This window comes from Malaclemys terrapin, chromosome 4, assembly GCF_027887155.1.
Source record: "Malaclemys terrapin pileata isolate rMalTer1 chromosome 4, rMalTer1.hap1, whole genome shotgun sequence".
Lineage (NCBI taxonomy): Eukaryota > Metazoa > Chordata > Testudines > Emydidae > Malaclemys > Malaclemys terrapin.
Window position 1 is genome coordinate 55,111,578 of NC_071508.1, and position 228,803 is coordinate 55,340,380.

At 42.7% G+C, this 228,803-nt stretch overlaps 3 protein-coding genes across 8 annotated transcripts; all 3 read right to left on the reverse strand.

Annotated features, from left to right (window-relative positions):
- Positions 1 to 1,899: 1,899 nt before the first annotated feature.
- Positions 1,900 to 69,647, reverse strand: SCUBE2 (signal peptide, CUB domain and EGF like domain containing 2). Of its 3 annotated transcripts, XM_054024668.1 has the most exons (23): positions 69,447 to 69,647; positions 64,802 to 64,924; positions 54,847 to 54,972; positions 51,147 to 51,281; positions 43,892 to 44,017; positions 43,466 to 43,582; positions 42,126 to 42,215; positions 37,718 to 37,834; positions 36,497 to 36,619; positions 34,807 to 34,923; positions 29,555 to 29,677; positions 28,947 to 29,063; positions 28,229 to 28,315; positions 27,401 to 27,505; positions 26,022 to 26,177; positions 25,457 to 25,660; positions 16,696 to 16,866; positions 14,068 to 14,235; positions 12,382 to 12,543; positions 10,861 to 11,058; positions 8,018 to 8,170; positions 3,291 to 3,370; positions 1,900 to 2,411 (listed from the first exon to the last, which is right to left on the reverse strand). In XM_054024668.1, the coding sequence occupies exons 1-23, from the start codon at positions 69,547 to 69,549 to the stop codon at positions 2,259 to 2,261; spliced, it is 3,054 nt and encodes a 1,017-aa protein (XP_053880643.1). In that variant the 5' UTR covers positions 69,550 to 69,647; the 3' UTR covers positions 1,900 to 2,258. The 3 variants fall into 3 exon arrangements, with proteins under 3 accessions (XP_053880643.1, XP_053880645.1, XP_053880646.1); XM_054024670.1 differs by lacking the exon at positions 64,802 to 64,924; XM_054024671.1 differs by lacking the exons at positions 26,022 to 26,177; positions 27,401 to 27,505; positions 28,229 to 28,315; positions 28,947 to 29,063.
- A 14,065-nt stretch (positions 69,648 to 83,712) lies between these two features.
- DENND5A (DENN domain containing 5A) lies at positions 83,713 to 179,682 on the reverse strand. 3 transcript variants are annotated; one of them, XM_054025651.1, is made up of 25 exons: positions 179,437 to 179,682; positions 147,785 to 147,856; positions 147,026 to 147,135; positions 145,479 to 146,139; positions 131,226 to 131,413; positions 119,528 to 119,845; positions 118,014 to 118,229; positions 116,475 to 116,709; positions 115,362 to 115,512; positions 114,584 to 114,677; positions 112,525 to 112,632; positions 111,282 to 111,413; positions 106,816 to 106,968; positions 105,951 to 106,055; positions 103,195 to 103,279; positions 101,370 to 101,454; positions 98,985 to 99,113; positions 94,210 to 94,331; positions 91,917 to 92,062; positions 90,878 to 90,996; positions 89,387 to 89,568; positions 88,365 to 88,447; positions 87,666 to 87,789; positions 86,430 to 86,598; positions 83,713 to 85,568 (listed from the first exon to the last, which is right to left on the reverse strand). In XM_054025651.1, exons 1-25 carry the CDS (start codon positions 179,534 to 179,536, stop codon positions 85,385 to 85,387), a joined length of 4,071 nt encoding a protein of 1,356 aa, XP_053881626.1. In that variant the 5' UTR covers positions 179,537 to 179,682; the 3' UTR covers positions 83,713 to 85,384. The 3 variants fall into 3 exon arrangements, with proteins under 3 accessions (XP_053881626.1, XP_053881624.1, XP_053881625.1); XM_054025649.1 differs by lacking the exon at positions 112,525 to 112,632 and having other exon boundaries at positions 179,437 to 179,681; XM_054025650.1 differs by lacking the exons at positions 105,951 to 106,055; positions 112,525 to 112,632 and having other exon boundaries at positions 179,437 to 179,681.
- Positions 179,683 to 191,735: 12,053 nt separating this feature from the next.
- TMEM41B (transmembrane protein 41B) lies at positions 191,736 to 209,209 on the reverse strand. Of its 2 annotated transcripts, none has more exons than XM_054025492.1 (7): positions 209,014 to 209,209; positions 205,060 to 205,177; positions 203,620 to 203,748; positions 198,965 to 199,058; positions 197,434 to 197,538; positions 195,313 to 195,451; positions 191,736 to 193,021 (listed from the first exon to the last, which is right to left on the reverse strand). In XM_054025492.1, exons 1-7 carry the CDS (start codon positions 209,087 to 209,089, stop codon positions 192,852 to 192,854), a joined length of 831 nt encoding a protein of 276 aa, XP_053881467.1. In that variant the 5' UTR covers positions 209,090 to 209,209; the 3' UTR covers positions 191,736 to 192,851. The 2 variants fall into 2 exon arrangements, with proteins under 2 accessions (XP_053881467.1, XP_053881469.1); XM_054025494.1 differs by lacking the exon at positions 209,014 to 209,209 and adding an exon at positions 208,942 to 209,005.
- Between the last annotated feature and the right edge of the window lie 19,594 nt (positions 209,210 to 228,803).

The following is a 228,803-nucleotide window of genomic DNA, read 5'->3' on the forward strand; positions in this document are numbered from 1 at the left end:
CCTTGAATCCTAGCCAAGGGGAGTACCGAAATCTAATACTACAGATATCTTGAGCACAGAAACCAGTGGAAGTTTTGCATGCTTCAGAACTACAGCATTGAAATCTTATTGCATTGTGATTCAGGTAGACAGCCTTTCAGTGACATTCATTTACTCTTATAAGGCAAGTAAGAGATTTTGAATGTCTTCTCTTTGTACATTAGTTTAATCCATTCCACTGTAAACATGATATTATTCTCATACAATAGTTATATACCCCACACTAGTGCAATGAAGCCAAAAGAGTGTTACTGTCTTTGCAAGCAATTCCTTGGTTCCAAACTCTAGTACAGGGGTCAGCAACCTTCGGCACACGGCCCGTCAGGGTAATCTGCTGGCAGGCCGTAAGACATTTTGTTTACGTTGACCATCCGCAGGCATGGCCCCCCGCAGCTCCCAGTGCCTGCGGTTTGCCATTCCCACCCAATGGGAGCTGCGGGAAGTGGCACGGGCTGCAGGGATGTGCTGGCCGCCACTTTCTGCACTTCTAGTGGCAGGGAACGGCGAACCACGGCCATTGGGAGATGCCTGGGGCCGTGCCTGAGGACAGTCAACGTAAACAAAATGTCTTGTGGCCCGCCAGTGGATTACCCTGATGGGCCACGTGCCGAAGGTTGCCGAGCCCTGCTCTAGTACATATAGCATTAGTTACGATCATACTACAGGATCTCAGCTTGCAGGGTCCTGTATCTTTCAAAAAGAAACACATAGTAAAAGCATTTGGTTCAAAAATGCTTGCTGTTTCCATCTCACAGCACTTCCAGTGACTAATCCCTAGAGAGACAGATACTGGAGCCATCTCTGGACTGGAGGGATTTGTGCACAGTCTCCTATACAGGGCAGCAAGAGCATCTTCTGCTGAGAAGATTGTTCACAACCACAAGACTATGATGTAATTTAAACTCTGCCCAGAACTGCGGTCAGCCAGCACAAACAGTTCAAACAAGAGTAACTCTCCAGGGGGATCCTTTCAGGATAACTTTCTCACTTGTAGGAAAGATGGTGCAGTGGTTAGGACATTAGCCTGGGAATCAGAAAACCTAGGTTCAAGTCCCTGCTATGCCAAATTTCCTGTTTGGCAGAGCAGGGACTTGAACCTAGGTTTTCTAGGCAAGCCACTTAGTCTCTCTGTGCCTCAGCTCCCCATCTGTAAAATGGGAATAATAGAACTTCCCTACATCACAGGGGTGTTGTGAGGTGCCCATTACTATGGTAATGGAGGACACAGAAAGATGTAACAGTGATGTGTGAGAGGTTAATGTAGAAGTGAATATTTAAAATGGGATTTGGGAGTTAATCTGCAGTTGCCCATATATGAACATTCATAACTCTCCATTTTCAAAGGGCCAAAGCATAACCTAAGAATAGGGGCTGTGTGGAAGGGGAAATATACTGGGATTTGGCAGAGAAAAGTTACATAGACACTCTGCCACTTCTTCAAACTCAGGACTCCAGGAGCTGTTGGCTAGTGGATCAGTTTGATCAAGGTCTGATTCATCATTGCGGTACTCCCAGTTTACTCTAATATAACCACTGAAATCAAAAGAGAGACATCAGCAGAAACTGGAGCAATGCAGTGGTAAATCTGGTCATTAGAGTTCAGGCTGAAATTTCATCCTTAGTTTACTTTGCCATGCATAGGTACTGTACCTAGTATGAGACAGAGAGAGAAAATCACATCTTGTGCAAAACTTGGATTCACTGGTTTGGGTTAAGACCATTTCAACCTCTGCTCTGAATTTCCTGGCCGTGAAGGTTTGAGAGGGACATCAAACTTGTTTTCACTTTCAGACAGACTGAATGTGAGTGCAGCTTTCTGGAGGTGACAAGCCTTAATTACAGCCCAGAGCCACACGGCAGTACTTAGCACATCCACATTTATTAGCTTTTGTGTTACTGATGCAGCAAGAGGGCAGAGCTCTGAAGATGTCATGCCTGGCATCATTTGATTACAGAAAATATTCCCAGTCTCTAATCCAACAGACACTTAATCCGGAGAGCATCTTGTGACCCGAAAGGGATCATCTGGAAAGGAATCAAAATTCTGTTTGCCAAAAACATTTATATTAGCTGTGAAAGCCAAACTCTGCAAAAGAGCTAATTGGAGAGCTTCCCTACAGTCTCTCTGCCAGTGTGCAAAACACTCAGACACAGCCCCACCCATCACAATGCTCTGCCACAACGTTAGGGGCTGTTTAGTGTTCAAAATGTAGGACCGGTTATTTGTAAGGTCTCAAAAATCTGGAAACTTTAGAGCGCAGCAGTCGAATAAAGGATCGTGGGAACATCTCTCTAGACTCTTGTGCTGTGTACTTGAAGTAGTTCTGCGGATGTGCCAAGACATCAAACAATGCCTTTATCAGCTTCTTATCCTGAAAAGGGTAAGGCAGATTTTTTACTGTCAAATTACAATCAGAGTCACCGACACTTAATCACCAATGATTCCATAACGGATTGTTTTAATAGAAGCAATGGCCTGGAATTTTTACTTTCCCGTCACTAATGTGGGCTCTCAGATCTGCACAGCTGGAGTGAAATCCTGGTGAAATCTTGCCACTGACTTCAATGGAGCCAGGCTTTTGCCCCTGGTCTTTATTTCAATACTAGCAGATCCAAGCATTTACAGAAAGCAGAGTATTGAGTTGAGGTCTGACAGGCAAAATGTGCTTTTTGGGTTAAATCTACTCCACTTGCCTGAGTACTGGGCTCTGTATAAGGTGGAGTATGATGTGTGTCAGAGAAGTGAAATCAGTCTCTCCAATCCAGGGTTAATAACTGCAGGGCCCTCACTCCCTCCTTCAAGGCTGCTATTCTGTGAGCTGAAATAGCTGCCATTGTCTCTCCATGCCAGTTGTGCAGGGCATTGGATCCAAGTAGGTGTAAGCCTATGTCCCCCTCCCCAAGCTTGGTCCCACTGCAGCCTTCCAAGATGGCCTATGTGAAGCCAGCCTGGAGATCCTTTTCCTGGCGCTTAAGAGATGCATAGGCACCCTTGTGCAGCTGCTCCACTCACCCCTAGGCAGGGGGCTTCATTGATGCTGAGGCCTGGGAAGGGGTGTGCACCGATAGAGCTAGTATAGAGGTCTTGGAAGGCATTAAAGTTGCTCATGCAGACAGCCCAAGAGAGGGCCTCAGTGAGGCGAATCCCATGTAGGGAAACAGCTTCACTAGCACAAGAAACTGTAATTTACCATTCTGTATTAATCTCTCCATTAATTCTCATACCAAAGATTTAATAGAGGAAAATTTACCTTAAGTATCTCTTGATGATTTTCAGATGCATAGAGTCTACCATCCCGAACGATGTCTTCTATTAGCTCCTGGTAATCCTCTGTTGGGGACACATATAAGCATTTGCCTGTTAGACTCAGCTGCATAATCAATGAGGGCCAAATTCTTCCCTTAACGCACGAGTGAGCCGCTGGCCACTGGACGCAACGGGAAGGGTGGTGGCCGTGTAGGTTCACATGTAACACCAAACATCTGGCTCTCAAATTAGCAGTCTTTGGTATTCCAAATGACCTTCTATAAATACTGTTTATTAGGAGGACACAAGCTGAGCTATTCATCATCTATCAAAGGCAAAAGAAAGCAGCAGCAGCCTGGGACAGCTCTGTACTGTAACCATGTGGCATGCTTCAAACTTATTATGTTGCTAAAGAAATCCACACAAAATCCATCTTTAAATATTCTGAATCTTTTGCTGGCTTCTTCATATAATAATCAAAAACTTTCTTAAAGAGCAGTTACAGTTGATCCAGGGCAAAACCCTCCCAGGCAACAAAAGCCTTAAAAGGAAGGAAACTCCAAGCTAAGGGCGAGGTCTTCCCCTAACCAATGAATTACCCACTGTCGGTAAGACACTGCAGCCAACCAGAGAAGGGCCTTCTGCTCCCAGTGGGTACAGGGAAATGTTACACCTCACTCATGCTGTCTGACAAAGCCTTAACTCCAGCCTCACCAACAGTGACACAGGTGCAGAGGAGACATCTGGGGTGAAGCTCTGGCCCCACTGAAGTCAATGTGTGTTTTTGCCATTGACTTCAATGGAGCCAGGATTTCACCCCTGGGATTCCAGGTGATGGGATGAGATTTGGGAAGTTTTAAGGGTAAGCATGAGGTTGGAGTTAAGGGTGAAGGAGATGAATGTGTGCAGTCAGCAGGCATGTGCCTAGGGGCACTGGCATTCTAGGGGTGCCTAAAAGTTACACGTGGATTAAAAGTTTAATTTTTTATGGAAAACACGAAAGTCAGCTGTAGGCAAGGGGGGCGCTGGAGATGCTATGCCTAGAGGCGCATAAAGTGTAAATCCGGCCCTGTGTGCAGTACTGTGTCCCCCTCACACAGCCTGACCAGCTTCCTAAGGCTCATCAGATGTGCATCCCTGCCGCCAAAGGAAAGATGCTGCTGACAGGAGAGGTTGTTGGGAGGAGGAGGGTTCCCCCCACCTCCTCTCACAGCCACAGGAACGGAGAATTGGGACAGCAGCCAGCCCCTGGGATGGGGCTGAGTCCTGGTTCATCTTCCATTGCGGGGTAGGAGAGAAGGGCACGGGGAGCATCTCTAGTCCTCTTCAGAAATGCTGGCAGGGAGGGTGTTGCTAACTGCAGCACTCCACTGCCCCAGCACATCAGCCTCTATCAAAGCCTGTGAGCTTCAGGAGAGACTGCACCAAAGGGGAGCTCTTAGCTCCACTCCTACACTGCCCTCTGCTCCAGCTCCCTCCTTCCTCTCTGTTGAGGTTTCACAGGCAGAGTGGCTCACTTCACGTTCTGTGAATCACCATATGCTGCCTTTCTAAACCACAGCAGCTGGAGCTCGGCTGGGTTCCCTTCAGCCGTGGGCTCTCAATCACCAATCTGTGCAGCTCAAGCTCCCCTTTGGAGTTAGTGGGGCACTGGCATGAATGTGCAGCACCAGGGGCGGCGAGTGAAACTTCCCCTGGTGGAGGCTAGCTCTTTGTCCCACCTCTTCTGCCACAGCCCCACCCACACTCCACCCCTGCTTTGCCCCAGGCCCCGCCTTGGCCCACCACTGACTCGCCACTCACCTCTTCATCAACCCTGTGAGGTCCCCCCCTCCGCTCACCTCCTCCCTCGCCCACCTGCCGCTTGCCCATCTGCTGCTCACATCCTCATCCCACTGCTGGACCTCCCCCACCCACCACGAGACCCCCCCATACGTGCCGTGCAGCTCTCGCTGCTTGCCTCCACATCCAGTGCTCTAAAAAAACCACCTCCACGAGAGGTGTAGCTCCCAGCACTGGGGCCCTGTTTACACTGGAACTTTATAGCACTGCAACTTGCTGCGCTCAGGGGTGTGTTTTTTCACACCCTTGAGCAAGAAAGTTGCAGCGCTGTTAATTGCCAGGGTAGAAGCGGGGGGGGGAGGGGGAACCACGGCCCAGGTGTCGGGCGACAGGAACGGCTGTGCTAAGGGAGGCATGGCCTCCCCTTGCCTATTATACCCGCCACCCATGCACAGCACAGTTTGAAGGTGTCGGGTCAAAAAGCATCTTCACAAAAGGGCTCCAAACAAAGATGAGATTCCACACCGACAATTTCAGAAGCAGGCAGTTTTTAAGGGGTTTGTGTTCATAGTAAATCCTCTGCTCCTCATTCCTTTGGAGAAAATGTAATCAGACCCCAAAGATCACATCTGGATGAGGTCTCACCCCTGCAGCCGCCTCAGTGTGCTGGATACAGGGGCCTAGCGTGAAGGGGCTCTCAAAGCTCCAGACTGGCTAGGGGAGAATTCCCAGGACTGCCCCCTGCAAGCCCTGGTGTATGGGGCTTATGGGGAGCCAGAGCTGGGAGGAGAGTCCCTGTAGTTTAGGTCAGCTACAAGGGTCATCAGCTGTTGCATGCTGTGGAGTATCACAAATTACAGCAGCTCTCAGAAGCTGTTTAAAATAATTTATGCTAGGGGCCATTCTAGTCCCTGGAGCAACCCCAGAATCAGGGAGCATAAAGGTGTCTTAAAGCGAGCTTAGCCCCCGGCCCCAGGCTGTGAGTTTCTGTGCTGCACCTCTAAGCCATGCAGCACAAATTCTCGCTGTCTGTTGAATTCAGGGGAAGATTGTATGGGTTCCTTGGAGATGAAGATTAACAAATCAGAATTGAATTGAAAATCCTGATTCAACCTGAACAGTGTCTCATTACCCTCCAACACAATCTAACGATCACCGTTGGCCAATAATACCGCTGTGGAATCCAGCCTCAGGATGACCAGGTTAAAATCTGATGGTTGTACCACTCTAAGCCACCAGTGGTTCCAGTTACAGCGGGACCCCAATTAATGGAACATCATTTCTTCAAAAATCCCAGTTATTGGAAACAGGCTTAAGTCCCCTGGTCCATTTTCAAGCTATCAAGCTATCTAAATCTATAACTATGGTATTGGTAGGACTCCTATTGCTACTTATGTATAAAGGGCCTGATACAACTTCCATTGTCTTCAGTGGGAGCTGATCAGAACCAAAGTGAATGCCACTGAGTGCAGCAAGACCAAATTTGGCCATGTCAGGGATGAAGATTTCAGTGCGTAAGTCTTTAAGTGTCACATCAACACATTATTATTTCTACTGTGGTAGCACCTACAGGCCAGGACCTTTTTGTGCTAGGACTTGACTGACATATAACAGACAGTCAGTGCCCCGAAGAGCTTACAACCAAAGTAAAAAATCAGACAACAAGCAGATATAGACGGGGAGGGAGAGGAGCACAAGGACACTAAGAGACAATACTGGTCAACAGAATAGGCAGTGGTCAGAGCATGCCAGCTGCATAACCACTGTTGAGTTTTTGTAGGCAGCAGGCACAGGGCAGTTTTAAGGAGTGATTTAAAGGACACTGAGGTAGCTTTGTGGATATTTACAGGGAGCGGTTTCCATGCATAAGAGGAGGAAGTATGAAAGTTCTTGTTGGAAAATTTTACAAGCTGACAATCAGACTGTCATAATCTGCAGTACGGAGGTGGGAGTTGTTTTTGTGCAATTACATTAAGTCCTCCGTTCATCCAACCATTTGGCTAAGTGAATTTAATGCCAGATAAGCATAGCATCGTATTTTTTGTCACTGGAAACACATTGATTTTACAATGTATAAATATGCAAAAACTTTCTATGTTGAGATGCAAGCAAAGTGCATTAAAATAAATAAAAGCAGACTCTAATAGAAGTAAAGTCAGTCAAACTCAATGCTTCAATTGTCACATTTTAAGAAATACTCCCAAAATCATGCAGGCATAAGCCCTGGGAATGGCAATAAATTCAGATGGAGACAGGGTATTGTTTCTTTCTGTGAAGCTCCAAGTTTCTACAGACTTACCCCACACTGACCCAAAGAGCACAAGTATTCAGGGAGCAAATCATGTCCAATTTCACCTGCTTATCAGGAGACCTGTACTTGGGTGCCAAGTTAACTAACAAAAGATTCAAAGGCTATTCACTGTTACTACTGTAATAACCTATTGCAAAGGAGCATCTTTTCCTTGCATGTTTTTGTGTCTTTCTTTTACATTATTTACTATATTATGAAATTAGAAAAAAAAAGGCTCTAAAACTTCTCCCAAAATGTTAATTTGCAGTTTGTGAAACAACAGGGCAAAGCAAGCCTAGGGCTTTGTATACACTGACATTTTTGCAGCTCCATCAGTGCTAGCAGAGCATGAATGGAAGCACTAGCATACACCAGCCAGAAGTGTTTTATCCACCTAGTCATCTAGACTGTCTCTGAGCAGAGTTTGACAACACAGTGGTAAAAATGCCAATAGCCAGTCTACGCTAACATTCTCATGGCTCTCATGTTAGACCAGCAATAAACATAGACTAAGTGTCAATGCCCCAAACTGGAAGGGTTCCATTTTTTGAGAGTTCTATCCATTTTATAATGTGCTCCACCTACCCTCCAGGGATTGAAAGATTCAAACTCCCACTGTAATATTATACATTACTTATCACCTGTTAGTAGCAACTTACCATCATATGTTACATAAGGCACCTGGAATCCTTTGGCACTATTCCCTTCATTCGACTTGAACTGGATCCACAGTTTTTTAGACCTAGACGTGAAAGCTATAGGGCGTTCGTAGGTTTGGCAGGTTTCATATGTGGTCACAGAATTGGAGGAAGCTTCCAAAGAAAATGGACAATATGCAGCTGTCAGACAACTCTTAATAGGCAGCAGGTTTAAAACAAATAAAAGGAAATATTTCTTCATACAATGCACAGTCAGCCTGTGGATCTCCTTACCAGAGAATGTTGTGAAGGCCAAGACAATAACAGGGTTCAAAAAAGAACTAGATAAATTCATGGAGCTGGATCCATCAATGGCTATTAGCCAGGATGGGCAGTAATGGTGTCTCTAGCCTCTGTTTGCCAGAAGCTGTGAATGGGCGACAGGGGATGGATCACTTGATGATCACCTGTTCTGTTCATTCCCTCTGGAGCACCTGGCACTGGCCACTGTCAGAAGACAGGATACTGGGCTAGATGGACCTTTGGTGTGACCCAGTAGAGCCGTTCTTATGTTCTTAACTCTTTAGTTACTTAGCGATTAAAAAACACATTAACCTATCGTGACAAAAATGCTTTTATGGTAGGAGGATAACCAGAATACAACAAGTTAAATAAGTGCAGTTTTACCCCTTGTTTTACAAGCATTAGTGTGCCAAGATTTTGCGGTTAGTCTGAACTATTTTGGGCAATAGCCAGAGCCAAATTCTGCTCTCAGCTACAGGAGACCAACTTCCACCCCAAGAGTGTAATTGAAAGGATAACTGCAGTCATTAGCTGAAATACTTTAGGGCTCTTTGCAGAGAAAATTCATCTGGCCTCTGGGAGGTGCAATCTCCCAGACAACAGGTTATCTGGCAGTGTGGCAGGCTGACCGAATCAGGAGACAGTCCAGCCCAGTGCCTAAGAGTATGTATACACAGAAAAAAGCTGTGCATGGACTAGCTACCTGAGCTAGTTTGAATCCAGTTAGCGCAGGTAACAAGCAATGGAGACAGCGCAGCATGGGTAGTACAAGCGCAGCACAGGCCCTGGGTAGGTGTTCTGGTTGCTTGCTCTCTCAGAAGCCTGCACTGTGCTGTATTCACTGCTTGTTACCTGCGCTAGCTGGATTCAATGGAGCTCGGGTAGGCCAGCTTCTGCTGCATAGACATATCCTGAGTGCAGACACCGGGGAACCAGAGCTGCAGGAATTGAGGACTTGTTTGTGGACAGAGTGCTTGTGTCCGATCTCTACAATCCCTTAACAGAATCACATCAGTTCTCAGTTCAAGCTTCTTTATCCCACTGGCGCTGGGCACCTTGAGAGGTGTTATTACAGCCCTACTGTAGCCCGATGAATGGTTGGTTGAGGAGGGGCATCAGGGGAGTGACTGGTCAGTGCAGGCTCTGTTTTTTCTTTACCAGGTGACCTGCAGTTGGTAAGAGGGCCTCTGCCACCTTGATCCCTGTGAAGCAAATTGGAGGCTTGCTCATACCCTGACCATATAACTTGGCCCCATAATTATTTTCATAAAACATTTTTTTTCTTCTTTTCTTTTAGCTTTTTAAAAACATATTGCTTATGAAATGTGCCAGCACCAGAAACTGAAATGGTGTCTCCACAGCACATGTAGAATCAGACTCAGAAATGTAGGGGTGGAAGGGACCTTGAGAGGTCATCAAGTCCAGCCCCTGCCTGGAGGCAGGACCAAGAAAGCCTCGAGCATCTCTGACAGGTGTTTGTCCAATCTGTTCTTCAAAACCTCCAATGATGGGAAATACACAACCTCCCTTGGAAGCCTATTCAAGAGAATAACTACCCTTGTAGTGAAAAAGCTTTTCCTAATATCGTCTCTAAATCTCCCTTGATGCTGATAAAGCCCATTACTATTTGTCCCACCTTTAGTGGACATGGAGAACAACTGATCACCGTCCTCTTTATAACAACCTGTAACATATTTGAAAACTGTTATCAGGTTCCCCAGATCTTTTTTAATTCAAGACTATATAGGCCCAGCTTTTTTTAAACCTTTCCTCACAGGTCAGGTTTTCTAACCCTTTTATCATTTTTCTTGCTCTCCTCTGGACTCTCTCCAGTTTATTCACATCTTTCTGAAAGTGCAGCACCCAGAACTGGACAGCACTCCAGCTGAAGCCTCACCAGTGCAGAGGTGAGCGGGACAATTATCTCCTGTGTCTTACATACGACAATCCTGTTAACGCACTCAGAATTATATTAGTCTTTTCCTCAACTGCATCACACTGTTGACTCATGTTCAATTTATGATCCTCTATAACCGTCAGATTATTTCCAGCAGTACTACCACCTCACCAGTTATTCCTCATTTTGTAATTGTGCATTTAATTTTTCCTTCCTAAGTGTAGTACTTTGCACTTGTCTTTATTGAATTCCATCTTGTTGATTGGTACAAGTGGAATGGGCCTCAATCCAGATGGTATTAGTATTCGATCGGTCCCACCTGGGCAGGGCTCACCTAGAGGTAAAAGCACCCATAATTCTTTACCATTCATCAGCCCTTACGAATGCTATATGAAGGTGTGGAAGCAGACTCCGACAAAGGTTTCTCACAAAGATCAATGGCACATTTCAGCTTTAGGCCCTTGATTCATCTGGACCTGTTGGAAAGGATTTCCAAATTCATTGTCAAATGAAACCTATTTCTCTACTCTTTAGAACTAGGCTTTAGGTGACTGGTTTTTAGTTTATGCACCAGGCGTGGAATAAGGAGGAGAATTCTGTTCTTCACACTGAGGTCCATTGGAAAGACAGACATTGTATGGTTTGGAAGATATTTCAGACTTACAACTTTTTCGCATCACCAGGTAGTCTCCACATTCATCATCTATTGGCAGAAATATTTCTGGAACCACAATCAGAATGCGGCGCTTAGGAGGTGGATTTATAGTCCACGTACATTCAATGTTCGCAGGGTAATTCCCAGGATAGTTTGGGGATTCAATGTATCCAGTAAAATCTCCAAGTTCACCTCCACAGTGCCTATCTGAAAAAGGAACATATCACCCAGGGCCGGGGCATGAGGAGAGGGATATCTAGAGCCTTCTCTACAGTCATTGTCAGCAAGAGCAACAGACATATGAACCCATTCCTGTTTGTATATGAAACAGGTGCACCCTCTGTCAGCTGCACATCAAACTGGTACCTGCTTTTGCCTTTGTTTCTTTAAATGGTGAGATCAAGGCTGAAAAAATAAAATTAGGAGTAGAACTAACTATTAGCACAGAGGCATACGGTGGCTGTGAGGCTACAGTCGCTTGCAAAGGGGATGTAAAACATGACGATGTCAGAGTTCTCCACTCACTCACATCCAGGGTAACATTTTTATACTCAGTTTTGCACAGGGTAAGTAACTACACAGGGTGTAACGTATTGGAAATTCAAATATATGGTGCACAATGTCTGCAGCAGCTCAGGACAGAGTGACTTCTGCCCCATCCTTTCAGAGGGTGCAGTGTGCATGCCCCCTAAACCAGACCTGCTCCATTGGCTGCTGTCAAGGAGATGCAAGGCCATGACCTTGAGTCCCCTCCCTGCCTCTTTTGAAGAAACGAATGCAGAAGAACTGGGATTCTGACTAGCCCCCGTGCGGGATGTTTTGAAAACTCTTCTTGTGCACCTGGGCAGGTCTGGGCACTAGCTGCCTTATAATAGTGTTAGGGCTGTGGCATGCCCTACGACTGCAGCCCTTCGTTTATAAAGAGATGTGCTACCAGAAGCAGATATATATGTAGTCAGGGTTTCATCAGAGGATTTTCTCTTCCCCTCATTTTCCTTGCTTTATGCCCTCAGCTTCCCACATAGCAGCCACCACTATTCAGAAACCAACAGGGACTCCCTTTGGGGCCTGTTCTGTAATAAGCTGGAGAGGTTACTGTTAAGAAGCCCAGAGAGCAAAGCGAGTTGCCTGAGCAGCATTTTTCCCCCTGCTAGCGCAGGGAAAGAGAATAGGAGACTAAGAACCCAACCAAATCTCTTGCATTACATGGCAAAGCCAAGATCTACTAGCAGTACCCAAGCGTGGCCCAACGCTCCCAGGGTTGATCTTTCTCATGTGCAGACTGGCAAAATTCAATTATTGATAGCACAATAATACTACATGCCTCATTCACAGAGCTGGGTGCCTCAATAAGTCATCTGGGGACATAACTCATGTGTGGTATAAACAGGTGCAACTCCTGTGACTTCCCTGTGGTTATCCCCATGTGCACCAAAGCTGAATTCGATCCCTAAAATACTCGTTTTGGATGCTAATGACTCTGCCCTTTTTCATTTCTAACTGGCTGAGAAATCCATGTGTGATACTTACTTTTACACTGGGTTATGTTTGTTGATCCATCAAAATCAGTAGTGGTGTTTCCAGGGCATGAAATACAATAATTTTGACCAAACTCAGGTTGGTAGGTCCCAACTGTGCAGCGAATACACCGGTGAGTTGTAGTGTTATAAAAATGACCAGGTGAACATTGAACTGTAGGGGTTTGTAAACATGTAATACAGTTACAAACGTGCTTTTATGACACTAGAAAGTAGCTTTATATATGTTTTATAGGGCTTATTATAAGCCAAGTAAAAAACTAATGTTATACTTGTGTGGAGCTACAGCAATAAAAGGAAGGTCTACTAGGCTCCTGACTGCATTTCCAATATAATAGCTCTTTTTGTGAGACCACGAATTTAGCTCACAGTGCCACGTGCTATTTCCTGTCTAGAAGTGAGAAACAGCAGAGAGAAAGAGAAAGAATGTGTATGTCTGTCTGTGGGGGAGCCGGGGGGGGGGGGGGGAGTAAATAACAGATAGTGAGAAAAAGAACATTTCATTGAATGGTCCAGCCCTAATGATTTGCCATGAGTAAAACTAACTGTATGTACATATACGATTAAGGGGAGGAGGATTGGGCCCTTCATGATTTGTACATTTGTTTTTGCAGGTCTTATGCAACGATTAATGAGTTATACTCCCATTACAACACTGTCTTATTATGGGATACAATAATCTATATTAGAATCATGCATTATAACCCCTGCCTCCTGGTTTCATACGTCTCCTGAACTTTTTGTATGGATGTGGGGCAAAATCCTGCATTGGATTTACATCCCATGCATCTCCATTAGAACCAATTTTGATTACTGTTTGCAAAAAAAATAATAATAATAATACAATCCTGCTTACAATAAACCTATGATTTGTAATGCAAATGTTAACAAGAAACTCCTTTATCGTTAAAATACCGTCACCACAGGATTCTCATCCTAGGTCACCAGCATTGGGGCTCAAGTGCCAATTATGTAGGAGCTCCCTTAACTCAAGTTTTCAGGGCGGCTTCTGACCCACGTGCTGGCCATTAATCATGCTCCAAAGCATTCCGGCCAATTCCATTTTCAGCCTGGTCATAAAGGACTCCCTTCCTGCAGGAGCTAGTCAATGGTTCTGACTGTTGCGGATCCATCTCTCAGAACCTACTGCTCTTTAGTCAGACCCTAGGTTCCTTTATCCGCATCCCTGGTTTACAGTCAGCACATAATTAACATTCTTGCCAGTTTGGGAACTTTGGCCTCTGTGATCCCAAAGGGTTGGTGTTCCTATGATTGTGTGACTTCCTTGTGCATCTATCCATTCTGGTACTAAGGGGACCACCTTGCTGCCAGCCATCACTCAGAGACAGTCAGCTCTCCTTTGTCCTTGAGATTAATACTTGGTTTTTCCTATGTTCTTTTCTATCTGTCTTCACAGATCATCATGACAAATCATTGACCAGGTTCAAGATATCTGCCAGACCATCTGGTAGTCCCAAAATGCCAAAAAACTTGAGATGTAAGAGAGCTCCCACATGACTTGAGCCAGGGGCATGACATTCAAGTTTGAGAATGCTGGGAGACGACAGCTTTAAAGAGGGGATGTATTTCGCCTTTTTAAACTTTAACGTTCATAGCAACAGGGACAGTGTTTGTCTCTCAAAGCACTGCAGTTCATTGTATCTCTTCTTGATCTTACCTTTCGTCTCGCAGTCCTGAAACATCGATGCACTGCTGTATTTTGTTGTCAGACCTCCTCCACATGGAAAGCAGGATGTCCGGCCAGCTTCAGGTTGGTATGTTCCAAAGGGACATGGCAGACAGGGCTTGAAGCCATCAGAGGAATATTCACCCAGTGAGCACTGATCTAGAGGATGTAAATACACATTAGCATAAACCTGAACTTTATGGAAACTATATCATGGCTGAAAGAGTATTACGCACCCGCTCCTCAGCTGGTGCAAATCATTTGAAGATATGGTCATAAGTATGGAGTATGAAAATCTGAAACCAATTTTATGCAACAAAACATGGGTTGAAATAAGATCTCAATAAGTAGATGGCTGGAATCATTTACAGGCTTTAATACAATGATGTTTGGAATAAAATTGGTTCTGTTTTTGCTACATGTTGCCTCAAAATTGTAGGACAACATTCTAGCCCTTTTTCCTTTTGTCCCCAAAATGGACACAAATGAATGCAGGAAAAATGCAGTGCTATTTTGCACCCATTTTCTTTCAGCCCTAATTGCCTGCACTACACGCAACTCTCTGGGCATTTGACACAAGTAATCAAGCAAGGGAGGCTTCCGGTACACCTCACAGGCAGTACTCCAAAACCAAGTCCCACTCTGATCCACCACTACACAGGGGGGAGAGGCCTGCTGAGCTGGAACTCCACAGATTTTAGGGAGCCAGAATTAGGGACAGTAGTTTCAATTCCAGTACAGCGCTGTTCCCTGGCTGCCTGTGGCTTTTCTCATTTAAATGGAAGCAAGAGACAGCACCTGCCCCATAGAAGTTGCCTATTGTAACATCAAAATGAACACTAATTGGTTCGCAAACATTGGTGAACTCTGCAGTGAACCTGGTGTGAGGAGTTTCACATTTCATTATAAAAGTCCCTCATGGGACTAGCCCACTAACAACATTTTTAAGTCATAGAGCTGCAGATTATGTAGACTCTCCTGCCATTTTGTTATTGAGCTCAGAGTCTATAAAACAGGCAGCTGAACTAACCTAGCACTGAAACTATAAGTAGCAGAAACCCAGATTTTGTAGCATTCACAACTTATTTTTATTCTATAAGATGATTATTAATAATAATTAGTAATGAAACAAACACTTTATTACTGTATCACCCTGAAACCCCACTCCAGATCAGGGGCTGTGCTAAACTCCGTACAAACACATACTGCACCACAGTCCATGACTCAAAATACTCTTGCACTCAGACTCTGGGTCTTTGATATTGTCTCCACTCTGAATTGCTTTGCTCTGCTATGGTATGAAGGTAGGATTTACCTCACGGAACTGATTCTCTATAGACCCTGCAAATCCTTTATGGAAATCTCTGAAATAAAATCTGTCTTCAAAATTTGTAGCAAGCAATTGATTTCAATGACAGTGGTAAGTAATTACACTGCTCTGGGTGACACAGAATAGTGATGCAGTTGTTCAGCCACGCTGAGAAATTTTGTCCTTTTAAAGAGCTGTTGCGATAATAAACAGTTGTTAGTTTTAGTTTATAGCTCCAATAAATCATTCCGTGAATGGCTGTTTTGTTAAGGAGTTAAATTGGCCTTGGCTTCATTTCAAAATATTTGACTAACAACAAAAAGGGCATTAACTACTGGTCATGATCAATGATGAAGAATTTTGTTTATGGCTAACAACTTCAGTTTAATAATGAGCTTCTCCTTAGCGTATTATAGGCAACAGGTAAAGTGATGTTATCTGGCTCATTATACTGAAACTGAATGGTGAAAAATATCATCCTAATTCTTGACTCTAATTTCTCCAACACTTTTATCCAACCTTCTGCATTCTATGGATACTCATTCATTTTGAAAAGCAGCTAGCCAATTTAGGCACCCAGAATCAATGACCACTTTTGGAAGTCAGGCTAAATCACTTACCAAGATCACACAGGAAGTCTGTGGCAGAGACATCTGGAACAGAACCCCAATCTCCTGTATCTCAGTTTTGTAACCTCTGAGTACATCTTTCCTCCTAAGTCCTTCTCCTTTACTGGGATTTTTTGCTGAAGTTATTTTACTGGGTTAAGATTTCATTTTTTAAATCAGGTGTGGCTTTTTATTTCCAGACTTTTCTTAGCTTCACATTATACACCCCTGAACAAAGTAACGGCCCAACACAGTCTTTAGATACGCACAGGGAGCTCAGTTGAAGCCTTGTGCACCCATCCAAGGACAGAAGCTATGCCCTGAGACCCCACAATGTATGTGATCACACAGTATAGCTGAATGAAATCTACTCCACTGGATCTCTTTTTCTCAGTAGCTTTGCCATTTGCACAGTACTTGTCTTGACAAATCACTTTCGTCTGCAATTATGTGCTGAAAACCCACTCTGGAGGAAACTGAGTTGAACTCAATATTTCAGAATCACATACAAAAATCAGGGAAATTCTGAGTCATAGCTGTCACTCCATTTTTAACTTACCCCATTGTTCTTAGGTACTGCAGGGGTCTTTGAGTGCTGGGTGATCTTACATAGCACACATGGTTCTTTCAAGGTGAGTGAAGTAAGGAGTGGCAGCATCATTTCTGTACCTTTGCTAGCTCTGTAGGGTGCAACAGCCTTACCTCCACATTCAGATATACCACGAGCTCCAGCTAATTTTTGGTTTCCTGGGTTCTGAGGACTTGGGCAAGGTTCACAAGTTATTTGTCCTTCCTCATCTTGGTATGTTCCATTAGGGCATAAAACACAGAGTTCTTGTTCCCCATCATAGTATGTTCCAATACTGCAGCTAGCTAACGACAGGAAAAAACATCTGGTCACCAAAATTCAATTTATGTTCTTCAAAGCCAGCAAGTTAAATCGCCAGGTACCAGGTTGCTGAATGACTTGCAGATTGATGCCTTGTACCTCTAAGGCAAATCCACTAGAACAGAACCATGAAAATGCATGGGGCGGGAATGTTCTAGAATTTGGCAAAGAGTGAAATGTTCCCTATGAAGAGAAAACCCACTGCTCTAGTATAATGCATAGTGACAGAGACTGCATCAGACTGTATAGACTATTTTGATTTTCAGAACAGATATGGGACATTGAAACATAGGAATTGCCCTATTGTGTCAGACTTATGGTCCATCTAGTCCAATATACCATATCTGACAATGCCCGCTGGGGTGCAGTGTGAGTTCAAAAGGAAGTACCTCTGCACAGCCAACAGCCGCACCCATAGGGGATGGTTTGCACGCAGTTGGCCCTGGCAACTCACTCAATTCTCATTGGTGGTTCCAGGCAGTTGTGTGTGCACCACTGTGACCAGGAGCGGCGCCAGGGTTTTTGCCGCCCTAGGCGGCAGCGCTCCTCCTCTGAGCATTCGGCGGTGGGGGTCCTTCCGCTCCGCGTCTTTGGGGCACTTTGGCGGCGGGTCCCGGAGCGAGTGAAGGACCCCCTGCCGCCGAATTTCCACCGAGGACAGCAAAATGCCGCCCCCCAAATCCTGCCGCCCTAGGTGACCACCTAGGGTCGCCTAGTGGAAGCGCCGGCCCTGACTGTGACACACCCCGAGACCTTACCTCAGCTGGCATACTAAAGGTAGTGAGGGTAGCTATCTGTGACAACAATTGTCAAAGGGCATGTCTGTCCCTCAAAGTGCACTAAGTCTGCTCTTGCAAAGCCGGCAAAAAAACTCCCAAAGGATACCATTGTCAGAAACGGTGCTGGATCAGGAAGAAGGTCATGGGCCAGTTTAAAACCAGGGGAGAGGCTTCAAAGGGCTGACAATGGAGGAAGTACAAATTTAAATATTTTATTTCTGTTTGTTGAACTGAATCAGAAAGTTTAATTTCAACTCAGTTCTATGTTAATCTGTGCCCCCCCCCCCAAATGCTGCCATGCCTTATGGGAGTTGTAATTTGAGTGCCTCATGAGGTCACTATTGTCCTCTATGGGCTAGGCTTGCCAGACTACATCTCCCAGGATGCAGCATCACCACATAACTTCCATGAGGCTCCGTGTTGACTCAACCAGATGGGAGACTGTGGTGAGTCAGAAGAGATGTAGTCCAGGCAGGGGGTCTGCCCCACAGAAAAAATGGGGGCACAAGGCACCCAAACTAGAACTGCAGAAGCATGCGAGACTCAGATTAATGTCAAACTGACCCAAAATGAAATGTTTTGATTCAGTTCAACAAATCAAATTATTTCATTTCAGGTCGACCCAACCCAAAACAAAATATTTAGTTTTGAATTTCCCAACTGCAAATCAAAAAATGTCAGCATTTTTCCCAGGGAAAAACTTCAGTTTTGCTGAAACTATATTTTCCATCAAAAAACATTTTGACAGAAAATTCCTGACCAGCTCTAACAAACACACTTTTTAAATTGTATATGTCATAAAGAGAAGGGGAACATTGTAAACATTCACTCCTTCCCCCTAAAATAACAACAGGCCAGGCAGTAGCTCACCAAGAGCCAAATTCTGCTTTGGTCACATCCCTGCAGTCTTCTCTCTGCAGGAGTGTAACCAAGAGCAAAGTTTGGCCCCCGCCATCTAGGCTGTGAAGTAATTTCCTGAGCACTCATTCGTGTTGGGGGCATTAATTTCAAAATGGCATCCCCAAATCAGCCTTGCACCTATGTGCATAACCCTTGCCCACTCCATAATTTTATCATTCTGGCGGTTGTTTTGCTAAATATGATGGAGAGAAAAAATGACATGTTCGGCCCTTTTTGGAGGGGAGATAAAGATTTCACAAAACAAGCCACAAACCCCATCATTCAACTCTCCATCATCCCTTAAGATTTTCATCAATTAAATGACATGGGGTGAAACCCTTCCAGCCACAGAGGGGCCACATAGGCCTGAAGCTCAGCAGTATCATTGTAGATCTACTATGCACAGGGTCAGTACAGAGTACAGAAGTACAGAGGCTGTACTAGGGGATTCCACAACCCCTGCCCACCAGGGAGCTGAGTGCCACATAAGGGAGATTGTAGACACATGTAGGAGTGCCAGGGGCATGGCCACTGCAACTGCAAGCTGCCTAAATCTGCTAATAAACCTCATTTTGAGGGGCTCACAACCTGTAGTCTGTGGCAGTGGCTGGTTATGTTCTTACACTGGCACCCACCACTGTAATATTAGAGCAGCCCAACCACACAGCCACCCACATTTTGCCTCCTACAACTCCTGCACTGGGCCCTGTGCAAAATCCATTTACTCAGGGGACAAGGATTCCACACTTATTCATATCTGATGTTATTAGAAACAGCTGGCTACCTAACAAATCCCTTTGCACAGACTGTGCTAACAAAGTGCTTGATGCTGAGGTGCTGAGGATCTATTATTCTCTAGGAACTGAAAGTGCTCAGCACCTCTTGGAGTTAGTTTCAATAATGGTAAAAATGTACCCAAAAAGCGCAGATTGGGAAAATCAAGTACTAAAAAACCTTTTTGCAATTTCTGTAGAAAAATTCATTTCTGTATTTCTATCCACTGTCTCCTCTAAGACACACCATACAATGCAAGACTGAAACAGCTCCTGCTTGTCTATGACAGTGATGATCAAAAAATTACATTTTCATGCATCTTTTGCTATTCATTAATCTGACAGCTGCTAATTATTAAACCTAAATATTAGAATTAAAGAAGCACCAACAGGTTCCAAAGATTTATGCCTCCTTGCTTAAAAGGCAAGAGTTCCCCAGCCCTCTCAAGTACACAAAGGGTATTTATTCCAGATAACTCTATGTGGATAAATGGTGCAATGTATCAGGCTATTTAATCTCACATAGATATTCACTATGGATCATTAAGAGGACATAGCCCATACTCATCCCCATCGCCTGTTTACAGATGATCTAAACGTGGGTCACTTATCTGCTGCCCAAGAAACTGAGTATGTAGCTAAACAAAAAGATTTGTTATCCAAGGGACACAGATCTTTCTTTAGGCTCAATTATACATTCCTTTCTCATGGCAAGTAGTACCTGACTACAGAAGTCACCCAGAGAAATCAGTGGCAATTATGTGGGTAGTACAAATGATACAACTAATCCTCTAAGCAGGAAACCTAAGAAAAATGTTAAACTCAAATTCTTTTGTGTCAATGTTTGTTTAAATAAAGCTAAAAAGTTTGATTTTCATCTCACAAAACCACAACATGGAAGGTGCCTCATGACACATGAGAAACACTCAGTTTGAAACAAGATTTAAAGATTTTCAAACAAGGAGAAATCAAGAATCCCACTGGCTTTCTTTGCTTCCTCCCCTCCCCTCCCCCAGCAACCTGCTTGTTTTTCTTCAAATGAACAAAAGAACCAATTGCCTCCAGTAGACTTCATTTTTGTAGCCACTGTCTTTGTTTGTCTTCAATGCCCATTAAAATCCCATTCTTGAATCTCATGCAGCTGTTTAAAAAAATATATGTGAAAGCTTTTCTGATGGGAAAAAAAGGGGAGGCGCCCCCACTGGGAGTCAGGATTACTAGTTACAAAGACATTTAAAGACTCTTCCCCTCTTTTCAGCACTTTACTCTTTGAGCATTTGACCCTATTGACAAATACTATGGTATCTCAGTGGCTAAAGTGAACTTCATAAAAGAGGTCATGATCTAGCATCTAACCATTTTCCTAAGATTCATGCCTTGACTTTATAAGGAAAATCACAAATAACTGATGCAAATTGATTCCTAAGCAGCGTCCTTGAAGTTATTGTTTTTAACAGTTCACAGACTTCGGTCACATGGAGAGATAATGTGTCTTAGGGATTTATGTCTATTATCATGAAAGCAAGCAGGTTAGCAGTATGAACTGCACTTTCCTCTCTCATTTGAGAATTTATTTCCCGTCCCATTTTCAGTGGGGAAAAAAATTGTAATGTGTTGGATTTTAGCTATGTGAAAATACATTTACTAATTGCAACAAATGAAAAGGCAGACAGGCCTTTGTGTTTCCCTTTAAACAGATTTTTCATACTTTGTCTTTTAGAATCGCAGTGTCATACAACATGCAAACAATGGGAATCCGCTGTGTTTTCAGTGGTGATTTCTTACTGCTTTGGATTCGCTCAGGCATGTCTACACTTACCGTGGATCGACGCTGTGTGATCAATCCAATGAGGGTCAATTTAGCGGGTCTTAGGTTGACCGCCGATTGCTCTCTCGTTGACTCCGGTACTCCACCGGAATGAGAAGCATAAGTCAACGGGAGAGTTTCTCCCATCAACCCAGCATGGTGTAGACACTGCAATAAGTCGACCTAAGGTACGTTGACTCCAGCTATGTTATTCATGTAGCTGGAGTTGCATAATTTAAGTCGACTTAACCCTGTAGTTTAGACCTGCCCTAAGGGCACAAACCTGTATGGTGTTAAGCAACCAACATTATGAACTTCCATGGAAGATGAGATGCTGAATCAGGGTCTATGTAACTGAATTCAATTGTGTGGCAGTAGGTAGAATCTCTGCCGTGTCTTTTTCATTGCTACTCTTCTTATTATCTTGTACATAATATTTGTCCAACTGATCTGTCCATCTGAAATAAAGCTAAAGCATTTGCTCCCAGAATCCCTCCCTGATCATTGCAAGGTTTCAACTTCTGCCTAACAATCAAAGAGGAGAGGGGGAAATCATTTGGGAATGTAGAGGAGAAACCAACCCACTATCTAACACCCACTCCAAACACCAGCAAAGTGTGAAGGGATAAGAAAAGCTTAGGGAAAGAATGATAGGGAGACATTTAAAACAGAAATAAGGGCAACACCTGGAGAAAGGAGATAAAAAATTAAGGAAAACCAGGCAACGTGGAAAAGCAAGTAATCAAATAAATAAAAACAATAAAATCCTGAGGAAGGTGAGACGTTAGGAAAAAAGAAAAGAAAAATAAAAGTGGAAAAGAGATAAAATAGCAACTGAGTGAAGACAGGATTGAGTAATTTATGGAAAAAGAGAACAAATATTGAATTGGAAGGGGGAAATCAGAATAAAGGAATAAAGACTAATGCATATAAAAGAGGAAAATAATGAAAAGGAAAAATTGAGACTGAGGGAGAAAGAAAAGTAAGGCAGACGAGACTATAACAGAAGGGGGGAAAATTGGGAGGGGGCAGTCAGGGGACAAGGAGAAGGGGGGGTTGGATGGGTCTGGGGTTCTGAGGAGGGCAGTCAGGGGGCGGGTAGTGGGAGGGAGTGGATAGGTGGTGGGGGCCAGGCTGTTTGGGGAGGCACAGCTTTCCCTACCCGGCCCTCCATACAATTTCAGAACCCCAATGTGGCCCTCAGGCCAAAAAGTTTGCCCACCCCTGGTCTGGACACTACTCAGAGGTGATAAATTCATCCCAGTACTGAGGGCCAGCACAAGGGCCTGTGAATCTATAAAGCAGGCTGTGTGCACTGAGGTGAATTTCATTCAGAGGCAGTCTCCTAAGATTCCAGACATTTATTCTGTTCTAAATAGGATATTTGAAATTTCTGAACCGCAATCTGCCCTTTACTCAATATCCGCACCACAAAGCGCCATCCATGCCAAGAGTCTACCTGCTCCTGTCCCCCTGCCTCTCCCTTCTCTTCGAACCAGTCTATTCAAAATCCTGTTGCCAAAGTTATCTCCCACTCCTGTTATGTCCTTGAATCCGTTCACTGACTTGCTATCTCTTGCTACATAGTCATCCTCGCGTTCAAAGTGCTTCCTTTTCCATGTCTCTTTACAGTGCCTAGCATAGTAGCTTGGGACCTTTGGGAACTACTGCAAAACAAACAACAAACAATTTAATCTCATATCTACCTACATTCCTGAACTAATTTTTTTCCCTAATACCCCCCTCTTGCTCTCTACAGTCCTCCAAATTCTTTCTTACTGTTTTTTTTTCAGCCGCTCTTTAGCTTTACTCCTTCTGGCTGGTGGTGGGAGGTAGCAGTGGTCCCAGTGCCATTTTTACAGTGCACAGCCAGAAATGGTGCCATAGTCCTTAGTGAGGATTCTAGCCCTGTCCCTTCAGGGCCTATCCTGCCCACACTGAAGCTTCCATTGACTTCAGTGAGGCAGGATCAGGCCCCAAATGCAGACATTTTGCAAGCCAGCTTGTAAATGGAAAATAAAGTAAATGCAAAGATTGATCATTTAGGTTCCTCTCTGACATAACAGGCAAAGACTAAGGGCAGGCTGACTGCAGATGGGCAGAGGATCAGCACTATGGAGGACAGAACTAATGAACTAAACTCATCCACTGCTAAACTTATGAAAGATTCAGAAAACTATGTTTTAAGAGACAAAATAGATTAATTTGAAAATAGATCACAATGCAGTAACCTAAAAAGAACTCCCAGGGCAGAGGCACAGAAAGAGTGGAGCCCAAAGATCTCTGAGTATTTTGTTTGCGATGTAACTGGAGAAAATGGAGCACCAATTCAGTTCCCAATACCACTGAACAGTTTATCTGAGTCCCTCCTCTTGATGTTTGTGCTCACAGGGACATCCTCTGTTTTAGTTAATGTGGCAGAGACTAGCTATGGCCAGAACAATCTTTCTTACCATTCTGAAGAAGCCTCCTTTTCCCCAGATTTTAGCACAGAAATGCAACGAAAGCTTCCTGAGTTTTAATGAGTAAGAAATGGCTCTGCAAATTACAGGGAAATAATTACACACATCCTCTCACATGGCTCTGCATGTCCCAGTTCCTATTTATAACTAACTCACTACAGGTCTGGATGACAGAAAATGGTCGCCAAGAAAATCAGGACATAGTTTAGCCATAGGAGTTCTGATTTTTTGTGTGCAATCAATCTGCCCTATGGTATTTCTAGTTTGCTCATCGCCATATTAGCTAAGCACCATTATCTTTCTCCAGTCAGATTAATTCAGTCAGCTTGTAAACTGACATACTGTCTCAAGTTAAGTATGTTTTATCTCTCTTACCCAAAATGTTATAGTTTATAGCACCATGTTTTTTGCCTTTTCTGCCTTTAACTGTAGTCAACAGGCAAAAGTGGCTGCATTTCAGAGTTGCTGTATGAATGGAGTTCATAAAGCCTTTTGACATATATCAGGATGAAGGATGTTGCATATAAATATCGTATATGATATGATATCAATAGAGATCTGTGAAATGGGTAAGAGGAGAGGAAACATATGATTGGCTTTTGAAATGGTATGAGGGTAATTATCTGGTAAAACCTCACATGTTGGAAATCATTAGCCAGTTTTTTGCCGTCCCTTAAATCATTTGTCCATATGAGATATGCCCATAAACTGCTCACTCAAAGCACGGAACATGAAGAAGGGAACAACCATATCAAGCGCCCATGCCCTCCCCAACTCTCTGTTGCACCACAGATTCCAGAAGGGACTTTCCCCTCCTTTCTCCACTAGAAAGACTTGAAAACTTTGCAATATCCACAGTCAGTGAAGCACCCAAAGCTTTGCCCAGCCTTATTACAAAGCTACTAAGAATGAAATGAAACTTCCAGCTCATTTCTGACATTCCTGAGCAGTTTGGGTGCTGTGTACATCCAGCTCCCTTGGACCTGGCCTCCTTGCAAAAAGGTGTTTAACCATTAATTACGTTTTCTTATTATATGAAATTCAGAGATGCTTCCAAGTTTTCCAGAGTTTGCACATCCAGAGCAGAAAAGGGTTGCTGCTGGAAGACGCACTAACAAAAAGTCAATTTTAGTTTGACAAGCATTTTAAAGGCTTATTGGTTACATACTGCATACACTGTGCGACTTGAATTAGCCGTCATGGTCATTAGGCCCCTATTAAGATAACATCTGACTCGTCTCCCTAAACCTTTGTCCTTTGGAAGCATTTATCACTGGCCGTGTTATGGTGGCACCCACTAGTGCCAAGATCATTAAGATTTGCTCGGTGTTCCCCTATAAAAACCCAGCTTTCTATGAGTTTATAACTCAGCTGTAAAGCGTCTTTGTCACACAAGGCCTCAACTAGCAAAGAGAATGTAATTTCATTAAAATCTGCTTTGGGTTGGGGACTAGACAAAGATGATATGTTTGCATATTCAGACACTAAGTGAGACTCACAGCGAAACCCATTAACATCACAATTAAAAAACATATTTGGTAAACTACAAGGACAATTAAAGATCAATACTATCCCCACTTCCTAACTCCTTATAGGCAATATGTCATCTACAAGGAAGTGCAGAATAGAGTACTTGCTCTACTTTGTTACCCCAATCACACATGCTCTGAACCCAACATAAATTCCCACTGTGCACAATATCTTACACCTCCTTATACTGTTTTCCTTTTTTACTCTGGTGAAGCTCCCTCACTCTCTCCCCATCCCTCAGTGCTCACCAATCCTGAGCAAGATGTTGAAACGGATGCAAAGGGGTTTGTCCCAAAGTTAGGTTTGTTTCACACTGTGCTTACCACATCTGTTATCCACACGCATTTGTCCCATGCCACAGAACTCCTGTAGATTCAAGAGTCTGGGAGACTTTTTGGCCACTTCATGGTCCATACCAGAGAGACGAACATGGAATTGCTCCCTGTTGATTACCTTCCGCAAGGTTCTAATTGTTTTGCGGAGTCTCTTCTCAGTCCTTTTTCGAGCACAGCTCAAATCACATGTGTCTACAAGGTAACAAGGATGAAAATTAGGAGCAGAGAACTTCAGTATAAATGACAGTTGCGAGAATATTTGGTTTAAAACACTGTCAATGCAAACAACTGAGAATGCAAACTGTGTGACGCGGGGTGAAATCTTTAAGGAGAACACCAGCAGGCCAGAAGAAAATTAACAAACGGACAATTTTTAATGATTTTAGAGACTAGGCATAAATATCATACTTTCCAAACCAGTAAAATGAAGCTTCAAAACAGGAGATACTTTTTGTATTATTATTTTTTGCATAAAGATGAAAGTGAAAGAAAGAAATTAAGGATCAAACTGCAAGAAGCCTTCCATTGCATTTTGGATTGTTCTCCAACCAACCTGTCACCTCCTTTTGGTTTGTTTCAAGCTCAAAGTCCACTGTGATAAACATTTCTTTAGCTGTCGTGGGTCTGCTGACGGCTCCGAGAACTTTCTTGCCAGAGCTGCATTTTAGGTTTACATAGTAGAAGCTCTCCATTACTGAGTTATGATTATCTGTATGAACAAAATTAAAGGAAGCGAAAGCTTGGCCAACTGTATTACTGGACATTCACTACAGCTCAGTAAATATTTTGTTATGAAGACTGCTAGGGGACTAAATGATTAACTCCAGATGCTAATAAACTACAAGCAACTGGGCTGGATCCTTGGCTAGTGTACTTTGCTGTAGCTTCAGTGACTTCAATGGACCAATAGCAACTTACACCAGCTGAGGATCTGGCCTTAATGCACATAAGGGACTGTCCACACTGAGATTAGAACCTTGCTAAAGCTACCAGATGGCTTAAATGTAGCTGCCGCTAGCAGGGTCCTAGTGTATCTTTTTTGGCCTGCGTAAACGTATTAGAACTATTTTCAGGTTTTCCCTGCACAGAATAGGTTAGTCTTTAGTACAGTTTTCAAGGGAAAAACTCTTGCCTGCTCTGGTCTGAGAGTGTGTGAAAGCTATGCTAGCTTAGCACAGTTTTTCCACACAACTGGGCCTGGTCCCAGTATGCACAGGCCTTACAGAGACTATTGTTTAAAGTTTCCCTAAGGAAACGAGTTCAATTTAAGGAAACATCCTGAGCACGTTTGGCTCTGGGATAAATATATGTTCTTGCTAAGTATGTAGTACAGATGATCATTCCTATTCTTTCAAAGCCAAACAAATTGACATGCTGATTTGATTCTTCATATTCAATCGAGTAAAAAATTCGCCATGATATGACCACGTGCTGAGTCCTATTCTGTATCTTGTTTGCATTATAAAGAATATTCAGACTCATCTCAAACAGTGCCCTGTGGGCAGATCACATAGTCCCCCTTGTTTCCAGCTGCCTTTACAGGTTTCCAGCTCATCCTTTCACCAGAAAGGAGCTGGAAACAAGTGGGAGGAGCCAGCCTCGTCACTGTGTCCATTAGGATCTACTGCTGCATAAGTGGAAGAGAGGAGAACCAGAGCCAACCTTGGGGACCACAGTCACCAGAAGGAGAAAAGCCAGGAGCTTCTTCAATGTGGCATCAGGGACACAGTATGATCATTCAGGTCAGGGCCCAGGGAGACAGAGGAGGCAGGAGATGTGACTGGGAAGAGTCATGGTCCATAGGATCAACAGGGCAAGGAGAGGCAGTTTGCAAAGTTCTCGGACTATTAAAATGCAGCCCATGCCATGAAAATGTTTCAGAATCCCTGAATTACAGCATTAGGCTGCTTACTTTCATGTATACATCCTTACCTGGTATTATCTGTTGCAGACCTTCTCGAAACATCTCAGTCTTTTTCAAACTACATGTTCCTTCATTAAACTTAAAGGTTACACTTGTCTTGATGGTTGAGGTATCTTCAGAGAGAAACAAGGAAGTGTGACTTTCAATGAGAAAAAGACTGGAAATACTAAGGCAATGTCAAGCAGGTCACTAAAATGACATTATAACCTGTAAAACTATCCATCACTAAAATGCTGCTTTTTGTGTGTGCAAAAAGCTGGATACCAGTTTTCTTCGGCTGGTAAGTTAGTTTATAACTAGAACTGGAGTAACAAGCTGTGATATATTTTATTTAACAAACCAGGAACAATAACGATCATAGGGCAAGGTCCTCAGCTTCACTGAACTCAAAAGAGATATGTCATTTAACACCAGCTGAGGATCTGTCTCCCTACACTTATCTATAGTAGCACCTTTCATCCACTTAGCTGCCAAATGCTTGATACATTTTACTATTCAGCTAAACAAGCTATATGTTATATATAGCCAAAATATTTCCACCTGGGTGCCTCAAGAGAGGCACCTAAATCCTCAGCTCCGCTGTTCACCTTAGCTACTGACCCTTTTCTGTATTCTCATTTGCAGGAATGTGGGAGATGCTGTTGAAGCAGCGCACGGACTTTGAGGACGGTCGTTGTATGTGTGTTGTGCACACTCGGGTAAAGAAGAGGAAGCAAAAATTAAGGTGGTAAACTGAAGGAGAGAACACCACAAAAACTGAATAATATACCCCTGTTTTACACTGCCCTACTACAAGAGATGAGCCAAGTCATGCAGCATGTAAGTCTAGTAATTACCCAGGCAAGTAGATTCATTTGTATTTTGCTGTTTTTTCTTAAGCTGAGAAGAGCTGCCACAGGTCAGAGTGTAGGCGTCTTGCATTCCTAACAGACAGAGTATACAGGCAGACGTTAAAGGCAGGATGCAGGCTGCACACACAGACTGCGGATATCCACACAGGTTTTAAGACATTGGTAGTTTACTGATCTTTATTCCCTTTTTTTCCAAAGTCAGAGCTTGGGGTAACTACCTGCATTTTTTTAAATAATCAATGTTTTAAAAGAGGTCAGATATAAATGTGGCTTTGCCCTCTTGTCTGTACGTGGTCCTTAACCAAAGGCTGGTTTTGTTTCCTGTTCCCCTGGACACAGGGGCTGGGAGTGCCATGCAGGCAGCACGCTCAGATGCAGAGGATGGAGTGCCTCACATCCCTGAACAACCTTGGCCAGTTGTGGAATGGCACGGACAGCACTGGGATTTCTATCAAATCCTCTTCATCGAAGAGAACAACTGTTATGATCTGGGGGATCTGAGGGTAGAGTTGTTATACAAGACAGAAAAAGGGGGATTCCTAGGGCTCTGGCAGGGACCTGAAAATCCCTATATAAACAGAAAAAGTTTCTCTTTTTTCATTACTTATTACAGACTTTCACAAGAGTAAGTATTGTTATTCTTAAATTCTCTACATAGCAGCACATATTGAACAACCTTATGTTTTGTCCTGTTTGGACTTACCAGAAATCAAATGTACCTCGGAGGGACAGTTTAAGATGCACCTATCACTCCCATCACTCCTTATACAGGACAGCAATACTTTGGGTGACGTATCATCAGGCAGGGACCCCTCTATCTCTACACAGGATAAAACACAAACACTCATGGGAGAAGTAAAGCATCTGCATTCACAGAGAGACAGACTTGCAGTTACATCTGCCACATAACTGGTACCAAGCTGCATCCATGCAATTAACATTCTATACAGAGAGAAGTGGGAGGGAACTAAAAAATAAAAAATCACACACGGATCAAACACCTCGTGCAATTTCCTTTCATGTAAAATTATCCCAGCATATTTTTCATGCAGGAAAGCACAAAAGAGAATGAAAGAATAAGCCTAGATAAAAGCACAGAAAAGAAAGCACCAAAACCCCACAAAGTATCTCCTGTTTTTCACCTGTTTCAACAATGCCCATCATGGCTGATTAAAAAGTAAAGCAGAAATCTAATGAAGGAAATAATGATCCATGCTGCTTTGTTGGATGGATCAAGATTTTTAGCACTGCCTAGAGCTGCATAGCCTTCAAGCACACTCAAAGTATTAACACGTCTTCTATGCACCTTACCAACACAGTCCTTTTTATTCCAGTGTAATTTGTGGCTGGAATGACACTGACATTCATAATCCCCCAGTGTGTTCACACAGGTCTGCTGGCAGGCTCCATTGTTGATGCTACATTCGTTAATATCTAAAGAGGAGGGAGAAAAAGGCATTTTAAAATATTAGTCTAGTATCATTTTCACTCAGTGTTGAATTCACACAAATAAAAATTGGGTAACTGTGCACACAAACGCTGCTCTGTATAATTTGGATCTAATTCTATGGGCAACTTTTGAAAATCTGACCGTATATGCTTCTGCATTCCCTACCACCCTTTAGCTGATCAAAGTGGTTTAGTTGTGTGTTAAATATGCCCCAAATTGACTATGTTACAAACATTCCAGCCTCAGCAATGTGCTTCAAAAGTTAACAGAGCATTGTTTATAGTTATTTATTAAGTTTGGAACAAAATCAGACGATAGGATACAAGATTCACACTGACCATTTGTCTTAAACATTCAGAAGCATAAATATGTTGCAATACATTTTATCTCACTGTTAATGAGTACACGGGGGCAATACTCTGTCGCATATTGTTACCCCTTTTGGCGGAGTTCTTAGCCAATATTCAGGACCTTGCCAGGTTGCTTCCATTAGGGTAAGAAATCAGTTATACAAGTCAGGTAGTTTTGTGTGTGTGTGTGTGTGTGTGTGTGTGTGCGCAATCCTGTTTAATTATAAAGAACATACACAAAGCCTTGTTTTCCTGAACATAGGGGGTAAGGATAGGAGGGTGTTGGGACCTCAGTTTCAGTGGGTCTAGAACCTAGAGCTGTAGGGGCCCTGGATCTCTAGTACTCCCTTGTCATCACCAAAGGAGATAGATGAAGATATCTCACTGATCCTGAAAGGTCAGGCTCCACAGGAAGTCCTATCAGAATGCCCAAGGTGTGTGGTTGCCTGATTGGCTCACACCCACTACTAAAGCCAGGAAATGACCTGTATGGCCTGTCCGAGCACTGTGCACAGTCTCTCTCTGTTGCTGCTGCCTCAGACCCGTCTGTTGCCTGTCTCCTGTGATCATATCCAACTTCCACTCCCAGTTTCAGCTCTGCTCCTGTTCCTGTCCCTGCCCTCCATTCCTGCCTTGCTCCTGCTCCATGCCTAATCCTTGCCTTGTCTCGGCTCCTGCCCCCACGTTTCACTCCTGACCATTGGCTACCAGTTCCAACCCCAGCTCATCTTCTGGCTACCAACTCCAACTCGATTCCTGATTTTGAGTCTGGTTCTGACCCTTGGCTAAATTCCCAACTCCAGCTCCACTCTGACCACAAGGTCTGATCGCCTACATGCTGGTTCCTAACATACTGGGTGCAGCAGGCAGTTTCCTGACTTGTGATTCACAGACAGTCCTGTGACCCAGGTCCCAAGGAGCTCTGTCTCTCTGCTCTCTCTCAGGGCTTGGCTACACTTGCAGATGTAAAGTGCTGAGAGTTAAACCAGCCTTCGGAGACCGCAGCAGGGAAAATGCTGCCGTATGTTTACGCTGTCAGCTGCAAGGACACTAGCGAGGCCACATTAGCAGCTCTTGCAATGCCACAAAGAGCAATGCATTGTGGTAGCTATCCCAGTGTGCAAGTGGCTGCAATGTGCTTTTTAAATGGGGTGGTGGAATGTGACAGGGAGTGTGTTGTGTGTATGTGGGAAGAGAGACAGTGTGTTTTGGGGGGCTGAGAGCGTGTCGGCATGCTGTCTTGTAAGTTCAGACAGCAGCAGACCCCCTTTGTCCCCCCTCCTCACACACACTCACAACAGCAACATTCCACACTAATGGTTGCTTTGTCCCGGAGCAGATAAGCATGCCAGCTGTCAGAAATGGAGCTTTGAAAGGGGATATCCGCATGCCTGCCAGCCAATTTCAAAACAATGAGAAGAGTGGCCACTTGACTTCAGAGGATTATGGGACGTTTCCGGAGACCAATCACAGCGCACTAATGCAACACCTTGTTCACACTGACACCAGGACCTTTCAGCCGGGACACAGCAAGCTTTAAGCTTCTTGTGGAGGTGGATTATCAGGAGCGCTCCAGCTGCAGAGTCCAGGTGCTCTCCGTGCCTTGCCAGTGTGGACACCTCAGGAGTTAGGGCGCCCCGGGCTGCTTTAATGCACTCTAACTTGTAAGTGTAGCCAAGCTCTCAGTTAGTCTCTAAGGTGCCACAAGGACTCCTCGTTGTTTTTGCTGATACAGACTAACACGGGTACCGCTCTGAAACCTATTGTTTCTAGTTATCAATACATAAAGGGACTTTTAACTGCTCCTTAGCCTGAAAGATAGGTGCTTAGCACATCCACCACCTTTAATAAGGTCTGACTTATCTGTAGATCAAAGGCCCACTTCATGGCAGCCATTAATACCTTCCAGCATAACAATAATATACAGGGAAGCCTTTTAGTAACAGAAGGGACTGCTATTTTTCTCTGTTATAGGGGTGGTCACATAATGACGTACAGTTAATATGGAGGAACTTTTGTGAGGCCTGATATTCTATTGGCCATTAGGGCACGTGGCCATAAGGGTCCATAGATAAGTTTCACTGCATATGACACAACACAATATCCTGCAATATACTGATCAAACCTTATTGAATTAAGTCAAAACTCACTGAATTTAGGAATTTATTCTATTAAAAAGTGCCAATGATTGCATACAGCCCCTCAATAGTATGTATTTCCATGGGGGGAAGGAACCACAGCCCTCCAGGAAGTAAAAACAGCGGGAGATGGTCAGGCAAATTCACAAAATTTGAAACATGTGAGAGAGCTACCACCACTTGGCAAGAGACTCATATGTACTGGTTCAAACTGGATTCTCCAGAGAGCAGCAGACAAAAGGATTTTTGGATAAATACCCTGAATTAAAACTAACCCAGGCCCTTCTTTCTGATCCAGCAAATGGATAGGACCTCAGGCCAATGAGGGGCTCTAATCCTTAGGGAAGGGTTGGAAGGACCTGAGCCCACTTAGGCCCCATAAGACTTGGATGATGGTTTTCAGCTGAATGAACCTGTGCCCACAAGGAAAAAACCCTATCTGGGATTGGAAGGACTCATTACCAGCCAGAGCTCTTATTGGAGTGCGGGGTGATCTCTGGTGATCTTATCAGCATCCATGTAAATTCTCCTATTGTTTTAATATATTTTCTCTGTGATGTTACCTTAAGAATAAATAGGCTTGCTTAGAAAGAGCTGTGTGGTAACTTAACTGTGTCAATTACACCGTGTCCCATCTCTGAGGGGAGAAGTGAAGCAGGCCTCCTTAGGTAGCCTGTCTTTTGCTGGGGGAGGTCACAGTATAGTCAGGGAACTGTTTGGCTAATCAGAAGGGAGAGAGAGGCAGGTCTCCACCCAAGAGAGGCAATGGCTGCAGAGTTGGAAGCCTGAGAGCGAGTGCCTTGGCTGGACCCACAGAGGGGAAATACATTGCTCTGAACTGTGACAGCAATGTCGTCATATTTTTGCCTCTCTCTGGCTGGGCTCTGTAGAGGTTGGAACAACCACACTCAAAGATGATAAACGAAAAAGTCTTAATTGGCATGTTTGCAACATGCAGCTCTTAGGAAGCCAGGTGAGCAGTCTCACCTCCTGCTGGCTACTCTCACTGACATTATTCCCAGTGCTATACATATTTTTTCTCTGCCCGACACAAACGCAGGTCTTTCTACCTGATCTCTGTAACACACACTGCAGAATCACATCCCACACCATATGAAACACATTTCTCATAGGCCTTCATTCTTCTCCCATTGACTTGAATGGCACAGGATCAAACCCATAAAGAGGAGTTTTTATGTGAATGTCCAAGTGAAGCTATTTCCTAGAAGTGATTCCACTCTCACTGGAGCAGCATCTTTGTGAGTTTCCATAACAGCAGTGTTCATCCATTCTCCTGTGTTCCCAGTTCCCACTCCACAGGGTAATGATGTGACTGCACTACCCTGAGTCAGGGGTGCATGGTACCTTACTACCAGTCAGTATGAACAGGGGTCACAGAATCAGGCCCCATGTTAATAGAAGGATGTTCATATAAGACTGCATTAAGTACAAAGGGGAAATGAACTTGGTCCTGTTTGTTCACATTGCAAAACTACCACAAACCTGATTGTCTGTCTCTGCCTAAACAAGGTCCAGGACTGGAATGGCAGAGATCTTGCAGGTCAGGAGGGGAAAATGGCAATACTGTGTGGGGAAGTCTGCACAGCATCTGCCTTCATTAGACAAGACTCAAGCCAACTGCAATTAGTCCCTCACATTAATAAGCAATGAGGTTGGGAGACCTTGGGAGTTAGATGCCCAAATATCATTGAAATGGGTGCTGGGTATCTAATTCTCTTAGGCTCCCCTGAGAATCCCAGCTTAAATTCATCCCCATGGTTACAAACACCCAATATGATGCAAAGGAGAATTGTGAAAATAGCAAAGTATTTGCATCATGGTCCCTAAGATCAAGCCTGCCCATTTTGCCTCATATTCACATATGCCTATCAGTGAACTGAATACATATATGTAGTCATATAAGATCTTGCCCATATTTCACATGAAAATAGCTTTGTTTTCATTTAGTGACAAATAACTCTGGCTGCTTCATATGAACGTTCTGCAAGTTTCCTTGCTTCAGATGTCAGACCAAGGTTCATGTCAACATATTGGTCTCTTTCATTTAGGGTTTCTTTGGAATCAGAAGTAAACAATTTAGGGCTAAATTCTTAGCTAGTATAAACCAGTGTAACTCCATGACTATAGTGGAGCTACACCAGTTTAGATCAAATGAGGATCTGGCTGTTAGGCTTGTTGGTAATGTGCATTTATTCTAAAGAAAACCTGCAAAATAGCTAACATCATAATTCATTTGAAGCCTTTTCTTACAAGTTTGCAATTAGTGTACAGAACGCCACATGATCAATGGGAATTTTTGATGTGGAAACACGGTTGGATCATGGCCTTAGTATCTACATGTGGAATGCATCTATTTGTTCTAATGGTCCCTGTTGCTTTCCAATACATAGCTGGAGGGGCGGAAATCATTTAAGCTAAAAGACATAGTCAAACATGGAGGATTGTGTTTCATTTTGGGACTGTCTCCCCTTTTGAAAAACTGCCTGGAAAAGACAAAGGCTACATTTGCTGTACAGGGTTTTAGACACATGGGTCCCAGTGACGTTAATGAGCATTGCTCCAGCACTCTGACAAACATATACACTAGTATCTTTTTATACTCACCTCCACAATGTGTGAAGCCATAGAGAATGTATCCTTTGTTACAACTACACTCAAAAGAGCCTGGATGATTGATGCACGTATGGTCACATGTCCTTTCAAAAGAACATTCATCAATGTCTGTAATTTTTAAAAGGATACGTTAGTGTCTCTTGGCTTGTCAAGGAAGCATTTATGAGCTAGCAAATTTGGATATAGAAACACACAGGTTTATATGACCTAAGCAAGTTCTTTTAAAGCCATTAGTCTGTAACATATTGAAGTAACAACTTTTAAGAGAGCAGTTAGTTTGCCAAGTAAGACATTTCTTGGCAAGTGAGTAAACTGAGGTTATATTTTTAATAGTAATGTTTAAAATAAATTGCTGCAAAGTTCTCTTCACTGCAAAAGACTGTCGTCAGAAAAAAATGCTTCTTTAAGGGAAGGCAACACAGAGTCAGCCGGAAAAATATTTTCCAAGTAACTTTCCATTTCCTTCTGCCTTTTTACAAAACTGGGAGGCCAAATTTTTACCTCAACTGTGCATGTGCAGTGCTTGTTTTAGATCTGTGCTAGGCCTCTCACCTAGCGACTGAAATACCTCTCCCAAAGGCGAAAAAAGGACAGGAAGCTTTGGGAATTCGTGCAGGTGAAAGGCATCAGGCTGGTACCCCTAGAAACCCAAATGCTCTCCTTGGCTGTACAGTGCGTGGGCTTCTGCAGAAGCTTCCTCCACCCAGCCCAAGCAATATGCCTCAGTGAAGCTCTGGAGCGACCATCACCTGGGTCTATTCTTCGCTTTGTGCAACACCATTGGATACAATTATCAATAGGCCACAGATTCATCACACTGCATATCTTGGGCTTAAGCTTTGTATGCCTTAAGCCTTTGTCTTTAATGCTGGCTAGAATGTCTTTGCCTCATCCAGCTGAATTTTTCCTAGGCATTTTAATCATTTTGTATATTGTACACTTTCACACTGAATTTGCTTTTTTAGGTAATGGCCCAATTCTGCTCCCACTGAAGTCAACGGCAAAGCTCCCATGGGTTCCATGGGCAGCAGGATCAGCGGCCCTAAATGTTTATTATATTATCACCAAAAGTATTCTATGCTGCTATAACAAAATATTAAACATGATGAGGCTTATCCTGTTCCCATAGAAGTCTGTGGCAAAACTCCCATTGACATAAATGGGAATAGAACTGGAGTCTTACACCAAATTTGCTCTTTAAGGGATCAGGCCCAAATCAAGCTACATCAAGTTTACAACATTCTAGAAGTGACAGAAAAAACAGACAAAAGGAGATATAAATCCTTAAAATATACATTCATAAACAACTTCCATCAGAAATCTTGGAAATCCTACATTTCTCTGGCAAGTTTGCTCTGCATAAATATTTGTCCTGTTAAGTCTGATCTAAAAAAAGATTAGAAATAGCCACACTGGAGTGAAGTTTCTTTCCTGATAGTCAGTTCCATTTTCTGCCATTCTCTATTATTTTCAGATAACCGTTCAGCGTACAATGAACACCCTTTCAAACAAATCTCCCACTCTGATATCATGCCAAAGGCTTCGATTTTTAACAGCAACTTTAGAAAGAAGAAATCCAAAGCATGGAAATCATTCTGGAGTCTACCCACACCTCATTATTTCAGTAGGTATCCAAGTCAATCTTATTTATTTTACTTTTTTTGCCTCCCCATGCACATACCTTGACAAGACTTCTCATCTGTCAATAATTTAAATCCTTTTTTGCAGCTGCAATCAAAACTGCCGACAGTGTTTTTACAAAAATGATCACAGCCTCCATTGCTGGCCTGGCATTCATCAATATCTGTAACAGAAAAGTGATTAGGAAATAAAAGGAACATGTTTGGTCTCCTTTCATTGGTAGATCCCAAAGACATACATGTTCTATGGATGAAACGGCTGGAATTGACTGGAAAGTTCTCTGCTGGGAGAGTCCTGAACAAGATTCAATAACTAAATCACCTCGAACTTTGGGAAAATTCAGATTCAGAAATTATCTTTGCAGTTCAGCCTCATTTCTGTATTATTTCCATTCATCTAACATACTGCTATCAAATTCACTTTTGCTTGAGCACACACATACAGGGGGCTCTTTCTCATCTCATCTGATTAGAGAAGATAAAGTCATTCGTCCTTCTGGAAAGCCTTTAGAACCTTAAACTAAGCTTTTCTCTTTAAATTCTCTCTCTCTTCCTCCTTGCCAAACCATTTAAGAATTTACAGACAGAAGAGACCTATAAGGTCACCTTACCCTGCCCACGCCAATGTCAGATTGTTGAGTTCTTTGTCTAATTCTAAATAAGCCAAGCAAAAGGGACTCCATCACTTTGCTTGACACAAGTCTAACAGACCTCACTCTTGGGAATTTTATTCATATGTACGACCTACATTCTCCTTTGCTCATTTTCAACATGTTATTCCTTGTTATATCTGCTTGGCACAGCATAAATAATTCCACACCCATCTTCACGTTTAGACCCTTCAAATGCTTGTTATATTATCAGGCTGATGGTCTGCTCCTCCATGGGATATACACCTGTAATAGCCTGCATGCATGCCTTGGCAGGTGGACTAGCAGGCTACATTTACCTCCATTGTACCACCAGTGCATTGCTACATCCTGATTAGAAAAAGAGGCCATACTGGAGATCGGAAGGGCATCAACGGCAAAGCAGAGATACTTTGCACTCATATGCTCCATATCTAGGGATAGTGCAACAGGGACCATGTGAAAGGGGATTGTGCATCTCTCCCTGCCTCAATGCTTCCCTAGTGCTCTCCAATGCCCAGATAGATACACATTGGCTTTTTCTCAGGAATGCTTCAACTAGTTTCCCTTTGAGAGTAGTGCACTTGCTGCTAGGTGTTTATACAGGTATGTTTACAAAAGTGCAAAATCTACCTTTACATGTCTTCCCATCAAACTGGAGTGTAAATCCGACGGGACAGCTGCAATGAACTCCAGTCGAGGTGTCTTTGCAAGTGCGGTCGCAGCCACCATTATTTACAGCGCATGTTTCTAACACAGAAAAAATAACACTAACATTTGTACAGACATGCTGTAAGGGAAATAAAGTAGCATGTGGTGCTAGTAGTGGCCCGCTCCATTTCTGTTCAACTATATTGTATATTTAGAGAGGGAAGAAAATATCTACATTCCTTGTGTCTGTCCTCCTGTCTGTCTAATTTATGTACGTACCAGTTTTAGCAAGACGTCTGGCTGGGGATAGGCAACCACCATCCCTCCCCAAGCCACTTCCAGCCTTCTGTGGGGCTTCCTCAAGGCTCTGTCCTTCTCTTCTCCCTGTACATCTTATCTCTGGGAAATTTCATCCATAAACACAAATTAAGCTACCATCTCTATGCTCCAAACCTGTCTCCTTCTGCCCAAATTAAAATCTTGGCTTGTCTCTCTAACATCTCCTCATGGATGCCATCAGTTCAAATCAACACCGCTGATAAAGAATTCCTATTGCTGCTCCGCAAAGCTCTCTCTGCTGCCTTTAAATTTAAATTTAAAAATTTAAATTAAAAAAAAATTAAATTAGTGGAGATATCCTATCTCCTAGAACTGGAAGTGACCTTGAAAGGTCATTGAGTCCAGCCCCCTGCCTTCACTAGCAGGACCAAGTACTGATTTTTGCCCCAGACCCCTAAATGGCCCTCTCAAGGATTGAACTCACAACCCTGGGTTTAGCAGGCCAATGCTCAAACCACTGAGCTATCCCTCCCCCCTGCCTTCTTTCTCAATCCCTGTAGAGAACACCACCATCCTGCCTGTCAGTCTGGTCCATAACCTGGGTGTCATCTTTGACTCTGCTTTACTTCCACAAATCTAGGTGTCAGCAACCAGGGCCTGCAGCAGAGCCAGTCGCTCAACAAAATGAGCACAGCTGGCCTGTAATAGGCTGCCTGATTGGCTACGTGGCCTGACTGACTGGAAGAATCAGTTGACTGACTTTTAAGACCAACAGCAGATCAGTGGCTGATCAATGGGGGTCGCAATAGTTCCTGTGCCTGCTGGTTCCCAGTCCTGCTCCTGCCTCCCCTCACTCCAGGTAACCAAGTTATGACCCTCGGATCTAATTCCTGACCGAGTTCAGCTCTGACTGTTGGCTCTGGCACCTGGGAGCTGAAGAACACCTGCAGTCTGCCAAAAAAACCCATAAACACCAGGCAGACCAAGACCATCAGGCTGCCCGCAATCTGGCCATAGAGGACAAAGTGTGGCTCTTGACCAGAAGCTTAAATCAAGCCGCCCATCTGCCAAACTAGACTACCATTCCCGAGCCCCTTCAAGACTATAAAATGGGTGAAGCCAGTGGCCTTCGGATTACTGTATAGATGCCCAAGTCCTCGAAGATCCATCTTGTCTTTCAGATTTCACTTTTAAAGCCCTATATCGAGAACCCATATCCAAACTGTTTCAGTCCACCACCCTCAAAAGTCCACAGACAGGAAAGTACTTGGCCCACTGGATCCTCAACTCTCAGCGAGTGAGAGGAAAGCCCCAGTACGTGGTGGACTGGGAAGGGTATGCTCCAGATGAGCAGTCTTGGGAAGAACAGCCATGCCCTGGACCTCTTACGAGAGTTCCATCGGAAGTACGGAGAAACCAGGCCCCAAGACCCCTGTGAGGCGCCTGCAAGGAGGGAGTACTGGCCGGAATCCAGGCTTGCAGCACAGTCAGTCTGGAAGCAGGGCCTGCAGCAGAGCCAGTTCCTGGGCAGCCTTGCCTCCCTCCAGGTAACTCAGTTCTGATCCTTGGCTCTGATTCCTAACCTCTGACTTTGAATTTGCCTTTTGGCTCTGGCATCTGGTTCTGGCACCTGGGCTCCGACTCCTGGCTCCAGATCTCAACCTGGGCTCCAATTCCTGGCTACTGACTCCTGTTCTAACCACTAGGAGTGACTCCTTCTCTGACCATTAGACCTACTCCAACCACTAAGCATGACCACCTACGTCCCGGTCAAAGACATCAGGCTATGTCTAATCCTGCCAATTCTTCCTGCAGAAGATCTGTAAAATATGGTCTTTCCTATCCATTCACACAGCTAAAACTCTCTTCCAAGCTCTCATTATCTCATGTCTCAATTACTGCGACATCCTTCCTCTGGCATGACAAATGCAATCCTGCCCTGCTTGCATCCATTCAAAATGCTGCTGCGAAGATAATCTTCCTAGCTCATTGCTTTTACCACGTCATCCCCCCTCTCTGCATCCCTCCTTTGGCTCCCCCATCTCTATTATATCAAACATAAGCTGTTTGTTTTCACTTTCAAGGCCCATCACAGCCTGTCCCCACCCTACCCCTCATCTCTCATTCAGCATGGAAAAGTCGACTCCTGCCTCCATCGCCCACTTGAATTTTCAAACAAGCACCTTTGTGCTTTCCCTCATGCTGCCCTTGACAGTTGGGAGGAGCTCCCCATAAACATCTACAAAGCTACCTCATCATCAACCTTCAAAACCCTCCTCAAAACTCTCCTTTGCTGTGATGCCTACAAACAAAAAACAAAAAAACCCACATAACAACAGTTATGCTGAGACCATTGCTAATCATACTGGCCATATTATCTCATTGTTTCCTTGTATTCCACCATTGGTTTGTCTCTTGTTGCCTCTTGTCTGAGGCTACCATTGTAATTTCTTTGGGCAGGGAACATCTTTTTGTTCTGGGTTTGTAGCACACATCACAATGGGGTTCGCTCCTAAGTGCTCCGGTAATATAAATAATAATAATAAGCTCGCTAGCACAGAACAGTGGAGACTGCCCTTCTCCTCTGCTAGCCAGCTCCACCGCATGGGTGTGGGGAATGAACTTCTCTCATCTCCCACTGATCTTAACGGGACTGTTGGGAGCTCAATACTTTTAAAAATCAGGCTGTTTATTTAGGAGCCTAAATATGGATTGTGGAGCCTAACTTTAGTCTCCGATTTTTGAAAGCTTTTGCCTTTGCCTCCAGTGCTTTGATGAGACTGCCGGCAGGAATAGTAAATGATCAGTGCCAACTGTGGAGATGCTTTTATGACACAGATATCTGTTCACTCGGAACCGCACTGAGATCACAGGGACTTGTTCCACAGTCCCCTGGATTAAATCGAACCTTTGGATTAAATCGAATACAACTAAATTTAGTACATACTGAAACATTTCAGGAGTGAGACGATGTGTGGCACTTCCCTAGGAGAGGAAAAAAAGTGAAGCATTGGAAATTTCTTGTACTGTGGGAATTTGCCGCCCTCCCCAACTCCCTATCAGCTACAAAATCAAGGGTGAACTCCAACTCCAAACAAGCCTGTCCTTACAGTCCATTTAACCCTTCAGTACAAAGAGACACACACAAGGAGAAATAGTACACCTTATTGTTAAAGGGACAAAACAAGTTTAGAGGATACTGTGCCTGATTCTCATCTTCCATACACCAGATTTATACTGTTGTAACTATCTACCTCAGGGAATCAGTTAAAATACTGGTGGTCTAGTAACCTACTTACAACATGGTTAAAGACTGTAATATAGATAGGACCTAACCATGCTCCCATTAGACAGTCACAGACTTTAGCCCATATACAGAGATAGAGCTAGGTCCTGTCCATACTATAATTTTACTCTATGGTGATTGAGTCCCCTAATTTAGCTAGAGCTGTAAGGTCAGGGAGCCTGAGTAGAGAAGAAGAATTATATGAAAGTGGTTAGCATTCTGGGAAGCATCTAAAGAGACTAGAACCCTGCTTTCGACCAGGAGCTGGACGTTCACAGTGCATGTCTCAGAGATAGGAAGGATAGTCTCATTGAAGCACTGGACTAGGACTCACAAAACCCAGCCAGGGTCAGTTTCCAAACTTGTAGTGGGACTTTGGGCCGTCCCTTAAATCCCTCTGTGCCAATCAAAACGGCCAGTACCAAAGAGTTTAAAGGTTTTGAATTTAATCGGATTCTAAAAGAAATCATCTGACTAGGAGTTTGATGAGTTTTATATTCAAGCTCTGAACAGCAGAATAGTCAGACTGGGCAACTCAGTAGTTAGGGAGTAGGTAGAGAGGAGGTTTCTTGGCTCTGGTTCAGCTCATACTTCTATACATCCTGAATACTATACATGATTACTTATATACTATAGGGACGTAGCTTTTCCTTAGAGGTGAGCGAGCATCCGTTGAGTTCAATGGGTAATGCATGCCTCTCCAAGGGCAGACTTTAGCCCATAGTCACAATAGCTATGTTCGATGACAGCTATCCAATACAGTAAGGGTTCACCACGTAAGACTAGTTAAGAAACCCCACAGCAGAACAAGATAGGCACTTTTACCCATGATCAGCCGCCGCTTTACTCGCTTGTCCACATCCGTTCCTGCTGTGGCATTGCTCTCAGAGATCTCAGCTACAGCCTCCTCTCTTTCTGTAATGCAAGTACATGGGGGGTGGGGGTGGAAATCAGTGAGTGGTGGTGCAACTGTTGGTACCTAATGCAGCAGTCAACTATCTTGTACGACACTCCTTTTGAAATCCAATTCTAAAACAAAGCTAAACTCTACAATTAGTTGAATCAAATATCATAAGCAGAAACAGTCAGAAATAAACACTTAAAAACAAAAACATTAAAACTCCCCGATTAAAAATGTGATAGCTTTTCTTGGTGTTTTGTTTTAATTTGCTTTTCAAAGACCCATGTGTTCACCTCAGAAACCTTAAAACACAGTAGCTGTGGTGAACAGAACAACAAAAGGATTAATCAGAGATCAGATGCTACATACCAGTGTTCTGCCATCCTGATCACCCATTGACTAATGAAAGAGATGGCTAACTATTGCTGGGTTTTTGTTTTTAATCAATGGACAGAGACTGGTCATCAAAGCATTTGTGTTCATCCACCAAAGCATTTCTTTACGTAAGAATGGATGCCTTTCTAACAGATATCCTTTAGTTCAATCGAACATTATGGGTTTGATGCAGGAATTGCTTGTTGAATTTCCTGTGTTACACAGGAAGTCAGACTAGATGATCCTAGAGGTCCCTTCTGGACGCTATGAAAACTTAAGAAAATGGAAAGAAATTGTCCCCTGATTAATAATAATTGTCCCTCTGGTACCTTCACAGGTACCAGAACAAAATATACTTAAAAACAGATTTTTTTTCCTTAAACATTCTGGGCCAGTTCTTCTGTGCTTCTCACACAGTCAGAAAGCAGCCTGTAAGGAGCAGATGGAGAGTCCACTGACATAGGGGAAGGTCCATGGGATGTAAAGCCAACACAATCAGCTCTACACCACCTTCTTCTGGCCTTTCCTAGCACTCTGGTGCTCCGCAGATAGTGGAACACTCCATAAGAGATTTCCTGTAGGCATCACTTAAAGCAGCTCTAAAGTTTCTCTAAGTTATGCCAGGGGCCAAACTGGATCCAAATTTCAGGGAGAGGGGCAGAAATGTGACCTAAAACCACTTTTCCTTGACATCCAGGTCTTGCATCAAGCATGGGTTGGTCAGACCCATGGATCCGGCCTATGCTTTCAAAGTTCTTGTCGTTTCGGCCTTTATGCAATTTTTCAGCAATATAACTGGAACGTATTACTCCTGCAGAAATGGTAACATTTTGAAACTAATTTACATGTCAGTCATCAACAGAAAAGAATCCATCCACTGCTTACTGACCAAGGCAGGTTTTCCCATCCGAGTGCACTGTGTACTTTGGGTGACATCCACAAATGGGCCCATCATCAGCATCCTCACACGTATGCTGACACCCACCATTCCCATGATTGCACGTCACTGGAAAGAAAACATACAGTAAAGCCTCAAATTTCCAGATCCCCGCACAGGGCTAAATTTACCCTTCTTGTGTGTGAGTATTAACATGACTCCCAAACTAGAGCTTTCAATACTAATTGATGGATTTGTACAATGACATTTTGAAAACCCACTGATTTAATCTGATATTTCACTTCATCAAAAACGTGCAGTCTAAATAACGTCATCCTAGCACATCCATAGATACAACTGCCCAAATTAGTGATCAGCTGCAGAAATAATAGAATTCTATTTGTTCCCTCTAAGGATCAGTATGAATTTGTTGCGTACAAATGCAGTCCCTCTGGTTCCTGGCCAGTTCAAATCCAGGTCTGCATTCACATGCCACTCCTCCTTTCGGTGCTTCTCTGCAAATATGGGCACAGCCATGGTCTTTATTCATGCAGCTCATGCCATCTGGAAAACAGTACAAATGTCATAGATCATCAGTATCCTCAGTGTCTTCAGATGTAGGTAACAGCTCAAATACAAACATTAGCCCAACTGTAAGTAAACAGCAGACAACTTTTGTATCTCTTGAAAGAATCTCCTGTATCTGAACAAAAGAGAAAAAAGTATCAGCTGATATACAAGAAATAAAAAGAACCTAATCCTGCTAAAAGCTAAGCAAATGGCCTGCAAGGTAATTTCTCTCCCCTAATCCATTGTCTGCTTGTGTCTTAAGGTCTCTGGGGTAGGGACCTTCCGTCTCTGTGTTTGTACAGCATCCAGCACAATGAGACCCCAATGTTTGTTAGTAATAACTCCTCCTCTTCCTCCCACATATTTTTATAGGAATTGAGAGCTGCTCCGAACCTTGCAAGACCGGGCACTAAGGCTGTCATTTCCTATTTATTCTTCCCATAAAATAGCAAAATGAGATGTTGTGAGGCAAGGGACTGTCCAAATTTATTCAGATACATACAAAATTCAAACACTTCTCACAACTTTTCAAATTACTGGCCTTGAGCCATAGATTCACAGAGCCACATTTCCATTAGTGGTTAGCAGCGGACCCAGCAGTCACACATACTTGTACCCATGGGCAGCAAAGAATTTTCTGTTTTGGGAGCATCTTAACCTTTTCTGATATCTACTGGCCTCTTTCTAATTTCAACAGTACATTTTAACACCTCTGGGAAGTCATCATGATGATTTATATATAACTGCACCTCTGTGCTGTGTCTCACTAGCCGAATAGAATGTAGTACAAGCAAATGCAGTCTGGATCCAAATGAATAGAGTAATGTGACATTAGTTGACTTTCTTCCCTTTGGTGTACCTCATAAAAACATCTTGTTGTTTTATCTCTGACAGTTATGAGCTGTTCACACTCCAGCACTTAATCTGCAGGCTGCTGCGGTGACTCATGTGGCCTCTGCCAGAAAGAGGCTGCAATCGATTAAACAATAAGGAAACGTTCTCTGCATTATAAAACCTTTTGCCCCTGTCCAGTGTTTCAGCTAAATCCATGCCCCAGCCATTGGCAAGGCTTTACCCTACTTCCCAGCATTGAAGAGCCAAAGTTTATTTTAACTCTATGTGCCATAAAGGTTCTATTGTATCCCACAGACATTCTGATGCAAAGGTTCATCCCCTCACTGGGATTTCTTAACCACTAAAGTCCAGCAGTAAAAACACGCAACTGCTGTGTTCTTTTGTTCTCCTTCCTTTAGAATTACTTACAAAAATAAGGTCTCTTAAAAGATTATGGGCAGATCCTCTGGTCTGGCTGAGCTGTGCTCACCATAACCTGGGAAGGGAGCCACTCGGGTAGCTCTAAATAACCGGAGGATCCGAGAACTCTCAGGGAGCCTCCCTGTGGGAATTTAGGCCAGGTTTACGCTTGCTTTACTCTGGGGTTGGGACTTTAATCTCGTTAGTTTTTTAAGGGCCAAATGCTGTGAACAAGGCAGAGTCACTGGGTCCTGGAAGGCCCATTGAACCTTCCTCGATAGCTGGTGCTACAGCCTCTGTACTCAACACTGCAAACTCAGCCAATACAATAAAGTAGCTCCCATAGCTACTGCAGCACCACCCGGGCAATAGGGGGGTTGGGAGGTGGATGGGGATCCACCAGGGTCCTTACCCCAAGGATCTTACAATATAAAAAGGAGTTTACCATTCAAGTAACAGTGCACTATTACCATCTCTGCTTCTAGTATTACCAAGGTACTCCCCAAAAGGCAACAATATATCAAAGAGACAGAATGGAATCATGGTTGGTAAATCCAAACTCTCCTTGAGGAGTCTGAATGTTAGGGAGGAGAACGGAGCACTTCCTTGGGACTTGGGAGACCTGGGTTCAATTTTCCTGTTCCACTTCCTGTGTAACCTTTGTCAAGTCTCTCCGGGTCTCAGTTCTGCAGCTGTAAAATGGAGATAATAGCACTGTCCTACCTCAGGGGGGTGTTGTGGGGCCTGATCTACACTGTGGGGGGGGACAAGCTAAGTTATGCAACTTCAGCTACGAAAATAGCACAGCTGAAGTCGACGTACTTAGAGCTACTTACCGTGGTGCCTTCACTGCGGTAGGTCAACTGCTGACGCTCCCCCGTCGACTCCGCCTACGCTTCTCATTCCGGTGGAGTACTGGAGTCGACAGGAGAGCGCTCAGCGGTCAATTTATCGCGTCTTCACTAGACGTGATAAATAGACCCCCACTGGATCAATCGCTCCGGAGGTAAGTGTAGACATGCTCTAAGAATAAAGACATTAAAACTTGTGAGGGGCTCAGACACTATGGTAATGGAGACTTTTTAAGTACCTAAGATAGATCGACAGAAATGTGACTTAGGCATCATCTGTAAGGAATTCACTGCCTGGACTTGACTCCTTGAAGACATTTGTTCACATTGCAAAGCTGTTATGGTGAAGTAGTTCTCAAGCAGCTGCTGCCTGTTGTAATAGCAATCCTGGATATCAGGGCTGAAGCCCATTGACAGATCTTTAGGCACAACTTGCAAAATGTCCACACATCACTATTGGTCTCCAGCCTAATCCATCATGAGTGTCACACTGCACAGAAATATCGTAATACTGCAAAAGTCCTAGCATGAAACAATATATACAAAACACACACACCTCTTGCAACAGCACAACTTTTGGCTGGAATGTGACTGCAAAACAAAACACAAATTTCCATATTACAGAAATGTTGTGGTTTAAAGTATGAACTCTCATATGACTTAGTAGCGTAGTGCAGAATACTTTAGATCCTTACTGAAAACTCCTGTATTGCTAAAATTTGGGAAGCAGCAGAGAAAGACTGACTGCTACTCCAATGGAAAACAGACGGTGCATCCCAAGGAGAATGTGCTTTACAATAAACTAGGCTAATGCAGTGGGTTATTTATTTATTTATTTATTAAGGAAAGGAGTTGCACTACCATCCATTTCTGTTTTCTTCTTAGATAATATAACCACTTCAAGAGGACTCTGGTCAGTTTATTTAGGCTTGCTGGCTAATCCTATTGGGGGCCCAATCCTGCGCCCACTGAAATAATTCCCATTAACTTCAGTGGAAGCAGGATCAGGCCCCGAATAAAAAAAAAAAAATCAGAGACAAGCCTCATTGTGTAAAAGAAAATAAGCAAAGGTTTCCTTAACCCATGCATTTTCAAAATATCTTCTCTTTGAAGCAATATTATTAAATGAAGAAAAAATATTTGTAGTGGGAGCTGGGATCAACCTTTCATAAACATTCAGTTACATTTTAATCAGGCAATTACTTTGCATATTATATTTTTGACATCCCAGTTTTAGGCTACAATATTCTTCCTCTATTAAGAAAGCTTTAAGTAACAAAGGAATGGATGCTACATTGCTTAGATTATTCTGCTCTATTGGCTTTTTGATTCCTTTCCCACAGTGAGAACTCAGTAGAAGCCTAACAAGACAATGATGCCTCAAATCCGATAGAATATACAAAAGAGCCCAAAGAGCCCCACATGAAAGCTATCATCCACTATTATAGTGTCAATCAAGGATCTGTGCAGCACATAAGATCACAAATTAGCCTTATTAACTCTAGTGTTTTTGTGACATTTTTAAGCTTAAACATGCAATATGATCTGTCTGTAAACTAAGAAGTGTTAAGAAAGCATTAAGAGAATTAACGGATTAGTTTCTGTTAGCAAAGTAATTTCTTTGTGTGCCTGCATCTCCTGAAGGAGAAACTGTTAAAGCAGGTACTTTGGTAAAGTTCACTGAACTCGAACAAATGGTTTAAATGCTGAATTGGGAATTGCTCAGTTCTGTGCATGTGGAATTTGGTCACTTCTCCACCAAAAGTTAAAATGGACCTTACAAAATGAACCACATTTTAATAGTAAAATACCCAGGGTCTGACTAGTTAAATATGCTTTCTTTGACCAAAAAACGGGATATTTTATGGAGAAGTGCATCCAAATGTTTTAACATTTTATTTGCTATAAATCAGTCACATTATTTCGCAGGGTTGTTAGTTTACAAATCAGTTCCAATGAATATTTTATATATATAAAATATATAAATATACATATATATAAATGTCAATGTAACTACTTGATATGGGAATGAGCAAAGTGATTCAATTCTTATGCAGTCATATCAGTGGAACTGCGTGGGGAATAAGTCAGAATGGTATTTGTCCAGCCAAATGTACACCCAGTTAGCAAACCCTGCTAAGCACTGAGGAAAGGTGCTGTACCACGGCTGGGTCATATTCATCACCATAACTGCCATTCTGTTGTCAACATTGAGGCTCAGATTCTGGACAGTCTTATGCAGGCGCACAAGGAGGTGTGAGGAAAGGATGTCCCTGTACAAAGAGCGACTAGAATCTTGGTGCTGGCCCTGCTTGAACACAAGCTAGGGGAATGTCAGCACCATTAGCACAGCTCGACATCCTGAGAGCACTGCATCCCTTCCCACCAAGTGAAGAATGGGGCTGGTCCTGTGTAGTGTGCATGCTTTACCCTGTTAAAAGAAGCAGCATTTCCCACTCCCAGAGACGTTCTGGCTGCCTAGGTCTCTACAGGTAAAACATCAGTGCCTTTGTACACCAGTCTTCAGGTGGCATGGCTTTAAATCTAACCCTAATGAGCCAAATCCTGCAGCTCTTATTCATGCCCATTGATTTTGGCCCAAAAGAAGTAAATAACGGTGGTTTGTGTGACATACTGCGATGGACTGTGATGGATTCCTGAGTGGAGACAGATTATCACTAGAAATGGTAGTAAGAGGACACATCATGGTCACAACACTTATTTCTATGGTTAAAAACCCCACATGCATGACATTCCCCTGGAATTTGCTAACTCAATATTATGAAGTAAATTAAACAACAAAGAGAAAAGCCATAGGTAGGTAAGTGATTTATCGCTATTACTGATGCAATGTCCTCACAAAGCATTTGTTCTGTCACTTACAGCTGAAGAGGAATAAATCCAAGGCATGTAGTCAAGGAAAACTTATGATTGTGCACAACTCAGTGGGAGGTTCTGAGCCCAGCTGACCTACGCAAGGCTTAAACAGAGCCAGAGAATCATCTGGAGCACCACTCTGCTCTGGATCCACCCCGCTACACTAAGTAACTATCACACCTGACTATTGCCTCTTCTCTAAAAACTCCTGCAGTGTCCCAGAAAACAGTCCTGAGCCAGACAATGTGGAGCACAGCAGATGAGAGAGGATGGATTCCAGAAAGCAGATAATCCGAGGCAACCTCACCATGCAAATCTGCAGGAGGAACAGAACAGCCTCTCCTTTGCCTTCTCACTCTATCCACAGGCCAGGCCTCCATATTTCTCCTGCCCCGCCTCCACAACCTCCTTACTCTGTAAGCTACTTATACGAACCACATCACCGCAGAATCAGAGAGCCCACAAACATCAACAGAACACTAGGAACATCAACAGGACACTTATCCTCAAGCCCACAAACATCAACAGAACACTTATCCTCAGAACACTAGGAGGTAGGGAAGTGCTCTTACAGATGCCAAACTGAAGTACAGAGAGATTGAGTGACTTCCCCAAACTACACAGGAAATCTGTGGCAAAGCAGGGAAATGAACTCAAACCTCCTGCATCTGAGTCCTGTGCCCTAAATACATGACTATTCTTCCTTATTACAGAAGTAGGCTAAGGGAGGTGGGTACAAATGTCAGGGAAGGAAGAAAGAGAAAGAGAAATGGGAGGAGTGTCAGAGAAATAGGGGACAGGGATAAAGTGAAGTATGGGCACAGAAAAGATTACAAGTATAGAAGAAGAGAGAGGTGAGGCTCCATCGTGGGGTAGAAGAAAAAAAGAATAAGGGGGAGATGGAAAATAGATAACCATGGAGAGGTGGTTTAAAACTTTTTGGGTTTTCAATGAAAAAATGAAATCTGAAAAAAATTTGGTATTCTCAAAGCATTTTAAGTAAAAATATGAGGTTTTTGGTAAAAAAAAAAAAGTATTGGTTTCCACAAAAGTGAAAAATTTGACTTGAAAAGAAAATTTCTTCTGAAGAGGTATTGGTTTTTCACTTCCAGTTTTTCAATGAAAAACCAGAAACTGTTAACCAAAATGAACATGTTCAGAAAAAAAATTACATTTTGGTCAAAAATGCCCTTTTTTGGAATACATAAATGTTTTGAGAACAAATATTTGACCAGCTTTAGAGTCATGGAACATGGGGAATCGGTCAACCAAAAATGAGGCAGCAGGTGAAGGGGAAAGAGACAGCAAAACAGAGGAGAACAAGAGCAGCAAGACAATGGATCCTGGGAGAGAAGTTCGGGAGGAAATGGAAAAGATACAGTGACGAATGAGGGGAAAGGAAATGTTACTCCTGCTGAAACAGGACAAATGGGGAAGCCAGAGTTCTTTTCAAGACATACTAAAGAAGAGATAGAGAAAGAAGGAAGAACTCTCCACCAGGGATCAGGTACAGACATGTGATTAAACAACTGATTTTGCCTTTTGATCCATCAGACAGTATCCAAATATACGTTCATCTTGGTGAGGAAACACAAAGGAAAAAGGACCCTCTCTCCCACGGCAAAGTTATCTCATTTGACAGTGTTCCAGGCTCTGATCCTACAATGGACAGCATGAGGGCGGTCTGCAGAGCCCCCCTGAAGACAAGAGTACTCAGGGTATGTCTACACTTAAAATGCTACAGTGGCACAGCTGTGCCGCTGTAGCACTTCAGTGTAGACACTACTTATACTGACAGGAGCAGTTCTCCCATTGGTGTAGGTAATCCATCTCCCCAAGAGGTGGTAACTAGGCTGATAGAAGAGTTCCCGCAAGGTAGGAGGGGCCAGAGCCCAGGCTCCAGCCCAAACATCTACACTGCAATTTTATAGCCCCACAGTCCAACCCCCGTGAGCCCATCAGCTGACCAGGGCCAGCCACAGGTGTCTTGTTGCAGTGTAGACATACCCTTGGGGGCAGGCAAACAATGAACCTCTTCTCTTGTTGAAGAAAACTGTAAATGTTTGTGAAAATGCTTAAGAGTCTGCTATGTGCTCCCACAAGAAGTTTCTGCTCACTGTTTGGAAGGGGAGGACCAGTACCTTCGGAATGGTGAATGCACGTGTGCTGGTTGTCACTCAGGAAGAACCCTGCCTTACAACGACACTCATAGCTCCCCATGGTATTGACACACAGATGCTGGCAACCACCGTTGTTGAACATACATTCATCCATATCTGAAAAATAAAGAGACTGGGTTTGTATCAGCACAGCTGCATTTACTATCACTGCTATAAATCAGTGCCCGGAGGTTGATCTCAAAGTGTGCAGCTAGTATAGATTAAATAGATGTTTGTTTTACCAAAGTCCCAATGGGTCTATAGATCAGGGCATTTAAAGAAGATTTTAATTCTGAGGCAGAGATGGAGGAAGAGAAAATTATCAAAAAACCTCAGGCTCAGGTTCAAGCGAGAGACGGGTAACTCAATTTGGATAAAATTTGCATCACCACACTGAACCTTCACCCAAACTGCAAGCCAAATGCTAGGTCTTTGCTGAAGCTTGAGAATGTCTGATTAATTATTCTCCACCTCCCTCTTTCACCTCATCGTCTCTTATTTTGTGGCTGCTTCTGTATTTCCTGTTGCCAAGGACAGAAGCAGAAGTTACTGAAATAGTTTAAGGAATGCTGATCTTGTAATATTTATGGCCTCACCAGAGGCAGGAAGTATGGGGAACCTCAGGAGAAAGTCTGTTCTTGCAAATATCTATCTAGTTTGGCAGAAGAGTAGAAAAGTTCCAGCTAAGTCCCTGAACACTGAAGTGCTCATCTCAACCTCCAAGCCTTTTGAATTTTACCAATCAGTGATTTAAGCTTTCTGTAGCCTCTTGCTATGGTATAAACCTTACAGGCCTGATTTTCAGAAGGACTGGGCACCTACCGCTCCCACTGATTTCAGTGGGAGTTATGGATGCTGGACACCCGGGAAAACAGGCCATAAAAGTGTCATGGCAAAATTCTGCTCTCATTTGCACCTATGCAACCACAATTGGTGCATCATGTTTGCTTCCCACTCTGCTCACTGTTACAGTACTAGGGCTAAGATTTTTAAACTAGTATTTAACATTTTTTGCATAAAATAGTGCCTAAAAACTAGAAGAAGAAGCCATTTTGTTCTTACCAACAAGTGAAATCAAACACTGCAATAGAATTAAGTCCCCTTGAAACCAATGGGGCAACCTGAGTACCTAAACCAAGTTGGATTTAGCACAGCATCATGATAATAGAAAAGAACAAAGATAAAAATTATGTTCCAAGCGGTCTAGATGTCTCAGTCTTAATAGAAACAGTTAATTTTAGTAGTTCGATAGTGATCTGAATCTAAGGAATCAATATTGAAACAACCACCAACACTCTCTAGTACTGTGGATTTGAAACTCCAGAAAATGTTTCTGCTTCGTGGACCATGGCAAAATAATGGAATATTATCTTCTCTCTCCAAAAAGTAATTGTCTATTCAGCTAAAATCCAGGCACACATATCATGTCTTCAGGAATACGGGTGTGGCTCGGTTAACAAAAAAGTGGCATGAACTAAGTAAACAGTTTAACAGAAAATTAAGCAAAATTTGCTGCATGTCAAAATATCTATTTTAATTTTAAATCATACCTTCAAAGGGACACTCAAAATTAGGAGGTCTGTGATTTGAACTTCATTGTTTTAAAGTCCATTTTACCCTTTATATTCTCCCTCCACCCCAAGAACCATTGCATCAATACTGCTGTTCTTTTCAAAACAGTCTAGCAATAATGAGAAACCCTATATTAACAGAACAGTGGGCCAGTTTCTGGCTTCAGTTACCGCTGTGTAAATTCAAGGTATCGCCAGTGAAGTTACTGAGATCAGAATATGACCAGATGTATTCGTGTGCTAGAGGAGTTCTTTGTATGGAGAGAGAATATACCCCTTTATTGCCTTATTAAAGAGGCCAGGTGCTCACACAGTTGAGTGTCCTTAATGTAAACCTCATGGAACTTCACTTGTGTATTTAAATAAGTGTGAGAGAGGATAAGACACTCTTCCTAATATTAAAAAGCATCAATAAATAGTTCAGTTGCTTCTGCCCAGACTATATGGCTACCCAGCTTTGGCAGGATAGTGCAACCCTTGGAACTTAGTGCCTTCCCCACCCTCTCCCATTTACACACCAACAGACAGGACTTTGTCTATGGGCCACACCCTCAGCTGATGTAAACTGATGTAGTTCCAATGAAGACAAAGCAGCTATGCCAAATTACACCAGGTGAGGATCTTGCCCTAAATATTTAATAGAGGCCTGGTCCCATTACTAAAATACTGCGTGCTAATTTGAAATATCTCACCACTCTTGCATGGCTCACAATAGTCTTCAAATTCTGCAATAGGGGGCAAATCCCCGCCCCAACAGGAGTGGAAATCTCCTAAGGTAACATACCCAGTGATGACCCCACTGCTCAGGCAGTGATGAGCAGCATTTGTAGGGGATACACAGGGGTCCACACATTAGTCTGAGGGAGACTCACTACACGGTTCCACCAATCATTGCCCTGCAGCAAGCAGGAGCCAGAGGTACCGCCCAAACCCGGAAAGCAGAAGGGAGATGCAATGTTGGGACACAGGGAAAATTGGGCTTAATTCCCTGCTTCACCACAGACTTCCCTGATAACCTTGAGCAAGTCACTTATCTTTCCTGTACTTTGGTTCCCCAACGTAAGATGGAGTCAATAGGACTGCCCTACCTCACACAAGTATTGTGAGGACAAATACATTGGAGATTGTGAGTTGCTCAGGTAGTACAGAAATGTGGCCCATATAAGATACATACAGGGCCGGCTCCAGGCACCAGCTGAGCAAGCTGGTGCTTGGGGTGGCAGATTGTTGGAGGTGGCATTCCGCCCAATCCTAGGGTGGCACGGCTGCTTTTTTTTTTTTTTGTTCTTGTTCTGCTCTTGCTGCGCTGTAGGAGGCGGCGGCGTGGAGAACCAGAGCGCCCTGCAGGGCAGTCCTCTTCCTTCCCTCCCCGCTGACCAGAGCGGAGCCCTCACGGCAGGCGGCAGGAGGTGGCGCAGTGGGAGGGGCCATGTGGCAGCACCTCTGCTGTAGCCCTGGCCGCCTCCTTCTCTCTCTCTCCCGCCTGCTCCCTCTCCCACCCCAGCCGGTCCCCCTGCACCAGCACTCTGGCCGCTCCGCAGGTTTTTTTTGTTTGTTTTTTTGTTTTTTTAACTTTGCCGTTCTGGCTGCCCCTTGTTTTGTTTTTTTTTTTTTTTTGCTTGGGGTGGCCAAAAAGTCAGAGCCAGCCCTGGATACATAAATGGGAGGGTGAGGCATAGCTACTCCATTATCTGGAGAAATGATTCCTTTCTCCCAACCCAACACATGGCTGGGACCATAAATTAACATTTCCCAAAAAATGGGAAATGTTCCTGGTATTAAACAGGTCAATTTACTAAAGTTTCCCTAAAGAAACACGTTAACAGAATAATGAAGGATACTTTGAATTAAAAATTGTAAAGAACTCAAAACACTTAAGAAAAATGTGTCAGTATTATCCCCCATTTTACAGATGGGGAAACTGAGCCACAGAGCAGTCACACAGAGACTGAAATGTCGAAACCTGGAATTCCTTTGTCTAATATGTATCATTCCTGTCTAGACATCTTATCTAACACAGCATCCAGGAATCACAGGCTTTTTACTTTCACAAAATTAAAAAGGGATATATTAGCATCAATATTTGCAATGTTAGCAAGCATGTTCCTTACCGAGACAATTATGGCCATCGTGCGCCAACATGAAGCCATCATAACAAGTACAGCGATAATTGCCTGGAATGTTGAAACATTCATGTACGCAGCCTCCATTGAAGTCGTTATCACATTCATCAATGTCTGAGGGATAAAGCAAAAGTCAATCTGATGGATGCTTCCTGGTTTGGCATAGACAGGTCCTGACATGATTGTATAAATGTGAACAGTAATTGCTCTCTTAAATCATCATTGTCTTGCAAATAGACTATACTTAGCACATTATTTGTTCAATGTTTCTGAAAGATGACAAGATGCATTAGGATTCCCATCCAGTGTTTTAGTATAGTTTTAAGCTTTCTAAAGCTGCTTGTTAAAAAAGATGTTAGATTAAAAATCATGGATCTGATTCTCCTCTCTTATATGCTGATGTAAATCAGGATTAAATCCATTGAAGTCAGTGAAGTCACACTGACATTGATTCTTCCCTCAAATTGATTCTAACTACATATTTTTAAAAAATGACAAATTTCCTTACCTGCATTCATCACAATACTCTCATTATTACAATGGAAAGAATTTTAACTATCTAATTTACCATTTCAATTTGTCTGTTCACTTTGCATCTGACTCAGTTTTGATTATTAAAATGCAGGAGTCAATTTAGCTTCTGATTCTCAAGCACTAGCATAAAACTGCAATGATTAGGTTGCAAATTCTGCAAGGGAATGTTTAAATCCAAATAAACAGCTTTTATTTAAAAAACATATTCATACGATTCTGTCTATTTAACATATTTTCTAAAATCTGTTAACACCCAATATAAACATTGGTCCTAAATTACCTTTGTCTTTTTGATACGTCAAATGAAATGATAAATGACCAACACTTTTTTTTCTCTCTAAATAAAGAAATTGAATATATAGGACTTGATCTTCCTCATGTTTGTACTAGAAAACAATTTCTAGCATAAAACTCTTTAAGCAAAATAAACTAATCACACACCAGGAGCTTTGATTTAAAAGACACAAACAAACCAACAATGATCTTGTTCCCATTTCAAATCAACAGCAAAACTCCTAATAACATTGGTACATGTGGGACTCAGCTCATATGATGAAATTTGTCTCTGCACATCTTCAAAATCCCACTTACACTCTGAGGTAGTACCTATGTCGTCTGCTGCTCATCTGTTTGCACAGGGCAGAATTTTACCAGCATAGTTAGGGCACTGAGGGAAAGAGATAGGGACAATACCCAAAGCCCTTTATAGTCAGACAAAAGTTTCAAATAGAGCTTTTAAGATGGGCCAAAGCCACAACATCCAGATAAAAAATTTGAATCCCCCAATGTTCAGTATGTTTAATGCTAGGGTTCTGGTCTGACCCAACATAAAGAGAAAGAATTGGTGTTAAATTCAGATCCAGGCTTCAATTCCTAAATCCCCTCCAACGTGAAACTTTGGCGGGTTGGATCCAGGTTTATGGTTTCGACCAATCTCTACTTTTCCCAGACATCTGATGATGCTTGTTACACTATTAATAATACTATGAGAGCTTACACAGTTATTTTCACCTAAGGATTTCTAAGGGTGAGATTTTCAAAAGCAATGCAGTGACTTTAGACCACAACACTCATGCGCCTAAATGATTTAGGTCTGGTCTACAAACAGGTTTTTGCACCTATTACAGTGAGGGGTGAGGTTTGGGAAGGGTTGTTTTGTGTTCATTTGTTTTGTTTGTTTGTTTTGTTTTTTTACCATAACAGTTATATCTGTACAACCCCTGTAAGGGAATAGGCATACCAGTATAAAGCACCTTTATGCTGATACTGTATAATTGCATTTACACTAAGGGGCTGTACCACTTTAACTATACTGGTATAGTATAACTTTAATGTATAGACACTTCCCGGCCCAAGGTCAAACAGTAAGTTAGTGGCAAATCCAAGAACAGAACCCACGTCTCCAGACTCACAGTCCTGCACTCTAGCCACTAGAGCTTCATCTATGGTAGCGGTTACCCCAAAATATTAAGGTGCAATTTTTCAAACATGGATCCCTAACAAAGGCCCCCTAAATCCACATTTACATACCTAAATCAGTAGCCTGATTTTCCAAGGTACTGACCATCTACAGTGCTCACTGAAGTCTTTGGGAATCAGGACCCTTATTAGTACATGCTCAAATATAGATATAGGTAACTAATTTTAGGTGAAAAATTTGGCCTTAGCCATAGCAAGTGCACTCTGCCACCCTTGTGTCATCTGAGGGGCCCAGGTTGGCTTTTTTCATTTTAGGGTCCAAAAGCCCAATCCTAAAACACATTCTGTACTTTCTGAGAGGCACTAAGAACTTCAACGGGAGTTAAGATTTCCCAGCCCCCCAGAAGACTTAGCCCCAAATGTTTCACTGCCTAACTATGTTTTAAAGAAGCTGCTCATTATAAAAATACCTTAATAACTCAGTAGGTACATGTGCCCTCTTGGGATGAATTTGTCATGGAGACAGGGTGGGTGGGTGTGTTCTTTTTTCCCCCCCAAAAAAACAAAAACTGTTGTGTACAATCTTGGCTCCACTAATGTCAATGGGAGTTTTGCAGTTGCCTTCAAGGAAGCCAGGATTTCACCCACTCCAAAGCCCAAAACAGTGAGAAAAGGTCAATATTTTTTGCAACATTTTTAATTAAAATTTTAATCAAAACCATCAGTACGGTCAGAGATTTTTTTTTTTGTTTATCAAAAACCTGGTTTCTTAGTACTTGCAAAATTTCACTAACCATTCTGATAACATTTTTATAAATATTTTAAATTAAAAGTGACGAAATTTTTCAAAAACAGAAAATGAAAAATGGGTGAAAGTGTGAAACAGAAAATGATGTTGAAATTTTTCATGTAACTTTTCAAAATGTTGTGATCCATCCTAGTTATCATTGCTATGCTACCAATATATTGCTGGCTGGTAATAGGATAGATAATAACAGAGCAAATATTATAATGACATTCTTCAAATTAATAGTATGCCTTCACCTGGAATACTGTGGTCAGTTCTGGACATGCCATCTGAAAAGGGTTATAACAGAAACAGAGTGGGTTCAGAGCCAGATGACAAGAATGAGTAGGGATATGGAAAAACCCACATATAAAGAGAAATTGAAAAGTTGGGTTGTGTTTGCCTTAAAGAGGAGATGAATACAAAGTGATATGATAAAAGGTATATAAAATAACAATTGGGATAGAAAAGAAGTCTGTGAACTTCTATTCACCCTGTCTCAGAATAAAACAGCAAGGGGATAGTCAAGGAAATTCAAAATGAATACAAAGAAATATATTTTCATACAACATGCAATTGGCCTGTGGAACTCCTTGCCACAATACATAATTAAGACCAAGCAGGATTCAAAAAATAACTCTGTCTCTTACAAGGTTTCTTTCCCCTTTGCCTGAAGCAGTTGGTGTGGCAACTGTCAGAAGTAGAGATACTGGATTAGATGGACCACTGGTTTCATCCAGTTTGGCAGTTCCTATGTTTCTAAGGCCCTGGTGCATATGACTGTAATGTAAGTGACTCCCTGCTTTGAAGCTAGGCTTCTTATCACTGTTTCCTTTTTAGAAATATGGTAAATAGAACTGAAGAAGCAAAGAAATACAGCAGGTACTAAAGTTTCTGCTTTTTATGGACCCAATCCAGCTACCATAGAAGAAAATGGAAAGAGTTATACTGACTTAAGCAGAGCTGGATCAGGCCCCTACTGTGCCCAGACTTGGTCAAACCCGTTTTTTCATGAGAACTTTAATAGCTCTGTGGTATTGTTCATACAAGCATGATTTTGCCCCAGTTTCAAACTTACATGTGCATTGCTGAAACCAGCCTCAACTCAGCCTGAGGCACAAACCTTCAGCCCTAACTGCAAGAAACTAATACTTCTTTTAAAGGAATCAATGCTATATTTGTTCCCACATATTGTCAATGGCCAGCCTGCTTTTATAGGTAAGCATCTTGAAACTTACCGGGTGGAACTTATATATCTAGGAACAAAGAATGCAGACCGTGCTTACACAATGGGAGACTCTATCTTGGGAAGCAGTAACCCCAAAAAAGTATTTTGGAGGTCAGGGTGGCTAATCAGCTGAACACAAGCTCCCAGTGTGACTCCGTGGCCAAAAGGGTTAATTCAATCCTTGGATGTATGACCAAGAAAATCTCAAGTAGGAATAGGATTACCAACTTTCTACTCGCACAAAACCGAAGAACTCTGCCCCACCTCCTGCCCCACCCCTCCCCCAAGACCACTCCTATATCCCGCCCCTTCTCTAAGGCCCCGCCCCCACTCACTCCAACCCCCCTCACTCTGTCACTCGCTCACCCCACCCTCACTCACTCACTTATTTTCACCTGGCTGGCTCAGGGAGTGGGGGTGTGAGAGGGAGTGAGGGCTCTGGCTAGGGGTGCACCTGCGGGCTCTGGGGTGGGGCCAGGGATGAGGGGTTTGGAGTATGGGAGGGGGCTCTGGGCTGAGGCAGGGGGTTGGTGTGTGGGAGGAGGTATGGGCTCTGGGCTGTGGCAGGGGGTTGGAGTGCAGAAGAGGTGCAGGCTCTGGCTGGGGGTGTGTCACGGAGTATCGGGGGACTCAGGGCCCTGCACCCCCGGCTTCCTGCGATTCACTGCGACTCTCAGCCAGCCAGTAAAGCAGAAGGTTTATTTGGATGACAGGAATGCAGTCCAAGACAGGTCTTGCAGGCACAGACAACAGGACCCCCTCAGTTAGGTCCATCTTGGGGTCCCAGGGCATCCCAGCCCCAGCCCCCCTTGGGAGGTCAGAGCCATCTCTGCCTCCCAGCCATCTCTCCAGCCTCCTTCCCCCACTCTCCCTTCAGCGACCCCTCCCACAGCCTTTGTTCAGTTTCCCGGGCCAAGGTATCACCTGGCCTTCAACCTCTTCCTGGGTTCTCCTGTTACACACTCAGGTATGCGCCCTCGGGCAGTCTACCATCCCGCAATGCAGACTATTCCATCCACACTCCCCTGTCAGCATTCACAGACCACAGTGAGAACAGGCCCAGTTCGTCACATCTCTCCCCCCTTCGAGACCGAACTGAGCAGGGTCACTTTAGCCAGTGACCCGGGGAAGTTCGAATCTACCCCCGTTCCCATGGATGCCCCCGCATCCCTCCCATTCCTTGGTGAGAATTACACCAGGCCCCTTCAGTTTCACGCCCCCCCTTAGGTCGGGGGTGCTTGATGGCACTCGCAGTTCGCATGTGGGAAGGTTTATGCGGCCTGTGCCCTTTCCCCACCCCCATACCTCTGGGGCTCCAACTGGGCTGTGGTCTTCTCCCAGCACTCCAGTCTGGAGGTCTGTGCTTTGGGCTCTCTTGGTTTAGAGCCGCCCTTTTAACCTTGGCCACCCTCCGGAAAGGCTCCTCTATGCTGGGCAAGGGTCCTAAAGCTGTTTTCCCCTTGTCCCAGGCCTTCCTCCCCCTCTGACAGGGGTCACAGGATCCGCAGTACTGTCGGACAGTAACAAAGACCCCAGGCCAGTAAAAGCTCCGTAGCAGCCTCTGCTGGGTACGCCAGGTTCCCTGGTGCCCTGAGAGGGGAATGTCATGGGCCCGGCACAGCAGCTGGCGGCGATACTTCTGGGGTACCACCAGCTGCCTCCTGATCCCCCCTGACTCCATTTCCCCTGGGGAAGCCCATTCTCGGTACAGGAACCCCTTCTCCCACAGGAACCTTTTCCGGCCACCTCGTCCCATGGTCTGTACCGCATTGAGGTCGGCTAGGTCCCTTATCTTCCGCAAGGAGGGGTCTCTCTGTAACTCGGCCTGGAACTCAGCAGCTGGGACAGGGATGGCCACCTGCTCTTCCTCGCCCGCTGGGCCTGAAGCTGCAGCCTCCCTGAGCCGTGTCCCTGGGCGTTCCCTCCCCACCAGGTTAGGGTCCTGCGCCTCAGGCAAGGCACCCCCCCCAAGGCCAGGGCGCAGTGCCCCTCGCCGGCTCTGACTGCGGGTCACAACCAGTGCCTTTTGGGGGTTGCTTGGCCAGTTCTCCAGGTCCCCCCCCATCAATACCTCAGTGGGCAAATACGGGTGTACCCCCACATCCTTGGGGCCCTCCTTGGCCCCCCACTTCAGGTGTACCCTTGCCACGGGTACTTTGACTGGTGTTCCGCCCACCCCCGTCAGGGTCAGGTAGGTGTTGGGCACCACCTGATCTGGGGCCACCACCTCGGGCCGGGCCAGCGTCACCTCTGCGCCCGTATCCCAGTATCCATTGACCTTCCTCCCATCCACCTCCAGGGGAACAAGGTACTCTCTCCGGAGGGACAGCCCCGCGCCTACCATATAAACCAAAAACCCTGAATCTGGAGCATCCAGCCCCCTAGAGGAGCTGGCCTGGAGCTCTCCTCCCTCCTTAGCAGGTGGTACTCTGCCAGCCCCCCTTCCCTGGGAATGCTGCCTTTCGCCGGGCTGGGTCTCTACCCAGTCAACCCTCTGTGGGTTCGGTCTGCTCAGTCTGTCCCTGAGCCTAGGGCACTGGGCCCGTATGTGGCCCTTTTGGCCACAGTGGTAGCAGCCCATGTCCCATGGGTCCCCCCGGGTGGGTCGGATGGTCCTGACGCCGGATGTTCCCCTCTGATGGGGTTTTTCTGTATTTTCCCACGGGGAGGTCCCATGGTGACTCTCTCTCTGCGTTGTGGTGGGACTGTTCCTTTGGGACTCCTCCCTTCTATCTCCTGACCGGCTCTTTACAAACTCATCGGCCAGCTGCCCTGCGTGTCGCGGGTTCTCTGGCTTTCTGTCCACCAACCACAGCCTCAGGTCGGATGGGCACCGCTCATACAGTTGCTCCAGTACCAGCAGTTTAATCAGGTCCTCCTTCGTCTGGGCCCCACCAGCCCACTTGCTGGCGTATCTTTCCATGCGGGCGGCTAGTTGCAGATATGAGATTTCAGGGGTTTTATCTTGACTCCGGAACCTTTCCCGGTACATTTCAGGAGTCAGCCCAAACTCACGTAGCAGGGCCTTTTTGAATAGTTCGTAGTCCCCTTTCTCTGCCTCTCCCAGTTGGCGGTACAATGCCACGGCTTTGGGGTCCAGTAAGGGGGTAAGGACCCGGAGTCTGTCCGCGGGATCAACCCGGTGCAGCTCGCAGGCCGTCTCAAAGGCCTCCAGGAAGTCATCCATGTCCTCCCCCTCCTTGTATGGGGCCATGATGCACTTATCAAAGCTCCGTGCAGTCCTGGGTCCCCCCTCCCTCACCGCAGCCGGGGGTTCGCTGCCCTTCAATCTCGCCAGTTCTAGGTCATGCTGACGCTGTCTCTCATTCTCCTGTCTCTGTCTCTCATTCTCCTCCCATTCATGCTGTCTCTGTCGTTCACGATCCTCCAGCTCTCTCAGTTTTAGCTCTTTCTCCCATTCCAGCCAATTCCGCTCCACAGATGCCGAGCGTCGCCGGGAGGATCCTCTGCTGGCCGGCGAGCTTCGCCGGGAGGGTCCCCTGCTGGCCGGGGGGGGGCCCACCGCTGCCACCAGGGGTCGCTGTGCCTTCGGTATTTGCTGGGCTCCTCCCCACCCTTCCCCTAGGCATAGGAAGGAGGGGTCTCGGGAAGCCCTCAGCAGCCGGCTGACCACTCCCAGCTGGGACAGACACTGGTGCCTGCGCTGCATTTGCCAGGCTGCTTCCCTGAGACACAGGGATCAGTTCATTCGCGCGATCTTCCGCCTCCAGCTGGGCAATGAGCTGTTCTTTGGTGAGCCTCCCAATGCGCAGCCGCCTCTGCTTGCACAGCTCCACCAGGTCGCTCTTAAGCCGCTTGGCATACATCTTCCTGCTGGCCACTCACCGGCCTGTGTGCTCACAGCTCCCCACAGTTCCCAGGGGGACCCCTAGTGTGCCAGCCCTTCTCGAGGTCACCGCCTCTCTGCCAGGGTCGAGCTGCAGACTCCTCCACCCCTGGGACCACTCGCTGCGACCCACCCCGGGGGACCCTGTTACTGCAAAAGTCCTTCTCGCTGGTCACACACTCCCAGGGGTAATAACCGTCTCTCTCCCACTCTTCAGCAGGCCTGGTCCCCGTCAATCCCCCTTCGTTTTACTGCTCCCCAGTCACTTACTGCAGGAAGCGCCGTCCACGGGGTGCAGTAGAGCCCGCCGCTGCCACCAGTTGTCACGGAGTATCGGGGGACTCAGGGCCCTGCACCCCCGGCTTCCTGCGATTCACTGCGACTCTCAGCCAGCCAGTAAAGCAGAAGGTTTATTTGGATGACAGGAATGCAGTCCAAGACAGGTCTTGCAGGCACAGACAACAGGACCCCCTCAGTTAGGTCCATCTTGGGGTCCCAGGGCATCCCAGCCCCAGCCCCCCTTGGGAGGTCAGAGCCATCTCTGCCTCCCAGCCATCTCTCCAGCCTCCTTCCCCCACTCTCCCTTCAGCGACCCATCCCACAGCCTTTGTTCAGTTTCCCGGGCCAAGGTATCACCTGGCCTTCAACCTCTTCCTGGGTTCTCCTGTTACACACTCAGGTATGCGCCCTCGGGCAGTCTACCATCCCGCAATGCAGACTATTCCATCCACACTCCCCTGTCAGCATTCACAGACCACAGTGAGAACAGGCCCAGTTCGTCACAGGGTGTAGGGCAGGGATGAGGGATTTGGGGTGCAGGAGGGGGCTCTGGACTGGGGCAGGGGGTTGAGGTGCGGGGGAGTGTGAGGGCTCTGGGATGGGGCCAGGGATGAGGGTTTTGGAGTATGAGAGGGAGCTCCGGCCTGGGATTGAGGAGTTCAGGGGGTGGGAGGCAGATCAGGGCTGGGGCTGTGGGCTGGGGCCTGGGAGGGGATCAGGGGTGCAGGCTCCGGGCAGCACTTAGCTCAAGCGGCTCCCAGAAGCAGCCAGCATGTCCACCCTCCAGTTCCTATGCAGAGACGTGGCCAGGCAGCTCTGCACGCTGCCCTGTCTGCAGGCGCTGACCCTTCTGTGGGCACTGACCCACAGCTTCCATTGGCCATGCTTCCCGGCCAATGGGAGCTGCAGGGGCGGTGCCTGGGGCGGGGACAGCGCGTGGAGCCCCCTGGTTGCCCCAACATGTAGAAGCCGGAAGGGGGACATGCCAGCTGCTTCCCAGGAGCCGCGCACCACGTAGGCTAGCAGGGAGCCTGCCAGTCCCACTGTGCGGAGGCCCCAAGCGGACAGTCAACAGCCTGGTCAGCAGTGCTGACTGGAGCCTCTAGGATCCCTTTTCGACCGGGTGTTCCGGTCAAAAACCAAACACCTAGTCACCCTAAGTAGGAAGGTTATATTACCTCTGTATTTGGCACTGCTACAACTCCTATTGGAATACTGTGTCCACAAGTCCAAAAGGATGTTGATAAATTAGAAAGGGTTCAGAAAAGAGCCACGAGAATGACTGAAGGATTGGAAAATATGCCTTATGAGTCTATAGTGATAAACTGAATAGATTGAACTTCTTGAGTGTAACAAAGAAAAAGTTAAGGGATTACTTGATCACAGTATGTAAGTACCTATGTGCAGAATAGCAATTTTGAAATTGAGGGCTCTTCACACTAGCAGACAAAGGTACAGCAAGATTCAATGGCTAGAAGTTGAAGCTAGACAAATTCACAGTAGAAATAAGGCACATTCTCTCCTCTTCCAAGCCAGGGCTTCTCAAAAGGGTACCTACCATAAATCTGTATCTAAAGTAAATCTAAGGAGCTGGACAGAAGTAGTGGCTGCATTTGTTGTCGTTTTAAGATTGTGTTTTTTTAAAAACACACAAATATATAATGAAGTTTGAAATATATCAGTTTCCTGGGCTACATATATGACATAAGGAGTCAACAGCTTGTCACAAATGTTCTCATGAATCCCTTTTGCACTCCTAACTATGAGTTAATCAGCAAATGGCGATAGGACTGTGTCTGGCACACACATGCTATAGCTAAAGCAGTGTGTATTACTGCAGTTAATTTACCTTCACACATTTTCCCTTCACCACTGTAACCCAGTTTGCATGTGCACTTGTACAGCTTTGGAATGTTTTGACAAATAGCATCTGGATGACAGTCATCAGTCCCTTGGGCACACTCATCCACATCTGTAAAAAAACAAATTCATGAGAGATGTCAGAAGGTCCAACATGAGAATGTTTGGTTGGTTGCTGAATGGTCATGTGTGTCTATGTGCACACACACATGCATGTGCAAGAAAGAGACACACAAGACATGCTTGCATGATGGTTGTATGTGTGGATGTGTGCGTGTTAGCATATGCTTGCATGATTATGTATATGCATACATTTGCACGAGTATTAGCATTTATACATTATGGGCCAGATCTTCAGATGATGTAAATCGGTGTAACTCCATGGAGTTATACTACATAAGAATATAACATAAGAACATAAGAATGGCCGTACTGGGTCAGACCAAAGGTCCATCTAGCCCAGTATCCTGTCTACCAACAGTGGCCAATGCCAGGTGCCCCAGAGGGAGTGAACCTAACAGGTAATGATCAAGTGATCTCTCTCCTGCCATCCATCTCCACGTTCTGACAAACAGAGGCTAGGGACACCATTCCTTACCCATCCTGGCTAATAGCCATTAATGGACTTAACCTCCATGAATTTATCCAGTTCTCTTTTAAACACTGTTATAGTCCTAGCCTTCACAACCTCCTCAGGCAAGGAGTTCCACAGGTTGACTGTGCGCTGTGTGAAGAACTTCCTTTTATTTGTTTTAAACCTGCTGCCCATTAATTTCATTTGGTGGCCCCTAGTTCTTGTATTATGGGAATAAGTAAATAACTTTTCCTTATCTACTTTCTCCACATCACTCATGATTTTATATACCTCTATCATATCCCCCCTTAGTCTCCTCTTTTCCAAGCTGAAAAGTCCTAGCCTCTTTAATCTCTCCTCATATGAGACCCATTGCAAACCCCTAATCATTTTAGTTGCCCTTCTCTGAACCTTTTCTAGTGCCAGTACATCTTTTTTTGAGACGAGGAGACCACATCTGTACGCAGTATTCAAGATGTGGGCATACCATCGATTTATATAAGGGCAATAATATATTCTCCATCTTATTCTCTATCCCCTTTTTAATTATTCCTAACATCCTCTTTGCTTTTTTGACCACCTCTGACACTGCGTGGATGTCTTCAGAGAACTATCCACGATGACTCCAAGATCTTTTTCCTGATTTGTCGTAGCTAAATTAGCCCCCAACATATTGTATGTATAGTTGGGGTTGTTTTTTTCCAATGTGCATTACTTTACATTTATCCACATTAAATTTCATTTGCCATTTTGTTGCCCAATCACTTAGTTTTGTGAGATCTTTTTGAAGTTCTTCACAGTCTGCTTTGGTCTTAACTATGTTGAGCAGTTTAGTATCATCTGCAAACTTTGCCACCTCACTTTTTACTCCTTTCTCCAGATCATTTATTAACTGATTAACAGCAGCAGAAAATACGGTCCTATGTCTCTGTATGGAGCTAAGAATCAGACACACACAGAGACAGAATTAATCTATAGAGCCCCAAACAACCAGTTACTGAAAAAAATCATATTTCAAACCCATGATGTCACTCTTAGGAAGCATGACATTCTTTAAACTAACAAAAAGGTCTCACAAAAAACGAACACTCACTCAGTCAAGAGTTTCAAAATCACAGCCACAGACACGTCAAACTTTTATTTACCGTTAAACAGATGGTTATTCAAGTGTTTTTATTGCTCCCAAATTAGTTTTTTTAAATAAAAAGTGAAAGTCACATCTGGTGAGCAACATTGCTGAAACACACAGCAGGCAGTCACCTTTCACGAAGCACATAGTGTACACAGCTAAAACATCCAGCTGGAAACTTCAGGGCAGGGGGGAGTGAGGAATGAGAAAGATCAGCAAAAGAGGAATTCCTGGATATGAATGAGCTGTAGATGGCCATCAAAGAAGAGTGACAGGGAGGGGAAGACATCATCAGAACAGGAGTTTCTAGGGCAGCAGAAAAAGGATGCAAATCAGCACAAACAGAATGAGATCCCATGGATGGTCCAGGGAAAGGAGATCAGCGGAAAGGGAAGTTCTGTAGGAAAGGAAGTCGTAGATGGGAAGGATCTGAGACTGAAGACAAATCAGTAGAAGTGGAGGTCCTCCTGGAGTCTTAATACAGTATTTGGTGGCTATATCATAAGTGCCCACGCTTTACCCCTCCTTCTCCTTCCCCCCCAATGTGGACCACATTGTAACAGAGAGATTATGAATGGAAGAGAAGGTGTCCCATGAGTCAATCACACTGTTCACCTTCTCCTTCCACATATCACCTAACAGCCTGTAATAACTAGAGTAATTTCTTATGAGGAAGAATATTAACATGGTTTTAGCTTCTTTTAAAGCAGTTTAGCAGCAGGGAACAAGACACTAGGCCAGCATCAAATTACCAACCGGTTCGACAGACCATGATCAAACACTCTGCTGAACCTCAGTGGCCCATTGAACACAGATTGCAAATCTTTGATCTAGATAATAGTGATGGACACTCTACAAATACCTCTGATCAAGATCATCAGGAAATGAGGGGAAGAAACAATGCTGAGGTGGTGAGATTAGCAGAAGGTGGGATCTTGAGACAGGATAACAAAAACTATTATAAGGGGAGTGGTCAGCAAAGAAGGTTTTGGAGATGAGAGGAATTACCAGAAGACCTTCAATTAGATTTGGATGTATAGCACTGAGACAAAAAACTGGTATGGGATGGAGGAGATCAGCTGTCAACAAACCTTAAATGTGTAGAAATTAAGCTCATGCATTATCTCAAAGTAACTATTCCCACTCTCCTTGTCCATGTATCTGTCTGCACACTAAGGTGTTTTTAGATGTACCTGTCCATGGAAAGCACTGTCACAGAGAGGACACACTCAAGAGTGTTTTTCTCCTAAAACTAAAATGCATAAATGTCAAACAGATACTGTGCCTTGTACATAGTGGCTGATTCAGGTTTTAGGGGGTTTTATTGTTATTATTAATTCCTTTGATCTCCCGGATGCATATGAAGAATGGAAGTGAAAAGGCAGCATTAGTGTATGCAGCAGAATGAAAGTTGATTTAAAGTTACTATACACATTGGGTGAGATTTCTGCTCCGACTGAAGGTGGTCTGAGCTGGAAAGAGAGGCTCTGGGGAAGGAAACTAAGAGCAAATGCTGCAGGCTTAAACTTGGCAGTGAAACTGCTGCGGAGGAGGAAGATGCATGAAGAATTATTAGGTTTATTCCACATTTAATAGAACACGGTTTAGACTGTGCTACATCGACCTTGTACTTCTAGATTTTTTAAAAAACACAAACATCTGTTTTGTTTCTTTTATATTAATGTTGTTATTTGAAGGATTCCTAGTGGGGAAACAAAACTTTAACATAATCACCACCATCATAATAAAAGTTCAGTCACAAAAATATTTACCACTGCCCATATTACAAGCCAACAAAAGCAACCTAACAGTCCACAAAGTTTACACATTTTAATTCAGATACATTATTTTTCATTTAATAATCTCATATGTTTGAAAAGTACCAGCCACCTCTCTGGTGCTATGTAAATACTGTATTCATCTAGGATTTGTCCAGCACCCTGTTCAGAAATGAGAGATTTTTTAAAAATAAAACAAAAACGATGTTTTTCCCAATTGAAACCAATACAGATAAAAATAATAATTGTGAAGTTCAGTTCCATTTCTGAACTCTCCCCATCTTCCAGGGATGTTTTAGAGCTGGAGGTCGGTTCAAGCCCATTTCTAAAAAGAATAGCAGCAAAGCACAGAAAGAGCAAATGTAACTTTAGAGAGACAAGGTGGGTGAGGAGATAATATCTTTTATTGAACCAACACTCCCACCCCAACTCACCTTTCAGGATCTATGGATCCTACACATGGCCATCACAATCTGGTATACCTAATCCAGTGCACTAAATTCCCAAGGAGGATAACAGAAGTTGGTCCAATGAAAGATAGTATTTCACCAACCTTGTCTCTCCAATATCCTGGGACTCACAGGACAGCAACTCTGTATGCATCCGAAGAAGTGGGCTGTAGCCCACAAAAGCTTATGCTCTAATAAATTTGTTAGTCTCTAAGGTGCCACAAGTACTCCTGTTCTTCTTTTTGCGGATACAGACTAACACGGCTGCTACTCTGAAACTGTAACTTTAGACATGTGAGCAGCCTTACTGAAGTCAATGGGACTACTCCACACAGGCTTAAAGTAATGGATCAAAGCCAATATTAAGAAACAAACCCCTCCAACAGTGCCCTGATCTTCACAGGGGCTGAGCACTGGCAGTGTGGGAGCCTGAGCCTTAACTTCCCTCACCCCTGTAAGTCCCACTCATTTACCCCCCAGGGGAGTAAAGTTAAGCAGGCGCGCAAGTGTTGCCAGTCTCAGGCCGGGCCAGAAACCGGTTTTGGGGGGCGAGGCAAAGAGCGAAAGCCGCTGTCCAGGTCTGGATGCAGCGGGAACCGTCTGCTCTCAGCATCAGACGCCCCGGCCGGCGCAGGGCAGCCGGGCTACAATAGCGGGGTTCGGCACCCAGGGAACTAACCCGGACCCTGGGCTGGGTCACTCACCGGGCAGGAGCAGCCCGGCGGCGCGGACCTGTCCCTGGAGGAGGAGCAGCAGCAGCAGCACCAGCAGCGCCGCCCCGGCGGAGCAGCGGCGGCCGGACCCCATCGATCGCGCGGCCGCCGGGGCCTGGCGCGTCCCGCAGGAGGAGGAGGAGTGGGGGGAGGTGGCGGCGGGCGCCCAGCCTGCCTGGCACTGACAGCCGCCTCGCGCCCCGCTCCTGCTGCCGCGCGGCGTGGGCAGGGGGCGGCGGGGAGGGGGCGCAGAGGGCCTGGCCTCGGGGTCTCCCCCCCATTGCTCTCATGGGCCACTCCACAGCCAGGCACCTTGAGAGAGGAGCCTGCACTGCCTCCCTCCCAGCGCTCTGCCTACAAGGGTGTGTCTCTCTCTCCCACACATCCTCTTACATATACACAACTGCCCCCCACCTGCAGATATCCCCCCCCAGAAACACCTGCAAACATACACAAGGCCAAATAACACTTACTTACACACATTTACTTTTACACACACACACACACTCTACAGCTATAGATAAAAGCCCTCCCCATACTCAAATACTCTGCCTCAGAAACACCTCTGCGTTTCTACAAATATTTCCACATACAAACACCACCACCTATAGAAACACCCGCCAATGCACATAGTCAACCACACACCAGCAACCTAAGCAGGCCCTACACTTATACACACACCCACAGCACGTGTATTCAAACATCAGCACAATACCCCATACACATACAGGCATTCCTTGCAGGCATATACAAACACCACTCACACACGTATAGGGCTTGACAATGAGTGTCAAAGCAATAGGTATAGCTAAACTGGCGCTGAAAATGTTTCAACTGCACACGTAGATAGAGAGAAACTGTGTCACATTCATTTTCTGAAAGGCCCCAAAAGTGATTTCTTTTCTAATGTAGTCAAACCCATGCAAACATCTGACATGTGCAGTGGATGCACACACTGTACCCATTAATCTACTTACAACTTACAGGTGTAAACAGAAGCACTGCACGTGAACACCCCCACTCCCTACATATATACCCGCACAGCTATTTTGTTAATTATTCTTATTTAAGTGCTGACTATGCTCAACCCTGCGCAATATACAGAGGCAGAGTCTCTGTCATCCACAGATCCTACCAAGGCTACCACAGATCCGTAACCCTTTTTCCTAAGCCAGATATTACTGTGACTGTTCTTCACACAGCTGGTTTCCTCTGCAGGCAAAGTGACCATGTTAGTTGGTAAAGTAACTTTTTTTAAAAAAAGTTCTTCTTTTGACCTTTTTGTGCCCAGTGAAGGCAGGTGGGCAGGCTGTATCCCCTTCTTCCCCCTCCTCTTCCCTTTTGTTTTGTTCTGGGAGAAATACCAGGCTATTTCTAGTTGTAAGGGTGTTTTATACACATTTGTAAATCTTCACTTAGTGAAACTTTCCCTCGGTCTTTGTCTTTGTTTCCTTAATGGTAGCCATAAATTACCGCCTTCCTTTCTCACTGGAGCATCAGGCTTCATTGCTTTTGAAATGATCAAAGTTATTTTCTTTTAAAATCCAACTAGAAACAACCTATTGTATGTCATGGACATTTTTAGCTGCAGTCAAACCCATCTATAAATGCATAAAGCAGCCCATTAAATACTTGAGGGATCCCTCCAGCTTATTTTACCAAATAGAAAATAGTGGGAAATTAAATTAAAGGACATGGTGGCTGGTGGTGCATTGGTTTCCATGAGCTTGTGAGTAAATATTTATAATACAGCTTTATGCTTCTATAGCATTGTCCATCCAAACATCTCAAAGTGCTTTAAATCCATGAATTTAGAAGTCAGAGAACTGGCCTTTTCTATTGGAACACGTCACTATAGACTATCTCATTTTAAAATGAGCACCTGTGTGGCACCTTCCTTCCAAGGTTTTCAAAGTGCTTTACATACATTAATGAATTAAGTCTCACATCACTCCAGTGAGGTAGAGGGGTAGGTAGAAATTGACACAGGATAAAGTCACAGGGAACAAAGGTATAAGTCATATACCTAAGCAAGCCAAATTTTAAGGCATAATAAAGATATAAACAAAATAAAATAGACAAATACTAAAACAACTTTGGTGGTATATAGTGTTTTTTGTCCATAGATCTGACAGTGCTTTGCAAACGAGAGTAAATATAATGCAATAAAAATATATAATACTATCGTGATCATCAAGAAGCAATGCCAGAGTGTTTCCCTTTACACATGTCCTCTTTGGCTCATCCTTAGTTATGGACACAAATTGAATCGAATTTGAAGGAGCTCAACTCAGGCCAGTTTCTATAATTTTCTTTGACATAACTGATTTTATAAAGTATAATACAGGGTCATAATGGGAGACTAAGCCCAGAGCTATAAAGAACATGCACTGGGCATGATGAACTCCTATTAGAAGACAGGTTAGGCAAAAGCTGATGAAGTTCAGAGCCTTATGAATGTGAACTATAAGAGCGAGGAGTGAGAGGAAACTGAACTACTCCAAAACAGAGGCATAAAGTAATAAGTTGTATTTTTAAAAGTTGCTCTGAAAGCAAGAAGTTGTGAAAAGACTTAAAAAAATAATCCTACAAACCAGTGGTTGATAACACCGGCACAACAGATCTAGATGACCAGACTGCTTTTTTGAATTTTTTAATATTGATCCTAAAATCAATTGCTGAATTTTTTGTTAGATATATGTTAATATTATGTAGAGTATTTTAATCCTGAAGCTGAATGGTTAATTTTCCCAGTTTATGTGAGCTACATTCCCATGTGACTACCATGCTGATATGGATATAAGTGCCTTGTATCTGTAGGGTTCCTGTGTAATTAAGGTAAAGGGGATTCTTTCAGGAGGCTGATGGATATAGACAAGACCATGTAAATTCTCCCTGACTCTAGTTCCCTGACTAAATGCAGTTTGTGCTGCCTAGTAAAAAAACAAAACAAAAAAACACCATTGTAGGTCTCCTTAAGATCTAGCATGGGCTAAGCAATCATAGAAATGACTGTTGATAACACTAGAGCATCAAAAGGTAAACGTTACTCCTGGAACTTGTCACCCAGTCTTCTAGGCTGAGTTGTCTTGAGTTGTTTTGCACTCTACGTTCCTTGTAGTCTTCTTTGTTTAATAACAGCCAAGTGTTTTAAGGAAATCTGGATAAATGTAAACTTCAGAGAAGTGAACAGTGAGAACTGAATCTGTTGTGGGACAGAGATAGTGGGTCATTTTGTTAATTCGGTACTTGGAGCTTAATTGGACACACAGTGCTTATGAGGGAAATTGAGGTTGCCACAACCAAAAGAAAGATACCTGTAGGTAGAAAGACAGAGGAGCAAGGGAGAAAAAAAGATAACTGAAGGGAATGTCTTGAAAACATCATTTTCCCAAAGCTTCACTTGGTTATATAGGTACTTACATGGCCTTCATCCCCATACGATCTTAGACCTTTTCACCTGTGTGTAGTTATCAGGCTTTGATTAGTGCTATCATCTGAGTTGATCTATTGAAGGATTTTGCACTGACATAGAGATTCATCATAGCATTCATCACCTCCCAGGTTATTAAGATTGACATAGTGGGATCACATAGTGGACTTCCAGAAGATTGAACTTCAGTAGTAAGAGTTGAGTTTGTAATTTAAAGGAGGTTGATCCTGCTTCCACTGAAGTCACTGGCACATCTTGAGCAGGATTGAATTCTTAGAGAATTCTTGTGCACGCTGACAATGTCAAAAGCCTTATGTGAGTACAAGTGTAATTTGCACTGCCTACTATGAGTCCCTTTACACTGCCAGAGTGGTATAAAGGGGCTTTACTGTAACTGAGAATCAGGACCCTTAGCTATTCTTAAAAGGTGGCAGATCCCTGAAATGAATTCAGCTCTGGAATAAATTCCACTGCCACTGATGTCAATGGGCATTACACCTGCTCACATCAGAGCTGAATTTGGCACACCCATTTCATTTACTTCAATTTAATCTACCTTCATGAGTTGGTTCCCAGGGCAGAAAGTACCTTTCAACATGGATAAATATGCTATTTTCATATTAGCTTTAGGCAATGATCTGCTTTGTGCAACTTTCACTTTGACATTTTTAACCATCTGACATTTTAGTGGCATTTAAAACCAGCACCTTCAATAACAAACTATAATGCAATAATATAAACAGAGCATTTAATGAGATTTTAAGGCACAGGATGTCTGTACCAAGCAGTTCTATAGTGAATTATTCATCTGACTGAATTCCTGGACCTCTGCAGCAACACAGGATCCACAAGTTTGTTAATGACATTGTCCCCTACATAAATATCATCAGTGAGGTAAAAGGAGAAGAGCTGTGGAGCCAACAGTCCCTCCATCCCTCCACCCAGGCCCCACTACTCTTTTTGCCCCATCTGCTTGCAGAAGCAGCAGATAGCGTTTAGACTCATTATAAAGAGATTCAAGAAAGGAAGCTTTTCTGACATTCTTCTATCTAACCAGTCCCCACTGACCTAACCAGCTGGGAATTCTAGCCAGGAACCCACAAGGAATCTGGGATGATCAGTTTTAACATTTGAAGACTCAGAGGGTGAAAACTAGAGGCCCAGTTCATAAAGGATTTGGTATTTTTGGTCTCCAATATATAAGCCGTAGCACAAATGGTGAAACATACAATATTTCAGTTCTTCAGAGCCCCAAAAATCTCACTGAGTCTCAGGTCAACAGCGCCATCTAGTTAAAGCATTTCACCAACTAGGATTATTTCCCTGTACACAGTGGGTGAAATTCACCCCGCCACAGAGAATGCACATGCGATACCCTTTCTAGGCTAAGTTTGGTGCAGGATCTCTGGAATGGGGAGAACATTGCCCAGGGAGAACGAAGAGGAGGTTTTTATTTTTCTGCTGTTAAAAACCCCCATCCAAGAAAAAACCCCTCAGAAATCCTTCCAAATAATGAATATTGAATTCATATTTAATAATCAATAAAGTGTCATTTTTCATCTTTTGGTCAATATATTTTTCATAATTTGTAAATATTTCCCCTTCCAAAACACCATTTATAGTAACTGTGGAATCTCGAAACTGAATTCCACCCCCTGGCCAGAGGTTTGTTCTGACAGGATAACTCATGACAAGTGTTGGTTTGGTTTTATCATAGGGAGTTTTCTTGGCTTTTTCTTAGAGGGTTTTCTTGTTTTTTTCATAGGGGGTTTTCTTGTTCTTTCTTGGTATTATCCTAAGGGATTTTCTTGTTTTTTTCTTGATTGTATCATAAGGGGTTTTCTTGCTTTTTTCAATGGTTTGCATGCAGAGGAGGTGGGACAGAGTTTCCCTGGGTGTTACTGGTTTAACAAGGTGATAGGGAGAGGGAGTTTGTTGTTACAGAGGACTCCAGCCAAAGGCTCAGAGAATGGATACCCCAGCAACTGGTGACCAGGAGGCCCAGCTCGGGAGTCACAGTTCTGGCCAGTGGGAGGACAATGGGCTGCAAAGAGAGGACCCTGGTGACCTGACCAGCCGATTCCAGCCAGCGAGGTGCAAAGGATGGCTGAGAGGAGGTGGTGGCCCAGGTGACCATGTTTACCTGGATAGAAGACAATGGACAAAGGCGGGGTTTGGGGGAGGGGATATCAGATGCCCAGCTGGAAAGCACAGGGCCCCTCAGGACCAGAGAGAGAGAGCAGGCAGAGCCCACCTGGATGCAGGAGAGACTTAAGTGTACGGTGCTGAGGGAGGCCAGGCCTGAAGACCCTGAGAGTTTCCTCTGCAGTGTTCAGACCCTCAAGAAGCTGTCATGTTTTATGCTGGCTGAGTCTCCTTCCGGTGTAGAAAACAGGGTTGCATTATTCCCTCTGGGAGTGCAGACCCCAGGGGTCCAGAGCGAGTGGACTCCCTGAGGGGGCCCACAGTGAGAGACAGGCATACTACGGCTCAGAGAGGTGCAGTTCCAGGAGGCAGAGGGGCTTAAGCCCCAAGAGAGAGTGGACCCCTGAGAAGGGCTGTCACACTGAAAGAGATTCCCCCCAAGGACCGTACGTGGCCAAGAGTGGGCACGACCTGTGAATCCATGACAAACATTACAATGTGTGCCCTCTCTCCCATCCGAACGTGGACAAGCCCACTCATCTGTTTATGATGCACATCACTCACTAGGAATCAGGTATTGCATCTGTCATTCACAAGCCTGTTGCTATTAGTTTATTAATGCAAATATCACAAATGTTAAACCAAGCCTTCCAATTAATATCTTAGAAAAAAGGTAGAGATAGTAATGAAAGTGGACCCAGGCTCCTATATTTCAACATTTGTAAACAGATATATTGACATACACTTGCATATATTTAAATGAGTAGATCACTAAACTCATATAGGAGCCGATCCTGCACTCGCCCTTGTGAGGGAGGGTAACTCTACACATGGCAGAACTGGTGCAATTTTGCTCTTCAGGGGAGGGCAGGGCAGGATCCATGGAGCTTGCATGGGGGCATGCCATAAGACCTCTGTACTGCAGAGCACAGCTCTCCAGCCTCTCTATGCGGAGGGAAATTTGGAGTCAGGGATGGTCGATCTGTGACTATGTATTTTATCTTCAAAATAACTGGTTTTGGTATCTTTGCATTTCATGTCCACATATGCCAAACCCCAAAGCAGAGAGGAACATAATGAAAGGAGGTCACACATAGTAAAATGGGTATTGCACAGCCTGTTCCAAAGCCCACTGAAGTCATCGAAAAGATTTCCATGGGCTTTAGAGGTCTTTGGATCTGGCTTTATGGCATTCCGAGGGGTGGAGGGATAACTCAGTGAGACAGGTGAATAATTCATGCAAATTGTGCAGATAACTGAATTGCCTTTATCCAAGGGCTGGTTTGGTAAGAGTTTGTGATGTTACATCTTTTTGGTGTTTGAAGATCACTGAAATTCTTCATACAGACCACAACTAGGCAAAGATGTGACAGATACAGAGAATATATCAATCAATGTTGATCTGAATGATGGCCTTGCATACACATATTTGTGAACGAGGCAATCAGATGCTGTGTGACTGAAGGAATTTATACCAGAGACTCCCAAACCTTTCACTTGACAATTGTCTTCTAGACATGAACCAATCAAGTTTGGGAGCCATTGTTTTATACAGATGGAAGAACTGCCTAAGGCCCAGTCCTCCTCCCACTCCCCTATTACTGCAATGGGGTTTGGTTGTAGGTCCTGATTGGTCCAATAGCTAGCAACAAGGACGCTCAGGGCAGTGATCTTCCTCACCTGTTGACCCAACTGTGGCACCTTCCCCACCTGCACATTACATAAAATTTGAACTTCTTGTCCTCCAAAGTCCTGGAGAGTTCTGACTTGGCCTCCATCTCAGCCCTTGTTTCTTGGTGTATTCCCCTCACTGTCCCACCAACAGTGCCAGTCTTGATCCGCCCAATGTTGTCTCATCCTTCTCCCCTCTATTTCTCCACTCTTCCCTCACTGCATGGAATTGCCTCTCTACCCCAGTTTGCCCATTCACCACCAGCTCATTCAAATACTGTCTGAAAATCCACTTCGGTGATGCTCATAAGAAACAAAATGTAATACTACTTATGGAGAGAGGTTCTCTAAGTTACGCTCCAGGTTGTGAGTGATATATATATATATATATATATATATATATATATATATATATATATATATATATATCTGAGACAGGGACCATTTTGTGCATTTTTCAGTGCTAAGCAGATTGGCCACACTAAACAAGTAATAAGTCACCTGGTACAAATGGGTCAGCCCATAAAGGCCTGACTGAAGAGACAAACAGGGCCTACTTTTACTGCACAAGCAGCCACTCATCTTCCCCCAGTCTCTATGTGCTTGGGGGGGAGGGGCTGCGCTAAGTTCCCCTTCATGGTATCATCCTCTTTTCTTCTAGCCGATTGCTTATTATGCTATAGCACATACCCCAGCCACAGCGTTCCTGGGACATTTTCATGTACTGGGTAGATGCTTCTGATCATTTTCAACTTTCCTGTGTTTTTATGGCTTAATAAACAGATTTTGATCTCACACTAGGTTTACACTCGGATGACTCCATTGATTTCAGTGGAGTTGCTCCTATTTACACCAGCATGAGCAAGATTGGAATGAAAAGGGCTCTTGTATTTGCTTGGTCACCACAAATTTTTATCAGAGCTGGGGATTGTCCCTTGCAGAACAGTATTGGTTAGGAGGATGAGTGAATCTCCCCACCTACACTTGGAGGATTAGAGGCGATAGCCAGGAGAGGAGCAGCATATCATTTTTATCAGTGAACAGAGAAAGATGCATCAGCAAGACAGCCATGTGACCCAAGATTAGACTACCAGGAGATGGAAAAGGCTATAAAACCTGGGGGAGATGTCTCAGCACTCTGATCTGGTCCTGCCTTGGGACATGAAGTAAAGGATATCCCCATGGATGGGCCACTGGATGAGAGCAAGCAGAACTGATCAGTGATTGCTTCACAACATCCCTTTTCCTGATAATGACAGGTTTCAGAGTAGCAGCCGTGTTAGTCTGTATCCGCAAAAAGAAGAACAGGAGTACTTGTGGCACCTTAGAGACTAACAAATTTATTAGAGTATAAGCTTTCGTGGACTACAGCCCACTTCTTCGGATGCATATAGAATGGAACATATATTGAGGAGATATATATACACACATGTATATATATATATAAGAAGTGGGCTGTAGTCCACGAAAGCTTATGCTCTAATAAATTTGTTAGTCTCTAAGGTGCCACAAGTACTCCTGTTCTTCTTTTTCCTGATAATAGCTCCCTGCCCTTCCTTGTCTGTTCTCCAGCATGGATATGCCCAGTTCTCCTTGCTTTTCCTCAAAAGTTTTATTTTCTAAACCTTTGGCATTTTTCATGCTCTTCTCTGAATTCTTTAAAATGAATCAGGATCATTTTAAAACGTGCTGCCTCGAGATGACACTAGCCACCACGTGTAACAAGGTTGGACTCAGCCTCCTGCTGGTGACTTCCAGGAATTAGCTTGTTCCACCCAGAAGCACCCTCTGCAGGCCCGTGATCCGCCTGTCCTCTGGCCCCCGTATCCCTCCCAGACCCGGTGCCCTGCTGCCTGGGGTGCTGCCCCTGGCAGTAACCCCTCACAGCTCTAGGTCTCCCCTTCCCAGGGGAACCCCTTCCCCACTATCACCACCTTGCCTCAGTGTAAGGCTACTGCCAGCCACCAACCAACCCCGGTTCCCTGGGGCAGACTGCAGTATCAGCCTGCTCATCACTGGCAAGGTTGGGTTTGGACCTGCTGCTTTGGCATACCCCTGGGCTGCCCTCTGCAACCCTCAGTACCTTTTAGCCCAGTGCTAGGCCGCAACCTGGGGCTTTCCAGGCTGGAGGTCCCTAACTCCTCTGCCTTTCCCCAGCCCTGCTCCATGCAGGTACCCCACCTCTAGCTTCCAGGCAGCCAGGCCCTTCTCTCTCTGAATGCAGAGAGAGACTTTGTCCTTGCTCCCAGCCTTTATAGGACCAGCAGGGCCTGACTGGGGCACGGCCCAGCTGCAGCTACTTCCCCAATCAGCCCAGTAGCTTTTCCCTTTGGCCCAGCCCTCTGCCAGGGCTGTTTTAAGCCCTTCCGGGCAGGAGTGGGTGACCACCCCACTACGCACACCCCACCTCAAGATCCCCTCCACCGGGGGGGGGGGGGAAGCAGGAGCAGGTGGATTGTTCCTATCTCCTGAGCTTCCCTCTCAGCTGGACCAGCAGAAAGTCTCTTTCCTGCCGCAGGTTTTCAATCAAGAGGAGGCACCTGCTTCCCTCTGCTGCAGTCTGGGTCCCCACTGTAGCTAGTCCCAGTCCTGCGTGGGTTCCCCTGTCTGTCTGGGTCCACACTGTAGGTCGTCCCGGCCCCGCGTGGGTCCCACTTTTTACCTGGGGCCTTTCTGCCCCAGGTAAAATGGTGGCCTGTTCTAAGCAGATCAGAGAAAAACCTTGCTCCTAGTAATCAGAATGCTCCTAGTAATAGACCAGTTCGCATTTGCCCTTTTTTTTGTGTAACATCACTTTGACGACTCATTCAATTTGTCATCCAGTTGACTGTCCTGGCTCCTTTGCTGTGGTACTGCTCCCAGCTGCGACTGCATTTTTCCAACTCTATGCTCCGTTTATGAATATGGTTATTCCTTCTCCATGCCTTTGAACATTATTCAATAAAAAGTCAGATAAGTTACATGTGCCACATGAGGTTGCTGAAATTAAGCTTCTGGAGGCACATCAGGCGCTGGGAAATCAGAAGCAAGATGTGAATTACAGACATTTTATGGGCCTGGGGCAGGTGGAGTGTCTAAGATGGTAGACCTTTCTCCGCAGAGGGAGGGATACTACGAGGTCTGTATGTCTGGATAATAATGGTAAGACACGGAAGGGACTGGCATAGGTGCTTAGATAATAGAGATGTAGCTACAGTCAGAAGGTCCTATTGAGATTTACAGCATAACAGTGCCTTCTCTTGCCTTCACCACAAAATCCTACTTTTAAATAAAATATTGTGTACATTTCTTAAATGTTTAGAAGGAAAGGGCTGCTGCTGGGCTTTTGCTGTCTCCTACTAAGGGCTACAGGGCCTACATTAGTCCTGTCACAGGCCATTTCCCCCATTTTAGTGCTGATATAAGTCTGCCTTTCTTCCAAGTGACGGTTGCTTGCAGCCATACATCATCATCATTCTAGCAGAGGTAACTGCTCAGTTGAAATGCAGGACAGACAGCCTATGAAAAGCACAAGAGCTTACGCAACTTTGGTAAGCTAGGTTTTGGAATATCATGACTTTTATAGGCTAAGGGCCCACCTCTGATTTCACCTACATGGGATGTACTAATGTGTACGTCTACTTGGCCATATTCGCTCATATACTCTTCTGAGTATCACCAAGGCAGTGGTTTTCAACCTTTTTTCATTTGTGAACCCCTAAAAAAATTTCAAATGGACATGCAGACCCCTTTGGAAATCTTAGTTTGATGAACCCCAAGGGTCTGCTGACCACAGGTTGAAAACTACTGTTCTATGGTAATGAAAATCTTTCACAGACCCCTTAGACAGTTTTCAGACCGCGCGAGCAGAGAACTAGTGTTTAGTGGTTTCACCATATGGAGAAGAAACACAAATGCAGGGTAGCATCCCTCAATCAGCGGTTAACTCATTGCGCACAATGCTATAATTCCAACAGTAAACAGTAGAAGCTCCTGAAGGGCTTGAACTGAAGGCCCGAGGCAGGAAAGAAGAAGTAGGGGTCATATGCGGTAAAGAAAGGGAAGGGAAACTAGGTGAATATTAGAGACAGGGCCAAACCTCCAGATTCAAAACATCCTCAAACACAGAGGAAGATCAGAACTAGATCAGAACTTTGAACTTCAGGCCCATCTCTAGCAAATATTTTGCTAGTGAGTGACAAACATGATAGCATACTACAACATACTTTTCAGGCTTGATTGCTACAGCGAAAAGTTTAAAAGGGAAACATTTTGTTCAAAACACTAAGAAAGCATGTGTGGAAACATGTAATCATTTGCACACGTTAACTTTGATATTTTCAACAGTTTAAGTCCTTGCAGTGTACACTGAACGTAATGAAATTAATGCTTCTAACCAATTCCATATGAAGTTGAAACAGTGGCCTATCTCTGAGACATGAAAAATGGAGCCATACATACCTGTTTTTGGGACATGAAGGGGATGATAATTAGCCTGATTGGAATAAAGAAACTGCCAAAAATGGCACACTAAATTAATGCTGTTCCTCAGGTTAGAAGGTAGTTTTATTGCAATTCAGCAAATAAGCTACATCCGCAAAACTGTTTCATATTTCCAAGTTACAGTAATGCTTGACTGTCCTAAGGGTTACAACAAAGGAGTACAGTACCTGGGTTTCCTGCTCTCAGTCATTATAATGTAAACTTCAATGCCCACTCTTAAAAAAAAAATGCCAGTAAATTCTCCACGTAGTAAAATATATAATTTACTGTAATTGATGCTGCATCTTAATGGAGTAACAGCCAGTCTCTAGATATAAAAGGAAAAGAACTACAAAGATGAGAAGTACATGTACAATAACTTCAAGTATTTTCAAGTCTCCTACAGTATCTTGCACTATTGTGACAAAAATCTTTTGTCATTATACAGAATGACAGTTAACTCTTGCTGAGAGCTTCTCTGCAGAAGCAAAGCCTTTATATAGGCATAAATTCAATACCACACCAAAATATATGGAGCTTTTAACTATTAGGTCCCAGATATACAATTCTTAAAATTTAAAAATACTCTTCACAATGGAAATGGTAGAAGAATGTTTTTCAATTCATGAACAATATTCTTTCAGCTACAGAACATGATAAAAAGATGAAGATCCCTGTATATATTAATTTTAAATTCAAAAATTTAAAACAAACCATTACCTCCAAAATATTACATTAAATGTGAAACAACAAAAACAGCCTTGTCTATTTGCTGTGAGTGTGTACCAGTCTCATAGTATTGATTATACTAGGATTAATACATAAAGGAAATTTAAGAGGTGATATTTTTGTCCATTCCTTTCTCTCACATCTCAAAGAAGGTGCTAACATGAAAAGAGCACTTTTAATTTCAGTTTAATATAACTAGCACTTTTTTTGGCCATAATTTTTTCAAAGCCTATAGTAAATGCGTATAGTAACAGCATTACCTAATCAGTGCTCAGGTTGGCAACCAGCATTCTTGTCCCAGTAGCTGTAGTAAATCAGTACATCTCTCATTCTGGAATAGCATCTTGGAAAAGGCAGAATTATTTTACAAAATTCTGTCTAGTGGCACATCAGGTCACACCTTCTAATGTCATATGGAATACTCGGATTCAGTTACCAGGATTCTTTCCCTACAATGTTAGCAGAGGTGCCTCATGGAAGGAAGTTGCATGGAACTGTTGCATTTGATTCTGCCAGTCAGAAATGACTGCTATGGAAGTGGCTAACTTTGGGCCCAATCCTGTTTCCTTTGTGCTGACTCCTGATCTATATAGTTCAAGCAGGCAGACTGTGTGAAACAGGAACTACAAGATGAACTACAAAAAAAAGTTGTGATGAGCATGGCTGCTACTGCAGCCTTAGGGTTGCTGTACTGTGGCCCCAACCAGTAGGCTTTGATCAAGGGAACTGCCTTTGTAGTCTCTAACCAAACTCTACTCCTTAATCCCTCATGTGTTGGCCTGCTTACAAAGATTGCCACAGAGCTAAGATGCAGAACACAGTCCTCCACCATTCCCTCTGTGCCCAACAAAACCACACTGGTTCAGCTGCACTTGAAGCCTCTTACGGTCCCTTCCAGGCCTGTAAGGATTTATTCCACTGAAGTCCATGGCAAAACTGCCTTGGATTTCAATGGGACCCAGATGCAGCTCCTTGTCTGTGAAAGGTGACAGGAATGGCCCATCATGACATAGTACTGTAGGTGAAAAAACAGGATTTAGATTATGCTCTGCCATCTCCCTCCATGTCTGAACAGTGACTAGCTCATTGGGAAGTAACATGATCTAAAGAAAAAACAATTTTATCCTCCTGACGTGTTATCCAAAGCAACTGCCACTCAGGGGTCAGAGACCCTTCACTTGTGTCCTTGCAACCTGCAAGTGGGCATCTCAAGCCATTTACCATGAACAATGAAGTAAAAAACAAATGTCTACTTCTATGTCAGGAAAAGAAGTTGAGGTTAGCTACCACATTTTGGCTAACACTGACCCAATACTTTTTCTGCCTGGGGGTCTACCTTGGCCAACTAAGTCAAGATAAACAGCATTACCCTGCATCTATACAAGAGAAGACTTAGAGGTTAGGTCAGGGTCAGCTAAAACATGTTAATTAACCCCAATCTCTTTTCCTAATGTAGACGTACCCACTGTAAAAATATACAAGCCTACTGTAATCTGGAGTGTTGAATGAAAAATAGTAAGATATTTGATTAAATGTGGGGTTTAGTGGTGAGTGTAGAAGGCTTCTCTCTGTTTAACTTATTCAACGTGAAAAATGTTTCTTTAAGCACACATACACTGCATTCTAATCCTTTTCCTTTCAAAATTAACAGGGAAAAATTGCTCCATGAACAACGATGTGAACTCCAAACTGTGAAAGTACATTCATCTATACAGCGTGAAGAGATTGTGCATGTGGTCTGGACACTGCCCACTCATTTTTCCAACGCTAATAGGCATTGAAGGCAGGACCTCATTCGAATAAAAGAAAATATAAGAGTGACAAAGAAACTTCTCCATTTAATAATGAAATAAATAGGACAAAAGTAAAAATAGTCGAAAATTTAATACATGTGCTATACCTTTAAATTACGGAAATAAAGCTATCACAAGATGTCACTAAAATGAAGAGAATAAAGAAAAGGTGTCACAATATTCTACAGACAACCAAGAACAACCTTCTGTTCCTTATAGTAAGGGAGATATTGCTGGGAAGTTTATACAGTGGAGACCACTTAATTAGAGCCCAGAAGTACTGAACAGCAATTCATTATGCTGACCAGGGTTTGTGTCTCAAATCAGGTCTGCATTTCAAAGGGATTTTATTGGAGAATTAAAATGAACAGAGCTGCCTCTATGCACTCACCAAATCCCAAGCTCTGTATTTCAACAAAATCCAAGCAGTCTGAATGTTATAATTTATGAGCATGGGCTAAAGCCTTTTTACTTAAGATACACAAGCATCCTGGAATCCAGCAGCTTGCAAAGTTAGCACATAAGAGAGCTTGATATTTCAACAGTAAATCCTATGTACAGTCTATGCTCATCACGTGAGATCACCACAGAAAGTTTTGAAACGGAAACTTGGAATTAGGTTTATGAGTGGCATCATTACTTCACTGTGGCACTGACCTCTACTTAGCTACTGTTCCCTTTGCATTAGAATATAAATCAAAGCACAGGGTTAGGGAGTTATTTCTTTAGCCGTTAACAATTTAAGGGTGCTCCACACCAAGATAAATTCTAATTTGAAAGGCAGGTGCACACTGAAACATTTTTGCTAGCAGATACACTCTTATCCAGGCTTTTCATTTAAGTGGACTGAACTGTAAATTTTGAATTGCAAACATAATATAGCCAGTTATATTGTATAAGGCTTTTTAAAAAACAAAATCTTACAAAAACACGATAGGTTAAATAAATAAAAACATCAGTTAAAAATACAACACACTTACAGTTTCTTCTGTGCAATTATGTACCAATATGAAAAATATTACTTTAATCTCTGTCCATTTGCATGGTTCTGTCTCCTGGAACCCACTAAACGTAATACTGACAACAAAAATAAAGAAAAGTGATTTGCTGACAAATCAGTGCTCTGAGGCTATTCAAAAACCTCACACCAGAATTTGTCGTTTCCCTTGCAGCACAGCAGTGACCCAGTTTAGTTTAAAGAAAAAAAATCAAACATTGGTAATAATGTTAATATATAAAATATTAGTTTAAAAACTCTAGAATGACCTTCTTAGCAGAAATGGAGTGTGTACATTAGGGCTTACAACATACAGCACATCTGAAGGCAAATTCAGAGAGTGCTGAAAGGCTCACTGCACATTATCTATGGCAAGGAAATACTGCAGCTTTAAAATAAGCTGCACAAATAGTCATCTCTCTCTCTCTTTCACATGAAAGTGTGTAAAAAGCAAATCAGCAAATAAACTCTAAAATAGATTTATACCAAAAATCCTCCTTTTTTTTTTTCCTTTTAACATTGAGTTTACAGCTTCTGTCCATTTTTCTGCACTATTTTTTGAATTTCCTTCAAGAAAAGTCAAAGTTGTGTTTTGTGGCCAAGAACAAGTTCGCAACATGACGTATTAGCAGAAAGAACCTTTGCATACTAATAATATTTGTTCCTTGTTGCTTTTTTTAAGTGTCTGCGGTGAGACAGATCAGATGTCTATTCCTTTGACGAGGGAAGCCTCCAGTGTAATGTTGAACTCCTGCAAGGTCTGCAACACTCGAATCAAGGAATTAACAAGGGTATGATCCTTAATCAGTGCTATATCCTCGTACATCTGTGCTGTGATTGGACAGTCTGCAAGCAAGGCGATCCAATGGTGTAAGAGGTGGTCTCTGAGAAAGTCAGATTTTAGAATTTGAAAACAAAAACAAAAACCAAGTTAATGTCTCATTTTTAATGAAATTATTTTTAATCTTTTAAAGAAATCTACCACTTTCTCCAGATAAACTGGGGAAGGAGGAATAATACATGACAACTTTGTGTAAGTAGAGAGTACTGTAATCTAGGGCAGAAGTGTCCAACCTTCTCAGCCTGAAGGTCAAGCATATTATTTCAAGGGTAAGAAGCCACAATACTTATGGACAGATTTGCTTGGCAGCTCCTCCTTTGCACCACACAGACAGTGCAAAGGAAGCAGAACCCACTCACAAGTCACCTGCTGGGGAATCCCCAGTTGGCATAGGGCTGCCTCCTAACACCTCCCTCCCACAATGGGTCCAGTGGGCAGAGGAGAGGGAGTTGCTGCTCTGACCTGTGCTGACGCAGATATTCAGGAAGCCCTAACTGGCTGTTCGATCTCAGCTTCCCCACAACACACTCGCCGCACGCCCACTCTCCTGGGTGGCTGTGTAGGAAAGGGGAGCAGTCCTTTGCTAGGCACTCCCTTACGCTTAAGCAGAGCCAACCGAGCTCCCAACCTGTTCTCCTGGCTTGATTGCTCATTGTTTTGGTTTTTCACACTGTACCAATTTTCCAAAATCTCAGATCTTTCCAATTTCGGGTTCCCCCTGAGAGTTGAGGCTAATTGAGATTCTGTTGTATGCGAGTGTCCAGTTTTATTAAACACCACCTTCTATCTGAAAATCGCCAAGAACTTTGCAAACAATAGTCCATCTTTGCGGCACAAGTAGCCTTGTGACCTCATCTCATCCCCTTCAAACCTTATGTATATGATTCAAAATGTTCCCCTATACCTGGCTCCAAGGCACACCAGCATCTGAAACTTGCCATCCTTCCCAATGTTTCTAGGAGTGTTGTTGATAGCAGTGACAAAACGACAAAAACTCCTGGCTCTAGTCTGCCAGTTCTCCTCTGGGACTATTTCATTCTGATCAAGGGTCTCATAATGTGTTTGTGCTTTTTCTTGAAAGAAAAGGAAAGATGAGTGATGGTGGAGTTTGATCAATGGAAATACCACTAGCCATAAATATGTTATGCAATAGTGGTTAGAATGGAGATCAGGGAGGCAGCACTACTGGGTTCTATTCCTGCAAGACAGTAAACTTAACTTCAATATACTTCACTAGAACGGCTACAACAAATGTGTATGCTGAAGTTATATGAACATTTGTAAAGCAATTTAAGACCCTCAGCTGACAGGTGCTATGTAAGTAGGTATAAGAATGGTCTCGTAGATGGGGCACTGGATTAGGACTCAGGATACCTGGGTTCAATTTCCATTTCAGCCACAGGCCTCCTGTGTGATTTTGGATAAATTAGTTATTCTACCCTATGCCTCAGTTCCCTGTCTGTAAAATGGGGATAATACTTTCCTACCTCACAGGAGTGGAGAGAGGATTAACATCTATTAAAGACTGTGAGGCAATCCGATACTTTGGTGGTGAGGACTATGTAAATACCTAGACAGAACTATGAAGTGCTATTTAAGTGACTCACTTTTTAAAAGACTTCACCAATTTGAGAGTACAGATATCATTGTGTGTAGTTTCTAGGATTCGTATTAAGAAGGCTCAGCAGAACTTTGCTTTGCATTATATCTTTCACACTGCTCTATTAAAAATAACATATGGCTACTAGACCCAAGCTTCCAACTACACTAAACTCCTCCTCCTCATTACCAACTCATTCTAACACCATGTAATTAGGAAATATTCAAAATGCTTAACGCCACCACCACCACCCTGCCCCCTCAGAATGTTAGAGCGCAATACATTTGTTATGTGATAATGCCAGTATTAATATCTGTAGAACACAGATACATTCTCTTTTCACCTTCAGGGAAGAAGGAACACTCACTGCGTTGCATCAGCAACTTAGCTGGCATAAATCGGCAGAGCTCCAGTGAATTTAATGGAAGTACGCCATTCACACCAGCTGAGAATCTGGCATACAAAGTGGTGATGACACTACAGAAGGCAGATATATGTACTTTACAGCAACACGCTGCTGTATGTTTTCCTCACACTTACCTAGAAAGTCCCAAATAAAGACATTTTTGAAGAGCCTGGGTGATTTAAATCCATGCTGAAACACCTGCTCAAGGGCTGAAACGAGTCCGCTTTCTCCACACAGCAACAGAGTGAGACTGCCTCTCTGCCAAGGACATATGGAAACAAACAAACAAACGTTATCTTTTCAGTTTTCCAGTTTGTATATAGAAAAGTAATGATATGTGTTATTATGGCCAACATTTTTTTAATAATAATAAAGCCTCATGGGAAGACATAAGGGCTACAGCACAAGTCAGATGAGTGTAGTATTCTGTGCTGCTGACATGCCTATCTGCATGCTCCAAACTGTATAAGTGAGAACTATGAAAGCCATCCCCCACTCCCATTTTGGAAAATATAAAGCAACTGATGGCTCATTCTTAGGGGCTCTTCATCAAATGCTTCACTCTTGTCTCATAGTGAATAACTAAGACATGAGAAGATTTATACAATCGCATTAAACAACATACAGGACACTTGAGAGCCAAACCGATGAATCCTAGACAGAATTTGGCTCTTATTGTGGGTTCATCTACCAGGATGATGGGCATGGACCAAGAACATACAATAGTACAGTTAGCAGCAAAAGTGATGTACTTGGAGGTGTGCAATTCCAGGTTATAGACTCATAAGCATCAGAAAAATAACAGAGAAGTAGCTAGCAAAAGAAAGTCTCACCTCCTTTTCTGGTTTGTGGAAATGCTTGACAATACCATTCACTGCTTCACCAATAGCTTCCTGTATCTGACCTGTGTTTAACTCTGTGAAAAATAAGAAACCATGTTCATTTACTTCATAAAGGTTTGAGGTGATACCTGTAGACCAGGGCTGAGGCATGTTCCTAGGGCAGGGTGAGAGAACAGTCATTATCTGTGTTGTACCTTGGATTTGTGGTGCTGGATTGCCAGCATTTTTTCACACTGATATAAAGTTTAAATTTTTTTTTTTCTTTTTAAAGTTGAAGGTGTAGACCTAAACTGACTGTGATGTTTCAACCCAAAAATAGTATGGACATAGTTTTACACTTAGTTATGCAGATTTTCAGATTAGGATTTGAAGCGAAAGAAAAAATATATTTCGGGCTGTATGGGTGTGTGTGTGCACCAAATATACGCATTTTCGAACAGGGGGAGTATTGCTATAAATCAGGGTGAGCTTGAGAAGAAAAGTGAAACAAGAAGGTATGCCAGGAATGACATGACAAGACAAGCCAGCAAACCTTTAACAGAAAATCGTTGCATGTAACCAGATATAATTTGCAGTCTATAGCCATGGGAGACCCAAGAGAGAGTTGACGGTAAATCTCTGTGGGCATGTCTACACTGCAATAAAAAAACCTATGGCTGGCCCATGTCAGCTGACTCAGGCTAAGGGGCTATTTAACTGCAGTGTAGATATTCAGGTTCACACTGCAGCCCAGGCTCTAGGGCCCTGCGAGGTGGAAAGGTCCCAGAGCCAAGCGTCTAAACCACAAGTACACAGTTGCTTAGCCCGAGCCCTGAGTCAGCTGTCACAGGTCAGCCACAGGTGTCTAATTGCAGTTGTAGACATACCCTGTGTCTCAATCATCGCCTCCATTCCACAGTCAAACAGAAAAGGACACAGAAGGCACAAAAATAATGCAGTAGATTCATTTTTGGGAGGGGCCTTTACTGGCAACAGATAATTACAAACAATGGAGCATGTCTCTTCTGACTTACTTGGTTTATTATTTGGCGATATCGTGACAAATCTTCTGATCATACTTGGTGACTGCTGCAGTGGTGGGGTTCTGCACTGCCTTTCATCTGCCTCGGTATGTGAAGTTAGTAACTCTCCCACCAGGATCCTCTCTAAACTGCCGTCATCCATCCCCTTTCCAAGCCACCTCCCACATGGAAACCTAGAGACATAAAGGCTTAGAATTGGGGACTGCAAATACTCTGGCTTCTGGATATCCTGACTGACTTCAAAAATTATTTTACTTTCTTATTGACACAGTGGCAAACAAATCAATTCTATTTATTTTTGGCTCTTTCAGCCAGCAGAGGGAGCACAAGTTAAATAGCCTTATTCCAGATTTGTGCTGGACATGGTAATAGATGACGCAGATACACAAAGTAAAAGTAGCAGCAGCCTTCCTGTCTTCTGCTCCATACACAGGATATTTGGTTTCGGAGGGTTTCTCCCTCCTTCTCCCCTCCATATCAGCATGGTAGCAATCAGGTGATACTTTTAACTTCCAACATTGGAAGCACCTCTGTTAAATTTGGATGCGATAGTCAGAAAGAAGTTAGCACATAGGTTACATAAGCAATTGAGCAGCGAACCAAACATGTTAAACACTTAAGCTCTTATATGGTCACAAGGCTTCTTTGAAGCATCTATGAATACTTTAACAGCAGGCTACCTACAAACAACTCTGTATACCACAGTTTCCAAATCACTGACCAATCCACTGAAATACAGATATTCGGTAGCCCAGACACCAGAAAGCTCTATGTTTCAAGCCAACTGGGCTCAAATCAAACAAGCTCAATTAGGAAAGCAAACCAGTATCCAAAAACAGAATCCTACCCCTTTGCTTCATGACAAACAAGCTGACATTGTGAACAGAAAGGATTTACAGCTGTCTTCTCACTGACAGAAGGCTATCACAGCTTACATAAGCAAGAGATAGGGAACCAAATCACACTGCAAACAACATGCATCATATCTGCAGTAAGAATTATCAAACTCCTCTTACCCTTCTCACTCAGCACATATATAAAGGTTTAATATTCAAACCCACTTTCATTCTGACATGTCCCCCAAAATCAGAGTTCCTCTGATAATTTCATAGAGCTTTTCAGACCTGTGCATGTATTGGTGCACATTATCTGTACTTGATAAGCAGCAAGTTCTAACTGGCTATTTGTTTGGTCTCAAGGCAGTTTCCTTTTGAGATGCTTACCCCTCCCTCTAGGTCTGCACCTGTCTTATTTGTTTGGGTGGCTAAATATGAACCATCTGTAAATGAAACTCAGTTTATTTTCCTAAAAATCTTAATCCTGCTCAATACCAGGAATCAAGTGACCCTCCAACCCCTTGGGCATCAGCACCTGAAGATGCAGAGTCTGAGAAGAGGAGCACTGATGAACAGACAGGTCTGTTATGTTAACTCCCTGCTAAAATTCTACTTACCCAATTTAAAATGCCAGGATGATACTTACTTGTAAGTATGCCCTGTTATTTCGTTTCTGACCATAACATATTCCACTAGCCACTTGGCATACAGCCCTGAATTATCATGTCCTATTTGTACTGTGGTAAGTTTTCCCAGGTTCTGGCACTGCAAAATAAACAAGTTATCTGTTACAGTGAAACAAACAGAAATTGACATTTGCTGAGACAGTGTAGTCCAGGGGAGAGGGTGCTGGGAGGGGAGTCGGGAAACCTGGGTTCTAATCCCTGTTCTGCCACTGACCTGCTATGTGACCCTGGGCAAATCCCTTTAACTCTCCATGCCTCTGGTTCTCCTCTGTCTTGTCTATTTGGACCATAAGATCTTTGGGCAGGGACTGTCAATTAATGTGTTTGTACAGCATTTAGTACAAGTGTACAGAGATCCCTGTTGGGATTCCTAGGTACTATTGCACTAAAGATAACAATATCAAAGAATAATGCCCTATTAACACCTATACACCGTGGAGTCTACCATGACAAAAAAAGAACAGGAAACTCACATGAGCTTTTTCCTTTTGGTCAGTGGGAGGATCTGGAAAAGGTAAGCTTTGCTTCCCCATTTACAATATTGTGGGAACCTGCAACCTCCACAATCTTTTAGAAATGTTTGGTACTAAAATCAGACAGGATATTAGGTACCTTGATATTTGAACGAAATAAGGTTTGCTCGTTAAACACAAAGAGAACTAATCTTAAAAAAAAAAAAAAAAAAAAAAAAAAAACACTGACAAGTCACCAGGAAACTTACCCTATAGATAAAAAAGAAGCCACAATGTAGGGAGGTGGTGACGTAGAAGTCTTATGACACAATTAATATAAAGCCAGAAGTCTCACCCTCCTCACCTAAGCTTATTGTACCAATCATTCTGCTCTGCATATTGCTTAAATACAGGTGTAGTTTGATGGGTACAGGCATAGATAATATTTGTGACTATGACATTGATGAAACATTACAAAAAATATGAATTTAAATTGAACAAAGAATGTTTTGCCAACAAAATATTTCCTTGTGTCAATAATACGAACCTCAAATGTCATCTCCAATATATTCCTGGGAATCTGTAGGACTCCTGTTTCACTCAACTCTCCTGAGATACAGATCCAAGGGTTGGCAGTGAACATTGAGCCACCAAGTTTCTTGCTAGGAACAATCAATATATGGTATGGGATCACTGCAAATACAAGAAGCAACTCACTTAAAAGAATACCCTCCAAAAAGAATAATCATGTAAAATAGTAAGGTAAGCCTTTTATGTTACACTATCTTTTCCTCTTTATGTTTAAAATAATTTGAATCTGTTATCAAATGCAGGGCCGGCTCTAGTGTTTATGCCGCCCCAAGCAGGAAAAAAAAAAAAAAGCTGCGATCGCAAGCGGCGGCAGCTCTACCACTGCTTCATTCTACGGAGGCAATTCGGTGGCAGGTCCTTCGCTCCGAGAGGAAGTGACGGCCCCACTACCGAATTGCCGCCGGACGTGCTGTCCCCCTCTTCATTGGCCGCCCCAGGCACCTGTCTGCTACGCTGGTGCCTGGAGCCGGCCCTGATCAAATGCCAAAGAATTGAATGGCAACTTTAGAAGCACATAAAAATATTTGTACATACTGAGTGATCAGGAATATGCAACTGATGCTAACATAAATGCTGCAGTATATTAAAAGTAGAGCTGATGACAAACATCATTAAAAAAAAAAAAGTAAAAATATACTTCAAATAATGTCTTCGCATTTATTTAGTCCTTTTTCATCTGGAGATCTTAAAAAAATCACATCACTAAGATGCAACAGAGGGTCCTGTGGCACCTTTGAGACTAACAGAAGTATTGGGAGCATAAGCTTTCGTGGGTAAGAACCTCACTTCTTCAGATGCATCTCAAAGGTGCCACAGGACCCTCTGTTGCTTTTTCCAGATTCAGACTAACACGGCTACCCCTCTGATACTTGATCACTAAGATGGTTACTGTCCCCATTTTACATTCAGGAAAACGAAGGCACCCAGGTTAAATGACTTGCCGATGGTTATGCAGGGAGTCTGCAGGAGAACTGGGATTAAAAGCCAGTTCTTTTATCTAGCTCTGTGCCTACATTTTTGTTATATAAACACACATGCACTCAGAGCAGGCTTTGCCATGTGCCCTAATTCAGACCGACATACTCAGTCACACACTGGAACTTCAAATTGTTAGGCTCGTTTGTTGCCAATATTTACTGCAACAAAGCTATTACATTTTAAGATGATAAATGCTGTAGATGTCCAATTCTAGATAATATGTACTATAGCATTGTACACCTGGCTGTACCACTTATTGCATTAATCTGAACGTAAAAAGTGGGAAAAAAAATTCGAGGACCAAGTAATAAACTATTAATAAAAAATTGGTGTGACATTAAGTTTGGGCATCAAGCATTTATTTTCTTAGCATTTCACGTATGAGCAGAGAAGCTGGGTTATGGCTCCTCTGACTCGAGAACACTGATAAAATTAAAGTCTTACTCAACTGCCTGATGTCATGGTGTAGAACTCTAATGCATGGCCCCTATTTACCAAACTGCTTTTACACAGAATTCAATTATGTGAATGGCCCTGTGTTCTTTGGCAATTTACATTGTTTTGTAATGTATAAATGGCTTATTGTGAAGGCTGTTCAGCTGAAGCAATTGATATATTTCTCTCTCTCTCTCTCTCTCTCAACATCACCTCATCTGACAGTGACCTCAAGAAAACATTTGGTGCTAGATTTTTAAAAGCTTGGTGCCCATGACCTTTAAAACTGTTAAAACTCTTCTCCTTTTCATTTCCCCCCTCGATGTATTGTTAGTTGCAGAGTTAGTGATAGCTTAGCAGTATCCAGAACAAGAGCTTAGTGTTGGACATTATTTCTCCTTAGTAAGTTCTGTTGTACTGACACATTTTTCATCTAAAACCAAACAAATTATGTTCCTCAGCCAATAATTTGGTTAAATGAGGTGGCTCTGCAATTCTTCATTTATAGGGCAGTGATATTCAGTTCACACTATAAAGTGAGAATTGAGCAACATTATTGATAGCTTTATTAGTTTCATGTTTCACACAGGCAACTCCCATTGATTATAGTGCTCACACACAGAGTAAAACAAACCCCTTAGCTATAGAAGGATAGGTACTACCACCTCCCAGGAATGATATTTAAAATGACAGTGACATAGTGGTACATATCTGGATGTGAATAGGAAATTAATGCAACTCTGTGAAAGAACATATCAAAACTGCTTAGAAACTCGCATAAGGAGAAGCAACTAAAAGCTGAAAAGAGCAGCACTGCAGGGAAAACAGGTACTTACAGATTGTTGTGAAAACATTGGTAAAGCAAAAATAATCAACGGCATTAAATGACAGGAGATGATACAGGAACTGTTCTTTCTCATCATCACAGCGGAGAAAGGCATAACGCTTGTAGAGTTTTCTGACAAAACAAAAATAATCTATGACAGTAACAACATCCTTTCAGTCATATGTTTTCTATTGTATTAGGTAAACTGTGAAGAATATGCAAGCAATTACAAATGACAAGACGTATGGGTGCTGAGAGCATTTAAATCAGCCAAGACAAGTAGGCATCCTGCAAGTCTGTACATTCTGGAATGTGTCATTTCAGTTTGTTGTACTACCCCTTTTGCCAGCTTAGAGAGCTGCAGAAAATTCAGAGAGTACCACACCTCTGAACTTAATTTAGAATACGATTCCATAGTGTAGGTAGCAATCGATATATTGATCCCCAAATGCGCTCACCGTTGACTCCGGAACTCCACCAGAGTGAGCGGCGGTAGCGCAATCGACGGGGGAGCCGCGGCCGTCGATCCCGCGCCGTGTGGACCCCAGGTAATTCGATCCAAGATACTTCGACTTCAGCTACGCTATTCACATAGCTGAAGTTGCGTATCTTGGATCGATCCCCCCCCCCACCAGCGTAGACCAGCCCTCCGGATAAAGTATCTTACTGTGTATATGCAGAAGGGGATTTTATCTTTTGGAGTAAGATCCTCACCCTTGCTCTGGCCCATTTATGCTGTATAAAAAGGCTGGATTGAGGTAAAGCAGCTTTAAAAGCCCCATATCCAGCCGGGGAGGATCCTACTGGGGCAAGCCCAGTAGAAGACAGCTGTAGGATTGTTCCCTGAGTAGGCAGCATTGTCGATGGGGCCACAGCACTGCACAGATTCTGGGCCACTATGGTGCAGCCCAGAGAGGCTGCTGCTATAATTGAGGCTACATCTGTACTGTAACCTGGAGATGTACTTTCCAGCTCAAGGAGACACGCCCACGCTAGGTTTGATTGAGCGGCATGCTAAAAAGAGAAGCGTAGCTGCTGCGGCACAAGGAGCTTGCTGCCCAAGTACGATCTTGTTTAAGACCCTAGGTACGTATTCAGGGCATGTAGCCTCTCCAGCCATTCATGCCACTGCGGCTACACTTCTATTTTTAGCATGCTAGCTCAATCAGAGCAAGAGCAGGAATGTCTCCGCAAGCTGAAAATTATATCTTCCAGCTCCAGTTTAGATATATCCTTACACAGGTCCCCAGGGCTGTTTAAGTAGTTCCTGGAGCATCCCAAGATTGGTAGTTTAGAGAAGCCAATCCCTCTACAGAGGAATCAAATGTAGACAAAGGAAAGCAATCGTGTATAGTTATTAGCATTATTTATTCACTAAACACCACCTTGTGCCTGGACACGGTACAGGCCCCAAAAGGGGGGAAAAAACAAAACAAAACAAAAAACAAAACAAAACAAAACAACCTTACAATCTCTATCTTTACTAATCAAAATCCAGGTTGGAACAAATCCTGGCCTGATATTATTCACCAATACAGAGAAGTAATAATTATTTTTGTTAGGTTGATGCAGCTGCAGCAAAAAAGCCACAGAACCGACTCTGTCACTTTCTATTTATTGATTAAAATATTATTTTTATAGATGACTACACAATATACAGTTAAACGAGACATCCAGAAATGAAGAGCAATTAAGCAAAAAAACTTCTCTCTTCTACAGTATTGCAACTAAAGAAGTCAGCATTAATGAATATCCACAAAAGAGGAGCATGCAAAGATACTTCAACCCAATTAAGGACATAAGAATATTTAAACAGAATAGATGCAAGATCAGTATAAAATTTCTATCGCAACCAAGTATATTATGGACAGATTGTTCCTTCTAGGCACACCTCCTGACAATCTGCCTCAATCTCAGAGAGTACATAGGAAAAGCTGACAAGTGGATCACAGGCCAAAAATTTACAAAACAAATCAATAATTAACATACAACATCCTCATTTATATAACAACCAAACCACAGAAAATGTTTCACTGGAAATAAAACTCCACAGTTTTAAATCAACTGAACTAGCCCTTAGCCACAAGAGCAGTAGACCTTTAAGCACCTAGCGGGTCAGTGAGTTCATGTTTCACTTGTATAACTTGAATTGTGTGTTTAGACAGCCTATCCAAGAGGCTAAATGTCATTGGGGATGTCTGCCTGTCTGTATTTTACCTTTTGAAAATTTCTGATGGTGTTTCAACCAACTTCTGAACACTTTTATTCTTCATTTATTCAGAATGGACACACGTTAGTTTCCTGATCGCTTTAAGAATATTGGTAACACAACTCTCGCTCCCTATTAGTTTTCATATACTATTACATTAGCCACTTTCACTGTACTGGTATAATTCCAATCACTAAGTTATCTCAACACTCAAGATTTACAACTCTGAGCCCATTTTTCAAAAGTAAGGTGCTTCAATAGTTCCAGCTCCTACGTTTGAATATACAATTCGGCCTTTAGTCCTGTAAAATGGGAACACACTGGTATCCGCATCCAGAAGCACGTTTGAAATTTAATGACAAGTTTCAGAGTAACAGCCGTGTTAGTCTGTATCCGCAAAAAGAAGAACAGGAGTACTTGTGGCACCTTAGAGACTAACAAATTTATTAGAGCATAAGCTTTCGTGGACTACAGCCCACTTCTTCGGATGCATCCGAAGAAGTGGGCTGTAGTCCACGAAAGCTTATGCTCTAATAAATTTGTTAGTTTGAAATTTAGGCTCACCAGTGTCTTTGGAATTCTCTTACTTTCATTGTCCACCATTCTGGTTTGTGAATAGAGTGAACCCACAGAATTTCCTGGAATTGGTAGAAATTACTACAATGACCTGGACTGATTTTTCATTCTGGATTAATATGGACATAAAGCTTCTTCCATATTTTAAAAAATGGTCTTCGAGATCTGAATCATTTTGCATGACCTTCCACTGCAATAAAGAATAGCGACTAGGCTGATCCTAAGCTAACTGGCCAATTCCTGATCCAGGACTGTTTCCATTTTATAGGCCTCACTTTTTGTTAAGCAGCAGCAGATAAAAATTGCCACTGATGTGCAGTTATTATTACAAGGACGGTAAGGAAATGTAGCCAGGGGCTTTCCCCACCATCCTCATGACGTTCCTTTTCCAGACTGAATATATGTCTCAGTATGTCTGCCACATATGGCAAAACCTAGGGTGACCATCTGTCCCATTTTTAAAGGGACAGTCCCGTTTTTTGGGACTTTTTCTTATATAGGTGCCTATCACCCTCCACCCCCATCCCATTTTTTCACAGTTGCTATCTGGTAACCCTAGCAAAACCCATTCCCTTAATATTGCCAACCACTGTAGTTGCCTTGGAAAATGCATTGGAGAATGAGACACATTGCATGGTTATGTTTAATGCAGCACTTTGCATGGAAGTCCCCCCTCTAAAGAGCTGAAATGGCCTTGTTTAACACACTGCTAATCTGTGCTGACTGGAATGCTCTAATCCTTCTCTAACTAGAGCATCTAAAAATGTACAAACAGGCACTCAGGATTACTTACTATTGATGCCTGCTTATATGTAAGCAGCTCATCTGCCCGTCACTCTCCGTTTTGAGAACATATTTATATTTGCCTCTCTCATTCTGAGCTACATCTAGAAAATTAATATCTGTTTGACGAAGAAGCAACACATAGGCAAGTGCTTTTGAGCATCTCCTTTTAAATCCTGTCACTTGTTCTACATGGATAAATGTTGCCAGGTTTAACGAATTACCTTGATGCCAGGGAATCAAGCCTTGCCTACACATTAAGCAATAATGTATTCAGCTCTGGTCCTTAGCATTGCACCATGACTCCCAACTGCAAGGACTTACCTGCACACATTTTCTCTAAATAAGTGATACTGATTAATGAAATCCTGGTGCCTGTTACACTTAAATACTATACTTAGTTTCTCCTTTAATTAGTGGCGTGTGTGTGTGCTATTTCCCCTTCATCCCTTACCTACGGCAGCCATGTTGGCTCTTTATGAAAAGAGGTAGTGTCAAGGCACAAACTGTAACCAACAGTACCAATTTCCACCCACCATTTTTATCTTCCTTCAAAGTCCAAACAGTTTATTCAATCCAATGCTCATACTGAACTGCATAACTAGGATGTGAAAAACATGGGCACGCAGCATTGTGACTGCAGTTTTATCTCTTCACAGTTTGCTTTGAAGTTATTTATTTTTTGTATTGTGGTAGCAATTAGAGACCCCAGTCAAGATAAAGGCTGCATTGTGCCAGGTTCTGTACATACACAGAGCGAGAATCCTTGGGGAGAAAGTAAATATTCCAGTTTTACACATGGGGGGGCTGAGGCACAAAGACCCGAAGCACAAAGGCCCTAATTCAAAGCACTAACAAACTGAAGCACACACTTGAGTCCCAATTGACTTAACCACTCAGGATGTCTCAAGTTGGGCACCCAAAATCACTAGTCACATTTGGAGAACTTGGCCTAAGTGACTGCCTAATGTCACAGTTCTGTAGCAGAGCTGAGAACTGCACACAGATCTCCTGAGTCCCAGTCCAGGGCCTTAGCCACAGACCTTCCTCCTTCTCGAGCATGTCTGGTGCTATGAATGGCTTGTTAGCTCCACCACTGTAACTCCAGATTGCACTGTTAAACAGATACGAGCCTGGGCAAGTTTGTGTTTTTAAAGCTGAACAATTATTAAGCAGGTTTGATTTTTAAAAGTTCTATTTAAGATAGATAGGCTTACTTTGTAAGTTCAAGATCTGAAAGAAGCTGCTTTAGATGCCTGGAGAGTAACTTCTTTTCCATGGACAGTCGAACCCAGGCCCTTGCCTTGCCAACATCTGTTTTGATCTCACCAATATTCTGGATATGCCTAAAAAGGAAAAAACGATAATCAAACGTTGATTAATAATCTCTCCACATCATCATCTCAGTTTTTTCACGTCAAGCAGGGCTGGGGCAGGAACTTTGTTGTACAATATTTCTATATCTTGATAACTGCTGGGGAAAAAAAGCGAGGGCCATAAATTAATATAATTCACTATCTAAATCCCTTGCATCCCTGTATATCTGGTTAAAGAGGAATACAAGACAGTAAAGGAAGTATCTGTACTGCAGTGGCCTATTTTGAGGATTCTAGACCATCCCATCGCCTCACAATTATTTAAGGCTCACTCCTGTCCTTATTGGCTCAGACTTTAAGGTCAGAAGGGACCACCTTGATCATCTCGACTGACCTCCTGCACATTGCAGGCCACAGAACCTCATCCACCCACTCCTATAATAGACCCATAACCTCTAGCTGAGTTACTGCTGTTCTCAAATCATGTTTTAAAGACTTCAGAGAGAATTCACCATTTACACTAGTTTAAACTTGCAAGTGACCCATGCCTCATGTACAGAGCCTGGCACAATGCAGCCTTGATCCTGACTGGGGACTCTAGATGCTACCACAACACAAAAAAATACATAACTTAAGGCCAAACTGAAGAGAGTTTCAGCTTGTCCTCTAACACTGCAGTCACAATGCTGAATAAATTCAGTTCACTTCTCCCTCCCCAAAATGTTAAGGTTAGCTGGGAAAAACTCTAAGGAAAGGAAAATCTTTAAAAATGAATAAATTAAAGTTTTATTTTGTTTAAAAAGAAGACAAAAAAAACCAAGCATGAGCTGCAGTCAGACAAATAGCATTTCACAGAATCATCCAATCCATGCAGCTTTATTAAAGAGCATCTTCTGATTGTTGGTCAATCCAGGTTGCAAACTGTTTTGTTTTTTTTAAACAGTCCAGAGGGAAGTATAAATATTTATATTAAAAATGTAAAACCTTATTTGCTTAAATACACAACTCCCATCACTAGATTTATTAATTGTAAAATTATCTCCCATATTTTATAGACCCTGTTCCAAAATATTTGGTCCATTTCAGTTGTTCAATTATCCTTATGCATTAGCATTGCACACTGATAAATTTAAACTGAAAATATTCAAGTATGAATCAGATGCAAGTGCAGTGGAGACTTTGAACTAATCATGATTAAGAGAAGAAATTATGGGAATCTGCATTATATCATGCTTTTCAACTGAAGAGATCAAACAAATAACTCCCAGAACTCTGCGATAGGGATCATACCAATTTTAGAGAGAGGGGTATACAGACATAGAGAAGCTAAGTTATCTGCCAATGCCACGGAGGAAACCAATATCAGAGCTACCAGGCCTCAGAATTAATCCATCTTCACGTCTGAAAAGGTGTTTGTTACTAGAAAATGGCAAGTACAGGAAAGATGTATTTTGAGTTTTGAGTGTCATATTTTTCTGGCACATGCTTTCACGCTCCAAGTACATGCAATGGCCTATGCCCGGCCAACCCACTCTAAGATTCAGAGGTTGTTGAGGTTCATCGGGAAACAGGGAGGAGTTCAGAACTGCCCAACCAGTTCCACAGTGATTGGGTAGATATGACCCTGTCCCCCAGTCTCAGAGATAAGATACCATGGAGACAGCTCATAAGACAGACAAGGAAGGAGATTAAAAAGAAAAAGTGTCTGGCTATAGTTATAAGCTAACGAGTATTACAGTGGAGATACTGTAGGTATACGGTTTCTTCAGTGTGAAGCAAGTTTTCACTCTGGCCAGTGAAAGGGTTTCACTATAATCTTTGGTAAATGGCTTAGCAATTTCTTCCAGCTGAAACACATTGCTTTTCCAGTTGAGCAAGCATCTCTTCCAGTTAAAACACATCAACTGCAAAACCAGGAACTAGAGCCAAGCAAGTTTCAGCCTTGATATTAAAGTTGGTCTTTATAATCCACAGTTCTTTGTATTATGAAATTCTCTTAGTCTTCCAAGGGTTATTGATGAAAGTCCTTTCATCCCCTTTTCCTTCAAAACAGACTTCGTGGAGGACAATAAGAGACGGTGATTTTCATTATTTACATTAATTGAGCCTATTTTGTGGCAGGGCTCAGGTTCACCCAGAATGAAGATAGTTACCATACAAAACTCACATGAGCCATTCAGAATTATACTTTCTTCCAGTGTTATTGAAGTAAACCTTTTACACAAGTTACATGCATAGGAATGAACACACTGATCTTAAGGATTTCTTTTATTGCCCCAAACTAACCTCATATCCTGTATGAGAGAGATTCTCAGGGGCGACATGGCTGGGCTGGCATCTGACTTCCTCCTTTCTGAATCGAGAAGTACTCCTAAAGTGAGAAAAATATTTTTTAATCAATGGAAAAATAATTCAAAGATTTAAAAGTAATATTTAAACAACACTTTGTGCCAGTAACACAATGGAAGTATTTGATAATATTTAGAGAAACAGTTTTCCCTAGAATCCAGAAATGGTACATTAGATGCTGCATACTTTTCTGTTATCAGTGACACATGGTTTTGTGAAAACATTATGGCACAAATCAGTGCTGACTATGGCAGTATATTAAATCCATGGAAAAACATTGACTATCTACACACCGAGATGTTCAGGCAACTCATAATATGCTCAGCACTATGACACATTAATACGCTTTGACATATCCAGAATTGGTGAGAGACGAAAGAGTGGGATCTATACAGATTATTTATCACTGAAGTATTATTTTCTAAAGAGTTCTTCACTTCCTTCCCAAATGAGCTAAAACAAGTTGGCATTATAGACACTGGAGAATTCGGTGTTAAATGATATGCATACAATATATCCAGTGCATCACAGTCTTAAACCACAGAAATAGGTAATACAAGAACCCAAAATCTGCAATGTAAATGCTAAACAAACAATGCCATCTCTAGATCATACTTCAAACACTATACTGTGAGCAATCACCTACTCTCAGTCTCAAGCTGGAGAACACGGGATCAGCAGTTAGTTTCGAACCCAGGTCTCTGCATGTTACACCAATGTGCATAGGGCACCAGAATGAGACTTAGAAGACCTAGGTTCTATTCACAGCTCTGCCTTTGACTACCTGAATGACCATGCACAGGTTACTAAGGGTCAAATTCTCTTCTGGCATACCTACTGAATTTGGGCAAAGAATTTGGCCCTAAAAGCTGTCCATGCTTCAGTTTCTCCTTCTGTAAAATGGGAACTAAAGAGCATTTACATTTGTAATGCACTGACTTAAGTGCATTATTGTACTTCCTCTTTTTTCCAAAAGATACCAGTTTGCTGAAAACAAATTTTACACTAAATGGAGAGTACTTATACTGCATAAGGGAACTTCTATTGTAGAGGAAGAAATACTTAGTTCCCCATTCTATTAATATGAAAGAAGTTATAGGCTTCCAATGTGTTCCCTACCTAGAAGTATGGTTAATTATATTTAACTACATTTTAGGTACCACCAGTAAAAGTTATTCATGCAGCATATTACTGAAACCCTATTTATGCTGTTGTTGGATTTTAAAACAGGATGGATAATTTCATACTCAGTAATGCGCCTATGCATGTTCAAGAAGGGGTAAAGAAAAATCATGCTTCACAGCAGAGAATGACTATTTCATGGGTTAAAAAGGGATCTTCCACCTTACGTACATCACTGCATGATTGGCTACGTGTATCAAACAGGTTTATTTTTGGCCTGTCTCTGAAGCATCATGCATTGGTAGGACACCAAGCACCAGTTTAACAGGATACCAGTCTTGAACACGAAATCCTACTCAAAACAGGTCTTCAGATTTACATTGGAAAACAAGTCTACTCCATGTAAATACTGCAGTCAACAAATCAGTCTCAACAGTTATGTGAAAATGACAATATCATCATAGTAAATCTCATCCTCTAAGACCTGGAGCAGTGGAGAATTTATAATATTCTGCTTGATGTGCATAATTTGAAACTGGTTTGAAGAGACTAAAGCCTAGTAATTTGGACATTTTTAGCATTTTTAGAGGAGTTCAGCTAGTATTCTTGAAAACCCTTCTGTAATATAAGCCAACGTTACCTGAGGTACTGAAGCTACCTGACGTGGGCTTTCTCTGCCTATTTTCTTGGTAATGTAATAAGTGAGACCACAAAGCAGATTTTCCCTAAAATTAAAAAAAAATTGATTGGTAACATATTGTATTTAGCAATGCAAATAAATAAATGTCTGTTGAGTTTAATAAAAACTGAAAATTAAAAACCACTAAAAGTAACATTTACAATAACAGTTTGTTCTAAAGATGTTTTGTTTTCCCTAACAATATCATTGATAAAAAAAGAAAAAACAATAAACAAAAGAGGTAGGAGGAGGTAAACAGCTGGAAAAAGGACAGTAGAACAAAAGGAAAAGTGAAAATGATTTGTAAAAGTAACTGTCCTGCATATCCGGTCTTGGTGTCAATTTTTGTTTAAAGTTAGAAACTAGCTGGACCTACAGATTCTAGTAACTGAACAAATCAGCTGAGCATCACTTCTCATTGTTTATCAAGATGTGACCAAAACATTTATTTAAATACATACTACAAAGTGATGTCCCATGACCCTGCAATCTGAGTTTGTAGCGGTCTCACCCATTGAATGGGGAAGAGATGCACAATCAGATAGGGCAGACTCTCTGGCTAGGTCTACACTTAAAATGCTGCAGTGGCACAGCTGCAGTTGCACTGCGGTAGCAATTCAGTGTCGACACTCACTACAGCAACGGGAGAACCCCTTCCGTCACTGTAGTTAACCAACCGCCCCAAGAAACAATAGCTAGGTCGAAGGAAGAATTATTTCATCAACCTAGTGGTGTCTACACCAGGGGCTAGGTTGACATAGCTATGTCTCGCAGGGGTGGGGATTTTCCCCTGAGAAATGTAGCTATGCCAGTGGAACTTTTCAGTGTAGCCCGGCCCTGAATCTACCACAGTCTACCCAAGTTGATGGTGGGGGTTTGAAAGCTACTTTTTCAGATCCTCCAAAGCTTTTCCCAAGTTCCTCTAGCAAAGAGAGCAAAAGGCCTCATTACAAATGTAAAAAAACCTCCACATGCAGGAAAATAAAGAAAGAATTTCAAATAAAGTTTGAAGCTGTTTTTATAGATAGTAAAGAAATTTTAAAGGACAACATTCAGAATGCAGTATTTAGGACACTGTAAGCCAAAGGTAAAATATATATCTTTAGTCAATATGCTGCCTTCCTAAAAAGGGTCACAAAACCCTAAAAGGTGAGGTGGTGAGATTTATCACTGACTCATCAAAAACAAAAAGATTCTCAGGTTCACCCTAAAGCTATTTGTGAATGACAAATCAAGTGCTACTGAAGTCACAGAAGGCACCAATAACCAAACAGGGACTATCCAGTACATTGATTGGATGCACTTCCTCAGTAAATGATTTGTAAGTAACAGATTCCTTTAGGAAACTAACACTTAATTGGGAATCATATGTTTCTGCTAAATGGATAGACTAGACAGTTTTTTGCATATTTATAAGGATGTTATTGTTATTCAAAAAGAGGTGTTTGTAAGGGCTGTCAAATCTTGGCTTTATGGGGGTTACCTGTTTGCACCTGTTTGACAACCCACTGATGTCATTTAAAACATCTAAACAGCTGGTTCAGGGTGCAAATAATTGAGGGGTGAATTCTGCAGGTGCAAAAAAAAAAAAAAAAAAAAAGTCAGGCTTAAAAATCTAGCCCAACTTGTTCAGTTCTGCAAGTAATCTGGACAGGGAGAATTAGTGTCTCTAATATACAGACCTACAAGAGATTTACTCCAAGGTATTATTCCCACACAAATTATGGTGGTACGTTCCTAAAATATAAAGCAGCATCTCAGTTATGACTATGTAAGGGAATCCTCTTTAAAAAATGTGTTTCCTGAGAACATTACAAAAAGTCCCCCCCACAGAAGTCTGATTTCTCATCAGTGTATCTGGAAGGTCCACTGTGGAAACAAAAATGTACAATGGGCCTTGCAAAAGGACAGGTGTGAAAATCATTCAGGGAGATGGTCACAGCCAAAATACTATTTCTGGGGGGAAACAAATGCACACGCAAATAAATTCTGGCAACTCAATACAGCAACTGCTGAGGACGGCATATGCTCCCAGTGCTCGAACACCTCTGAAGAAGGCAAATAAGCAAAGGCCTCTACAGAATATGGAAACAGCAATACCAGTGAGCACTGAGAAGAAATCGTACTGTATGCATCTGCCTGTTTCTTTCATCAGCACATTACTATTTGGAGAGTTAAAGGAGAGTAATGATGATGCAAGTTACAAGTATAAAGAGGAGAAAGAGACAGCACAAGGGAAGGTTGGGGGGGGGGGGAAATCGAGGTCTTCATATATGTTTAGGCTGGACCAGACTGATAAGGTCACTAGATCCTACATTGCATGATCATACTGGATTAGTTGAGGCAGGAGGTGGGCTTTGGTCAGTTAATGGGTGTAGAGTTTAACAGCACATGAAAGAACCAGTTGGTAGCTATGTGAATGAAACTGATCCATCAGCAGGGAAACAGGCAAAAGCATGGGGTGGGGGAGGGAAGCCATCTTCATTACTATGGTCTGCTGAGAATGAACTGGCTCATTATTGGACGAATCAATTTATAAATAGCAGACTGTCACAATTTTAACAGAGGCCAGAGTGCATGTCGGATTAGTAGTGCTTTATATTTTGGATCACAGTGTTAGATGCACTGCACTTCCTTCGTCAGGCCTCTAATTATTCTACCACAACAGACCGTTCAGCACTGTTTGCCAACATCTGCAATCAATCCAAAGCATTAACCTTATGTGGGGTTGGCCGCCTGGTTGTCTGAAAGGCCCAAATCTGAGTTGAAGCAGAGTATACTGATGCTCTGTCTTCTAGGATGAAAGTAGTACAGCTTCTATCCTAAGTAGTATACAAGAGGGAAGGGGAGAGTCAGACGATATACCTTCACATACAGAAACTACTGTTATAGTCTGAATGAGAGCGGATTAAGGCAATGGTGGCATGGATGCAGAGGACAGAGCAATTGGATTAGGGCTGCCTGGATTAAACGTATTTACTCTGCAAAATACTTAAACAAAATAGCATTCAAGTCCCTTTCCCCCTCCCCACACACAGGAAAGGAGGAAGAAACAACACCTCCCACACGGTCTACTCTCACAGGAGAGCCCAAACAGCTGGAGCGCTATAATAAAAGGAAAGTGGCTAGCTAGCGGCCTTATAAACTTCAATTGACCATCTCTAAATAAGTACCATGCTTAGTGAGAACAAGCAAAAGAAACGGGGGCAAAGGGAGTTTAGTTTTGTAAATTAAGCTTCCCTGCTTGAGGACAAATCACCACACCCCATAGCCAATTAATAGCACCTCAAACTGCAAGCTCATAAGTTCACACAGCTACAATAAGAGAAAATAAAAAATGGAAATAGATAAAAGCTATCACTCTATAAAACAAAAGACAAATAAAATAGTAAGCAGGCATTCAGAAAGTCATCCCTGAGAGTACAATTGTGTACTATACTTTGAGCAGGGGGGATTAGCTCAGTGCCAAAATGGTTGGATTTTAAGAGTATAGAATAGAATTGGAAAAAAATTAAATTAAAAAAGAAACAGTGAAAAAATGACCGTGTAAAGTTGTAAATTCTATGAAATACCATTATTTACCTGTTTGACCTGTAGACCATGACTCCATATCCTTTCTAAGAGGTCACAAAGACTGGCTATTAACGTATTCTCTTCTACACCTGTGATGTTCACCTCACCATGACCTAGTTCCACAGCTTCTCGGCCCATTTTTTCAACCAGCATCCTCTTGGTCTTGTAAAGAAGATGGCAAAAAGAAAGTTATTCTTACACACCAGGAACTGCTACGATCCTTCACAGTATATGTCCTCAAATTCCTTTACAACAGTAACAGAGTGATAATACAATTAGGTTTATACTGTACCCTTGGCAAGCTAGTGCAGAAAGACATTTCTCTTATTTCACTAATAGTCCTCCATTATGTGGCATCACCAGTACTGACCACCTGAGAGCCTCTTCCATCTTTTTATCTAATTGAGTTAGGCAAAGGGACACACGTGGCCTCCAAAGGCTGGTCCAAGGGCTTGGAATGGGTAATCACCACTGAGTGCACCTTTGAGTGGAACAGGCAGAGGTCACGGAAGTCAGGGCTGGCCTGCAGAAACTGAGGAGGTTCAGGAGCAGGGTAGGTATAGAATCTGGAGAGGGATACCCCAAGTCTAACCCCTACCTTACCAGAAGTGTCAACAGGCAGAATCAGTTCTGAGGAGGTGCCTTGGAGTGACATGGAAAGTCCTACCTCATTCTCGGAGACACTTTTTCCAGAGAGTTTTTTTTAAGTAATCCTATTCCTCTGGAGTATCCCTCTGGGGGGTTCCTGAGCAGTAGCAAGGTGAACAGGGACTAGCAAACTAGTCCGGATTCAATACTAGCTTGTTCTCTTCAGAAAGCTCCCTATCGGAGATGGAGACAGTGAAGAATGAGGCTTTTCCTGCCCTCTAGCTGTGGCAAGTTCCCCTAAAACAGAGAAGAAGGTAGCCAGGGAGCCCACTCACTGAGGAAGGAAGGTGTAAGGACTCTCTGTGATAGACAGGAATGGTCCTATTTATCCAGGCTAGGTCTCCTCTGGGTGAAGGTGAGAGAGACTTGGGAATACCCTGCCGTCAGCATGCTGTTCCTGTGAGCCTCCATCTGAGTGTTGTTTTTCCAAGAGAAACCCTTTCCTGGGTATCCAAGAGGACATGGAATCTGTCCTACTTGTCCCTGGAGTCTGCAGGTGGCTGCTGTAGGGGTATGTGGTTCACAGCCACTCCTGCCCTTGCTATGGCCTGATAATGGCAGTTCCGTCTGAGATAGCAGTGGTAGGGAGGGGTCAGAATGAGCCTGCTGCTGGTGGATGCAGGGATAGAGGCACAAGCAGAGCATTTTCAGCCGATGAAGACGATTCACATTCATCCAGCCAGGTGGCAGCCACATCAGAGAAAAGATGTATTCTTGTAACAGGTTTTACTTTACCATTCTAACAATAGCTATATGAAGTTGTCCTCATGAACAGGTTTTTAAATAGGTTTATTATTAAAATGTTTGAACTATGGCAGCTTCCAAAGTCGCAAGTCAGGATCAGGGCCCCATTGTGCTGGGCTCTAGGACAGTCATAAATAATGAGGCAGTCCTTGCAATGGATAATTTATTCATTGCAATGGGCTAGAACAGAGTTATATGAGAGGTTGCACTTTAGAATATGAATATGCAAAACAGTGTGTAGCCTTGTGGATAGAACATTAGAACCCAGCTCTCCTGGTTTCTATTTCTGGATCTGTCATAGATTTAGTGTGCAACTGTGGGAAAGTCACTTAAATTTCTCACTTCCTCAATCTGCCCATCTATAAAGCAGAGATAATAATTTAGCCATGTTTGACAATGCTTTGAGTGAGAGCTAGAGATGATAAAGTCTATGTAAAGGCCAAGTATTTTATATGTATTTATAAAATATAAGCATCCATATTTATTGCCTCTCAATGATTCATGTATCAAATGTTCTCAGTTCAATCATAAAAATATTGAGAGTGGGATTTTCAAAAGTACATAAGTCGCTTAGGCACACAAGCCACACTGAAAATCCCCCTTTGAAAGTCAGTGAGTTTTATGCTTCCAAGTCAAATAAGTGCTTTTGAAAATACCTCCTATGAAAAACTTGCCCAGAGATCTGAGACTCCAGCAGTCTCTTTTCTAGTTCATGCACCTTTGCAAGTAATCAAGTTCTGCAGACCAAATTAGGCCCTCTTTTACACCTGGGCAACTCCATGGTCTTTGACTTATGTCCTCAGCGTTACTTAGGCAACTCTTTTCTTCCAAGGGTTTACACAGGTGTAAATGAATGGAATTTAGGGACAGTATCATGAAGAGCAGTACCCTATTCTGTAAATAGTTCCATTGCAGTCAGTGGAAGAATAGACCTGATCCAAAACCTACTGAAATCAGTGGGAGGTTTTCCATGGATTTCAACAGACTGTCGATCAGACTAACTGAGCACAGTAATTAACTAAATTTTTATTCATAACTAAGGGTCCACAATCTGGCTCTTATTAACAAGTATGTTGATGATGCAAAAGATAAAATAGAATCCAGTGCAACCCCTCTCCACTGCTAGTGGAAATAAAAGGCAATTAAAAAAAAAAAAGAAGCAGTAGATGACCAAATATTCGAAAGGGACAGATCTACTGAATAAAAGAGAAGTGCCATTTTTACACAGTCACTTTGCAGAGTAAAGCCATGCTTTAATTTTCATTATCTGCTTCAAATGGACTTTGGGAACTACCATAATCCTGTCACATCCTAGAAGATAGGCATCACTTTTCAGCTCTAGGTATCTAATCCATTTGATGTAACAGTGCATTACATTAATCTGTTTTATCTACCATAGTCTGCTTTTGAACCTCTCAGATAATGGTTCCTCAGTGACCTGGTATTGCCAAGTTATCCTCTCAGTAATGCCCAGTGCAAGTTATTCCATTGTTTAAGTGACCTCACTGCTATTATTCATCGGGTACGTACAATCAACACAACAGCAGCTAGAAATCATTCCTAATAAACCAAATTACATTTTCTATTTTTAGTTTCAAACTATCATTTCTTTATTCACTGTCCTTAACCACCTTCAATAAAGTCCTCACCCTTTTTATATTATGACCTCCCAAGCACTGACATTTATCATATGCTTCGTCATCTTTTCTCTATGGATGTATCCATTTCCCCTAATCTCTCACCGTAGATCACACTTTTCATAATTTTTGCTGCTATTCTTAAGCATCTCTCTAATTCATCCATGTCTAAGGAGAGCTAATTAATGGGCCCAGCTGAAATGCTGCAAGTATCTCATGCCAACAGTCAAACATCTCATACATTTCCCCCCCTCTTTCCCTGACATTCTAACAACATCTCTATTACTTGCAAACTTTTCACATCCCATGGCGCCTTACTCCCATAATGGAAGAGTTAAAACCAAAGGGCCAGATCCTCAACTGGTGTAAATCAATGTATTTCCATTTATTTCAATGGAGATATGCCAGTTTATACCAAGTGAAGGTCTGCCCTACAAAGAACAAAGCATAGAGACAGATTATCTGGAGTGCCTACATATTCACAATTTCAGTTTTTGTAAGTGAGAATAATAAAAATTTATAGATTTTACCAGGCATTATAAACAACAGCCCAAATTAACTCTGTTGACTTCAGGGAGGAATTTGAGTAAGAGTTTATGGAAGAGTTATTCTCTTTACTGTTATATGGAACAGCAAAGCAACTTTGATGATGTGTACTCAAATATATCAGTCAAAATAATTCTACAAACTGGGGCCAGATTTTTTAGGAAAAATGTGTTTTCTGCAGTTCATTAACTCACTTCATTTTAACAATTAAATACAGTGTCTAAATTTTTACTGCAATTTCTCTCTTGTAGGACATTTTAAAAATATTCTCACAATGAAGCATTCAAAACTAGACTGGACAATACACTAGAAAATGTATGGCTCGGAACAATGCTAGACTGGCAGGAAAATAAAGACCTACCAGAGCATCTAATTTTATGTTTTTATAGTAGGTCTCCTAATATGAAAAGTCTCCAACTTTTCAGGATATCTAAAAACACATCCATTTATTTATTAAAGGGACATACAATCCCCAAAAGGAACAGCGTAGACCAGTTTCAGATTATGCATACACCCAAGGGCTTGTCTTCACTACCCACCTGGATCAGTGGGTAGAAATCGATCTCTCGGGAACGAATTATCGCGTCTCGTTGGGACGCGACAATCGATCCCCAAATCGACGCGCGTACTCCACCAGCGCAGGTAGGGGTAAGCGCCGTCAACAGGGGAGCCGTGGCGGTCGATTTGCCGCCGTCCTCAGAGTGAGGTAAGTCGGCTCGGATACGTCGAATTCAGCTATGCTATTCGCGTAGCTAAATTTGCATATCTTAAATCGATCCCCCCTTAGTGTAGACCTAGCCTGAGAGTGAGTGAGTTAGTGTGCAAGTAAAAGGTGAGTTTAGTTTTACTAACTGTAGCCCAGCAAGGTGTGGGGATCAGAAGTCATTTTCTCTACATTACCTTATTTCGACATTCCTTCAGTAAGCCTTCAACAAATTTCCAGTTTGTTTGTGCAATTACCGATGGAGAGAGGTTAGACAGCTTAGGCTGACGAATGGTGCTGCCCAGATTCCTGGCTTCTTGGATATACTTCTGTTCGAGGATAGAAAAAACAAACGTACCCAAAAACAAGAGTGACAAAATGGTATACAGTAGCTACGAATCAGTGTCAAACAATCTGTCTTTGCTGCCCCCATACCCAGAAGGGAAAAAGATCACACCATCTTTCAAAAGAATGCTCCTTTATAAAGGATAAAGACATTTACTGTATTAGTTAACTGAGTTAAGATCCCATATAAACTGTCCAGCTAGCATCAGGATGCAATTGGGGCTTTGATTAACACAACACCACAACACAAAACCGTTCAGATGCATAGTTTTAATTTCTCCCTCCACTACTACAGAGTGTTTCCTTTTTCTCCTCTAAAAAAGGCTTGTAATTATTGCTATAGATACTTGATATTACTGTCAAAGTGAAACAGTCTTCCAAATGCGATTATTTTGCAGATAAGTAATGATGCTTTTGGTGGAGGAGCAAGTGTGACAGTAAAGGTATGTCTACATTGCAATTAGACACCTGCAGCTGGCCCATGCCAGCTGGCTTGGGCTAAGGGGCTGTTTACCCGTAGACATATGGGCTCCGGCTGCACCGAGGGAGGGTCCCAGAGTATAGTCTGCCTGAGCCTGAACATCTACATGGCAATTAATTAGCCCCTTAGCCCAAGCCCGAGCCAGCTGGCTCAGGCCGGCTGAGGGCGTCTAATTGCAATATATACATACCCTAAATGGCTTTGTCGGGTGATTAAAGACAGAAGCTAAGCTAAGGAGCAGTTTATTATGAATAAACTCCAATATTACAGATCTAAAAAAAGATCAACATTTTAGAAGAAAATGATTTCCTTGACTCATGAAGGTTTGAAAGGTCTGTGCTGCTACTGTTGCTGCATTCTGATGGATCAATATGTATTTCAGTGACACTTGTGAGAGGGCAGCATTTGATTGTTCTGGATTGTGATTGACTGAAATCCTACTCTTGCTACATCATAATGAATAAAGTGTTCACCTTTTACCAAAAACAAACAAACAAACAAACAAACCCCACTTTATCCACCTTCTGAAACAGTCTAAACAACTATGAAATACATATATTTAACTATGCATCTTTGATGCCAGGACTACAGGTCATGTTGTACATATGACATACCAGGTAAAGCTCTGAAACAGATTTTATAGAGGGTCTGAAAGGCCAATCATGCTGGTCCCAGTCTAAATATGATTGCAAATGAAGCTCTGGCAAGGAAAAATCCAGATGCTGGCAGGAGAGGTTTGTAGTAAACAATCAGACAGGCCATATTAAGCAAAAGTACGGTAAGCAGATATGAATAAAAGCGTGCATGCAAAAACAGAAAAGATAACAATTAAGACAGAACTCAATGCCATTTAAAGCTCAGACCAATAAATAAATATGCAACATAAAACCTGTAAATAATGAAAGCTTAAATAAAGGAAAGAGCAAAAAAAGCATTTAAACACTAATTGTGATGAGATTAAATAAACAATTAAAATGAACTATGTCCTTTACTGCATACTTTGACAAAATTTCACAAGAGTCTTAACAGTTGTCAAATCTCAGTTTCACAGTTTCTTTCTAGACAATTGCCTCAGACCACCAATTAAAATTTTTATTTTTACCAATCCCTGCCTACCAGCCACAAGGATTTTCACTTCTCCACTCAAAAACACTCAAAATTACTCCCTTTCAGCCGTTACAGACTAATGGGGAAAATCTTGGGGGTGGAGGTCCCCATGGATATAATGTACCCAATAGATTTTGGTACCACTCTAAATAAATATCTAAAACGAGTTAACCCTACAGACCAGAATAGCTCCATCTGCTGAACACGTTTTAGCAATATGGTTCATAGGATATACTATTTACCTCACATACTAAGGTAGCGGCTCTCCGATAATTAACCATTTGCTAAGTATATTCAGCTTTCGTTAAAAAAAAAAAAAAAAAAAAAAAAACACCACACCCCTTCCTGGAAAATGGAAAGTGACTTTTTACATGTATAATTACAGTCTGATACCTCAATGGTTCACACCTGCTATCACCATATTTGTCAAAAACAATGTCAGATTATGGACTAACTACTACTCACTTTCTCTTTCTTCTCCTAAATGGAAGATGTTATTGAGACAGCACCATAAAGAGCATGTGAAAGCAGTAAATGTTCCTTATTTGTAGAATTTAAAAGTGCACAAACCCTTTTTCTTTTTTAAATATGGTTACAAAGGAGATGACATCTAATTTTATCTCCAACTACAATTTTTATAACCAAGTCACAAAATCCTGGAAAATAGGGTTCATAATGGAAAATGCAGTTCAACCTTTTATATCATCGTTCACATATAACGATGGAATGAATGAAGAAAATATATTTAAAAAAAAAAATGTCCTGCAAGCATCTTGGTATAAACTTTAAAAAGAACAAGGTTAAAAGATTCTTCACCCAAACATAAAATAATGTATCCCAAAGCTTTATTTTTTGTTTATATATAAGCACATATCAATTCAAATATTTTAAAAAGAAATCAGAACATCGGAAAAATGGTTCTCATACTACACTTCACCACCATATTTTTTGTACAATGGAAGTTCAGAGAACTAACCATTTTGTTCTTGCCTAAGTAACTGCAAAGTAGCTGGCATCATATGACCCAACTAATGTCACTTTAAAAGATTCACATGGGGATTTTTGGAGTTTCTTCCTTTCTAGCCAGGCCCCCTCCTCAAAAACACAGAAGTATACCTATCAAAGGAACACCATTTTTTTTTTTTTACAAAAGGGGAACTATTTTGAATCCTCACAAAGCAGATAGGATCCATAGTATATTTATAGCCAAAAATCAGCACTTTGAACAATGCAGCCTTCAAACGCAGCCCAATTCTCAAATCAGACCGTGCATGTCTACCTGCATACTGGTATCTGACTTTTGCCACATTTAAACACTGCAACATAGTCACCATTTTTTACCATTGGTTTCATACTCGTGGGACAGATCCCGACTGGCATAGCTTCTTTAACTTCAATGGAGCTATGACATTTTACACTGGCTGAGGATCTGCGCTTTATTTTTGAAAGGTCAGAGTAAGGAACAGCTGAGGTTTACTGTGGAATAACTGATTTGATAATTTGTGGGGAAGACCGTGTGATTTCTGTAATGAAAATCATATTATACAGTTACTGAACAGTTTTCACCTCTCTCTGATCATTGTCAAGACGCAGGTGCTCTGTGTGTTGTTTTTGTCTGTCTTTCCGCCTCCACTGTGCAGGTGCGTTTCTCTTTGTCCATCTACAGATCAAACAAGATTATTCATTAGATACCAAGAGTCAGCTGAAGAGGAGCGAAAAGCAGGAGCAAAGGTTTCCATCTTGGATTGTTAACAGGGCTTGTCCACATTCCAAAAAATACCCACTGGTAACAGACGTGCCAGAACCAGTGCCAAACACAGGTTAACTGCAAGCACACACAAGTACAGACTGTGTTTAGCATCTCTTTGTAAGCAGAGAACCTGTAACGGTTTGAAAATGAAATCTGTCTGGAAGAATTATGTTCTTAGGGAAAAAGCAAAAACATAATCTCGTGCACTTGGTTTCTAGTTTCCACTTTTAAGGCTTCTTAGTCACCTCTGCAGCTACTAATCTCTTCTTCCTCTTTCTTCCCACTTTTTAGGAGATGGTCCCTTATTTTAAGCCATTAGCTCTTAATTGACCTCTGGCACAGGGCTCTCTCTTTTAATCAGTATCAATTAAAGTCACTCAAAAACCTTAACTCTGTCCCCATTGCAATACTGGCCTCCTTGCTTCACTTCGTTACTAAAAGGATCCTTAAGAGTCCCCCACATTCAGAAATCTGACATTTCTGATTTAAAAGCGATTAAATTTGCATTTTGACATCTCAAATTTGGTCTTATACTTTGGATCGCAACAAGATCCAGTGCTACTCCATAATGCACAATAAAGTTTGCATACTCACTTGTTGCTGGCTGGTCCTATGGAGAGTACGTCAGACTGAAGCTTGGGGAAAAACCCAAGTTCATACTTCCCTTGGCCAATCTTCATATCTAATAAGTGTGGGTGGACCGCAGTGTGATCTATTTTTACAAGCCTTAATTCAATAGCTTTCTCTGAAAGTTAAAAAAAAAATTCTTAAGCATGTAACTTTATAGATAACCAGTGCTCTAAGTGTTAGGGTGGCGTGGGAGAAGAGAAGTTTTAATCAAGCTGGGACATTGAGAGGTGCACTGTAAGCACTGCCTTACCAAAGCTGCTGCTCCCAGATTACAACTGACACCTCTCCACACACACACACACACACACACTTTTTTCAAACCACTCTAAGCACTGCAGATAACCTTCCTTTTTTACGTTACCATATATACTAAAACACCAAATCTGTAATTTAAGGGGATAGGGGAATCCCCATATTGGCCAATATCTGAACAGGGAGGCTTATGTACGAGTCCATACTGTATCCAGGGACTGCTACCAATGGCAGCGAGATGATCATCTTATCTGGAACATCCCACCCTCAGGCAGGTGAAGAGGAGAGCTGAACTGAATTCCCTTTTACAGATATCTCACAGAGTTAGCTTGCTGTCTCAGGTTCTCGCATTGCCCTTTCCAGTATAGAATTTATTTCTCCACCAGAGCCTCAATTTCCAACTCTTCTCATTTGTTTTTGAAACACTAAGGCTTGGTCTACACTACCCCCCCCAATTCGAACTAAGGTACGCAACTTCAGCTACGTGAATAACGTAGCTGAAGTCGAAGTACCTTAGTTCGAACTTACCTTGGTCCACACGCGGCAGGCAGGCTCCCCCGTCGACTCCGCGGTACTCCTCTCGCCGAGCTGGAGTACCGCAGTCGACGGCGAGCACTTCCGGGTTCGACTTATCGCGTCCAGACTAGACGCGATAAGTCGAACCCAGAACTTCGATTTCCAGCCGTCGAACTACCTGGTAAGTGTAGCCAAGGCCTAAGACATTTAGATTCATGTTATGGCTGATAAAATATCTTATTTGAACAAGTAGTCTAACTTTGAAGGTGCTAGTGAGAACAGCTATAACTCCTTACATGTTACTCTTACCTGCCTCATCAATGGTAGTGCACTTTTGATACATAGATGTGCGCAGAGTTGGTGTCCTAACATTTAACAGTCTAATTTTATCTACTCTAGAATCGAACACTCTCAAAATTGGGTCTTTGTCATCTTCGTCATGGCACATAATCTTATTGTCGATAAAAGACGCAAACATCTGTGTCTCCAGAAATCTTGAGAGAAAAGGCAAGTAAGGTTCAGGCTGGTCTGACAAGAAAGATGCCTAGTGAACAAACAGAGACAAGTCACTTTATATATAAAGTCTATACAATGCCTTGTTATAGTTCTGTATATTGTTGAAGTGAAAGTATTTCTAACCAAGGACATATTGAAGAGTTTGAGAGACATCCAAAGCCTTCTGTTTTGGGGATTTGGGTTTTTTTTTTTTTTTTTTTTACAGACAATGTTCCATTTTACTGTGCATGCCAACTCCATCTTAAAAAATATACTATGCAAACTTTTTTAGTTTGCCTGGCAATCATCTATTTTTAGCACTTCATTTATAAATAAAAAATATAAAGGACTTTAGAAAAAGCCAACATTTTGAAATTTTAGCTCAGCTAAGCTCCCCCAGTGGCAAAACCAATACTGGATACACACATTATGTACTTATGGTCTGATCCAAAGCCCACTGAAGTCAATAGGAGTCTTTTCACTGACTTCAATGCATGTTGGATCCATAGGCACCAACTTCTCCTGGCGTCGGTGGGTGCTCGACCCTGCCGGCCCAGCCTCTGCCCTGCCCACATTCCAACCCCTTCCCCGAAGTCCCCACCCCAACTCCGCCTCCTCCCTGTCCCTATTGGACTACTTCCCCAAATCCCCGCCCTGGCCCCGCCTCTTCTCCACCTCCTCCACAGAGTGCACCACATTCCCGCTCCTCCTCCTCCCTCCCACAGCTTGTTATGCCGTGAAACAGCTGTTTCGCAGCAGCAAGCACTGGGAGGAGAAGCGGGGACGCAGCGCGTTCAGGGGAGGCGGCGGAGCGAAGGTGAGCTAGGGCGGGGCAGGGACCTTGGCTGCCAGTGGGTGCAGAGCACGCACCAATTTTTCCCCGGGGCGCTCCAGCCCCGGAGCATCCATGATGTCGGCGCCTATGGTTGGATCAGTCCAAGAAGGTGTGTCTTCACAGCCCATGTCAGCGAGCCTCCAAGCCCAGGTCGACAGACACAGGCTCCTGCTCCTGCTCTAAAAACAGCTGTGCAAACGTTGCAGCATGGAGGGGTCGCGGGATCTGAGCATTGAGAGATGTTGGCCGGGGAGCCTATTGTTATCTACATAATTTTGTTCCCTACCACAAGCACTAGAATATCTTCAAATATAAATTTCATTATTTGTATAATAATATGCATCTTTTACACAACTGATTGGAAGGTTTCAATGAAGAAATTCAAATGTTCACAACATTCCTTCCTCACTCCACCCCACCCACATTTTCTGACCACTTCTAATAACTTGTACTTTCGGGTTTGATTAGTAATTATTTAAACAAACATGACTCAGTTTTGCACTTCTTTTCAAACTTACTTTATCAAAGTTCTGCATCTGCTCCCTGTTGGTAAACCAAGACTCCTTGTCCTGACTCGGCTGAATGACAAATACTTCATAGTCTGCAAACATCTGTGTAAAACGGTTGGCAAAAACTTCTCGGATTTGAATGTTCAGCTGGTAAACCCGTAACTCTTCTTCATCGCATTGAACCTTGAGATCCTTGTTGCTACTGGTCTCCTCTCGCACTTCCAGCTGAGAGAGTAAGGGAACATACAAGAACCAAATGTGTCCCTTCCTTCATGGGAGGTTTGGTACACAAGGAATGCAGGCCCACACTCAGACCCCATTTGTTATCCTATTGTCATTCCTCCAATCAACATTCTAACCTATAACCCAGAAGATTCCAAACAACTATCAAGGAGAGCAATATTTAATAACTCAGCTGAAAAGACTGTTAGTATAAGAGATTATAGCTCCAATAATAAACTGGATATTCACTTCCAATGCTCAGGACACTAAAAATAGGCATTTTTTAAAAGATAGATAATATATAGAATACACAGACACACCATTTACTTTCTTTGGTCCTTAGGGGAAAAAAAAACAACAAAAAACAAAAAACAAAACAAAAAAACTTATGAGGTCACAAGAGACTTTACTATTCAGGCATAGTAGGTGAATATGTATTTCTCTCAGGTGTACCATAAATCCATATTTATTACTGTTCCAAGTCATTATGTATTGACCTTCATATTAATATTGATGTGCAGAATCAAAAAAAAGTTGCTATGCAAGTAGTAGTCGTCATTTTTCCAAGATCAGAGGTCTGTGGGAAGCAATTTAAACATGCAAGACAAACAAACATCCAAGACAAACAAGCAAATCTTTTTGAGAGAATTTTCCCTCAATCTCAGAAATGTAAAACACAAACCTTGGAGACCTTTCAATAACACCACTTATGCAGGTAGGGCCCAATTTTCAGAGGTGCGGAGAACCCACAGTTGAGAACAATGAGAGCCATATGTGCTCAGTATCTCTGAAAACCAGGCCCTAAACATTTTACAAACATTAATGAATAAAACTTCACAGCATCGCTGATGTGGACATATTATTATCCACATTCTACAAGTGGAGAAACTGCGACAGAAAGATGCCAAGACACCAATTTCTGTGTCTGCACAAATAACTGTATGCCAGTTCTGGCCATGTCTACATAAGAAAAATAAAAGTATGTTTTTAAAACACTGATTATCTAACATGAGTTAAGACCCTAGTGTAGGCAAGGAAAATATTTTTATCATGTCTACAGGGAAAAATAAACTCTAGGCGGAGCCAAGGGATTAACCTCGACCAAACCACAACGACTTGACTTTGTCTATACTATGATGTTAATATGGGTTAGCTAACATGTATTAAAAATACACTTTTTTCTAGCGAAGGTAAGGCCCAAGCATTCAGACCATCACTCTGTATATCTTTCACTCACTCAGTAGCTACTGCAATTCTGTAATACAACTCCCAAAGAGATTACATGCAATTCCATAACTTACCTTTTCAAGGCTCACACCTGTTCTTTTAACAAGTGCTTGAAGCCTTGCTATGGTCTCATTTTCCTTTAGCAGTTCATATGAATTTAAAGGTGATCCTGCTATGTTCCCATTTCTTTTATCAGAAACTATGTCACATGCTCGGAGGTTTTTCATCTTTGAGGCGCTTTCACTACAGTGCAGGTTTCCCTCAGGTGGAATTCCAAACGCCATTAGAATCTCAGAGATTTCCTGAATGAATTCGAGTTTATTCGGGAATTGGGGCAAATCCTCTGGAAGCTCAATAAAATGGTTGTCTACATCCACAAAGCACAGGTTAGCCTGCAAAATTAAGTCAGGATAGTATTACATTAAGCTTCAAACATGGAATTTAAATGTTTTATAAAGATACATTTTACATGTTGTACATGGACTCTTAAATGTACTTCTACTCCACATACGCTCCTTGGGTTAACCCAGTCTGAATCTGTTGGCCTTAAGAGCACACTGCAAAGCATGTTTTCCCAAGCTTTGGAGGAGATGGCCATAGTACATGCCCTGAGAAGTCCTGGCGACGCACCAGTGAGGACTCTAACTCGTGTGTGGCTTTGCAGCATGGCTTCTCACACACTGATGCCAATCACCTGAATTAATGCTGTCCCTTCCATACTAGGATAGTCCCAGTTCCTCTTGACATCCATGGGGCAGAGTTAAGTTTGTGTGGTTATGTTATGAAGGAAATGGTACCTTATTTTTTTATTTCCTGGATTATTATTTTTTTTAACATTTGTAGGGTTTTTTATATTGTAACACTAACCTTCTTCTAAGAGGTAAGCTCTTTGGGGATAGGACTGTATTATCCTAGGTTTTAACAGAGTTTAGCATAATGGAGTCCCATTCTCAGTTCGTCCCTAGGTCCTACCTAACAAATAATAAAACAAAGAATGGGTATGTGGAGAACCCCTTAACGCCACATTTCCTGGTTTTCTAACACTTGAGTTGTTAAGGCTTGCACATCTTCAGTGGGAGGTGCACAGGGTAATGGTCAGTATTCCTCATTTTGATTCCACAATAAAGATTTTTGTGTTTTAATGGACTCAAAATAGTGATTCTGCAGTAAATAACTGAGTACCATGAAGTTTAGTGTGGGTTCATCTTCCAGCCCTTAAAAGCAGACTTTTAATGGCATGTGTGTTGGTTTGGACTTGCGTTCAGTACCAACGTAGTTTTAACACAATAAATGTTAGGTGTGAACACTACAGTGCCTCCAGTACTAGCCTTAAGACACATGTGAACTGTAGCTCTTTTCATAGGAAGGGGTAGACAGCAGAGCAGTTCCCATGTGCTTCTTTGAAACCATGTAGCATGGCACAGGTGCATGATTTAGGAAGCTCGTGTGTTTTAAGTAGAAGACCCTGAATTTAGGAATTTCCCAGGGATCCTCATATATGCATCAGAGGCTTTAATAACTAAAGGTCCGATCCTGCAAATACCTACCAAGCAGAGTACAAGTGTTTGCAACATAGGATACTGAATAATTAAGCCTCAGAACCAGTCCACCGTACCTGTAATTTCTCAGGGTAAAAAAAATGTTTAATTTCTGTCAAGTTATTTAAGAAATGAGAAGCCACTTACATTTTTCTTTTACCCCTCATTTCACAAAAGCCTCGTCCAATTTTCCTTAAGCTTCTCAGCAATATTTCACCCTAGTAAAAGATTCTCCATGTGACATTTACATTGGCTTGGTTTAGTATGGGAAAGATTTATTTGGGGTATTTGGAGGAGAATTGGACAAATATTTGGTTTATAATGGACAGCTAGCTTCATCCTAATTACAGAGACCAGCGTGCCTGCATAATCCAAAAAATAAAACCTCTTGCCAATAAAGGAAAAGCCAAACCAGATGTGAAGTTTTCTTCATAGGAGAAGCTCCTCTCACAAACGTTTTCTTCTTCTAGTCGAATTGCTGTGTAGAAATTAGTCTCTCCTCTGAGTACTATACACACAGCCTACACTGCAAGCCACAGAGATGGCTGGTTATCACACAACCAGTTGTTACTATGCCATTTAATATTTATCCCACTAGTACTTCTGCTTGCTCATGCTTAAACATGTGTTGTATAATATTTGCATTACTATATTCAAAGGGAAAAAATATTTCTCCCGATTTTTGTTCTGTTTCTCTACAGCTTCTAGCACAATGGGGTCCTAGTTAATGAACGATGCTCCTAGGTGCTACAGTAATGCAAGTAATAAGTAATAGTAATTTAGGTCCTCATTCAGGATAGCACTTATGTGTCATTGAAATCAAGGAGACTTGAACACAGGCTTCAAGTTAAACAATTGGTTAAGAGCCCTTCTTAAACAGGGATGCCTTCCGGAATCAGAGCCGTATTCCCCAAAGTAAACAGGAAAGACAGTTTTCCCTATTTTAAAAGCCTTTTAAAAGATTCTAGAATTAAATTTCACTGCAGAAAGAAAATAGGTAGAAATTGAAAAAACTGCCATATGCCAGAATCAAGATACGTATAATAGCCTCAAGGAGTCTTCAGGTCATGTTGAAATAGGGTGGGTAAAAATCAAAGTTAAAAATTTGAATTTTTATTTAAATCTTATTTTTATGGTTATTTAAACAATACTTTTTTAGATTCTTTTTAAAAATGCGCTAAGGCCTAGACTTAGAATTGCTTAACCATTTAAATGAAAATTATATATGCTGAATCCATGAGCTTCTTTTAAACCTTTTCAGTTCAAGGCTGCTTTTCCATATAAAGAAACAATCAGGGGAAAACATCTAAATCTTTGAGGTTAAGCTTTATACTTTACATTAAAAATGTACAACTATAAAATGGCTTCAGTAAATGTATATAGATATAATGTAGTAGCAAAAAGATGTACCAAATCTAGTGTAAATTTAGTTATAACCATTAAAACGTGATTTATATCAACCAATGAGAATGCACTTTTGGAACGTAACAGAAGTACAAATGGAAAAGTTGATTAAAATTCGATGATTAAAATCAAGGCTTTCCACTTCCTGACTTCAATTGCCTTTATTTAAATCAATCCACCCTGTGTTGAAAGACTCCTGCATTTGCAGGATATTTGGGAAAGTGTTGGTTTTTCAATTTATTTTTAAAGGTGTAGGAGAGAAGAGGCAATGAGTCCATTAATTGACATTGTGTCCATTTGTAGTTACTTAATTTTTTCCTTTTTTTAATTATACATGCATTCAGAGTTGGATCAATATGTTCTATAGAATGAAAAATTAAAGTGTACAGAGGTTTTCACCATTCACTCAAAGAGCTCTGATGACCTACACATGGGAGCATAGTCGGATTGGCTTGTGAACAATGCCAGCCTCCAGAAATTCATGCATGGGCTCTCTCTTGCTTTTTGTTAAAAAAACAAAAACCACACTTATTGTACGTCTACACTACAATAAGTGACATGGCCACGACTGGCTCCAAAGGCTACAACATGGCCACGTAATTTGGGCTCAGGTCCCAGAGCCCAGACTCTAGTCTCACAAGGAGGAGTGTCTCAGAGCCCAGGCTCATGCCTGAACCCAAAAGTTTACACTGCAATTTTTAGCCCTGAAGCCCAAGCCCTCTGAGTATGAGTCAGCTGACCCAGGCTCTGAGACTCAGTGCCATGGTTTTTTCCATCATATCCAACGTTGCACCCAACTGTGCGATAAAAGGGTTCTTCCCAGCCTCCTGCAGTAATCAATCATACTACGCTCCAAAGCGCTAAAATGTTATATGGTTTGAATGTTATAGTTTAAAGTCCAGCCTACAGTGTAATCAAACTTTTATGGACCAAAATAAATAGGGCTTCAAGTCTATCAATCTTATGAGTGTGATGGGTAAATCAATTTTCATAGATTCATATGGTGAAATCCCAACCTCATGAAGTAAATGGCAAAACTCATTTTAAAACCAGGAGGGACCACTGTCCTTCAAAATTCTCACTCCGTAATTCCTGCATCAAGCTTGTATCTTTCTTTTCAGTTCCATTTAAAAACAGAGGAGGAAAATGCATCGATGTTTCCCAAAAGGACACTTAAAAGGCAGAGAAAATAGCTCATTCACTGAACAATGAGTAAGTTCCGACCCTGTCATTATGTTGAAAGTAGAAAAAAAAAATACTTCTATTTTGAACATTTCATACACTGTGCATATGTTACTCAGACTCCTCTCTTGCATCTGCAGAAAAGAGAGTCAAAGCCTGTGTACAGCAAGGGATCTGTCTAGCACAGGTTCTCAACCGGAGGTTGGGAGGAGGAGGGGTCACAAGCAGGCTTCAGAGATTGCTTTGCCCCCTCCCATTGTGGCTAGATGGGAAGAAGGTCCAAAAAAAAAAAAAATGCTTCTGTGGTAACATGAGGTTACAGTATGAAGAAGGTTCAGAAGCAGTAGTCTGAAACATTTTTAAGGCACCTCTCACCTTGGTATTCACGGTCTCAATCCTGCAAAAACTCATGTGCTTAGCCTTATGCACTCAAGTCAATGGAACTAAGCACATGCATAGCAGATGCAAGATCAGACCACTTAAACCCACGCGTCTCTGCATAGACATGAGAGAGACTGAATATGCTTACAACACAAGGGAAAGCTTTTAAAAGGCTAACTGCAATGGTATGACTGAGGGCAGAACTTGGCCCCATAAAGGTTGTCTTGCCTAAAGAACATTTTAATGGGTTCTATATTGCAAGGAAAGTTTCTCTTCCATTCCTGCAAGTATCCATGATGACCATTTACACGGATTCACATTGCTGCTGCTCTTCATGCCAAATCAGAATTTGCCGGGGCAGCAGCTTGTAGAAATTAACTCTGCAAATGGCTGTCTTAAAGCTGAGAGGTAGGAATGACTTAAAATTGGTCATCACAACCTATTCAGGGTCCAAAATGAATGTGCAGCATCCTCAAGAAATCATTCTACCAATGAATAGGAGAAACACACAAAGCAGCCATTATTATTCAAAGTAACTCTCTTGGTCAAGATGATCTAATATGTTGGAATTCAGAGAAACAAAGGGCTTTGTTTTGGAACAGTAAAACAAAAACAAAAAAACAAAACAAGGCCCTTGTTAAGATCCAATTTGAGAAGTGAGATCTTTGCAATGGTTGGGATTAGAATGCTGATGGAGCCAAGCTTTGGCCTAAAGCACAACTTCACCTTCAAAATGTGAAAATGTCATCTTTTCCACATTCTGACTTCACTGGAAAAGAAAGAAATCTGCCCAAGATCACAGGGACCACATCATTCCAAACAAGTGTTTTAGCTTGTGTTTGACTCTCCCAGCACTTACTGAACAACACTGCTCAGTCTCATCCGAAATTTCAAAATGATTACTATTTGAATTTCCACTGTGTTTTCCACCCTGCATTTCTTCGCACATAAAGAGATGAAATATACAAATAAAGCCTGCACTATGAAATGCCCCAGATAAACTGTTGCAATATTTTCACAATTTAGCTAAGCAAGCAAATTACTTTAAAAGATAAATTAAAAGAAACACAGAAAACATTCAGATGCTATTGCTTGCTAGGTTTTTATGATTTGCATGGCAGCCTGTGTAATCAACACTGTGATCTACATTACTGATAAACAAACCACACTCTTAGCACTAACATTAAAAATATTTACGGTAAACTGGATTGTCCTTCCCTCCACTTCAATTTTTACAGAAGTGTCTTCCTGTACAGCCCCTCCCCTTTCCTTCTCTGGTTTCCTTAGAGGCCTGTGATGCAGCTACTAGCCCCACACCCCCACCATGGGCACAATCCTGCAAGATGCTGAGCACTTTGTCTCTAATGCAGCAAAATATTTAAGCACATATGCTCAACTTTACGCAAGTGAGTAGCACTATTGGCACGTTGCAGGTCTAAGCCCCATATACACAGCTTCAAAGCCTTAAATCCTTTTATTTGATTTTGCTGAATTCAAGCTCTTTCAAGGCCCTATGGAACTTGAATGAATTTCACCCTCTGCAACTGACTTCCCAATGTACCCAAGGCCTTGTCTACACACAAGTTGTGTACTACTGAAACTACAGCAGTTAGGACTGTGATTTTCTAACTAAAATAGTTAGACCAGTACAAGCTCTAGAGTGGGCACATTTATACTGGGATCTCCATACGAGACTAGCTATATTGGAACAAAGCTATAGCATTTTAAAGAGTGCTGTTTCCACACGCTGGGGGTATACTGCTTTAACTATACCAGGATAATCCTCAAGGTCTGTCTCCTGTAGACTTAACTCAAGCTAACTGCCAATTAACTGGAGTTAGCCAATATGTTCGTAAACACTAGTCTGGACACTCCACAAACATTTGTTCCAGCCTGGACCCAGAAGTGCTGAAAACAATTGAAATCTAGACAGTCCTACTGTGTTTACAATAGCAAGATTCTATTCTTAAATGTCCTCCATTTGAAAACCACTGACTAGCTAGTTCTTAAAACTCAGTTCTCTTCCATTTGCCTAAATTAGGTACTTCATATTTCTTATCTGAACTCTTTCTTTGGGTAAAAGAGTTAGAGATAAAAGGCTCAGTCTTGTAATTCCACAAACTGTGTCAAAATCTGTTTTTCCTGACCAACTCCAAAAAAAAAAATTTCATGAATGGGTAAAACTTGTCTTGACTCACACATGGTGTAAGACAAATTTTGATTTCTACTGTCAGAAGTCAAGGAAAGGCAGGATTTGGAAATAAGTTCCTATATGTAATTATTCTGATCTCTGTACAATATGAAAAGTGTTCCAAACTTTGAGCTAACAGATGATGCTACACACTGTAAAGCTCTTTTGTTACTGATATTAATAGTTTGCTTTTGCCTCAATACAACTATTAGGCCCTACAAGGCTTTGTGTACTGCTGCATGATGCCATTTTTTAGTTGCTTTACGTTTCCACAGTTGTATGAACTGAACAGCAGAAGCTTTTTTAATTGATTTGTTTTAAAACGGAGGATATTGGACAGTATATGTTTCCAGTAACGTATAGTTTTGATATCAGCCTGCAGCTGCATTTCCAAATATATTAAAGCTGACTGCTGATATTACTGATTACAGATACTGATCTTTCTGATTGTACTAATAGAATCCATGGCAAAAAAACTCTCACCTGCTATGCCAAACAGCAAATGACAACACATTTTAAAAATAGGCAAGAAACTCCAAAATAAATGATCACATTAAGTTGCATGAAGATTTCCTTAGTATGGATCTCTTTTTCTTCTCTATTTCACCTCTTGGACAGGCACATGCATTCAGATAGAATAAGGTTGCACTGTAGATCTACCTTAGCAGATCTCCAAATTCACTCCCATAGGTAGCTCTATCCCCAGTTTGGGGCACATCAAAAATACACTGTACCCAAAGACCAAGGTTTGCTTGTATGTAGCATTCATCCATAACGAGTGGGAGAGGACACAGATGCATGTTATTGAGCTCTGCAGGCCCACTTGAGTACAGCTTGGTTTACTTTCCAGCTCAGATTATCTGTTGTATATTTGTACCACAGAAGTTTGCAGTCCTTTAGAATACTCCTGGTAATTCAGGAAAAACTCAAACAAGCGCCAAAACATGTCTCAAAATAAAAAGCCTTCTTGCAAACTACAGAAGTTAGATTCCATACATGAAGCATCGCAGACAACCCTAGATGGGGAGCAACCCTGTAAAACCTAAAGTGTGCAATCACCAGAGGTGAGCACTAGATCTGGTACATTAGAAAAACATGTGATGTAAAAAACTTACAATGGTATTGAAAGTAATGAAGAAAATATTTCCAATCAATTACTAGGAGTGGCCACTCATGTTACAAACCTTGAAAATAAGGCCACAGAGCAGGACTGCTGGAAACAAAGCTTTTCCAAAATAAGAAGAAACCATCAGAGTACAAAATAAGAGGCTCCAGTTTATGGTTCACTGAGGCGGGAGGGAGAGGGAAATGGAGAACCTGGAGGAGGGAAGTTGCAAAAATATTTAAGGCTAAAAAGTGTTTTGGCACTTCAGCTTCCCCCGTATCTGCCAGCAGTTTACCTTCAAGAAAAATCTATTTCCTCTTTTAAACCTGAGACCACTTTGAATGCAGACACAGCAGTTAAAAATACATTTGTAAAGGCAGACAAAGGCTCAGATGAATCCTGAATATCAAAAATCCTATAAATATCCACATGGTACTGCCTCACCGCTAAACAGGAGAAGGAGGTGAGGAAACCTGCCATAGTTTGGGACTGACTGCGGCTTTTCTTTATTTGGAAAAAATATTTTTGGAATGTGGAGACCACACTTACTTGTTCCAGTCATTCGATGAGGCATAACTTCCTTTCTGCTAAGAAAATATTAGCTAACTAGTGAAGCAGTAGAGGCAAAGTGATAAAACTCAGTTCAGATTCAGTCTACTTGTACTTCCACAGTGGGACTTCTCAGAATGAAGTACTGTATATTCATTGAGTGTAAGAGTGGTACAATCTGGCTCTTTGAACAAGAAATTGAACCATTTAAGCTTCAGAGGAGCCAGGTTTTAGTCCAGGCTATTCCAAACTCTGGTTTAATTATACTGGAATACCCCTTTCAACACTACATTTTCCTCAGAAGATGGTTTTCTATAGCAGCTCATAGATAAACAAGCTTAATTCTGTATCACTGTGTCAGTGTCAGTTATTTGTAACAAAACTTCCCAAATGTAGCTGCTAGAGCAGGGTGGGCAAACTTTTTGGGCCAAGGGCCACATCTGGGTGGGGAAATTGTATGCAGGACCAGGGCAGGGGGTTGGGGTTCGGGAGAGAGTGTGGGAGGGGGTGCGATGTACAGGAAGGGGCTCAGGGCAAGGGATTGGGGCAGAGGGAGGGGTGCGGGGTGTATGAGGGGGCTCAGGGAAGGGGGTTGGGGTGCAGGAGGGGTGCAGACTGTGCGAGAGGACTCAGGGCAGGGGGTGGGGTGCAGGGAATTGGGGGGCAGGGTGCAGGAGGGGTTCGGGCTCAGCCCGGCACCGCTTACCTAAAGCGGCTCCGAGGTGGCAGCGGTGTGCACCGAGCCCAGGGCAGGCTCCCTACATGCCAGCCCTGGCCCCACACTGCGCCACTCCAGGACGCACTGCAGCCCCTGAGGGTGGGGGAGAGGAGGGCTCTGTGTGCGCTGCCCTTGCCATGCCTCCAGGTACCTCCCCCAAAGCTCCCATTTGCCGCAGTTCCTCGTTCACGGCCAATGGGAGCTGCAGGGGGCGGTGCCTGCAGGTAAGGGCAATGCACAGAGCCCCCTGCCCCGGTGCCGCAGGGACGTTGTGCTGGCCGCTTCTGAGAGCGGCTTGGGGCCCGTGGCGCCATGGGGGGCAATCCCGCGGGCCGGATCCAAAGCCTTGAGGGGCCAGATCCGGCCCACGGGCGGTAGTTTGCCCACCCCTGTGCTAGAGGGATTACTTTGAGCATATAGGGAGTGATATATTCTTGTTTAGATCTTTTAGGAATATTGAGAAAGCCCTTCAGAAAGCCATTTACTTGTCAAACAGTGTAGATTCAAAATGTGAAAATAAAAATGATTAATGTTAAGTTGTTGGGAAATTTTCTCCAGATTCTAAAGACAAGCTCTCCCCCTCTATTGGGAAGGGACTATATTTTTTTCACTTGTTATGGACCATTGACTTTCAGGTTACTGTATGAATAAAAAGTCCATATACTAATAAGTAATATAGATTACTAATACACATATGCAGACACACATTAATTTCACTCCAGCTGGCAGCTAAAAAAAAAACTAAAAAAAAAAAAAAAAATCAATATTAGCTATGTTAATTGGGCCCATCAAAACCAAGAGCAACATCTACTAGCAGAAGTAAGCTGAAGTAATTGACCATTCTCAAAGTTCTGCATGTTCCTGATGGTGTCATTAATGATGCTGGTACATAAACAAGGAGATAAACAAAAATAGACGGATCAATGTAGGCTTAGCTGCATTAGAAAAAAAATACAAAGAACTCAATGCTTATTAAAAAGAATGTGATGGTATCTGTAGGGAAAGATTTAACTTTTCAGTTCCTAAGACAAACAACTGAATATAAACTATTATAAACACTAGTTGACATATAGATTTGAATAAAAATAACAAAGGGTTGGCATGGTGACCAAAGTGGAGGCTTACAGAATAATCACCGTTCGAATATCAAGAGGCCTTTTTAGGAAGTTTTCTATCTCAAGCTGTATTTCTGCACTGCTGGATAACGAAAAGCATGTATTTTTCTGCCAAATTCTTGCTGGTTTCTCTTTTATCATGTTGAAAAAACGTAAGTTAAAATGAAAACAAAAAGAGGCAACTAGATGTTCATAAACTCATGGCCCTTTTTCTTTGTTCATCATTAAGATTCCATAACCAGTGTTTTCACATATTTTCCTATTCCCTATTCGGCCAGTGTTGAGGATGGATTTGTCCTGCCCACACTAGCATTTAAACTTATTTCAACACCAGTTGAATCATAGTGTCCAAGTTGCACTTCACAGGTATTAATTCTGAAAGTAACAGTCTACTGAAAAAAGGCTAGATGCCTATGTCACTCAAGAGAATATTGAGGGTCATTGTTAGCAAAAAGATAAAGAAATAGTATGAATAAAACAATGCAATATTCTTGCATCAATAGCTACATTTAGGCCTTTTTCCAAAATCAGTGCATCCAAACCAAGATGATTTAAGACGACATTTAGACACTTTCATTAATGCTGGAAAGTCTCTATTTTACTGTAACGTGCTCTCACATACCAATATGTTCAGACTTCCAAATTGCTTCCATATATTGGCCATCCATCCTGCTTTCATATGACCAAACACTTTCTGGACACCTCCTTGCATGTCGTTTTAGGGTTTAAAACTCCCAATACTTTTGAGAATGAATTATATGGATCATATTGTAATCAATTAGTGCCAACATGCAACACAGCTCCCAAGCAGGAGCAGACATCGGCCAGCCGGGTGCTCTCACACAACTCTGAGGGGGAGATCCCCTTGAGGATTGTGGAGCGGAACAGCATGGAAAGGTGCCTGCTGCTGCTGTATGTTAATTTTAAGTCTACCAGGAGTGGAGCTCTGCTCCTATTTGGTTTAGAAGCCTCAGGCTGACAGCTACCTGCTCCTGCAGCCATTCCCCTGTGCTGTCTCAGACAGTGCTTAAGGTCATCCGGTCACTGCACACCCTGATTTCCACAGCAACCCATGCCAATCTTTCCTGTTGAGCCTGTAAGCTGGTGATGGGTGGGTAAAGGGGACAAAATGAATATAATGCAGCCATTTGTGCCGCCCCAAATCCATATTTAGATCTCCTTTGGGTAGGGATCATCTTTTTGTTCTGTGTCTGTATAGTGTCTACCACACAATTGCTGTCAACTAGCAACAAATAAACATTGACTTCTCTATAGGTCAAAAATGTATTTTTTCTTCAAGTACCTTTACTGCATTAATACACTATAGCTGGTAGATTACAATGTTTAACTTTACTACAGCAGAAAGTTCCAAAACAGTGAGTTTTATTTCTCTTTCATTGGAATGGATTTTATCTGGTAACCACAATGAAATCCATCAGGCCAATGCAAATAGGAATGCCCATAATGTGTGTTTCCATCTTACGCTCCCTATTCTAGATTTCATTGTTCACTCAGTTGCTCTCTCACTTCTCCCAAAATAACCTAGTAGCCCTGTAAAATATCTATCAATCCAGCCACATTTCTCTCACCTCTTGAGGCAGTTCCAGCTTAGACCTGTCATCCAATCCATTGGAGTGCAAGCCCATCAAATAAGGGACAGGGGCATCTAGGAAATGAAGGAGAGAGGCTGGCAGGATAGGAACATAAACGTGCTGCCATTGGAATGGAAACATTAGTGCTGTGATGGTCTCTGCCACCGTCATCAATCTCTGGTAATCTAAAAGTTAAACAAGAAAGATGTTTGTGAAAGAAATGCACTTAAACTCAAGGCAATAAATTGATGGGATGCTATATAGTGTGAATTAGAAAGTCCAAGTGTAACAGTTTGTCTAAAAGGTGGCACACAGAGCCACAATGTATTATCTACACCAGTGATACCCAGACCTCAGTGGTTCAGGGGTCAAATTCATTGTTTCTTTCTCTATGTATAAAAGTGTGCGTGCGCACGTGTATGTATTATATATATAGGATTCTCACAACAAAATAACTGACCAGTATTCTACATTTGGTTAATAACATAGTAAAAGCATCCTGTTTGGTTAATACCTTAGATTGGTTAATAAATAAATCACATGGTGATTTAATATCATGTGAGGCAAAGAACAGTAGGAGACACATTAAAGAGCCACTTGCAGCTCCTGAGCCTTAGACCGAGTATCACTGATCTACACCATTTCTTACGCTATTGCATAGATCCTTCTGTACCTCAGTGAGTTCTGCAGATACGAGTTCAACATAGTTGATTAAGAAAGGGCTTAATACAAAAATGTTGGTCCTGCTAAAAGTCATACAGCAATGAGAAAAGCTGGTCCTGGCATTCATCTAGTCACTCTCTGCTATTGAAACCAAAATGGCAGATACCAGGGCACCATTTTGAGCATGAAAGCAGTTTTACTGTGAGCAGGGCCGGCTCCAGGTACCAGCTGGGGCGGCACATGCTAAGGGGTGGCATTCCGTCCATTCTTGGGGCAGTACAGTCTGGGTGGCTTTTTTTTTTTTTTTTTTTTTTTGCGCTTGGGGCGGCAAAAATGGTAGAGCCGGCCCTGACTGTGAGATAAGATACCAGTATTTCCAGTAGAATTCCCACTTGCTATGGGTCTATAACTTCACTATAAAAGCTAGCACCAGGAAACCCAACATACTTGGTATCTCTGAAACAATTTTGTTTTTTTAAATGTGTTTATTAAAAACTGCTGCAATCCATTTTGCAAAGGAACAAGCACAACATTGGTGGTCAACAAATAATTGGGTAAGAGATCAGGAACAGCTTCATTTGAATTTGCAACTGATTATTATATAGCGCTAGTTCTTGCCAGAAGTTTAAGTTAAACATTCAGGGCTGAGAGATTTTTAAAAGATGATTAACCACACATGTCCAATATGCTGCTGTCTACAGCTATAGCTAAAGGATTTCTTACTAGACAGTTATTAAGCATTCATACTACAAAACTATACCAAAGCAAATACGTTTTACAGAAGAGATTTTAATCATTCCCAATAGCTCGGAAACTCTTAGACAATTGATTAGGTATTACCAATGAAAGAATCTCAAAAGGTCCACAAAAAGAACAGGAGTACTTGTGGCACCTTAGAGACTAACAAATTTATTAGAGCATAAGCTTTCCTGGACTACAGCCCACTTCTTCGGATGCATAACAAAAAGGTCCAGTGGTTCAATGCAGATAAGCACCTGAAAGTTCAGATTGTTTAGCTGATCTGTCTAAACCTCTTGCTCTGTAAACTGAGCTGGCAAAGACCACACGAACAAGCTTTCAAGACTTAAGATAATTCTCACTTCCAGTCAAGCTGGAAATACAACAACAGTCTTCCTCAAGGCACCTTAACAACGTTTGATTCTAGCCAGAAGCTGCATTTAAACAAATTAATAATGAGCAAAGGAGGAAAAAATAGTTCTCCCTTCCCCCCAACCTCAGAGGTTTTTCTTCTTCTCAACCTGTTTACAAAAACCTAGTAAATATAAATTTTGAAATGCATCTGAATTCACAGCCCATCATTATAGTTTCAAAAATTGCTACACATTGTGTCAAGTCTCATTATGTTGAGGGAGGAATTGGCAAAGGGAGAGAGCAAGAATTTTTTTTTTTTTTTTAAAGACACTGAGTGTCCATAAATTCAAAGTTATGGCTGCAATTCCATCCTTGGCGGCCCTATTCAATGTTCAAACTGCAGAATATAACATTGCTTAAAGACCAATGTGATTCCTAAGCAAAACTAGTGATGTACATTAAGGACAGAGTTGCTGACTTAATTGTGAATTCCATGATTACAAGGGAAATGTAATGCATTTTTTACTATCTTAGATACTGATTCTGCAATTTATGTCTGGGTACTGGGGTCTCTGTCTGCCTGCCCAAAGTTACTTGCAGATCATTACCTTAATCAAAGCCTGACTGCAAGGGAGAGTGACAAATAAGTAGTGACCAAGAGATGTGAAGGGAGAGGGTTTGAAAAACAAAAAACAAACAAAAAAACCACTTCATTCTACCATTTAATGTTTTTCATTTTAAAAGGAATTTTTAAAAGCAGCCATGCATATATATATATATACTGACGAGTCCAGCAGTTGCAGAGAGGAAATGTTAATCTGAAAGAACAAGCCTCAAATTAAAAACATTGATTTCCTAATATACAACTGTACATTTTCACGTTTTCCAAAATGTATAGCTTTTTAAAAGATTATTTCCTGACTTTCCAGGGTGAAATTCAGTCTTCAGTGGAGTTGCACACACTTATGCAAGGCTGAATTTGGCCTACCATGTTTGTTTAACAAATGCAATAATCTTCTGCATCTCTTCATCCCGTAAATAGCTGACCTTTTTTACACGTCTTAAATATTTTTGTCTGGAAACTGATATATTATTCCTGTAAACAGTAATCCACACTGAGCTCCCAGAGAACAGAAACTCTAATCTACATGTTTCAGAGTAACAGCCGTGTTAGTCTGTATCCGCAAAAAGAAGAACAGGAGTACTTGTGGCACCTTAGAGACTAACAAATTTATTAGAGCATAAGCTTTCGTGGACTACAGCCCACTTCGGATGCATATAGAATGGAACATATAATGAGGAGATATATATACACACATACAGAGAGCATAAACAGGTGGGAGTTGTCTTACTAACTCTGAGAGGCCAATTAATTAAGAGAAAAAAAAAAAAAAAACTTTTGAAGTGATAATCAAGCTAGCCGAGTACAGACAGTGTGATAAGAAGTGTGAGAGTACTTACAAGGGGAGATAGTCAACGTTTGTAATGGCTCAGCCATTCCCAGTCCTTATTCAAACCGGAGTTGATTGTGTCTAGTTTGCATATCAATTCTAGCTCTGCAGTCTCTCTTTGGAGTCTGTTTTTGAAGTTTTTCTGTTGTAATATAGCCACCCGCAGGTCTGTCACTGAATGACCAGACAGGTTAAAGTGTTCTCCCACTGGTTTTTGAGTATTTTGATTCCTGATGTCAGATTTGTGTCCATTAATTCTTTTGCGTAGAGACTGTCCGGTTTGGCCAATGTACATGGCAGAGGGGCATTGCTGGCACATGATGGCATAGATCACATTGGTAGATGTGCAGGTGAACGAGCCCCTGATGGTATGGCTGATGTGATTAGGTCCTATGATGATGTCACTTGAATAGATATGTGGACAGAGTTGGCATCGGGATTTGTTACAAGGATAGGTTCCTGGGTTAGTGGTTTTGTTCAGTGATGTGTGGTTGCTGGTGAGTATTTGCTTTAGGTTGGGGGGTTGTCTGTAAGCGAGGACAGGTCTGTCTCCCAAGATCTGTGAGAGTAAAGGATCATCTTTCAGGATAGGTTGTAGATCTCTGATGATGCGCTGGAGAGGTTTTAGTTGGGGGCTGAAGGTGACAGCTAGTGGTGTTCTGTTATTTTCTTTGTTGGGCCTGTCTTGTAGGAGGTGACTTCTGGGTACTCGTCTGGCTCTGTCAATCTGTTTTTTCACTTCAGCAGGTGGGTATTGTAGTTTTAAGAATGCTTGATAGAGATCTTGTAGATCATGGCAGTCATGCAGCTGGATGGATTTCGATGCTGTAGGAATATGGCTACAAGAGGAGGAGGAGGAGGAAATTGAACAGTTACTTCTGCAGAGCATTTATCTGGAGCAGTTTTACTCAGCGGAGTGCTGCTTCTGGGCTCGGTCAACTCCCAGTGACTAGTGGGAGAGAGTAGTGATTAGAACAGGGATGACAAAGACTACTTTCCTAGAAAACTGCGCAGAACTCACCCTGGAGCTGAAGCCAGCAGAACACCAACATGAATTCCCTCAGCATGGAGAATCACAGAGATGTAGGACTTGAAGGAACCCTGTTGGGTCATCTAGTCCAGTCCCCTGCACTCAGGGAGAACTAAGCATCATCTAGACCTTCCCTGACAGGTGTTTGTCTAACCTGCTCTTAAAAACCTCCAATAATGGAGATTCCACAACCTCCCTAGGTAATCTGTTCCAGTGTTTAACTGTCCTTACAGTTAGGAAGTTTTTCCTAACATCTAACCTAAATCTCCCTAATTTATGAAAATACTGAATAGAATCAGACCCAGTACAGATTCCTGTGGGACCCTATTCAATATGCCCTTCCAGTTTGACTGTGAACCACCGGTAACTACTCCGAGTACAGTTTTCCACACAGTTGTGCACCCTGGTAGTAAGTTCATCTAGGCTAGAAGTGAGAGACCATCACTATCTGGAAGCTTGCCACGCCTGATTGCTACTAGTCAGTAGCTAACCAGTTTGGTATTGGTAGATCAGTTGTCAGTGCTGATGTCATGGAAGTTTGTAATGTTATTCAGGTGATTCTGCTATGCTGGGTCACAAAGTGTTGCAGTACAAGAGACGTTATTGACAGTTTTGCATGGATACAGTTCCTGAACTGTACAGGAGCTACTGATGGAACTCACATGCCTATTCTTTGCCCTCCACACCAAGTCCGAGGCTTTATGAACGGGAAAGGGTATTTCCCCATGGTGCTGCAAGGCCTGGTTGATCACTGGGGAAGGTTCACAAATACTAGTGTGGTGTGATCTGGAAAGGTCCATGATGCCAGGATCTTTAGAAACGCGGGCCTGTTTCTGGAGCAAGCAAGGGAGTTTTTGCTCCCCATACCACTCTGGACATTAATGGTGTTATTCTGGGAGACCAGCTTACCCTCTGTTTTCCTGGCTTATGAAGCCTTTTACTGGACACTTGGATAGGAGAAAAGATCTGTTTAACTATATCCCAATTAGCTGCAGAATGACAGTGGAGTGTGCATTTGGAAGAAGGTGGATGGTGTTTCATGACAAGGCTGGATGTTTCTCATCAGTATGTATCCTGTGTAATAAGTACCATGATATTTTTCAAAATATCTGTGAGCAATGAGAGCACATGATGGGTGGGTGAGAGGAAGGGGTGAAGAAACTTTCTGAATTTTATGGACAGCCAGAGATGGCACCTCTGAAAAATGACCCCAGCAGTCAACAAGACAGGTCAGGGATGCATTGTACTCTTACTCCGAAGCCAATAGTTGTGAGTAATGAATGTACTGTAACCAAGGAAATGACTGAAATGTGTTTGTGTATTTATTTGATTAGGAACTGATACCACTGGGAGGAATGTTATGTAATGTATAGGTGGAGCTATACCTCAGTGAAGTTTTGCAGCCAAGTTTAACAAAGATTTTTACTGCATTAACCAAGAACGTAGTTAACCAAGAATCTAGTGCAAGCTTGGCCATGCCTTAGTTCCATTAGTTTAAATGGAACTAAGGCATGGCCAAACTATGAAGTGTTCAGACTCCTGTATGCAATGTGCCCAAAAGTGTTCTCCATCGCCAATATAATCAACTGTTGTGGGAAAGGCCTGTAATTAGGATGATGTAAATGATGGTCCCAGTATGGTGTGTTCTCCATAATTTGCAGGATATTGCCAGGTTGGCATGCAATGCAGGATCTTCGTAACAAAACCTGCTCTATCACAGCTGTTTGTCTCTGTACTCTCTGCATTATGTCCATCTCCAGGGCTATGCGCTCACTTATAAGCCTTAGAGTATCCAGGAAACCATCCCTCCACATTTCTGCCTTAGCAGTCCTCTCTTGGGATGCAGTCACAAGTTCCAAGAACATGTCCTCCATTTTCTTCAGGAAGTTCTGCTACAGTTCCTTTGCTTTGACTTCGCCAGCACCCCTTCACCTTCATTTGCTCTCACAGGTCTCTACATTCTGGTGACTTCTCTAGAGGGGCTAGACATGCAGCTCTCCAGAAAGGGCAATCAAGTCTAGGATCTCTTAAGAGATCCACGTGGAAGCCCGGAGCAGCCGGCTGTTATAATGGGTACATTACTCTGGGTGTGTGAACTCACTACCACTACCTGATACAGCATTTAAATGGAGAAGTAACATCCAATCAAGATGACTCAGAGCAGTAGAGGGCATACAGGTACAAAGACAGGCCAATCCAGGAGTGAATAAATGCAGTGTGGGATACTAGTTGGAGGACTGTCAGAAGTGAAGTACTTAAGTAGTCCATGCAAACTTTAAAGTGAACAAACTCACTGGGAAATCAACTTACTCCTGTTCCAGGGAGGATTACTTACTGCAATTTAAGATTCCAAATAATTTACTTTAAAAAGTTTATGTCTAGACACAATGCTCTTTAAGGTAAAGAAACTGAAGTTAATACAACATAGCATCCTGTGTAGACAAGCATTCTAACTTTAAGATTTTCAGATCTGTATGCTTTTTGTCAAGCTCTACTAAACTAGTACAGTGATCAGATCTGACAAAGAGCATATCAGAAATTGTTCTAACCAATTACATTGTCACGTAATTGGAAAAATCAGGTTTCATGACTGATTTTAAAAAAAAAGTTAAGGTTTTAGAGCAAAATTTTCAAATTTGGGTGTTTAAAGTTCAGCACTTAAATCCATGCTCAGGCACAACTGTCAACAAAATCTAGACCATGTTAAAAATTAGTTAAAATGATTTCACATTCTACTTGCCTCTGAGTTCCCCTGCCAAATTTCGAGGTTTTTTTTAAATCAAACTTCCCTGTTTTCAAAGTGTTTTCCCTTCTTGCTGTTTGAAAAACCCCACATAAACAAAACAGGAAATCAAACTGACCACATATGGGGAAACAGTGAAAATTATATACAAAATATAGTTAAGTATATAAAGTAAACAAGCTGGAAAAACAAAACTTTTTCTCTAGTCCCAGTGGTAAATGTTACCAGTAACACCATTGATTATATAAAAAAAACTTTAGACAATTTTTAGATTGAGTGTGTCATTCTAAGTACCAAAACAAGTGCCCACAGCTTTATTACAGTGGTGTTCTTCCTCTTCTGAAAGAGGAAAAAACAATTAACAATACTGATGTTAGAAAAAAGAGTAGGGATATCTGTTGCAATTTTCCCAGAGGTTTTGCTGTAGTCAATTAAAAAATAAATAAATAAATACATAAAGTGCATTTCAGCAAAGGGTACAGGAGCACTCATAGGAGCTAGGATAAAACAAAGCAAACTTCTAATCACTTCAAAGTACTTGCCAGTTCCATTTCAAGACAAATCTCAAAGAAAGTTCAGTTGTGTCTACAGCATTTTAATAAAACAGAAAGGAACCAATGCAATCTCCTGGGCCATTGGCAACTCTAGCAAAGTCAAGTAGTAACTTATGTTAGCAACTGAGTATGACCACTTGAGGCAAACTAAAACACTACAGGACATCCACAATCAAAGAAGTTAACAACCTTCTATATAAAGCTTCTTTTGTCAGTGAACAGATATACCTATTTGTGAAGAACAGAAGAGAGTCATTTTTATGAATATTATGTGTACCTCAGTTTACCTACATGATACTGTTAAGACTGGCTAAAGGGAATTAAATCAAAAGGGGCTGATATAAAGAGCAAGCAGGAAATCAAACAATGGTCCGACATAAGATACCTCTGAGTAAAGAACTTGAAGGGAATTAAGGGAACAATGGATGGGCCACTAATTGGGAAGATGCTTCTTCCAGGCACCAGGCCAAGTTACACAGCTAATGTGACAAGGCTGAGGGCTTGAGATCAAAATGATACTACTACACAATTAAAAACTTTTCTTCTAGAGAAGGGGTGTTCAGTTGTCACAGTCTGATAGTTACGTACCTTTGGGTGAATAAAATGTGGTTTGTAAAAGTTGTTTGGATTCATTTTAAATTAGTTCATGGTCACAAAATTTTAAGAGGGAAGTTCTTTGCAACGAATACAATTGGGCGTACTGTCGGGAAACGGGGGCTGCAATCCACAGATCTAACTGTGGTTGAACCATGGGGTTCTACCCTTGAAAAAGAGGTGAAGGAAGTGAAGCCTGTCATCTGAGGGATACACTTATGAGGGTATGAAAGGGGGTTCACCCAGTACCCATGGCACTATATTTATTTCTTCCTTCATTCCTTTTGACTAGCTACATGTACACAAATCTGTTACTGGACAGGTCTCCAGGGTGACTACAAGCTAGTTTGATCATACTATCACTTGTCAACCAGATTATAAGAAGGATAACAGATTTAAATTTTATGAAGTATCTTATGGGAAACATCTGTTCCAACCACCAAAAAAGAAAAACCCAGAAACTATTACTGAACCGCCAAAGAGAGACTGAGAAATCTGCCTACTAGATGCGTATTCTAGTGACTCCCAAAATAAAAATTAAAAAAAAAAAAGTTACTATACGTTTGTTTTGTAAATCCACAAAGGGATCGTTACATGGTGTCATAACTTATTCTATATTTGAATTTTAAAAAGTAAATGAACCCATTTTATACTACTTTTCTCATGTAGCTAACTAGTGAAGAAACCACACACTACAACGGCTCAAATATATGAATTCACTGCAACAATACAGAAAGATGCCTGATTATTTTGACCATACCTGAATCATGTCCAATCCCAATTATATAGACACACATTTCAGCTCCTAATATACACATAGTTCTGATAGTTCCCCAAACACCTTGCATTAGCATTCCTTTGTGTAACTGAATATTGTGTTAGTAGATCTGCATAAGTTATTGCTGAAGAGGTAGGACATATAAGCGATTAGTCATTTTACACACATTTTATTTGTATTCCACTTATTTCAGAGATCATTCTAAATGGGGCGGGGAGTGGGGGGAAATCATACTGGAAACCAGCAGATGATGTAATTAACACGAGCTACCTTGGGATTTACCGTGCCCTTGACTTTCTTTGCCATCAGTGGCTAGACCGCGGACATGCAGTCTATTCTAGCACATCCACCATTGCTACTGCTGGCGGGACTGCACAACTGGCAACAACCCTTGGAAATATAATGAAAAGTCAAAATTCTCTGTGGGCATAACTCCACTTCCTGCAACGGAATTACACCAACAGAGAAGCCTAGAGTTGCCAAAAGATTAATGTAGCAACTGAAATCTGGTGTGTTTAAGACTTTTGCAAAGGTGTTACATAAAAAATGACGTAGAAAACAAAACAAACCATGTGAAAGCAAATGCTGATCTAATCTAGCACTTGCCACTCCTTCTAAAATGTTTTATATTTTAATTTATATTATTGGACTTCAATGAGAGTTGGCTCACGGCCTGACAGAAAATGGAGATTTAAATTTTATTTTTCAAATGACTTGTCCAACCAGGAAATTTGGTTGCACAATTTTTTTTTGGTTCTCATATACAATTAACTGTATGCCTTTTGAAATGCCACTCGGAGCATACAGTTCATTGTATGTTTACAACCAGGCTGGATTTGATTTAAATCAAATTGATTTAAATCGTGACTTAAATCACTAGTCAGAAAGACTTGATTTAATCATGGGATTCCTACATAAAAGTGCATTCTTGTTGGTTGTTATAACCTTAATACAAATTCTTCACAATTCAGAGATAGATGTAGGTTTCATTTTTAGAAGATGCACATTATACATTTTTAAAGTGATTTATTTTGAAAAGTTTTCAGATTAGTTTTACAGCTATATCAGAAAATGAATGATTGTTTGGTTATTTCATTTACCAAAGGTAATTGAAGCAGATATTTATGAAGTCACAGGGAGGTGAACCATCTCCAATTCAACAGGTTAATCATTAATATTTGGAGGATTTTCTTTCCATGCTGTATTAGGAGGAGAACATCACCAGACAGACATTTAAATTGTTTTATTTAACCAAAACAACCATGTTATATATTCTGGATTTTTTTTCTTCAACAGCAAACATAGTATTTTAACAAAAGAAGCATATGAATTATTTAAACATTCAAGTTTGTTTTTTTTTAATCAGGTTTGGTTTTGTTTAAATTGTTTTTAACTAAAATAGTTGTCTATGTCAGTCAGGTCAACATGAGAAAAACTTAAAATATTGGCTTCTGCTAACTCAGTCGTCTTCACCTTCATTTTTCTGTTTGCTCATAATCTGGAAAAGAAAAGTAAGTTTTCCTGCTTTTTAGGGTCCCAAACGATCTCAATTTGGAATAAATTAATCCAAAAGAAGAAAATATTCTTTCTACATCGGCAGAAGAAGCCAGCGGTGTTAAAAGTGAAATTATCACTTCAACGGTCTCTGAATCCAAGTGCTTAAGTGACTTCCACCAGTTTCACTGGCATGACTTTCTTTAAAACATCATCAGCAAACATATTTCTTGAATGGTTCACCCTTAGCTCTGAAGTTTATTATAGCTGGCATTACGGAAGGATGATTGCTGGATGTTCATGTCATAGCCAACTCCTCTTCTTCCGTAGTTAAGGTTTAATCCTGGTACCGAGTATTGAGAATATTTGCAAGAAAATGAGCTGGAGATAGTACTTGTCCCATTCGTTTTTTTAATGCTGGTTATTTAACTCTGTCATTGCATATTTCTCTTTTTAAGGTCTCACTCAGATACTTCCAAATTTCAACAGCATCAGCAATAAAATAGCTATTTCCCTACATTTTGTTCAAGGCTTCAGAAATAGGCTTTAGGGTACTCGGTGTGTGTTCAACATTTCTCTTAAGCCCAATGTTGAGAACTTTGGCTGTGACAGTGCCATTTATTTTTTCACGATTTTGTTCACAAACTGTCATCAGATTAGGTCAGTTCTTGATATAGTGCTCGAAGCAGTCCACTACTGAATTCCAGCGCACGTCTTGTGGGAGAGTTAGCTTGGTTCCTCCCACTTTTTTCAGAGCAGCTGCTACAAAGTGGTTGTTACGGATGTATTTTGCAATTTCAACAACATGAGCCTTTATTTCTGGAACACTGACATCTTTGGCTAGGAGATGCATCAAATGAGCACTGCAACCGTATGTTATTAGCTTGGGACTCTCTTCACGCTCTTCTAAATAATTTCTTCTCATCTTGGATCCATTTGCAGCATTGTCTGTGACCAAGCTGCGTACTAGACATTAATTTTTTTTCAGTCTGTTATAGCTTTTACTGCAACTTCTTGTAAGTATTCTGCCATGTGTGCATTTCTTGATGTATCAATTGTTTCTGTAAGGAAGACATTCCCTTCTTCTGTTGTCACACCAGCACACACAACAGGATCATTGTGGACATTGCTCAACCCATCAAGACTCAGGTTAACAATTTCACCCTCTAGACTTTTTGCACGCTGCTTAATTTCTCTATCGTATACTTTATCCAGCAATTTGCCTGCGACATCTGCTCTGTTGGGTGGACTATATCCTGGTCTTAATGACTGAACCATGTTAATGAAGAGTGGGTTCTTAGTCATACAGAAAGGAGAGGTTATTGCATAAACAAACCAGGCAATTTTTTCATCAATTACCTCTTTTTGTAATCTGCTGGTTCTTATCACAAAATTTATCTATGGTTGTTTCTGGATGATGGAGATTGTCTTTTTCTTTTTGCTACAGGTGATATACTGTGGCTATGTGACATACATGATGTGACTGAAACACTATAATTGGCAGATAACTCTATAGAAAATGATGATGATCTTGAAGATGGATTGTCTTCAGAATCCTGTATGTGGAGGATGGATTCTCCTAAACAAAATAAGTCAATGCAGTTATTTAATTATTATTACCATACTACTCATTTAGTATTACTCATTGCATTCACTGACACTTGGTACTACTTTAAAGGTGAAATTGTAAAAGGAAGATCTGCCTATTTCAGTTATTTATTTTTATATCACAACTGCATCTAAAATGATAGTACCATAAAGTAACAACTATATTTTTTGCTCAAACATGAGAATTCAAGAATAGTCCAGAAGGAAGACAGGCAGTCCTTAAGAAATAAGTATGAAGTAAAAAAGTTTACCAACCTGAAGATCCTGCACGTTCAGACATGTTCCTTTCGTCATCTTCAACGCAGCTTCCTCCTGAGAAGGAACACTTCTCATGATGTTTATTTCATTCAGGAAACCAGACCTTGCATTTCTTTGTTGCACTGTTTGCATTTTGCATGCATGCCTGTCTTACCCACAGGTAGCGGAAATTCATTAAAATATTCCCAAACTGGGTCTCTTTTACAGCTTGCTGCCATTATAGGTTTTCCCCTCTAATATGAGAAGGTATGGTAGAACTCAAATCAATGAAGGCTACACTGAAAGACTCAAGACTTCTAGAATATGCTACTCAAACAGTTTCACTTTTGTTTCTAGTGCCTGTCCTTCCCTTCTCACATTTATCTTCAGACTTCTCCCTCCATGTCCCGATCTATTCCGCCCCCAACAATCTTCTCTTCATTGAACTTCTTGAAACTTTGTACTTTTAGAGAGGGGTAAGGGATTGACTCTGTGTACACAAATTTGTAGTGGGAAAATAGAGTTGAGGTCTGTTATTTCTCACCTCTATATAGTATTTATTTAAAAACATGTTTTGCTGATAACAACCATGTTATCTCTGGGGGCACAACTCCACAGTTTGAAAGCTGCAAAACTAAGCATCTCTGATGGCATCTTCTAGACTGAGCACTGAGTCCCATTGGGTAGATAGAAAGATTAACCTAAATAATTTATACAGAAGCCCCGGCACCCCATAAGATTGGGTCCCTAATCCATGAACTATTGGAACGCATTTACAAAACTTTTCTTAGACTTTACATGAATATATTGTTTCATACTATAGAATTAGAATTTATAATCCCTATTCCATGATGAGAGATCTTTGAGCTATAATGCAACTTAATTAAAACTCTCTTTAGATCGGATTTTTTGATAAAATGCTTTTTGAGGAAAAAACCTATTTAAATAAAATAAACTGATTTTTGATTAAAAAAAATCATTGATTTTTATCCAACCCGTTTACAACTGTATATGTCTATACTACAGGCAGTTCAGTGACATAGCTATAGCACCATCGCTATGCTGCTGTAACACTATAGCGTGGACACTTCCTGCAATGACAGAAGAACTTTTTCCATCAGTGTAGGAATTACACATCCCCAAGAAAAGGCAGCAAGGTTGATAGAAGCATTCTTCCATCGACCTAGCTGCATCTATACCAGAGATTAGGTCAGCACAACTACAGTGCTCAGGACTGTGAATTTTTTATACCACCGAGTGCCGTAGCTGTGTCGACCTAACTTATGTGTAAACCACATGTAAGAGTATGTCTACACTACCCGCCGAATCGGCGGATAGCGTTCGATCTATCGGGGATTGATTTATCGTGTGTAGTGTAGACGTGATAAATCGATCCCCAATCGCTCTCCCGTCGACTGCTGAACTCCAGCTCCGCGAGAAGCGGAAGCAAAGTCGACGGGGGATCCGCGGCAATCGACCCTGCGCCGTGAGGATGTGAGGTAAGTTGAACTAAGATACGTCGACTTCAGCTACACTATGCTCATAGCTGAAGTTGTGTATCTTAGGTCGATTCTCCCCCCCACCCCGCAGTGTAGACCAAGCCTAAGATGCCACTCGTTGAGTGAAGTCAGAGCAGGAATTCAGCAAGATGGGGAGAAATGGGGGAGAAACCATCCATTTATTCCTCTAATTAATGGTGATTTTGCAAAGAAAGCAGGTGGCCAGCTTTCCTGTCCTGTCTCATGTCATTACATGCATACGGGATATTAAGTTTGAAAATATTGGCCTTACTTTAAGTGCCTGAAGTTAGGTACTATGATTTTCAGAGTTGCTGAGGGCCTTCAGTTTCCAGTGAGGTCTGATTTAAATCACTCTGACAGCAGGAACACACTGACAGCAGTGACATGCCAATAGCAGTTTATTACAGCTATTTATTTTTTGAACCTCTATTAAAAAAAAAAAATGTAGACACCATTAGTTACACAGGACAAGACAAGAGTACTCACGCTGTGAATAAAGCAGTATCTGAAATTCCAGAAGAGCACAAGTAAAGAGCTGAACCACATTTTCCACTCCAAGTAATTCAAAAACTTCTTTAACTGGAAAGTCAAATAATGGCAGTTCACTGGTGCTTGGTCTCTGGCAAATAATTGGTCCATAAACACCTGAAAATTTTAAGGATCTCCCTGCTGGAGGAAGAGGAACCTCATAGAGAATATTGTAGATGTAACTTTCCAAAGGTAATGGTGGTGGTTGAGGAGAAGTTACAGCTTGGTGAAGTTGCTCTAGTACTTTCTTACAAGCCTTCATGAAAGACATTGGGGTAATCAGACAAATGCACTTAGAGACATACAGTGTGTCTCTGCTAATATCATACGAGTTAAAACGCTGTAGCTTTGATACAGAAGTTCCATTACAGTCTTCTATGCTGCTACAGCTATCTTTGTCATTTGTGGGTGGAATATGCAGAATGTCATATTCAGCATTGTGCATATGATATAATGTCTGCATTGCACTACAGATTTGCTTGCTGGTAACTTCCTCATAAAATGTGAGAGAAAACCCAAATGTCCGCGAGCCATCTTCCCGGGTGATTATAAACGAATGGAACTGAGGGTCTCTGGAATCGGCTTGGGTCTTGAAAGCAAGCCCTTTAGGCATACACAGCTATAAAAGAAAACAAAAGAAGTGGGAAAAGTTAAATAAATACTACATTACATTTTGATTGTTCTTTCAATTTTTTTGGCAATAAACAGACAGCATTTGAGAATGCTGAGAACTGACATTACATTTCATTTCTCTCTAAACAGACTTTGTAAGACATTATTACATTAGGTAGTGTCAAACACATTAAAACTAAGAGTTATTACACAGAACAAAGGCATGCAGCGCAAGGCCACATCTGATTTCCACTGAAGTTCACAGGAACTTTGTCATTGACTTCAATAGGAACAGAATTACACCCTACAAAAATAGTGGAAGAAAAAATGTTTTGATCATGATTTTTGCTTTTAAAAGAACATCTGTTTTATATAAAGCCCAGTAAAAATATAAGGTGAGGTAAGAAGTTAAATTCCATTCCCTGAAAAAGAAAAATAGATGTAGATGGAACAACTAATCATTAATCACAAAAGGACTAATTTTCCCTCACTTCTACTCCAACAGCCTACTCTCTGGCATACTGCAGAATAAGGGTTAAAAAAATGATTCATCATGAGTCCTGCCTCAGCACAGGGAGATGAACTAGATGACCTCCCTTCTGCCCTAAAATTGCATGATAATATGAAAATAATCAGTTATTTTAAGGGCAAATGCCTTTTTTTTCTATTCTCCAAGTATAAAATCAAATGGGAATGGTTTCATTTATCTGCAAAATTTAGAGCAACTTGTCAATTAGTAGTTAACATTTTGTACTACAGCTTTTTATTTTGCCATTATCAAAAGATAATTTCTTGAAAAAGTCCAGCTGGGCATTTATTTTTAATCATTATAGTAAAGGGAGTACTAGTCTTAAAAACCAACAGAAACAAAGAGCACATGATGTTGTACTGACCATTCCCACTGCATCCTGGTCAAAAGGATTCCATTCTACATTCTCAGGATAACGAGCAAGAACTTTGGACTTAAATGTGCGTCTTAATGGAGTCTGTTCAAAATTTTCACCTGAAAAAGTGAAAGAAAAAATATCAAGTCAATCATTTCATTCTCTTTCCAAGCTCTTTCACACAAGGCCAGAAAGCAAAATATCAGTAGCCAAACGTGAAGATAAATGGATTAAGTACAGACATTCCCTTTAACAGAAACAGAAAATGCAAGATAGTTAGCATGTAATTAGACTGAAAAGTATTAGCACTGGTAACATTTATACACAATTATTTATCTGTGCTTTTCATGAAATATGAATGTGCTAGAGGCAGTCTACAGTTACTGTTTTGTCTTTATTTCTTAGCAGCAACTGTAGAAGCTGCATTTGGGTTATTTCAAACTCTGTTTGGAGCACAGCAATAGAATACATTGCAGAACATAATCTGAATGGTATTACCCACGAAAAGCACAAATAGACAAGAGATGCAAAGATGAAGCAAAGAGCTTAAGACAGAGCTTGAGACAGACACACAAGTGACATCACTTAAAAATCTCCTCAAATTTTCTTCTTGGAGACTGACAGTCTGGAAATCCACCCCATACTATATAAAAAAAAAAAAAAGTCAGCTGTGAAGAGAGAATCTAGGAAGTTAAGAGGTCAAAGGGCACAAAAGATATTGAAAGAGCTAGAAAGTTTGTGCTGTTTTGCTTTTCTTTTTCCTTTTACCTTCTACTGCACTTGCAATGAAACAGCCGGCACCATCTCGGGTTTTAGAGGCCTGTATATACTGGCATAGTGCTATATAACAAATAAAAACAACACTGCATTACAATTGAATAATGTGAACTATTCAGTAATTATACAGCTAGAAGTGACCAATGCACAATATTTCATAAAAAATTAGCCAGCTCAAAAGATCTGATGCCATATTTTCCTAACACATACTTCTTAAGCATATGAATAGCTATAAAAATGGAGCATTAATAAGCCATCAGAAATGTCATCAATAAATACACTTCAGAGGACGGGAATTCTTGCGCAACTGTTTTCTATGGCCAAGACATCACTGCAGTGGTAATTAACTACATGTTAAACTAATGCCTTCTTTAAAAGCCATATTCTAAAATTCCCTTAAGAGGAGATGATGAAATTCACGCCATGCAAGGGCCCAGTTCAAGGCCTATGCACCACTTAAGTAGGGTTACCATATTTTGTGCCTCCAAAAGGAGGACACTCCACGGGGCTCTGGCCCCGCCCCCAGCCCCGCCCCCTCCCCCCGCCCTAACTCCGCCCCCTCCCCAAAGTCTCCACCCCCTCCCCTGCTTCCCGCAAACATTTAATTCGCGGGAAGCCTGAGCAGGTAAGGGGGGGTGTGGGGGGAGGAGGTGCGGCCCAGGCTGGCCCCCCTGGCGGCTCCAGCCTGGGGCGGCTCAGGCCCTGGGGTGCTGGCCCTGGCCCCCGGCCGACCACCCCCGGCCCACCCAGCACTGCCGGCCGGCCCCCGGCGGCCCGGCGCACCCCCCGGCCCCGCGACCCCGGACCGGCTCCCGGACCGGCCCCCCGGCTCAGCGCACCCCCCCGGCTCCCGGCCCCGGCGGCCCCGCGCACCCCCCCGGCGGCCCGGCCCCGGCGGCCCCGCGCACCCCCCCGGCCCTGCGCACCCCCCCCCGGCGGCCCAGCTCCCGGCCCGACCCCCCGGCTCCGCGTCCCAGCGCACCCCCCCGGCGGCCCGACCCCGCAGCCCAGCTCACCCCCCCGGCGGCCCGACCCCGCGGCCCCGGCCCGGCCCCGCGACCCCGGCCCAGCCCTCCCTCCCGATTTTCCCGGACATGCCCGGCTTTTGGGGATTTCCCCCCGGACGGGGATTTGAGCCCCCAAAAGCCGGACATGTCCGGGAAAATCCGGACGTATGGTAACCCTAACTTAAGACCTACGTAAACCCTCAAAATAGGGTTTAAGTGAGATTTAAGTGCAGCATGGGCATGGTGCTGGCTTTCCCCATCGAGTAATGGAAGGCCTTAGTGAACCATAAAGCCTCATTTGTAGCCTCTGTACTGGGATGAATTTAATATCCAGAGAATAAAATTTAACCATCATGGGTCTTGCTGCTCTGGCTCACTTCAACTGTGATTTTTAATACTTTCTTTCTTTCTTTCTTTAAATAAAGGCAAACAAAATTTGCCTCCCAAAATAATCTTTGCCTTCTTACTAGAATGCAGTTAGCAAGCATGCAGTTGGTGACAGCTGCTGTAACAATTGGGCAGAATTACATGAAATAGCATGCTTTAAATAAATCCAGAGACTTCAGCAACACCTGCAAAAGGAAAAAACAAAACAAAAAAAACACCACATTTCAACCCCTCATTTATTATCTTGTACATAATAATTAAGCAGCAAAGGAAGTTGATTTGGAATTTGTTGGGTTTGTTCTGTTCTTCTACAGTAATATTTAGAATTACACTTCTGTATTGACTGAAATGGCTTAAAATCTTTATGCTACACACACACACACACACGCGCGCACAACATTAGGTTCTGCAAAATGCCCCCACATTCCCAAATATAGCTTTCTGAAGGGACACAGCAGCAAACTCTACCAACTCTTTTAATGGGGTTCTTAAAGTGAAAATCCCTAACAAGGGCTCCAATTCAGGAAATCACTTAAGCACATACTTCAAAGTTAATCATCTTTAAATGCTGTACTGAACAGTAACTTTTTTCCCAGATCAGAATCTAATAGAGGACCTGAGATATTTAATCCCCCATATTTAAAAAGAGCCCCCAATTTTCACTTTCATGAGTTTAGTTTGCACATCCACTTTTTTTTTGTAAATATATCAGATTGATTGCCATGCAGCCTTTTTCAGCTGCTTTTGCAATATGTATATCTTTATATGGTACTGAAGTTATATCTAGTTACTGTGCAAGAGCCTTTTTGGGAAAATTTGAAATCTATTATTAGGAACATCTGGGTATAAAAAAAAATAAGGACCCACATATAACTCTTCTAAAATGTAACTAACAAGACCATTTAGAGGGTCAGAGTCAACAAAAAGGATTATTTAGTAACAATGACATTTATGGAAGAGTTTAAAATGAAACAATTAAAAGAAAAGTGAACCCAACAGCCTAGACCAGTGGTTTTCAAACTGTGGGTCGCGACCCAGTACTGGGTCATGGAATGTAAGGCACTGGGTCGTGGCGGCTCTGATCAGCACCGCTGACCAGGCCATTAAAAGTCCCGTCGGCGGTGCTATCTGGATAAGGCAGGCTAGTTCCTCCCTGCTCTGACACCGCGCTGCACCCCGGAAGTGGCCAGCAGCAGGTACGGCTCCTAGGCAGGGGGAGCCACTGGCACGCTGCCCCCACCCCGAGCACTGGCTCTGCACTGGAGCGGGGGGGGGGGGGGGGGAGGCGGGAGCGATGCCTGTGGGAGAGAGCCGTGTGGAGCTGCTTGCGCGCCTCCGCCAAGGAGACAGACCTGCTGCTGGCTGCTTCCAGGGTGCATCATGATCCCCAGTGCCAGGACAGGTGGGAAGCCGCTGGAGGTAAGCCCGCGCCCCAGCCCTATGCCCCAATCCCTGAGCCCCCCTGCATACACAGAGTCCCCTCCTACACCCCAAACCCCTCATCACCAGCCCCACCTCAGAGCCTGCACCCTCAGCCCTGACCCCCTCATCCACCCCAACCCCCTGCCCCAGCCTTGAGCCCCCCCCAAACCTGGAGCCCCCTCCTGTACCCCAAATCCCTCATCCCCAGCCCCACCAAAGAACCCCCAGGCCAGAGCCCTGACCCCCTCCCACACCCCAAACCTGTCATCCCCAGCTCCATTGGGTCACGGGCATCAACAATTTTCTTCAACTGGGTCGCCAGAAAAAAAAGTTTGAAAACCACTGGCCTAGATGCAAGCTACCTCTTTGTCAAAAATGGGGTGGGGGGGAGAATTAATGACATTCCACCCAGCCACCCCACATCTCTCAACTTTCACACAGACACCAAAGAAAAACCCCAGAGATCTCTGTAGTTCAGGCTTTTAAAAACAAGTCAGGAGATTTAAAACACCTACAGTTTTCTATACTTATGTCAGTCTAGAATGATGTAATGTCAGCTTTAATCAATTCAGAAAAAGACAGACATTTACTAAGTTAGTTTGTTTTTCTTCTTCTTCCATGGTATTTCAGACAGAAGTAAACACTTGCATGCCAACTTCTCTCCTACACTTTGTGGTAGGTGGTTTCAATCACCAGGTTCCCAAAACCACAAATATCAGCAGACATTTAAAAGAAAATAAACACAAATATTCCCTGGGTTAGGAACCTTCTTTTAAACAGGACATTTCATTATGATGATCAATTTCAAAATACATGTTTACTGAGACCATTTTATCTCTGCAATAAAGAGTAACATTGTGATATCACTGAAGAGAAGCGGTCTGAAATACATTTACGGACCTGCAGCAAGAACAGAAAGTGTGGCTCTGCAATATAGGTGAAATCAGAGACTGGCTGCTTTCCCCACTGGCCTGCCCCCTAGGGTAGAGCAGCCAATCACAGCTGCTGCAGGATCCAGGCAGGACTCTTTCCGGCTCCCTCTCAGGGGACACAGTTATTTTCATAGGAGAGGCGGGGGAAGAGGCTGTAGGAAGAGCCCAGCAGCTCAGGGGGTCTCTGCTCCCCCGCCCCTCCTGTGAGCAATAGGATGGCACCTGGGAAAGGGAGGGTGGGGGGAAGAGGGAAATTACATCCATGAAGCTTCCCCCTCTGCCCCTGATCTGGGGACCCTGCTGCAGCCCCCACAGGTCAGCGTGGGGGAGGGATGAAGAACCCCAGGAGGAGAAGAAGTGAGGCTGGGAGGGGACTGAAATGTTGTGGGGGAAAGAGAATAGGATTGATTTGGGGGTTGGGGGAAAGAGCAGCTGCAGGAGGCAATCAAAAGTCACCTTACCCTATAAATGTGGGAGAGTAGGCAACACATACCGTCATGCACACATGCAGCGGGAGGGGAGTTTAGAACGAGACCCCAAAAACATATTAATAATAAATAATAATCTATCATCATCATCATATGATTTTTTTAAATCTTGGGGTTTGGCAACACTGTTTTCCAGTAGTTTACTTCAGGCCAGCACATTTCTGAACATATTAGTGCATGCCTCAATATAATGAGCCAATTTTATAATATTACATTAGAATTCACATTACAGCAACATGCAGAGATCCCTACTGAGATTGGGGCCACCACTGTGCAAGGTACTGAACCATCACACAGAAAGGGTTTGTCTACACTGGAGTTTTAACTGAAGGTAAGTTATTGTCAATCAATTATTCAGCCCACACATAGGCTCTGAAGATACAGCTTAAAAGCTCCTCCCCTCACAGAGAGTCCCAGCACAGATGGGGGACCCACAGCAGCCAGAGAGGGAAAAGTTTACTTGTTTTACCTCACTATGCTTCATGTTCTCGTCATTCTGACCCTTACTGTACTTCCAGCCTTTCAACTCTACCTCTCCTCTTCTCCCTTCATTCTACCTTATCTTTTCCCCATTTTTCCAGAGTCCACACAATATCAAGAAAGTGGAAAAGAAGCCACAGAAATTGGTGGGTTTAAATGAAAATTATGTAAGCAGGAATAAGGTTAAGATATAAAATTTGAATAGTTAGGAACACAAGCAGAGTTTGTGTTTATTACAATTCCCATCCTTTGACACTTTACTCTTATTTATTTGGTAAAGGTACTTGCATCTCCTCTTAAACTAGATTACAAATTCTTGGGGAAGACCTCCCTGACATGGAAAGTCACTATCATCTCCTCCTCTCCCCAGGATCCTTTGCAGACACAGACAGAATCACAAGATTTCAATTCCCACCTCCATCCGTAATGCTGACTGTGAGGCATATCACAGAAAAGTATTAAATACACACTTACACTGGCAGGAAGCATCCAAGTTCAATACTGAGCTGATTAAACCGATGCAGTTCACGGATGTTGCTCAATACCTCCCCTTCTGGTTGAGCTTTAAATAAGCTCAACTGATGAGCTGTCTTAAGGCAAGTCCACACTTAAAACGCTGCATCGGCGCCGCGGTAGCGCTTTAACGAAGATGCTCTAAGTCAGGGGTAGGCAACCGAAAGCAGCACGCGAGCTGATTTTTAGTGGCACTCACACTGCCCGGGTGCTGGTCACCGGTCCGGGGGGCCCTCTGCATTTTAATTTAATTGTAAATGAAGCTTCTTAAACATTTTAAAAAAACTTTATTTACTTTACATACAACAATAGTCTAGTTATATATTATAGACTTATAGAAAGAGACATTCTAAAAACGTTAAAATGTATTACTGGCACGCGAATCCTTAACTCAGAGTGAATAAATGAAGACTCGGCACTTCTGAAAGGTTGCTGACCCCTGCTCTAAGCTGACAGGGAGAGCTCTCCCATTGGTGTAGTTAATCCACATCCCTGAAAGGCAGTAGTTATGTCGGCGGGAGAAGCTCTCCCACTGACAGAGCTGTCTACACGGGTGGGGTAGGTCAGCAGAACAATGTCGCTCAGGGGTGTGGATTTTTCAACCCTCTGAGCAACAGTCATACCAATACAGGTCTGTAGTGAAGACAAGACATTACACGTGTAAAGGAAACTAAGAACCTGTCCACTATAGGACAAAGTTAAACAGGTTTCAAGAAACCTTTAATTTTATCAAAGTTATCCAATAGAAATCATGTTAACTTGTTTTCACAGCCTTATTAGAGTTCATGCTACTCCTCTAGTAACCAAAACATACTCTGTGTTGCATGGAATCACGAGACAAGATAAGGAACTAGCCAATCAGTCCTGACCTTGTTTATACTGACTATGAAATGACTGCTCTTCAATTCAGATAGCATCATGGGTTTAGCCATGCATCTGTTTATTTGAATTTACTCACTGCACATTCAGTACAACTGCTGCTGCATGTATTTAGAATATCCCATATTCAAACAACCAACTGCATTTAATCTGACAAACAACAAGCCACCAGGTTTCCTTTGAAAGTTGGAAGCAGACCATGTCATGAGGTGTGTCACCTGCACCCCTGCCAAACCACATCTCCTCTCTGGTGTTCAGGCTTCTCCTCTGTGTTTGCCCACAGTAATCCTGTGTGGTACACCTAAATGGGAGAGGACACCTACAGCTAAGCCCTGTCTGACTGAGACCATTAATAAGGTTTTAAGCCCCAGAAACTCCTTTCCCCTCAGCAACTCTCCTCAGAGTTGCAAGATTTGAGTCTTCTTTGGAAATGAAATTACCCACACAACAGTAATCTTCTTAAGAAGGCAATTTGAAAAAATGTTCTGCATGTGAGACCTCACTTGAGTACTTTGCAAAGTCCTATCAACTAGGCTTCCCTTAGATTTGTAACCTAGAGAAAAAGATCTCAAGTCTTTAGTAATTGGTTCTCTCAGATCATTTCCTGATGACCCCTCAAAGAACTTCTCTGGATACAGTAGGAGAAGGCGTTTTCCTGACTCCCACTTGGCCTGCTTATCATCAAGTCTCAAGTATATGAGTCCATAATAATATACCTCTACCCCGCTATAACGCGACCCGATATAACATGGGTTCGCATATAGCGCGGTAGCAGCGGGGCTCCGGCGGTGCTTTAAAGGGTCCGGGGCTCCGGCTGCTGTGGAGCCCTGGCCCTTTAAATCACTGCTGGAGCCCTGTTGCTGCTACCCTGGGGCTGCGGCAGCGGGGCTCGGGCAGCGCTTTAAAGGGTCCGGTGCTCCAGCTGCTGCGGGGAGCCCCGGGCCCTTTAAATCACTGCGGAAGCCCTGCTGCCGCTACCCCGATATAATGGCGTTTCACCTATAATGCGGTAGGGATTTTTGACTCCCCATGACCGCATTATATCAGGGTAGAGGTGTATAAGGTTGAAGCTACATCAACAATCCCACAAAGGATGTCCTATTTTCAAAAAAAGCTGGGAGGAAGGAATGCCAGCTAAGTAAATGAGATAGGCACGGTAAAGGATCCCCAACTATACACCAAAAAGAATAATGTTACAAGTAAAATGGATTGAAATCTTTTGCACACATTTCATCATCAAAAAGCTGTCTTTTCTAAAACAAAAAGTTTGGAAAAATGGTCAATGTGACAAATTTCCCATGAAGCGTTTCATGAATCTTAATTGACATAGCTATCAAAATAGCTTACTGAAAACCACATTCTTACCGAAAACTGGATTTTTTTTTAAAGTGACAAATTTATTTATTTTTAATCACATTAATGGACGATGAGTCTATTTCAAACTCTGCAAAAGGGAAACGTCAAACATTTTCACCAATTCATTTTTCCAGCGGTTCCAGTTACCACCTATTTACAGGAAGTCATTGACTAGGACAATGCATGGTTAGCAGCCATTATTATTAATGGTAAGGTATATTAACTATTTTGTACATGGACACAATTCATTTGTGACAACCCTGTGACTAGATGGTTACAAAATTAGTTAATTATAATGCAGAAAAGCCTAAATTGTATATAGTAGATCTGAACCATGCTATTATATTAAATGCATCTAGGTAACTTATATGGGTCCAGTTATATTATCTGGACAGGAATTATTACCTGTACCTTTTTCAGTGCCAATCCCTTCCAAGGAAAACTTTATGGTTTTACGGATCTGTATTTTCCTAACCAATTCTTTTTCTTTTAAAAAAAATGAAAATATGTTCGCAAGGGGATTCTTTCCTGCTTTTAACACAATCACTTAATCTTTGCAGCCCACATGCTACCCTGGCAGGTTTATGTTCCGGTTTTCAACACTAGATATTATAAAATAGTCGATTTTCATAGAGCACATTTGTCCTTAAACAGAAAAGGGTGAGGATGAAAGGAAATGTTAAAAATGTTTGTAAGTGAACAGGAAAACTGCCTTTAAAAGAACCACACAAACAAACTCCTGTTTGTCAACAATTTCCACCTTGAGTTATTTATAAAAGCCTTTTACTGCGGAGCTACTATACTTGTACTTAAATTGTGCAAGACTGAAAACTGCACAGGAACATACTACTCAGAACGACCTCTGAAGGGCGATGTGAGAGGAAGCATAGTAAAGCTCCACTGTCACTCCCTACTGCAGGAACAGCAAACTTGGAGAGGAGACCTTTATTAACCAAAAGAAGCCTGTAAAAATACAAGCAAATTTGATTGATCATAATACACTGACCTTAAAGAATCTTAACAGTGCCACCTTCATTAGTTTATTGGCTCCAGTAGAGTCTGAGCTGCTCAAAACAATTACAAAGACAGCCAGAAAAAAAGCATATTGATTTTGATACAATAATTTGTTGCTTTTCACTATCTGCCAAGCATCATTTCTTTTCTTAAATGGCCATGATACAGGATGTTATTGATCCAGCTCATTCAGTCTTGGTGTACATTTACATTATGTACTCCATTTTTGAATGATAAGTCATACTGGATGTAGCAGCAACATCAAATTTATATTTTTACATATGCTTATATGAATCTTATGTGGTATAAAGACCGATGCTCCTCTCATTAAGACATTAAAATAGATTAAATATTCAAAAATCTTAAAGGCTGTTAACCTTTGACTAAATATAATGCAACAAATTAAATAAGAACATGGAGTGATTTGCTGGTGGTCTTCAGCAGCAGCAAATGACACCCCAATGCTGGCTCAGCTGTGCTGGCCAGCACATTGGCGGAGTAGAGCTAAGGCTCCATCAACTCCCCTCACAGTCTCTCCACACCCACTTACCTCTGCATTTCCAAACTCAAAGTCTAGGCCAGGGAACCTGAACAGGGATGTAGGGGTGGTAGTCCTCCTCACCCATAGCACTATGCAATCTGGGTCACAATCTAGCCCTTAGTGTCTGAGTGCCAGAGAGAACACATCTCAGGAATGCACACATTAATTCAAAGCTGATCTATAAAACAAATACTACTCATAAAAGTTAAGGTAATTTCAAATACATACACTAATTTATAGTATGTTCTATGTTAATTCTAGCCTGCTTCCAAGAAACTGCAGTGCAATGCACATGGACATGGACATATTTAAATGAAAGTAAACAGCAAATAACTCCCTTTTGATTTCTTAATTCTTGTTCTTGGTTGGAAATAGCATTAGGTAATAACATGCTGCACAGTCAAACGGGATTACACACAGGTATCAAGTATGAATATCACAATTACTCCCAAAATGCAGATAATGTATTGTATGGGGGACTGGCAGTTAACAATGAAGTACCTATGCTAAATTCAGCTTCAGACAAGAATGACAGTGGGAATCTTGATTCAACCCACAATAGAATTCACAGAATATACAAAAAGACTTAAGAAATTTTCCCATAAAGAGAGAATAATTGCAACCCCATAAGATTATTATAAGTAATAAACCTACAGACTGCTCCTGCTCTTTAATCCACACACCAAGTATAGTTACAGTTGGCTTGCAAGACAGATACTGGAATATTGCATCCATTTCTGGTGTCCACATTTTTAAAAGGATATTGAAAAAAATGGAAGGGGTGCAAAGAAGAACCACAAAAGTGATTCAGGGCCTGTAGAAAACACTTCACAGTGAAAGATTTAAGGACTTTTACTCTGTTTAGTTTATGTGACACTGACAGATCAGCTAACTGATGTTAAATTGTTATGGAGTCATTCATACAAGAGGCAGTGCAATTGCACTCAAGACAATCCACTTATCTATGAGTATCAAAGAAATGTTGATTAGGCTAGCCGATTCAGTTTGTATTGATAAGAATCAAAGAATACTTGCTAAATGTATTTGTCTGTGTTTACCTTTATCTTGTTAGAAGTTTACCAGTGTAACCCAATTAGCTTTGAGATGTTAAATCCTTTTACTCTCTTAATTGCCTTACATTATGTATGCCACTGTCAGGGCCGGCTCTAGGCACTAGTGTTCCAAGCATGTGCTTGGGGCAGCCCTTTTCAAGGGGCGGCATTCCGGCCCTTTGTGGGCAGCACTTTTCAAGGGGCCGCACTCCGGATTTTTTTTTTTTTTTTTTTTGCTTGGGGTGGCAAAAAACCTGGAGCTGGCCCTGGCCATTGTGTTCAGTTAACCTTAAAATCAAACATGCGAGATACTGCAGGAAACTAATATTATCACTGTCTTCAGCTAACTATCTCTGTTACAAAGGACAGGCTAATTGCCTTATGTAAGTGAGTGAAACTAGTTTACCTGTATATGAATAGAAAATAGAATAACTTCAAAGCAAAGGTCCACAAACTATCTGCATTGCCTATTCTTCCTAGGAGGAAAGCCCTGCTGTGACAATTATTGTGAGGAGGCTTGTCAGCCTGCTAAAGGGCTATATATACTGGACCTGGGGCATGATCCTGTCATCTCTCATCTGCTGAACTTTGAACAGGGAAAGTTTAAAGTATGGGATTGAGATCTTCCAAGTATTATTTGGAATATCCTGGAAAAATCATGGAAAGACTAACAGACTTTACATCTAAGCTGCCTTTGGAATTATCCCAACAGGTCAGAATCCAAAGAGACTTTTACAAGCCAGCAGATATAACATTACTGCTATGATCCTGATTTATAAACAATGAAAATCACTTGTATGTATACGATTCCTTACCCATTCAATAACTCTTTTCTTTTCTTAAAGAATCTCTAGTGAGTTTACTAAGGATTGCATGACTGTGATATTTGGGTAAGATCTGAAAAACATATTGCCCTGAAGGTAAGTGTCTGATCCTTTGGAATTGGCAGAGCTTTAAGTCTGGTGAATAGGGTTTTCAGTATCCTATCGCTACGTTATACCTGTTTGCCTAGACGGGAGCCAGGGACTGGAATGCCTAAAGGGGACTGTGTTTGGCTTCCGGTTAACCAGTGTGGTACTGCAGAAGCACTTTTATTACTGGCTTGGAGAAGCTAATTATAGAATAAACCACCAGCTTTGGGGATTGTCTGCCCTATTTCTTGCAGTCTGCCCTGAATGTGGCATTTTCAGTTTGGCCCCTCCAGGCACCCAGTCACAGTTTATTAAAAAGATCAAGAAGTGGCTACAGTATACAAGTATCTTCATGGTGAGAAAATACCAGGTACTAAAGGGCTCTTTAATCCCGCAGAGAAAGGTATAACAAGAACCAATTGCTGGAAGTTAAAGCCAGACAGGTTCAGTTGGAAATAAGACACAAATGTTTAACGCCAAGGTTGATTAATCATTGGAACAAGCTGCCAAGGGAAGTGGTGCATTTTCTCTCTCTTAAGGTCTTCAAACCAAAATGGGATACCTTTTCTGGAAGATATGCTTTAGTCAACCACTTTATTGGGCTCAATACTAAAGTAACTGGATGAAATTCTATGGCCTGTATTATACAGCTGGTCAGACTAGATGATCTAATGGTCCATTCTGGTCTTTAAAAAAATAATCTATTGTAAACTGTACCATTTGGTTTTCTTCCAGAAGCGGCTAGATTTCAGAGGTGCTGCATATGTTTGTGAAGAGCTTTGGGATGAAATGCAATTTGTAAAGGTGCATGATTTTCTAGTAGTTATGTTCCTCTTCAAAGAGCCCTGTTCCAACCATAAGAATGCCCCCCCATAATGACACCACCCTGCTTCTACTCAAAAAAAAAAAAAAAAATCTCAACAACCTCCCCCCCAATATATTAAAGGAACTTAATAAAATCTAACACACACACAAAGTCCTATCACCAAACTGAGTTTGTACTACAAAAAGGAGACTGCCAGGGGCTCCATGAAGTCCACTAGGGACTTCAGAATTGCTATTGATTTTACTCAGAAGGCAGTCAGATACTATGGTGATAGGCAGCAGTATAAAACCCTAAGGGCCTGTCTACACCTAAAAAACTGCAGTGAAGACAATACATCTGCCAACAGGAGGGCTTCTCCTGTCAACATAGGTACTCTACCTCCCCGAGAGGCGATGGCTAAGTTGGTGGGAGAATTCTCCCATCTACCTAGCGCTGTCTACCCCAGAGGTTAGGTTGGTTTAACTGTGTCGTACAGGGGTGGGGATTTTTCATACCCCTGAGAGATGTAGTTATACAGAACTAATTTCCTAGTTTAGTCCAGGCCTAAGATAGGTCCTGTCTTTGCTAACTGGTTAAGTGTATTTACAGCTTGCTATCAGATATTTTCAAAGACACCCCCAGAAAGTTTTCTTCTAATCCCCCCAAAAAGAACAACCAGTGTTATAGGATTTTAAGCATCTTTTATCTTGTTTTCAAGCTTTTGCTAACCAAGCATCAGGCCTGTTTGAATGCCTATAAGGGAAGATTTATCAAGGAGCATTAAACTAACCAGAAGACACTCACATACAAGTAAATCCAAGATACATTCAACTGAGGGCATGAAGCACACCTAGATACCCTCTTTAAATAAAGACCCAGCTAACCTTGCTTCTAGCTCAGTTTTGTTGATCAACATATATAGGTTCAACTCATTACTTCTGCATAGGTAAGAACTGTGACTGAATAAATCTCTGTATTCACACCCTACACACTACTGTAATAATCTTTGTACAAGGTATGCCGTGCGAGGTATCATCCAAAAACTCATAATTTGCTGGTCTGTACTGTCCAGATAAAATGTGTGTGCCAACACTGTAATAATGTGAAGTTTTAAGATTCCCCTATATGATGTCAAGAATACATGTTCAAAACTCACGCAGCACCAAACTGGTCAAACAGGCCTGTCTTGAACAAAGGAGTGCATGTTTCTCTTCATTTGCATTTAAACACTAAACAGAGTCATCAATCAGGAAAGGAAAACAAAGGAAGCTCAAATAGGTGGGGAAAAACAGCAGGGAACATCCTTCCACACAGACTGTCTCCTATTTCCAGCAGGAAACGTTTTTCAAGAGGGGGATTGAAACTATAAAAAAAAAAAAAGGGGCAAACACCCCAAGTCACCCCCTCTCAGTCCCCCTGTGCATCTCTGGCATTGAACCTAAGAAAAAGGAAAACAGCCATTAGATTTTGGGTAGGGTCCTGACATGAAGAGTTTGGTCAATAACTCTACTAGAAGCATGTGGTAAGAAATTTTGCTTGAATCTGATATAGTTTGTTAAGTTAAATACTAGTAAGTGTTTTATCTTTATTTTTCTTGTACCTGTTTCTGACTTCAATGCCTCATTACTTGTATTCACTTAAAATCTTTCTTTGTAATCCAATGCGTTTAATTGTCTGGATTATTACTTAAATGAAGTTATAAACTGGCATACTATTCCCTTAAGGGAATAACATACTTGTCCTGTCCAGGAGAGGGCTGGGCAATACAGCACATACAGATCCAGGACTTGGGGTGTGTTGGGGTAACCCTGCAGCATAATCAAGGCTGGTGAGAGCCAGGATGTAGCTGGCAGGCTGCAGTTAGACAGACAGACACTCAGGGTGTGGCCTGCATGCTGGAAGGCTGTTTGTGAGCAGCCCAGGTGGGAGCTACTTCAGCAAGGCACTGTAAGGTATCTGAGGTTGTAGGGTGGGGGTGACACCGCACCCACTGGATTAATTGTACCCTGGCATGTTACAGGAACCTAAGCCCCAAGTCTGCAAAACACTTATGCACAGACTTAATTTTATGCAATCAAGTCAACAGGACTACATAAAAGTGCAATGTTAAACATAGAGTACTCCCACTGACTTCAATAAGATTTACTCATGTAGGGTTAAGTATGTGCATAAATCTTTATAGGATCAGGTCCCTACATTAGAAAATAATTTCTAAATATAGGTCTAATCATCTTATATTCTCCAAACCCTCTCCACTATTTTAACTTCCTTTTATGATGAAGTCCCTGAAGATAGAGAGAAAAGAGAAGCTGAGAGGTTCTTGTCCAGAATTATGAATTAGCATAGATGCATAGTACAGATATTGTCAAACACCCTTTGGTGTGTTTTAAAAGGTTTCCAACAATTGGTGGAGCCCAAGGGCACAACCCATTACACAAGGAGAAGGGATATTCTGGCCAGATCAGGACAAATCATTCTCATACACCTGAGCAGACAGTACCTCTGTTGTTAGAGGCCTCATCAGAAATCCCACACAACAAAACCGTGTTCATCTACCTCAGAAGAATAATAGAGTAGACCCTGATGGGATTTGAACCTATGGTTCCAGGCTTTATGATTATTTCAGACCTGATGCTCAGGTCACTAATAAGTCCATACCATTTCAGCCTGTATGTTTGATTCACTCAGCAAGTTACATTCCAACACTTTGTTTTTTGATGTCTGCCCCCCCCCCCCCCCCAGGCTTTTCAATCAGTAGCAAGGTTTAAGTCATTTAAAGTCTATCTTCATTAGTAAGTTAGGTTGTGCTAAAACACTACCTTGAGGAGTCGTATTAGCGGTAGCACAGGTTTACCATGACCAGCTAGCACAATGTTAAACATAACTGGTCCCTGCCTACACTGGCTGTAAAGTCAAGTTTAACATGTTAGTTACAATGACTCCTCAGGGTTGTGTTTTAACCCAATCTAGTGTTATAGTCAGGAGAAGCCCTTACTGTTACACAGCCCCACACACACCTGCTTCTGAAAGGCTAGCAAGATCCTTTGCTTATTTCTTTAGCAATGTTATTGTGAAAGCTATAAAAACAGGAAACAGCATCCAAGGCTTGGCAGTAGCTGGAGTAAGAAATGCAACTGTTAAACAGGGATTCTTGGAACAAAAACAAGAGTCAGCCAAAGTTGCAGCTGCCAGATCTGTAAATGAACAGCCATTACAGAGATGGACAACTATGGTTCCAAATTATGACTTGTTTCCTTCCTTCCTTCAAACCTTTCTCCTCAAACAGAACCACATCTATTTTTCATTCAATAGTTTTTTCCTCCTCCTCTCTCATTCACCCTGGCATGCTAATAAAACCTAATTCTTTCCATTTTTACCCTAGAACACTCGCATTCTATGCTTGCAGTTACTCCTCCTCTTGGGAAATCATTAAGTCTAATAAACATTGAACTGGTAACAATAAATCAGATCAATTAGTTAAGTACCGAGACTGGGATTTGGGCCTCTTTGAAAAACTCCAGCCTCAGTCTTCAGAAGAAAAGCAACATATTTATATTCAAATATTTTCTTAAGGACCACAGGTACCCATTTTATTATAACAGCCTTGGTTTTATTACTGACTATTAAGGTCTCATCTACTCTGTTGGTATCCTGTCATTTAGGCAGGGTTCTTAACTCAGGTTTTTTGTGACAAGTCATCATGCAATATACGAGTTTCATATTTGTAACTTAATACCTGGGGATTTTTGCATGCCAGTGACCAATAGTAATCCTGTGCCCCACTGTCACTTAACCCTGACCAAACGGCCCAAAGTTAAAAGCTAGTCCTTATGTGTGCAGCCAATAAGGGTGCTAATCTGGGATATGGATACCTGCCTACTAGCAAACTGACAAAATATTGGTCTATATTTCTGAGGTCATAGTTAAGGTTTTCTGCTATAGTGTAATCCAAAGAAATCACTTCAAACTCAACAGCTAATGAGTGCATTTCTTTTAGGAATGTGACAGGAACAGCAGCTAATGTGGCATGTAGGCAGTTAGGTTTGGGGAAAGGTTCTTCCTTTTCCCACTACTTCCTTATTTAAGGTTTTGTCAGCTAAGCAACCCTAACCTGTTTGTAACAGATTTTTTTCCCCTCGTCTATGGCAAGACATATATTGCACATCTTAAAAAAAAAAATCACTTATAGGTCTATTGATTTCAACGCATAACAAATATTTTCCTGTTCCAATCTCTTCCTGTCCACCTGCCTAACAAGCAGGAAAGTAGCAGCCCCCATGGAACAAACACAATAGAGGTGCAGCATATGTAGTACAACTTCACTGGGTCCAAATATCTGGACTAGTTGTTGTCACAGGTATGGAGCCAGTCCTTCCAAACCCTCGGAGATTAATAAGAATAAATGATATTTTTTAAAATTAATTATACAACAAACTTAATTTTATTTAATTTTGTTATAAGTTTCAGTACTTTCATAGTAGATCATAAAAACAAAAACAGAAATATACTTTCCCATATATCCAAACTAGTCCTCTGACTTTGCGAGGGTCTCAAAGATGATGGAGCTCTAGGAGATCTCAACCAACTGACTGACAGCTCCTCCTGCCGCCAACTACCGGGGAATCTTTACTCCAGTCCACTGAGCATGCTTGCTGTAGTGCGCACTATTCACATCTGTTAGCTCCTTTCCCCTGTGGCTCAGTGGTTGGAGGGAGGTTACATAAATTCAGACATTAAGAGTCATAGAAAAGTTGAAGCTTTAAGTATTAATCGTTGCCATTTTAACTGATTTTATATACTTTTTTACCTGTTTACTTAATCGCTAGAGAGTTTCCTTTTAGAGAAAGGGACTTTTTCAAAAAAATTGGCAGAGATATATGCTATTCTGATACCCTGACTCTCAGTTCATAGCAACTCATTCTGCAAGTAGTCCTAATGAAGTCAGTGGGATTACTTGCAGAATAAGTAAAGCTATCAGAATCTGGCCTTATGAGAGATGATCACTGTGGTTGACAACATCACTCCTCTGACACAATGGAAGTCTCTACAATAAGGATAAAGTTAGTTTGTGCGGGAGACAGACCTTTCTCAGGAGCCAGCCCACGACTGTGGAACAAATTCCTCCAAGAACTAAGGACCATCACAAACCTCACCAGCTTCCACTTTAAGTGCTAGGCACATTACTTTGATCTTGTCTTCTCTAACAAACATATAGCAACATGTGTACAGTATAAAAAAAAACTAAATAAAAGACACACCCCTGCACACACTTTCTCCCCCTGGGAAAAGGATGAGAGAACAAACATGACAGATATTATTCACGTTGCTTAATGCATTACTGGAAGACTGACACTATAGTGAAGACCACAGTATAAGAATCTACACAGAAAAGACTAGGCTAGAACACACATCTGCTTACTTATAGCACAAGGGCACAAAAGGGGGTTTTGTTTCCTTGAAACTATACAGGAAAATGTAACAGAGGGGCAGCCAGTCAGCAACCAGGAAGAAGTTGACTAGATTCTGGAGCGACTGGATGAAGAACTGTGTTTTGGAGGATGGCGGGTTGTTCTGAAACAGTTTTTCATTGCTTGCACAGCACTCACAGCAGTGAATGGGCACTTTTATTTAAAAAAAAAAAAATAAGATCTACAACATTTTGTAGAAATTTTTATTTTTAGGGAGGGATTTAAAAATGGAGTTCTTTAGATGGAGACACCAGAACCGGTCTTTACCAAGGCAAAGGGTTTTAAATCAAAAGAATCCTGAGAACGGTATGCAGCTTCTGTCACTATTTCTACATTCTGATTATAGTGGCACCCTTTTTCCTCGACTCTGGGTAGGGTCCTACCAAATTCACGATCCCTTTTGGTCAATTTCACAGTCCTAGGATTTTCGGAATAGCAAATTGTGAAATTTCAGATTTAAATAGCTGAAATCATGACATGTTGTAATTATAGGGGTCCTGACCCAAAAAGGAGTTGGGGGGGTCACAAGGTTATTGTAGGGGGGGCTGCAATGCTGCTACCCTTACTTCTGTGCCGCAGCAGACGGTGGTGCTGCCTTCAGAGCTAGGCAGCTGGAGAGCGGCAGCTGCTGACCAGGAGCCCAGCCCTGAAGGAAGAACCACTGCCAGCAGCAGCGCAGAAGTAAGGATAGCATGGTACGGTATTGACACCCTTACTTCTACGCTGCTGCCTGCAGAGCTGGGCCCTCAGTTAGCAGCTGCCACCCTCCGGCCACCCAGCTCTGAAGACAGCGCAGACGTGAGGGTGGCAATACCATAATCCCCTCTAAAATAATCTTGTGAGCCCCCTGCAATTCCCTTTTGGGTAAGGACCCCCAATTTGAGAAACTCTGGTCTCCCCAATGAAATCGGGATAACATAGGGTAAAAGCACACAAAAGACCAGATTTCACCGGGAGGAACCAGATTTCACGGTCCGTGACGCATTTTTCATGGCTGTGAATTTGGTAGGGCCCTAACTATGGGCAAGAATATATCAGCACAAACTGAGCTAAAGTGTAGGTCTCCAAACTAACCCAAAACCAGCCAATGTTAAAAAGAGTTAACATCTTCAGAACAGAAACCACTTGCTTTCCATTTCCCAGAGGTAATGATGATTTCTATACACATCTAAAGTAAGTGTCACAATTCTTTTAAACATGTACAAAACTCTCCCCATGCCCTCTGTGACAGACATTGCAACAACATGCAAGATCTTTGGGGACCATATTGTATTAAGTTTGTGTATCACTGTGGACTGGGAATTGTATGAAATTCCAGCAGGGAGGCTTATCACCGCTTCTTCAGAGAGGTGCACCCCCTGCAGAGGCTTTAATATACTGGTTCAAACTGCGTTTTCCAAAGACCAACAGACAAAGAAGGGGCCTTTGTAATAAAACAGGTAGGTTTAAACTGATTCAGGGCCTTCTTTCTGATCCAACAAACGGACAGGCCTTCTGTATAAAGGGGCACCAACCCTTGGACAAGGGCTAGAGAAGTTTTGACCTACTGGAGCCACACAGGACTGCTGGTAAGCTTTTTAGCTGGCATATAGGAACTTTTATTGTTTTTTGATTGTTTGTTTGTTTTAAACACAGGTTCTCTCTGTAATGCTTTTACCTTAAGAATAAATCTGCTTGCTTAGAAAGAGCTGCATGGTAACTTGTAACTGCTGGCAGTGCACTGTTCATAGTCCCCAAAAGGAAAGCAATGCACAAGTGCTGACGGTTAGACTTACTGGGGATATCACAGTGTAAGGCAGGCAGCTGTGCAGCTTTAAAACCCCAGTCAGAAAGAACAGAGCCATGTCTCCACCCAAGAGAGGTGATGTCTGGGAGATGGAAACCTTAAGCTGGTGCCCTCAAGGGACCAGGGAGAGGGAATACAGGTGCAGTTAACTCAAACTGTGACATCTTCCAACTACCCATCCCAGACATGCACACCCGAAGACTCTACCTACCTAGGAAAAGCCTGAGCAAATAAAAAAATCCTTGGAGCATTTCATGTAGGTCAACAAACTCCAGCTTAGTTGGAGCAGTGCTGGAAACAAATTCTACAACCAAGAGCCCCCAATGTCAATATCCCATCTCCAGCCCCCAACACATAGAAAAGTTACAGATAAGATTGCTTCAGCAATTGAGTCCCTCCAGCACTTGAGTCCCTCCAGCACACTTGCAATGCAGAACAGACAGCCAAAGCAGGTCAATTTCACTTCAGTATTTAAAAAGGGAAGTGCTCTTGACCAAGATGATACAGTACTTTTGCCTTAGTCAGTCATGAGGTTACGTAAGGCCCCAAAATAACTTTCTCAGGAAACTCACTGAATTACCTGATTTTTTAAAAAAACATTTAAAACTGTGTTTATTTTTAGAAGACCCTAGAAGAGCTTAGCTGCGAGTCGACATTCTAGTCCTGTGTCTCTCAAAGAGGTTTGGTCCAAGCATAGGATTGGAAGACAGGAACTGCCGAATTCTAATACAGTACTAACTCAGGCCACAGAGGGATGTCTGTGTCGGTGACAAATCACTTAATCTCAGGCTTAGTTATCTTGCTGGTGCAATGAAGTTAACGCCTCTCTTCCCCCTCAAAGGGACGTTTGTAAGGATTAGCATTTGGAAAATGCTTTTAGGGATGAAATACTCATTAGAATTACCCACAGAAATATTAATAATTAAACTTCACTGCTCTTGCTCCCCCTCCCCCAAAACCACAAGAAGTCTGAATACGCTTTCCATAATAACCTATCATCCTCTGGGTAAGAGCCATGACAGTTACCCTTCTAGAGAACTAACAGACTATGAGCTAAACCCCTCCTTCAGCTGTACCAGAGAACAAGGTATACCATAATGTCGGGCACAATGCCAGGGACAGTTCCATGGTGCAAAAGAGTGCAGGGGTCACTGTGACTCTGCAATAACCAAGAGGCAGGCACACTATAACCACTACATGTCCGTTTGGGGCTGGTTCATGAACGGAATTTGGAAAAAAAAGTTCCCTTCGGTAGGAGGTGATGGCCCTGCTTACACTCTCTCACAAGAAAGCAAGATCACTCATTCAGTGTCTGGCTTGCTCCTTATTGAAGGGCTGATGTCCTTACTCTTTCACCTTCGCCAGGATTAAGCCCTGTGTGTAAGGCAGCCATCCACCTACAGAGTTGCAATATGGCAGCCATCCTAAGCCAGCAACACCACTGAATTTCTAGGAAAGAAAATGAAGAATGCCATCTCCAACTGAAAATGGAGGGGAAGTTGTAAGTACTATGGCTCAATTGTTCCCCTTTCCTATTCAGTTTGGAAGAGAGTAAGAGAAAATCCTAGCAAAAATAACTCACGACACATGGAGGTTAGGACAGCAGCAGCTCTACAGCAAGGAGCCAAGGGAAACCATCCATGTGAACATTGCACAGATTAGTTCTTTATTCTAACCCCCAAAGGACCACACCACTCTACAGCATGATCGATACTAAGGCCTGGTTTACAGTACAGAGTTAGGTTGACACAAGGCATCTTGTGTCAACCTATGTGTTTACACTAAAAATTCGCTCCCACTGACGTAACTTGCCTGTTACACCAACTTAATAATTCCACCTCCATAGAGTCAATGTCAATGTAGTGTCAGCTAGGACACTGTATTGCTTACATCAGTAGTCCCCAACTTTTTTCGTCTGGTGGGCGCCAGACGACGAGCCACGGAGGACTGTGGCAGCGGACGAGCATCCACCGAAATGCCGCCAAGTGGCAACGTCAATAGGCGTCGCTGCCGAAATGCCGCCGACAAGCAGCGTCATCCAGAGGCGTCGCCGCCGAAATGCCGCTAATCGGCAGCATTTCGTCAGCGACGCCTCTGGATGACGCTGCTTGTCGGCGGCATTTCGGTGGATGCTTGTCCGCTGGCCAGTACACGGGCACACTTATACGCCCCGGCGGGCGCCATGGCACCCACAGGCACCGGGTTGGGAACCCCTGGCTTACATCAATTGTCGCTGACTGTCTAAAGTTATCCCACGATGTCCCATACTGACAGTTCAATTGGTGCAAGCGTTCCTAGTGAGGACATGCACTGCCAACACAAGGAGCAAAGCAAAGACACGCTCAAGCAATGCAATTACTATGGCATCTGTATGCAGACATAAGTTAGGTCGACTTAATTTTGTAATGTAGACATGCCCTTAGAGAGCTGAATCAAGAACCCTATCCAATTTTAAAACCTGTTGAAGCCATAATGCCACCCAAGGCACAAGCAAACTGAGTCATTTCTACTGGACTGGTTCAAACTCTGCTGAAGGTGCCTTTGAAACCAGTTCAGGCCATCTGTAGCTGGTTTATACTATGGTTCCAAATGGGTTAAAAATTGTTTAGCTGAACTGGTTTTAAATCCATTTCAAATTCTGTCAGAAATTTAACCAGTGTACACCCGGCCTACATGGCATACACCCCTGCAGTGCTAGGCAGAAGTCCATATGGTAGCCCACACTGACAACAATTTGCTTTCTGTAGCTCCTAACTTCCCACCACCACTCACCTTACAGACAGATGTGAAGACAAAAGGATCAAATTTTCTAAAACACTAAGTAACTTAGGAGCCTACCTCCTATTTTCTAAAGTTACTGAGGAACTTATGAACCTAAGACCCACAGACTTCCAAGGAGACTTAGCTCTTAAGTCACTCTAGCACTTTCAGACCCCCTTTTGTTTATATTCCACTTGAGACTATTGTTTAAATCTGTTACCAGCACCTCACAGGATGGTGCCAAGAGACACTACTGGCTGTGAGAGTTTCTCCAGGAGGGAAAATGAGGCTGGGTAGATAGTGTCACAGCGGTTCACAAGAGGGTGCTGTGGAGGCCACCCCTGCCACAAACCCCCATAAAACGACAATCACTCAAGAAATAGTCATCTGGGGAAAGCTCTTCCCTGGAAGGAGGAGGAAATAAGCTTGACATGCAGCTATCCAAGCAAATTCCCCACCTTGAGACCATGTGTGTCAATGTTAGACAGTTTTTCTGTATTTGCTAACATTTCATACTCTAGGTAGCTGTAAACTTGACTGCAAGCCACAAATCCAGGAAGCTCTTGTCACAAGTATCAAAAGGAATACTTATTTTTTACTGTATACAAAAAGTAACTGCTTCTGACAATGTCACTTCATACGCATTATTGCTGCCACGTGAACCCTGTGGGTGAGAGAGAACTCAAAGGCACTAATATGAAAAGTCCCTAAGAGCAGTGAAGAGGGACAATACCAACTTGAAAAGCCAGAGTTGTCCAAACATTTGATACCTATGTTCATTACAAATAACTCCCCTCAAGATTGCTATAGTTTGAAAGTTTAGAAGAGAATAACCTTTGCTCTTAGTTTTACTTTGTGCATGTAACATCATTGTAGTTCCTCACTTTTAGGAAAGGCTGGTCCTTAAAAAGATCAACAAGGGTGCAGAAACACACTTACACAATGTTTCATACATTGGTGGGCGAGGGAGGGGAGCAGGGGTAGAGAGAAGTGAGGAGTATGTTATGACATGCTATTCAAAGTAGACTCCAGAAACTAGACTTTTAAAATATTAATTTAAAAAAAAAATCATCATGAGTCCACTGCAGCACTCAGAAGAAACCCTAGCTCCCAGCACCTTGTTATAGAGCATACTCCTTCCTTTACAAAGAAATTGAACACCCAAGACACAGGGATTTTTAAAAATGTATGGGGGGGGGGGAGGAGTCATTCATTTTCTATAGTGGAGATTTTGGAAGACACATAACTTGTAATTTAACCTACAATACAGACATGACAATCAAAAGTTTGGTATTATAGAAACGGCTTAATAAATTGTAGCTCCAAATGCGATTAATGGAGTACAGCTGCTTTTCCTTACATCAGCCCTCCCATTCTTTATTGTACATATCAGCTACCACAGCACGTCTGCCTCAGTTCCCAATGAGACAAAAGATCTCTTTGGCACTCTAAAACACAGAAAGCAACTCAGGCTTCTTGGGGAAAGGAAGATTGGGGGGAGGAAGAGAAACTGCTAATGGGACCTAGAGCTTTCCACAGGTGCCAGTTCAAATGCAGCTTAAAGTTATCATCTGATACCTGTTCAGAGTGAGTGGCCTGTGTGAAATCAGTGGGTAGCCTCAGTTCAAATCCTACTAGACAGGCCCCCATAACAGAATCAGCACCTTTGTTAGCAAGGCCAAGGAGACCTAAATACCCTTTCATCTTTAAAATTAATCCCTCGTGTCAGGATAGAGGCACACTGTCAGGGCAGTGTGGGAAGCCTGCACTGCTGTTATTCCCAAAAAAAGGCAACACTACTTCAATCTCCAGGGAACTCAAGCCAGCACCTCCCACCAACACATTCATCTTTGCCAAAAAGGATACATATTAGCCCCTCCTTACAGATAAAGAAACATTTATTTATTCAATGAGTAAATGTAAACAGTGTGCTGCAGAAGTCTATTACAGGAAGAGATCTCAGATCTGACTCCCAATCCTGTATCTTAATCAAAAGATCATCCTTCATCCACAAAGGAAGAAAATACAAAACAAAAGGAAAATATCAGTAGTTAAGAGGGAAAGCATTAATCAAAGATAAGCATTACAATGTCTTCCTCCTCAGACTTTCTAGTTAAAGAATTAAAACGAAAAGAAAACCTTACTCATACACTTTTAATAAGGTAAAGGCTACAACAGTTTCCTAGTGTGTAAAAGTCATGCCCAACATCATTCGAACAATTGCTGGCAAGAGTATTATTCTATTAGCTACCAAAGAGAAGGAAAATTATATTTCTGATGCTCTAATACAATGAGCAATTTATCACTTGACCTATATGACACAAAAACAAGTTCTTCAAGCACTTCAGTTTATCTGAATAATACTTAAAAAGCTCTTAAATGGAAAAGGGAAGGTCTGTGGGGGAAAAAAAAACCCTAAAACCAGGGACTATTTGAAGATCATCATCTATTCTAAACTTAATGCTGAGAAACAATAAAAAGTATAGGTGTATTGGAAGACTGAAGGAGCCGGGAATAGAGCCTCCAAATGTAAAGGGAAAGAGACAGAGGGGAAAACAATATTGCTACATTATTGCTCAAGAGAAACACTTCCGGCTCTAGAAACAGTAGGCCAGGGGTAGGCAACCTTTCAGAAGTGGTGTGCCGAGTCTTCATTTATTCTCTTTAATTTAAGGTTTCGCGTGCCGGTAATACATGTTAACGTTTTTTAGAAGGTCTCTCTCTATAAGTCTATATTTTATAACTAAACTATTGTTGTATGTAAAGTAAACAAGGTTTTCAAAATGTTTAAGAAGCTTCATTTAAAATTAAATTAAAATGCTGATCTTACGCCACCAGCCTGCTCAACCCGCTTCCAGCCTGGGGTTCTGTTCACCTAGACCTGCAGTGGGCTGAGCAGGGCAACTCGAGGTCAAGGCAGAGGGCTGGGGTGTGTGTGGAGGTTCAGGGCAGAGGGCTGGGTGGTGTGTGGAGGTGCAGGGAAGAAGGCTGGGTGGTGGGGGGGACTCGAGGTCAGGGCAGAGGGCTGGGGGGGTGTGGAGGTGCAGGGCAGAGGGCTGGGTGTTGGGGGGAGGTCAGGGCAGAGGGCTGGGGTGTGTGGAGGTGAAGGGCAAAAGGCTGGCTGGGGGGGGTTCAGGGCAGACAGCTGGGGGTGTGTGGAGGTGCAGGGCAGAAGGCTGGGGTGATCAGCTTTTGGGGGTGTTCCCAGCCCCCTACCCTGAGCAGCTCATGGCAGGGGGCTGGAAGGGATATGCCCTGTTCCACCCCCTTCCCCCAGGCCCGTCCCTACCTCTCTCTGCCTGCTCTACGGAGCTGTGTGCACGCTGCCGCTCTTCCCCCTCCCTCTCGCAAGGGCCATTGCGGGCAGGGAGAGGGAGGAGGAGGAGGGGCAGAGGGGCCAGAATGCACCAAGCTGTGGGAAGAAGCGGGGGAGGAGGGAAGCTTGGCTGCTGCAGGACCAAGCTTCTGCCTCCTGCCCCCACAGGGGAGAGCGGTGGGCGGCTGAGTGGGGCAGAGGGCCAGGACCCCCCACCACCACTCTCCCCTGCAGGGGAAGGAAGCAGAAGCTTGGTCCTGCCGCAGCCAAGTTTCCCTCCTCCCCCACTTCTTCCCCCAGCGTGGCGCTTTCCAGCCCCTCCACCCCTCCTCCTCTCAGTGGGCAGCAGCGTGCCACTCAGAATCGGCTCGCGTGCCATAGGGTGCCGACCCCTGCAGTAGGCCAAACTCATTCAGGTGTAGCTACACTGAAGTCAATGGAGTTTTACTAGGATAAGTTTATACCAATATTTTCACATTACCTTGCTAACACATACAGTGTCACACAGGATAGGATAGCAATTGAGCTTGCATAATTCGTAAGTCATTTTGCTTGTTCCAATTCTAGTTATTTTCCTTGATGATTTCATGCATCAATACTATTAAAGCATTTATTACCTATGGTAAGGGCCCAGGTGCCCTAATCAGTATCCAGGACTCATTGTGCTAGGTGCTGTACAAACACCTGAGTGGGCACAGTCCTTGTCCTACACAAATTACACTCCAATTATAAACAAGATACAAATGAGTGTGGAGAAGGGAGAAGAAAAGGGTAACAAAAATAAGGTCAAACCACATAGGTTATTTATTGCTCAACTTGATGGTTCCAATACATCTGAAAGTTGAGGTTGTTTTTTCCTAACCCAAAATCAATAGTCAACTATCCCTCACTGCTGCACAATCTAGCCATCCTTGGTTAGATGATTTCTTGCAGGTGTCACAGCAGAACTGGGTCTTGAGGAGGCTCTGGAAGGAGGTCTTACACATCCATTCAGGGAGGGTATTTCACATATAAGGGGGCAACATGGAAGAAAGTACAGAAGTGTTAGCAGAGAAAGCCGAAAGCAGATGTTCAAGCCTGGCTTGTTTGACAGAGCAAAGGGATAACACAATATGGACCTCCATCCAGAGTCCATTGACTTCAGTGATTTGCGGATCAGACCCTGTAAGACAAGGGGAAATAAAGTAGAGAGGGGCAGAATTGCTAAAAGTCATTGAAGGTGAGGACAAGAAGCTTGAATTTGATACTGTGGAAAATGGGGAGCCCAGGTGAAGGATTAAAAGAGGAGGGTGATATGGTCAGAGCAATATTTAAATACTATCATGATCAATCCCTGAGATATGCCATCAGTTTAAATGTTTAACCAGACCATAGTAAAGAGCAACTATTGTTTTTGATTGGTCTATTGTAAAATCATCAGGATCTTTACTTCACAGCACAAGTTAATTTTAGACATTTGCATTCCTTTAAGCATTTCCCCACTGTACACTGTAATTTGAAAAAAACATTCATTACCTATTTGTTACTATGAGATGGAAGTTATTTTCAAGTACCCTCAAATTCTGTGAGTGAGAGATTATTTTGGATTATAAACTGATTATCAGATTTGTGAAACTGCAATTTCACATTATATAGTGGGGAGTTTCTTATTTTCCCAACTCAGCTTGCACCTAAGCAACACAATAAACTGATTCATTCTTTGTTTTTAACTACATAGTAAACAAATGCTATCCAGAGGCTTTTGTTAATAAAACTGAGTTAGGAATTAGAACAAAAATACACATATTTAGTGTAAAAGAATGTAAAATACACTATTGCCACATAAACTAAATAATTTTATGATGAAGTTAGGCTTTTTGCCCCAGTTTTCCAGACTATTTTTGAAAAACCCATTTATAGCCCTGATTGAAAAATAAAAGGCACTACACACTTCTCATTATGTTTCCAAGATGCAGACATGAGACCTAAATCCTATCCATACTGCTGCAACAATAAGTTACACTATACATATAGATTTGTCTTAGGGCTTGTCTACACTCGCACTGTGAATACACACACACCCCGCCCCCGAGCGCAGCAAATTTCAACGCTGTAAAGCACCAGTGTAGACAGTGCACCAGCACTGGTAGCTTCAGCCCTTTTGGAGATTTTTAAGAGCTCTCTCCCAGCGGTCTGCCCTGACTACACAAATAGGGCCATCCTTACCCATATGCAAAGTATGCAGCTGCGTAGGGCACCAGGAAATGTGGGGCACCCTGCCCCGCCTCTTCCCCATGGCCCCTGCACTGCCCCTGCCCCGCCCCCACTCCATCCCTTCCCCAAAGCTCCGGCCCTGCTCCGCCCCTTCACCGCCCCAGCCCTGCCTCTTCTCACCCCTGAGGACTGCAGTAGGGCTAGGCCTGCATTCCCTGGTGGTGGGAAGTGCAGCAACCCAGCCCCCGCCACACTGCTGGAGATTGTGTGTGTGGGAGATTCCTCCCTGCCTCCCAAGCCAGTCCCACCCCCCACAGAGGCCTGGGGCCGTCTCCTAATCCCCGAGGAGGCCTGGGCCCTCCTCCCATGCGGGGGGGGGGGGCTGCATAGGGCCCCAGAATAGCTTAGGGACGGCCCTGTACACAAGCCATGTAAAAGTGCTGCCATGGCAGCGCTTTAACGTTGCCAGTGTAGACTAGCCCTTAGTAATAATAGATACAAACATTTTTACTTAAATGAAATAATGAAGTGTAATGCAGACTTGCCAACAGGGCCGGCTCCAGGCACCAGCTTGCCAAGCAGGTGCTTGGGGCGGCCACTCCAGAGAGGGGCGGCACGTCCAGCTAGTCAGCGGCAATTCAGCGGACGGTTCGGAGCGAAGAACCTCCCGCCGAATTGCCGCTGCAGATCGCAATCAAAGCTTTTTTTTTTTTTTTTTTTGGCACCGCTTGGGGCGGCAAAAACCCTGGAGCCAGCCCTGCTTGCTAAACTACAAAAAGTCTACCACTGTCTTCTGGGGGTTCTATAGAACCCATGGAAACATCTCACTCCCTCACTTGTCCCCCACTCCTGCCACCCTTGGGGAGAGTTTTTAAGATATGACAGTATGACTCTATCAACTACTAGCAAGTAAAAACTTTCTAGCTGCTTGTCACCAAGACATCCAGCAAGAACAGTTTTCATTACTTCACTGAAGTCCAAATAACCATGCTGTATAAATTTCTGGACCAAAAAAAGTAACTTGGAGGTAGAGAATATATTATCCTTAAACCACTCTGAGTGCAAATGCCAATCATGGAGTTTTGTAAAATATTGGGAGTATGCCATTTAGTAAACTTTTTATGTAGATAGAAGAAAGCGGAAACAGAAGCCACCTTTTAAGCAAAAATAATCCGAAAGAAAATCAAACTGTTCATGAGTTTGTAGTTTATTTACAAAACTCCAACAAAATGCTATATGATCAATATTACTGTAAAACACCGGAAGAATAAGATTTCATTAGCTTGGCTATAATAAAATCTGTTTACAGCATCCCTAGGGCTTCTGGCAGCCATTGTCAATTTCCTGTAGCAAGTTTAAGTTACTATGACATCATTTTGGGGCTTTGCTCAAGGCAGACCTGATATAGAAAAGCCCTGAAGAGAATCTCAGTGTGCTCCAATCAAGGGATCGTTTGTGTTTAGCTTTGCTTTATTTTAAGAATCCTGCTTCCCCCACTACCGCACACAGCAACTGTAGTGCCAATGCCTCGGTTCCAACAATGGCCACTTATTAAGCAAATTGTTTCAGCAGTTCAAGAATACAGAATGGATTTTTTTAAATACAGAAGTAAGCGGAAAAGCTACACAATGCTCCTTTCATTCAAATAAAGGAATCTTCCAGGAAGCACAAAACATTTAAGAGCCATTTCCATTGACTTCAATGGGCTTTGGATCAGGATCTTAGGTTAGTTTGTTCATATACTGTAGTCTACTTAAGATTTAAAAAGCAACATCTGCCAACACTATCATGCATGACTAATACTAGTTTCTTACACTAAACTCATCCAACTGTACTGAAACTCCAGTTAAATTATATGCAGTGAAGTTATAGCAAATGTTTCTTCCTCTCAATTGTTTCACTGTGCTCCAATCCTAATATTTTCCTTAAGGAATACAGAATCTCTTTAAAACAGAGTGCATATCACACTAGCAAAATATGGTCCCAATTTTTCAAATTACTGTACACAGGCAGCTCTGGCACCCACATGGAACAGTTGGGAGGATCGGGGCCTATATTTCCACAAATTTCCTTTAGCAAGAAAAGGCCGTACAAAACAGCATACTCCAGTCTTTATTATTTAAAATTCAGACATAAAATTAAGGTAATATCATACAACAACCTTTCAGTTTCCTAAATATTAGATGGTTATCTCAAAGTAACATTTATTATGAGGAGGAGGAGGAGCTATTCACATGCAACAGAGGGAAGAACTATTGTGCAACAATTTTTGGAACTCAACACAAGGCAAAAAATAATATAACACCAGGAAGCATCAACTGTTTTCAGCATACAAGTCTTGCTCACTCCTAGGTATCATTAAAGCAGCATTATACCTTTAGAGTCTCTCAAACTTTTTACCCCGAATACATTTAATTGTTCATATCCTTAAAACTAAATTTTATAATGTACTTTTAAGTACCAGATTGTGCCACCCTTACTCACTCATTCAGATTGATATCCTACTTTACAGTTATTCCCGTTGAAATTGAAAAGGACTCATTATACAGTAAGTTACTACTTTGCATGAGTAAGGGTGGAAGAATCTGGCCCTACGTGATTAATAAGAAAAAGTTTCAGTCATAACCAAAATGATGTAAATTTAGTCAATAAAATGAGTACTCCTCTATACAAATTTCACTCTACAGTGAACATAAAAAAAGTCAAGAATTTCCATTCAATATTACTAATACAGTAATGTCCATGGCACATTATGAGACACATTTAAGGAAGCAGGAAAACCCAAACTGTGGGCCAGATTCTGAGCTCGGCTATACGAGTGTAAATACAGAATAACTCCACTGACTTCAGTGACGTTATGCCAGATTCTGATACTGTGTTTGGCTGGGAAAAGGGTCTTACTCCGTGAATAGTCCAACTGAAGTCAATGGGACTACTAAACCAGAGAATAAGATATCAGAATCTGGCCCTGTAAACTTAATATAAGCATAGGAGGATTGAATGATTTTGTAAAACACACCTCCTAACCAGAAGCAAAAATGAAAAAAAATGCATGTGTCAGATAAGAATGACACAGCTTCTAAGACAGATAAACTAACTGAATTCAGTAGTGTATTTCCTTTAAGATATCTTAGAAATAACAAAACTATTGTCTAATATTTTTATTGTTCTTAACTTTTGTTGTTACTCAAGATAATACAAACATGCAGAACATAATTTAATAATCTCACTCTAAAAGGCAGCATATAATTTTTAACTCTAAAAAAAATTAATAATTTATTTTAAAAAGTTATTTTAAAAGTCTCCAGGAATCTCACATCAATTGACGGAAGCAGCAACAGCAGAGTTATAACACCACCACACATGCAAATACACACACCCTACTTTTAAAAAGGGCATTAACCTTGTTTTAAGCACAGATAACAAGCTCCAAAAAGTGTAGCCAGGTACAGAAGAATTTTTAAAGTGATGTACTTATCTGGAATATTTTCAATGCCTAAATGAACCTGTTAAGTCCCGGCCCCAAACCAGAAGAGTGATCTTGTATAGTGACCTTAAGTTGTACGGTACTGACCATTATGAATGTGTTTGGGACATACTGTACACCATCCCAACATGCCTAATTACTGCACTCCTCCACACACTAGCACCCTAGTTATGATAACTGATACTTGTAACATTTCCATTAGGTTTGAAAGCTCCTCCTGGCTTTATTTGTTGTTTCTTCTTGGAAAGATACCCCTACGCTGCCCAGCTCTTTTCAAGGGTTTTTACTAAACTGCTTACATCGCCTGAAATAAAACACACCTCACCAAACGTGAGTGCGGCCAGAAGGCCGTTAATCCGGAGAAGGGCCACGATGGGCGTTTCTGTGCGGCCCGGCCCTCCCATCCAGCTGTTCAGAGCTGCCGCCAGCACCCGTCCCTCCTCCACCCTTCATCCCACACCAGGAGAACGCGACGGAGCATTTCAGCCCCACCAGCGGCCCTGCTAGGACCAGCAGCAGCAACTCGGGGTCTTACGGCGCCCTGTTGCTGCCACAACAAAGCAGCTTCCAGGGACCTTTTATTGACTCTGTATGCCCCCGATCCGGCATGTCCACGAACGCAGCGCACCCCGGCCCCTCGCTTTATCCCTATCGGGAGCCAGGCATCCTGCAGGGCAACCACAAATACCCGCAACACACTCCACAACCACTGCAAGCAACACACACACACCCCGCGGCAAGGCGCCTCTCCCGGGGAGCGGGGACAATTGCAACCCATCCCCTCCCGCAGGGGCTGCGCACCGCTGGGGACAAAGGCAGCCTCCCTCCGCCCCCAGCGCCCCTCACCCGAGAGCTCGTCCGGCTCCAGCCCGGTCTCGGTGTCCAGCCCACAGATCACGAAGTAGTCGGCGAAGCGGCCGGGTGCCGACGAGCCGCCTCCGCTCATGCTGGAGCCCGAGGGGTGCGGGGGGCTCAGCGCGCCCGGGGGAAGGCGGCCATCGCCGGAGCTGCTCCAGCTGTTCCAGCTGCGGCGGCGGCTGCCGCTGCCTCCATAACGGAGCGGAGCGGGCAGCGCCGCACGGCATTGTGGGTACGGCCCCCAGCTGTTCCTGAGGGGGGGGAGAGAGAGAAACCGCAATGCTGCGCGTGCGCTCTGAGCGGATGGGATGACGTAATGTTGCTGCCTGTCGGAGGCTGGGCGGGGCAGTGGGCACAGCTCTCACCGCCCCGCCCTTGCTGCCTCACGCGCCGGCCTCGCCCCGCCCATCCCCTTGGCCTCTCCCTTCCTGTTACTAGGGTTGCCAATTTTGGTTGGACGTATTCCTGGAGATTAAGGATCGGAGGTGTTGCTGGGCCAGAGAGCCCGAGGAGGCAACAGGGGGTTCGTTGCCCGGTGTGCGTCGCACCAATAGACACACCAGAGTGGAGAAGCAAACCAAGTTTATTCGAGATGTCGAAAAGGCACGCAGGAGACCAGCATGTCTCAAATCAGAAGCTCAACAAATACAAGCAAGTTTCCCATTTTATATTCCAAGCTGTTTGTGTACAAGCCTTTTGTTCTGTTTCCACTCTACCCCTCCCTTCCCAACAGCAGTTACCGTAGGCACTACACTGTGGTGTGTTAGAAAAGTTCCCATCCACATGTTTATCTTTGGCCTTGTAGGCCTATACGTAGTAGACTTCCCCCTCCACCTCTCCCCCTTCCTTATCACTACTGCTTTTGCTAGCTTGAGCGAAACTGCAGCTGTCTGCTAAAAAAGCTGTTACATATTCTGCTTTTAGGCTGTTAGCATTGAGGCTGGTTAAAGTTCACAAGATGGAGTTACTTTGGCTCATTTAGACCCAGAGCAGGAGTGGTTTCATCGGCACTTATGGCCTTCCACCCCCCACACCCCCGACTTACCTCTCTAACGCATCATCAGTGATCTACAACCCATCGTGGACAACGATTCCTCGCTTTCACAGACCTTGGGAGGCAGGCCAGTCCTCGCGCACAAACAACCCACCAACCTTAAGCATATTCTCACCAGCAACCACACACCGCACCATAACAACTCTAACTCAAGAACCAATCCATGCAACAAACCTCAATGCCAACTCTACCCACATATCTACACCAGCAACACCATCACAGGACCTAACTAGATCAGCTACAACATCACCAGTTCATTCACCTGCACGTCCACCAATGTTATATATGCCATCATGTGCCAGCAATGCCCCTCTGCTATGCACATTGGCCAAACTGGACAGTCACTAAGTAAAAGGATAAATGGACACAAGTCAGATATCAGGAATGGCAATATACAAAAACCTGTAGGAGAACACTTCAACCTCCCTGGCCACACAATAGCAGATGTAAAGGTAGCCTAGCCATCTTACAGCAAAAAAACTTCAGGACCAGACTCCAAAGAGAAACTGCTGAGCTTCAGTTCATTTGCAAATTTGACACCATCAGCTCAGGATTAAACAAAGACTGTGAATGGCTAGCCAACTACAGAAGCAGTTTCTCCTCCCTTGGTGTCCACACCTCAACTGCTAGCAGAGGACCTCACCCTCCCTGATTGAACTAAACTCGTTATCTCCATACTGATTCTTGCCTGCATATTTATACCTGCCTCTGGAAATTTCCATTACATGCGTCTGACGAAGTGGGCATTCACCCACGAAAGCTTATGCTCCAATACATCTGTTACTCTTAAAGTTGCCACAGGACCCTCTGTTGCTTTTTCCTGGAGATTGCATCACATGACATGATCTTTAAGTCCTGGAGACTCCAGGCCAATCCTGGAGGGTTGACAACCCCCACTGCTTAGCTGGTGAGCCATCCCCGGCCCTCCAGTCCCAGCCTCCAGCAGTCAGAGGTTAAAGGATGCTGGGAGCATGGGGTTGCATCCCTACCCATCCTGGCTATTAGCTGTTGCTGGACCGACATGCCATGAACTTGCCTAGTTCTTTTTTGAACCCAGTTATATTTGTTGGCCTTCGCAACATCCCCTGGCAATGAGTTCCACTGGTGGACTGTGCATGATATGAAGTATTTCCTTTTGTTTGTTTTAAACCTGCTGCCTATTAATTTCATCAGGTCACCTCTAGACCCCCCTACTGCTCCCCACACACCCTCCAAGTTTCCTGAGACTCCTTTAGACCCCTCATTATAATCCTTTCTCTGCCCTTCAAACCTGTAAAATGTTCCTGTTTTTTCTCGTGAGGTAGACTAGGCAAGGTGGATCACAGACAGTGGTATAGTGTCGACCTATACTAGCTCCCTGGCTTGTAAAAAACATCTTTCCTCACAGAGACTCCAGTCTAAGAGCTATTTCTGCTATTTTTTTACAGTGCTGTAACTAACACATGTTAACTATCCCATTGTAAAAGCCAAGTGGAGACAAAGCACGTGTGGTTCTTTCATAACAGTACAAGCGTGGGACTCGGATTCAATTACCTTTTCTGCTGCAGACTTTTTGTGTAACCTTGGGCAAGTCACCTAGTCTCTCTGTGCCTCACTTCCCTAGCTGTAAAATGGAAATAATCATAAGACTGGAAGGGACCTCGAGAGGTCATTTAGTCCAGTACCCTGATCTCATGACAGGACTAAGTATTATCTAGAACTGTGGTTTTCAAACTTTTTTTCTGGGGACCCAGTTAAAGAAAATTGTTGATGCCTGTGACACAACAGAGCTGGGGATGAGTGGTTTGGAGTGTGGGAGGGGCTCAGGGCTGGGGCAGAGGTTTTAGGGTGCGGGGATGAGGGCTGCGGGGTGGGGCCGGTAATGAGAGGTTCAGGGTGTGGAGAGGGCTCTGGGCTGGGGCAGGTGGTTGGGGTACGAGGGGGGGGTCAGGGCTCTGGGCTGGGGATGCAGGCTCTGGGATGGGGATGGGAGATTAGGGGTTCTGGGTTGGGGGGGCTCAGGGTTGGGGCACGTGGTTGGGGTACAGACTTACCTCCGGCAGCTCCCGGTCAGTGACATAGCCGAGGTGCAGAGGCAGGTTTCCTGCTGTCCTGGCACCACGGACCGCGCTGCGCCCCGGAAGTGGCCAGCAACAGGTCTGGCTCCTAGGCGGAGGTGCACAAACGGCTTTGCACAACTCTCACCCACAGGCCATCCCTCCCCCCAGTTCCCATTGGCCGGGAATGTGGAGCCGGTGCTCGGGGTGGGGGCAGCGTGCAGAGCCCTCTGGCCCCCTGTCTAGAAGCCGCTTCCAGGGCATAGCGCGATGTCAGAAAAGGTAGGCGTTGCTGACCAGAGCAAGGCGACCCAATGCCTGACATGCCGCCACCCAGTACTGGGTCACAACCCACGGTTTGAAAAACACTGATCTAGAAGACCATCTCTGATAGATGTTTGTCTGCTCTTAAAAAGCTCCAAAGACACAGATTCCACAACCTCCCTAGGCATAATAGCCCTTTCCTACCTCACAAGAGTTTTATGAGGATAAATAAATTATGGTATTATGGTAATGGGGTACATAAGGGTATATCTTCACTGCAGAGTTAACTGAAGTGATAGGCACCTGGATCTGGGCATCCAGGTTAACCTAGCCCAGGTGTAAGCAGCCACATTGCTAAGTCTTACCTGAGCTGCTGTATCATTAGGACTTCTGGTGGCACATCCCATAGTGCTTTGTGCTGCAGTAAGGTAAGATGCTCTGTTATTCTTTTTCACTTGAGCAATTTAACCTGTGTCTTCATTGCAAAGGGGCAGCTTACTGGCTCTAGTGAAAGCCTCTTGGGTTTTAGCCAACAGCCCTAGATGAGCCAGCTAGCCCAAGTTGAAGGCACTACTAAACTTGGGTGAGAGGGATTTCTGTGTGGAGAGAGAGGCAGGGGAAGGTTAGGGGCAGCATCCAAGTAGGCACCCAAGTTAAGAGTGCAGTGAAGACACCCTTAGACTGTTGAGAATAACTGGTGAGCCAAAGAGGAAGGCTGACAGCATTGGAAAAAGAAAGTGGCTGATAGAACACAGCAATTCTCTCAGTAAATCTTGGTGTAACTTTGGGTTGTTTGTAATCCTGTCAGAGATATTAACAGAACATGCGTGTGGGTCAAATTTGGAATTTGTGGGATTGTGGTGGTTTAGCTGAAGGAGCACAAAGCAATGTTAGGAAACAGCTTTCAAAAAGGGTGCATTTTAAAGTGTTGTAAATATGATAAAATATAAAAGTTAGTAAACATTTTGCTAAAAAAAATTACCTAGAAAATTCAATTATTGAGAGTTATTGTGCCAAATTTGGAGACTTTTAATCATTAAAGTGTGAAAAGGGATTTTAGTCCTGCTTAAGTGCAAATCTCATTGTAACTTACCTATGGAGTCACTACTAACATCTCTGTAATAGATGAGGAACTAGCTTGTATGTGGAATAATATTCACATATGGCTTTGACTAGTGCTTTATTAGACAGATCTTTTACTTTTCACAATTCTAAGTTAATTATAACTTTACAAATCATTTTTAGTTTTGTTTGTGTCTGAGTCTTGCGTTCATGAAAAATGCCAAATTAACAAACACCTTCAGAAACTGAAGTCCTGTTTCTCCATTGGATAGGTACACATAGCCCTGGTCTACACTACGAGTTTAGGTCGAATTTAGCAGTGTTAGATCAATTTAACCCTGCACCTGTCCACACGACGAAGCCATTTTTGTCGACTTAAAGGGCTCTTAAAATCGATTTCTGTACTCCTCCCCGACGAGGGGATTAGCACTGAAATCGACCCTGCTGGGTCGAATTTGGGGGTAGTGTGGACGCAATTTGATGGTATTGGCCTCCAGGAGCTATCCCAGAGTCCTCCATTGTGACCACTCTGGACAGCACTCTCAACTCAGATGCACTGGCCAGGTAGACAGAAAAAGCCCCGCGAACTTTTGAATGAGCTCCAGCATGGACCGAACTGGAGGTTCTGCATCTGATCGCTGTATGGGGAGACGAATCTGTGCTATCCGAACTCCATTCCAAAAGACAAAATGCCGGAATATTTGAAAAAAATCTCCAAGGGCATGAAGGACAGAGGTTATAACAGGGACCCGCAGCAGTGCCGCATGAAACTTAAGGAGCTCAGGCAAGCCTACCAAAGAACCAGAGAGGCAAACAGCCACTCCGGGTCAGAGCGCCAGACATGCCGCTTCGATGATGAGCTGCATGCCAATCTAGGGGTGCCCCTACAACTACCCCACCGCTGTGTTTCCCTCCTCCCAGGCTACCTTGGCAGTTATCCCCCCATTTGTGTGACGAATTAATAAAGAATTCATGAATTTGAAACAATGACTTTATTGCCTCTGCAAGCGGAGATCAAAGCGGGGAGGGGAGGGCGGTTGGCTTAGAGGGAAGTAGAGTGAACCAAGGGAGCGGATTTTCATCAAAGAGAAACAAACAGAACTTTCACACTGTAGTCCCCTGGCCAGTCATGAAACTGGTTTTCAAAGCTTCTCTGATGCACAGTGCGCCTTGCTGTGCTCTTCTAACCGACCTGGTGTCTGGCTGCGCGTAATCAGTGGCCAGGCGATTTGCCTCAACCTCCCACCCTACCATAAACATCTCCCCCTTACTCTCAAAAATGTTGTGGAGCACACAGCAAGCAGTAATAATGATGGGAATATTGGTTTCACTGAGGTCTAACCAAGTCAGTAAACTGTGCCAGTGAGCTTTTAAATGTCCAAAGGCACATTCTACCACCATTCTGCATTTGCTCAGCCTATAGTTGAACTGCTCCTTACTACTGTCCAGGCTTCATGAGCCATGGGAGCAAAGGGTAGGTGTGACTGCATGGTGCTGCTGACTGGGAGAGCAGCCTGAGGCAGAAGCCTCCAGCTGGCATGATATCCTATCCCCTAGAACTGGAAGGGACCTTGAAAAGTCATTGAGTCCAGCCCCCTGCCTTCACTAGCAGGACCAAGTACTGATTTTGCCCCAGATCCCTAAGTGGTCCCCTCAAGGATTGAACTCACAACCCTGGGTTGAGCAGGCCAATGCTCAAACCACTGAGCTATCCCTCCCCCCCGATATTCCAGGCAGGACTGAATCTCCATTAGACTAAACTTAAAGAAGAGAATGACCTGGAGTTATTCCCATTTTTGTCCAGGCACCCTTGACCAACTTAACCGAGGTCGGCCAGGAGCACCCACAGGACAACAACAACAGCTAGCAGTCATATTGCACCATCTGCCATCTGCAAGGCAAGGTAAGGGGATGTTGCTGTGTAGCACTGCAGTACCGCGTCTGCCAGCAGCACCCAGGAGACATACGGTGACAGTGAGCTGAGCGGGCTCCATGCTTGCCGTGGTATGTCGTCTGCACGGGTAACCCAGGAAAAAAGGCGAGAAACAATTTTTTGCCGTTGCTTTCACAGAGGGAGGGAAGGAGGGGGGCCTGACGACATGTACCCAGAACCACCCGCGACAATATTTTTGCCCCATCAGGCATTGGGAACTCAACCCAGAATTCCAGTGGGCGGCAGAGACTGCGGGAACTGTGGGATAGCTACCACAGTGCAACGCTCCGAAAGTTGACGCTAGCCTCGGTACTGTGGACGCACACTGCCGACTTAATGCGCTTAGTAGGGACACACACAATCGACTGTATCAAATCGATTTCTAAAAAATCGATTTCTATTAAATCGACCTAATTTCATAGTGTAGACATACCCATAGGTAGCAGCAGTGTAAGCTTAACACCACATCTGTGTCTCAGATCTAATGTAGTGTTGTGGCTTTGCTGAGTGGTAGAAGAATTCAGGTCAGTTTCCTATTTGGAACAGAAATCAGTGATGCCCTGCAATTTGTTTATTTACAAAATGTATACAATTCTTAGTTCCGCCAACAGGGTTGGGAATAAACAACACATAGCATCACCCTCTTGCAGAATTCTCAGGAGAGAATTTCTGTCCCATCCACATAAGCAGCTATCTTGCATTTTTGTCTTACCTCAAGGCGTCATACCACTCTACATTTTCACAGTTGCAGGAAATTATGGGGTTGGGGGTTAGACAATCATTATTTAATTACAGTAGACATTGCGATTCAAAAAGTTAAAGCTTTATAATAATTAAAACACAAATTGTCAAAATCGCACATCAAAATTAATATCCTTAACTCAAACTCTGATAAATTTTCAAATAGCATTTTTCTTACTTTGCCTGTTTGTAAATTTCAGTAGTTATTGATGGAAATATTTCTTTGGTTTGTGTGTGTATGGTAAAATTGCCACTTACCAACATTTATCAATAACAATCTAATCCTTCCAAGCTTAACTATAACCCACACAGTGCTGCTTAAGAACTCTCTGAGCCTGGCTACTGTACAGCATCTTCAACAATTTCTATGGAGAGTTTCACCCCAGGGTGCTTATACATTAATTACCCCTACCATGCAAGCCATTACTCTCTTCCACTATAACACTGGACAGGGTTAGTTCAATCTCCATCAGCTGAGAATAAGAGGGAGAAATGTTGATATTAGAAGACACATATCTCAATCATAGTAATAATCACAGCAACTGATTTCTCTTTACGTACAGATGGAAAAGCTAACCCTGAACTGCACTCACATATAAAAACTGCTTCTTTTTTTCTCCTTACACCATTCCATTAGAGTACATGGTTCACAAACCTTACAACATTTCTTTGATAGAAGGAGCAATTATCTGTAATTCAACAAGTGCTCTTTCTTCTGCCTGCAAATAGAAATCAAAGTGTTTTCTGGTCTTGCAAAAGAGGTGCCTGCTCTACATTATGAAAAGTAGGTCATTATTCATTTACTTCACCATTCTGCCACTATGATAGAGCATTAAGGAATGGTCGGGCACATCAATCACAGGATTTGCTGGATATATCTAACCTAATTTTGAGTAGAGAAAGGTATGTGGTACAGAGCTGTATCTCCCCGAACTCAAAGCTAACGCATTGTAATTAATCATGGGAAGAAAAGAAAAAACTAACTTTTTAAGCAAATGTATGCATCATTCAAGTTCCATTTAAGCTGTGTTTTTTTGGGCTCACCTGGGTCTTAAATGCATAGGCCTTTATGCTGGCCCTTTGCACAGAGACAATTTTTTTCAACCATAATGTACATATATAATCATAAGTTGTGATGTTCTATATGCAAATTCAAATTGGTCTGATACTTCCTTTTTAAATCGCTATTCTCAGTCATTCATAAAATTCCTAGTTTTCAGATTTTGGTCCAGAATTTCTCTGGATTACTGCCCAGGAGTATTTTGTTCTGTGGTTTTTGAGGGCAAAAGGGGGATAATGGAGTTTCTTAAAAATTAGTTCAGCAATTTTGGAGTTATCTAGGCAGGAACAAAAAAAAGGCTTCTTGCCTATTAAGAAAGTTTTCAGATCAAAGGAAATTTTACTCAGATCCTGAATTCTGATTCAATAAGTTAAATTGCATTATACAAAGTTTAAAAAGTTATTTTCAGGTTTTAAAACAAAAAGACTTAAGACTTGCCATGCCTTCAGAATGAGGCATAGTGCCTTTTGCCATATAAGAACAAGCTTGGTTATGAATAACAGGGATAAAAGGGATTAGTAGGGATGTTTTTAAAATAGCACACAGCACATCCACAGCATTCCATAATTATAGAAGAGTTAGATGAATGTTCAAAGTGCTGGATATGACAGTCCATTTTGGCTCTAATCCTGCTCTCCTTGAAATCAGTGTAGAAATTCATATTGACTTGGATTATGCCATCCATGTTATGATTTGCATAGGAGACACTTGTATAAGAAGCTAGATAGGCTTCTGCACTAATGCAAAGATTAATGCAACAGAGGGAGGCTGTAGCTGCATTTTCCTGGTCTTAGGAGAATTTCCAAACATTTTTCTTGGACATTCAAGTATCTTTCAAAGTCTTTTTCCATTTCAAGTGCTGTAAATCTACTTGGGCACACTGTGACACTCATCTAATTTCTTAATAGCCTGCACTTTATGAGCTGATGGGAAGGGAAAGGGACGCTGTGAAATCTTGAAATTTTGCATACAAGTAATTTTTTCCATTTTATAAACATTTCTGTCCTAGTCCTTCCCTGTTCACCTTAACAGCTTCCATTTCAGGAAGGTACAGGTTTTTGGTTATGCCAAGAAATACCATAGCAATCCAACATAAATAATTACCCATCCATAGCACAGTTCATAACAGATTTCTGCTTCAACAAGTGATGCTGCATTTTTTTTTATTAAATAATGGACTGGCATGGACATTACCTCTAACGTCCTTTGGCATCTTTCTTATGGGTTCACTGTTCTTCCCCTTTGCTGGTTATCAGGAAAACCAAATCAACTTTCACTTTCATGGTCCTTTGAGTCTGCCTTTGGTGTTTTTCAGGAGAGCAAGCAAGATGTGTTCCCAGGGAATCCCCTTCCCCACCAAATTTAACTAGTTTAAAATGAAGTAGAATGATGATTCTGCTATCACCAGCCTCCAAGGGTATGTCTACACTGAACTGTAAGCCCCAGGTTAGTAGAACTAGAGTTAGCAGGCCCTGATTTTTTTAACTCATTTGTAACCCTAAGTTATGAATTGTTGAATCCTGGGTCTCAACCTAGGGATCCAGCATCTACATTGCATTATCCAAGATCATGTCCAGCCACCCATATCCCAGACTTCCTAGCACTGCCCCAAAATGTGGCAGCCCTAGCCCTTTTTTCATGGTGCAGAATGGGAAAACTTGACTATCCAGAGGATAAAGGAAGTCAGCCCATGGGATTGTGGGATTTTGACAAATTCTCAGAGAACACATCCAGTGTGACTTCGTCTATGCTGCAAAGCAATGGAACTAGTACCCTGGGTCCTGGCTTGACTCAGACCCTCCACCCCATGAGATCCTGGGACCACACCCTGGGTTAGCATGATTTGTGTGTAAACAGAAGGGGGCTTAGGCTCTGGATTTATATTGCAGTGTAGACATACATATCCCAACAGAAACAGAATCCAGCTGCTTACGTTGGGCTTTGTGCATTCAGAATTGCCAACATCTGAACACTTGACAGCTCTCTAAAGATGATGTTGGTCTGAGCTACTAATAAGCTGTTCCCTCACTCTTATCCAGAGAGCAGTGTGGACATTTTAGTGAAATTTAGGTTTTCTCCTTTGTTTTTTTTTTTTTTTTTTCAATTGTTTCACTGTAGAATTGAAAGTAATGAACAATATTAAAGGGAAACCACAAACCAGAAATCTAGTACATTTAAAGAGAGAAAGAAATTTCCTATACAACACCTTCCCACAAATCTATGTATGTTAAAAAAGGTGAAGCTAGTGCACACAAAAGAAAAGTCATTACAAGTTTGTATAGTTTTGTTTTATTATCAAATGCAAAAGACATTTAGTAATGGTGTCTTGGAAATGTTGTTTACTAGAGTAATACAACTCCAAAGATAACAGGTTACCTAACAGTTCAAAATGCCTTGATATTTCAAAGGAGTTACATTTTTTATCTTCTGACCTTCCCACTTGCTTCATGACAGACACTGTTTTCCTGTTAGAGAGCTGTACCTCTTAATCACTTGCTGAATTTCCTTCCAAAGAAAAGAAGGCATTGCAAGTGTTCCATAACTGGGCCTTATCCCACATTCTTTTCTGTTCTTTTCATTCCAATGCCTGTAGTATTCAGATACACTGAAGTAGTTCCCAGGGATGAGGGACTGTTCAAGGAATTTCTCTTGACATCCACTGAAGATATACATGGAACAGTTGACTAGAAGCCAATTAAGTTTTTGCAAAAGAAGAGAACTGTAAGGTAAGGTCCTTTCTATGACATAAAAAGCTACTGTGCTGGGAAGCCAATTAGAACATGGTTGGAGTAGTTTTAATTTCACAACATAGCTTAGTCCCATCTACACAGTGAATTGTGACTACCCTGTAAAATCCAAGGCTCTAGCCTGATTCATAAGCACTTGAAACATAGTTCAGACCCTTCTATGACAAGAGTCCCTCAAACTGCAGTTTGATAGTGTAGATGAAACCTAAAAGTAGAATCTATACTGACCTATGTCAGGCAGGACTCACAGAAATGTTTAGAGATGCCATTGGACTAGCAGTGGTGCTGAATGATCTCCAGGAGGGACTTTTTTTCTGACTGAGGTTAACACTACAGCAGGAAGAAACCTCACTGTTCAGACTGGTGGATCCAAGGTCATAGAACATTATAAACCTTTAAAACTAAAGGTTTCAGAGTAGCAGCCGTGTTAGTCTGTATCCGCAAAAAGAACAGGAGTACTTGTGGCACCTTAGAGATTAACAAATTTATTAGAGCATAAGCTTTCGTGGACTACAGCCCACTTCTTCGGATGCATATAGAATATGTTCTATTCTATATGCATCCGAAGAAGTGGGCTGTAGTCCACGAAAGCTTATGCTCTAATAAATTTGTTAGTCTCTAAGGTGCCACAAGTACTCCTGTTCTTCTTTTTAAAACTAAAGTACATTTTTAGACTAAAAATTCTAAACCCATAAATACCCAAAGCTATATTTTACAACGAACCTTGTAAACAAGTGATAAAACATTGATGTTTTAGCTAGCAACACAAAACCACCATTTTATTGTGTAGTCCGCATCTGAATGAAAAAATCCAATAGGCATTGAAAAGTCAGTTTACATAAAAGAAAAATGGATGACAAAAATAGTGTAGGCAATTAATATATTTCCTATGTATTTACACATAATACGGTGATAAAAATGCATGAGTCAATCCACATTATGTTACAAAAGAACAAAGCTGTTGAAGGTACCAGTACCTTTCAGATCATCACATTTATAGTACTGTTCTCTTATGTCATGTCATTGAGCATTTTAGATGAGTTTTCAAGATGAGAAGACACTGTACAAAATTTCAGCAGAGTAATTCCTCAGATATCTGAGCATTGCAAAGCAGGTACAAATGAGGCAGGACCTGATTCAGACAGATACTTAGGCAGTGCCTAATTTTAAAGCATGCAAGCACTGACTTCAGTGGGACTTAAGCATGTGCCTAAGTACGTGAGTAAGTATTGTGTTGAATTGGGGGCTTATATTTTAAGGGGCCCACTGACAATGCAACAAACTGATAACAGTAGTGATAACCATTCAAGAGGCGGTATTGTATACCTTAGTGGATGATAAAACACCACCAATTACCCACCAGTCAGAACACAGAATGCAACCTTCTAGGTTATGTATAAAGTGTAAGATTTTTATTACATGATGATCTGAGCTTTACATGGCAATATTTCAGATAAACAAAAGAACTGTGTAATAATTTGCATACCTGATAAAACTTTTTAGCCAGATGAGTTGTAATGGTAGCAGGTTACTATTGCCAAGACCAAAATTCCCTCCCTTCTGTCCCAAATTCTCAATATATCCTAAGAATTGTAAGTCACTTATAATTACTCTATTTGCTTTAATCATTTAAGGACTGAAATATATTGTATAACACAATGTAGTAATTACTTCAAATTGGCAGGATAAGTCTATGCATCTGAAATACTGGCAAAACTAGACAAATAAAAATCAGTCTAAACAAGCATTAAAAACTTCAAAATTAATCAACAAGCCAAGATAAAATTCTGACCTGCTCTCCAAAAATAAAATCTACAGTATGGGAATGATCTGACTGAATTTGTTAATCCAGTTAATAAAGCAGTTCAAGTATTTAAATTGAGACAACACTAATGAAGAGAAAGAAGAATGCATTTTAGCCTCCTGCAGTTTTACATCACTGGAATTTAACATACTGCTCCAAGAGAGAAGGCTTATGTTTTACAAGTGAATGCCATTGTACTTTACATTATTCTGGGACCAGTAAGGACAAAAGCAGATGAAAGTGGAAAATTAGAATGAGAAAATTATTCAGACCAAACCATTAAGTTACATTCAAGTCTGCAGAGTCATGTAGAATGCTACAAACTACATTGACCAAAAGTAATTAAAACTTTTAGAAACCAATATTTGTAGGTTGCATTTTAAGCTATTCAATTTTGCCTTTCTGCCCCATATATGAAGCAAAGCAAAAAGTTAACTAATCTTCTGTGTTTTGAGTTTCCTCCTCTCACCTTCAAAGAATAAAACACTGATGGTTTGGACTACAAAACTATATGCAGAGTATTTCTGAACACAGTTCCTTGAATGTCAGACAGTAAAATATGCTCCTTTAAAGAAATAAGGAAGTTCTTATCCATTACAAGTCTCCCCTTTTTTACATTGCTGATAAAAAAAACCAAACAGACAAATATCAGAAGTGCTGATCCTGAGATGAATTATGGGAAATTTAGATCCAATGTGATCTTTATTCAAACTTTTGTTTAAGCTTCTTCTGGAAGACTGCTGGCAGAATAGAGAGAATAGCTAGAATCATGAGAACAAATACAGAGTTCCAGGAAACCGCTTCCCCTGCTGTTGTAAGCTGGTACAGTGTTGTTCCTGCCTTAATTGCTACAAAAGATGGTGGTGCAACACCTATGTGTACAGAGATAAAACAAAGAATCAGTTAAAGAGAACTAAAACAATAAAAGCACAAAGTTACTTTTCAATTTTTTGTTTTTTAAGGCAAGCAAATGCTCTCCATTTTAGAACTTTGTTGGAAACAGTTTAAAGCAACAAAGTCAAGAACTTAATAAAAATACAGGTCATAAAAAGTACAGTATCATACAGAAAAACATACACACACCATTTTTCTATAGCACCTAGACCTTATATTATAATCTAAAGAGGTGTACATTCTTTTTCCCCGCTATGTATGTTGTACTGACTTTTTAGTCTGCATGTACAGATTAAGAGTAAGTAGCACATGGGGATTAGACCAAAAACAACAGTTTACCATGTCTAATTTTGTTTCTAATTATACATTTCTGTGTGGATTTTTGTTAGTAATCCATTATGAAATCAAATACTACAGACTATTTCCAAACAAAGACACCTAATTACCCATCTATAATAAAAAAAGACAAGAATGTATGCTGGTACACAGGAAGTCAGAGAGCAACTTGTGAAGGGTCACCATTTATAAAGAGGAGAAATATAAGCTGTAGTTCCATTGAAGCACAGGGAGAGAACTGAGCAAGTTTACCCAACCTGAGATTTCAGTTTGGATAGCTAATAATTTATGCATGTGGTTAACTTTATTACCATGAGTAGTCCTTTTCTTTACAAGAGTGGGGCCTTCCTAAATTGCCACAACAGACTATATCCTAAAATCCCAAACTAAAGACACCTTACAGTTCCCATTCATATTATTTCTATTCATACTAAATTTTAGAAGACAATGCCCTTCAAAAAAGCATACTACTTAGTAAGCTTTATTACAAACAGATTGTTATATGTAAGTCTCAACACCATAGAACAGTCTTGTTAAATTACATGCTGTTTTTCCCTACATAGTTAGTGGTTAATAAATAATAAAATAAGTGCTAAGTAGATAATCTTCGTTTGTATTTTTGTTTAGCTATGCAGCTCAATAAAACTAGAAGGTTGGGAAAATATAATTTTCTTGTGACAAGGAAAAAAAGGAGTTTCCGAAACTTCTCGAAGCACCTAATCTAGTAGACACACCAATGAACGGATGTATTTTGACATCATAGGATTGTGGTTGTTGTTTTTTAGGGGAAAATAATTCACTTGTTCACCAAGATAGAGACAATTCCCATCCTGTAAGATTAATTTAGTTACCACTTTCTTTTAGGTTCAGTTGAGACAATAATAATAATAGTAATACCTAGCTCTTATGTAGATCTCAAAGCACTTTACAAAGGACGTCAGTATTATCATCTGCATTTTACAGATGGGGAAATCAGTGCACTGACTTGCCCAAGGTCACCCAGCCCTCCAATGGTGAGAACTAAACCAAGGTCTCCTGAATGATAATCCAATATTACATCCATTAGACCAGTGGTCTCCAAAGTGGGGTGTGTGCACCTCAGGGGCTAAACAAGAGGATCCTCTGTGGTGCGTGGCAGAAGGAGCGCTGCCGGAGCAGCGCCGCTTCCCCCCCTCTCCCCCCCTCGACAGTTTGGCCGGGAGTCCGAGCGGCTTTCCCCGCCCCTTCCCCCCCCACCCTTGGCAGTTCGGCTAGGAGTCCGAGCAGCTTTCCCCCCCCCCCCCTCGGCTGTTGGGGTGCGCGATCAAAAAAGTTTGGAGACCACTGCACTAGACTATACTGCTTCCTATAGAGTTAGTAGTACATGAATAGCTCATAGCCCGGGTGAAAAATATTTGTAACAAAATGCAAACTGAAGACTACACAAAACATTTTTTGAATTTCATTAGGAAGTTAATCCATTCAAGAAAAATGACAATGGTAAACAAATTGGAGAAAAACAAGCCTTCATGTGAAAACATGAGAGATTCTGAGGCAAAACAATTTTGCATAAAGAACATAAAATAAATCTGAGTTTCATGTTTTCAATACAAAACAGTCATTCTACTTAATAAAAAAAAAAAAAAAAATCACAAAAATGGGCCAAAGGACATTGCTGAAGCATACAGATTTGGCATGTAACCTTGGACAAGTAACTGAACTTCTGTCTCATTTTCACCAACTGTAAAATGTGAACAACACTGGAGTAAGATGTGAGGCCCTCACATATTATGATGATCAGCTCCATAGAAAAACATAAATAAAAGAAATAGTGAAGTCATGTAATCATTCAGTTGACCACTAGATGGTGATATACACTAAATGTTTCTCTGAATGGGGAGGAAAAAACAACAGGGTCCTTAGAAAGCTTTAATTTATTAACCAAAATTCTTACCTAGAAAAGTACCAATGAAAAATACTTTCAGTGGTACATTTATTACAGGAGATGTTATATTGATAAACCAATTAGGAAGAAAAGGCGTTATTCTCAAAAATATTATGTAGTTAATGAGGTGTTCTCTGTGTCGTTCAACCTGCCACAAAATTAAAAAAAAAAAATCAGTAAAATCCCTGTCTTGGAAATACAATGATCTTAATTTAAACACATGTACCATTAAATAAGGCTGTTCTTATTCAGATATAGTGCATCTGTAGTCTGGTTATTAGCTAAGAAGTTTATATACACCTTTCTTTAGCAGAAATTAACAAAGGCAAACAAATAGACAAAATATTTAAACAAGTTCCAATTGGAGCTTGTGAGAAGGGTCAGGAAAACATGTGTTAAATATAGTGCTGAAGTTAGCTCAAAAATTCTGATTTTTGGGATGGGAGTTAGACATCATATTCTATCTACTCAGTGAACTAAATCAACTCACTCTTTAACAAGGAAAAAAAATAGCTCATCAAGGAGCAACTATTGGTCTCTGTTTGTGCAGATACATCAGATAGAAAAGCAGAATGTATAAACTTAGATCCAGATGCCCTTTTACACCACAAACACCTCTACCTCGATATAACGCTGTCCTCGGGAGCCAAAAAATCTTACTGCATTATAGGTGAAACCACGTTATATTGAACTTGCTTTGATCCACCGGAGTGTGCATCCCCGCCCCTCTCCCCCCCTCCCCGGAGCACTGCTTTATCGCGTTATATCCGAATTCGTGTTATATCGGGTCACGTTATATCGAGGTAGCAGTGTATTTGAAAACCTTATTCAGACTTGAGGTTTTACTGTTTATACACTAAAGTTAGATACAGTATGTGTGTCTACATAAAGAAAGAGGTGCATTTGAACATGCATTAGCGAGGGGAGCCTAAGGCTTATTCTGACCAGCTAACATACTAAAACTAATAACTACAAATTGCCTTTTCAACACCATGTTAAAAATACACTTTTTATCCTGGTGAAAAACAAGAGAAGTGAAGCCTTAAACTATAACACAGTTTGATCTTACCTGTGGGCCTTGAACCAAGATGCGTTATCTGATTTAGAAACAGCTTCTCAACATGCTTATAACATGGTTTTGGGCTGTTCGTGTGTGCAGCTTTACTAGTGGAGATAGGTCCCAGATAGCAAGTGCTTAATGTTTTCACTTAATTGGAAAATATCCCAGGTTTTAGCACAATTCTTAAAACTATCTCTGTTTCATCTACACTGCACCATCTGTAGCTGTGTTGAAAGAGTAATGGGACAACTACATTGTAATCAAATCCCACTCCACACCCACAGTTGAATAATCATGTAAATGGGACTAGAGACCCTATATACACAAATAGTGATAACAGCTTAATGCGATTCCTGCCAAAACAGATCAGGTACAGTTTGTCTGGCTATGGAGAAACATGTTTAAAAGATTTTTTTTTTTAAATGAACTATACATCCAAACAAAGATTTGTAAAACAGTTATTCCTGATCCACAATGGCCAGAGAAGTTGACTTTAAAGTTTGTTTAAGAATAGAACATTGGGCACAGAAAGTAAAGAGCATGGTTTTGTTCATCAAAAATAGCTCTTCCAGTGAAATTCATCCAAGAGGGTGTTTACTGTTGTAACATTAAAAAAATCATGTTTTTTAAAATCTGAAATAAGAGTATTACTGCAATTAGACAGATTAACTATGAACTCAAATTTAAGAGGACAGTTCAATTTTCAAAAATTAAGCTGATTCCTTATATGAAAAAGTTTAAATATCACATTAGGAAGACTACATATTTAATTGTATTTGCTGAACCTGCTTAATGCTAAATTTGCTTTCCACCTTATTCCATAAATATGCTTTGGGCCAGATTCTGCCATGCTTATTCATACCAAGTACAGTAGTACTGTACACTTAATGAGTTGCACCATTTGCTTTAAGGAGAATACACTTGGAGTGAGGTGCTAGTTGTGAGTAATGATGGCAGAATCAGCCATTTCTTATTAGGTTTACTGTGAACACCAAAACCCCTTATGATTCCATCTTTTTCAATTCTAAGTTTATATAATCAGCATGAATGTTTACCAAAAGCAACTTTACCTGCTCTGACCATTTCACTGCTTTCTCTGTTAAATATTTGTACACAACCGGCCGTCCAACTAAATATGAAAGCATATAACAGAAAGAGGCTCCAAGTCCAGAACACTGCAAATGAAAAAGAAAGTGAGAAGAAATTCTTTGCAATTTGTACAACAATCTCTAATCCCTACTGATTTCATTAGTAGCAAAGGGCCTGGCTCCATACAGCTATCCATTTAGGCTGCTTTACAGGGTTCTCCTTTTAATTGTCTGTGTTAGCCACTCCTACCTATACACATACAACACAAATCATTAGAATCTTTTCTATAACAGCTTTGCTTAGGCCAGAGGTTCTCAAGCTGTGGTCCGTGGACCACCAGTGGCTCATGAGTTCCATTCAGGTGGTCCACAGATAGTTCCCTCTAAGGTGCGCACCTGGGCAGCCGCACACAAGAAAATGAAGGGCTGCCCACCTAATTAGTGGAGCTGCGCAGGCACATGCGGTTCTACTAATTAGGTGCCTGGACCCTGGAGAAGACACACATGTAAGGTGATGTTGTGGCATTAGGAGGAATATGGGGTAGGTGGGAGGGAGTGGTGGGGTGAGAAGAGGGGGTGGGGGAAATTTAGGACATGCAGGGCTGTGGAGGCCTGAGAAAGAGGCGACTTTCCCCAGCTCCAGGGCTACAGCTGCCATGGAGAGACAGCCCTCCTTCCCAGCCTGAGCTCCGTGGTGGGGGAGAGACCCCCTTGCTTCTCAGCCCCAGCTTGGGGGCTGCCGCAGCAGGGGAGAGACAGCACTCCCCAAACTACTGCTAAAAAAATTAATGGAAATTACTTGTCCAGACAAGTGATTTCCATTACATCTGGGGAGAGGTGTGAAAACCATTAAGCCCAGATCTTTGTTATATGATCTAGTTCTGGCTCTTCAGAGTACTCCCATTGAATCTTTAGTAGCAAGCAGCACTAGATTTGGTGGGGGTGCTGCTAGGTGTTTTGTAGAATAAAGACCTTATTTGCAAGCTCTTTGAAGCAGGGATCTGTCTGCAAGCTCCAAGCCATGTGTTAATGTGCTCCAGGGCTTGTAAGAACTCCATGAGTCTACTGTGAGTTTTTGAGTTGGTGACACACACAATGTGAAACCAGGAGAACTTTGCCTGTTTCTACAAAGGCTCTGTTGCCTTTGCACAGCGTGGGTCCTAAATACTCATTTAAAATACCCATAACCAACCACCTGATCAGCAAAAACAACAAGGAGTCCTTGTGGCACCTTAGAGACTAACAAATTTATTTGGACATAAGCTTTCATGGGCTAGAACCCACTTCATCGGATGCATGAAGTGAAAAATACAGGAGCAGGTATAAATACATGAAAGGATGGGGGTTGCTTTACTAAGTGTTAGGCCAGTCTAATGAGATAAGTCAATTAACAGCAGGATACCAAGGGAGGAAAAATAACTTTTGATGTTGCTCCTAAACCCTGCTCGACCACAAGAGCAGTCATCCCAAATGCCAATTTATTGGGGGAGGGGAAGGAGAAATACATACTTACCAGACAGACAAGAAATAAGGCTAATGGGAATGGATAAAGAAACCCTGAGAGGATACTGAGAAATATAGAGCCGGGTATCGCAAATGTTTGCAAGCTGAGTGCTTCTCAGTTAAGGATAGAACATCATGTTACTTAGAACTTTTACATTCTTCATTTTAAAAGGGATCATGGTATTTACCAACTTGCAAGCTGAACATTAGAAATATGTATATCCTCAAAATACTACTGTTGGCATAAGCAGTTTACAAGAGATATTTGGGAAGCAATGCATTAATATATTAGTTTTTAAGGCCTTGCCCACATAAACTTGCACCAATTCTACAAAATCTTTTTTGCAAAGACACTCTTAGTTAAATCAGTGCAAACTGTTTTTTTCTTTCAGATTTTAGGTTTAGTGTTCATTCGAGTGACGGGACGACTGAAACAGCTTTGATAAGGTACAGTACAAATAAGTACTATATGACCAGTAACAAAACCTCATTCTTCACCTGCAGCATACACATACCATTCCAGCCTCACACCACTTTTCTTAGATTTTAAGGCCAGAAGGGACCACTAGAATAATCTAGTCTGACCTTCCACATAACACTGACCATAGACTTTTCACCTTGTCATTCCTGCCCAAACCTCTAACTTTTGTTTCAGCTGCAGAATTTTTTATTTATTTTTTATTTTTTTTTGGCAGAAGTTGCCAAAACATCCAAAACATTGTGGAGGTTTTATGGATTTTGGTACTAGGATAAGACCAAACCCATATTTGCTTGTGACGTACGCCAGAATTTGAAACCAGGTCTTGAAAAGTTAAAGTCTAATACAATAATCCATTGCATAGGACACCCCCTTAAAAGAGTTTAATTTTAAAAAGTGACATGTTGGCACACAAACCAATAGTAATATCAGACAACCATGAGATCGCCTTCCTACCCTAAATTTCTTCCTTTATAAAACCTCTTCATCCTAGAGGTCCAGGTTAAGGACCACATACTTCTCACTACATAAACTAGATAAGGGATGTCAAACATATAGTCCAGATTAAGTTAAAGTATTTATTTATGTGATCAGCACGACATGTTCAACTTGTGCAGAAGCTCACTCAGTGTTGTTGTTTTTTTATAAAGTTGTATTTTTAGTCCTCACAGTTGTGAAGGAAGCCATCCAAATGCAAACCTAGAGTAATTGATGTCATGTAGGCATGAATCTAAAAGCACTCAGAGTGGTGGACTCCCTTGTCCAGTATTAATCTGCTTGAAGTGTCAATTCAGATTCAATTATGATACATCATTGTTGACCACTTTAGCAAATGAAACTGAGAAAGTGATAGCAATAAAGTCCATGGGAACTGGGAGTTGCTGCCTGGAAGTAGAGGAAAAAAAAGTTCTGGGCTCTTGCCATCAATTCAGCTCTGTGTTGATATGAAGTGGCACTACAACATTGTTCATCTGATGTCTTATCGAGTAGTAGGCTAACTGCAGCCAAAGTTGAAGGGGCCACAAGTGGAAGTCTGGAAAGCACTGTCACAAGCACTCACCAATGTGGTGTACAGGTCCAAAACAAGTCTATACCATCATAGTCAGGTTTGATTTTATTCTGTTTAGAAATTACTACAATGATAGGACTTGTCCTCTGGAAGAAAAGCCCTCACTGACCAGAGCTGATCATGGCTCCTGTGAACACTAACAATAGTGATAGGGGGAAGGACAATTCTTCTTAGTTCACACAGAAGTGCACTTAGGCAAACAGGCAGAAGGCACATTTCAGGCTTGTTGCTAGCTGTTGTTGGGATCAGGTAGACACGGATACTTCTTCGGTTTGCAGACACCACCACTAAGCATTTTGGGAAGACTCACTGCTTGTACTGGTAATGGCTGGCCCTACTATGAATTTCAGGTACTTCCTGTGGGCCGGGTGGATAGCTATGCGAAGCATGAGTACTGTAAGTCGACAATTACAAGCCTCTATTGAGTCTGAAGTGATGGAATGATGGAGGCAAGTGTTAGCATCCTGAATCTGTGTCATTTTCATTCAATCTCCTCAGCTCTAGGATAGGACAAAGGCCCCCTTTCTTCTTCAGAATAAGGAAATAGCAGAATATCTTTCCCCGTACTCCTGCAGTACCTCTTCTATGACTTCTAGACAAAGCAACGAAAGCTCCTGTTTGGAGCAGGTTCTCATGAGAAGGGTGTCTGAAAAAACAGGGAAGGAGGAGGAGGAGTACGTAGGGGGAAAGGCAAGGAAATGGTTAGAGTAGCCAGGACTGATGATGCCTAGCACCCATTGGTCAACTGTAATCACAACCCACACCTGGTGAAAAAACAAGGTGGCTTCTGAAGGTGAGGATAGGCTCTAACTTGGCTCCAGTCTCTCTCCTTGGGCCTCTCTCTTTTGGGGATGATATATGTATGATTGCAATCGGGAACTGGGGTGCATTCCCCTAGGGATCACAATCTAAAATCTTTAAGGGAGTAGAACACTTCAGCTGTTTGGCTGCTGAAGAGCTCCATCCCTTCAAAGTGCATTGCACTTCTTGGAAATGCCGAACACTTGAAACCAAAGCCCATCTCATGGTGATGGCAGAGTCCGATTCAACCATGGCTACTTGTAAGGATATCTTTGAGACCATTTGACCCACCTTCATGAGCTCTCAGAGTTCTCTCTTGTTATCCTGTGGGAGCACTGTCGGAAAGTGGACTTGCTCTTATCTCCCAAAATTATATTTTGAACAAAGCCTGATATTTTACTTTAGAACACAAGACCTTAGTAGTGATGCTAAGGAATCAGTCTTACACCAAAAAAAGGTCCTTTTTTTATGGTCTCTTTTCTGGGGTGCCCTTTGCAAACCTGGATTTTTCCTGTACTGCTAATATCACAAGTCACCCTACGTTACGTTAAGCATATAAAGTTTCAAAGCTCTTTTGTGGCTCCTCTTTTTTGCTCCTTTTAGATGAGGGAGGGAGAGTGGTTGGGGTCTGCCAAAGGTGAAGATTATGCCCTTCTCGAGTTCAAGTGTGCCCTCACTGATAGGGAGGGCAATCCTGGCTGGGGCTGAGGAGTTCAGGATGTCAAAGAACTTAATGACCTTTTCCTGGGTCACTGAGATTTCAATGCTCAGAGCCTCAGAGAACCAGGTCAGCGGGTACTAGAATGCCTTGAAGGTGTCAGGTGCAAGTGCTACTGCCCCATCTAGTAACAAGGGAGGTTGCTGGAACTCTTTTGGTGCTGCCTTTTCACAGAGGCCCTTGTCTGGCTCAAGCAAGGGAGGTCTGGCTAATGACGCCACTAGGGAGCAAGATCTTCTCTTACATAAGACCTGGCAGGGATATCTGCTCCAGCACACACATGTGGTTCCCTAGTATGATCAATGGGGGCAAAATGCTTAATTCATTGGTAAGGGAACTTGTAAAAAATTTAGTATTAATCATAATTTAAAGTGCCATCCTGATATTAACTGTGTGACTGATTAGAATAACAAGACAAACAGTATCAAACTCAGAGTAAATGAACAAAGTGTAAAATTGCTTTGTAAGCATATTGCAAGGGTTTGAGATAAACACATCACAGCATGCACATTAGTTGACCAAAGTCTGTCACTAATCTAAGAAGAGCAACATTTAACTATTAAAGCAGCAGATGTCATGGTATTTAATTAGACAGCTGATTGTTTTTTTTAAACACTTGTTACCTTACATCCATCTTTGTCATTTCAACTCATTTCCCTTTTGTATAGGATCCATTTAAAATGTTATTTGTGAACAACTGCTTTTTGGAATAGAAGCAGCTGTAAGATAAATCAATACTGAATTAATGACATTGGATAACCCTGTTTTGAGTTACTAAAACCTCTCATATTGAGTTATAGAGAAGACCTCCTCCACCATCCTTCTTTAAAAATTATAAGTAGAACAACCATTAAAGGTTAATTTTTATCTAAGCATTTTTTATTACTAATTAATATATTCTGAACTCTGCATCACTACCAACAAAAAGAGAACTGCTGCTTGGAGTAACAATTAGACTGTATTTTAACTCCAAATATCTTGTTCTTGTTAACTTCACATAAAGAGATCCAGCAATTCTTTGTGTAAAATAGGCATTACAGGAATTAAGGCGTGCCTTGAAATACTTCTGAGAAATGCCCCAGATACAAATTTAAATTCTCTCTTTTTATAGTAGCTGTAATGGATGCAGTGTTTGAGTATCTTAGGAATGTGGGGCTGTACTTAATTTTGATTTTCTTTTTAAGATCTCCACAAGATCCATACAAATGATTTGAAACAATTGAACCAATATGTTCTATAAAGCCAGATAGTTTATATGTTAAGTTACATATTAAGAACTATTTCCAAAAAGGACACTGTCAAGATTGGTAGATTTAAAACAACTTTCTAGCTCCATTTACTAGTGTACAACTTTCATTCTGCCAGTCTGGTCCATTCTTACAGGCAGGCAGGCACGCACTGAAATACACAAGAAAATGACTAAGTACTTTAGAGTTCAATATTCTTGTGCATTTCAATACCTAACCCAATAGTTACATTTTTAATCTTCATCCTCTTTTACATCCCTCCTTCAATGTTTACATCCCCCCTTCAAATTTTTCAGAGAAAAACACCATTAACTGCAACTAAACAACTTTCAGATCACCAGGAAAAGGATACAAAACATATGTGGCAAAATAAGCCACTAATACTTGGACGTAGAAGGTGTCTTTGTATTTGGAGAGGACTTTTCCTAAGGCCTTGGCATCATCCATGTCTCTGGGAATCTTTATACATTCTCTCTCTTCTCTGAAGGAAAAAAAAAAAAAAAAAGAATTCCAGGAATTAGGCTAAGTAATCAGTAAATAAAATTTTAAAACTCATTTGCCCCAATATAAGATAATAAATCAAAGAGCTATAATGTGAGCAAAACAATGAGTCTAATTGTTGGTGTGATAACTTTCCTAGGCAGAGAACACAAATCTATAGGATTCTGCAGCTCAAACCCTCAGATAATTTTAGGTGTTTTCAACATTATTTCTCCTTGTTCAGATTATACAGATGAAGAAAAATTAACACTGACTGAGATTTTTTGGGAGGGATGGAGTGTTACATCCTTCTTCACAAGAGGAGACATTTTTCAGGTATTTTGCCTTATGGGTGCGTACTTTCTTTTTTTGCCTTTTTAAAATTGAAGTATGCAGTACAATTTTTGTACTGTTATACCTTATTTCAGTTCAGCATGAGATATAATTTTATTTTTTGGCCACTATAGTTAAAAGCAATACAACCTCCTCACTGTGGACACAATTATACCAGTATATACATGCCTTATACAGGTATAGCTTATTTCCCCCACCTATATGAGAACAAACAACACCGGTATAAATCACATTTATATCAGTATAACTGTATCCAAAGACGGGAAGGTTGTACTGCTTTAATTATAGCAACATAGTTAAAGTGATACAACTTTTGCTTTTAGACTAGCACTGACTGGCAGTCTCCAGCACTTGCTTATGGATATTTCCAACTTTGAGGTTTTATATTTTGACTTTCTGGGTTGTCTAATGAATTTCCTTCCACCCATCCCCTTTTTCATATTTCTATCAGGTTATGAAAATGTTGAGGTATGTCAGTTTGGGAACCTCCTAAAACGGGGTTGGCCAACCTGTAGCTCCGGAGCCACATGCGGCTCTTCAGAAGTTAATATGCGGCTCCTTGTATAGACACCGACTCCGGGGCTGGAGCTACAGGCACCAACTTTCCAATGTGCCGGGGGTGCTCACTGCTCAACCCCTGGCTCTGCCACGGGCCCTGCCCCCACTCCAGTCCTTCCTGCCCCCTCCCCATAGCCTGCCATGTCCTCGCTCCTCCCATTCCCCCCCAGAGCCTCCTGCATGCCACAAAACAGCAGATCGGCAGGGCTGCCAGTGGGTGGGAGGCGCTGGGAGAGCTAATGGGGGACTGCTGACATATTACTGTAGCTCTTTGGCAATGTACATTGGTAAATTCTGGCTCCTTCTCAGGCTCAGGTTAGCCACCCCTGTCCTAAAACCTTTAGTTGTAGAGGATACTACAAAGAAAAGCCAGCAAATTAATCCTTCTCAATATACTTACTCACTAAGCTGTGGAAAATATTTATATACTAGAAACATAATCGAAGCAGCAGATAGAAAGATGGACACTAATATGAGGAGTGACATTCGTGCTGATCCACCTTCTATATGGGCCTTTCCTAAAATTAAACAAAATTATAGTTAACAAAAAAAATAAATATGACCAAGTTCAACGTTATGCTTTCAAAAGTTTTTAAAGTACGTATTTTGTGGATAAAATCTTCCCACCAAAAAGCCATCTCTCTTATATTCCCTAGAAGCTGCAGCCAAGATCTTGCATTCCTTACTTGAGCAAAGCTCCCACTGACATAAACCCAAATAAGGACTACTGGAGCTGGCCCTCAATTAATACATTAAGGGAGAAAACCTGCTTTACACCTTTCAGAGTAGCAGCCGTGTTAGTCTGTATCCGCAAAAAGAACAGGAGTACTTGTGGCACCTTAGAGACTAACAAATTTATTAGAGCATAAGCTTTCGTGGACTATGCATCCGAAGAAGTGGGCTGTAGTCCACGAAAGCTTATGCTCTAATAAATTTGTTAGTCTCTACGGTGCCGCAAGTACTCCTGTTCTTTCTGCTTTACACCCTTATTAATCACAGCAAAGTAACATGAGAACACGGATGTACAGTACACTAAACTTTTTGCCAAAAACTGGTTTAGCTACAGTAAACAAAATGCTGATGGCCATGCTGTCTAAACTCTGCTCAGGGAAGATCTAGCCCTGCACTAACTTGGGCCAGCCATGTCAACACTACAAGAAGAGATATTTTTAACACGTTAACTAATTAAGGTAAATCCTAGGAGATACATTTACAAAAACATCTTGCCTTTTCTAGACTAGGATTTTAATACATACTTATTAACATATTGTAGCGAACATGTTAAAAAAACACCTTTTCCTAATGAAGACAAGGCCTAAGGAAAAGGTACTTTTAAAATAGCTTTCACTTAGCCCTAGTATACACAGGAAAGTTTTTTTCAGTATAACTTAAGGTGTGACATTAAACTGATACAATGATACAAGTAACCCCTTCCCCCCCACTCAGTGGAGATACTCTTTACTCCTGGGGGAGTTCTGCGCTACTGCGTGCACGCATATTTAATGACTCCCGCAGATTTCTAAGTTTTCATACAGAAAAAAGCGTCTGCCAAAATCTTGCTGCAGTTCCGCCTTTTGCCCACCAGAGGGCGCTGTGCACAAGAACAGCAGCAGCGCCCCGCAAAAAATAACTCATGCAATTCCACCTTTTGCCCACCAGAGGGTGCTGTGGCAATAGAACAAAGTTGCAGCTCCCCGCAGCGAGGAAAATTTATTAGGGGAGTTGCATTCAGAGGCTTGTGATGTGAAAGGGGTCAGTCACCATTAAAAAAGTTTGAGACCCACTGGTATAGCTGATACTGGTTTAGCAAGCAAAATGAGCTATACCAGCAAAGGCATATTTTTAGCAGTATAACTGTATCTACACTAAGGCTTTTGCCAGCATAGCTATTTTGTTAAAAATAAAAAAGCAAAATTTTTAAGTGTATACCTGGCCTTAGTTTCTCTGCTGGGGCTCCACAACACAAAAATCCCTAGGTGCTGGTTTCATTTGCAGCTCCTGGTGGCATGATTATGATGCCACTATGCGACATACATAGCAATCTATTGCATTACCATTTCAATGTTGTAAGCCAGAAAAAGGATGATGAAACATATATAATAAAAACAAAACAAGTGCTAGGACTAGTTTCAAGTTTACTTACTTTGCCAATTTTGCCTTGAAGTCAGTACAAATGTTTACCATATTCCCTTAATTTTACTGCCTCTTTTGTCTGAAGTGCTAGACCCATGCAGCTACTAACTTAATTGTGTCTTTGGGTGGGTTTTTTTTGTTTTGTTTTGTTTTTTACTACCACCAGGATGATAATCCAATATGAGGAAGGGAAATCTACTGGATGGAACTAATAGTAGTAAAATTAAGTATGTGTATGGGGCATTAGTATGTTCTCCATTTCTCACCCATTCCACCCAAATTTGTTCCAACAGTTTGCAAGATATACAGTAAAGAATTTATTACAGGTGGCTAAAGATTTTAAACTGCACTGTAAAACCATGCCAATTTCCAAACAGTGCTAATATAGTTAAATGTTTTTAACACAACCCAGAGTAGATAATCACAATACTTGCCATACCTAGTCAGACTAAATACATTTGGTTGCCTTACCCAAATGCACCTGATTGATAGGGCAACAATGTACTTAGAAAATCCCTTTCCAACTCTCACTATCAATTTACAACCAGATATTAAATTATTCTACTATTTTACATACCCATAACTACACACAAATTAAAGCCCCAATCTTGCAAGCCGCTCTATGCAAGTAAAGCTACATGTGAGCACAGGGTTGCTCATGACAGGTTCTATAACTGAAAACTAAGGATATATTTTCATTTTGAACGCCCTATCATCAGGTTAGGTCACCAAATGCCAATGAACAGCCTTATGTACAACTGTGTGTAGTTTAGTCCTTTATTAACATTGTTTCCCTGAAAATGCCCAACCTGACAAACTAACAAGTGACAACTCACAATTCATAAGTGCTGCAGACCCTTCTGTATGAGCCATTCACCCAAGAATGGTTCAGTACAGTGCCCCTCACTAGCACATAACAAGGGAGGGCTCAACTGACCAAAGTGAGATGTCTGCTTTAAGACATTCAGATCCTGACCAATGGGGAAGTGACAACTGCAAGGGACACAATGGGGGGCAAAGAGGGAGCTACCAGGGGGTAACTGGCAGGGAGAGGCTTGCTCCCTTGCTTACCCTTCCGGAAGAAGGGCAGAGATACCCATCAGCACAGAATGAGCCACAGCATCACAGCCCTAGCATGTCCTCGGAGCTATTTGCTTAACTGCAACACCTGCCGGGCTGCAAACAACACTGCCTGCCACCTCCGTGCCTGCATACCCCTGAACAGTGACCCTACACAATGCCTCTCTCCCTGCTCCCATCTCCCCATACTGCCCCAGTCCCACCAAACCAACCCCACCCCACTTCAGTGCCCCTTTCCCCGACACTGACCCCAGAATCCATTCCCCTGCCCCAAACCGACTGACACTACTGTGTCCCCTACCCCCACACTACTCCAAACCAACCCCCCCTCAGTGCACTGTCCCTGAAAACTGACCCCAGACCCTCCCTCTCCCTACCCCTTATTACCCCCAAATCTACCTCCGCTCAGTGCCCCTCCACAAATAGCAACCTTGCAGAGCCCCTCCCTTTGCCCCAAACCAACCCCATCTCAGTGCCCCCACCTCACACATCACTGGACAGTGCCCCTCCCTTAACACACCCCCACACTGGCCTCTCCCCAGACACTGACCCCACAGAGCCCTTCTCCCTGCCCCCAAACCAATCCCTCCCTCCGTGTCCTCTCCCCAGACACTGACCCCACAGAGCCCTTCTCCCTGCCCCCAAACCAATCCCTCCCTCCGTGTCCTCTCCCCAGACACTGACCCCACAGAGCCCTTCTCCCTGCCCCCAAACCAACCCCCCCTCCGTGTCCTCTCCCCAGACAGACCCCACAGAGCCCTTCTCCCTGCCCCCAAACCAACCCCCCCTCCGTGTCCTCTCCCCAGATACTGGCCCCACAGAGCCCTTCTCCCTGCCCCCAAACCAACCCCCCCTCCGTGTCCTCTCTCCAGACAGACCGCACAGAGCCCTTCTCCCTGCCCCCAAACCAACCCCCCCTCCGTGTCCTCTCCCCAGACAGACCCCACAGAGCCCTTCTCCCTGCCCCCAAACCAACCCCCCCTCCGTGTCCTCTCCCCAGACACTGACCCCACAGACCCCTTCTCCTGCCCCCCTCTGCCCCCAAACCGCCCCCTCCCCGGACACTGACCCCATTCTGCCCCCAGCAGCGGCCCCGCTGCTCACACCGCCCCCCGGCCCCAGGCAGGCGTCAGGGCGGCACCTTCGATGCGCTGCTGCTGGGGCCGGGCGCTCGCCAGCTCGCCGGGGCCCCGCTCCGCCGCTCTCCGCTGCGCCATGGCCCCGCGCTGCCAAGAGCCGGACGCCCGGCGACGAGACACAGGCCCAGCCAGGCGAGCCCAGGCCTCCCCGGCACTAAGAGCCGCGAGAGGAGGCGGGACCCGTCGCTCCCATCACCCCACCAAGGCCCCACACGGCGCATGCCCGCCCGAACCGCCGGCTCGCTTGGGCCTGTAGGGAGAGTGCTCCGCGTTTAACTGGTAAATACGGTAACGCCAAGCAGGGTTTGCGTTTTTAACCTGTTAATTACGACAAACACTTAACTGTGGTGACGCTAAATCAAGACTCTGTTCAACCATGTAAATACGGTAATTCCCAAGGGAGACTAGGTGCCCATTCAATATATGCTGTAAAATTGAGGGTGAGTTGCATGTTTCAGCTTCTGCTAATGCCCAATCATGGGTGCGTTTAGTCCATTAAATACGGCAGCGCACATCCAGATTTCACTGTTTCCCGCTTCCCAACATTAAAACAGTAAAGCTTAGATCAGTGCGCGTGTAATGCTTAACCCAATAAATAATCTAAAACAGGGTAAACTGAGTTAGGTCTTCCTGATTAACCCATTAAACATGGTTTAAACCTCAAGGTGAGACTTCAATATATATGGTAATGTCCAGCTAGAATTGCGTGTTTTATTGAGTATATATGGTAGCCTGTGTAGCCTATTGAATATAACAGTAAGGCAGGGCTGTGTGTCTAGCGCAATAAATACGATCATGCAGTTAAGCATGGTAATACTCAGCTGAGGCTGAATGTTTAACCGCTATACTTGGTAACACACTCAACCAGAGCTCATTGTGTTTTAACCCAGTAAATACAGTAATGCAGAGATGGAGTCAGTAAATATGGGAATACAGGGCCTCCATTAACAATGTGGGTAATTAACCACTGGAACAACTTACCAAAGTTGGTGGTAGATTCTCCTTCACTGACAATTTTTAATTCTAGATTTCTAAAAGTTGTGCTCTAGGGTCAGTCAGGAATTACTTTGAATATATACTCAGGCCTGAGTTATACAGGAGGTCAGAGTGCTGTAGATGATCTAAATGGTCCCTTCTGGCCTTTAAACCAAAAGCCTAAATCTCACAATCTCAACCTGCTCATTTTGGGTAGGGAACAGTGCCCTTTCCAAGTGTGCTACTAGCCACTTCACACAGCTCACTGAAAGAGTAAGACTTCTTGTTCCCATAACTATAGAAGACATAGATCACCATTTAAATACCTTTTAGCCTAGGGGAAGATGCCCTGAGTGGAGAGTCAGGAAACCATTACTTAAACTCTCACTTCTATGCATTGCTGTCTATTTTTCTATGTATTTCATAATCATTAATAGCCTAACTAAACTTGGAGGCAGCAAGTATCATTCCTTCATTTTACAAGTAGTTGATTGAGAGGTTGCACAAAATGGCTTCTGACAGATTTGGGACTAGAACCCAGGTTTCTTCTATGGTAGATCTAAATCTCTGTCATACTACCTTTCAGGCTTGAACATCCCAAATCTATGGCCTTAGCTATTTGTTTGTACCTCTAATCATAATCCACATTCCCATCTCAGAGCCAGGAGTAGAACCCAGGAACGTGAAGCCCCAACATTCCACTGCTTTTGAGCAAATAGTTGTATAAACCACTGGTAAAGGGAATGTCACATCTTCATGGAGGGCTGACAAATAACGGTTATTCCTTTAGATCAAATGATAGATGCCTTTGCTGCAGTACAAGCAATCCAGAATTCAAACCAATGGAGGAGGGGGTCCTTAAGCTTGTGTATGATGGAATTTCTGTTTCTCCCTTTTTTCTTCCTTTTCTAAAAATCTGGTTTATTAAATTAACATAAGAAAACATCATTAACAACCAATGTCATAGTTAAAAAACATTATATTCTGTCAATTATGATGTGACACATCAGCCAAGTGTTCCATTTTTTGGTCATTTGTCACCTATGTTGCTTACTGATATAAGCAGAGTCAGGATGAGCTCTACCCTGACATCTGGTGGTGAATTATGGCAAGTGTGGAAGAGAACTCCAGGGGCTGATCTTGTTTGCATAGGCACACCCACCCGCGTGGCATGAAACAACAGCAACTGAAAGTGGTTACTTTGGCTGGTGTGGGATCCCCAGTTTCTCTGTTATTGGGGCAGGAAGAATAAAGTTTTGTTACCCTGATTCTGTGAATCAAGGCCAGTGGAACTGTTGTATGACAGAAAGACTCACCATTAACTAAGTAGCACTCGCTTGACAAGGGGCATGGGTTACAAAACCTAGTGAATAAGGAATGAATGTTTGTCTAGTATGGGTGTCTTTTGTGAGTCTGTAACACCAATTGTATCTTCTTCTCTCTTCACTGTTGAATGTTAGAGCTAGCTTTGATTCCATTAGAAATCTAGTTACAGGCTGCTAAGCTGAATTTACTTTGAGCTACTAATGCACCAGCACTGGGGTTCTTCTCCTACTAGGTGAAATCATAAAAGAGCTAAAGTTACTAAGAGATGAGATCACTGAGTGCTGTGTTAACTAGTAGGGGAACCTGAAGCTATATTGTTAAGTGACTGGCAGAGCGGTTTGCTGGGACAGCTGGAGGAGCAGCTAACAGAGCAGAGCCTTGCGGGGACGCTTGGAGCGGCCCAAGGAATGGCAAGCTGAGCGGAGCAGAGCCGTTTGTGGGGATAGCTGGAGTGGCTCACAGGTTGGTGAGCGGAGTGGAGCAGCTGGTAGAGCAGAGCAGTTTGTGGGACGGCAGGAGCGGCTCACGGGATGGCTTGCGGAGTGGAGTGGCTCGTGGTGAAGGCTGTGGAACCCCACGGAGAGGCGGTCGGTCTGCCTCGGATCACGTAAGGTGCCCTTTAACACCCTACGTGCCCCCCCCTTTGAACTCTGGGGCTGCACTGACCAGGGACAGAGACTTTGGGGGTTGTTGGACTTCTGGGACTTTGGTGATTTTTGGGTTGCTGGACCCAAGAGACTTTGGGGGTGTTGGACTTTTGGGACTTTGGGTGATTTTGGGTTGCTGGTTTCAAGAACCAACGGGAAAGGACACAGCCCAATTTGTTGGGGTGGGTCTTCGCTCATGGTTTGGTCTATGAACTCTAGTTGTGGTGTTTTCCCAATTTAATGCTATGTCATTTACCTCATGTTATTAAACATTTTCTGCTACACCGAGACTCTGTGCTTGGGAGAGGGGAAGTATTGCCTCTTTGAGGCACCCAGGGGTGTGTGTAAGATTTTCCCAGGTCACTGGGTGGGGGCTCGAGCTGGTTTTGTGTTACACTGTTGGGAGGGGACCCCTATGTACTGAACCCGGCCCTTGCTGCTATCAACTCGGCCTGGCAGAAGGCTTACACTTATATCACACACTGCCAGGTTTGAAGAATTATGTGTGTGAAGACTTTAGGGATATATCTCTAGAGTGGCCACGTTCCCTGAGGGCAGCATGTGGCTACAGTTCCATTGGAAACAATAGAAAATGTCAGCCATCTTTACTAGGGGCTCATTAATTTCCCCGGCCCCACCCACTCCTCTTATGAAAGAGTGACCATAGAGTTATTGCACTGAATGCAGCATGTATGATTACCTACCTTGTGGGCAGGTTGCGTATGTGTGCATTCAGTGCAAGGAGTTCTTCATAGCCCTCAGAGACCAAGTATGGGCTCTTGAGACCACAATGGCTGATCTGGAGGAGCTAAGACAGACAGAAAGATACATAGATGAGACTTTCTGGGACACAGTAGAGCTGTCCCACCCCCAGTCTGACAGCCTCCGTACTGTTGAGGATAGGGTGACCAGACAGCAAGTGTGAAAAATCAGGACAGGGGTGGGGGGTAATAGACATCTATATAAGAAAAAGCCCCAAATATCGGGACTGTCCCTGTAAAATCGGGACATCTGGTCATCCTAGTTGAGGATGATGAAAATCTCGGGGAAGGAGAACATCAAACTGGAGAGGAGGAAAACAATCCCATAGTTAGGATTAGGGAGACCAGGTAGCAACTGTGAAAAATCGGGACAGGGAGCAGGGATAATAGTTGCCTGTATAAGACAAAGCCCCCAAATATTGGGACAGTCCTGATAATATCGGGATGTCTGGTCACCCTAGTTGGGACCTTCCCTCCAGATGATGTCATGACCTCCTCTCACACTGAGGATATCTTTCTAGGGAAGGGATAGGTAATGGGGGGAATCAACCATTAGAAATATAGCTGAGTCTGTGATAACCGGCAGAACCTCATGGTGAACTGCCTGTTGGAGGCAAAGGTTGTGAATGTCTCTAGACATCTAGGCAGAATTAAGTGCAATTGCCGGGGAGGAGCTGATGGTCATGGTATATGTAGGTACCAATGACATAGGGAAAGGTAGGAGAGAGATCCTGGAGGTCAAGTTTAGCCTGGAAGGTAAGAGATTAAAGTCCAGAACATCCATGGTACATTCTTGGAAATGCTTCCAGTTCCACGTGCAAGGCCAAGTTAGTCAGAATTGCAGGGTCTCTATTCCTGGATGTGACAATGATGTAGGGAGGAGGGGTTTAGATATATTAGGAACTGGTGAACCTTTTGGGAAAGGAGGAGCCTATACAGGAAGGATGGGCTCCACCTAAACCAAAATGGAACCAGACTACTGGCATGTAAAATTAAAAAGGTCGTAGAGGAGTTTATAAATTAAGGGCTGAGGGAAAGTTGACAGGTAAGGAGGAGCACATGATTGAACAGAGACATCCCATAGGGGAAGATCTATTAACAGGGAATCTCTATATCCTAGTAAAGAGGCGAGGATAGAAGTTGATAAAGTACAGTTAGGAACTGAAGAGAAACAGTCAATGAAAAAGAGTCCCATTCAATTACATCACATGAAGGCAGACAACTAAAAAGTGACAATTTTTATAAGTGCTTGTATACAAATGCTAGAAGTCTAAATACTAAGCTGGGTGAACTTCAGTGCCTAATATTAAATGAAGATATTGATATAATAGGCATCACAGAAATTTGGTGGAATAATGACAATCAAGGGGACCCGGTAATACCAGGGTACAAAATATATACAAATGACAGTGTAGGTCATTTTGGTGAGGGCGTGGCACTACATGTGAAAGAAAGCATAGAGTCAGATATAGTAAAAATCTTAAATGAATCAAACTGTACCATAGAATCTCTATGGATAGAAATTCCATGCTTGAATAATTAAGAATATAGCAGTAGAAATATACTACCAACCACCTGACCAGGATGGTGATGATGATTGTGAAATGTGCAGGGAGATTAGAGAGGGTTTAAAAATAGAAACCTCAATAATAATGGAGGATTTCAACTATCTCCATATTGACTGGGTATATGTCACCTCAGGATGTGATGCAGATATAAAGTTGACCATTTGTGATCTCCGATGCTGTGCCCATCAACTACGTGGCATTGCCTCAGAGTAGTAGTGGTCACTGAAACAACTAAAAATAAATTGTAATGTTAATAATCCAATTAATGGAATATTCCTCCCCCCTTGGAATTCCAAGGAATATGAAAAAAAGTAACCATTGAACATTATATTCTCTTCTTGGAATGCTCTCTGTACTGGGGATAACAGTATTTACTAATCTGCCTCAGTATAGTGTTGTGAAGATCACTCTGAAGTTGAAAAATACTGTATAAGTGCTAAGTGTCATAATAGCACTCTCCACCTTGTCTATTTTAAGCTCTTTTTGGTACTTCTGAAGTAAATCTGTTAGCTATTTTACTACACACAGAAATTGTCAGTGGAGATTCAGATATACTTGATGTCATAACTGAAATGTTTAACCAAACAGAAAGCCCATCCTAACACCGTAGGCAGAATCTGTGTGTAATATTCAATAACAGAACATCTGCCTGGGGAAGGATCCTGAAGGCTCAAACTGTAAATAATGAATAAAGTAAATGAAGACATTAATTAAATTTGATTAAACTTAATGTAAAGAGGACAACGATTGAGACACTACTATCAAAGTTGGTAGTCTCTGCTGAAGTTAGGAGAGAGAAAAATATGGCTAACTATAAATCAGCAAGTGGCCAAGACAACTTTCTAGACTAAGCTGGTTAAGGTAGCCAATGTTGGGAATAGCTTTGCTCCACAATCCACTGGGAATAATAGGGACTGAAAACAGTTACTGTTATCCCATAGTATAATACACATGCATATCTTCAAAATGTATTATAGAATTAAATTGTGTTCTTTACTACACAAAGCCTCTCCTGTCTGCTAAGCCTCACTCAGTGTACCACATGGTATGTAACACATGCGGAGACCAGGGCCGGCTCCAGGCACCAGTGGAGGAAGCACATGCTAAGGGGTGGCATTCCATCCATTCTTGGGGCGGCACAGTCCGAGCGGCTTTTTTGGTACAGCCGGCCCTGGCAGAGACTAGCTGGAGCAAGGAGCATGTCATGAGTACATGTTTGTTAATATAATAACAAGATGCAACTTCTTTTCTGACCCTGCTGCTGCTGCTTCTGATTCCTTCAGAATGAAAAAATCCTGCCACAAGCTTCAAGTTTGCCCATTGGCTGTTTCAGCATTGGCAGATGCCATATGTACATAATATATACACGTCCCCAGAAGTTCTTAGTAAGTTATGTTTGGAAAATGTACCTTTAAACTGAACATATTAGAGTTTTCTCAAATTATATATATCTATTCAAGGGTGGGGGAAGCTTTTCTGAACCATTGAAAAGAAACAAAATATTTTGACAACTACTAGGCTGGTGACTAAATGGTCAGACATGGGACAGCTCTCTTTGAGGGTAGTTGGTTGGAACATTTTATTTTTATCAGATTAAAAAAACTGTGCCTTCCCTCAGTGGACCTTTCGCCTGATCAAATTTATGTATGTGTTTTTTTTCTTTTCTTAGGCAACTAGAGAATATGTTGGATGGCCGAACCATTGACGTTGCAGACTAAGCTCTGTTTCCTGACTGTCAGGAAAAGGAGAGAGAGGGCCTGATCCCTCAAGGTTCTAGCTAACCATAAGTTAATTTCAAAATGTGAAATTACAATACTCAACTGTTTGTAGGTACTGTTTCCTCAGAGGGAGAGGCAAGTTGTATTTTCAGAGCCCTTTATTCCCACTCCCATCAATTAGTCCTGGCTTCTTTGTGACCTCCAGAGGGGAAAATATGGCTTGCTCCCTTTTTTTGGTTCTTTTTGATGTATAAAGAAGCCATAAAAGGATTTTGTTTTATTTTTTTAAGACATTCAGGGCTTGTCAACATTTAAAACACTCCGCTTGAGGGGAGGGATAGCTCAGTGGTTTGAGCATTGGTCTCCTAAACCCAGGATTATGAGTTCAATCTTTGAGGGGGCCACTTAGGGATCTGGAGCAAAATCAGTACTTGGTCCTGCTAGTAAAGGCAGGGGGCTGGACTTGATGACCTTTCAGGGTCCCTTCCAATTCTATGAGATAGGTATATCTCCATATACAGTGAAATCCCGCTATACCGCGATGTTTGGGGTCCAAAAAATTACATTGCGCTAAATGCGGGGTCGCAGTATAGCGGGGTTTCAAGCCCGTCAGTAGTCCCCAAGGCGATGCATTGATGTGCGCCACCTAGTGCCCGGCAGGGGAGAGAAGCTGCGGCCCCGCGTCTGCCGGGGACAGTGAGCACCGGTGCCGGCAGCTCTGTTGTTCTCTGACCCGGGCAGGTGTGGGGCCACGGCTTCTCTCCGGCTTCAAGAGGAGCCGCGGCCCCGCGCCTGCCGGAGACAGAGAGTTCCGGGGCTGCAGGTGCCAGTGCTCTCTATCCCCGGCAGGCGTGGGGCCACGGCTCCTCTCTGGCTTCTCCGGGGCTGCAGGCACTGGTGCTCTCTGTCCCTGGCAGGCCGGAGAGAAGCCACGGCCCCGCTCATGCCAATGACAGAGAACTCCAAAATAAGTCTGGAAAAATTGTTAGCTTCTGCCACACTCTTCTCAAAACATGTATGTGCTACTGGCCACAAAAGGTTGGGGACCACTGCCATAATACTGATCGTTTTGCCACTTTTTACGACATTTATAAATAAACCGCGTCTTTCCAGTCCTAGAGGATAAAGTGACTTGTGGCCATTGCAGATCCACTGCACTTACTGTGTGTACATGTGTATGTGTATGGTGTTTGTCTATGAAGTTGTTATTCATTTCCTATATTTTTTAAAATATTTTACCGTTATGGATACCCCAGTTTGCAAACTCAAGTCATTTTCTGCCTGAGAGAAATTGTACGTCCTGGATCGACTAAAGAAGGGCAAACAACAAACTCAGCTTGCTAGATATCTAGGAATTAGCGAGTCCACTCTGCGAGGGTGGAAAAAAGAAGAAAAGCTCTGTAGCCTACCCTGCATTCTTGAAGAGGAAACTGGTTTACAGCGCAAAAAGGTCAAGTTTGCTAATGACGAAAGCCTAGATTCAGCCTTGTATCAATGGTTTGTCCAGGCTCGCTCAGAAGGAGTTCCTATTTCTGGCCCTATTCTGAAAGCTCAAGCAGAGAAATTTGATCGCCTTCTCAATGGAAATGAATCAAAATTTAAGGCGAGTAACGGCTGGCTGGACAGATTCAAGTAAAGGCACACTATAAGCCAAGTTCTTGTGTCTGGGGAAATCCGCTCAGCTGATAGAGGCTGCTGATTCCTACCCAATTGAGCTTAAAAAGTTGCTGGAGGAAGGTTGCTGCACAGCCGATCAAGTTTACAACTGCGACGAGACTGGTTTATGCTTTAAAATGTTAACCGATCGCACCCTCGCAACCAAGACTGACAGTCACAAACGAGAAGGCTTTAAGCAGAGAAAGGACCGAATCACTCTCTTGTTTTGCATCAACAAGTCTGGGAGCCACAAACGCAGACCTCTGATGATCGGAAAAGCAAGGTCTCCCAGATGTTTTCATCATGTTAATATGAAAGCCCTTCCCTTTGAATACACCACCAGCAAGAATGCATGGATGAATAGCTCCATATTTAAAGACTGGTTCCATAAAACTTTTGTGCCAGCCGTTCGGGCTCATTTGCGAAAACTGAAACAGGAAGAAAAAGCTCTCCTCCTGCTGGATAATTGCCCTGCCCAGCCCCCAGCGGAAAATCTTGTCAGTCATGACAGCAAGATTAAAGTCTCTTATCTCCCGAAGAACACTACATCAGAAATCCAGCCACGGGACCAAGGCATCATATCGGTATTTAAACAAAACTATCGTCAGGAAATGATCAAGAGGATGGTAACGGGTAATAACTCCTCTGTCCACACATCACTGGCATCGCCCAACTTGAAAGAAGTCTGTCACCTCGGTGGGAAAGCCTGGGATGCTATCTCTGCATGCTGCATTGAACGGTGCTGGATAAAGGGTCTTGGACCAGCTTTTCCATCATCTACACACAATGATGGCAATGACGACGAGCCTGAATTTACAAGATTCATTCATGTTTAGCCAAAGAAGCACTCCAAGAATATGAGCACAGTCATCATGATATCCTCAACTGGTTTTCAGCAGATGACATCTGCCCCATATATGAACACATCTCAGATGAGGAAATTGTTGCAAATGTCAGCAAGAAGAATGAAGCTGCACCACCAGAGCCTGAAACCAGTGGCGATAATGATGACGACAACGATGGTGGCACCTCAACTCTCCCACCAAAAGCGTCTGAGGCAGTAAAGCACCTAGAAGCCAGTTTGAGGTGGCTGGAAACTCAAGATGTGGAGAGCACCAAAATCCTCCAACTCAGAAGCATACTTGACTTTGCTAGAAGCCAACAGTCCCCGGCAAATAAGCAGACCACACTAGATAGCTTTTTAAAGAAGCGATGACATTTAAAATTATGAAGACATGCAACCAGATTGACTTTGCACTCTGCGCAATGATTAGTACTGTATACAGTACTGTAGTTGACAAAAACAACAAGGAGTCTGGTGGCACCTTAAAGACTAACAGATTTATTTGGGCATAAGCTTTCGTGAGTAAAAACCTCACTTCTTCGGATGCATAGAGTGAAAGTTACAGATGCAGGCATTATATACAGACACATGGAGAGCAGGGAGTTACTTCACAAGTGGAGAACCAGTGTTGACAGGGCCAATTCAATCAGGGTGGATGTAGTCCACTCCCAATAATAGATGAGGAGGTGTCAATTCCAGGAGAGGAAAAGCTGCTTCTGTAGTGAGCCAGCCACTCCCAGTCCCTATTCAAGTACTGTAGTTGGTTTCACATTTCTTTCATGTACATTTAATTAAATTACTTTTGAGTTTAAAATGGGCTGGGATAAACGTTGGTTTTTTTTATAAGACTTAAACCAGTGGTCCCCAACCTTTGTGTGGCCAGTAGCACATTCATATTTTGAGAAGACTGGCGGGAGCCAACAATTTTTCCAGACTTATTTTGGAGTTCTCTGTCACTGGCAGGATCGGGGCCGCGGTTTCTCTCCGGCCTGCCAGGGACAGAGAGCACCGGTGCCTGCAGTCCCAGAGAAGCCAGAGATAAGCCGCGGCCCCGCACCTGCCCGGGACAGTGAGCACCTGTGCCTGCAGCCCTGGAGCTCTCCAGATTGCTCGGTCACATGGTGTGACCTGCAGGGCCCCCTCCCTGCAGAGCAGCTGAGCCAGGGAGCTGTGCCAGGCAGGGGGAGGTGGAAGCAGGAGCGGAAGAAAAGTTGGGAGTTGCTCGGAAGTTCTGCTGCTTTAACTCTGCCAGGAGAGGCAAAGGAATAGCTGGGAGCTGCATGGAGGGGCCACTGTTTTCCAGAGCGGGGGCTGCTTTCCAGAAGGGGAGATTGCTGCCAGGAAGGTGGGGGGAGCATGGCTGACAGTGGTTGTGCTCCCCACTGTCAGCACGCATGGGTAGTCTATGGGGAGCAGTGAGTAGGAAATAAAACAAAATGGTGGGGGGCAATCACTAGCACTGGGGAAACACAGGTCCATGGGGTAAGCAGGGCTGGGCAGAGCAGGACAAATAGGGAAACAACTGGCAAGTGGAATGGTGCCTGGGCATTGCAGGGAATAAACAGATAAAGGGGGCACTGGGCTGGGAAAGCGAGCACTGAACAATGAAGGGGCGGGAAGGGGAAGCTGGGGAGGGCAGGTACCAGACACTAGGGTTACCATTCGTCCGGATTCCCCCGGACATGTCCGGCTTTTTTGAGTTAAAAATAGCGTCCGGGGGGAATTTGTCAATGTCCGGACTTCCCCCCATACAGAGCGTGCGCGGCTTACAGGGCAGCCGGACGGACGGTGCCACTCGCTCTGGGCTCCGGCAGCCAGAGCCCTTCCTTCACTTCCCCCCTCCTCTCTCCTGAAACTTGACACCACTCCCCTCCTTTCTCTCCCTCCCCCTCCCTCCCTGCATTCGCAGATCACCTCGGCCTCCGGCAGTCTGGAGCTCCAACCCTGCTCCCCTCCCCCACTGCCGAGCGCGCTGCTCTGCAGCACAGTAAGGGGGCCGGGGGCCAGAGAAGCGTCAGGGAGGTTCGGGGGGGGTGTAGTCAAGAGACAGGGAGCAGGGGGGAGGGTTGGATGGGTCAGGAGTTCGGGGGGGGCTGTCTGGGGGTTGGGGGTGTAAGGTTTTGGGCAGTCAGGGTACAGGGGGGGGGTCTCAGGAGGTGGCAGTTAGGGGACAAGGAACAGGGAGGCTTAGGTAGGGGGTGGGGTTCTGGAGGGCAGTTAGGAGCAGGGGTCCCAGGAGGGGGCAGTTAGGGGACAAGGAACAGGGAGGCTTAGGTAGGGGGTGGGGTTCTGGAGGGCAGTTAGGAGCAGGGGTCCCAGGAGGGGGCAGTCAGGGGACAGGGAGCAGAGGGGTTTAGATGGGTCAGGAGTTCTGGGGGGGGCTGTCAGGGGGTGGGGGTGTGGATAAGGGTTGGGGCACTCAGGGGACAGGTAGGAGGTAGGGTCCTAGGGGGCCAGTTAGGATGTGGGGAAGGTCTCAGGAGGGGGCAGTCAGGGGACAAGAGGCAGGAAGGCTTGGGGGGGTGGAGTCCTGGGGGGCAGTCAGGGGACAAGGACTGGGGGGGAGGGTTGGGGGTTCTGAGGGGGCAGGAAGTGGGAGGGAGTGGAAGGGGCAGGGGCGGGGCTATGGAGGGGGCGGGGCTAGGACAGGGGCGGGACTAGGGCGGGGCTCCTCCCGTCCTCTTTTTTGATTGTTGAAATATGGTAACCCTACCAGACACCAAGAGGAGGGGCAGGGAACAAACAGTGAAGCAGGGAGGCCAGGTCTGGCCTGTGAAGGTGAGTATCAAACCACATTGTGAGGACCTGGGCATGGCAGGTATCAGAGCCGGAGAGGAGCCATGGCCCCGCAGCCCTGGAGTTCTCTGTCCCTGGCAGGCACGGGGCCGCAGCTCCTCTTGAAGCCGGAGATGAGCCGCGGCCCCGTGCCTGCTGGTGACATAGAACAACAGAGCTGTGGGCGCCGCTGCTCTCTGTCCCCGGCAGGTGCGGGGCCACAGCTTCTCTCCACTGCCTGGCACTAGGCGGGGGCACATCAATGTCCCGGCAGCCATCATGGCGTTGGACCACTGGTACAGTACATTAAAGGGGGGCCAAATTGTGATCGCGTTATATGCGATTTCGCGTTATGGCAGGGTGCCTTATTGCGGGGTTTGACTGTATTATTATTATTAAAGCTGCGCCACTGTAGCACTTCAGTGTAGACCAGGGGTCGGTAACCTTTCAGAAGTGGTGTGCTGAGTCTTCATTTATTCACTCTAATTTAAGGTTTCGCGTGCCAGTAATACATTTTAATGTTTTTAGAAGGTCTCTTTCTAAAAGTCTATAATATATAACTAAACTATTGTTGTATGTAAAGTAAATAAGGTTTTTTAAATGTTTAAGAAGCTTCATTTAAAATTACATTAAAATGCAGAGCCCCCCAGACTGGTGGCCAGGACCTGGGCAGTGTGAGTGCCACTGAAAATCAGCTTGCGCACCGCCTAGGTTGCCTACCCCGGTGTAGACATTACTATGCTAACAGGAGGGATTCCCGTCTGTGTAGATAATCAACCACCCCAAGAGGTGATAGCTAGGTCCAGAACAGAAAAATTCTTCTGTCAACCTAGCACTGACTACACAGGGACTTAGGTCAATTTAATTATGCCACAGTGTGGATTTTTCTGACCACTGACAGATGTAGTTAAATTGACCTAGTTATCTAGTGTAGGCCCGGCCTCAGGTCATGCCTAACAAGGATCACTCTTTGGTGACTGAAGAATTTAGTGAAATGTTTATACCATAAAAGGCTGAAAGTGAAACACTGGAGAGCTGAGGGGATTTTTAGTCAGACAGCTTAAAACTCCGTGGTTTTTGTTCACTTTTGTTAACATCTATTTAATTCCAATGCATAATGAATAAGGCTAAGATTATGTCAAGGAATTCACAGAAGTCATGGAATCCATGACTTCCAGAGACCTCCTGACATTTTCCGCTTCAGCCTCGGGGGCAGTAGGGCTGGAGCTCCCAGCTGCCATGGAGGGAAGGGGGACCCATTTTGTCACTTGTTTTTAGTAAAAGTCAGGGGCAGGTCATGGGCTTCCATTAATTTTTGTTTATTGCCCATGGTCTGTTCATGACTTTTGCTAAAAATAACTGTGACAAAATCTTAGCCTTAATAATGAATGCTTGGGCCTTGTCTAGAGTAGGATTTAAAGGTGTGACGTTAGCATGTTTTAGCTAAGAGGTACTAATGAACATGAAAGGTCTAGTCTAGACAAGGTATGCTGGGTAGTTCCTCACCTGGTGTAAATTGTCAGCACAAAAATTTGACTTCAATGGATCTATGATAATCTACACCAGGTGACGATCTGCCCCACAGCCTTTACCACATGCTAAACTGTTTGAGTTAAAGCCTAGATGGTAAATTACCAGATGGGTGTATAGGGTTGATCTTGACTAGCTACACTGAGGTAAAAACTACCTGCACCCTATCTCCATTAGGATTTTATATCAAGATAGTTATCGCAATGTGAAAATGCACCTTTTTTGCAGCCAAGACATAGCCCTCGTCCAGACAGGATCTTGGTTGAAAGGATGTTTCTGTTAATGTTTCAGTAGACACATTTCATCCCTTCAATTAAAGTGTGAAAACTCACAATAAATATCTGAGACCACTTCTAGGAAAAACAGTGAAGACCAGCTTTGATATTCCTGATATTTCTAAGATAAAAAATAGGCAGGCCTTTTTTGTACATAATAAATTAGCATAAAAGGACAAAAACTCCTTTTCAGATCACCTTTATTCATCTATTCAGCTTTTCTATAGGGAAGTCTTCTGATAACAGCATATTTCTTTAGAGCAGGGGTCGGCAACGTTCGGCACGCGGCTCGCCAGGGTAAGCACCCTAGCGGGCCGGGCTGGTTTATTTATCTGCTGACGTGGCAGGTTCGGCCGATCGCGGCCCCCACTGGCCGCGGTTCGCCGTCCCGGGCCAATGGGGGCGGCAGGAAGCCGCGGCCAGCACATCCCTCGCCTGTGGCGCTTCCCGCCGCCCCCATTGGCCCAGGACGGCGAACCGCGGCCAATGGGGGCCGCGATCGGCCAAACCTGCCACGTCAGCAGGTAAATAAACTGGCCCGGCCCGCTAGGGTGCTTACCCTGGCGAGCCGCGTGCCGAACGTTGCCGACCCCTGCTTTAGAGGGTAAATTCCCTAAGGGCTGATCTATACACAGATTGTTTGAGAACAGATTTAAATAAATTGCTTTAGAATTGATTTAGTTAAATTGGTGGAAACCTTCTTACATTGACACACTTATTTCAGATTGAGAGTGTCCTGCTTTGATGTAGTTTAAGGCCTTATCTATACATAAAGGTTTTTCAGTATAACCCAAAGAGTAAATTTAAACCACTACTGTTATGCCAGTAACCCAGGTCAACATTCTAGGCATGTCTACACTACAGCTACAACAGCAGCAGAGCTGGCACAGTGCCATAACATAGAGACACTTCCTACATCAGTGGAAGAGGTTTTACCATGGACGTAGTTAATCCGTCTCTCCGAGAGGCAGTAGCTAGAGCTTTAGTCCAGCAAAATACTCTTTAAGGAGGCTCACATATCCTCATATGTCTTAAATTGCCCATTTGTTTGTAATGGAATTAAAACATGTAGAATACTGTGTAAACAATAAGAAATGTCTGCTAGAAATTAAACCTCTGGCATTTTTATGACTGAATTTATTCAAATAATAAAATACCCTAAATAAACTGTATGAGAGATATCGCCTACTTGCATTTGCAAGGAATGGGATTTGTGTGTTTTGATGAGCTCATCCCTTCTATTTACATTAGATCACGGTAAAGAGTTTCAGGATATAGACTAGTGAGTCAGCAGCCACACAAAAGAGAAATCAGGGTGGAATTCACTGATAAAAATGAATAGAAAAGTGCCATCAACAAGATAAACACAATAAACACCTCTCTAGTGGTTGGAAAGCTCTGCTTGCAGTGACCAAAGGATTAAAAATGTCCTGGAGTCATATCCAAAGATAAAAAAGAGCTTTTATTCAAGCGAGTCAGTGCTCAAGGAGAAAACGGAGAAATAGGGATCAAACAGCAACTGAGGTTAAGGATTTCACATATAAAATTCAGCTGAGTCTGAACTACAAAAATCAGACACTCAGAATTTCTTCCCTTTGCAGTTTGTTTATGGAATATATTTTCTTCTCAACTATATACATTATAACAAATTAGGTCAGGCAGTTTCTTTCTTGGCACCCATATCATTATTTAACTTTCTTTTCATTACTGTTTAATCAAACAGAAGCAGAGTACAAACTGATAATGTATAGTAGCTCCGCTGCACCATACAATACAGTATGTCTAAACATATGGGGCCAGATTCTCAGCTATAAAACAGCCCTTTTTTAGCACTCTGGTGCAAAAGGGGCCATAAAGGCTGCTTAACTGGCCAGCTAAGAATTTCCATCTGCATGAGGGGAAACCCCTGGTGGTGGTGTATAGGCTACTACTGGCCATGGAGCTTTTCTACTTAGACTTCCCCTTTCTTATGTTTTAATGCAAGAAGGATTAGGGCCATTATGTCCTGTTGCCAAGCAGAAAAAGATACAAGTGTCCAGTAACGAACCTCTACCTTTCTAACCAAACCTCTTTGAAGCCCCCACTCTTATACTTTACTAGCAGTGCAAACCGCTTCCCCCACCCCCTATGCCTTACTACAGACACAAAAAACTTTACCAAAAGAGAAAATTATTTCCCCTAAAATACAACTCTCTCCTTTAAAACATCAGGAGAGGAGGAGATTTCCCACTGCAGGCCAGGAAACATCAAATGGTCTCTGGACACAAATCAAAAATTACCGATAATTAAAGGAACACCAGGCAACCACCCACCTCACCCTGCCAAAGGGCAAATAACCTCATCATAGCTCACCATTCAGACTCAAATACCTAAATTCTGGGAATTAATGCAGGAAGAAAATCTTTTAGCAGATCCAAAGACAATGGAGGAATTCTAGACTATCTAGGTTTAAAGCATCCAACCATTCTGTAGCCATTGATTAGATGAAAGTACAAATCTTCCAAATGCAGTAAAGTCCTTTTGTCACCTCATTCTTATCTGCTGACATTAACCTGGTACTAGCCACCCCAAAGCCAAAGTCCCCCAGGGCACCCCACAACTGAAATTTCCCTTTATAAAACTTGGATGAGGCCCAAACAGAAGCCAAATCACACCTCATAGAACAAATGAAAGGAAAATACTGAGCAGCAGTGGCACAAGAGGATAAGTCCTTGCTTTATTTGAAACCAATCACTGTTGTGAGTTTCCACCCATCTGGGACTTGTCTATACTTGAGATTTTAGTAATCTTCACATTAACTATCATGATTGTAAATTCCAGGGTAAACACTACATAAAGATTTGTTCCAGGACACAAACATTTGCCTTTAATCATGTTTAACCCTGGACAAGTTTGTATCTGGTGTATAGCTAAATTGATAATTATTTAAAGTAACATACCTAAAAAATTCAAATTTAGTCATATCCTCTCTTTGGAGGAATTATGTGATCTCCCTTCCCATTCTTCAGGTGTTTCTTCCCACCCACATCAGTGAGGTCTCTAAAGTCTGTCTTCACAGGCAAAAAGGTGTGTTTTTTAACTGAGTTATCTCATTGAAGTTAGCTTACTTGGATTGAAGACTCATCCCTTTAACTTCCCTATGGATGCAGTTTAATATCTTTCAGATTGTTTGAGCAACCTCTGCCTATACAGGGTTTGCAAAGGTATTTTCAGTCAAGTTAAACTAATTCAGCTGAGCTACCCTGATTGAAACAAATACACCTATCATCTAAAATCTCACTTTTTCCAGAAGATACATGGCCACGTCCTTGGTCCCAGTATAGTCCCTTTGCATCACTCTGGTAGCATAAAGGGTTTGTAAGGCTGCCGTGTCTAGAAAGTTGTGGATTCCTCCAGAATGGAGAAATCCCAAGTGGCATAGAGCTGGGTTAGTACCCCACACTCTTCAGCCCCTACTGTATGGAGAGTGTCAGGGGTGTTCCTCTGAGAAGACCCTTATGGGCTGTGGCAGCTGGCAGAACTTAAAGCATCAGAATGCACAGAGGTGGATTTACAGTGAAATGCACAGTGCCCTGGCACGGGGACCCCCAACCACAGGGGGTCCCAGGGCCAGGCAGCCCAGCACTGTCCAGCAGAAGCTGTGTAGGAGAGCAGGGAGGGAGCTGTTTAAGAGCCGGTGAGCCGGGCTCCCGTTGCCTCCCAGGGCTCCTGCTGCTGGCTGGCGCTGGCAGCCAGGTGAGGCAGGAAGGTGAGGGGCTGGCTGGGGGTGCGCTGTAGGGGAGGAGGGTGCGCTCCCCTGGTGGGGCGTCCGCCCGCATCTGTCCTGCTGCCCTGCTCCTCTGGACGCCAGGCAGTGCAGGTGCAGTTGCTGGCATGCACTGCTGCTGGCAGACCCTGGAAAAAGGCCAGGGGAAGGGAGCAGCAGGCCAGGGGGGTCTCAGCTCTCATGTGCTGCTGCTGCCACAGCTCCCTTTGGCAGCGAACAGAAGCAGCGGCGGGGCAGGGATGCATCCACCAGCCAGCCAGGTAAGGTAACTCAGCGGCCACAACTGGGACTGCCCCAGCCCCGAGCCCCCGTCCCTGCGCACTGCCCCCTACACACACACCCCAGCCCCCTGCCCTGAGCGGCTCAGGGCAGGGGGCTGGGGTGGTCCCCACACCCTCCAGCCCCCTACCCTCAGTCCTGCACACCCCCACACCAGCCCCACCCACACCTCCTACCCTGACTCCTACACCCCACATCCCCACCCCCGCCCTGAGCACCAAACGGGAGCTCCTGCACTCCCCCATCCCCACCTGCACCCCTTGCACTAAATAGAAGCTGCCCCAGGTAAGCGTTCCACACCCCAATCTTCTGCCTCAGCCCTGAGCCCCCTTCCACATGCTAACTCCTGGTCAGACCCTGCACCCCAACCCCCAGCCTGCTCCTCCACCCAACTCTCTCCCAGACCCCAGACCCCAACCCTGAGCCCTCTCCCACATCTTAACTCCTGGCTAGACCCCACACACCCATGTTTTTTTATGTTTTTTTTTTTTTATAAAGCATTCAGATCAAAGCACTTTACAATAGTTAGCTAATGGTACAAACAATATTTGGAAAGATCATTAAGTGGTCCACTGAGACCCTTAGCAATTTTCAAGTGGTCTGTGAAAAAAAAGTTAGACTACAAAAACAATCAAGGTACCTCACTTCATTTTCATTTACTTGCTATTACTTATAATATAGGAGGAGGATGAAGAAAAAAAGAATGAAAAACAGGGATGGGGGAGATAAGAGAGAATGTTCTTTTTCTTGGCTGGGTCCTGGAGGGGGGCGGGAGCAAAATAGAAGCTGAGCACAGAGCCCCACTAACTCTAAATCCGCCATTGAGAATGCAAGCAAGTGGTTTGAAGTCACTTTTGCCCCTGTCCTCTCAGCTGTACTGAGCAGGGCTGAGGAAGGATCTGGTTTACAGACTGCAAGGATTCCAAGCTATAACAAACCAATCAGGGAGCGCTCTCATTTTCTACAAGCATTTACCCTCTGCATTCTTCTTCTCTCCAGTGGACTAGGCTAAAACAGGCTATGTTCTCCTCAACATTTCCACACAAGCAGCTTCATATTATTTTAATTAACCTTTAAGATGGGTTCCTGGCAGTGTCCCAAAGAAATAAAGAAAGAAGTTGGAGAGAGAAATCTATTTACCAAAAATGACTTGCACAGTTCTAGTCTAAGTACTGAAGAGAGAGGAAGTGTAATAAAAGACGCACAAAAAATGAGTCTGTTGGTTATGAGACCTAAACAGAAACCAATTTAGTTTCCTCATTTACTCAACAATAGCTTTGTAATGTAGTCTTTACAGAAAATAAACCACAGTACTGGAACTGCCTTGGTAGTAATGGACAGGATATGTCAACAGCAGGAGCTGCAGTTAACTAAAGTTATTACAAAGACAGTTGATTAAATACACACTAGCATTGCCATCTTTCACTTTTTAACCTGAATAAAAGTCTAACTCAAATGATTCTCTGGTGCTAATTAGTGAAACCATTCATTCTGAAGAGGGAGAGGGAATCAGCAGTACAATTAGCACACACATACATGCTTTTTAATTCTTATAGCAGTTCACATAAAACAAAGAATCAACTAACATTTGCTACCAAGACAATATGTATATCTTAGGGTTACCAACCTTGGTTGGACATATTCCTGGAGGTTTCATCAGATGACATAATCT

What these genes read in the sequence shown, in the direction of transcription:
- TMEM41B (XM_054025492.1), bottom strand. Translation starts at nt 209,089, where the DNA reads ATGGCGCAGCGGAGAGCGGCGGAGCGGGGCCCCGGCGAGCTGGCGAGC. An exon ending in TATTTTCCACAGCTTAGTGA is followed by an intron (nt 203,749 to 205,059) that starts GTAAGTATATTG and finishes TTTTTCCTTCAG; the next exon opens with AGAAGAGAGAGAATGTATAA. An exon ending in CAGTGAAATGGTCAGAGCAG is followed by an intron (nt 195,452 to 197,433) that starts GTAAAGTTGCTT and finishes ATTTTGTGGCAG; the next exon opens with GTTGAACGACACAGAGAACA.
- DENND5A (XM_054025651.1), bottom strand. Translation starts at nt 179,536, where the DNA reads ATGAGCGGAGGCGGCTCGTCGGCACCCGGCCGCTTCGCCGACTACTTC. An exon ending in GATACTGCTTTATTCACAGC is followed by an intron (nt 131,414 to 145,478) that starts GTGAGTACTCTT and finishes TTTAACTTTTAG; the next exon opens with ATTACCAGAGATTGATGACG. An exon ending in TATTGGAGATGACATTTGAG is followed by an intron (nt 90,997 to 91,916) that starts GTTCGTATTATT and finishes TTTATTTTGCAG; the next exon opens with TGCCAGAACCTGGGAAAACT.
- SCUBE2 (XM_054024668.1), bottom strand. Translation starts at nt 69,549, where the DNA reads ATGGGGTCCGGCCGCCGCTGCTCCGCCGGGGCGGCGCTGCTGGTGCTG. An exon ending in GGATGGGAAAACCTGCCTTG is followed by an intron (nt 42,216 to 43,465) that starts GTCAGTAAGCAG and finishes CTTGCATTACAG; the next exon opens with AAAGAGAGGAGGCTGTAGCT. An exon ending in AGATGAGAAGTCTTGTCAAG is followed by an intron (nt 34,924 to 36,496) that starts GTATGTGCATGG and finishes TAAAAATTACAG; the next exon opens with ACATTGATGAATGTTCTTTT.